This window comes from Budorcas taxicolor, chromosome 1, assembly GCF_023091745.1.
Source record: "Budorcas taxicolor isolate Tak-1 chromosome 1, Takin1.1, whole genome shotgun sequence".
NCBI classification, from domain to species: domain Eukaryota; kingdom Metazoa; phylum Chordata; class Mammalia; order Artiodactyla; family Bovidae; genus Budorcas; species Budorcas taxicolor.
Genome location: NC_068910.1, coordinates 114733927 through 115022284, shown reverse-complemented (window position 1 = coordinate 115022284; position 288358 = coordinate 114733927). Strand labels below are relative to the sequence as shown.

Genomic DNA, 288358 nt, shown 5'->3' with positions numbered 1-288358 from the left:
CTATAAGGGTGGTGTCATCTGCATATCTGAGGTTATTGATATTTCTCCTGGCAATCTTGATTCCAGCTTCTGTTGCATCAACCTGGCACTTATCATGATGTACTCTGCATATAAGTTAAATAAGCAGGGTGACAATATACAGCTTTGACGTACTCCTTTCCCAATTTGGAACCAGTCTGTTGTTCCATGTCCAGTTCTAACTGTTGCTTCTTGACCTGCATACAGATTTATCAGGAGGCAGGTGAGGTGGTCTGGTATTCTCATCTCTTGAAGAATTTTCCACAGTTTGTTGTGATCCACACAGTCAAAGCCTTTGGCATAGTCAATAAAGCAGAAGTAGATGTTTTTCTGGAACTCTCTTGCTTTTTCAGTGATCCAATGGATGTTGGCAATTTGATCTCTGGTTCCTCTGCCTTTTCTAAATCCAGTGTGAACATTTGGAAATTCATGGTTCACATACTTTTGAAGCCTGGCTTGGAGAATTTTGAGCATTACTTTGCTAGCATGTGCAGTGAGTGCAATTGTGCGGTAGTTTGAGCATTCTTTGGCATTGTAACCAATCACTATTTGTCTCTGGTTTCTCTCACTTAGCATAATGCCCTCTGAGTCTATCCACACTATTCCAAGGGGCAAGATTTCCTTATTTAAAAAAAATAATAATTAGGCTTCCCTGGTGGCTCAGAGGTTAAAGCGTCTGCCTGCAATGCGGGAAACCCGGGTTTGATCCCTGGGTTGGGAAGATCCTCTGGAGAAGGAAATGGCAGCCCACTCCAGTATTCTTGCCTGGAGAATCCCATGGACAGAAGAGCCTGGTGGGCCACTGTCCACGGGGTCACAAAGAGTCGGACATCACTGAGCAACTTCACTTTCACTTTCACTGTGTGTGTATGTATATGTATATACATTTATACATAATATCACATGTATATACATATAACATCATGTCTGTGTATAGATATATATACCATTATATAAAACATTTTACATAGTTTTTCTTTACCCATTTGTCCATCAAAGAACACCTAAGTTGTTTGCATACCTTTGTTATTGTTATAACGCTGCAATAAACATCGGAATACAGATATCTCACTGCAATAATGATTTTGTTTCTTTGGATATATATGTAGAGATGGGACTGCTGGATCATTTAGTTCTATCTTTAATTTATAGAGGAAGTTACATGCTGTTTTCATAGTGGCTTCACCAGTTACATACCCACTAACAGTACAGAAGATTGCTCTTTTCTCTACATCTTCATCAACACTTGCTATTTCTTGCCTTTTTGATAAAAGCCATCATAAGAGATGTGAAGTACTGTCCATTTTGGTTTTGATATGCACTTCCCTGATTACTGTTGTGTACCTTTTCATGTTGGTCACTTGTATGTCTTTTTTACAATGTCTATTCAGGTCCTCTGCCTACTTAAATTTTTTTTTTCCTCTATTGAATTCTGTGAGCTCCTTGTTACCTTGGATATTAACTCTTTATTGGATGTGTGGTCTGCAAATATTTTCTCCCATTTGGTAGGTTGCCTTTTCATTTTGTTGATGGTTTACATTACTCTAAGTTTATTTATTTATTTATTTATTTTAGCTTTGTTGTGTTTGCTTTGATGTCTAATTCAAAGTCATGGGCAAGATCAATAGCACGGATCTTACCCCTCTAAGGTTTTCTTTTAAGTGGTTTATAGTTTGGGGTCTTATTCAAGTCTTTATTCAATTTTGAGTTGTGTGTGTTTATGTGGTATAAGATAGGGGTCTAGTGTTCTTCTTTTACATGTGGATATTCAGTTTTCTCAGTACCACTTATTAATCTTTTCTATTGTCTTTCTAGCCTTTATTTCATTTATTTCTACTCTGATATTTGCTAGTTTTTTCCCTTCTACTAACTGTGGGCTGAGTTTTTTCTTTCTCTAGTTGCTTGAGGTTTACAGCTAGGTTATTTGAGATTTCTCTCTTCTTAATGCAGGCATTTATTATTATAAACTTCCCTTTTAGAACCGCTTTTGCTGAATCCCATGTTTGGTATGTTTTGCTTCCATTTTCATTTATCTCAAGTAATTTATTTCTCTCTGGCTTTCTTCAATTGGTTGTTCAGGAGCATGTTGTTTCATACCCATGTTGGTGTATTTTCCAGTTTTCCTCTTGTAACTGATTTGTACTTTCATACCATCATGATGGGGTTTAAATAGGATTTAAATCAGCTTAAATTCGTTAAGACTTGTTTTGTGGCTTAACAAATGACCCTGAGTTCTCTGATCCTCTCATTTGCTAAACTGGTCTGCTATAGAACTGCTTATTGCATTTTTCAGTTCAGTTATTGTATTTTTCAGTTCCATGGTTTCTAGTTGGTACTTTTTAATAATTTTTCCCTGCTGAAATTCTTACTCTGCTCATGCATTGGTCTTCTTACCTCAGTGAGCATCAGTATGACCAGTAATTTGAACTCATACGCTTTCTTATTTATCAGATAAATCACTTATCTCTGTTTCATTACAGCTGCTTTTGGGAGATTTTTCTTATTTTCTGTTTGGAACATATAACCCTGTCTCTTCATTTTCCTTAACTCTATGTTGGTTTCTGTACATTAAACAGGCACTTCTATCTTGACAGACTGCCTCAAGTAGATGAACCCTGTCAGTAAGCCAGACTGAAGCTCCTACTTGCCTCTCAAACCTTTGTGATTGTCCAAGCCACCATCTTTGTAATTAGTGGCTCTAGGAAATTGAGGATATGCGAAGACCTGTCAGTTTCCCAAAGGCATGGGAAATGGCCTTATGCCTGTTCAGGCTCTGGGATGACTACTAACTGCTTGCCCCTTCAGCTCCCCAGTGCACTAACTGAAAGCTCAACTTTCAGGCAGCAGCTGAGAAAGTCAGGATGCTAGATATGCAGTCTAGCCCTGATTAAGGAGAAACTGGGAGCTGGGCATTTTGTCCACTCACACTGTGCAAAGCCAGAGGGAATAGTCTCTGGAGTTATTTATGCACCCAAACAGAACTGCCTCTATTTCGTGTAGTCACTGGGGACTCAAGAATGTCAGTCCCTGTCAGCTTCTAGTGCTAGGTGACTTGGGAGTCACTAACAGTTGGATGACAGCCACAACAATTGGGGTCCTAGATAGGTAGATATGCTCCTCCCAGGGAGAAAATGGACATTTGATTTTATTATTGGAGGAAACTGTAGGGAAACAGCAAAGGATGTGCCCACCAGCTCTCTCAGATTCCTCGGAGGATCTCAGTTAGCCCCTGCAGCAATCCGAAGCCAGAACCTCAAGCAGCAGCTGGGGAAGCATGCAGTCATATCCCTTCCAAAGAAACAGGAAGATGAACCTTTTTGCCTGCTCCCTGTGTGCTTAGGCCTAGGGAAACAGCTGCAGGAAGCATTTGTTTTGCCCATTTGAAAACTGCTTTTTGTGTGTGTTTAATATGGTCTTGTAGTACTTGTAAAGGCCTCACTCAAGTCCCCAAGTTGTCCAAAGGTGTGGACAAGCTCCTTCCAGGGAGGAGACTCGGTTTTACCACTGGAGTGAGACAGAAAGGGTAGATAGGGTAAGTGTAGAATGACTCCTCTGGGTTCCTGGGAGGATCATAGTCAGCAGTGAGATTAAGTCTGATCAGAAGTCCAACCCTCAGGGACCAGCCCTGAAAGTACTTAGGCAAATTGCTTCCAGAAAAAGATTTCAAGAAAATTAGAGATACCAAGGGAACATATCATGCAAAGATGGCAATAAAGGACAGAAACGGTATGGACCTAACAGAAGCAGAAGCTATTAAGAAGAGGTGGCAAGAATACACAGAAGAACTATACAAAAAAGATCTTCATGACCCAGATAACCACGATCGTGTGATCACTCACCTTGAGCCAGATATTCCTGGAGTGAGAAGTCAACTGGGCCTTAGGAAGTATCACTATGAACAAAGCTAGTGGAGGTGATAGAATTCCAGTTGAGCTATTTCAAATCCTAAAAGCTGATGCTGTGAAAGTGCTGCACTCAATATGCCAGCAAATTTGGAAAACTCAGCAGTGGCCACAGGACTGGAAAAGCTCAGTTTTCATTCCAATCCCAAAGGCAATGCCAAAGAATGCTCAAACTACCACACAATTGCACTCATTTTACACACTAGCAAAGTAATGCTCAAAATTCTCCAAGCCAGGCTTCAAAAGTATGTGAGCTGAGAAATTACAGATGTTTCAAGTTGGATTTAGAAAAGGCAGAGGAACCAGAGATCAAATTGCCAACATGTGTTGGATCATGGAAAAAGCAAGAGAGTTCCAGAAAAACACCTATTTCTGCTTCATTGACTATGCCAAAGCCTTTGACTGTGTGGATCACAACAAACTGTGGAAAATTCTACAAGAGATGGGAACACCAGACCACCTGACCTGCCTCCTGAGAATCTGTGTGCAGGTCAGGAAGCAACAGTTAAAACTGGACATGGAACAACAGACTGGTTCCAAATAGGAAAACGAGAATGTCAAGGCTGTATATTGTCACCCTGCTTATTTAACTTATACGCATGCCGGGCTGGATGAAGCATAAGCTGGAATCAGTGACTGCTGGGAGAAATATCAATAACCTCAGATATGCAGATGACACCACGCTTACAGCAGAAAGAACTAAAGAGCCTTTTGATGAAAGTGAAAGAGGAGAGTGAAAAAGTTGGCTTAAAACTCAACATTCAAAAAACTAAGATTGTGGCATCTGGCAAAATAAATTCATGGCAAATAAATGGGGAAACAATGGAAACAGTGACAGACTTTATTTTGGGGGGGCTCAAAATCACTGCAGATGATGACTGCAGCCATGAAATTAAAAGATGCTTCCTCCTTGGAAGAAAAATTATGACCAACCTAGACAGTACATTAGAAAGCAGAGACATTACTTTGCTGACAAAGGTCCATCTAGTCAAAGCATTGGTTTTTCCAGTGGTCATGTATGGATATGAGATTTGGACTATAAAGAAAGCTGAGTACCGAAGAATTGATGCTTTTGAACTGTGGTGTTGGAGAAGACTCTTGAGAGTCCCTTGGACAGTAAGGAGATCCAACCAGTCCATCCTAAAGGAAATCTGTCCTGGATATTCATTGGAAGGACTGATGCTGAAGCTGAAGCTCCAGTACTTTGGCCACCTGATGTCAAGAGCTTACTCACTGGAAAAGACCCTGACGCTGGGAAAGATTGAAGGCAGAAGTAGAAGGGGACAACAAAGGATGAAATGGTTGGATGTCATCACCAACTCAATGAACATGAGTTTGAGCAAGCCCCAGGAGATAGTGAAGGACAGGAAAGCCTGGTGTGCTGCAGTCCATGGGGTTGCGAAGAGTCAGACATGACTGAACAACTGAACTGAACTTCAGGAAAAAGACTGGGAGATGGATGCTTTGCCTGGACCCTCTGCACTGAGCCCTGGGGGTAATAGCCACAGCCAGTGCTCCCGTGCCTGTTAATGACTGCCTCTTCATTTACTATGGCCTGTGGGACTCATGAATGCAAGCTCTGTTGGCTTTCAGACCTAGGTGACTTGGGGGCCCTTCTCTCAGGGGGTAGCCTTAATAGTTGGGGCTCTAGATATATGGCCCCAAACTTTTGCTCAAGGTAAAGTTGGGAGTGGGGTTCTCTCCCCATTTATGGCCCGATGGCAGAGGTGGGGTTTTTGTTGAGAGTGTGTCTCAAAGACTTTCCTGTTTTGATTTTTTTTTTCCCCCAGTTGCCTGATGTACAGAAGTCACTGAGCTAGTTTCCGAATTTCTCTCAGAGGGAACTGTTGTATGCAGCTGTATAGTCAACGTGTCCGTGGGAGGACACGTTCTCCTTCTCAGTGGCATCATCCACATTTTCACTTTTGACACAATTGAGGGCTCATTCTCCAACTAACCATCCTATTAGTCAGATTGGAAGGGTGTAAACTCTATTTTCCAGACTCCCTTGGAACTTAAAGATTTTTTAATCTGATTTAGACTCTGTTATATTAACCAGTTTAATATTTGGATGGCTTAAGAGAGGCAGTGTTAAGAAGCAGTGTTTAAATGTCTATTCTCTTTCTTCCTCCATGTTAAGAGAGGGTTTCCTCTCTTAACAATGTCTCATATCCAAGTTTACGAAGCCTGAATCAGAACCCCAGGGGTGTTCTTAAACTCTGAACTCTAGTATTGGCCTCTAGTGAATTAACACACTTGTGAATCAGTCCTGTATAAATCTGGAAATCAGGCTGCAGATCAAAGCTACAGCTTTCTTCTTAAGCCCTTCAAATGATATTCTAACCACTTAGTTTTCTATATTAAACTTTAACTTCTGAATGTAAATGGTTATAAGTGGTTTCTTTTTTCAACACATAAAATATTTGGAGTAAGAAGTTAACACAAAGATAATCATCTGGGATTATTTTACTTGGTTTGGATTAAAGGCAGTAATGGCATACTATCATTGGAAAACAGAATATGCAAAATAGAGTGCATGAAATGATCAAAAAAAGTTACTTAAATTATCATACAATGTCACCTAGAATAAAGAACAGAGTTTGTTAAAACAATAGGTTTCCAAAATGAGCCTTGACAGAGACAAAAAGGAATACAGAGACTGTACATTGGACTGGTGGCTTGTTAATTCCATCAGATACAGATTAAGAAAAGGGGGGAAGAGAAGGAGGAAAATAGGAAGGAAGGGAGGGAAGGAAAAAGAGGGAGATGGGGAAAGAAGAGGGGGCAGAGAGATAAAACAAAGGATGGTGGGGGAAAAAGGAGGGTGCTTTGAAGAAAATGACAAAATCAAGATTGACAAAGTCAAAACAACAAAGTCAAGATTTTAAATTCTCTGCTTTAAGAGATTACCATGTACCAGAAGCCTGTGCCTGCTCTAAAATGTTCTCTATTAGTGTGATACAGCTAAAAATCAAAGGCAGAGTCTGATCACATAGGCTATCAAATTAAAATATAGATCAAAGTACAGTGTCATCAACTGTCCTATACAATTTAGTGTAATTTTCCAGAGAAGTTTTTCCCAGTTTCAATGAATATATCTAGGCAGATTCAAAGGAATCTGAACTCTCTGCCCTCCAAATCTACTGATCTTCTCGTGTCAGCAGAAGTAGCCTCTCCTTCCTGTCTTATAAGGTTATTTTCCTTTGTTTGGAGATTCCTTAAGTTCTCACACAAAGTAGTTACCTCATAAGCAAACAACCCACTATCCTCATGACATGCTATAAACAGTCTCCTGACTTAGAATAATTGAACTCTGCATACCCAGGGGCCAACAACCAAAAAAACCCAACATGGGATGAGATAGCTTTACAGCAAAATTTTAAGATTTTGCCAATGTATTTGGCTTGACTATGTAAAAAAAAAAAAAAAATGTGCAAGAATAGATTCCTGAGGTGCTAAATAGGAAGAGAGCTTCAATTTTTCAGGTTAGGTCTAATCTATCAATGGGCGTACATTTTCCAGAATTTGTAATTCAGTGTGCTAACGAAAGCATCTGGGAGTGCTTCTGACTACGACTAGCTTACATGGAATGATATAAACATTCTGGAAAATTCTTATTATGATGGAAAAAAGAATACAAAGATTTAGGAAGATAAGAATGATGGAGTAGATTTGTTATCTATAGCTTACTTATCCTAACTAAAATTACATCTGTAGGAGAACCCAAAGAGCATACTCTTCACCAAAGCACTGACAAATGGACAAGTCAGTGCACCAGCTTATTATAAAGCACTACAGAGACTGTCCCTTACAGGTCAGCATTAACGTGGGAATGTCACTATTTAAATGGTCTGACTTATTTCATGAGTTGATGTATCTGCAAAAGAGAAATGTGGTGGTTAACATTATGAGTCAGTTTTGACAGGACAGAGTGCTCAGTTATTCACTTAAACATTATTCCTGAATACCTTGTGAGGGTATTTACTAAGTTAACATCTACAGTCAGGTGACTTTAAGGAGATTAGTCCTGATAATCTGGGTGACCCTTGAAAGCTTTAAGAGCAGAACTGGAGGGGATGACATCACCAATACAGTGACATAGATTGTTCCAGACTTTGTTCTCCCTCACAAGAAGAACCATTCAAGAGCAAGATAACACTGAAAGAATCCTACAACATGGGGTTAAGGCTAAAACATCCCCCTGAACCATAAAACCCAAAACATACTGCATTAGAAGGTTAAGCGAAGTGGAAATATGTTGACTGATCACCTCTCTCCTAGGTCAGCTCAGCACCTTGCAGAGAAGTCGCCCCTAGAGCTTCTGGTTCCTCCAATGGGAAAAGACCTCAGCCCACTCCAGCACTGTGGGAGCCCCTATTCTGATCTCTCACTACTGGGACTGCAGGGGCATCTGTGGGACCCAGGCTATAGGAATTTCACTGGAATGGAGAAGGGGGCTTGCAACATACCAGCACATGGAGCTTGAAAGACAGAGTTCGTACTTCCAGTGCCCAGCAGATACCAGTCAGAGGCTTTGCTTATATCCAATTTAGTGGCATACACTGATCAGAGAATCCAGCAGGGTGCAGATCTGCCTGATGTAGATTCTCAAATAAGGAATTTTGCTGGCCCTAAAGGTTGATTTGCCCACACCCAGGCAAGGAGCTTCCCAGGTGGCACTAGCGGTAAAGAACTCTCTTTCCAATACAGGAGACCTAAGAGACATAGATTCTATCCTTGGGTCAGGAAGATCCCCTGGAGAAGGGCATGGCAACCCACTCCAGTATTCCAGTCTGGAGAATCCCCATGGTCAGAGGAGCCTGGCAGGCTACAGTCTATAGGGTCACAAAGAGTCAGACACAACTGAAGCAACTTAGCCGACAGGGAGCTTAATCACACCTCCACCTGCTGTGGAGAATGTCTTTTGGCCACTTCTGACTAGATGAGCTGCCAGGAACATTTGGAAGCTGTATAGCCCAGCAACTCTCACACCAAGAGGAAGGCAGGCAGAGTTGACTTCTTCCAGAGCAAAGCCAACACCGGGCACAGGTAGAGGAAGTAATTCGCAGCCAAGGCTAAGGGTGGTACTCAGTTCCTCCCAACTGGAGAACCTGTTTGGGAAACAGAGTTTCCTGGAGTGGATTCTCCTCCACCCACCCAGGCAGCCTCCACCCACCCAGGCAAGGGAGCTGAGACACAGCCCCACTGACTGTGGCTCCTGACCCTATCTGACGAGAAGGGCTGGGAAGAACCTCAAAGCTGTGCAGCCAGGGGTACTCAAGCCAATACAAGGGAATGCGGAGCCAATGATTTACAGAGCAAAGCCAGTGGTCCTCTTTGGCCAGGGAGCTTGGGGCATAGATCAAGTTAATGATAAGACAATAAATAGAGTTTTACCAGCCTTAGAGCTGCTTCTCCCACTGCATTCATACAAGGAAACAGGTCCATAGCCCATTCATTCCTGAATAAAGCCTCATCCCACATGACCAGGGAAATGAACCAGAGCCTAAGAGAAGCTGCATAGCCCATTCAATGATGCTGCTTACAGTAGCACTTGAACAGAGAGCACAGCCCACGACTTTCCTCATCTGCAGACCAAAACTGGTGATATCATGCAACCAGGGAGTTCAGTGCACACTGTTGCCTGTTTCAGGTTCCCAAACAGTGAGCTGTACAGGCCCTTGATTTACTTGCTGCCCTGCCATGGCTGGGAAGCTAATTCATAGCCCCATCTACTACTGAATACAGTACCCCATCTCATTCACCTTGTGAGCCTGAGCAGAGAATCCAGGCAACTGTGGAGCCCATCCTATATATAGCCTATATCAGTTAGGTAGGAGACCAAGAAAGCAGTCCTATCCAACTGCTCTCAGCCAGTGGCACAGCCCAACCTTGGAATTTAAATATTTGCCACACTCCCCAAACAGACAATAATAGCAGGTCCCTCTTGTTAAAAGGCATTACCATCACACATGCCCAGAAACCCAAACTGAGTTGACTGGTGAAGATCTGTCTCTGTCAGAACAAACCTGTAAAGTCTGCAAGAGGAACCCAGTTATGCAAATACAGAGATGCCAACATAAGGAAGAGTCACGAAAAGGCAGATAAATAGGACACCAAAGGAAATTAAAGAACTCTAATAAATGACCAAAGGGATGATATCAGTTGGTTGTTAAACAATTCATTTATCATCGCAACAAAAAGAAGACCTAGGAATAAACCTGTCTAAGAAGGCAAAAGACTTGTACACACACAAAAAAAGTATAAGACACTGCTGAAAGAATTTAAAGACAAAACAAATAGATGTAGAGATATACCATGTTCTTGGATAGGAAGAATCAATATTCCAAAAATGACTATACTACCCAAAGAAATCTACAGATTCAATGCAATTCCTATCAATGGCATTTTTTCACAGAATTAGAACAAAAAATGTTACACTTTGAGTGGAAACACAGAAGACCCCAAATAGCCAAAAGAATCTTGAGAAAGAAAAACAGAGCTGGAGGAACAATCCTCCCTGACCTGAGACCATACAAAAAACTAGAGTGATCAAGAGAGTATGGTACTGCCACAAAAACAGAAGCATAAATCAATGGAACAGGTTAGAAAAACTAGATTAAACGCATGCACCTATGGTCACCCAATCTATGACAAAGGAGGCAAGAATATCTAGTGGAGAAAAAACAGTCTCTCCAATAAATGGTGCTGGGAAAACAACAGCTACTTGTAAAAGAATGAAATTAGAACACTCCCTAACAACATACACAAAAACAAGCTCAAAATGTATTAAAGACCTAATGTAAGGACACTATAAAACTCTTGAAGGAAAACACAGGCAGAACATTCTTTGACATAAACCTGAGCAAGATCTTTTTTGACCCACCTCCTCGAGTAATGAAAATAAAAACAAAAATAAACAAATGGGACCTAATCAAGCTTAAAAGCTTTGCACAGCAAAGGAAACCATGAACACAATGAAAAGACAACCCTCAGAAAGGGAGAAGCTGTTTGCAAATGAAGCAGCTTGACAAAGGACTAAGCTCTAAAATACACAAGCATGCCTGAGAAACCTGTATGCAAGTCAACAAGCAATAGTTAGAATCTTGTATGGAACAACTCACTGGTTCAGGAATGAGAAAGGAACACAACAAGCCTGTTTATTGTCACCCAGTTTATTTAACTTACATGCAGAATACATCAGGCAAAATGCCAGGCTGGATATGTTACAAGCTGGAATCAAGATTGCCAGGAGAAGGATCAACAGCCTCAGATATGTGGATGATACCTCTCTAATGGCCGAAAGCAAAGAGGAACTAACAGCCTCTTGATCAGGGTGAAGGAGGAGAGTGAAAAAGATGGCTTAAAACTCAATATTAAAAAATCTAAGATCATGTCATCCAGTCCCATCACTTCATGGCAAATAAATGGGGAAAAGGTGAAAGCAGTGACAGATTTCCTCTTCTTGTGCTCTAAAATCACTGTGGATGGTGACTGCAACCATGAAATTAGAAGACAACAGCTTCTTGGCAGGAAAGCTATGACAAACCTAGATAGTGGATTAAAAAGCAAAGACAAAGGTCCATATAGTCAAGGCTATGGTCTTTCCAGTAGTCATGTATGGATGTGAGAATTGGACCTTAGAGAAGGCAGAGTGCCAAAGAATTGATGTTTTCAAACTGTAGGGCTGGAAAAGACTCTTGAGATTCCCTTGGACAGCAAGGGGATCAAACCAGTCAATCCTAAATGAAATCAGTGCTGAATAATCATTGGAAGGACTGATGCTGAATCTGAAGTTCCAATACTTTGGCCACATAATGTAAGGAGCTGACTCACTAGAAAAGGCCTTGATGCTGAGAAGGATTAAAGGCATGAGAAGAGGGCAACAGAGGATGAGATGGTTGGATGGCATCACCAATTCAATGGACTTGAACTTGGGCAGACTCCAGGAGATCGTGAGGGTCAGGGAAGCCTGGCATGCTGCAGTCCACGGGGTCTCAAAGAGTCGGATACGACTTGGCAACTGAACAACAACAACAACCAATTACTAGTAAGGAGATTGAATCAGTGATTAAAAATCTCCTAACAAAGAAAAGCACAAGCTTCACTGATAAATTTTAACAAACTCTGAAAGAGGAATTAACATCAATCCTTCTCACAGTCTTCCAAAAACATCTAAAAGGAGGAAATGCTCCCACACCCATTTTACAAGGTCAGCACTGGTACCTCATATCAAAACTGAAAGGGACAGCACTGAAAAATAAAACTCCAGGCCAATATTCCTGATATAGATGGAAAATCCTCAACAAAATACTAGCAAACCAAATTTAGCAGCACACTGAAAGAATCATTAATCATGATCAAATGGGATTTATCCCTGAAATGCAAAGATACACAATATGCACTATGCAAAAAAATCAATATGACACATCATATGAGTAAAATAAAATACTCATAATCATCTCAATAGATGCAAAAAAGCATTTCACAGAATTCAGCATTCATTCATGATTTAAAAACTTAACAAATTAGGCATATATTAGGAAAATATCTTAACATAAAAAAGCCCATAAATGACATATCAAGGCCACAGCTAACATCTTACTCAGTGGTGAAAGGTTGAAAGTTTTTCCTTGAAGATGAGAAACAAGACCACAAGGGTGTCCACTCTCATCACTTCTATCGTGGTACTAGAAGTTCTAGCTGGAGCAATTACATCCCCCCCCAAAAAGAAGAAAAGGTATCAAAATTGAAAAGGAAGAGGTTAAAATTATCTCTACTTGTAGATGCCATAATTTTATATATCAAAAAGGCTAAAAACTCAACCAAAAAACTGTTAGATCTGATCAATGAATTCACTAAAATTGCAGATAAAATTAACATACAAATTCAACAGTGTTTGTATATACTAACAACAAATTTTCTGAAATTATTACAAAAATATCAAAAAATAAACTACTTAGGAATAAAATTAACCAAGGATGTGAAAGATCTCTACTTTGAGAATGCAAGGCATTCATGAAAGAAACTGAAGATGACACCTAACAAATGAAAAGTTATCCTTTAGTCATTAACTGGAAGAATTAATGTTAAAGCATCAGTACTATCAAAATCTTCCTATAAATTCATGTCATCTCTATCAAGACTCCAATGGCATTTTTTATAAAAGTAGGAAAACACTTCTTAAGTTTATATGAGACCACAAGTGAAGTGAAACTTGCTCAGCTATGTCCAACTCTTTGCAACCCCATGGACTATACAGTCTATGGAATTCCCCAGGCAAGAATACTTGAGTGGGTAGCCACTCCTTTCTCCAGGGGATCTTCCCAACACATGGATCAAACTCCAGTCTCCCACATTGCTGGTGGATTATTTACCAGCTGAGCCACAAGGGAAGCCCCATAAAAGCACAAAAGACCTTAAATAACCAAAGAAATCCTGAAAGAACCAAGCCAGAGGCATCACACTTCCTGATTTTAAGCTATACTATAAAACTACAGTCATCAAGCCCAGAAATAAGGCAATGTACGTATGGGCACCTTATTTTTGACAAAGGAGGGAAGAATATATAATAGGGCAAAGACAGCCTCTTCAATAAGTATGCTGGGAAAACCGGACAGCAACCTGTAAAAGAATGAAATTAGAATACCTCCTAACACCATACACAAAGATAAACTCAAAATGGATTAAAGACCTAAATTTAAGACTAAAAACTATAAAACTCTTAGAGGAAAACATAGGCAGAACACTAGATGACATAAATCAAAGCAAGATCCTATATGACCCACCTCCTAGAGTAACAAAAATAAAAACAAAAGTAAACAAGTGAGACCTGATTAAACTTAAAAGCTTTTGCACAGCAAAGGAAACTATAAGCAAGGTGAAAAGAGAACCCTCAGAATGGGAGAAAATAATAGAAAATGAAACAAATGACAAAGGATTAATTTCCAAAATATACTAGCAGATTATACAACTCAATATCAGAAAAACAATCCAATCAAAAAGTGGGAAAAAGACCTACACAGACAATCCTCCAAAGAAGACATACAGATGGCTAACAAACACATGAAAAGATACTCAACATTGCTCATTATTAGAGAAATGCAAATCAAAACTACAATGAGATACCACCTCACACCAGTCAGAATGGCCATCATCAAAATGTCTACAAACAGTAAATGCTGGAGAGGATGTGGAGAAAAGGGAACCCTCTTGTACTGTTGGTGAGAATATAAATTTATTAGCCACTATGGAAGATGGTATGGAGATTCCTTAAAAAACTAGGGATAAAACCACCATATGACCCAGCAATCCCACTCCTAGGCATATACCCTGAGGAAACCAAAATTGAAAGAGACACATATACCCCAATGTTCACTGCCGCACTATTTACAACAACTAGAACATGGAAGCAACCTAGATGTCCATTGACAGATGAATGGATAAAGAAGCTGTGGTACATACACACAATGGAATATTACTCAGCCATTGAAAAGGAGCACATTTGAGTCAGTTCTAATGAGGTGGATGAACCTAGAGCCTATTTCACAGAGTGAAGTAAGTCTGAAAGAGAAAGATAAATGTCATATACTAATGGATATATATGGGGCTTCCCTGGTGGCTCAGCGGGTAAAGCACCTGCCCACAACGTGGGAGACCCAGGTTCAATTTCTGGGCTGGGAAGATCCCCTGGAGAAGGAAACGGCAACCCACTCCAGTACACTTGCTGGGAAAATCCCATGGACAGAGAAGTCTGGTAGGCTACAGTCCATGGGGTCGCAAAGAGTTGGACACGACTGAGCGACTTACACTTACACTAATGCATATATATAGAATATAGAAAGATGGTACCAAAGAATTTATTTGCAGGGCAGCAATGGAGAAACAGACATAGAGAACAGACTTATGGACATGGGGAGAGAGGAGGAGAGGGTGAGATGCATGGAGAGAATAACAGGGACACTTACTTTACCATAGGTAAAATAGATAGCCAGTGGGAATTTGCTATATGTCTCAGAGAACTCAAACAGGGCCTCTGTATCAACCTAGAAGGGTGGGATGGGAAGGAAGATGGGAGAGAGGTTCAAGAGGGAGTGGATATATGTATACCTATGGCTGATTCATGTTGAGGTTGGACAGAAAACAATAAAATTCTGTAAAGCAATTATCCTTCAATTAAAAAAAAATTTAGAAAAAAATCAACTAGAAACTGATGACAAATAGCAAAAAATAAAAGAAAAAAAAAAAACAAATTACAGTCATCAAAACAGTAGACCAATGAAACACCTTTGAGAACCAAAATATAAACCAAGTAGAGAGGGTTTACAAGGGAGGGAAGAATACTCAATGGAGAAAATGCAGTCTCTTCAATAAATGGGTCCTGGGAAAAGTAGATATTCACACGCACAAAATTGAAACTAGATCCCTATCTTACACCACCCACAACAACTTAAAATGGATTAAACACTTAAATGTCAATGTAAAACCATGAAGCTCCTGAAAGAAAACACGGGAATAAAGTTCCCTGATTTGGATCTTGGTAATGATTTTTTGCATATGTTACCTAAAGCACAAAGAACAAAATCAAATATAAACAGATTCTGTCAGTTCAGTTTGGTCGCTCAGTCATGTTTGACTCTCTGCGACCCCATGAATTGCAGCACGCCAGGCCTCCCTGTCCATCACCAACTCCCGGAGTTCACTCAGACTCATGTCCATCGAGTCAGTGATGCCATCCAGCCATCTCATCCTCTGTCATCCCCTTCTCCTCCTGCCCCCAATCCCTCCCAGCATCAGAGTCTTTTCCAATGAGTCAACTCTTCTCATGAGGTGACCAAAGCACTGGAGTTTCAGCTTTAGCATCATTCCTTCCAAAGAAATCCCAGGGCTGATCTCCTTCAGAATGGACTGGTTGGATCTCCTTGCAGTCCAAGGGACTCTCAAGAGTCTTCTCCAACACCACAGTTCAAAAGCATCAATTCTTTGGCACTCAGCCTTCTTCACAATCCAACTCTCACATCCATACATGACCACGGAAAAACCATAGCCTTGACTAGATGGATCTTTGTTGACAAAGTAATGTCTCTGCTTTTGATTATGCTATCTAGGTTGGTCATAAGTTTCCTTCCAAGGAGTAAGCGTCTTTTAATTTCACGGCTGCAGTCACCATCTGCAGTGATTTGGGAGCCCCCAAAAACAAAGTCTGACACTGTTTCCATTGTTTCCCCATCTATTTCCCATGAAGTGATGAGACTAGATGCCATGATCTTCGTTTTCTGAATGTTGAGCTTTAAGCCAACTTTTTCATTCTCCTCTTTCACTTTCATCAAGAGGCTCCTTAGTTCCTCTTCACTTTCTGCCATAAGGGTGGTGTCATCTGCATATCTGAGGTTATTGATATTTCTCCCTGCAATCTTGATCCCAGCTTGTGCTTCTTCCAGCCCAGCGTTTCTCATGATGTACTCTGCATATAAGTTAAAGAAGCAGGGTGACAATATACAGCCTTGATGTACTCCTTTTCCTATTTGGAACCAGTCTGTTGTTCCATGTCCAGTTCTAACTGTTGCTTCCTGACCTGCATACAGGTTTCTCAAGAGGCAGGTCATGTGGTCTGGTATTCCCATCTCTCTCAGAATTTTCCACAGTTTATTGTGATCCACACAGTCAAAGGCTTTGGCATAGTCAATAAAGCAGAAATAGATGTTTTTCTGGAACTCTCTTGCTTTTTTGATGATCCAGCGGGATGCTGGCAATTTGATCTCTGGTTTCTCTGCCTTTTCTAAAACCAGCTTGAACATCTGGAAGTTCACGGTTCACGTATTGCTGAAGCCTGGCTTGGAGAATTTTGAGCATTACTTTACTAGCATGTGAGATGAGTGCAATTGTGCAGTAGTTTGAGCATTCTTTGGCATTGCCTTTCTTCACCAATTCCACTCCTGGGTATGTATCCAAAGGAAACAAAAACACTAACTTGAAAATATCTGTACCCCAGTGTTCATAGTAGTATTATATTTACAACAGCCAAGACATGACAACTACCTAATTATCCACCAATGAATGAATGAACAAAGTAGTTGTATAAATACACAATGGAATATTCAAAAGTGAGAAGATTCTACCATTTGGGACAGTGCAGACAGACCTTGAAAGCATTATGCTAAGTATACTAAGTCAGAGAAAGAATACAAATAGTATATGAATTCACCTATATATATAGAATCCTAGAAAGATAAAAAACAAAGGAAACTCAAAGAGGTCAGACTTAGTGTTACCAGAGGCTGAGGGAGAAGAGCTGGAGGAAGGTGGTCAAAAGGCACAAATTTTCAATTAAAAGATAAATAAGCACTAGGAGTTTGATCTACAACATGATGACTATAGTTAACACTTATATGATATATAGAAAATTAAGAGTGTGGCTCAGTGGTAAAGAATCTGCCTGCCAGTGCAGGAAATGTGGGTTCAGTCCCTGGGTTAGAAAAATGCCCTGGAGAAGGAAATGGCAACCCACTGCAGTATTCTTGCCTACCTAGTTAATTCCAGGGCAGAGGTGTCTGGCGGGCTACAGTAAATGGGGTAACAAAAAAAGAGTCGGACATGCCTTAGCAACTAAACAAACAACATGATATACAGAAGGTTAAGAGAGTTATCTTAGCAGGTTCTCATCATAGGAGATATTCTTTATTCTTTTTTTGTATCTATATGAAGTGACAGATGTTAGAAATCAAACCATGATGCTATGAGCCTCACACTTGTACAGTGATGTGTGCCAATCGACTCTTAACTGGGGTGGGGGAGAACAAACTGAGATGTCCCTGAGTCGGAAGAAATTCCGTCTGTGGACTGCAGTTAGCTCCTGCTTGAGAGTGGCCAGCTTGCTGGTCTGCCCTGCAGATCTGACTTCCTAGCCCTCACAATCATGGAAACCAATTCCTTGATCTCTCTTCCCCACTGCTGCAGGCAGGGACAAATGACGGCACTAGAATCAGTAAGCATGGCTGCTGTAGTAGAAATCAAGTCCAGAATATTAATCAAAATGTTTTGATAATTAGGAATCACTGGCAATGGCTTAAAATATTTCGGTGGAATACTGTTGCCAGATTTTTCTTTGAACAACAAACAAAATCCTATCAAGCTACAGGTCTGACCTGTGTGCACCTAACTTGGATCTCTATCATTATAATGAAGTGTCACCGCCTTTGAGTCACTTCCAGATCGGTTTTATCTAAACTGGCTTATATAAGACCTTTGAATCAGGAGATAAAGTATCCCTTTGACACTGTCACAAGTATGTAATGCAAAGCTTCTTTACAGCCTCCACAAAGGTGCTGTATCGCCTTACTAGTTACAGTCAACCAGGAAAGGACCTTGGCTCTGGGAGTCTGGACGCCAGCCTCAGACATGACAGGCTGAGGGCATGGGGTCAGGAGATAAGCCAAACTTCAGCCTAAGTGCATATCAGAATAGGCCAAGTGAGTCTGCAAATACACTCTAAGGTCATTTTCCTTGTAAATGCATTATTGGTACATACATACACTGCAACTAACACAATCCTACCACTGGCTCCCTGACCAATGGCGTGAAGGCTGCTAAAATGAAAAGGGCATATTTGAAACCCCTAAAGTAATCCTTACCCATAAAACACAATATTGAACCTTTGGAAAAATGGCAAAAGTGAGTACCAACATCAAATCTTGAGAAGATATAAGAGTGGTGGTCTGGGTTAAGTTGTGTCCCCCTCCATCCTCATCCTCAGTACCTCAGAATGTAACCTTATTTGGCAATCAGGTTGTTGCTCATATAATTAGTTAAATTAAGATAAAATCAGACTGGTGTGGTTTCTTAATCCAGTATGACTGGTGTCTTTGTATTAGAAGAGAAGAGACACAGAGAAGAGAATGCTATGTTGACACAGATACTCACAGAGGGATGACCCCATGTGATGATGGAGGCAGAAACTGACATGATGAGCTGCAAGCTAAGGAATGCCAAGGACTGATGCACAGGGCTAGAAGCCAAGAAGAGGCAAAAAATGATTTTCCTCTGCAGATTTCTGAGGAAGCATGGCCCTACAACAGCTAGATTTTGAATGTCTAGCCTCCAAGACTGTGAGACAATATATTTTCTGTTGTTTTTAGACACCCAGTTTATGATACTTTGTAACAGCAGCCCTAGGAAAGTACAAGAGACCTGATCCTTTTCCTGTCTTCATTTAACTCCCATTTCATCAGTGAAAAAGTTAGATGGGTCTTGAAGAATCCAATGTCTTAGCAGATCAGGTAGTAACTTCAGTTATAGCTGACTAATCAGATGGGCCTTGCCTGAAGAAAATCAACAAAACCTCTAGTAAATAGTATGAAGTTACTGAGAAGGCAGATGGTTTAATATTAAGCCAAGTCTATCAGAATCCATTTTCTTTCTCTTGGAAGAGCCAATAGTATTTTTTACAATCTTAATTAATCTCTATGTTAACGTTCTAATTCTCCATCATACCTAGGTCCACAGGGATTTTCATCTCACATTTCCATTGAACATTATCTGTCTGCTACATTAAAGACTTTGTGTCTACCGGACTTGATGAGCATAATACACATAATATCTCAGGAAGAAAACTGCATGCAAGACAATGCACAATAAACCCCATGAAAATTCAAGGACATGCCAGTTTAGGGAAATTTCTGGATGTCTATTTCCAGGCATGGTGCAGCTGTGAAGGAATGACAGTTGCTTCACTTTGTCCTACCAACCACAGAGAAAAGGGTAAATATTCAGTGGGCCTCTCTGATTTTGGATGCAACATAGTCATATTTGGATGTGCCACTCTATCTACCAAGTAACCTGCACAACTTAAAGTAGAACCTAGAGTAGGTGCCCCAGCTGTCCCAGATTGCATTACAAGAGCTCTATCACTTGAGACTTCAGATGATCAAACAGTGCTTAAATATCCCATGAGCCAGAGTGAAGTCACTCAGTCGTGTCTGACTCTTTGCGACCCCGTGGACTGTAACCTGCCAGGCTCCCCTGTCCATGGGATTCTCCAGGCAAGAACATGAGTAGGTTGCCATTTCCTTCTCCGTGAGCCAGTGGAATGCTAAAGGGAGGCTGCCACAAACTCCATATGAGTGTTTCAGAGTTTCAAGCAATAAAACACTCTCTTAAACAGCTCTCCTTTCGAGACATAGCTCTGGATTGTTGCAGGTTTTAGTAGAGACTGGAGAAGTCTGTCACCAAAGAGCCAGGAGCCAGGAACCTGAACTACCCATGTTGCTATCTAGGTTACTTAAACCTGATGCACGATTTCTCTCCCTCAACCCAGATTTTTGGTCTCATGAGAAAGCTCCCTATGACAAGTTGACTGAAGAATAAAATGGTAACTGCTTTACCGACATTCTCTTCAAAGATATGGAAGATTTGTCCCTTTAGTGTGAAGTGACAATCATTAATAGAAAACAGAGAAGGATGCAGAAGTCTAGGTAAGTGCCACAGATGTTCTAATACATACGGTCAGCGTGGCAGTTGTACTTGTCTTGAGGGTACAATAAAGGGAGCTTCCAGCAAGTGAAACAGAGCTGACGAGGGGAGGGAGTGGGTGTATGGAAAAAACTTAGCAGGGAGATTTCTCAGAAGAGACAAGGCAAACAAGTATTTGAAATTTGAGTTAGATCGGACGTTACGATGGGTTATCTAGTAAAGAGAATATACACATAAGTATTTAAGCCTTCACAAAAGAATCGAGCTTTTAAATGTTTTAAAAAACTAGAAATTCTTATGTGGAATTCTAACATTTAAAGTACACAAAAGCAAAAACACTCTGATTGAATGGGAGACATGCTGGAAGCTGACTGCTTCCCTGTCTTGGTCTCCTTCCTACTGTTAAGCTGCCACTGGTTTAAAAACCATCAGTGTTTAAGTTTTTACTGAGAACAAAATTATACCTGCATTCTAAAAAACAGCATTGAATTAAAATGGAAGACAGCCCAAACTTTCCCCAAAAATGTATTTGAAAAATGTAAAAATGGTAGTTATAAATTATCCTCCTATATATTTGGCAATTTTTACATTTATAAGTCTCTTGTTTTTTCTGCAGTCTCAAAAAAGTTTCAGTGTGATTCCAGAAGCACAGAGTAATGTAAATGCTTGAAATAAGGATAAAATATTTGTTTACCAATTGTGTCTGGGCCCCATGGGGATTTAATAGTCTTATCTTACACTTACCTTGAAGGGAGAATTAACATTTTAGTAAAACCTATAGCAGATTCTAAGGCTTTGTGAAACTAAATTTGTTTTGGGGGATTCAATACGGATTTTGTAGGAAAAAGGAGGAGAGGGCTGTATTTGCATGCTATACAAAAATACTCAGTATAACTCCCCCCTTAGACTTCTGACTTCCATCTCCAAAGTTCTAATGCATCTACAGTCATGCTATCTCCCTCCCATCCTTTCAGAACTCAGTGTTTCCAGCTCTCTTGACTCTGGATTTCACCAACACTTCTATTCTCAGGTCTTGCTATTAATATAGTCTTTCCCTTATTTCCTCCCCTAGATACAGGCCTTACCATTTGCTCAACAAAGAATGCAGTCTCCCTACACTCCATTTTTCTGAGAAGTCAGTAAATAGCTGATTATTCTGTCATTTTTTTCTATCATATTTTTAACTTACTTCGGTTCATGTAACTGGTGGAACAAATCTCCATTGACACCCAGTTATATATTTTTCCCACCTCCTTCATTAATTATATAGTTCCTACCTACCCCTACCTATGACCTCTTCCTGGCATTATTACAGCAAACTTCATAATACTATACAGGCAGAAAAAGCTAGATTAAGTCATAGTAACAAAAGAATCCAAAATCTTGGTGATAGGAAAAAAAATCTAAGTATATGTCTTGCCCTTTCTGCATGCCTGCTGTGGCTTCCCACCACACTCCAGAACTTAGTCTGATGAAGCAAACACCATCTCAAACATTCCTGGTCACAGTAACAGGAGCAAAGAGAGCTCTGCTGGCGGGGAGGTGGGGGTGCTGGGGTGAGGTGTTTTGAAAGCAATAATTGAATGCACAGGTTCAGATGTGCTATGTATCTTCTTATAGCTTATTACCCATCCACAGAGAGGCCAAAAAGCACATTATTCTATATGTGAGGGGGCGGAGCCAGAAATACTTGCAGTCATCATTAATGATTACCACGCTGTATTAATAACATCTCAACCCACCTCTCATTTTTCTCCACCACAAATGCAGAGGTGTAATTTCTTAGGTTTTGACACTGTTTGTTCCTTGCCACTTATTTTATATCTTGCAGGGATGTACTGCAAAAACAGCTCTTTCTACTCTACTATCTCCTTTTTCTCTTCTGAATCTCGAGTTTCCTTTTTTCAAAGTATTGTCAACAAAATATTTTATACACGCTATAGAAGAGCTGGAGGATGAAATGGGGAATTTTGCCAAATTCACTCTAAAATGTTGTCTGAAAGCTTTCTTGCATGAGAATTGTCAGAAAATAATCTGAAGATTCTCAGTCTCTTCAACTACCCCAAGGAAAGACAAAAGCGAGCCAAAGATTTGTAGTGGATATAAACCAAAATGGATTTTGTCACTTCTATCATTTAGTCTAAAAGTGAGAGGGGTGTGCATGTGCGAGTGCTTGCTCACTCAGTCTCAGTCGTGTCTGAGTCTCTGCAGCCCCATGGACTGTAGCCCACAGGCTCCTATGCTCATGGATTCTCCAGGCAAGAATACTGCAGTGGCTATTAATGCTTTCTTTGGCCCAGATTCATTTGTCAGAACATACAGTTTGAATCTCAAACCCTGAACAAATGAAATGCAATAAGGTGAAAAATACTGCAGTTACAAATATGGAGGAAGAAAGATTAAGAAAAGGGCCGAAGTGAAAGTGGCTCAGTCGTGTCCAACTCTGTGACCCATGGACTATACGCTCCATGGAGTTCCCCAGGCCAGAATACTGAGTGGGTAGCCTTTCCCTTCTCCAGGGGTCTTCCCAACCTCGGGATTGAACCCAGGTCTCCTGCATTGCGGCTCTTTACCAGCTGAGCCACAAGGGAAGTCCGAGGGTCGTGACTAAAGAGGGCATTATCTGTGGTGATGGTATCAGTGATTGAAAGTGGAGGACAGAGTTAGGAAGAAGGGACTGAACCAAATACACCTTCACAGAATTGTGTGTATGTTCTTATCTCCAAGTAGAGTCTTCCTTAAAATCATTAAGAAAATAAAAGTAACCTAGAGTGAAAAAAAAAAAAAAAGAATACTAGAGTGGGTAACCATTTCCTACTACTGGGGACCTTCCCGAACCAGGGATCAAACCTGCATCCCTTGCATCTCCTGCATTGGCAGGTGGGTTTTTTTTTTTTTTTTTTTACTACCACTACCACCACCCAGGAAGCCCATAGTGAGGGGGCAACAGTAATTCACCACTGGCTTATAATCAGTTTGTAAAAATTTCTCCTTTCTATTTAGATTGGAGTTGATTGGTGGCTAACCTCAGATATGCAGATGACACTACCCTTATGGCAGAAAGTGAAGAAGAACTAAAGAGCCTCTTGATGAAAGTGAAAGAAGAGAGTGAAAAAGTTAGTTTAAAGCTCAACATTCAGAAAACTAAGATCACGGCATCCGGTCTCATCACTTCATGGCAAACAGATGGGGAAACAGTGGAAACAGTGGCTGACTTTATTTTTCTGGGCTCCAAAATCACTGCAGATGGTGATGCAGCCATGAAATTAAGACGCTTACTCCTTGGAAGGAAAGTTGTGACCAACCTAGACAGCATATTAAAAATCAGAGACATTACTTTGTCAACAAAGGTCCATCTAGTCAAGGCTATGGTTTATCCAGTAGTCATGTATGGATGTGAGAGTTGGACTATAAAGAAAGCTGAGCACAGAACTGATGCTTTTGAACTGTGGTTTTCGAGAAGACTCTTCAGAGTCTCTTGGACTGCAAGGAGATTCTACCAGTCCATTCTAAAGGAAATCAGTCCTGGGTGTTCATTGGAAGGACTGATGTTGAAGCTGAAACTCCAATACTTTGGCCACCTGATGCAAAAAGCTGACCCATTTGAAAAGACCCTGATGCTGAGAAAGATTGAGGGCAGCAGGAGAAGGGGATGACAGAGGATGAGATGGTTGGATGGCATCACCGACTCAATGGACATGGGTTTGGGTGGACTCCGGGAGATGATGATGGACAGGGAGGCCTGGCTGCTGTGGTTCATGGGGTTGCAAAGAGTCAGACATGACTGAGCGACTGAACTGAACTGACTGGTGGCTGGTATTATAAATGATTTTTTCATCAGAACATCCAATACTGATTTGAACATAGTAGGCAGTTCCAAGCTGTCAGTTACACTGTTCAATAAGACACTAATTGCTTCTAGGAATGTTTGAACGGCCAGTAGAAGGATTTTTTTTTTCTGCAAAGACCCTTTCTTGATTACATTTGATGTTAATACTCTATATAATCTACTTTCACAACTTTATAAGTATGCATTATTTTGCCAAATTTTAAAGTGGAAGAAAATGTTCTTAGAAAGATTAAATTACTTTCTCAGTTGTAAGTGACGATTTGGTCATCAGGAAATCTACAACAAGAATTCATGCTTTCTGAACATAAATCCAGGATTGCTTCCTTTAAAAACCTGTTATAACTCTTGAAGCCAGATGTATCAGTTAGGATTGAGTTTTGCTGCATATACCCAGAATGGAACAAGACAGAAATTCTCTTTTCCTGTTGCCTCTATGGGGAGGTGGGCAAATTTGAGCTGCTGTGACCACCCTATGGAATGATTGAAGACCCCTGCTGCTGTCTTCATTCCTCATCACTGAGGAAGGCTTTCTTATCTCTCCTTGCTATTCTCTGGAACTCTGCATTGAAATGGGTATATCTTTCCTTTTCTCCTTTGCTTTTTGCTTCTCTTCTTTTCACAGCCAATTTGCTTTTATTCATTTCTTTTTCTTGTGGATGGTCTTGATCCCTGTCTCCTGTACAATGTCACAAACCTCCATCCATAGTTTATCAGGAACTCTATCAGATCTAGTCCCTTAAATCTATGTCTCGTTTCCACTGTATAATCATAAGGGATTTGATTTAGGTCATACCTAAATGGTCTAGTGGTTTGCCCTACTTTCTTCAATTTAAGTCTGAATTTGGCAATAAGGAGCTCATGATCTGAGCCACAGTCAGCTCCTGGTCTTGTTTTTGCTGACTGTATAGAGCTTCTCCATCTTTAGCTGCAAAAAATATAATCATACTGATTTTGATGTTGACCATCTGGTGATGTCCATGTGTAGAGTCTTCTCTTGTGTTGTTGGAAGAGGGTGTTTGCTATGACCAGTGCATTCTCTTGGCAAAACTCTTATTAGGCTTGCCCTGCTTCATTCTGTATTCCAAGGCCAAATTTGCCTGTTACTCCAGGTGTTTCTTGACTTCCTACTTTTGCATTCCCATCCCCTGTAATGTAAAGGACATCTTTTTTGGGTGTTAGTTCTAAAAGGTCTTGTAGGTCTTCATAGAACCGTTCAACTTCTGCTTCTTAAGCATTAGTGGTTGGGGCATAGACTTGGATTACCATGATATTGAATGGTTTGCCTTGGAAATGAACAGAGATCACTCTGTTATTTTTGAGATTGCATCTAAGTACTGCATTTTGGACTCTTTTGTTGACTAAGATGGCTATCCATTTCTTCTAAAGGATTCCTGCTGACAGTAGTACATATAATGGTCATCTGAGTTAAATCCACCCATTCCAGTCCATCTTAGTTCTCTGATTCCTAGAATGTCGACGTTCCACTTCCAATTTGCCTTGATTCATGGACCTAACATTCCAGCTTCCTATGCAACATTGCTCTTTATAGCATCAGACCTTGCTTCTATCACCAGTTACATCCACAGTTGGGTGTTGTTTTTGCTTTGGCTCCATCCCTTCATTCTTTCTGGAGTTATTTCTCCACTGATCTCCAGTAGCATATTCGGCACCTATGGACCTGGGGATTTCATCTTTCAGGGTCCTCTTTTTGTCTTTCATACTGTTCATGGGGTTCTCAAGGCAAGAATACTGAAGTGGTTTGCCATTCCCTTCTCAGTGGACCACATTCTGTCAGACCTCTCCACCATGACCCGTCCATCTTGGGTGGCCCCACATGGCATGGCTTGGTTTCATTGAGTTGGTCAAGCTGTGGTCGATGTGATCTCCATCTTCAACCTCCAGTAAATAATGATTAATCCAGAAAATTACTAAGAAATTATAGTACTGCATTTTTATCAGTTGTGAGGTATACTCTTTCACCACCACCTTTTCACATGATGTATCTTACTGTCAATAGAATCAATAACATCAGTGAGGAGAAACTTATCATTACTTGTCACCTGCCCTAACAGCCAGATTCTGTTGCCCAAGTTTACCATAGATGATGCATAGGTGTTGCCTTTTGTTGCTGTGTTAGTTGCTCGGTCATGTCCGATGCTCCATGACCCCATGGACCGTAGCCTGCCAGGATCCTCTGTCTATACTGGAGTGGGTAGCCATTACCTTCTCCAGGGTATCTTCCCGACTCGGGGATCGAACCTAGGTCTCCTGCACTGCAGGCAGATTCTTTATCATCTGAGCCACCAGGGAAGCTCAGACGTTGCCTACATGGAGACTTACATTAATAAGAGCTCCAGAACCTGAGCCTCTTTTGACTGAGGAAGGACATAGCTCCATGCTCTGCCACACCTGGATAAATTTAATAATTATTTATTAATTATTCTTTCATTTGCTCCATAATTCAAAAGTATTTATTGAGTACCTAAAAACAAGTATTGTACTGGGCCCTGAGGACATGCCAGATACCACGTCTTTGCTTTCATGGATTTGGCACTCTTCTGGAGACAATGTGACACGGAAAACAAATTATATGAAATATATATATACCAGAAGTGCCAAGTGCCAAGAAAAGTAAAACAGGGTATGTGATAAGGGGTGTGCTGTGGGGAGCAAGGTCATCTTGGAATTTACAGTCAAAGAAAGTCTGGTAAGGTGATACTGAGTGGATACTTAATTGAAGCAGAGTGCCAATGTGCATGCCCAGAGGAAGGACACTCCAGGCAGCAAGGGATTTTTTAAGCTCTCTCAGACCCAATATTTGATCCAGTGACAAAAAAAGAAAAGAGCTATCAAACCATGCAAATACATGGAAGAAACTTACATGCATATAGCTAAGTGAAAGCAGCCAGTCTGAAAAGGTTCTCCACTGTGTGATTTCAATATATGACAGGCTTGAGAAGGTAAAACTGTAGCAACAATAAAGGATCAATGGAAAGATACTAGAGGTCTGTTAGGAAGGAACTATGAATAAGTGGAAAGCAGGGGATTTTTAGGGCAGTGAGCTTATTCTCTATGATGCTGATAGTGAACGCACCACATTATGCATTTGTCAAGACCCACAGAAGGTACAACAGAGTGAACCCTAATGTAAACTATGGACTTTAGGTAATTATAATATACTGATATTGGATCAACTGGAACACATGTACCACACGAATGCAAGTTGTTAATAACAGGAATGTGTATGCGTGTGAGAGGTGGAGAGAGCAGGATTGGGGAAAGGGAGTATATGGGGAATCCATTCTTTTGGCATAGTTTTTCTGTAAATTCTCTAGAAAGCCTTAAAAAAATAGCTAGGGGAAGAAATACACATAAAAGGATAAGATGAATTTGTGACTGCTTTTGCAATCTACCACAGCATCAAAGACCATCTGCCAAACCTCCGGATTCATCTCTTAATTCATCTCGCCAGCCTTCTGGTCAAATGGCCTAGCAACTCCCAACCCAAGCTCTGAATACAACTGTGTTTCTACACCCTGGTACATTTCCTGATGTTCTTCCCTTAGCTCGAGGGCTCCAAACTCCCCTTCTCTGTGTATTAAAGTTCTTTTCATTTCTTAACCAGATTCTCTTATTTTCTCCAAAATCTTGTTTTTATCCTTTAGTCAAAAATTCTCCTCCTTTTCTTTTCCAACAACATCCTGCAAGTGCCTTATTATTGACCCTGGTTGGCCTTATGTTATGCCGTATTGTATGTTTTTGAATCTGTTCCCCTTGAGGGCCAGTTCTTTATCTTAATTTTCTTTGATTCAGTTATAACACTAAGCACAGTGCAAGGCATGTAAGTGGGACCAAGTGACTGTTAATTGGAAACAGTAATTTAAAACATAGAAGTGATAATTTAGTCACGAAAGTCTTGTTTTCTTGGTTTTCCAAAGTAGTTTCGATTTCCTGGTCCTCTTTCACTGCTAATGACCCAAATTACATTTTATTTGTAAAATACAGAGAATAATATGGAGAGACAGTATATGTTATTAAGTTACACAAACGATAATAATAGCAAATGATTTCATGTAAAGTATGTAGTGGAAAGGGAAATCAGATCTATTGAATATAAAAAAATATCACATTTAACTTATGGGCTGTGGTGAAGGAAAATACATATAAATTATTAGCTATTAGAGCTAGCAGATTCCTATTGTAATTGACAAGGCTAACACTACAAACACAGAGTTTCTTGAGAATGAATTTGGAGTCAATGCTATACCATTTGGGGGTATATTTTTATTACCTTGACAATCAGAAACAGTGGGGATTTGAGTTGCTGATTTTAATTGATAAGCAGATTGCTTTTTGCCAACTATTGAGCTCTAATGGCCAAGGTCTGCTCATTTTTTCAACATCATTTCTGTGCAATTGAAATAAAATGATCAATTATTCTTTTAAGCACAGCATCTGTGTTTTGAGGGCAAGTTAAGAACGGATGTAAAAATTGATTTTGTGGATGAGTCTCAGAGGGGTACTGGCTCTTTCCCTTCAGGAAAGTTCCCATCTTTGAGCAGAAGGCAGCTGCTAGAATTAGGGCACAAGTGGCAGATATGTGCAGGTTTAGTACACAACCTATGGAGCAGTTTTAAACTGCAACTGACATAAAGTGAGAGCTAATCTAGTGCCACATTAGCTGAGAAAAACAAGTGACCTAAAGAGAGCAATAACTACTCAGTGTTACACACCTAGAAGGGAAAGAAGGCCAGGACCCTAACAATATACAGCCTATCCCACTGCCACTATGAGGGACATGTGGAATAGGGACAAGAACCAAAGGGGAAAAATCTCCATTGATTGGAAACTTTATCTTCTTCAAAATTAGGTAACAGCTTCACATAATCCCCTGGGCTTTGTAATATACACTTATTAATGCAAATGTTTGTAGGGATGTGCTTAGTGATAGAAAATGGTGCTTACAAATGTATGTATTCTATTGCATCTGCATGCATATCTGTATTATTTAGAGAATGTATGTCCATCTATATATCAGTTCAGTCACTCAGTCGTGTCCGACTCTTTGCAACCCCATGGACTGCAGCACGCCAGGCTTCCCTGTTCATCACCAACTCCAGGAGCCTGCTCAGACTCATCTCCATTGAGTCGGTGATGCCATCCAGCCATCTCATCCTCTGCCATCCCCTTCTCCTCCTGCCTTCAATCATTCCCAGCATTAGAGTCTTTTCAAATGAGTCAGTTCTTCACATTTGGTGGCCAAAGTATTGGAGTTTCAGCTTCAACATCAGTCCTTCCAATGAATATTCAAGACTGATTTCCTTTAGGATGGACTGATTGGATCTCCCTGCTGTCCAAGGGACTCTCAAGAGTTTTCTCCAACACCCCAGTTCAAAGGCATCAATTCTTTGGAGTTCAGCTTTCTTTATAGTCCAACTCTCATATCCGTACATGACTACTGGATAAACCATGGCTTTTACTAGACGGGCCTTTGTTGGCAAAGTAATGTCTCTGCTTTTAAATATGCTGTCTAGGTTGGTCACAACTTTTCTTTCAAGGAGCAAGCATCTTTTAATTTCTTGGCTGCAGTCACCATCTGCAGTGATTTTGGAGCCCCAAAAAATCAAGTCTGTCATTGTTTCCACTGTTTCCCCATCTATTTGCCATGAAGTGATGGGACCAGATGCCATGATCTCAGTTTTCTGAATGTTGAGTTTTAACCAATTTTTTCACTCTCCTGTTTCACCTTCATCAAGAGGCTCTTTAGTTCTTCACTTTCTGCCATAAGGGTTGTGTCACTGGATATCTGAGGTTATTGCTATTTCTCCTGGCAATCTTGATTCGGGCTTTAGTTTTATCCAGTCCAGCAATTCTCATGATGTACTCTGCATATAAGTTAAATAAGCAGAGTGACAATATACAGCCTTGACATATTCCTTTTCCAATTTGGAACCAGTCTGTTGTTCCATGTCCTGTTCTAACTGTTGCTTCTTGACCTGCATACAGATTTCTTAGGAAGCAGGTCAGGTGGTCTGGTGTTCCCATCTCTTGAAGAATTTTCCACAGTTTGTTGTGATCTACACAGTCAAAGGCTTTGGCATAGTCAGTAAACAGAAGTAGATGTTTTTCTGTATATACATACATACATAAATGCATGCATTTCCATATATACATAAATGCATGTATATTCATATATATACATAAATGCATGTATATTCATATATATACATAAATGCATGTATATCTGTACTTTAGAAAACATATGTATATCTGTATATATTCTATTAGTTAGAAAATAGTATTCACAAATGTATGTATTCTAAAGTGTATACGTAGGATCAAGATAACACCAGAAGAAATAATCTGTAGTAGTAAGAAAGAATCTTCGGTTATTGCATATAGCCCAGAATGTAGGGGGAAAAAATGAACAAGACTGATATGGATCAACCCTACTGACTTAATAGTCTACATGACATCCAAGACATGCCTAGTTCGAAAAGCTCCACCGATTCACCGACATCCCCAATTTTGATTAAAAGGAAACCCTCCTGTTGTTTCATTTTCAGTGATGGAGCCTAGAGTTCATATGATCCATTCCTCTGCTGTGAACACCAGCCCAAGCAGCCATCTGTATCCCTCCCCGACCCAACACACACACACACACACACACACACACACACACACACACACACACACACACACACACATTGCACTCCAGCTTCAAGGGAGGAAAGACAAAATTCTTCATTTACCAAAACCATAACAAAAGTATTTAGTTTTGACTAGTGAAAGTGAAAGTGAAGTCATGAAGTCATGTCCAACTCTTTGCAACCCCGTGGACTGTAGCCCACCAGGCTCCTCTGTCCATGGGATTCTCCAGGCAAGAATATTGGAGTGGGTTGCCATTTGCTTCTTCATGTTTTGACTAGTAACTGAGCCAAATTTTATAAACTGCCTTGTACATGGCAATCTCATAAAAACTGCTGTTACTGTTACTACTGCTGCTGCTACTGTCTGATTCCAAGGCAACACATAATCTAGGCTTAATCGTTATGCGTAATGAGTTTGTTGTGATATACTGTAAAGCACTGAATGTGGAATCACATTCAAGAGAGTTTGGCTTATTTACTCATCTCCCTGAATCTCCACTTCTCCCTCTGTAAAATGGAGCAGTAACATTTACCTCAGGATTGTTGTAAGGAATTGATGTGCAATAATTAACAAGTGGGTGGTGATGGATAAATGTCAGTTTCTTCTGCGATCTCCTTCTAAACCCTTCCTGTGAGTGTCTCCACTCGAGATAAGATGATGCAGCACTTGAATCAGTGGGTTGTACACCTGCCATTCCTTCCTACTCTGAGTGATGGATGAAAACGTGTTATCTCTTTCTAAGCAGCAGCTGCTGTTGACTGCCACACAAGTGTTCCCGGAACATGTTGTGAGCAGATAGTGATGCTTTATTGCCCATAGTCAGCTGACCATTTCTCTGGAGGAGTGAGAAACCCAAATACGGTATGTGAACCAATGCAGTCAACCTATTCAGAATTTGGACCTGGATGGATACGAGAGTGATCACATCCTTAACTACCCCATTTCCAGCAATGCTGCATGCTTACGAAGCACTCAAAAGCCCATTCGTTGTAATTGTGCATTTAAAATGCCCCAGTTTTTATGTTTATCTCTAAAGCCAATTATGTTTCTAAATTTGTTTAGCAAGTTTTCTCCCAGGAAATTTCCAGTCATTCTCCAGATTTAAGTTATTGTATGACTTTTTATCTCCTTTCACCATTCTTTCCTATTCTACTGGCCACCAAGAAGTTTGTTAAAAAATTCGAGATGAATATTAACATGAATCCTGTACTAGCACTTCTGCAGGGAGGCAGAGTAATCTTGGAGGCAAGCGGGATACAGTCCCGATCGTCTCTCTGTAGGGGATCTATATCAGTCAAGCCTCGCTTCTCTCAATTATGAAACAGAGAGAAGAATGCATTCTGGTAAAGAATGGTTGATGCTTAAGTGAACACATGAAAGGAAAATGCCTAGCACATAGCTGATGCTCAACTTTTCTATGGATCTTCCTTTTCTACACACCGATTTGCTCAGCCTATCTTCTTGATCCCCCTTGTTAAAAACTTACTTTGAGCCTCTTGCCTATTTTAATTCAGCCCTGTCACAACTTCAGAGAAGCAATTTGTGAGCAAGTAGCTGCAGAAATACCCCCAGCTATGTAATTTCAGAGCTCCAGTGCTTGGTGGCGGGTTTGGGAAGGATGGAGCCTTCCTGGGAAGCAGCAGTGATACTGTGGCACCACCCCCTATGAGACCACAGGCAGCCTGACAGACAGGAAGATTTTCCAGGTGCCCACTGGGCTCAAAGCACCTGATTAGGCTCAGTGAGGGCAGACAAAGGAAAGAGATGATGGACCTCCTGCCTGGCTGCTCCTTCCACCAACTGCTCAGAAGCCTGAGAGAAGCCAGAAAGTCAAGGTTAGCTGGAAGATGTCATACCACAATGCACTCTACTCAAGGAGAGCTCATTTTGAGCGGGCAAGTATTGTTAGCACAGAAAATATTCATTCCTGGAGTAAGGAAGCTGGAAGTTAACCAGATTCAGGGCACTCAGGGGGCCTTGTAAATCACAGAGCTGTTGAACAACCTGAAAAGTCCACTGAGAACAGTGAGAGTATGTATTCCGGTCACAAAGGAGCACAGCAGCTTTTTGTAAACCCAGTGAAGGTAGATGCTGTGCGATCACTTCACAGAGAGGACAAAATCTAGGACAGCAGCTACAATAAAGCCACAGAGAAGCCACAGTCCTCCTGGTGTCTTTATTTTTACTCAGTCCTTACGTTTTTGGATCTGTCATTTGTGAATATTGCCTGATCAAAAGGAAAACCTCTTGTGTGAACAAAGCAGGGCTGGGGAGGGCAGGGGCTAGTTTATCTCTGCGGTGCATCCATCCCTCTGCCTTGCCTGAGGAGCTTGGAAGAGCAGACTGTTCCAGCTGGAGATAATGGGGAGCATGATCGCCCCGCTGTCTCAATTATTTCTGGAATGCAAAAGTGCAAGGGCAGATTTGTGTTTAGGAAAAACCCAAGCCTTCCCACACAGTTGTGGGCTTTGTTCTCCCAGTTTCCTTCTCAGAGTTCCACTCTTTCTGGGAGAACTAGATTCTCGCAGAAACTGAACCAAAGTGGGAAGATTCATTCAGGTGGATTACATGCCAATTGTTTTTTGACAAATCTTTGAAGGTGGATGTGTAACAGACATTTCTAATTATTTATAATGACACTTCTATTACTAAGGCTCTTTTCTCCTAAGGACTTAGATTTCAGCATGCTCTAGGCTACTGCTATTCATCATGGGTTATTTGTTTAAAAACTGAAGTTGGATATGCAATAGGCAATCTAAAATCACATTTTATGCATCTTTCTATTATTAACATTTTTATATTACCAAGAGTGACTAGTGTCAATTATATTTATTTTTTAAAGACAAATTTCAAAGTTGTAACTTAAAAGATTTAAAAGCAAAGTCAACAACAAACGTAAGTACAGGAGAAAGAATTTCAGATTTGAGACAAAACATCAGGTTTAGTTTAACTGTACCACTTTAGAAAATGTTATTTACCCTTTCCAGCCCCAGTGTCATTAGGTATAAAACAAGGATGAAAATGTCTATGAAAATGAAAATGTTGTGTTTATTAGAGTTGAATTGTAGCTATAAGAGTTGAATGTGATCAACTAAATACACGAAAGCTACCAGGTGAAACAGTTTATGATAATTAGTGTTTTCCAGGGTAGCAGTTCACATTCACAGACAGACGCATAGCTTTAAACAGAGGTCCCATATCTGAGGACCATGGACAAAGTTTCAAAGATGGATTTCTCCAGGAAGTCCACGAATACCCTGAAAACAATGAGCAAAACTTCCAGGCACCTGTGTATGTTAGGACTCTGAGATGCAAGTGACAGAAACTGAACCCATATCAATTTACCCAGACAAGAAAGTACAGGTAGAAGCCTGGGGAGCTTGGAACAGGTAGAATCAGGGCTTGGAATACAGCCAAGTTGCTTGCCCCACTTGGTAGCTGTTTCTTTCTCAAATGGGCATTATTTGTAAGCAGATAGGGTTGGGGGTGGGGGTCCTAGAGAAAGAGAGCCAAGCATGGCTTTCTTTACATAAGAGAAACTATTTTGGCCGTAACCATTTTGTGATCTAAGCCTAGCCAGAATGCTTGCTCTTGAACAGGTCTCAGTAATGGATGTTCTTAAGGGAATGCAGAAACAAAGGAAAAGTAGTCAAGAAACAATCATTCAAAATACAACGGAGTCCTGGTTCCTTCTCAAGGGATATACACAACAATCTGATACAAATCTGAGTTCTACAGGAACTAGGTCCCCCCACCCAGGTGGAGGATGGAATGATAATGTTGATGCCCCAAACTTCAATCAACCAAAGCTTGAACTCTGGAAACCTTTGCCCCAATTCTATGATGAATTCTGCTCTGCTCAAGCCCCTTAAAGTACATACATACCCTTTTGTCAAGGGTTCCTTCATTTTGGTGTTGGGGAGACACTATTTTGTGAAAGATCTCTCGTGTTCTTCATACTTGCTGCAAGTAATAATAAATCCCTCCTCCCGATCTCTGGGTTGGTTGTGTCTTTCAGCAAACCTAGTTTTTGGATAACATATTCACTTTTACACGGCTGACCAGCTTCTCAAAAACATGTTGAGGGGCATGGATTCAGACTGTCACTCACCCATACTCAAGAGGAACTGGTTGTCTCTCTTCCCAAGAGGTCTCAGGAGACGACTCCTTGGAAAGAGACTTCTGTATTTTTAGAACATCACTGTGACCAGGAGGCAGAGTATTGAAGATGCTAATGAGTAACACTTGCATGACGCAGAGTAAGAAAAAGGAAAGCATTTCCCAGGAGAAAAGGAGATTGAGTATGGGGAGAGAAAGTTCACATAAATGGACTATTTTGTGGGAATTCTTTATCAGATTTTCAAATGTTTACATTCACCATAGAAGAACCACACATATCTACAGATTTGAAAATTAAAAGGGTGTTTCCTCTTGTGGAAATGTCTTAAGGCAGGTATTTCTTAAAGAAACCCAATGTTCTGTGATATATAAAGTTTTCACTTTAGTCCTGTGATTAAAAAATTAGGTTACTCACTAATACCTTCACATAAACAAATTAATAATCCAATTGACATGCACAGAAGACAATTAAATTCTCAGTGGGCATCTCAGGTTCCATAAAATGGCTAATATCTGTAAATAGACATCCATTAACTTCAACAAATATTTGAATACTTGTTATGCATAAGATTTTGAGCTTAGATAATGTCAAAATATAGTTGACCACTTTGAGGAAACATCCTTAATATTTGTGATGATTAATTTTACTCATCGACTTAGCTAGGCTATGGTGTTCAATTGCTTGTCAAACACCAATCTTGATGTCACTCTGAAGGTACGTTTTAGACGTGATGAACACTTCAATCAGTAGACCCAGGAAAGTAGATTAGTCTCTATACTGTGCACAAACTCACCTAAACAGCTGAAGGCCTTAAAACAAAAACGGGTTTCTCAAAAAAGCAGTGTGGCCTCAAAACTGCAGCATAAAAACCTCACCTAAGTCTCCAGCCAGCAGATTCCCAGCTTGCAGATTTTGGACTGAATACTGCAACACTATGCCAAAGCCTTTGACTGTGTGGATCACAATAAACTGTGGAAAATTCTGAAACAGATGGGAATACCAGACCACCTGACCTGCCTCTTGAGAAACCTATATGCAGGTCAGGAAGCAACAGTTAGAACTGGACGTGGAACAACAGACTGGTTCCAAATAGGAAAAGGAGTACGTCAAGGCTGTATATTGTCACCCTGCTTATTTAACTTATATGCGGAGTACATCATGAGAAACGCTGGGCTGGAAGAAGCACAAGCTGGAATCAAGATTGCCGGGAGAAATATCAATAACCTCAGTTATGCAGATGACACCACCCTTATGGCAGAAAGTGAAGAGGAACTAAAAAGCCTCTTGATGGAAGTGAAAGAGGAGAATGAAAAAGTTGGCTTAAAGCTCAACATTCAGAAAACGAAGATCATGGCATCCGGTCCCATCACTTTATGGGAAATAGATGGGGAAACAGTGTCAGACTTCATTTTTTTGGGCTCCAAAATCACCGCAGGTGGTGATTGCAGTCATGAAATTAAGAGGCTTACTCCTTGGAAGAGAAGTTATGAGCTACCTAGATAGTATATTCAAAAGGAGAGACATTACTTTGCCGACTAAGGTCCGTCTAGTCAAGGCAATGGTTTTTCCAGTGGTCATGTATGGATGTGAGAGTTGGACTGTGAAGAAGGCTGAGTGCCAGAGAATTGATGCTTTTGAACTATGGTGTTGGAGAAGACTCTTGAGAGTCCCTTGGACTGCAAGGAGATCCCACCAGTCCATTCTGAAGGAGATCAACCCTGGGATTTCCTTGGAAGGAATGATACTAAGCTGAAACTCCAGTACTTTGGCCACCTGATGTGAAGAGTTGACTCATTGGAAAAGACTCTGATGCTGGGAGGGATTGGGGGCAGGAGGAGAAGGGGACAACCGAGGATGAGATGGTTGGATGGCATCACTGACTCGATGGACGTGAGTCTGAGTGAACTCCGGGAGTTGGTGATGGACAGAGAGGCCTGGTGTGCTGCGATTCATGGGGTTGCAAAGAGTAGGACATGACTGAACGACTGAACTGAACCCTGCCTTGAATTTCCAGCCTGCTGTACAGATTTCAAGACTCGCAAGCCCCACCATCATGTGAACCAATTCCTTAAGGCAAATCTCTTTCTTTCTCCTACTGGCTTTGTTTCTCTAGACTCTGGCTAATACAAGATCTCTAAAATATAGAGAGTATCAGAAATTGAGCCGAAAACCCAAAAATTAAATCAGCAGAAGAAACAGACCTTATGCAAGGTCACCTACCTTGGTGTGGACCTCAAATCACCCGCTGGAAAACATCCCACCAGCAGCGCAAACAGCGGGGATAGCGCGGCGGGCAGAAGAGACCTTTGCAGGAAGCCTGCTCTGGGCCAACGCGGCAGCGTGAGGCCGAAACCTAGGTGCCGCCCACGAGAAGCCTGAGGTTGTAAAGATGCACCTGTGGGTCATTATCGTCCTGCCTGAGATGGTGGTTAGCATGGGGAGGAGTCGGTGGGCTACAACGGCAAGAGCTTTCAACCAGGTGCAAATCAAGCCGGATGGGCCCCTACCTGAGCAAGTTCTCGATCACCTATACGCCCGTGAAGCTCTTGGGGGCCGCGGGGGGCGGGCGGGGTGGGGGTGGGGAGTGGACCCCCCACTCCTGTGCTCAAGTAGCCTGCTCTGCTAATAAAAGCACAGAATTCTCAAAAAAAAAAAAAAAAAAAAAAAGGCAGTTCTGTGACTGTTTCACATTAAAAGAAATGCAAAAGATACTTAATGTTCTTCAAGATTAGGGATAGCACGCTAACAGTAAATTAAAATATCTATATTACATATCAGAACGACAAAAAAAGAAATAGTTTCAATTTGTATTAGTAAACAAATGAACTCTCTTATTAGGTAGCCACACAGAGATATTTTTTTAACCTGTGGTCACTTAATTATATTAAGGTAATTAAAGAAAGAGACTTTCAGTGTGAGAAAACAGAAAAGATATGCAAAGTAAAACAAATGTAAAACTGCTAGCTTAAATTTGAATTGGAAACTCATTTTTATCTTAAAAAACAAGCACATTTCTTGACTCTGTCCACAGAAAACACCTAATAGCAATGAGAAGCTGTGTGGTTTGTGAATATAATTTCTACTAAAATATTCCAGGGCTCTTGATGAAATAAGTGTTTATGGCCAGGCCTGGGGCAAATGATGGGAACATGAACTTGAGACATCTTACTGTAACAGGAAATAAGGAGTTTATCTAGACCAATGTCCTCATATCAAAAGAAAACAGAAACCAAAATGTAAAGTGCTCTCTCCCCATTGGCCTAAAATCTGGAGCCCTATACCAAGGTCACAGGTGTGGAGCCTTGGACCACAGTCACAGAACAAAAATCTCTGGAACTTACCAAGCCCCATAGTAACTGTTGCCTTGAGCCTTGTGATCTAAACTGGCCAGGTCCCTGACCCCATGTTTGGTAAAAATACTCACGCCATTACCCACCCTGTAGCATCCTAACCAATCACCTAATGCCACCCTTCTAGAAGGAATTTTTTCTGTCTCCAGGCTATAAAAATTGGCTACTAGCCTGTGAAATGGTTTTGCTCTCTCTTGAGCAGGCCCGCTGTTGTAACAGCATCTCCCACTCTAAGAATTTTGTTTTCCTCTCATTTTGCCTTGTGTTTGGAAATTCTTTTTCAGCCTGCACACAGACCATGATAAATAGGACAATGTGAGCATCAAAATAATAATAATGCCAATGATAGATTGAAATGCATATGATACATAAAAATCCATAAGCTCATTAATATTCCTGAGGAAAAACTATTCCTTGGTTAACATTTGGAGTTCGTAAGACCCAATGCTGTTCTCTAAAAATTGATGCAAGAAGAACCAGGCATCTAATCTTCCTTTCCTATAGAAATTTTAGTGTAGGGTAACTAAGTAATTAACATGTGTAGTTATTTATAGAAGACTCTCCTCTAATATTGGAGAAGGCAATGGCACCCCACTCCAGTACTCTTGCCTGGAAAATCCCATGGATGGAGGAGCCTGGTGGGCTGCAGTCCATGGTGTTGCTAAGAGTCAGACACGACTGAGAGACTTCACTTTCACTTTTCCCTTTCATGAATTGAAGGAAGTGGCAACCCACTCCAGTATTCTTGCCTGGAGAATCTCAGGGATGGGGGAGCCTGGTGGGCTGCTGTTTATGGGGTCGCACAGAGTCGGACACCACTGAAATGACTTAGCAGCAGCAGCAGCTCCTCTAACATATGCTGAAATAATGATATAATTAGAAAATCACCATTTGCAACCTCCAGGTTATCAATAGAGCTGGAAAAAGGTCATCAATGGATGTTCAACCATTTGTTAAAGACTGATAGGGAAATTCATAAGAAATACTTTGAACCCCAAATCTAATCATCATTAAAAGTGTGACTACCACTTAACAAGTGTTAGTGAGAATGTGGAAAAATTGCTACCCTTGTGCACTACTGGTTGACATGTGTACAACTGCTGTGGAAAACAGTACAGCAGGTCCTCAAAAAATTAAAAATAGACTTACCATATGATCCAGCAATCCCACTTCTGAATGTATATCTACCAAAATTGTAATCAGGGCCTTGAAGAGATATTTGGACACCTGTTTTCATAGCAGCATTATTCACAATAGCTAAAATGTGTGAGCAACCTAAGTGTCCACTGAAGGATGAATGGATAAGCAAAATATAGTACAAGCAATGGAATACTATTCATGTTTAACAAGGAAGGAAACTCTGAAAATGCTACAAGATGGATGAACCTTGAGGTTATAATGCTGGGTGAAATAATCCAGTGACAAAAGGCAAGTATCCTGTGATTTCTCTTGTGTGTGGCACTTCTGATGGTCCAAATCATAAAGACAGAAAGCATAATGGTGGATGCTGGAGGCTGGGGAAAGGGAAAGTAGGTTGATGGTTTACAATAGTTTTAGAGTTTTAATTTCATAAGATAAAAAGTTGCAATGGAGACTGTTGACAGTTGCATAACAATATAGATGAATATGATACTCCTGAATTGTACATTTAAAAGTGGTTATGCTGGTATCTAGGTGGTGCAGTTGTAAAGAATCGCCTGCCAATGCAGGAGATGCAAGAGACATGGGCTCAATCCTAGGGTTGGGAAGATACCCTAGAGTATGAAATGGCAACCCATCCCAGTTTTCTTGCCTGGAAAATTCCATGTACAGAGGAGCCTGGTGGGCCACAGTCCATGGGGTCACAAAGAGTCGGACACGGCTGAGCAACTGGGCACAGCACCAAGTACAGCATGCAAGTACATTTTATGCTATATATATTTACCACAATTTTTTAAAAACTGAGAATATCAGGCATGAACCTCCTGATGTGATACAAAAGGAACTACATATCACAACCTACAAAAGAGTTTGCCTAGATAATCGCAACTAAATCTACTCAAGCATCTGCATTTAACCACGTGTTCACAAGGAATGTATGTGTATGTTCTCAGTCACTAAGTTATGTCAAACTCTTTGCGACACCATGGACTGTATCCCACCGGGCTCCTCTGTCCATGGGATTCTCCAGGCAAGAACATTGGAATGGGTGGCCATGCCCTGCTTCAGGGGATTTTCCTGACCCATGGATCAAACCCACATCTCCTGCATTGGCAGTCAGATTCTTTACTGCTGAGCCACTTGAGTTGAATTTGGAATGATAAGCAGATTGAAGTTTGATAGGAGAAGGGAGGGCTTAGAGGAAAGCATTGAAAGCAGGGACCATATCACAAGAATAAAGGAGGAGCAAGGTGTTCCTGTAGGAAATAATAGGCATTGAGCTGCATTCTGGAAGACGTTGAATGTAGATGTGAGAAGACACAAATAAATAAAAATAATGGCAGCCACTCATGAGTGCTTTATAGGGGCAAGGCACTGGATTTCTTGTGCTCCTTTATTTCTCAGCAATCTTGTATGAGAGGCATTGCTTTCACTGTTATGCAGATGAAGAATCTGGGGCTTACAAAAGGATAAGTGATGTCCTCAAGGACATGTGTGCTCACATGCTCAGTCATGTCCAACTCTTTGCGACCCCCTGGACTGTAGCCTGCCAGGCTCCTCTGTCTGTGAGACTTCCCAGGCAAGGCTATTGGAGTGGGTTGCCATTTCCTACTCCAAGGTCCCCAAGGACACTCAACACTTATGATTTCAAAGGTTCAATGTCATTGCTTTCTTGACAGTAGAATAGGAAATTCTTGAAGAAATTACTGCTTATACCTCTCTAGCTAAAATGCAAATCATTCTTTGTGACTTGTCCCTGGATTATTTATTTGTCATATACTATATTTAATTGATTCAAAATACCATCAATTACAAGACTCAATGATTTCATGTACTGAGAAAAATGCTGTCCATTAGAGTAAAATACAATGTTTCATTATTTAGAATTTTTATTTGCTACCCATTGAAGGAATTCCTATGGTATTGTCATGCGAGTGTATGTTCCTCAGTTCTTTGTCTCATCACAACAAAGATTTGGAGCGACGGATATTAAAGCCCTCGGCGCGACACAGCTCTCGGGTCTTGGACAAACCGTGTTATAGCTCTTAGGCAAATCAGTGTTACAGCTCTATTTTATTTAGAAGATAGCAGGAGAATCCATCCTCAAAGCATGAGGGCATGCCAACGCAAAGACTTGAAGGGAAGAGAGTGGAGGAGCACGTGGGGGAGGGGGAGGGAGAGAGAGAGAAAGAGCACACTCCCGTGGGAGAGAAAGAGAGAAAGAAAGCGCTTTGGCTCCTCCTTTTATATGTTTTTTCCTCCATCTAGGCCTGCGCTATGTAAACTGGGCTTAGCCAGGAGTGCTGTTTGTTCTACCTGAAGTCTTCACTCTGGTCCTCGGACCTTCTTTTGTTCTATTTTTGCGGGCTTTTCCCTTCCTTGTCTTTTAGCCACCGCCATTTTGGACTCCTTTTCTCTATTCTACCTGCCTAACAGTATTATTCAGACATTTATTTTGCATCACATATCACTGTCATTATATATAAAATTAATGATATTAGCAAACTATGTTGGCTAAGGATTCCTAAAATTTCTTAGCATTCAATGTGGACTCTCGTATGCGGCTTTTCAACACAGTCTATATTGCTTTTCAACTCTCCTACATTGCTTTTCAACTAAGGTCTATATTCTTCTATACATTTTCCTTTGTGCCATCAAGAGCCAAAATATACTTAAAGTCCACTGGTGTTGGATACTTGTGAGTTTTGCCATAATATATAGTTACAGATAGTCTACTTTTGAGTTCCATTTAGAACTTAATCCATTTTTTTTTTCATGTCCTTCGCACCTCTTCCTGCAAATGCCTTTATCCTATGAGTTAAGAGTGCTTCTTTTTTTCCTCCGATATACTGAAATTTAATTTTGCAAGTTTTGATGCTATAAATTTTCATATTTTCTTGTAAAATGACATCTATGGCACAAATGCTGTGAGGCAAAATAAGGTGTCATTGGGCATAACTTGTATCTTGATTACAGAGGTGTTAAAATGTGAGAAAGAAAAATTCAGGCCTTAGCATTGCTAAATATGGTAGTGAAAAATAACGTATTTGCTTAAACATTATGAGATGTGGAGACAGAACCAGCTGGAAGACTGACTGGGTTGAATCAATCCTCTCTTGAATTACTTACTTCCAGTGTTTCAGCAACAGCCTCCCTTTCTCCCTAATTTCTCCCTGTCTTTCCTTTCTTCCTTCCTGCACATATTTATTGAATGTCTGTCAGGAACTAGACATTAGTATAGGTGCTTGGAAGTCATTAGAAAGAAAAATAAGGATCACACGCTTATATATTTTGATTTTAATCTTAAGGAAGAGAAACATCTGAAAAGTGTAGAGAAAAAGAAAGATACTTTAGATGAGTGAGTTATGCAAACAAGTCAACAATCAAAACAAAAACATTTTTTCCTACAATCAATTTAGACTCTTCAGAAATTACTTTCTGATCTTTATATTATTCATTTGCATATTATGTGAATAAATTATGTATGTGTGTGTATTACTCTTTAAAATTGAAATACACATGGAGCTATTTGTACAGAACATCATATATTCATCAAGGTGAAGAAGAAAGACTTCTGCCTAAAATGATGATCAGTGAAATGCAAAAAAGGCAACAGCATGAAAATGAAACATAAATAAGGTTTATAAAATTATCTTGGATATATTTCTCTGTGGTGTTGTTTTCAGCCCAGATGATCTCCACCCCCCACCTTTAGGACATGAGTTCTTGTTTAAATAAGATGCCTTTGGAGTTACTTTGCTGTAATGTGTGTTATGAATTTTATTTTTTCTCCCTTAAATCCATGGAGAATATGTATCCTCCCGAAATGCATTTAGTCATTTTGAACTTGAAATATTTCCTTGGATTCTTCATATAGGAACAAATCTATTATTTTGTACAGGGAATATTTTTTTTTCCTTTGCTTGATATCACAGGATAAAGAGCAAATTATTTTCAGCAATTTAAATTTAAATGAATCAATGTGGTAACTTTGATTTGCCTCTGTTCCTTCACAGCCATATATAGTAGTTTGCATTAATCAAATTAATAATAAATGGATTAAAATTGGTAACTTCTAAGGGAAGGATGTGTTAGTGGTATTAAATGTTGCACTTGGAATGATTGTTCTTGCATGTTAATTATTAGCTGCCTGAGATACAGAAGAAGTTCAAGGAAATGATACTCTAACTGTGTGTTACCTTAATTTAGGAAAAGTTCCTTTAAAGGATGAAGTGCATTGCATTGGGCTGTCTAACCTGACCATGCACTAGTTTAGATCAATGACCTCCAGTCCTTTAAGTCCACTATCATTGGCAGTCATTGGGAGGCTTCTGTAAAGCTGTTTACAAAGTTACATATCAAGACACAACAAAAGATGCGTTTGTTTACAAAATCGAATTTGTAATTGTGTGCAATAGAAAGGTCATCTCATTAGTTGTAGTGGTGAACAGATAATTTGTGGCATCCTGTTTTTGGTGTGTGGGTAGACTTGAGAAAGAGGAGAAAGTGGAAGGAACAGTAAGAAAGAAATGATCACTAATGTGGTTTTTATCAATTGCTTAATTTCTTTCAGCAGCCTAACTGCTGCCACTTATGGATTCCACAACACAGATGACCATTTTTCCTTTGTTAAGCCTAGGTATACAAATAATAATGGGGCTAAATCAGCAATTGTTTGGTTGCTGTAGTGTCCATTCAATGACTTTCAGTCTAAAGAACCAGACATCCCAGAAAAAAAAAGCCTTTGTTTTGAGTCCCCTAAGATCATGGCATCCGGTCCCATCACTCCATGGGAAATAGATGGGGAAACAGTGGAAACAGTGTCACACTTCATTTTTTGGGGCTCCAAAATCACTGCAGATGGTGACTGCAGCCATGAAATTAAAAGATGCTTACTCCTTGGAAGAAAAGTTATGCGCAACCTAGATAGCATATTCAAAAGCATATTCATTTGCAGACTAAGGTCCGTCTAGTCAAGTCTATGGTTTTTCCAGTGGTCATGTATGGATGTGAGAGTTGGACTGTGAAGAAGGCTGAGCACTGAAGAATTGATGCTTTTGAACTATGGTGTTGGAGAAGACTCTCGAGAGTCCCTTGGACTTAAGGACATCCAACCAGTCCATTCTGCAGGAGATCAACCCTGGGATTTCTTTGGAAGGGAATGATGCTAAAGCTGAAACTCCAGTACTTTGGCCACCTCATGCAAAGAGTTGACTCATTGGAAAAGACTCTGATGCTGGGAGGGATTGGGGGCAGGAGGAGAAGGGGACGACAGAGGATGAGATGGCTGGATGGCATCACTGACTCGATGGACGCGACTCTGAGTGAACTCCGGGAGTTGGTGATGGACAGGGAGGCCTGGTGTGCTGCGATTCATGGGGTCGCGAAGAGTCGGACACAACTGAGCGACTGAACTGAACTGAACTGATCCCTGGATGGAAACTTGGACAGGACTCATGACTTTTTGGCTCACTGAGAGTTAATAGACAGTACTGTAATTACTTGAAATCACAAAACATAGTCTCATTTCAGCAAGGAAGAATGTTCAGTCCAAGATATTAATCAACAATTTGACAACTCAATCTTCATTGTGAAGGAGGGCTTTTATTTCCTATTTTGCTCTAACTAAAGCTTGAGCACAGAAGTGCAGTGTGACTGCTTTTTCCCCCATTCCCACCACACCCTTGCTTTGTATATGGAGCTTTGACTTTGGGGACTTGGAGTATGGGGAAGGAGGAGGGAGAAGGCTAGAGAGGTAGGAAGTTTATTTACTGATGGTTTCAAGGTCTCTGGTCTTGGAGGTTATTTAAAACTGTCTTTTCTAATTGTTTAATTTTTCCCCCTCCAATATAGCACAGTAGGTCACAGTTGCAATAGACTAAGCTACAAAGGAAGCAAGTAACTAACTGATTGAATTAGAAGAGGTGATGTCACCCCAAACTTCACTCCATCAGTCTTAGTTGTACTGGGTCATCTGCATCCATATTGCTACAAACTGCAGTAGACTAGAACAGAGTAAGGCGAACGTACATCCATCCAATGTCTTCTATTCAGCCGGTCCTGTGGTCCTTTTGCTTATGTCAGACCTTGACATGGCCATTGAGCCTGCTGACAGCGGCACAGATCTGACTTTAAGCTAGAATGAGGACCATTCCATGGGTGTTTTCCAAGGTCTTGTTTTTCAAGACCATTTCCAAGGATAACTACAAACAGCTAGGCCAACATTTGCCCAGGAGCTAATCTATTAGACCACATAGCACCAGCACATCAGCAGTCCTCAGAGACTTTGTCTTTCTAATGCAGAAAAAGATACTGTTCATGGTTTTGATATTAAAAAAAAAAACACACCTATTTTTTTTGCTTACTGCCTCCATCTTTGTAATCTACACTCTGTTTCACCAGGTTTCCCTGCTCTGCCATAAGCTCCAATTTGCACTTAATAGTGCACATAGTCATTTTCTCCTTAACATTTGCATTGTATTCTTTAAAAGACAATAGTCTCTGATGTAAGCAGCATTCCTGCCATTTTACAGATGAGATAACTGAAGCTCAGGACTTTGAGTCTTGTGCTCCAGGCCTCACTGCCAATAAGTTACAGATCACTATTCATTTGGGAGTCCATTCAAATCTGCTTGTTTTTAAAGACTGCATTTTTTTCATTAAACCAACAAGTACCTCTGTCTTTCAAGAATAACCTATGCCATTTGGGGAACACAAGAAACAAAGTACCTTTCTCTCTCCCTTCATACCATCCTCACCATTACTTTCTCTAGGAGGTAGTGGAGAGTTGGGTCTGCAGGATCTGCAAAGGTTGCAAGAGAATCTGGTGAGAGTATATGCATGTGTTGTCTGTTTAATAACACCCTCCCAATTATTTGTTATTTAAATAGCCCTGTTCATATTTTCCTCTGCTTACATTGAACCTTCCTGCTGAGAACTTTTATGTCTTTAAAACTTGGTGCCTGAAATGTGAAAACACAGGAAAAGGTTAATGAAAACAGAGAGAAAACTTTCCTGATATCTTTTGGGTTGTTGCCTGTGCTCTTTTAGATTCACGTTCCGACTTAGTGCCTGAATACCTGAGTGCTTGCTGATTTGTATGATTGTCCTAATGACCAATGACATGAATTACTGAAAACCTAATTAGGCCTTTTGAGCTAAGAATATTTTTTAAGAGACTCTGACATTTGGTGAGAAATGTGGTGTCAGCGGAATATCTAGCCTGAATATAATTTCTAATTTGGGGAAAGTATTGGCATGTAATTATATGAGCATATAGAGAGAGCAATTATATGAACCTGTCTTGAATGCTGAACTTTGGAACAATGAGAAGGGATGAATGTGGGCCAGAGCCAGACAGAACACATAATGTGCCCAGTCTGCCCAGAAGCTTGTATATACACTTACAACTTATATACTTAAGATCGCTAAATAGCTACTTGACATTGCTCCAGATAATTCTATGTATTGATGCCAAAGTGCATTTAATGCCACACAGAAGAGTTGGAGGTCCTGGGGGGAGAACATTGGTCCCAGAAAGGTCAGAGAAGAGGGAAGCATTTCAGAAGCACAAAAACCTAATCATTGGGGTTTTAATGAAATGTCTCTGATTTTTTGAGGAAGGAATCTTTTTGATAATAATCTGACCTCAGAAGTCAACCAGGAACTTATTTGCCTCTGCAGAGGTGTGCCAGTTAGCTCCTGTCACATAATAGTCTCAAAACTCAGTAGCTTGAAACAACCCTCTATTATTATAACGCTCATGTCTGTGGGTCATCTGACAGCTGATGTGGCCTAGGCTCAGGTGATCTTGGCTGAGCTTGCTCACATGACTGTGGCTGGTGAGGAGCTCTGCTCTAGCCTAGGCTTGTTTGAGGCACTTGACCTGGTACAGATATGCTCCAAAAGTCCTCAGTCTTCTACTGGCATAAACAGGCTTGCCTTGGCTCATCCTTCTCATGGTGATGACCAGAAGGCAAGAAGAAATGTGGTAGGCCCCTTGAGGCCTAGGTCCAGAATAAGAAAATGGCTACTGGTCACTTCTACAAAATTTTATGGGTCAAAGCAAATCATCTGGCTGAGTCTAGAGTCAAGGGGTTGGAAAATATGCTCCACCTTTTTCTAGGAAGAACTACAAAGTCACATGCAAAGAGTATGAAGACAAGTAAGGGTAAATAATCAGGATAACTAATGTAACAGATAGACCATAGAAGAAAAAGAAATGTTGCTTGCAAAAGCATTTAATTTTAGGAAACATCTTCTGAAATATACATAGAGAGGAATGGAAGGAAAGGACTTATCCTATGGTAGAGCTGTGGTGTATCTTCTTCTAAGAAGAAAATGTAAGCCAAGGACAAAATCAAAGGTTGTAGAAGCTTTGTGACACACTTCATATCACCAAGTCCTCTTTCAGCAAAAGATCAGTTAACTGCAATTCCAAATACATGTGCTTTAAATCTGGAAACGTGAACTGATTTGGAGAATCAAATCATAACTGAACAGTTCCCTGTGCACCTCTAAGTTCCCAGACCTCTGCTGCTCTGTTCTGCTCTTTCATTTCTAAACTGGGATGTAAATTATTTTGGTAAAGCCCATTTGACTTTGCTTCTAACCATATCATTTCTCCATTGGATCAAAAGCCTGGAAAACACATTTTAAAGAAGAAACTGAGAAGTCGATTTCCAGCCTCAGCTGCTGCTACTGTTGCTAAGTCGCTTCAGTCGTGTCCAACTCTGTGCGACCCCGTGGACAGCAGCTCACCAGGCTCCCCCATCCCTGGGATTTTTCAGGCAAGAACACTGGAGTGGGTTGCCATTTCCTTCTCCAATGCATGAAAATGAAAAGTCAAAGTGAAGTTGCTCAGTCATGTCCAACTCTTAGTGACCTCATGGACTGCAGCCTACCAGGCTCCTCCATCCATGGTATTTTCCAAGCAAGAGTACTGGACTGGGGTGTCATTGCCTTCTCAGGCACCCTCAGCTATACACATCCATATACTACTTCCACTGGTAAGAATGGGGAATAATGGAGCTAGCCCAACAAGAACTGTCTTACCGGCAGTTTTTCTTTGGTGCAAGGCCAACAGTCACTGGGTAATGATACTGAGCGGCTTAATGTAAATTTCATTCCATCAATAAAACAGCATAAAAACCACAGCATTACTATTTACAAATCTGAACAACCCTTTGAATGGAACACTAATTCCATATATTGCTACTGTCATCAGGACAACAAAAAATATAATGAGTCCTGTGGCGGTCTGAGGAAGCCTTACAAATAGCTGTGAAAAGAAGAGAAGCAAAAAAGCAAAAAAGAAGAGGAAAGATACACCCATTTGAATTCAGAGTTCCAAAGGATAGCAAAGAGAGATAAAAAAAGATTTCCTCAGTGATCAGTGCAAAGAAATAGAGGAAAACAATAGAATGTGAAAGACTAGAGATCTCTTCAAGAAAATTAGAGATACCAAGGGAATATTTCATACAAAGATGGGCTGAATAAAGGACAGAAATGGTATGGACCTAACAGAAGCAGAAGATATTAAGAAGAGGTGGCAAGAATACACATAACTGTACAAAAAAGATCATGACCCAGAAGATCATGGGTGTGATCATGATGGTGTGATCACTCACCTAGAGCCAGACATCCTGGAATATGAAGTCAAGTGGGCCTTAGGAAGCATCACTATGAACAAAGCTAGTGGAGGTGATGGAATTCCAGTTGAGCTACTTCAAATCCTAGAAGAGGATGCTCTGAAAGCGCTGCACTTAAAATGCCAGCAAATATGGAAAACAGCAGTGGCCACGAGACTGGAAAAGGACAGTTTTCATTCCAGTCCCAAAGAAAGGCAATGCCCAGGAATGCTCAAACTACCACACAATTGTGTTCATCTCACACACTAGCACAGTAATGCTCAAAATTCTCCAAAACAAGCTTCAATAGTACGTGAATGGTGAAATTCCATATGTTCAAGCTGGTTTTAGAAAAGGCAGAGGAACCAGAGATCAAATTGCCAACGTTCGCTGAATCATCGAAAAAGCAAGAGTTTCAGAAAACATCTATCTACTTTATTGACTATGCCAAAGCCTTTGACTGTGTGGATCACCATAAACTGTGGAAAATTCTTCGAGAGATGGGAATACCAGACCACCTGACCTGCCTCTTGAGAAATCTGTATGCAGGTCAGGATGCAACAGTTACAACTGGACATGGAACAAGAGATTGGTTCCAAATTAGAAAAGGACTATGTCAAGGTGTATATTGTCACTCTGGTTATTTAATTATATGCAAAGTACATCATGAGAAATGCTGGGCTGGAAGAAGCACAAGCTGGAATCAAGATTGCTGGGAGAAATATCAATAACCTCAGATATGCAGATGACACCACCCTTATGGCAGAAAGTGAAGAAGAACTAAGGAGCCTCTGGTGAAAGTGAAAAAGGAGAGTGAAAAAGTTGGCTTAAAGCTCAACATTCAGCAAACTAAGATCATGGCATCTGGTCCCATCACTTCATGGCAAATATTTGGGGAAACAGTGGAAACAGTGGCTGACTTTATTTTATTTTTATTTTTTTTTGGCTCACAATCACTGACGATGGTCACTGTAGCCATGAAATTAAAAGACACTTACTCCTTGGAAGGAAAGTTATGACCAACCTAGACAGCATATTAAAAGCAGAGACATTACTTTGTCAACAAAGGTCTGTCTAGTTAAGGCTATGGTTTTTCCAGTAATCATGTATGGATGTGAGAATTGGACTATAAAGAAAGCTGAGAGCAGAAGAATTGATGGTTTTGAACTGTGGTGTTGGAGAGGAGTCTTGAAGAGTTCCTTGGACTGCAAGACCCAACCAGTCCATTCAAAAGGAGATCAGTCCTGTGTGTTCATTGGAAGGACTGATGTTGAAGCTGAAACTCCAATACTTTGGCCACCTGATGCAAAGAGCTAACTCATTTGAAAAAACCCTGGTGCTGAGAGAGATTGAGTGCAGGAGGAGAAGGGGACAATAGCGGATGAGATGGTTGGATAGCATTACTGACTCAATGGAGATGAGTTTGAGTAATCTCCAGGAGTTGGTGATGGTCAGGGAGGCCTGGCATGCTGTGCTCCATGGGGTCACAAAGAGTTGGAGACAACTGAGTGATTTAACTGAATCGAACTGAACAGGCCAGTATCACTGATGAGCATAGAAGCAAAAATCATCAATAAAATTCTAGCAAACAGAATCCAACAACATATTAAAAAGATCATACATCATGACTAAGTAGGCTTTATCCCAGGGATGCAAGGATTCTTCACTATTCATAAATCAATCAATGTGATACACCACATTAACAAACTGAAAGATAAAAACCATATGATTATCTCAATAGATGCAGAGAAAGCCTTTGACAAAATTCAACATATTTATGATAAAAACTCTCCAGAAAGCAGGCACAGAAGGAACATACCTCAACATAATAAAAGTGATATATGATAAACCCACAGAAAACATTATCCTCAATGGTGAAAAATTGAAAGCATTTCCCCTAAAGTCAGGAACAAGACAAGGATGCCCACTCTCACCACTACTATTCAACATAGTTTTGGAAGGCTTAGCCACAACAATCAGGGAAGAAAAAGAAATAAAAGGAATCCAGACTGGAAAAGAAGAAGTAAAACTCTCACTGTTTGCAGATGACATGATCTTCTACATAGAAAACCCTAAGACACTACCAGAAAATTACTAGAGCTAATCAATGAATATTGTAAAGTTGTAGGATATTAAATTAATACACAGAAATCCCTTGCATTCCTCTACACTAACAATGAGAAAACAGAAAGAGAAATTAAGAAAACAATTCCATTCACCATTTTAATGAAAAGAATAAAATACTTGGGAATAAATCTACCTAAAGAAACAAAAGACTTAAATATAGAAAACTATAAAACAGTGATGAAAGAAATAAAAGATTTCTTAGATGGAGAAATATACTATGTTCATGGATTGGAAGAATCAATATAGTGAAAATGAGTATACTACCCAAAGCAGTCTATAGATTCAATGCAATCCCTGTCAAGCTACCAATGGTATTTTTCACAGAACTAGAACAAATAATTTCACAATTTGTATGGAAATACAAAAAACCTCAAATAGCCAAAGCAATCTTGAGAAAGAAGAATGGAATTGGAGGAATTAACCTGCCTGACTTCAGGCTATACTACAAAGCTATAGTCATCAAGAGAGTATGGTACTGGCACAAAGACAGAAATATAGATCAATGGAACAAAATAGAAAGCCCAGAGATATATCCATGCACCTATGGACACCTTATCTTTGACAAAGGAGGCAAGAATATACAATGAAGGAAAAACAATCTCTTTAACAAGTGGTTAAACCACTTGGGAAAACTGGTCAACCACCTGTAAAAGAATGAAACTAGAATACTTTCTAACACCTTACACAAAAATAAACTCAAAATGGACTAAAGATCTAAATGTAAGACCAGAAACTATAAAATTCCTAAAGGAGAACATAGGCAAAACACTCTCTGACATAAATCACAGCAGGATCCTCTATGAGCCACCTCCAAGAGTAATGGAAATAAAAGCAAAAATTAAAAAATGGGACCTAATTAAACTTAAAAAGCTTTTGCACAACGAAGGAAACAATAAGCAAGGTGAAAGACAGCCTTCAGAATGGGAGAAAATAATAGCAAGTGAAGCAACTGAAAAGAATTAATCTCAAAAATATACAAGCAGCTCCTGCAGCTCAATACAAGAAAAATAAAAGACCCAATCAAAAAATGGGCCAAAGAACAAAACAGACATTTCTCCAAAGACATACTGATGGCTAACAAACACATAAAAAGATGCTTAACATCACTCATTATCAGAGAAATGGAAACCAAAACCACAATGAGGTACCATCTCACGCCAGTCAGAATGGCTGCTATCAAAAAGTCTACAAACAATAAATGCTGGAGAGGGTGTGGAGAAAAGGGAACCCTCTTACACTGTTGGTGGGAATGCAAACTAGTACAGCCACTACAGAGAACAGTTTGGAGATTCCTTAAAAAACTGGAAATAGACCTGCCATATGACCCAGCAATCCCACTGCTGGGCATACACACCGAGGAAACCAGGATTGAAAGAGACACGGGTACCCCAATGTTCATCACAGCACTGTTTATAATAGCCAGGACATGGAAGCAATGTAGATGTCCATTGGCATACAAATGGATAAAAAAGCTGAGGTACATATACACAATGGAATATTACTCAGCTATTAAAAAGAAAGCATTTGAATCAGTTCTAATGATGTGGATGAAACTGGAGCCTATTATACAGAGTGAAGTAAATCAGAAAGAGAAACACTAATACTGTATATTAATGCATATATATGGATTTTAGAATGATGGTAACTATAACCCTATATGTGAGACAGAAAAAGAGACACAGATATAAAGAACAGACTTTGACTCTGTGGGAGAGGGAGAGGGTGGAATGATTTGGGAGAATGGCATTGAAACATGTATATTACCATATGTGAAATAGATCACAAGCCCAGTTCAATGAATGAAACAGGGCACTCAAAGCTGGTACATTAGGACAACCCTGAGGGATGGGATGGGGAGGGACGTGGAAGGGGGCTTCAGGACAGGGGACACATGTACACCCATGGCTGATTCATTTTAACGTATGGCAAAAACCACTACAATATTGTAAAATAATTGGCCTCCAATTTAAAAAAAAGTTATGTGGTACATGTATATGTGATACATATATATGTATGTGCGTGTGTAGGAAGTACTTAACAATGTGATGTGATATATTAAATTTAAATACAAAATTGTTTGAACACACATTACACAATTACATATATAATTTCTAGCATATATTAAAATATAGTATTTATTTAATCATTTGAATATTATAGATGGTATAACCAGTTCATGTACCAATTAATATTTCTCAGTTTTACATATCATCAAAAGGAAGATCTCTTTATTAAAGACGTGTGGGAACTATAATAGATTCTGGTGAGCCCAGTCTTTAGAATCAGATCTGGTTTGATACCTGACTTACCTACTTAGACTCTAAAGGTACCCAGGAGTTATAGTTTATCTCTCTAAACCTTAGTTTTATTCTATTAAATGGGGGATATTTAATACTACTTATAACTGTTAAGGATTAAATAAGATAATATATAGATGGACAGAGCTCACAGTATGGGCTCAATACATATTAATTACTTTCTCTGGCATGCTGCAGTCCATGGAGTCACAGAATTGGACATGACTTAGTGACTGAAATGAACTGAACTTTCTCTGACATACATAGCTAGCTTTACCTTGTTTTGAGGGGAAGGCATTTCTAGGTTCATTTCTAGGTAATGTCAAATAGTATGCTGTACGGAGTGTTAGAGAGGAAGTGAAGAAACAGGCAAGGATCCTCTTAATTCAGTTCTGAGGACAGACATGGGACACCCACAGTAAGCATGATCCCATTGTTGAAAATGGAGACACACATTATAGAAATCACCACTTGTGAAATGGAGGACTAGCTGAAGTGGCCCACCTAACATAATAGGAAGGCAGAGACAATTTTATTTTGCTGCGTTACCTCTCCAGGGAGATGGGGACTCACAATGAGTTTTCAACTCTATAATAAAGACAACTACTTTCTATGCATCAACATCCTACTTTAGACAAGAGGCAGACCAGCTGTGAGAGACGTGAAGACATATTTCAGTTTTATTATTTTAGGTATAGATGGGTATGTTAATCCATTTCCAAATACAATTCCTGTAATCACAGATAGGGAGTGAACCTTGAACTGGCAAAACCTGTCTCCTGTTGTCAAAGAGGTAAGTTGGAAAGATGGAACCTCAAAGTTGAGAATTGGTGTATCATCTTTCTTCCAAGCCTTGCTGTGCTGATGGCTGCCGGCACACACACAAGCTTTCCTTTTTATCCAGGCACTGATCCACTGATAACAATGTTGTCTCTTTCTTCCCTTTGGCAAACTTTCTGCTTTCAGTCCATAGCTCAGAGTTTCCCATGTTCTGCTCTCTAGGTTCTGACAGCTGTTTTCAGACTTAACCATAGAAGCCAAGAAATAATTGTAGTATAAAACTCTCTTTCTATTGTCACATTGCTTCTTTCTGCCAATATATCTCAGGAGTTAAACTTTGAACCTTTGATCTCTCACACCAAAAGAAAAAAAATATTTATATGAAAGTAATTTAATTTTAGTGTTCATGGTTTATTATGGAAAGGAGGTGTTTAAAATTTTTAGAATTTTTTTTAACAAAATTCTAAGATAAAAGAAAAAAAGAAATCACAGTATTTACAGAGATAACAGAATGGCATAGCCATGCAGAACAAATAACTTTGGTTTTTCCCCTTTCACTTTGGTTTAAATATTGACCAAGATTCAATTTTTGTCCTGCCAAATAAAACTTCAATAAATCAATGTTTAGAGACAAAAATAACATTTTCTTTTTTCCCATCATATTTTATACAGCATTGAGTCTAATAGGATATTTTATGTATTTAATTCATACCAATACACTATAGGAAGCTTTTATTAAACTGAGTCACTATTGCTCAGACAGCAAACGGTTTACAAATGTACAACAATGTGTATTTCTAAATAATGCAAAAGTGGCAATGTATTTATTCCTAATCTTCTTCTGACTTTAACCTTTATTTTTCATTGCATTCCTAATTAATTATTCCATCAATCTAAAAAACAAACACCAGTTTTCCTTTCCTCCCAAAGAACACAGTTCTATACCTGGAAATCTGATGTTCATTTTTTTTTGATAAAGTTATATAAATACTGGGACAAAAATGGCCATACCATGTTCTCCCAGAAACCAGGCTTCTACTTGAAAGAGCAAAGTTTAAAAGTCTAGTCACAAGTAGCTATTGGCCCATATCCAGTCTACCTCAAAAAGTTTTCATTTAATACTACCACCCTATAGAGTTCCTCCAGCATAAAACATGTTTATAAAGTTACAAATTTGAATGTAACTAAAGATACATAGACATTTTATTATTACACTTTAACATACTGCTTGATAAATTATGTACCAGTTAAAAACACTAAATGATCTCAAGGTGCATTCAATATCTGTAGCGTAGTTAACAAAAACACACGAAAAAAATATATATTCTATATTCTGTGGAAAATAACACAGCTTTGATAATGATCACTGTTAAAAATCTCCAGTTCTGACTGATATCTTTTTTTAAAGGAAATAGGTACAATTTTAAGGCAGTGGATAACCCAAAGGATTTAACTCCAATTTTCAATTCCAGTGATTTACATTGTAACCTATGAAAATGGGAATGTTAGCCATGAGTTTTCCAAACTGTCTCATACATTGACTTTTTTTTTGTTTGACAGAAAATAATTTACTAGCAGGTGTCTCTAAAGGTAAATGCTACCCAAGTTCTGTGTGATTTTTTTTTTTTTTTTTCAGAACAAGAAAAAGCGTCAGTTTGGGAGTACTATTTATTATTATGTGTGTGTCCATATGTGTGTGTGATTGCTTCTGAGAGTCAGCTGGCGGCACATTCACAGAAATAGTTCATCTGGTGCTTATCAACCTAACTCTCTGCCTCCTCCTCCCTAGTGATAAAAATCAGTTTTTGATTAGGGCAATGTGTGTCCCCAATCTTCACAAGCTTCCACCTTTGGGATTTAGGTGCTTGTGAGAAAGATTGGGGCACTACTGATAGCAATCAGAATCAGAAAGGTACCTGCTCAGATCATTCATATAAACAATTGAAATAAAAACATCACATTATACATCAGATTAACAGCAACTCCCAGAACAAAGCTTACAGTGTATAAAAATAGCTACGTAAAAAATTTACATAAAAGGCAAGCCAAAAAGAAATTCTCAGTGCAGACATTTACAGAAAAAAATCAAACCAACACAACATATGACCTATCATCATGGCTGCCAAAATTTGTTATTGTTTGTCATTTCATTTCATTGTTTTACTTGAGATAATTCTCTGAAATCCCGTGACAGCTTGGTAGAATGAACTGCTTAATACTTGAACCATGAATTGCTATCAGTGTCTTTGTATATGTCTTAAATACAATCCACGTTCATGCTTCAATTGTTCTATATAGTTTTTTTCTGAAATTATTAAAAAAAAACACAATTCAGGTAAGTTACCATAGCAATCACTTTTCACAATCAGTATATACTTTATACTAAATGTGATATTTCACAAGAACTTTTTATAAAACTCTATCATCCCTGAACCTAGCTGTAATCCCAGGTATTGTTGCAGCTCTTCAACCAATAATTTTTTTTGAATTGTTGAAAGTCTTTATTTTGGGGAATCTTGCTTAATTCTTATGAAAATTATAAGGTTTTCCAGGAAAATATCTCATTCTGTTTCTCTTCAGGTTAAAAAAAATCTCATTTATCCCTTCAAATCACACCCCATTTTGTAGGCTTTGTATTTAAGCTCAATTTTCCTTTGAGAATTTATCTGATTTTGAAGAAAACAGAAGGCAAACTCTATGTTTATAAAGGATTGAGGAATGAATCCTAGAGAAGCAGAAATAAAAATCAGGTGGGAATGCTGTATGCTTGGCCTCCAGTGGAAGGCAGGATGGGGAAGGAATTCAGTTTTTACTCCTTTCACCTTATTATTTTGAAATTCTGGTTTTCAGATTTTAAAAATGTCTTATTTCAGTCATTTTATTTTTTCTTTCCTGTGTGCATCCTTCTAATTTCAATTCCTTCTCTTGTTCTCATCTCCTTTATAGGATAAACTTAGGTGACCTACTCAAACTGTTTACCTTGTGGTTTACTTACAATCAACCAAATTTCACTGTGGTTGTTGGGGACTTTTACATATATGAATAAAGTACGGTAACACTTATTCTCAAGGACATAAAAAATAATTTGTCCAAATGACTTCTCTGTTGGACTGGCTTGAGAGAACATAAATAAAAATAAAATGTTCAACCTGCAAGTGGCAATACCATGGAAACATACCTCCTGGAGACTGTCTTTAAAATCATATTCATATAGCTATTATATATAGATATATGCAATATATATGTATATATATAATATCAATATGTGCATTATACACAAATATATATGCATATATAGATACATACATATAATATATATACTATTTGGAAAAGTTGTGTGTACACACATACAAATTTGTTAGTCTTTTCATTAGAATGATTTGAGAAATGGCTGTATAAATACACTGATACTTCTAAGTATATTAAACCCTTGGATTAAAATTTTTATATTTTAAAATTGTTCTCATAATTGCTTTTTAAAGTAAAACATGAGAATGGCTCTTACCTAACCAAAACATCAATTTATAAAATTAAGCTTTTGGCACTCAGTAAAATTTTTGGCATTAGACTGAAAATGCTCATTGAATGTTAAAAATCTCTAAATTGAGTTCAACTATCCTGAGGATAATGATTTTCTTGAGGACGGGGAGTCCTTTGAAATTTCGTTCTTCTGAGAATACCTTTCTGAGTAACCAAAGTTTTCTTTGGAAAAAATCTCTTCCTGTTTTTAAAGCTGCAATTATAATGCATGTTAATGTCAAGGCCTTCCCTTTCATCACTAGAATGTTTCATATTTTCCTGGGGATTATTTTTGTAAACCTCACACAGCCTTACCCACCTGGATGACAAGTGGAATAGTTTCTCTCTTAGGCTTCTGTTTTGTGATTGTTTTCTTCTAACTTTTTGTTTTCTTCCATATTACCAAGGTCCTTGTTTACATGTTTTGATGCAGTCCTACAAGAGAATTAAATACACATTATCACATTGACAAACATATTTAACTTTTCTTAAAAACTGGTTTAAAACTCAACATTCAAAATACAAAGATCACAGCATTCAGGCACATCACTTCATAACAAATAGATGGGGAAACAGTGGAAACAGTGACAGACTTTATTTTCTTGGGCTCCAAAATCACTGTGGACAGTGACTGCCGCCATAAAATTAAAAGATGCTAGCTCCTTGAAGGAAAAGCTATGACAAACCTAGACAGCGTATTAAAAAGCAGACACCTTACTTTGCTGACAGAGGTCCATGTAGTCAAAGCTATGGCTTTTTGAGTAGTCATGTATGGACATGAGAGTTGGACCATAAAGAAGGCTGAGCACCAAAGAACTGATGCTTTCAAACTGCGGTGTTGGAGAAGACTCTTGAGAGTCCCTTGGACTCTAAAGAGATCAAATGAGTCAATCCTACAGGAAAACAGTCCTGAATATTCATTGGAAGGACTGAGACTGAAGTTGAAGCTCTAATACTTTGGCCACCTGATGTGAAGAGCCAACAGATTGGAAAAGATCTTGAAGCTGAGAAATATTGAAGGCAGGAGGAGATGGGGACAACAGAGGACAAGATGGTTGGATGGCATCACTAACTCAATGGACATGAGTTTAGGCAAGCTCTGGGAGTTGGTGAAGAATAGGGAAGCCTGTCCCGTGCAGACCATGGGGTTGCAGAGTCAGACACGACTGAGTAACTGAACGACATTTTCAATATTAGAGTTCACATTAATGTATCTTTGAAAAGCAAATGTTTTTACATCAAATACACATATGACCTTAGGATGTACAATTCCACATCTGTGAGCCTTGACTGGTAATAGAACACATTCCACTGAAACTACCTTGGACCTAGGGTTGCATTAAATATATGCTAAAAGAAATAGAAGTCATCAGGGAAACCACAGTGATGGTATTTCAAATTATTGTTGCTATATAATTCCTAGTAATTGTTATTGTTGTCCAGTTGCTAAGTCATGTCTAACTCTTTGCAATTCCATAGACTGCAGAACGTCAGGCTTCCCTGTCCTTCACTTTCTCCTGGAGTTTGCTCAAACTCATGCCTATTGAGTCAGTGATTCCTAATAATACTTACACTTTTAAAAATTATATAACACCCGATGTGTTTCTTGATTGAGGAAGCTGGGGTAGAAAATGCCATTTTTCCCTAAAAGTGAAAAATTTTAGGGAATTTGCTATGCTTTAAATAATTCTGTAACTCATTTGCTAAGAATCACAACTTAATAGTGTTAATAGTGTTTAAGAGTGTATGCTTTATGTCCAAGTGAGAAAAAGACATATGGCTCATTCATATTGGGACATTCATTATATTTAGCTTAAATTTAATTTGTGATTTAAAAAATTTTAATTTAGCTTAAACTACAGTCTTCTAAATTGTTCATAAGCAGAAGATCAGCCTTAAATCCTGCCAACATGACTGAGTCCTATAATATGTGACAAGATAGATATGAATTTACATATATAATATAAAGGTATATATACCATTATATGTATACATATATATATAATGTAGATGGATATATATCCAGTATTCTTGCCTGGAGAATCCTGTGGACAGAGGAGCCTGGTGGTCTGCTGTCCATATGGACACACAGTTGGGTATGACTGAAGCGACTTAGCATGCATGCATGCACTGGAGAAGGAAATGGCAACCCACTCCAGTATTCTTGCCTGGAGAATCCCAGGGACAGAGGAGCCTGGTGGGCTGCTGTCTATGGGGTTGCATAGAGTCGGACACAACTGAAGCGACTTAGCAGCAACAGCAAACATATCACAGATTTTTTGTTTGGAAAAGGTGAGTTTTCATTCTAATCCCAAAGAAAGGCAATGCCAAACAATGCTCAAACTACCGCACAATTGCACTCATCTCACACACTAGTAAAGTAATGCTCAAAATTCTCCAAGCCAGGCTTCAGCAATATGTGAACCATGAACTTCCAGATGTTCAAGCTGGTTTCAGAAAAGGCAGAGGCACCAGAGATCAAATTGCCAACATCTGCTGGATCATCAAAAAAAGCAAGAGAGTTCCAGAAAAACATCTATTTCTGCTTTATTGACTGCCAAAGCCTTTGACTGTGTGGATCACAATAAACTGTGGAAAATTCTGAGAGAAATGGGAATACCAGACCACCTGACCTGCCTCTTGAGAAACCTATATGCAGGTCAGGAAGCAACAGTTAGAACAGGACATGGAACAATAGACAGGTTCCAAATAGGAAAAGGAGTACGTCAAGGCTGTATGTTGTCACCCTGCTTATTTAACTTCTATGCAGAGTACATCATGAGAAACGCTAGGCTGGAAGAAGCACAAGCTGGAATCAAGATTGCTGGGAGAAATATCAATAACCTCAGATATGCAGATGACACCACCCTTATGGCAGAAAGTGAAGAGGAACTAAAAAGCCCCTTGATGAAAATGAAAGAGGAGAGTGAAAAAGTTGGCTTAAAACTCAACATTCAGAAAACAATCATGGCGTCTGGTCCCATCACTTCATGGGAAATAGATGAGGAAACAGTGGAAACAGTGTCAGACTTCATTTTTTTGGGCTCCAAAATCACTGAAGATGGTGATTGCAGCCATGAAATTAAAAGACGCTTACTCCTTGGAAGGAAAGTTATGACAAACCAGGACAGCATATTGAAAAGCAGAGACATTACTTTGCCAACAAAGGTTCGTCTAGTCAAGGCTATGGTTTTTCCAGTGGTCATGTATGAATGCGAGAGTTGGCCTGTGAAGAAAGCTGAGTGCCAAAGAATTGATGCTTTTAAACTGTGGTGTTGGAGAAGACTCTTGAGAGTCCCTTGGATTGCAAGGAGATCCAACCAGTCCATTCTAAAGGAGATCAGTCCTGGGTGTTGTTTGGAAGGACTGATGCTAAAGCTGAAACTCCAGTACTTTGGCCACCTGATGTGAAGAGTTGACTCATTGGAAAAGACTCTGATGCTGGGAGGGATTGGGGGCAGGAGGAAAAGGGGACGACAGAGGATAAGATGGCTGGATCGCATCACCGACTCGATGTACATGAGTCTGGGTGAACTCCGGGAGTTGGTGATGGACAGGGAGGCCTGGTGTGCTGCAATTCATGGAGTCGCAAAGAGTTGGGACACAACTGAATGACTGAACTGAACTCTCTTTTTCTAATTAGTCACTTTGTGTGTGTGTGCTCAGTCACATCTGACTCTTTGCAACCCCACGAACTATATCTCACCAGGGTCCTTTGTCTATAGGGTTTTCCCAGCAGGCATACTGGAGTGGGTTGCCACTTCCTTTTCCATGGGATCTTCCTGACCAAGGCATCGAACCCATATCTCCTGCATTGGCAGGTGGACTCTTTACCATTGAACCACCTGGGAAGCTTAATTAGTTACTTAACTAGTAACAAATAAAATCTTAGTAACCTCAATAGTGGAGTTTTCCAGGTGACTATGTGGTGATGGACAGGGATGCCTGGCATGCTGCAGTCCGTGGGGTCGCAAAGAGTCAGATACAACTGAGAGATTGAACTGAACTGAAGTGGTAAAAAATTCACTTGCCAATGCAGGAGACCCAGGAAATGTGGGTTTGATCCCTGAGTCAGAAGATCCCCTGGAGGAGGAAGTGGCAACCCACTCTAGTATTCTTGCCTGGAAAATCCCATGGACAAAGGAGCCTGGCGAGCTATAGTCCATAGGGTCCCAAAGGGTTGGATGTGACTGAGCAAATGAGCACACACACATGCTACTTCAATAAAATCCATCGAAGATAATGTACCCATCAAAAGTGTACAATGAATGTTCAAAAGTGGATGCACGAATGTAACTGGTAACTGGCAACTAGCTCAAGAAACAGAATGGCTGCAGATGCAGAAGTCCCCCGTTATACTCCCTTCCAGTCACTGCTACCTCCCCAAATGTTATCACAATCCAGATTTCTCACAGAATGGTTTTATCTGTTTTTATAATTTGTTATAAATGGAATCGTACCACATGTATTCATTTCTATCTGCCTTTTATTTAAATTCAACTTTATGTTTGTGATATTCACATATAATGTTGCAAGTGGTTGTAGGTTGTTTATTCTCATTACTGTATAGGTTGTTATTGGGCTGATCTATTTCATTGATGATGGACATTCTTGCTCTTTATTCTTTCTGGGATTTCACTTATGTTGATACATAAGTTAGACCTTTATGTATGTCCCACGTGTCTTTTATTCTCTTAAGCATCCTATCTATTCTTTGCCTCTCTGTGCCTCAACCTCTATGTGTTCTATTGATCTGTATTCTAGTTTGCTTCTCTTGTGTTCTGCTGTGGCCAATCTACTTCTACACTTATCTACCAGAGACATATTTTTAATAACCCAAACCCTAACCCTAACCTATTTTTATATATTTTCAGACCGATTTTAGTATATATTTTAGTATTATATAATGTAATATGGTGGCTTAGACAGTGGCTCAGATGGCAAAGAGTCTGACTACAATACAGGAGAATTATATCATATTTAATATTATATTAAAAATATTTTAAAGTTCATTTGAATTTTTGACTCCATCTCCTTTGGCCATCTTTTCTTTCACTTTCAATATATTATTTATAGTTTTATTAATATCCTTGTCTGTTAACTACAATACCCAAATAATGCACAGATCTGCTTGTCTGCTTTTCCTCTTGATTATTGATAATATTTTCTTGACTCTTTGTACATCTAGTCCTTTTTATTTTGCATGACACCATATACAAAATAACAGAAGAGACTATACACAATGTTATTTTCCATCACATAAGGTACCCCCTTTACTTTGTTAAGCAGAAAGGTGAGCAGATAGGATGACTTCAATTCGGTCAGGGTTTGAGCTAGGTTGAAGCTCAGTTGCAGTTTTAGTAAGATTCAGTCGACATCTGGTTTGTCCCTACCCCTAAGTCATGGCCTTCTCAAGCTTCTGATTGAGATTCTGACATGTCTCGCTTTCTCCAGACCTTAAACATAGAGAGAGCTAGCTCTTCCCATCAGAGACTCTCCACCCCAGTCTGCAGGCATCTGTCCTGTAACATTTCAAATGTGGTCAATCTCTTTAGTCTCCTTGACTTGAATGTAAACTCTTTGATAGTAAGGACCATGTTTTATTTATACCTTCTTGTCTGAATAAGGTAGGCACCCAAAAGATATTTCTTTTACTGAATTGAACTAACTGGCCTTATTACACTTCATATGTATTTCCTTTTACTGTTACTTATGATATTAGTGTTCACCAATATCAAGTCTAAACTAATGAGCCTCTTGACAAGGGTGAAAAAGAGAGTGAAAAAGCTGGCTTAAAACTCACTATTCAAAAAATTAGGATCATGCACCTGGTCCCATCACTGCATGGCATATAGATGGAAAAAAAGTGGAGGCAGTGACAGATTTTCTTTTTTGGGGCTCCAAAATCATTGCAGACAGTGACTGCAGCCATGAAATTAAAAGATGCTTGCTCCTTGAAGGAAAATTATGACAAACCTAGATAGTGCATTAAAAAGCAGAGAAGTCACTTTGCTGACAAAGGTACATTAAAGTCACAGCTGTGGTTTTCCAGGAGTCATGTATGGAAGTGAGAGTTGGACTATAAAGAAGGCTGAGCACCGAAGAACTGATGCTTTCAAACTGTGGTGCCGGAGAAGACTCTTGAGAGTCCCTTGGACTGCAAGGAGATCAACCAGTCAATCCTAAAGGAAATCAACACTGAATATTCACTGCAAGGACTGATGCTGAAGCTGAAGCTCCAATACTTTGGCCACCTGATGCAAAGAGCCAATTTATTGAAAAAAACCATGATGATGAGAAAGATTGAAGGCAGGAGGAGAAGGGGACGAAAGAGGATGAGATGTTTGGATGGCATCATCAACACAATGGACATGAGTTTGAGCAAACTCTGGGAGATAGTGAAGGACAAGAAAGTCTGGCATGCTGTAGTCCACAGGGTCTCAAAGAGTCAAACATAACTTAGTGACTGAACAACAACAATATAAAGTCAACACACACTCAGCAGCTTTTTTACAGATAGGTAAAATAGAGAGAATACTTTTGATAGCAATCAGCATAGTGATTGCCTAAGGGAAAAAGGATGACAGGGCTGGATAGGAAGGAATTCCAAAGGGGTGATGGGGTGCTCTATATCATGATTGGAATAATGGCTACAATGGGGTATACATTTATCAAAACATATTTTACCTTAATATAAAAATATTATATAGAGAAAAACTAAAGCATTATACTCATGGCCAAGAGTTGCAAGAATCAGGCAAAAAGTACAATAAGAAACTGAATACCATTTCCACTTCCAGTTCTACTTACCTTCTAGGTGGATTTAGTATTTGTGTAGGGATGAAGGGTAATTTCTGTGATTTCAAAAAATTCTATCAAATAGAAGGGGGTCTTGAGAGGAAGGGAGTGACTAAAATTCTAAGGAAGTTGTGGTTTTCAGGGCAAAACATAATATTTTTCAGCATATTGGTCAGGTAAAATCAAGCTAAGAATCACTGCTTACAGTTTAGTATTATGAAAAAGAGTTTGTTAAGAGTAATATGAAACATATTTTTAGAATATGTTTGTAGAAGAGTTGAGCAAATTCAAACTGATTATTTTTAAAATTAAAAAAAGGAAAAAAGTTTCCCATGTTTTCTTAATCCCACTCCAAAAAAATAACTGCTAAAACTCTTATTATGCCTCAGTATGTCCCAGGCCCTGTTCTAAATGCTTTACAGATATTAAATTATTTTAGCTTTAGGATACCTCTGTTTTACATTGAAGTACACTAATAAACTTGCTTGTGGTTACACAGCTAGCAAACAGCAAAGCCAGGATTCAAACTCCAGTAGTCTGGCTCCAGTATCTACGGGCCAAGTTACACAGTTATACATATATGCTGAGTGTTAACCACTGTGAAATGTATTAAATAGAAATAAAATAGTGTTGCTGCTGGGGGAGGGAGGTATTCACTGAGTGCACATATGTAAGATTTACTTGAAGTTTTTATGAATTTCTCCATTTTTGTTACTGAGAGTCTGCTCTCTCTAACTGGGAAAAAACTCTAGAACTTACTCTGATTACTTTTGGGCTCAGTTTTGAGATCGATGTGGTAAAAATAAATATAATTTTATGGATGTGTCATTAATTTATGGAAATTATAGAGGTTTGAAAGCATTACAGAGGTTAGAAATCTATCTACTACTGGAAGAGAACAAAACTTTATTTAAACCATTCTTTTGAGCAATATTTTCAGTCAATATTTTTTTCTAAGTTGATTGATTTAAGGAAGGAGGTTAAGGCATTTATAAAGAATGAGCATTTCGGTTAAAATACAAATTAATACAGTTACTTGTCTGAAGAGTTATGTATCAGTCAGCTTTCCTATAATTTTAAAATGAGATACAATTTAAGTAATAGAATAACAAATTAATACTGGAAGAAGCTCTGGAGGTGGCCCTCTAATCAGTAAAGTGGAGAGAAGAGTCTTAACTCTAGGGTTAGTAAACCTGGGTTCTCATCCTCATGGGCCAAATCTGAGCTGTGAGTCCTTAGACAAGTCCCTCCTCTTAAGATGTTTTCTCTTCTGTAAATGGGGGACAGTAGGGTCTGCTCCCAGGGCTGGTGTGAGAATAAATGTAGAGTATATGTGAAAGTCCCCAGGAAGTGACAGGGACTCACAAAACTATGGTGAGTCCTAGGCTGTTGCCCAGCCACGTAGCTTCTGAGTGGCCAGAGAGTTCAATCCTCAGTCTCAACTACTCTTCTGTGTTATTTCTGTAAGTGCAGTGCTGTTAAGCATTCAAGTTGCTTTTAAGTAACATTTTAGAAGATTCTTCAACTTTTTTTGTGAGATTTTCCCCAGTACTATAAATTTGTTTCCAGGTCTCCTTGAAAGGAGGTAGGGAACTAAATCTAGCAGTGTCTTCTAAATATGCCTTTGCTTTAGAGTTACTAAGAGATGGGATAGAGATGTTACTAATGCTACAGTGGAAATCACACTGCAGCATATAAATGTATCAAATCAACACGTGGTACACTTTAAATTTATTCAATGTTATACATCAACTATAGTTCAACTAACATAGATTTAAAAGGGGATAAAGGAGGTAGGAAAAGTGAAGGGGGTAGGAATGGCAGACATAGCCAATATATCATAATCTTGGAATGTGGTGTCATTTGAAAGGATACATAAAGTGCTGAAACAGAGTTGCACATTTGGAAAATAAAACATGTACAATAAAGCCATGTATAATAACTCATACATGAAAGAGTTCATAGGACTTTAGGTTTTCCAAATGTAGGCATATGTATAACAGAATTTGAAAACTGAGAGGCAACATGAGGAATTATTAATACTTCCCAGTTTAAAAGGGCATTTTCTATGATTTCTACTTTATAGCTTGCCTGGAACACAGCACAGAAGGGCACCAGGATCACAGGTATTTACAACTGGGACCCTGGCAGTGTGGAATTGCCACTCTCAGCAAACCTGCCATTGATACCTGTGCAGGTAATCAGGGTCATAATCATGAGAACAGTTTTTTTTCTCTATTCCTTGGTCACAGCTCTCAGCAAAGTAAGCTTCCCCTGGGCTAACCTTAATAACGAGTTAGAGAAGGAGAGGAGGTTTCTAAGCCCCATATCTCAGAAGGACATTTGTCAGCAGTTTTGGGGTTTGAGGAAGGAAAGAAAGAAAAATGAATAGTTGGACTTAAAAGTTTTGATTTGATATCCTTAGCATTTCTGCAAATGACTCTCCAAAGAAACTCTCTACCAAAACAGGAAATCCTAATATCCGCAGTGAAAAATAGAAGATAGCCTTTCATTTGGGCAATAGCAAATATGGGAACCACCATTATGTTAGTGGATCAGTGGATCAAAATAAATGTAACAACAGTGAGTGTGCATGAAAGCAGGATGCCACTGGCATGTATTCAGCATCATGGTTCAAAGCATTTCCTTTAGGTGGGTGATTTAGGCATTTCCTTTAGGTGGATAATTTAGGTGTTTCCTTTAGGTGGGCAATGTGGTAACAGTATGGGCAGAAGCAGAAACGAGGAATAGGACTTCCCTTTACCTTTGAAACAATGATTAAAAAAAACACATGAAATTAAACAAATTAAGTGAAATGCTAAAAGACGCTTACTCCCTGGAAGGAAAGTTATGACCAACCTAGACAGCATATTAAAAAGCAAAGACATTACTTTGCCAACAAGGTCCGTCTAGTCAAGGCTATGGTTTTTCCAGTGGTCATGTATGGATGTGAGAGTTGGACTATAAAGAAAGCTGAGCACCGAAAAATTGATGCTTTTGAACTGTGGTGTTGGAGAAGGTTCTTGAGAGTCCCTTGGACTGCAAGGAGATCCAACCATTCCGTCCTAAAGGAGATCTGTCCTGGGTGTTCATTGGAAGGACTGATGTTGAAGATGAAACTCCAATACTTTGGCCACCTCATGCAAAGAGCTGACTCATTTGAAAAGACCCTAATGCTGGAAAAGATTGAGGGCAGGAGGAGAAGGGGACGACAGAGGATGAGATGGCTGGATGGCATCACCGACTCGATGGATATGGGTTTGGGTGGACTCCGAGAGTTGGTGATGGACAGGGAGGCCTGGCGTGCTGTGGTTCATGGGGTCACAAAGAGTCGGACACGACTGAGTGACTGAATTGAACTGAACTGAAGTGAAATGCATCTATATAGACAGGCTTCCCTGGTGGCTCAGTGGTAAAGAATTCACCTGCCAATGCAGGAGATGCAGTTCTGATCCCTGGGTTAGAAAGATCCCCTGGAGAAGGAAATGGCAACTCATTCCAGTATTCTTGCTTGGGAAAGCCCAGGGACAGAGGAGCTTGGTGGGCTACAGTCCATAGGGTTGCAAAGAGACAGACAGGACTGAGGGACTAAGCACACAAGGAGAGATAAAAATGGAAATTTTGATGCTATCTCTTTCCGCTGGAAATGTTTCAGTTGACGTGTAGTAGGAGACAGCAGGACCATGGACAGTTCTGCCCTTTTGAGGGCCATCATCTTGTGACTGACTGAATGGGGACTCCAGCATTCCCACATTATCTTATTTTCTCTTTAGTCTCTTCTATTATTTATGCTTTGATAGAATAATGGGGCATTGTCTTTTCTTCCTCTTTTGACTGCCTGCCAGGCTATGGGGTAGTGAAGGAAAAAGAAACCAAAGCTTGGATTAGCTTGACGTCTAATATAAGGCAAGAGGCCACATCAGCTCAGCACTTGAAAACACATCCGCCAACCCCTAGCACTACATAGAATGTCAGCAGGCAATTAAAGTCAGAGATGAAGTTTTAATTCCAAAGAAGTCCTTGTGAGGCAGCAAAATATATTTGAAAGTTTATATGGGATATGGAATAAGATACCACATGCATTAACTTGGGCAGGTAATATTCACTGAGCCTTAGAGACTATGAAATATGTTTAATTAAACTTACCTCATTAAATTTTGAGGATTTCAGTTATGTAGTAATACACTAGAAAAGTCACTCAAAATGTGCCATAAATGGTCCTTCAGCCCTGTATTTTCAAGTCATTCAGCGGGGAGTCAATCTTTCCTTATGGGAACATTGATTTTAGAGAGAATATTGATTGAAAATAGAATTCAGTTAAAATTAAATTTCTTGAAAGATCCTCTTCCATACACTAAGAGATACTAATGAGGAGAGTTTTAGAAAGGCATATAACCATATTTCTTAGAGTTTTGAGGTTAAAGACTAGTCTTCTTTAGTCTTTTGCCAATTTATGACTGTCTGGTTTTTTTTCCCTAAGACAGTAGGAGAATAGTGAAGCATTATATAAGGCAGAACTGACAAAGGATATTTGTGAATTTTAGACTTCCATATTGTCCTCATATTGTAAAAAGACTTCATGAAAATAGTCATGAGTTCCACAGTTGCAAAAGATAACTCTTGGTAAATTTCCAAGATCCATATAACATGTATTTTGAGATTATAAATGTTTGGTTGTTGCTTACTTTCAGTTTAGTGATAAGAAGTATGGTGGCTAAGGGTCTCTTAAATGTAACCAATCAGGAAATTATGGTTTTAACATACTTCTGAGTAAGCTTGTGGCTACATCATGCTGCCTTACATTTTTTCATTTATCTCTGACTCTTTCAATTTTTCAGTAGTTCTTGTACTATTAAAAATGTAGGAGAGAATTTAAAACTCAAAAAGTAACATTTAACTTACTCCAGATATTAAAAACAATGTTCACAGAACATGATGGAGTGAAATGGAGTAAATAATTTTAAAAGTCATTGAATTATCTCTAGGTCTAGGTCTTTATGTTTCCATGTTTCCTATTAAACATGGCTCACATGGTAAAGAATCTGCCTGCAGTGTAGGAGACTGGAGTTTGATCCCTGGGTCAGGGAGATCCCTTCGAGAAGGGAATGACTACTCACTCCAGTATTCTTGCCTGGAGAATTCCATGGACAGAGAAGCCTGATGGGCTACAGTTCATGGGGTTGCAAAGAGTTGGACATGACTGAATGACCAATATTTTCACTTTTTTCAACTGTTAAACAACTAGATATAAACTGGGTTTAGTCAGTTAATATCTTTTGCCTGTAAATGACAGTTAATACCCTGCATCCATAGGAAATGATGAGTCATCCAGTCTCACTATCAAAATATCTCAATAAAAAATTTCCAGTGAGAAGTTATATGAATCAAAACATTAGAGGAAGCACGAGTCCTTATTCTGCAATAAACATACCATATCACAACGTCAAGCACAACTGCTAAACATTTCCTGCTGCAGTTTTCCCTATTTAAAATAGATATAAAAATATGTATCTCACATGAATGGAATGGGGAGTTCCTGGTTTTTGCTTAGTCACTAGGTATGTTGTACTCAAATTCTACTTGGGCATAAAAGATTGTTTCTCTCATTTGTCTCTCCACTGATGTTAAATTGCCAATGCAAAGAACTAATTTAATTGTTGTTACAAGTTGTTTGCAATAATGTGTGACTCACTAAGATTGTTGACGGTATCATTTCACAGGAGGGTAAACACAGGGGTATATTTCTTTAGGTATCTGAGAAAAAAGTCTGAACCATATTTTTATTATTAAATTCTCTCATATCCATATAAAATGATGATGAATTAAGCTAAACATAGAACTGAAACTCATATTGATTTGTAAATGTGAAGTTACCTAGAAGAAAAGGAAGAAAGGGAGTATAGTGGACCCAAAAATAGATTTAAGAATTCTTAACCTGAAAGCTCTTATTATGAATCTGCACTTACTCTGGGCATAAATATTAACAATAACTCATACAGCAAAAATGCTTGCTTATCTCAGAGGGCAGTAAAAAGAACAGCTAGTCAGGAATGTGAAGCACTTTCTAGGAGAAGGAAATGGCACCCACTCCAATATTCTTGCCTGGAAAATCCCAAGGATAGCGGAGCCTGGCAGGCTACAGCCCATGGGGTCGCAAAGAGTTGGACACGACTGAGTGAGCACAAATGTGAAGTACCTAGCAAATCTGAAGAGTTCTGCAAAGTCTTAATAAAAACACTTTGATGCTTGGGGTAAAAGTTGCAATTTATTATTTTGATTACCAATAATACTGACTCTAGCAAAGTTGGTGCACTTTTCAATTAATAATAGTTATTTAGACAAATGTTCAAGTCAGATGGTAAAATAAGTACTTAATTAAATGAAGTACTTCAAAAGAAATGCATGTAGTCTTAGTCCTTAAACTAAAGAACTATGAAGCTAAATGTCCAGCATTTATTTACCCATGATTTTAATTCTGGGTTACCATATGGTAATATCCAATGATGTAACTTAAAACACAACAACCTCCCTGTCCTCCATACACAATATTTTTTTCTATGCATAGAAAGACAAAGAGTATATGATGAAATATTGGCAATCAGAGTAGGATGATTAAGGACACTGGAGAGCACCATGAATTTCACATTCATTTGATCATAATGTACAAGACTGTTGTTTATTTTTCAGTGTAATTTCAGGATACAGAGAAATTTTATTTTTATTCTTTAAGAAGTAAAATTAATTTGAAGTGCCCTAAATAAAAATTACTTTCAGAAGCCCTAAATAAATAAAACCAAAATACTTTAGAGGCCAAGTTGTTAGATTTGTGAGCACCTCATTGTAGATTATAAAGGAAGGATAAGATTTTGATAGTCGGGAAACTTAGACACATAGAAGGAGAATTTCTAATAAGATAGATACTGCCTTTGGGAAACTGCATTTCCTTTCTTCTACATGGTACAGACAGTCTTCTAAACTTTCCACAGAAACCATGGGTACAAAGCAACAATGAAGAGCTTGTAGGTAAAATGTTCACTGAGAAAAAACCCCACATTTGTTATCAAGTGATAGTGTGGACTGTTCAAGACTGAGGACTGAAGTGCCACGACTAGCAGTGGCTCTGCCCTAGTGGGAGAGTGGACATGCATATCAACTACAGTATACAATAGGAATGTGTTTCTGCCTCTCCGAAGAGAGAAAAAGTAAGGCATAATGAGAAAAAATAAGACTTAGGAATTAAACACAGAGATTCTAAAACACTACTGCCTTAAATAAAATATAATTCTGTCCCTAACAAGTGTATGATCTTAAGCAAGCCTTATAACCACTCTCTGGCTTAGTTTTTTTCCAAAGTGAAATATGTATAATAAGATTATCTACTTCAAAGATGGACTGTGAGAACAAGGCAGAACTCAATCCATACTCATATTATGTGAGTTTAAAAATGGGGATCAGGATTGGAACTCATGTACACCCGTGGTGGATTCATGTCAATGTATGGCAAAACCAATACAGTATTGTAAAGTAAAATAAAGTAAAGATAAAAATTAAAAAAATAAAAATAAAAATACTAAGGCACTACGTTCCTTTGATGGCAGATCCGTTCAAATATTACTTCACTGAAATTTGTATCTGTAAAGAGTAGAATCATGGATCTGATTCAGTCTGTTTTTTCTTTTGATTTTAAGTTAACTCAACCTGAGTTGTTGATAGGGGTTATATCAAAACATCAAGAAAATACAAAATAAAGTCCAAAGTTGCCGCAAGCTACACACATTCCCTTGTAAAATTCAATTTCCTCATTTATAAGATACAGGGGTTTGAAACTCATGATTGAAACCAAAGGTATGCCACAGAATCACTAATGGAATTTTTATAAAATGCAATGCAAGAACCCCATCTCTGCCCAATTACATCTGAATCTAGGGTCAGAGCTGGGGCAATGAGGAGTACAAGGTACATGTGTATGTTAAGAATCTTCACTGTTAAGGGTGAAAGAAGGAGTAAAAAAGTGTGCTTAAAACTCAACATTCAGAAAACTAAGATCATGGCCTCTGGTCCCATCACCCCATGGCAAATAGAAGGGGGAAAAGTGGAAACAGTGACAGATTTTATTTTCCTGGATTCCAAAATCACTATGAATGGTGACTGCAACCATGAAATTAAAAGATGATGGATCCTTGGAAGCAAAGCTATGACAAAACTACACAGCATATTAAAAAGCAGAGATATCACTTTGCCAACAAAGGTCTGTATAGTCAAAGCCATGGCTTTTCCAATAGTCATGTACAGATGGGAGAGTTGGATCATAAAGAAGGTTGAGTGCTGAAGAACTGATGCTTTTGAACTATGGTGTTGGAGAAGACTCTTGAGAGTCCCTTGGACTGCAAGGAGATTAAACTGGTCAATCCTAAAGGACATCAACCCTGAACATTCACTGAAAGGACTGATGCTGAAGCTAAAGCTCCAACAGGGCCACCTGATGCAAAGAGCCAACTCACTGGAAAAGAACCTGATGCTTGGAAAGATTAAGGGCAGGAGAAGCATGACAGAGGATGAGATGATTGAATGGCATTGCTGACTCAATGGGCCTGAGTTTGAGCAAACTCCAGGAGACAGTGAAGGACAGGGAAGCCTAGCATGCTGTGGTCCATGTGGTCCAAACAGTTGGACACATTGGTGACTGAACAACAACTGTTTATTGGATTTTCAGTATAAAACACTATTAGATGATTTGTGAGGTTGACTCTATATGGATTATTGTATCATTCTAATAATCTTTAATCTAAACACCATTTAGTCATTTTTAAAGTAATTTTATTACTTTAATCATCATTTTTTCAAATTCAACACAACATAATGATGACTTTTTCCCTGAATTAGATCCTCCTATGAAACAAAGTGACCTAACTAGAATCCAAGAGGAATAGTGACAGCAAGGCGGGTTGACCTCACCAACAATTTTGCTGCTGGCCTGTCACTGTAAAGACACCCGATGTTCCCATGGGATATACTAACCACTTTTAATTAATGTCCACAAACCTCCGTCAAACAGTTCAGAATGGCTGACTCCTAGGGACTATGTGCTTTTTAAAAATCTACCTATGCATTGAGAAAAATAAGATAATTCAATTCGGACTATTGACTGAGAAAAGTAAGGGGACACATGTGACATCACTCCAAGTCATGTCCCCAGTGTTGGTAATGTAGCCATGGTGAGCTGAAGACAAAACATCATCAGCCTGACTTTGGGCAATATGTCTTTCCTCTTAGAGAAATTTACATGCTCAGCTGAAATAAACATAATGAACACATTGAATTTTCTCCCCGTGAAAGTCAATGAACAATGAAGATCTTTTTTCTTCAACTTACTTTGATTTCTTCATGTATAGCCAATAGACGACACCAGCAACTAGGGCAGCGAGGAGGAGACCAACAACAATTCCCACAATTAGTTTTGCCTGGTCATTAACCTTTTCTTTGTTTTCATCTACAACAAAGAAGAGAAGCCCATGCAATTACAGACAATGCCAAGCATTTCTGAAAAGAAGTCAATCTAGTTATTATTTCTGATTAAAAATGACCAAGGCTCACTACCAAGAGTAACATGCAAACTTGTGCTTCTAAAGGATTAAAATTTTAGCATTCTTACTATCTTGTCTCATTTGCTGTTTTAATTCAAATCAAAATGTGGCAGCTAGGAAAATTACTTATGCAATGACACTTCATAAATCTTGAGCAGATAGTCAAGGAAGAAGAGCCGGCAGCATAGTACCTACCACTTATCTCGTCTGCCTCATCGTGTTCTGGAATACTTACTGAAATGAAAAATGTTAATATGAAATTAAAAACAAAATTTGTTGATATATGAAAGTCACCTTTACCATTATAGTATGATGTAATAATACTCAAAAATAAAATATCTATTCTACAGCTGAGGGTAGAAAAATTTACATTTAATAAAGCATGAACTTCAGTACAAAGAAATTCATCTTCTTTTAAAGAAAAGACAGTAGTTAAAACTGCAAAGGTATTGATCTACCATAGAAAACTTCACAACTGACGAGCTATAGTATTAATCTGAAATCCATATTAACTTTCCCACTATCTACCACCTTTTAATAGGATTTCTTTTTTTAGGAGAAACAAGTTGCAGTGCATGGAATCTACAGTGTAGTGTTTCTCAACTTCAATTTTCCTGCCTCAGTGGAAGAGAATTTATTTTCATACTCTAGTGTCAGAAATTTGCCTAGAGACATTTTCAAAGTGGTAGGAATGGTGGTTAAAACTGGGGACATCTCAGAGGTGAAGGTGTAATATATGTGATGCTTGTAAAAGCCCTCCAAATGACTAACAGCACTATCATCTTGGCCCATTTAAAGGATTGTCACTGTGGTGGATTATCATTTAATATTAGACTAAATAAATATTTTTCTGTGAACATGGGCTTGCATCAGAATTTTCAGTGATGATTGTTAAATGAAGATTCCTAGACCCTTCCTCATACCTACTATATTGGAATTTTAGGAGGTGCTCATTGACTTTGAAAATGATGGTATTAAATGTTGATCAAACCACTGCAAGGTCTATAAAGCCACTATTCAATGGGTTAGAATTAAAAAGAGAGACTTGTGTTCAGGAAGAAAGGATAACTTCTCTTTTAGGTAGGACAAATCAATACTCACTGAATTGAATTCAGAGAAGTCAATGCACCTGTTTTAGAGTTAAATTCATTTGGTTCTTTTCTCCTGTCAATCCAAAAGGCTTTTATATTCCAGTCATATTTTGTTAAGGGCCATTATCTTTAGAAAATTATTTTCTCCTAGCTTCAGCTAATTCCTAGGCAGTATATCTCTATCTTGCTAAAATCACATAGAGGATTCCAACTGACTGAAGAATGAAAGTTTAGCGAGTCAGTTGGTATCCTGTCCAGATCTGAGTCTCAGTCTAGGTCAGCCCTGATTTAAGACTAACACAGCAAAATAAAGAAATATAGAATTGAAGATGAGAGATAACTTCAACTTAAATAAAGAAACAGCTCTTGGTATGTATCCATTACCTTGATTTCAGCATTGACAGATTTTTTTCACTTTCTCTGAGATTATCTCATTTGTTTGATATTTAACCTATGATTCAAATATGATATTTAAATGCATCAATTTTTGAAACTAGATTTTTGGATTCCTGATATCAGTTTTACTACCAATTTGCTGAATGACTTTAAGCATGTGGCATTCCTTTGCAAAATAAGAAGAGGATAAATACCACAAAGAATTGAAATGCAAAATAATAGATTAAAGGGAATTAAAAATTTACTAAAATTAAAACTGTTAGAGAAATGTTTTCAGGTAATCTTTGAATCATCTGTACTGTGAACACAAAAGATGGATTCAATAAGAGCAACATAGTCCTTATCCTCTGTTGATCTTGGAAATATTCCTGTACAAGATAAAGTCTCTGATCCATAAAACATGAAATGATTTAACCGTCAAGACAAGGATTGTAAAGAATGGACACCAGGAAAAAAAAAAAGAACCTTATGATGATGATACCAAATGCAAAATAAATAAAACTTACCATAATGCAGTACAGGAAGATGGAATTGAAGATTTTAAACTAATGAAGAATAACTTCAAATTTTCTTACTTTTTTTTAATGCCAGAAATGAAATACTCACTAGCAGAGACATTCAAGGAGTTTACTGTTCTCTCCAGCTGGTTTTCTGCTGTGCAAGTTAATGTAACATTCTCTTCAGGGGAAATGATAATTTTACTATAATACCTGCCATTGATATATGGAGATTCCTCTGTCTGGAAAAAGAAAAGGAAAATGGCTTTAGAAATGGAAATGAATTAAAAACATAGGAAAGAGTAACACTGAATGAAACAAAATAGGTGTGGTGCTCTGTGGCATTATCTGGTATGCAAGGGTATATGTAAGTTCATAGATAAGACCATTTCAGGTTTATAACTACATCAGAGAGGAAAAAAAATAGTGAATGCATACTTGGATTTCTCTTTATGTTTCTATTATTAATTTTAATAATTAACTAAGCTCTTCTTTTTCAATAGATGCTCAAGTTAGTTTATATTTTGGCGTGATAGTACCTATCTCAAAATAATCAATTAGAGATTAACTCATCACCAGTTTTCTCCTAATAAACTTATGAATTTAATTCTATTTGTAAACTACATCCTCAGTTAGTACAGCATGGGACTCTTAATCCCAGGGTGATGGGTTTGTGCCCTAAGTTGGGTGGTTGCTGTCCTATGTTTTGGGCTTCCCTGGTGGCTCAGCAGTAAAGAATCTGCCTGGAATGCAGGAGATGTGGGTTCAATCCCTGGATCAGGACGATCCCCTGGAGAAGGAAATGGCAACCCACTCCAGTATTCTTGCCTATATTTTTGCCTGGGCAATCTCAAGGACAGAGGAGCCTGGGGGACTACAGTCTGCAAAAGGGTTGGACATGACTTGTCGACTAAACAACAAAACTCACTCCCCTCCACTATAACAGTGAATTCTTTTATTTTAAACCATGATACATACGTGCATATGTATGTATGGTTTTCTCATGGGAAAACCAGACTCTCTTTCTCAATTTTATTGAGTTAAATACAGAGGATGGGTTCTTTGTCAGTGACTAGTGATGAGGGTAACCACTGCTATTTAATTTCTTCAAACATAAGAGACAATCCACACTACTCTCTTCTGGATTCTCAGTCCAACTCCACTAAAGCAAGCATGTACTTGCATTGTTTTCTGAGACATATTATACACACCATGTCCTCTAGTCCTCTATTGCTCTATATTTGCTTTCTTCTCAACTGCATTGTAAAAGCCTTGAGGACAGGAAAGAGCTTCATGATTAGAGATATCGTGGAGTCCCTGGGATAGGGGTGGGACAGAGGTATTAGTAGCTGTAAAATAATAGATTCACCATGTGATTGAGGAGGGAACAAATAAAAAAATTATGGCTGGATCAGCACAAGCCTAGGACAAGAAAAATAACATATCACCTAGTGGGCCAGAATCAATCCTTCTCCTTGACAATGAAGAATGGAATTATTATTTTTATCCTCATAGTAAGTTCACCTGCTATTTTTCCAATTCCCACCAGTATTTTTCATATGACTTTCTCACTGGACTTTTCTCATGTGACTTTTCTTGTTTTTATTACTTTATCTCTACAAAACGCATTTGCTTATTTCTAGGTTGACCTTTTAAATCTTTGTAACTTTTTCTTCATTAAACACTAATCTGATACTTATTTTTCTATTTTTTATGTTTGCATCACCCAGAAACAAAAGGTTTTTTTGCTGTAATTATTAAATTGAACTAGAGAGCAAAAAAAGAATAGAGTAGAATAGAAACAGTCATTTTTGATGCTAAAAAAGAGATCTAAACATTGTCGGCAATTCAGGTCTTTATTCTGAAATCAAGAGCCTCTTTGTCATCCTCAGGCATGTTCTCTTGCTTGTGTCCCATCATATATAACCAAATCAGGAAGCCTTGGCTTGTGTCCACTCCTTTAGGGACATTCCGTACTTGAGTTATGCAAGTAAACATGCATCACCCATAGTTGAAAGAGCCAAAATTCACCATGTTCTGCAAAACTTGACTACATAAGCTGGACCAGTAGCCCACCTTCCCTAGACAGAGAAAGAGTGGACACTTTAAATTACAATTCTGGTTTATGCATGCCTTCTCAGATTTCAACTGAGTTGAAAGCTGGGAAAGAGGGAACACAGAAGACTCAAATAATCAAGTGGCTCAAGTGGGTATTCCTGAGGAATCTTTAAGTGGCTCCACTGAGAAGAGGGACATGAAGACTGTCGTAGAGAGAATGGAATTAACAGTATGTCAGTAACACAAGTTGACTGGCAATTTAATGGGATTACAGATCTGAACAGTTTGTGGTAAGCTAGATTCTCATATTTTTTTTTCAAAGAGAAAATTATTGGTAGTGTTTATACATTCTTAGCCTTTTACTACTGCAAACTAAAATGGTGTGACAAAGGTACAAATATTACTGTTTGGTTTACATACAAGTTTGTTCAGCAGAAATCATCCTAGATACTATATATTTAGCTAGCCTTACTTTGGCCCCAGTATACACAGATCAGACCATATGTTCACAGTGACTATATTCTTCACTATTCCCCAGGGCTCAGTCTCAAGAAGAAATAACCCATAATGTGCATAAAAGTAAGCAAAGTGTAAGTGAGGCCACTTATACTGAGATGTGGAAATTCAGGATGTTGGTAAATATATACCTTAATGTTTTAATCATCCAAATTTCAGGAATTAGTGACCATGGGATAATACCTAATTTATATATTTTTAAAATTTATTTTTAATTGGAGGATAATTGCTTTACAGTGTTGTGTTGGTTGCTGTGGTACAACAATGTGAATCAGCCTTAAGCGTACATATATCCCCTCACTTGAGACTTCCTCCCACCCCCCACCCTATGACACCCCTCTAGGTCATCACAGAGCATCCTATGCTATATAGCAGCTTCCCATGAGGTATCTATTTTATACATGGTCATATACATACGTCAATACTACTCTCTTAATTTGTCCAGATACTGACCACAACAAAATAAGTCTTTCATGCTCCATGATCCTAGGATTTTAAATTTCTTTTTGAGCTATCGTCTTCCTTTGGGAAAATTAAGAAGTTAGCAAAAGCTTTCTCTGAGGACATACTGTGAATTTCATGTTGATAATAAGTTAGCTTACAGCTTAGGTGCCTAAATAAAACCCTACACTGGACCAAGTACAACACACAACAAGAAGACAAATACTTGCTTGGTTTATGACACTTCCACTGCCAGTAATTGTCCACTGTATAGCTGGCTTCGGAAAACCTTCCACATGGCAGATTATTGTTTTAGACAGTCCACTAGGATCAGTTTTCTTTGTCATTTTGATTTGAGGTTTCCCTAAAAATATTACAATTAAAATAAGATGTTGAACTGAGATCATAAAAGAAACAGATATTAAATCCTCAAAGAAAATTTTGAATTGGTGCTCACGTATTTTATTACCTTCTACAATCAGAGTCAATGACTCTCTTTTCTTTAATCCTTCAACCTCTTGCAGAGCTGTTTCACAGACATAGTTTCCAGCATCCTGATAATGAAGACTAGAAAATGATGGGCTAGATCGAAGCTTGATGTTATCCTGATTAAATAAAAAGTTAATTATGTCACATGGCACAATTATAGCTCTCCATGTATTTATTATATAATAATAAAGACTGAAATTATTCTTCTGGGTCTAATGAAAATTTCTTTTCTTAACTTCAAATGCTTTCACAAATAGGCTTCCTTTTTCCTCTGTACTTTTAGAGTTAGACAAATCAGAGTTTTATTTCAGACTCTTCTATTTACTGAATTTATATTTGGAACAAGTTCATAAACTTCTGAGATTCAGCTTCCTTACTTGTAAATAGGGTAGTAATCTTACCATATTAAAGACAGTTATCAAGATATTGAATCTATTACAGAACAATTAAGATAAAAATGTTTTTTAAAGAAAACTTTCAAATGGCTTACTATACTAAAATTTCTATGAACAAAGAAAATGCAACATTTAACTTTGAAAATAATTTGATATATAGAAAATAATACTATTTACCAGGAATTGAAATGCTCCTAAGGCAACTAAACACAATCTTAAGATTATATGGTCTTTGTACACTATAATTTTTTTTCCATTTCCATCAACTAACCAATAGCCAGGCAATATTAATCAGCACTACTGATATGAGTTATTCAATCAACAACAGTGACTGCAGCTTATGTGGAAACTGGTTTAACCAAGTAAACTTAGCTTCTCTAGTTCTGAGTACAACACACCATGAGTGTTCATATACCAGAAACCTATCAAACCCTTTGACCATTAACTACCACAAACACATCACGTTAAGTATTCAGTCTATGGAGTGACATTTTAACTATCTGAGCAAAGGAAATGTGATGAAGCTGTGTTTAAGAGAAAATGAAATAATAAACCGAGTTTTAAGAGTTAAGATAACAAGTAACAGAGGATCTGGCATGAAAAGAGATCAAAAACCAATAGAAAATAATTTACATTTTCATCTAAAAGAAACTTCCCACAACTTTTTACAAAAATAATTCTTGTCAACCCCTATTTTAAGTGGTTTGATATGTTTTTGTTAACTCATTACTGGTTAAGTGCTTCTGCTACATGTCACATTACAGGAATAAACAGACTGGGTGTATACTAGTTAAGGATTTGAGTGGAGGGAACATAGTAAAACAACCCTTCCCTTTGTTGATAAAGAAAAAAAGTGAATGTGAAGTCACTCAGTCCTGTCCAACTCTTTGGGACCCCATCGACTATAGCCTACCAGGCTCCTCCATTCGTGGGATTTTCCAGGCAAGAGTACTGGAGGGGGTTGCCATTGCCTTCTCAACACAGGGATCGAACCCAGGTCTCCCACATTGTAGGCAGACACTTTACCATCTGAGCCACCAGGGAAGTCCTGGTGATAACCTTATCTACGTTGATAACCTTAGTTAATAACCTTATCTCAAATCACCAATTTCCAATCCTACTCATCTCACTCTAAAAAGATAACAGCAATGCTTGGGTCCTCAGATAATGACCTACATTTCAGATGATAAGAAGAACATAAGCACTCAGGACAACATATTAAAAAGCTGAGACATTACTTTGCTGACAAAGGTCCATCTAGTCAAAGCTATTAGTCATGTATGGATGTGAGAGCTGGACCGTAAAGAAAGCTGAGCACTGAAGAACTGACACTTTTGAACTGTAGTGTTGGAGAAGACTCTTGAGGGTCCCTTGGACTACATGGAGATCTAACCAGTCAATTGTAAAGGAAATCAGTCCTGAATATTCATTGGAAGGACTGATGTTGAAGCTGAAGCTCCAATATTTTGGCCACCTGATGCAAAGAACTGACTCATTTGAAAAGACCCTGATGCTGGGAAAAACTGAAAGGGGGAGAAGGGGACAACAGAGGATGAGATGGTTGGATGGCATCACCGACTCAATGGTCATGAGTTTGGATAAACTCAAGGAGTTGGTGATGGACAAGGAAGCCTGGTGTGCTAAGATTCATGGGGTCACAAAGAGTCGGACATAACTGAGCGACAGAACTAAACTGAACTAAAACACTCAGGAAATACAGACTAAGCTCCTAGTATGTTCCAGGTGTTCTACTATGACGCAGGGGTGAAAAGAGATCCCTACCATCAAGGAGCTACTAATTCATGGAACCCACATTCAGACACTTAAGGTCAGTCTCCAGAAAGGCAGAAGGTTATGTGACTAAAGTGTGGTGTTTATGCTCGGTAAGGCCTGAGCCTGATCCTCTACTCTGTCACCTATGAGCTCTCTGATTTCTCTCACTTCAAGTTCTTTCAAATAATGTAGGGAACTAACCATTTTCTTGCATATTTCACAGGGTTGTTATAAACACACTGTTAACAGCATTATGGGTTAAAACACACTGGAAATTGCTAAAATATATAACTGTATATGTGTGTGTGTCCATAGTGAAGTGAAGTCTCTCAGTTGTGTCCGACTCTTTGCGACCCCATAGACGGTAGCCTACCAGGCTCCTCTGTCCATGGGATTTTCCAGGCAAGAGTACTGGATTGGGTTGCCACATATGCATGTGTATATGTGTATAATTATTTAGTAGATACACATAATTAAATTAATGCCCCTAACTAAGTTTCAGAGCAACAATTACGGATGCCATAGTGATGTTGAGTACCTCTAAATTTTATTGTAGTAATCTTTATTATTACATATACAAAAAGAGAGTATGAGTTTGGGTGTATATACATAGTACACATGAATATACAAGAGAAGCCTAAAAGGAGTCAGTCCAAAAGTGGAACATTACCAAGAATATTACTTACTTTCATCCACACCACAGTTGCATTCCTACTGGCAGATATTGTGCATGACACAGGCAGAGCATCGCCAATCTGCTTAGTCACCTCCCCACTTGGGTTTAAGGACAAATCCAAATCTGTGAAGCAGAAAAATATGCTTGAAATACAACTCCAGAAAGTAAGACAGTCAAAATATTTTTGGAGAAAAATATAGATGAAAGAAAGAAAAACTCCTGCTAACTCTACTTGAAATTCAAAAGTGATTTATGTGACTGAAATAACTCAAGTGTACAATAATCGCTCTAGTTTTTCAAGCCAGCTTTGAGACCAGTTTGGACAAGTGCAAATGGTCAATTTAATTGATTATGCATTTATATGCAGTTAACATGATTGATGTTTTGAATGCATGTAAGTATTCATCTGGGGTCTATCACCTTCAGAAAAAAATTCTTAAATCACTTCTGGAAGAAAATGAAGAAAGATGATGACTAAGTAAATATTATGAAAAGAACTGATAAGATATACCATGGGAAATCAAGTATATTTAGACAGCAGGTGATAAACTAAAATATCATAAAGTGTTTACATGTTCCTTCAGAGAGAAATGACTACAGTAGCTAGATATTTTTAAAAAATGCTATTCCATTTCTCATGTAGTTGAAATTTTAAATTTAATTTTTTTGTTGAAGGATAATTGCTTTATAGAATTTTGTTGTTCTCTGTCAAACTCCAACATGAATCAGCCATAGGTATATACATATATCCCCTTCCTTTAGAACCTCCCTCCCGTCTCCCACCCCATCCCACCCCTTAGGTTGATACAGAGCCGCTATTTGAGTTTCCCGAGCCATACAGCAAATCCCCATTGGCTATCTATTTTACATATGGTAATGTAAGTTTCCATGTTACTCTTACCATACATCTCATCCTCTCCTCCCCTCTCCCTAGGTCCATAAGTATATTCTCTATGTCTGTTTCTCCTTGTTGCCCTGAAAATAAATTCTTCAGTACCATTTTCCCAGATTCCGTATATATGCATTAGAATATGATATTTATCTTTCCTTTTCTGACTTACTTCACTCTGTATAATAGGCTCTAGGTTTATCCACCTCATTACCACTGGCTCAAATGCATTCCTTTCTATGGCTGAGTAATATTCCATTGTGTATATGCACCATAACTTCTTATCCATTCATCTGTCTATGGACGTCTTCCATGTTTTAGGTATTGTAAATAGTGCTGCAGTGAACAATGGGATACATGTGTCTTTTTCATTTTGGTTTCCTCAGGCTATATGCTTAGGAGTGGGATTGCTGGGCCATATGGTGGTTTTATTCCTAGTTTTTTAAGGAATCTCCAAACTGTCTTGCATAGTAGCTGTATCAATTTACATTCCCACCAACAGTGGAAGAGGGTTCCCTTTTCTCCACACACTTTCCAGCATTTACTGTTTGTAGACATTTTGATGATGGCCATTCTGACTGGTGTGAGGTGATATCTCATTGTAGTTTTGATTTGCATTTCTCTAATAATGAGTGATGTTGAGCATCTTTTCATGTGCTTGTTAGCCATCTGTATGTCTTCTTTGGAGAAATGTCTGTTTAGGTCTTTTCCCCACTTTTTGATTGGCTTGTTTGTTTTTATGGTATTGAGTTGTGTGAGGAAATTAATCCTTTGTCAGTTGTTTCATTTGCTATTATTTACTACCATTCTGAGGGTTGTCTTTTCACCTTGCTTATAGTTTCTTTTGCTGTGCAAAAGCTTTTAAGTTTAATCAGGTCCCACTTGTTTACTTTTGTTTTTATTTCTGTTACTCTAGGAGGTGGGCCATAGAGGAACTTGCTTTGATTTATGTCATCAATTGTTCTGCCTATGTTTTCCTCTAAGATTTTTATAGTTTCTGGTCTTATATTTAAGTCTTTAATCCATTTGGAGTTTATATTTGTGTATGGTGTTAGGAACTGTTTTAATTTCATTCTTTTATATGTAGCTGTTCAGTTTTTCCAGCACCATTTATTGAAGAGGCTGTCTTTGTGCCATTGTATATTCTTGCCTCCTTTGTCAAAAATAAGGTACCCATAGGTGCATGGGTTTATTTCTTTGCTTTCTACCTTGTTCCATTGGTTTATATTTCTGTTTTAGTACCAGTACCATACTGTCTTGATGACTGTAGCTTTGTAGTATATCTGCAGTCAGAAAGGGTGATTCCTCCAGCTCCATTCTTCTTTCCTAAGACTGCTTTGGTTATTTGGGGTCTTTTGTGTTTCCATATGAATCATGAACTATTTTGTTCTAGTTCTGTGAAAAATGCCATTGGTAATTTCATAGGGATCACAATGAATCTGTAGATTGCATTTGGTAATATAGTCATTTTCACAATATTGATTCTTCCTACCCAGGAACAAGGAATATCTCTCCATCTGTTTACGTCACCTTTGATTTCTTTCATTAGTGTCTTATAATTTTCTGTGTACAGTTCATCTCCTTCGGTAAGTTTATTCCTAGATATTTAGTTATTTTTGTTGCAATGGTGAATGGGATTGATTCCTTAATTTCTCTTCCTGATTTTTCATTGTTAATATATAGAAATGCAAGTGATTTCTGTGCATTGATTTTGTATCCTGCAACTTTGCTAAATTCACTGATTAGCTCTAGTAATTTTCAGCTACTATCATTAGGGTTTTCTATGTGCAGTATTATGTCATCTGCAAACAGTGAGAGCTTTACTTCTTTTCTGATCTGGATTCCTTTCATTTCTTCTTCTTCTCTGATTGCTGTAGCTAGGACTTCCAGAACTAAGTAGAACAACAGTGATAAAAGTGGACACCTTTGTCTTGTTCCTGATCTTAGGAGGAATGCTTTCAGCTTTTCACTGAGAATAATGTTCGCTATAGGCTTATCGTATATGGCCTTTACTATGTTGAGGTAGGTTCCTTCTATGCCCATTTTTTGAAGAGTTTTAATAAATTGGTGCTCAATTTTGTCAAAGGCTTTTTCTGTATCTATTGAGATGATTGTATGGGTTTTATCTTTCAATTTGTTAATATGGTGTATCACATTGATTGATTTGTGTATACTGAAGAACCTTTGCATCCCTGGAATAAACCCAACTTGATCATGGTGTATGAGCTTTTTGATGTTTTGCTGAATTCTGTTTGATAAAATTTTTTGAGGATTTTTGCATCTTGTTCATCAGTGATATTGGCCTATAGTTTTTTTGTGTGGGTGTGTTGTCTTTGTCTGGTTTTGGTATTAGGGTGATGGTGGCCTCATAGAACGAGTTTGGAAGTGTTTCTTCCTTTGCAATTTTTGGAAAGAGTTTTAGAAGGATAGGCATTAGCTCTTCTCTATTTGATAGAATTCTCCTGTGAAGCCATCTGGTCCTGGGTTTTTGTTTTTTGGGAGATTTTTGATCACAGCTTCCATTTCAGTGCTTGTAATTGGGTTGTTCATAATTTCTATTTCTTCCTGGTTCAGTCTTGGAAGATCAAACTATTTTAACAATCTGTCCATTTCTTCCAGGTTGTCTATTTTATTGCCATATAGATATTCATAACAGCCTTTTATAGTCCTTTGTATTTCTGCATTGTCTGTTGTAACCTTTCCTTTTTCATTTTTAATTGTGTTGTTTGATTCTTCTCTCTTTTTTTCCGGATGAGCCTGGCTAATGGTTTGTCAATTTTGTTTATCATCTCAGTAAACCAGCTTTTAGTTTTATTAATCTTTACTACTGTTTCTTTTGTTTCTTTTTCCATTATTTCTGCTTGGATCTTTATGATTTCTTTCCTTCTACTGATTTTGGGACTTTTCTGTTCTTCTTTTTCCAGTTGTTTTAGGTGTAAAGTTAGGTTGTCTATTCAATGTTTTTCTTATTTCTTGAGGTAGGATTGTATTGCTATAAACTTCCCTCTTAGAACTGCTTTTGCTGTATCCCACAGGTTTTGAGTTGTCATGTTTTCATTGTCATTTGTTTCTAGAAATTTTTTGATTTCCCTTTTGATTTCTCTGGTAACCTGTTGGTTATTTAGGAATGTGTTATTTGATCTCCATGTGTTTGTGTTTCTTACACTTTTTTTCTTGTAATTGATATCTAGTCTCATAGTATTGTGGTCAGAGAAGATGCTTGATGCAATTTCAATTTTCTTAAATTTACTGAGGCTTGATTTGTGACCCAAGATGTGGTCTGTCCTGGGGAATGTTCCATGTGCACTTGAGAAGAAGGTGTATTCTTCTGCATTTGGATGGAATGTCCTGAAGATATCAATGAGATCCATCTCATCTAATGTATCATTTAAGACTTTTGTTTTCTTATTAATTTTCTGTTTTGATGAACTGTCCCTTGGTGTGAGTGGGGTATTAAAGTCTCCTACTATTATTGAGTTATTGTTAATTTCTCCTTTTATGCCTGTTAGTGTTTGTCTTATGTATTGAGGTACTCCTATGTTGGGTAAATATTTTCAATTTTTATGTCTTCCTCTTGGATTAATCCCTTGATCATTATGTAGTGTCCTTCCTTATCTCTTGTAATCTTTTTTTTAAGGTCTATTTTGTTGATATAAGGATTGCTACTCCAGCTTTCTTTTGCTTCCCATTTGCATGGAATATATTTTCCAATCCTCTGATTTTCAGTCTATATGTGTCTTTAGGCCTGAAGTGGGTTTCTTGTAGACAGCATATATATGAGTCATGTTTTGTATCCATTAAGCCTGTCTGTGTCTTTTGGTTGGAGCATTTAATCCATTTACATTTAAAGTAATTACTGATATATATTCCTGTTGCCATTTTCTTAATTGCTTGGGGTTGATTTTGTAGATCTTTTTTCTTCTGTTGTATTTCTTGACTATATAAGTCCCTTTAACATTTGTTGTTAAGCTGGTTTGGTGGTACTGAATTCTCTTAACTTTTGCTTCTCTGAAAAGCTTTTTCTTTCTCCATCAATTTTAAATGAGATTTTTGCTGGGTACAATAATCTTGGTTGTAAGATTTTTCCCTTTCAGTACTTTAAATATATCCTGTCATTCCCTTCTGGCCTGTAGAGTTTCTGCTGAAAGATCAGCTGTTAAGCATATGGGGTTTCCCTTGTATGTTACTTGTTGCTTCTTCTCTGCTGCTTTTAATATTCTTTCTTTTGTATTTAGTCTTTGTTAGTTTGATTAGTATGTCTCTTGGCATGTTTCTCCTTGGGTTTATCCTGTATGGGACTCTTTGTGTCTCTTGGACTTGAATGACTATTTCCTTTTCCATGTTGGGGAAATTTTCAATTATAATTTCTTCAAAAATTTTCTCATATCCTTTCTTTTTCTCTTCCTCTTCTGGGACCCCTATAATTTGAGTGTTGGTACATTTGATATTGTCCCAGAGGTCTCTGAGACTATCCTCAGTTCTTTTTATTCTTTTTACTTTATTTTGCCCTTCAGAAGTTATTTCTACCATTTTATATTCCAGCTCACTGATTCATTCTTCTGCTTCAGATATTCTGCTATTTATTTCTTCTAGAGTAGTTTTGATTTCAGTAATTGCATTGTTTGTCTTTGTATGTTTATTCTTTATCTTCTAGGTCTTTGTTAATTGATTCTTGCATTTTCTCCATTTTGTTTTCAATATTTTTGATCATCTTTACTATCATTATTCTGAATTCTTTTTCAAGTAGTTAGCCTATTTCCTCTTCTTTTATTTGTACTTCTCTGTTTCTAGTTTGTTCCTTCATCTGTGTAGTATTTCTCTGCCTTTTCATTATTATTATTTTTAACTTATTGTGTTTGAGGTCTCTTTTTCCAAGGCTTCATGGAAAGTTGAATTCTTTCCTTCAAGAAGGTTGAATTCTTTCTTCCTTTTGGTTTCTGCCATCCTAAAGTTGATCCAGTGGTTTGTGAAAGCTTCTTATAGGGTGAGATTTGTGCTGAGTTTTTGTTTGTTTGTTTTTCCCTCTGATGGGCTAGGCTGAGTGAGGCAGTAATCCTCTCTGCTGATGATTTGGTTTGTATTATTTTTTTTGTTTGTTGCTTAGATGAGGTGTCCTGCACAGGGTGCTACTGGTGGTTGGGTGATGCTGGGTCTTGTATTTAAGTGGTTTGTTTGTGTGAGTTCTCACTATTTGATACTCCTTAGGGTTAGTTCCCTGGTAGTCTAAGGTTTTGGAGTCAGTGCTTCCATTCCAAAGGCTCAGGGCTTGATCTATGATCAGAAAAGAAGATTCCACAAGTGGCTTTTTATGGCATTAAGTGAGATTAAAACAGATATCAAAAAATGAGAAACCAAAGATGAACTGCGGACAAATGGCAGTTACAAAATCAGGCAAATAATAATTAAAATAATAGAATATACACACATATATATATACACCCATGAGCAAAGTCAAAACTGTCCAACAAAAATAAAGTACAGTCAATTGACCCAGCAAACAAAGGAAATAAAAAATTATATTTACCAGTTAAGAATAAAACTAACTAAAGCACAAACTCAAAAACAAAACAAAACAAAACAAAACTAAAGCAAGGTGCCAAATGAGGAATAAAGCTATGAAAACAAAACTAACAAATATGTTGAGAGGAAAGAAAGAAAAGAAAGAAAGAATAGATACGCAAAGTTAAACAGAGATAGATGAAGATTTATACTTATTAAAGATTAACTGCAAGGGGAAAAGAACAGTAGGAAAGACAAACAAAGGAATAAATGTAGAGAAAATATAATAGGTTTAAAAAATTAAAAGTTAGAATTATTAAAAAGAGAAAAGGAAAAGAAAACAAACAAACAAACCAAAAAAAACAGAAGAAAGAAAAAAAAAAATAGAAAGGAAAACCACTGAACTTCAAAAGCCCAATGTAGAGGCAGAGGTTTATAACAACAATAAAAAGTGTGACTGAATATATACATATACACCTATAAGCAAAATCAAAACAGTCCAACAAAATAAAGTACAGTCGATTGACCCAGCAAAAAAAGGAAATAAAAAATTATATCTCCCAGAAAAAAACTAACTAAAGCACAAACTGGAAAACAAAACTAAAGCAAAGTGCCAATCGGGGAATAAAGCAATGAAAATAAAACTAACAAATATGTTGAGCAGAAAGGCAAGAAAGAAAAAATAGATATGCAAAATTAAATAGAAGTAGATAAAAAAAATTTATATATCTTAAAGATTAACAAGGGGAAAAGAACAGTAGGAAAAGCAAACAAAGGAATAAATGTAGAAAAAATAATAGTAGTTTTAAAAAATTAAAAATAAAAAAAGAGAAAAGAAAAAAAATGGAAAATCCACAGAACGGCAAAAGCCCAACATAGAGGCGGAGGTTTATAACAATAAAAAAATGTGACTGAGAAATCAAAAATCTCAAAAGCTTAATTGGATTTCATAGTGCCAATAAAATAGATGACTACTACAGAGGGGGTTCAAAAAAGGAAAACAAAAAGAAAAAAATCCAAAAGATTCTACAGAACAAGTCAAAACATAAGAATAATAAATGAGTCAAATAATTTTCTTGAGTCACTGCTGTCAGTGTCCTTACCCTTGCTGGGAGTCACAGTCTACCTAACCTCCCTAGAATGCCCTCCAACACGGTGCTGATCTCTAGACCTGCTTTGGGCAAGGCAACTCAGATTCAACTCAGATTCTGGTCCTACTCCTGTGTGTTCTTGCCTCCAATGTCCACAGCTATCAGAAAGTGAAAGTGAAGTCGCTCAGTCGTGTCCGACTCTTAGTGACCCCATGGACTGCAGCCTACCAGGCTCCTCCATCCATGGGATTTTCCAGGCAAGAGTACTGGAGTGGGGTGCCATTGCCTTCTCCTTCTATTAGAACTGTGCATTTTCTTTTGTGGAAGCTCTCAATGACCTTTTATATATTCCATAGACAGAGTCTGCCTAGTTGATTGTGTGGATTTAATCTGTAGCTTGCACAGCTGGTGGGAAGATTTTGGGTCTTCCTTAGCCACACTGCCTGTGTGTTTCAATTGTGGTTTTATTTCCACCTCTACATGTGGGTCATCCACTGAGGTTTGTTCTTGAGGCTGCCCTGGAGGACTTGGATTTGTCCCTGTGAGGGCCAGGTGGAGGTGGTGCAGCTGCTTGGGTCGCAGGGGTTCTGGCAGCACCAGGTACTCAGGGGAGTTGGCAGCTAGGGCAGCAGGGAATATTGTGCTCTAGAAGGGTATGGCAACCAGTATTGGCCAATATGCTCCAGTATTCTTGCCTGGAGGATTCCCCTCCCTGACAGAGAAGCCTGGCAGGTCACAGTCTACAGGGTCACAAAGACTTGGACAGGACCGAAGTGATCCTATGCGCGTAGACAAAAGACTTTTTTTGCCTGTGGCAGTTCTGCCCCAATGAGAGTTGAGTGTGAAGGTGGCGCAGGTGTTTGCCTTGCGGGGACCCTGGCAGTGCCAACTGTGCAGGACACGGACTGCCTCCCTGCAGGAATTATGGCCCGATAAGAGTCTTTTTTCGAGCCTCTTGTAGCTGGCGATCAGAAGGCCTCTTTGGCCAGTCTTTCTCCGTAGCTCCACCCATTCAGGCATTTAGTAGGTTCCCTTGCCTTGGGTCCTTCTGTGTTGTTCGGCACATAGAGGGGGCCCCTGGCTGGGGTCCTACTCTAGTTCTGCACCTGGGAGGGGTCCTACTTTGTAGTTCAGTGCATCAGGTGTTTGATGGGCCAGCGTCTGTATCGTTCAGCTGCTCATGCTGGCAAGTGGGGAGAAAGGCTATGGTGATGGCTCCACCCGCTACGTGTGACTCGGCATTACTGCCTTGCTTCCATGGCTGCCTGGCTTTCCTCCACTGGCATTTCCCACCTAGACCTCTTCCCTCACATCCTCTCGATCTGTCTCTCTGCAGTGAACAGCATCCCTTGCTCTGGGATTGCTCCACAATCTCTAAACCCCAGCTCCCAGCCGCTGCACCTTCCAGGGGACCAGCATCCTGTCTGGGGTGTGTAAGGCTGCAGCAAGGACTGTCTGATTCTCATTCCATTTAAACTGCCACAGATCAGCTGTTTCACTCTCAGCCTTAAATACTTCTCCTTTGACTCAGATAATTGCCTTGATGCAGGGATCGACCATTGCTTCAGTTCCCCTACCCAAGAAGGGAAAGTCCAGTCCTACTAACACTCCTGGTTTTTCCCCTAGTTCCTTCATCCTACTGAACTTGGCGTGGTTTTATATATTCTTTTCCACTGGTCAGGTACTCCTAATCTGCTCTCAGCTGGTGTTCTGCATGCACTTCTGTGTCTGAAGGTGTATTCCTGATGTATCCATGGAGAGAGAAGTGTTCCACATCCCCCTACTCCTCACCATCTTGTTCTTCCCAGTTGAAGTTTTAAATAAGATTTATTATTAGGTACATTGTCAGCAGACACCATTTTTTAAAAACACAGCATAAACACATCTAAGGAAGTATAATCTTTAAGATGGAAAGTAATTTCTATAAAAAACTACTGTCATAGTATGATTTGTATAGGGAAAATCCAGTTCAATAGAACCTTTATTGTACAGCTACTATGTTTCAAGCACTGATAGGAGATACTGAGGTGGATAATGAGCTTACAATTCACAATTTGAGGTAGAGGTAATATGCACTCAACTATGTGATGACACTACATAGCAGCATGAAATCAGTACCTAGTGGTAAATGTGTTATAGATTAGGAGCTCAAGAAACATTTGCTGAAAAACTAGAGTAAAGGCTACAGACAGAGTTACAAGCAGAGACTTACAGGAGAGTGGAGAACAGAACCAAACTGGGTTTCAAGGCAGTAATAAAGATTTTGTATGGGAGGTGATATCTGTTTGAGGCCCCTGATGGTTGAGAAGGGCTTTGATAAGTGGAGATGTTGGTAAAACTTCTGCCACATAAGCAAAGGCAAAGAGGAGAGAGAGGGTGGTGGATTTCACAATGGTGAGTAAAATGGCATCAGTGGTTAAAACACATGGAAGATAAACCTATACAAGTAATTTAAGGCTAGCCTATGAAGGACTATGCTTGCCATACTAAGTGAAGTGAAAGTACTAGTCTTTGCAACCCCATGGACTGTAACCTGCTAGGCTCCTCTGTCTTTGGAATTCTCTAGGCAAGAATTATGGACTGGATAGCCATTCCCTTCTCCACGGGTTCTTCCCAACCCAGGGATTGAACTCGGGTCTCCTGCATTGCAGGTGGATTCTTTACTGTCTGAGCCACCAGGGAAGTCCATTTCAATTTGGTGATTTAGATGTATTCATTCATTAGTTCAATAAATATTCAGAGATGACAAAGCTTATTAGACATTATTAGAGTTATTGTATGCATGTGTGCTAAGTTGCTTCAGTCGTGTTTGACTCTGTGTGACCCTATGTACTGTAGCCAGCCAGGCTCCTTCTGTGTCCATGGGATTCTCCAGGCCAGAATACTGGAGTGGGTTGTCATGTCCTCCTCCAGGGAATCTTCCCTACCCAGGGACTGAACTCACATCTCTTAAGTCTCCTGCACTGGCAGGCATGTTCTTTACCACTAGCACCACCTGGGAAGACTGCCATACGGAGTTGGGACTTTATCCTATGGCAGTGGGGATTTGCCATTGCACCTTGTCCTTTCCGTTGGTTTTTCATGTTATAATCACAATTTGTTGATGTTTGCAACATTATTTTTAAAACTTGTTTCACCTACTAGGCTATAAGCATCATGAGGGTAGGGACCATGACCTGAGTTGTCACTGTGTATCCACAGTGCCTGCCACATTGTAGTCCTTCAAAAACTATTGTTGAATGAAGTGAAGAAGCATGTTTCTCAGTTTCTCATTAATATAAAAATATACATTATCACATAGAAAAGTGGAGTTTCCTCAGACTATTTTGTTGAGTTATATTTAGATGAAAATTCAATTCAGGTCGAGTTAAAGCTTTTATTAGTTGGACAGATAACTTGCAGGTGAGAAGACAGAAGAAGTTATTTTAAAGAATGATGATGGACTTTGAAAGCTCAGATGAAGAATCGGTATGTGAGTGAATCAGCAGAGGACTAGTACTTCAGCAACTATGATTCTGTGGACTGAAAGCCTGATGAGAGGCCTGTTTTGCTATCCTATGCAAGTGCTGGTGGGCACTTCTCTACCCACTCCTTTTAGTAATCTATGAAAAGAAAACAAATCTTGCTGTTTTGGAAACAATTTAGGATAAGTAGGTTAAGATAGGATTTTCATGTTTTCATTTCATGTGAAAGTGAAAGTGTTAATCACTCAGTTGTGTCTGAGTCTTTGCGACCCCATAGACTGTAGCCCTCCAGGCTCCTCTGTCTATGGATTTTCCAGGCAAGAATACTGGAGTGGGTGCCATTTCCTTCTCCAGGGTTCATTTCATGTAATTTAGAGGAAAATCTTGATTTACTTGCAATGTTGGTAGCTCAGCTGGTAAAGAATCTACCTGCAATGCAGGAGACCCAGTTCAATTCCTGGGTCAGGAAGATCCCCTGGAGAATGGATAGGCTATCTACTCTAGTATTCTTGGGCTTCCCTGGTGGCTCAGCTGGTAAAGAATCCACCTGCAATGCAGGAGGCCTGGGTTCAATCCTGGGTTGGGAAGATCCCTGGAGAAGGGAATGGCTACCCACTCCCAGTATTCTAGTCTGGAGAATTCCATGGACTGTACAGTCTATGGGGTACTAAAGAGACGACACGACTGAGCGACTTTCACTTTCTTCACTACTTTAGCTTTTAAAGAGCAATACAGGCTTTAAAGCCCAGTGTTAGAGCCTACCTTGCAAAACCTAAATGTATTTAAATCAAATATAATTAAATTGTGCTGAAATTCAATTAAACTGTTGCATGCTTTTACTTTTTTTTTTTTAACCACAGCTGATCACTGAGTTATTATGCAGCTGCAGCCAAGCCTTTTGCCTAATCCTTCTGCTCTCTCTTCCTTTCTGCCTGATATCCAGGTGGGTTCTGAGTATCTAGTATCTCTTAAACATAACCACACTGAACCATCTCTAAGCACTGGATTATTGGTTACTGGTCCAAAGATCTCATGAGCAATGATTACAGAAAGTTATTCCACAGGCAATTCTATCTACTGGTTATATTCCCTCACTTCACTTCTTTTTCCCTATAGAGCAAACTGGATAAATGATCCCAGGACAGAATAGTTCTCAGAGAAAAGGTAGCACAGTTGTTATCTGAGAAGTTGCTGCTTTCTCTCTAACTCGCCCCTGATGCCAGACACATTCTGATCTGTTCAACATGAAAATGAGCCAACAGAGAAGTAGCTTGGTTGTGAATCTTAATATTTGACTGTCACCACAGTGCCCTCCAGGGTGTGCTCCCAACATGAGACACTCAAAAGCAACCGGCTGGTTACTCTATTCCCCAATGTACTGCCTTACATCTCCTTCAAAGTTTTAACTCCTCTCCTACATGTTTTCTGAGCATTATGGATAAAGTGAAAAATTTAGAAACATTTTCTCAGAACAGTTTCTAACATCTCTTTCCATTTTGAAACAAAGAAACACTCATAATTAATGGGATTGTAATGGATCATGTCTAGAGAAACCTTACTGTAATGGATCATCGTTAGAGGTGTTGTTGGGTACAATGGACTTATTAAAAACTTTGATCTATATCTCTAAGCAAAACTGACATTTGCCCAAAGAACGCTGTGAATTCTGGTGTCACCAGGGAGAAGTTCAAATTAGTTTCCTATTTCTACAATGCATTGGGTACATCAGTAATATAGTCAGTCAGGAATTACAAAAAAAAGAATTGAAATAATGGTCTATTTTCTATATATATTTGTTATTTTCAATCTACTGGAATAAATATAACTTTTGGAGCATCTGGTGTATAAAAGAGGGTTAAAAAGTATGTTCAGGGTGATTTTCAAGTTATGTTTCCAGAAAATTTCTCTCCTTCTGTACAGAGACCATTAAGCAATTCTTGGTGGTATCTACTTCCTCCTCCAAAGTTGACTCTATTCAACTTTGTGTTGCTTGGGTTGAGGGATTAAGAGTACTCTGTAAATTAAAAAAGATACTTAATCTATACTTTTCTAGGCCAAATGAAAACCTTTTAAACTTCAAGAATACTCTAATATTAACTTAAAATATAAAACAATTTGTTATTTTAAGGTGTATGTATTGTTGTTATTGTTTAGTTGATAAGTTGCATCCGACTTTTTGTGAATCCATGGACTACAGCATGCTAGGCTCCCCTGTCCTTCACTATCTCCCAGAGTTTGCTCAGATTCATGTCCATTTAGTTGTGATGCTATCTAAACATCTCATACTCTGCTGCCCTCTTCTTCTTTTGCTTTCAATCTTTCCCAGCATCATGGTCTTTTCCAGTGAGTTGGATCTTCGCATCAGGTAGCCAAAGTATTGCAACTTCAGCTTCAGCATTGGTCCTTCCAATGCATATTCAGGGTTGATTTCCTTTAGGTTTGACTGATTGGATCTCCTTGTAGTCCAAGGGACTCTCAAAAGTCTTCTCAAGCACCCCAATTCAAAAGAATCAATTCTTTGGCACTCAGCCTTTTTTATGGTTCAACTCTCACATCCATACATGACTTCTGGAAAAACCATAGCTTTGACTATATAGACTTTTGTCTGCCAAGTAACGTCTCTGCTTTTTACTACCCTGTCTAGACTTGTCAAAGATTTTCTTCCAAGGAGCCAGCATCTTTTAATTTCATGGCTGCAGTCACCATCTGAGGTGATTTTTAGCCGAAGAAAATAAAGTCTGTCACTGTTTCCATTGTTTCCCCATCTATTTGCCATGAAGTGATAGGACTGCGTGCCATGATTTTCATTTTTTGAATGTTGAGTTTTAAGCCAGCTTTTTAGTCTCCTCTTTCACTTTCATCAAGAGGCTCTTTAGTTCTTCTTTACTTTCTGCCATTAGAGTGGTAACATCTGCATATCTGAGGTTGTTGATATTTCCCCCAGCATTCTTGATTCCAGCTTGTGATTCACCCAGTGCAGCATTTTGCATGATGTACTCTGTGTATAAGTTAAATAAGCAGGATGACAATATACAGCTTTGATGTACTCCTTTCCCAATTTGGAACGAATCCATTGTTTCATGTCCAGGTCTAAGTGTTGCTTCTTGACCTGCATACAGGTTTCTCAGGAGGCAGGTAAAGTAGTCTGGCATTCCCATCTCTTCAAGAATTTTTCACAGTTTGTTGTGATCCATGCAGTCAAAGGCTTTAGCATAGTCAGTGAAGCAGAAGTAGATGCTTTTTCCAGAATTCCCTTGCTTTCTCTATGATCCAACAAATGCTGGCAACTTGATCTCTGGTTCCTCTGCCTTTTCTAACATCAGCTTGTAAATCTGTAAGTTCTCAGTTCAGACACTGCTGATGCCTTTCTTGGATACTGAGCAGAATCATTTGAAATGAGTACAGCTGTGTGGTAGTTTGAACTTACACACAAGAACTATACAAAAAAGTTCTTAATGACCAGGATAACCACAATAGTGTGGTATCACTCACCTAGAGCCAAACATTCTGAAGTGTGAAGTCAAGTGGACCTTATGAAGCATTGCTACAAACAAAGCTAGTGGAGGTGATGGAATTCCAGCTGAGCTACTTCAAATCTTAAAAAGATAATGCTATTAAAGTGCTGCACTCAACATGTCAGCAAATTTGGAAAACTCAGTAGCGGCCACAGGACTGGAAAAGGTTAGTTTTTATTCCAATCCCAAAGAGAGCAATGCCAAAGAATATTAAAAAAAAAAAAGATGCAGATGAATTTTGTTAATACCACCAATTGAAGACATTTAGATAGAAGACAGAGGTTCATCACTGCCAACAGTTACAATTATTAGATCCGTTCAAGATTTTAACACTGCAGGGCAAATTTAATATTATAGGACAAAGGGTAACATCAGATATGCAGATATTACCACTCTAATGGCAGGACCAAATTTGGGTTCACTCTGATGGTCTCTAGTATATCTATTGAAATCACATTATTTAAGAGTACAATTCATTTGAAAAGACAGCAGAGTTAGACTATGAGAAAAGGCCTTTCAAATGAAGTTAGCAAAGAAGAATAAATTGACTTACAGTGAACTGTGATGGCTGCTGAAGCAATCATGCCTTTTTTGTCTACCAGGGAGCATTTATAGTCTCCTGTTGCATTGCGTTTCACATCTGTCAGTGTGTAAGTATTTGAACTTCTAATTCCTTCAGGCTGTCCCTTTTGTTAGAGGTAAAAACATCAGATGATTATACTTGGTAGCTACAATAAGAACAGTTGTATTTGTTGATAAAAATGACATTTTTCTCAGATAAGAAAAAAAAAAAGGAATGTGTTTCTTCAATTGGAAAAATGATATTAGATTTTGTATGATCTGAATCCTGGGAAAATAACTGATAATTTGATTCTAAGGATATTGAGAAGGTAATTTGCACTGTACTGATGGCATATATTTTGACATTATGGCTTGTGTTAAAGTAAAATTTTAAAAATAGCTAATGTTTTATTTTTGCATTTATCTCTTAATTTGACAAAAAGATTTGAGAGAACTTAAAAGAAAACATAACATATATCAAATTAAAGAAAGAAAGCAAGAAGGGAGAAAAGAAAGGAAGGAAGAGAAGTAGAAGGGGAGGGAAGGAGGAAGGAAGGAAGAGAGGAGAAAATAAATTTTTAAAAGAAAAAAGAACTAGTAACTAAGAATTAAAAAATATTTTTTAAGTATTGGGAGTATATATTAACAAAAAACATAGTGACTGCTAAAACTAAGATACAAATTTGGCTCTGTAAACCCTGAAAATCAACGTAGAAACATAATTAGTTTAAAATTTTCATTTGCATATCAGGCAAAAACACTATGTCAATTTATTAGGATACATAGAATCATCTGTCAACATTTAAGTATAAAAGTGAAACTGAAAAGTTTAGTTGCCCCGTCGTGTCCAACTCTTGGTGATCCCATGGACTGTAGGCTACCAGGTTCCTCTGCCCAGGGAATCTTCCAGGCAAGAATATTAGAGTGGGTTGACATTCCCTTCTCCAGGGGATCTTGACCCAGGAATTGAACCTGGGTCTCCTGCATTGCACATAGATTCTTTTCATCTGAGCCACTAGGAAAGCTCCTTAAAGTAAAAAGAAATCACTTATACTTGTCTTCTGAGTAATCAGTGGTTGATAGTCTTAAGCATTACTGAACAATGCAGTGGATGGCATTATGAACAGACCTCTGCAGTAAACATACTAAGAGTTGCATATGGCTTCTCCCAAAGGAAAATTTTGTCAAACACAAACCTGAGAAGGCTGTGGGAGAGCAAGTAAGTGTCCTCAGACGTAGCTCTCATTTAGTCTGGCTCCACAGCACTATGACATCTAGAACACAGCCAAATTATCCTCTAGACATCACTTCTTTCAGTTCCAATACTGATAAAAGTTAAGAAAATGGCCCTTCATGACCATGTATGATGGCAAGATATAGCCCATTGCTTTCCTCTATCAAGCTAAATATAATGGGCAACAGAAATGTCCCTATATTGGAAATTCAGGGACGTGTTCAGGAACACCCTCTGTGTGGATTTAGAATCCACATCAAACCATTTGCTATCATCATTCTACATTTTATATTTGTCTGCTTATGAAGAGCAGATTTTTATAGTTTATTTGGATAATGAGACTTTGAGTTTCTACCATTATGGTTTCCTATGATCAGCTCTTCTCCTCTTTGTCCCTGATTCCACTTAACATTGAATAAAAAAAGGCAAGAACACTGGCATATGCCAAAAAACTTTTAAACGACATTCCATAGGTGTCCGTTGTCTCCAAGAATAACATCCTTTCTCACTTAAGCTGCCCAAGAACATACAATTCTTAACGTCAGCCAACTGCCAAACAATAGGACAGAATGACTGCAGTCTAGCTCAAGTAAAAATCCTGAATCACTTACTGGTAAGTAAAACAAAAACTCCTCAGGAGGAGGGTTACCGTTTCCCAAGCATTTAAGAGTGATATTGTCCCCTTCTTTGATGGCATTTTTTGATGGCAGCACTTGTATTGTCACCTGCTCTGTAGGATCTGCAAGAGTCACAAACACAAGTTAACCATTTCATCAACTACCAAATTACTTTGTACATATAATGTAAGTGACTAAATTATACACAATTTTCTCAAGAAGCTAGTAATGGTAATTACTTAAATGTATCTTTTTATAGAAGGACTGAAGTTAATAGCTACTTGCTATAACAAGTACTAATCTTGGTTAGAGCAAACTACAAAGAAGCTCTGTTACATAAAAATCAATTTCTTCTTAGCAAAATGTCTTTACCTAAAATAGGAATGACCATAATTATTTTATGTGTAAAAGACCAGTAGGAACAATCTCACTGCATAATCTCATTATAAGGACATTTAACTATATTACACATATCTTACAGTTTGGAAAGATTGCTAGAAAAAGAGCTGAAACTATCAGGCACCCCCACACTCATATTACACAATAATATCTTATATTAAATAAAAAGGGACATGAGCCAAATAATACCAGGAAGATTTTTGGTCTGCAGGAGAGCAGATTTGCTTTCAGAAAGATGAATCCCATAAACAGAGCGAGACCCTTAATATAATACAATCAATAGAACTGTGGATGTATTGTAATTCTTTTCTGTTCATTGGAGCCAAGATGCAACTTCAAATTCCATTTTGGTCATTTTTAAGGAGAAAATAGGGCTAAAGGGTATTCTTTGGTCAAGGCTACTGCTCAACAGTAGAATGCTAAAGGAATTAAAAGTTGGATGCACAGTGGACCATATCTACCCAACAGGAAATCAAAGCAGGAGGTGTTGGCAGTTATAAATGACCCACTTTCTAATATATTCACTTGTTATTTAGCTGGTAATACAGTGAACAATGAATTTTGAAATCATATGATGTAAAGGTTTATTTTAGAGAGCCTTTTCCACAAGGCTTAATAACTACTGAGGCATGTGTCTATATTTCCAAACTGGCAGCACTAAAAATAATCCATCTGTGAAGACTTACTTTGCTATTAGCTAATAAAGTGAGATGAATAAGTGGTATAGCTGTTTTTTCTTCTATCTCTTGCAATCATTTACTTGCCTTTCTAAGATTAAAGGCAGAAAAAAAAAAAAAAGCCCAGAAGGGTTGTTATAGATTGCCTCTGACTTTTTTCATGCTTGGGCATTTCTGAATATTTGCCCAGAAGGTTCTGAGGCTAAACAGTAATTGACTTAATATACTTGTTCATTTTTCTGAATGTGCCCGAGGTAATTCCCTGACCAGTTCTCAGTACAGTGGGAAAGTAAATAAAGTTTGTCCCCCACTGGCCTTCCATTTCTAGGCCTCCCTCACTCATTCACATGGCCCTTCTCTGCTTAGTTTTGGTCTGTCTCACGTTATTGCAGCATATCTCTGACCAAAGCTGACACCAGAATAGCTAGGAATCATAATCGATCTGACTTTCTGCTTTATTTTAACCCTGCTTGTCTGTATCCCTTCTTCAATAGGCTCTGCTCGGTACTAGAGAGTTGAAGACCTAGACTGAGATCAGGGGGTTCATGTAACACGTTGGAGTTTTAACAGCAGCTTTCTGGATGCCGGCTAATGTGTGTCCAACAAAATTAATGATCTCATACTCTCCCTTTGACTTTGAATTTTACTCTGTTAGTAAATCATCAGTCTGCCAGTTACTCCGGCTTCCTCCTTTGTCCTCTTTTATCCACTCAATCACCCAATCTTAATGACTAATCCTTATATTTTGCATCTGATTCTTCCCTTCTCTTCTCCCAACACTTCCCTAGTGAAGGCTCTAATTAATCTACATCTGAAACATTGCCACTAAACATCATTTAGTTCCTCACCATAAGCCTTTCTCTTTTCTACATCTTTATACATATTTTCTCTAAATCAGTTTTGGAAATAGTGCTTTGACTATTACAATGATATTTAAAAGTCTTCATGCATTCCCAACAAGCGAAGATTGAAATAAAAATTTCTTAATCTGGTATCCACAACTGCTTTGAACTTACTTTGGGTAAGAATCCTATATCTCACTACTCCATACATACCCCTACATAATAAACAAAAGGGTCTACTCTATTTTTCTTTATCTCATTTCTCCATTTATCTTATGTTTATTCATTTGGTTAATACTTGTTTAGTTCAAGTACTAAGTGCTGGAGTTACAAACTTGAGAACAGCAATTCCCTGTCTTTAGTGAACTCTCAGTTTATTTATGATGACATCAAACTTCTAAAGTAAGACTGTAACAACATTAAAACTGCTTAATGTGCATAAGCATAGCAATCACTGGTAGCTTATAGATTCACCAGAGGAGGAAGTTTCCAGTAGGAGTTGACCCTGGAGCTAGGTTTTGAAAAATAAGATATTTGCTAGATAATAAAGGTGACAGCGTGACAGCATATGAATAAGAATGTACACAGTATTCTACAGGAGGGATCTGGAAAAAAGAACGGATTACAGAAGACAATGAAGTGGCGAAGGCTGAGAAAGGAAAGGACCATGGCTATAGGAGACTCAAGGCATGTTGAAATTGAGAATGTAAACATCACCCTGAGAGATCTGGTAGTTGCCCCAAGAGTTTTCATCACAGGAGTAACATGTTCACATTTGTGCTTTAGAAATATATTTCTGGCAGCAGCTTGCAGGGCAGTTTGGGGTGAATAGATAGGAAAATTATTTTAGAAGCTGTTACAAAAATACCAGCAATGAGGAATGGTGGCATAATCTTCAGTTCAGTTCAGTTCAGTTCAGTTGCTCAGTCGTGTCCGACTCTTTGCGACACCATGAATCGCAGCATGCCAGGCCTCCCTGTCCATCACTAACTCCCAAAGTTCACCCAAACTCATGTCCATCGAGTTGGTGATACCATCCAGCGATCTCATCCTCTGTTGCCCTCTTCTTCTCCTGCCCCCAATCCCTCCCAGCATCAGAGTCTTTTCCAATGAGTCAACTCTTCTCATGAGGTGGCCAAAGTACTGGAGTTTCAGCTTTAGCATCAGTCCTTCCAATGAACACCCAGGCCTGATCTCCTTTAGAATGGACTGGTTGGATCTCCTTGCAGTCCAAGGGACTGTCAAGAGTCTTCTCCAACACCAAAGTCCAAAAGCATCAATTCTTCAGCACTCAGCCTTCTTCACAGTCCAACTCTCACATCCATACATGACCACTGGAAAAACCATAGCCTTGAAAAGACAAACCTTTGTTGGCAAAGTAATGTCTCTGCTTTTCAATATGCTGTCTAGATTGGTCATAACTTTCCTTCCAAGGAGTAAGACTCTTTTAATTTCATGGCTACAATCACCATCTGCAGTGATTTTGGAGCCCCCAAAAATAAAGTCTGAGTTTCCACTTTTTCCTCATCTATTTCCCATGAAGTGATGGGACTAGATGCCATGATCTTAGTTTTTTGAATGCTGAGTTTTAAGCCAACTTTTTCACTCTCTTCTTTCACTTGAATCAAGAGGCTTTTTAGTTCCTCTTCACTTTCTGCCATAAGGGTAGTGTCATCTGCATATCTGGGGTTATTGATATTTCTCCTGGCAATCTTGATTCCAGTTTGTGCTTCTTCCAGCCCAGCGTTTCTCATGATGTACTCTGCATATAAGTTAAATAAGCAGGGTGACAATATACAGCCTTGATGTACTCTTTTTCCTATTTGGAACAGTCTGTTGTTTCATGCCCAGTTCTAACGGTTGCTTCCTAAACTGCATATAGGTTTCTCAAGAGGCAGGTCAGGTGGTCTGGTATTCCCATCTCTCTCAGAATTTTCCACAGTTTACTGTGATACACACAAAGGCTTTGGCATAGTCAATAAAGCAGAAATAGATATTTTTCTGGAATTCTCTTGCTGTTTCAATGATCCAGCAGATGTCAGCAATATGATCTCTGGTTCCTCTGCCTTTTCTAAAACCAGCTTGAACATCAGGAAGTTCATGGTTCACGTACTGCTGAAGCCTGGCTTGGAGAATTTTGAGCATTACTTTACTACTGTGTGAGATGGGTGCAATTGTGTGGTAGTTTGAGCATTCTTTGGCATTGCCTTACTTTGGGATTGGAATGAAAACTGACCTCTTCCAGTCCTGTGGCCACTGCTGAGTTTTCCAGATTTGCTGGCATATTGAGTGCAGCACTTTCACAGCATCATCTTTCAGGATTTGAAATAGCTCAACTGGAATTCCATCACCTCCACTAGCTTTGTTCGTAGTGATGCTTTCTAAGGCCCACTTGACTTCACATTCCAGGATGTCTGGCTCTAGGTGAGTAATCACACCATCATGATTATCTGGGTCATGAAGATCTTTTTTGTACAGTTCTTCCATGTATTCTTGCCACCTCTTCTTAATATCTTCTGCTTCTGTTAGGTCCATACCATTTCTGTCCTTTCTCGAGCCCATCTTTGCATGAAATGTTCCCTTGGTATCTCTAATTTTCTTGAAGAGATCTCTAGTCTTTCCTGTTCTGTTGTTTTCCTCTATTTCTTTGCGTTGATCACTGAGGATGGCTTTCTTATCTCTCCTTGCTATTCTTTGGAACTCTGCATTCAGATGCTTATATCTTTTCTTTTCTCCTTCGCTTTTCGCTTCTCTCTTTTTTTTTTTCACAGCTATTTGTAAGGTCTCACCAGACAGCCATTTTGCTTTTTTGCATTTCTTTTCCATGGGGATGGTCTTGATCCCTGTATCCTGTACAATGTCATGAAACTCAGTCCATAGTTCATCAGGCACTCTATCTATCAGATCTAGTCCCTTAAATCTGTTTCTCACTTCCACTGTATAATCATAAGGAATTTGATTTAGGTCATACCTGAATGGTCTAGTGGTTTTCCCTACTTTCTTCAATTTAAGTCTGAATTTGGCAATAAGGAGTTCATGATCTGAGTCACAGTCAGCTCCTGGTCTTGTTTTTGCTGACTGCATAGAGCTTCTTCATCTTGGCTGCAAAGAATATAATCAAAATGATTTCGGTGTTGACCATCTGGTGATGTCCATGTGTAGAGTCTTCTCTTGTGTTTCATTATAGGGGACTAGAACGCAAAAGTAGGAAGTCAAAAAACACCTGGGGTAACAGGCAAATTTGGCCTTTGAATATGGAATGAAGCAGAGCAAAGGCTAATAGAGTTTTGCCAAGAGAACACACTGGTCATAGCAAACACCCTCTAGATCCAACGACACAAGAGAAGGCATAATCTTAGGCAGTGTCAAAAGGCACAATTATAGACACACAGATGAAAGAGGTATACTGTGAATCAGATATACACAGATGAAAGAGGTAGATTCTATAAAACTTTGAAGATGAATTGATCACTTTCTTTTTCTTGAATGTATACTTCTGTACTTCTCATTTAGTTCCTCCTTCTCTTCTCTGAAGTCATCCTGGAGCAATGAAAATCACTCAGTCATGTCCAACTCTTTGCTACCCCATGGACTATACAGTGTATGGAGTTATCCAGGCCAGAATACTGGAGTGAGTACCCGTTCCTGTCTCCAGGGGATCTTCCCAACCGAAGGATTGAACCTAGGTCTCCCGCATTGCAGTACCAGCTGAGCCACCAGGGAAGCCCATGAATACTGGCATGGGTAGCCTATCCATTCTCCAGTGGATCTTCCTGACTCAGGAATCAAACCGGGGTCTCATACCTACTGGATGAGAAACTCTAGAGCCAGGTCCAGTAGTCTGTATTCTCACAAGTCCTTCAGGGGATTCTGATGCACACTAATGTTTGGGGATCACTGTTCTTGGACACCTGAATTTTCAGGACTATTCACTGAGTCTCTGTGGCACTTACCAGTTGCAACGTTGCACTGATAATTTCCTTCTGATGCATGTATCTTCTCTATTGGTGAAACCCCTTGAATGTCAGGACTATGTCTTAAACACTTTTGGGTCTTAGCTTTGAAGGCCAGCACTGTATACATTGTGCCTTCTCAAAAACGCTGCCAAATGTGCCCTGCACAGCCAGCCATAGTAAAATCATTTCCTTCTTATTCATCCAAGGACTCTTCTGCCTATCTATTTCCCCACGCCTGATATTGACATATATTCTGTTATTTCTAAGCTTTCTTATTCTGTTCTTTTCCAATCCTTTTCACTCATCTTGATGTTCTTTCCTATCTTGTACTTCTGTACTTACACCAAGATAGTTTATTTCCAACTGAATATCTCTGAACAGAGTTCTGTTTCCACATACAGAAATAATAGTTTGATTTTAGATAAGCTGTACATGATGAAATCCTCTCAATCCTTGCTTTTAAATAAAGTTGAAACTTGTTTACAAAGTTTAAGGCAAAACATCTCATGATGGTTAGAGCAAGCAGAATTTCAGTTTCACTCTTTATATAAGATTCTGCACTTCATGGAGCCCAAATAGAAATGTAGCTGAGATAAAACTCTTTGAAGGTTTAATGGGCATTTCTACCCTTTCTCTCAAATAGATGTAGAAGTATTAGGTTATTCTACAACATATGGCAGTATTATGGGAATTTCTAATTCATTAAAAATAGTAAAATATTCTGTATCATTCCCTGAAATATATCTTATCTATATGCTTATTAGGTAAAAATGATAATAGTACTTACTAACAGGCATTTAATGTGCTACATATTGTGCTGTTTTAGATTTTTCATTTCACTTAATCTCCATAACACCACCATGAGTTAAGAATTATATTTTTCCTATTTCAAAATATGAAAACTGAGACAGAGTAGTTAAGCTTCTTTTCTAGAAATACATAGTAACTGACAGCAATGAAACTGGATTGTCAGCATCTTTGCTCTAAATCATATTATCTTGACTTCCATCTTATGGAAGGAACACAGCATTGGAGAAAAGGATTCTAATCCAGTTGCTAAAGCTAATTTAGGGTAAGTCTCTGGGTCTCATTTTGCTGTTAAATAAAATAATGGACTTAGATCAGATGATCAAGAAAGTTCCTTTGTAGTCTAACATTCCAGGTTTTAAAATCTGTGTTGTAAAGTTAAGCAAAATACCTTGGAATTCAACATCCTATCTAACTTATGCAATTGATCGCACTATTAAAATATTTCTCTTTATTAAAATGGAAATTCCATATCGAGAAAACCAATCAGTCATAAGTCTCTATTCATCTGTCATTCATTCAGAAAACCATCAGGAGAAGGCAATGGCAACCCACTCCAGTACTTTTGCCTGGAAAATCCTATGGATGGAAGAGCCTGGTAGGCTGCAGTTCATGGGGTCATGAAGAGTCGGACACAACTTAGCGACTTCACTTTCACTTTTCACTTTCATGCATTAGAGAAGGTAATCGCAACCCACTCCAGTATTCCTGCCTGGAGAATCCCAGGGATGGGGGAGCCTGGTGGGCTGCCATCTATGGGGTCGCACAGAGTCGGACACAACTGAAGTGACTTAGCAGCAGCAGCAGCAGCAGCAAAAAACCATCAGGCGGTATTCCGAACTCCTACAAAATCCATGACTATGTACCAAGGTTGAGAACTAACAGAAGAAATCAGACTAAGTTAGAGAATAGAGAGGAGATGATTATAAATAACAAAGTAGAGACTGAAAACTATCATAAGATGGCTGAGCATTTATTCTATGGGTCTTGTAAAGAGGAAGATATTACTTGGGTACTATGGAACAGGGATGGGAATTTGGAAATAGATTCCAAAGAGCTTATGAATTGGGACTTAAAATAACATTGGAATATTTTTTTCTAATACATTAAATTGTATAATTATATTGAATTACTTACAGTAAATATCAAAAACTGCTTGTTCAGAGTAAACTGTTTTCTGGCCAGATGGTCCATAATATGTCACAGAGCAGGTGAATGGCATTTGTATGTCAGCCTTGGTTGTCTTGTACTCCAGGGATGAAGTCATGGTATAGAGCTGAGTTATTTGGTCCATTTGCTTTCTAAAAATTATGACCACCGCTGAAGAAAATAAAGAACACTAATGGTAGGATCTTTCATTGGAAAATCACAGCCCTTAATTAACTGTCATAGCAACTTTGAGAAGTGGTTTTGTCCTTCTTACTGCATTTAACAGGAGGGAAAATTGACATGTAGTGAGGTAGATGTCTTTTCAAAACCATGAATCAGAGACAGGGACAGAAATAGAACCCTGAGAATTTTATCTCCCACTCACTTTAATTAACTTCTAGAACATGACATATACAGAAATAATTTTCTCTGCTCTTGATTTTTCTGCACAAGGTCTAAAATGATGTTTTAAAATATCCCTTACTGATTTAATGGATACTTAAGTAACAAAGAATATAGAGTCATAAATCAAAAGAGGGCAATGCATTTAGACTCAGGATAGTCTAAAGAATGCTTAGACAAGAGAAAGGCAAAACAAGTCTCCTGAATTTATTGCCCACTTCTTACCTACCTCCTTCAAGAGGTTGCAGAACTTTTCCATTCCTGTACCATGTGATGTTGCCATCTGGATAACTGTCTTTTGAAATGCACTCACCCAACTGCAATATAGAAAGGAAATATTACAACCTTGGTTCCATCAGGGGTTGTCCATTTGAAAGCCCCAGACTTCTCAAGGGATGCCCTAACTAAGGACTGAATGAATGCACTCTTACATAAAAACAATGTCTTGTGTTTAAAATTATAGTCTTGCCCATTTAAAATGTGCAGTGGATGCTGCCACCATTAATAAAATCACATTCATTTAAAAGCATTACCCAATTCATTTTGACAGTATTCATTTTTAACATTAACTAAATAACATAACTGCATTAACATTGGCTATTACCACGGTTGATAGATCTGCATTTGAAAGAATCATTAACAGCGTTAAAATGAGGCTGCCTCTTCAACTTCATGCTACATTTCAGATGACATATACTTACCACGAACTGTAATCCTCACCACTGTATTTCACATGTGTTTTTAATATTTGTGTCTGTGTGTGTGTCTGTGCATGCACATACATGCTCAGCCATGTACAATTCTTTGCAACCCTGTGGACTGTAGCCTGCCAGGCTCCTCGGTCCATGGGATTCTCCAGGCAAGAATACTGGAAATGGAGTAGGTTGTCATTTCCTACTCCAGTTTTTAATATTTAATGTTTATCAAATAATATTACGCAATCAACTTTAATCGGATTCAAAGAATTTTGAACTTGCTTTTTCCTCCAATAAAGGAAATTTGGGCTATTTTAATTAGCGAAAATGAGATTATGAATCAAGTGATGTACTCATATATGGAACTCCAGTTGTGTCCTTGGAGAAGGAAATGGCACACCACTCCAGTGTTCTTGCCTGGAGAATTCCAGTGACGGGGGAGACTTGTGGGCTGCCGTCTATGGGGTCGCACAGAGTTGGACACGACTGAAGCGACTTAGCAGCAGCAGCAGCAGTTTTGTCCTTCCTTCAAATTTCCACTAATATGATTGCACAAGTCCGATCTTATACCTTTACTTCAACTTTTCAATGGTTTGTCAGTAAGATAGAGACCAAACATTATACATGACAGAAGGTTTGTCATAATCCAGCCTCTCCTAACTCTCGAGATTTACCTCTTATTGGACTCTCTTGCCCACTGGCTGAGCACCCAAAATTCCAGCAGTGCAAATAATGTGTTTCCCAACCATGCCATTTCCTTTCACATGGTATTATTTCATACTGCTGGAAAGCCCTTTCTGGCTGTGGTGTGCAGAAAATGTACTCATCTACCATGACTTCATTAAACATTCAGTTCATTCAAACAAGAAAGATATACGCTTTTTTAAAAAAGAAACTCTCATTTCCCTCTCCTCCCTTCAGAAATAACCATACCTTCCTCTGTCTCCTTTCTACCTTGTACAGACTTTCTAACTGGTGCCTGGAACACTGGCAACTCCACAGAGCAAAGTCTATCTTATTTGTCCTGACATCTGAGGACAAGAAAAGGCATTCAACAATAGGCTAAGGAAAGGCAATCAATCAAAAATAAGTTCTTACCTTTTTAAGCTTGTCTGTCTCAAGAAATGGGGCTTTGCTTACAATTTCAGGTTTAGATGGTTGCTCTAAAGTTAAACAGAGAAATATTTTAAGTGCATGTGGAAGAAGAAAATGGACATTTGTGATTTGGTTTACAGAAAAATAATTAATTTACTCAAAGTAGAAAAATAAGCAACACAATAAAGTTTTCCCATATAACCTATAATTAGGAAATCTGGTTAGCTACCCATTCCAGATATTTGCTTTATTACATTAAATATTATTTTAAATGCTTATTACTCCTGCAAATAAAATATTGGTAACATTTTCTGGATGCTTTATAAACAGTGCGTATGGTTTAGATGGTAACAGAGGTTAATGTATTAAAGAGGATATATTATCTGCAATTGATTATCATGTGCACTTTCTACTTATCAGTAATTTCCAACTCTTTAGATGAAAACTGGAGTTCACATGAATTTGGATCACAGGGGCGCTTATTTAAAATACAGATTTCTGAGTTCTACCAGGCCAACTGAATCATATCCAGGGGAAATCCTATAAACCTACTTTTAAAACAAGTTCCACTGGGGATTTTGGGGCACAGTGTAGTTTAAGTATCACTGCTCTAAAATCAAGGGAAATATATAGTGGTTAAGGGATATAGAAACTCAAGTTTCCTATTATCTCAAACTTTGTCTTTTAAGTGAAGTTATATTATGAAACTATAAATGTGAGAATATCTTTCACATTTGGAACCTAAGATAATGGACAGAGGCATTTTCAATATAGGAAGTTTTATAAGCATATACTCTAATAGAGGTTTTGGGAAAAACTGATTACAAATTGGATCAACATGGTATTATTTAAACTTATTTTAGTCTAGCCTTTAGTTGTCTATCATTGATGGATTTTTTTAACTTATTAATTAGCTCTAACAATTAGTCTATAGAAAGTGGATATTTCCTCACATTGTCATTGATTTTTGTGAGTCTCATGGAGAACTATTCTATTCTCAAATAAATAGACAAAGACAACCAGCTATCCTTTCTTCCATAATCTTATTGTCTACCATCACTGTACTTTTACTACCAAACTAAACTCGCTTTTCTATAATTATTATTCAGTTTGGAATTCAGTTATCAGACATGTTACCTAACCAGACCATTATAGGAAACATGGAAGAAGACAAAAGGTCTTTGGAACAGCAAAATGAGTATCACCAAGATTCCAGGCAAAAATAATGTAATATTCTTCAAGTTAATATCCAGAGTTAATTTTCCCTTTGCAATTATTTTATATTAGAAATTAGAACAATGAATATAATAGTGAATTTGCCTATGTGTTGAACTTGCACTTCAATTACAGGAGGCCTGCTGCTGCTGCTAAGTCTCTTCAGTCGTGTCCGACTCTGTGCGACCCCATAGATGGCAGCCCACCAGGCTTCCCCGTCCCTGGGATTCTCCAGGCAGGAATACTGGAGTGGGTTGCCATTTCCTTCTCCAATGCATGACAGTGAAAAGTGAAAGTGAAGCCGCTCAGTCGTGTCCGACTCCTAGCGACCCCATGGATTGCAGCCTACCAGGCTCCTCCATCCGTGGGATTTTCCAGGCAAGAGTACTGGCGTGGGTCACCATTGCCTTCTCTGGACTATTTACTATTAATTCTAGAAATATAATTTTCTTGATATAGTTTCCTGAAGAGCAATTATCTATATTCTAAATGCACAGACTGAAAAGAAAATATAAGAAAGATTAAAAAGTAGAAGAAAGATAGAAAAAGAGAAAAGAATAACAAACAATTACATTAACACAAATAAGAAGTGACCTGGATTGCTAAGAATGACCAAAAATTATGAAAAACTGAAAAAAATACTCAAATAGCAATTTCTGGGAAATATGTAGCCTTCTACACATCAGCAAGTCTTAATTTTGTCACTATTTCAAAATACAATCATAAGTGTTCATAATTACAACTTGAGTTATTGATAAAACCTTAAATTATGTTCAGAATCCAATGTTTTATGGCAAATGTCCAATGCTTTTGTGATAGGGCTGCATCCAAAATATTTAAACAAAATGAAAATCTTGGGGTTTGAGTAAGTGAAAGTTCTCTGGGAACTAAAGTCAGCTACTCGTGACACCTCTCTCAGAGCTCAAAAGAGGTAAGGTATTAAATTAATTTATGTGGTTGATGAAAAGTCAAGATTAACAAGAAAAAAAGAGCAAATACTTTTCTGTTTCCTCTTCAGTTACTATCTATGCCTGGAGTATATATAGATTTGAAAAGATCCTCTAAAAAATTAGATTTATAATAGAAAGTGCAGGTGGGCAGTTTTGTTAGGTTGCACTAATGTCTAGTTCATGAAAATCAAATGACAACTCAGTTAGACACATATTTCCTCTAATGTAGAATATATTCCTCTACTGTAATTCTGTAATTTATAAACTCTGTATAACTGTCAATATGGGTGTGGTAAAATTGTTGGTCTTTTCCACATGTCCATGTGGAAAAGTCCTTTCTAAAATTTATTATTTCAATAAAAGAAAGCTGCAGCAAACCCAGGGAAACCTGATGAAAGGATACTTAAAATTTGGTTCTCTTTGTACAGTTGTTCATTTTTCTATTTAGAAGAGAAAGTCATATTGAATATTGAGAAAGTAAGGTGACTGCAGCCATGAAATTAAAAGACACTTACTCCTTGGAAGGAAAGTTATGACCAACCTAGATAGCATATTCAAAAGCAGAGACATTACTTTGCCAACAAAGATCCATCTAATCAAGGTTATGGTTTTTCCAGTGGCCATGTATGAATGCGAGAGTTGGACTGTGAAGAAAGCTGAGTGCTGAAGAATTGATGCTTTTGAACTGTGGTGTTGGAGAAGACTCTTGGGAGTCCCTTGGACTGCAAGGAGATCCAACCAATCCATTCTAAAGGAGATCAGTCCTGGGTGTTCTTTGGAAGGAATGATGCTAAAGCTGAAACTCCAGTACTTTGGCCACCTCATGCGAAGAGTTGACTAACTGGAAAAGACTCTGATGCTGGGAGGGATTGGGGGCAGGAGGAGAAGGGGACAACAGAGGATAAGATGGCTGGATGGCATCACTGACTCGATGGATGTGAGTTTGAGTGAACTCCAGGAGTTGGTGATAGATAGGGAGGCCTGGCGTGCTATGATTCATGGGGTCACAAACAGTCAGACACGACTGAGTGACTGAACTGAACTGAACTGAACTGAAGGCTAACACCAATTGCATTTCTTTGAGTTATTTTCTCAAACTTTTGTTTCAAACATTTCATTTTAAATATATATTTTGCAGGTAACTTTCATATTAGTTTGTAACAATCTATGAGTATCAGTTAGAGGACTATAAAAGAGGATGTATACTATTTTAGCAAAACTGCATATTGATTCCAAAGTGTTTAAAAAAGCTTTATGTGAATTACATCTTAATATGATTCATGGATTCATAACTAAGTATAGAATTGAAAGGAAAAGTCATGTCACAAATCTATTAGCATTATTAAAATAATTTTGTCAAGGGTTTCACAGCCAGGTGAGGATGAAGTGACGAACACAAAACTACTTTATATCACCTACAATGCACCAGAGTTATTCTCAAAAGCCACCCAGAGGACAGCTCAATTTGGTACGGGTGGAGAGCAAGAAGAGGCAGGTGCACTGGCTACAGTGAGTCACGGATGCTCCTCTCAGTATTTTCCTGACAATCGTCTCTTGATGTACCTTAAGTAATCATCATGAGCATGAAATTATAGTTTATTTTCTTTATGAGATGGGAAGAAATTATTTTTTACATTTAAAGGATCAAAATGAAATATGCAGAGTAGATCTCATTTGTTGAAAAGGGTTATTTTCTGCTTCTTTCATTTAAAAAAAGAAGTGACTTGCAGTTGAAGCTGAATAATTTTCACAGGGAGGGTTGGAGGAGGGATGCTAAGTTCTGATAAATATTGAGCACAGTGTCCAAATGAAAGCTCTAAAATAACACTGTGATGCCAACCATTACTAGGAGAAGAACTGGCTGGTCCAGGTAGACACCAGACTTGAAGTCACAGAAATAGTCTTCCTTTTAACACTACACACACCAGTGCAGAAGATTAGGCTGGATTGTGATTTTCAAAGGCTTTTTCGTGCTCAAGCCCTTCTCTCATTTTTTTCCCCCTGAACAAAATATCATGAAAAAACTTTGAAACATTGAGTGACTAGAATTCTAGTTAATCAAGCAGAAGCAGCTCCTCACTTTCCTCAGACTTACTCATTAGCTCCTAAAGAGAATCCTAGGAACAGAGTGAGAAAATCAGCACCTAATCTGAAGTACTCACTTATAGATGAGGAGAGACTCACAACCCCTTGTCCTGACTGGTGATCACTTGTCCAAGGTCAGAAATTAGTAGCAGATCTAACAAAGCTAGATCTCCTAATGACTAGTTCAGTGATTTTCCTATTATACCACTGACAGCCATTCAGCCATTTGGCTCTCTGGGCACGCATTCAACCTCTAAGACTTTTGCACAATCACAACAATGAATCTTTGGGAGAACTTTTAAAGGTTTGCTCTGGCTAAGGGATAGTTTTATGAACTTCAAATGTATATTAAATGCAAACAGTCTGATTTTAGTGCCATTCAACTACCAAACAAATAAAAATGCCTTATTAGTGGTGACAAAGAACGATTTTGGATCTGATCTGCTTTACTGGCATGATTTCTTTCATGAGAGATATAGCTTAGAACTGAATAAACAAACCTTCATCAGAGTAATAAAGTCATCAGTCATGGCCTCTAGTTTGAACGAAAACAGTTTGTCTTTGCTCATGAGGCGGACATTCTGCACCAAGCTGATTTGGGATTAGCTCACGTTAACCATACTCATTCTGTGGTACACAATGCATGTTGCTAGGTGACTCGACAGAAGGAAACAGAGGACTGATTGATGAGCCTAGTAACTCTTAAGTGACTGCAATATGTACATGCACAGAATGAAAGCCTCCATGTCACAGCTGCTATTTGCTTCACAAATAACGATCCAAAGGAAATTCATTATTTTTTTAAAAAGCAAAGTACCTATATGCTCTTGCAAACTCTTTCTTTATCATGAGCTGTGCTGTTTATTTAATTGGACTTGGAGGGTCCCACAGTTTCTAGTATAAAACCCCATTTTCAAAAATGTATAACTCATCTATTTAAATTCTCCCTGGCCCAGAGCCTGGAATGCAAATTCTGTTTCTGAGAATCACTTTGTTTTCAACAACATTCAAAAGAGAAGAGGGGTAGCGGGAGCTGATGGTATGCAGGGTGTGAGTTTGTTTTTACAATCATAGATATCCCTTGTATACCAAAGCAGCTTACAAATTTTATCGAATTAAGCCAACTGAATTTCTAGGCATTTAAAAAATTATATTCTGAAAATGGAACAACCTGGATTTTCTCAACTTTCTTGTAGATTTTCTTGATATTTGGTAATTTTAACATAATAACAAGAAATGTGACGACGACATCAATACACATAATCTTTAGAGTGATATGACTTAATCTCTGTACCTACTGCAGTACATTCCTCTATACTTATATTTATGACGTCATGGCCTAATTAAAAGTGTTTCTAGCAGTGCAAAATTCATCTTCCTAATAACATAAAAGTGAAATACAAGGAAAGAAAAAAAATACATGGGACTTTGGCAAATACAGGATGGAGATTATCTGGGGTGTTTACTAGAAGGGGGCATAACTGAGAAACACTTGGTACTTGGTTTGATCCATAAAATAATTTAGTTGATGGTTTCTGGAAAGTGCCTTCTAAGCTGAAAGGTAATCAACTGAAACATGTAATATGCTTTTACACGGTTCTTCTGGAGAACAAAGGCTTCTTTGATAGTATAAGCACTCTTTGAATCCTTGTCATGAGCCCAAAGGAGCTTTGAAGTCCATATAAATGCTTAAGGGACCGTCTTACTTAGTTGCATGGGCTATTACAAGAGAAACAGGAAAAATCCAAGGTTACTTGCTGTAATAGCAAGTCCTTCTGGGTTTCTTTCTTCCCTGTTTATTTTAATAATTTCTAGGTGCTGTCAAGTTATCAGAAAACAGTGGAAAAAACTGAAAAGTAAGACCTTCTTGCCTAATTAAAAAAAAGACTGGTATTCTGAAACCTCTGAGACCTATTTTTCTCCCTGTAATTTCCAAGATATGATGTAATAAAGGTGGGATATTTTATTTAAATATTAAAAGATAAAACATTTTAATTAGAACTTCTCAGGTCATTTATTTGCAGAGCTATTTGCACCCTCACATTAACTACATAGTATCATTAGCCAAAGTAACCCACAGTAATTATTCCAAGCTTCTTTACAACTTTCTCTTCTTCCAATCCTACTCTACTTTTTCCCCCAGATGGATTCCACATACACCTTCAGAGTGTGGTGAACTTCTTTATTTTATGGCAATTTTCTAAACCATTTGAACACTCTCAGAATGTAAATCAACAAGCATTAAGCGCTTAAGGTCAGAATGTGTGAGTGTACACACACATATACATATATATATATACATATACAGAAAACTTAGGTCTCCTGCTTGCATTTAGTTATTGTTATACATCAAAATGGCAATTTTATATGGTTTAGCCTAATGCATATTTATGTATGCATTGATATGCATGAGTATGTATATCAAAAATGTTCAAATTTTTCCATAACATTGTGCAGAAAATCCCAATAAACTTTCTGGCCAACCCAGTATTATGTATCTATGTATTAGTATCTATCACACAACATTTATTTGTACATGTCAGTCAAAGTAAAAGTTCACAGGCTAGTTTTTATTTAATAGTACTTCATATCACAGGATATTGTATCCAACAAAACAACAATATTCTTTTATTCCCTCACTGCAAATAAAATAATATTCTGTTTCCTTGCTAGATAAAATTCTTATTTGAATTTCAGGTTTTTGTTTTTCTCATTGACAGTATGCACGAGCAGAACGAAGATCTCTAGAAGTCCTCTTACGTGATACCTGCTACACTGCAGGTATCACTACAGAGAGTGATAATAGTACAGGAGACACTACAGAGAGTTCAGCCTTGTTTCTAAAGAACATTTTCTAGGACCAATCATCAATCCCATTTAGCAGTTACATTCGGACTACTTACTGAACACCTTGACTACTGTAGGAGCCTCAAACACGTTGTCCTCAGTTACTAGCATGCACACAAATCTCTTTTCATCACTGATCCTTGCATTACTGATAGAGAGAGTGTAGTTTTCTGAGAGGTTCAATCTGTCTTTGTATTCTGGTACATCGTCGTATTGCACACTTTTCTTTGTAGAGGACCTGAAGGCAATAAATACTGGGGAACCATCGGGCTTTTCCTAAAAGTTAAAGTAACAATACATTAAAAAACAGGCATATTTAGACATTTCAGAATTACAGTCAGAGCAACAAAATTTTCTTGGTCATGTTATTCATCAAAATTTGTAGTTCTGTCCAAGAAGAATAACTTTGGATATGAGCCTCACATAAATCTTTGGTTGGTTACAGAGGATCACTTTTTATAAGGGAAAAGCTTTAAGTTCTTTTACAGGTATCAGTAAGTATACAAACATGAAAGGATGGAACTTAAGGGATCCTAGCTTTTTTTGCATCTGAAGGACAGAATTGGTATGTTTTGAAATTGACAAGGGTTGGCCTTATGTCTAATATAAAAGAAAAATAGGTGAAAACAAATGTGTTTTGTGTTATGCTACAAAAGGATTTTCAGCTAACTATCACAGCAACATACACTTGAGCTGCAAACAGTCATTTAGAAATCCTAGGCAATTATATTTAGCATGCTCATTACTTTAATCCATATACTTTATGTGCCCGCACTTTCCAGTTTCAGTCAGAACTGACACAGCTGACCTTTACACATAACATAGTTTAATGAATCTTCATGGAGGAACAGTATATTTGCCCTTGCAAAAGGATCATGTCCATTAAAGCAATAGAATCCAATTAATCACTGAAACCCATGGTTTTGCTATCTGAGTCATAAAACTTAGCTCAGAGGGCTTTCATATAAAAACTTATTATCAAAATAAAATATAATCTGGCATATAGACTTATGCCAAGAGCACTGAGACATATAATTCATTTCTTCCTTTGCTCTCACAAACATTCTTTTACCTAATAACAATAATCAAAAATAAGGGCCAATCTCTCTTCTACTTGGGGCTTCCCAGGTGGTGCTAGTGGTAAAGAATCTGCCTGCAATGCAGGAGCCACAGGAGATGTGGGTTCGATCCCTGGGTTGGGAATATCCCTTGGAGAAGGGCATGGCAACCCACTCCAGTATTCTTGCCTGGAGAATCCCATGGACAGAGGAGTCTGGGAGGCTACAGTCCATGGGGTTGCCAAGTATTGGCCACGACTGAGCAGTTGAGCACACGTGTGTGTACTCTCTTCTACTAAACTCACAAGGTCTTGAAAATAAAATAAAATAAGACATTTTAAAGTATATGACAAATTTCAAGGTCTTAAGAGAAGTAACATTTTAAAAATTATTTTATTTACTACTGTTATGAACTCAATGCTTGTGACCCTCCCAAAGTTGTATGTCTAAGCCCTAACCCCCAGTGTGGGCCTTTAAGAGATGATTTGGTTTAGATGAGGTCTTGGGGATGGTACCCTCATGATGGAATTAGTGCTCTTGTAAGAAGAGGAAGAAGTACAAGCGCGCTCTCTCTCTCAATGAGAACACAAAGAAGAGGTCCTGTGCGTGCATAGCAAGTGGCAGGTGTTGGCAAATTGGGAATAGGGCTCTGTTCAAGAACTGAATCGGCTGGCACTTTGATTTTGGACTGCTCAGCCTCCAGAACTCTGAGAAATAAACATCTGTTTATTTAAACTACCAGTCTGTGGTAGTTTGTTATTGCAGCCCAAGGTGACTAAGACAATTACTAAGCTAAAATTGGAGTTCAAAAGGTTCAGTTGGTTGAATATCTGAATATATCAGTAACATTCTCTTTAAATCTTTTAATATTGCTATAGGTTTACAGCACAAATCTTTGTACTAAATCATTCCTTCATTAAGAAAAATATGTTATACCAGTATCTTAAATTTCTATAGTTGTTCACTCATGCAAGAAATGACAGTTATTACATTTTGAGCACTTAACTATAAGCCAGGGTACTTTCTTTGGGCTTCCCGTGCATTTATGGATTTAATACTCATAACAACCCTGTAAATTACACATAATACTGGCCTCATTTATAGACAATGGAGACACAGGTTGGTTAAATAACTGGTCCAGGGCCCCAGCCAGTGTATCTCAGCAGGGCCAAGACTGGAGCTTCACAGCCTGGCTCCATTATGACTACATTATATCACTCTTGACAGCCTCAGAAGCTTCTTCTGTACCAGGCACAGAGTGGATGCTGGTGAAGAAGCAGTGGGAGTGGGGTAGGATGGAGTGCACAGGGAGGTATTATCTCCATTCACAGGGAGATTACCATGCAGCAAGAGAGAAATGAATCCATCTTTCCTCTGGGTTTGCTCCCTTTCACTCTTTCCAAATCTGCTCTTTGTCTTTCAGGTTACATTAAATTAGAGGTTGTATACTGCATCTGGGAATCAAGACTGCTTTCAGAGCATATGGCACTTCAAATATAGCTCATCAGTTTATTGCTGAAGCTTTATATTTCATTAACAGTTTGAAACCTGCCATTATTGTTTGTTTTCACTGCTATTGTGCCAGTTCAGTTTAGGTGAAAGGTATTCCCTGGGCATCAGAAATGTCGATAATCACAGAAGTTTTTCACCACTGGACTTCATTTATGGTAGCTCTAAGATTGACTCTAGGGGGTAGCCTCTCAGACCCTTGGGATTTTAGGATTGTGAATAGACTTTGTCCTTATAGGCCTTAAGTTTGTATTTCCATTTTTATACGGAACCAGAAATAGTTAAAAATTACCCGGAGTGAGCTGGATATTAGCAGGAGGGAACAGGGAAGTGCTATGCCGCCTTACCTTCTTCTGCCTTCACCTGCCCCATCACAGACTGTGTTTAGAACTCAGTGGTACCACACTCACAACAGTTTACACTTTTCATGCAATTACCATGTGCCAAGTACTAGGTAAGTATTCTTATATGAATTACTTCATGTAACCTTCACAACAGTGTAAGGAAGATTATCATTATCATCTCATTTTTTCCATGAGAAAGTGGGGATTAATTCACTTATCTGGAATTCTATAGCCAGTACATGATAGATTATGTCAGTCTGACTTCAGAACCTGTACTTTAAGAGATTGTGTTTCACTACCCCTTGGATGCAACTATGCACATTTCTATTCTGTGGAACATTTGTTCTTGCAGATATCTGAGAGCAAAAGTTGTGTGGTTCAATAAACCTAAGAAATGAATGAACTCAGACAATTCATCACATAGCCGTATATAGGAAAGGCTCTGAGAAGTATTGTAATAAAACAGTTTTCAAAAATTATTAGACTATCAAATCCTTTTCCTATTCAAATATCTTTTATCATTTCAAGGACCTAGGGAAAATTTGCCTATTGTTTTCAATGAAACATATGTCTATGTTCAAACTTGCAAACTATTGTGTTTTATGTGATCTAGCACTGGGAAATGGTGACACACTGACACTTTTTGTTGGTTTTGGTAAATAGATTGAGGTATTTTATCGGTCCAAGTTTTCCAGCCTTTCCATTTCACCTACTAGGATAGCTATCCTGCATTTCCAACCTTGATACCTGAGAAAATATGATTTTGCTATCTGTAAGAAATGAATGGATGAGATGGTTGGATGGCATCATAAGTTGAATGGACATGAGTTTGAGCAAGCTCTGGGAGTTGGTGATGGACAGGGGAGCCTGATGTGGTGTCCATGGGGTCGCAAAGAGTCAGACACGACTGAATGACTAGACTGAACTGAAAAAATGAATAAAACCAGCAATGTTAAATTTTAAAAGAAGCTACCACATCAACTGAGTTGTAAGACCAAGTACCAGAAATAGGCTTCTAAAACTGATGACTAGTTTTCAGAGAACATTTGAATGCTCTGGTTCCTGGTACATCTTGTCTTAGAAGTAACCACACCAAACAAAACATGAGTATATAGAGAATGGCAACCATTTTCCTCTAAGCTTTGTCCTATACTCTCTGAGTTTATTCTGGAATTCTGCCATTTCTTTTGCTTTGAACACTTCAGGGTGTCTCTTTCAGACTAATTTGAGCTAAGAATGATCTGTTTATTGGCTTTATTTTAAAATTACATTTGTTATGTAAGGAATTATTCTTTTGATATACTCAACACATTAATTTCATCTTCTTACATCTATACCCACGGTTGAATATTACCATTATGTTATTTGAAATTCACATTTATTCATAGAAGGAATTTTCTTTAAAAGACTAGAGGCAACTAACCAAGTCCTAGATAGGTCACACTTACATATTTCCATTTGCCAAACATGAGATTCTGAGGTACATCAACTCGGCAAGGCATGATAATGGTATCTCCATATGCTGAGTTTACAGTATACCATCCAAGACCTTTAAAGGAAAGGAACAAAAGAGAGACAGAAGAGTTCAAATATTCTCTTGAAGCAGCAAAGCAAATAACTTCAGTACAAGATGCAAGTCTTAGTGAAGGTTTTGTATTATAATTTTATCCTAAATGAAATTTGTATTTCATTAAATTATGCAGTTAGAACATATTTTCTATTTAAATATCAACAGCTCTTATTTAGCTACTAAGCCCTTTGAATGTCATATGATTCAAATCCATAAATCTCAATTTTACCAGGGAATAGATAAGTGCATGGGTGCATGGTAAGTCACTTCAGTTGTGTCTGATTCTTTGCGGCCCTGTGGTATGTGGCCTGCCAGGCTCCTCTGTCCATGGAATTCTCGAGGAAAGAATACTGGATTGGGTTGCCACGCCCTCCTCCCGGGAATCTTCATGACGTAGGGATAGAGCCTGCATCTCCTGCGGCTCCTGTATTGTAGGTAGATTCTTTACCACTGAGCCCCGTATAAATAAGTAGTATTCACACACTGGTGAAGCTCTGTATAAATAAGTAGTATATGCCAAAGGAACCGTATAGCATCTGGGATTTATTTTCATCTTCAACTGTATTATATAAGGAGAAAATTCACTGTATTTCATAGAAACATAGGACTACACAAAGAGATTAATATGCTTAAATTTTTCAAAATGGGGTTCAGATATGTTTGTGTTTTTTATTTGAAAATACTCTTAAATTTAACTTCTGGAAAATTGCAAAAGCTATCAAAAACTAAGAACAAGTACAAATAACCCCACAACTGAATCTTAATTATAAGTGACAAAATGAGCATGAAAGTGTCCTGCTTTACTGTAGTAATGGTTAAAGTACTAGTTTTCATTTTAACTATACACAAAATATTAACATGATAAGAATCTGTAGGGAATTCCCTGGCGGTCCAGTGGTTAGAACTTTGCACTTTCACTACTAGAGTGAGGGTTCAATCCCAGGTAGGGGAGACAAGATCCTGCAAGCAAGGAGAGGGCAAAAAAGGAAAAGATTTGTAGTATGAAATGCCTTCATGAAATGATTACACTGCTTTTTTGGTAGACAATCTAACTTGTTACTAAAGTACAGAAAACTTCCTTGTTCAATACTTTATTGAAAAGAGTGCAAATTATAACTAATTTAATTATCAATAATTTCCACATTTTTCATAGATGTGTAACATACTATTCAAATTTATGACATTTAAAGAAACATAGGCATTTAACTTGGCAATACTATAGTATTTAGGAAATCTAGCAGATTTTTTTATCTTATTTTATTTACAACGGTCTTTAAGATTAGATATATTTACAATTGTTTGATTGTATTAAATGATTTAATATCTATTAAGATACCTCACTAGGCTTCCCTAGTGGCTCAGATGGTAAAGCGTCTGTCTGCAATGCAGGAGACCTCTGTTCGATCCCTGGGTTGGGAAGATCCCCTGAAGAAGGAAATAGCCCACCCCAGTACTCTTGCCTGGAAAATCCCATGGACCGCGGAGCCTGGTAGGCTACCGTCCATGGGGTCGCAAAGAGTCGGACGCGACTGGGCGACTTCACTTAAGATAACCTCATAATGGGATGCAGAGTGTGAAGGGGCTAACTAAATTGAAGAGAAAAACAAACGATATTTTGTCCACCAGGTGGTGCTAAAGTGCAAAGCTAAGGCAATGTACAATACATAAAAAAGACCATCTTATGACTTTCTGAACAAACAAGACAGGGTGGATACTATCTTTCACTGTTACCCATCAGTCACAACATGTACAAAAATTTCATATTAACCTTAGTAAAGAAAGAAAAGGAATTCTGTCAACTGAGAAAGGTACTTTCCTGTAAAGCAATTTTGCTCCAGTGAACAAAAACATTACAGAGAACACAAATTTTCACAAAAATAAACCACACAACTACTTTTCAGGATTTTTAATATCGTTAAAATGAAGAATACAAAGTATAGTATAAGCCATAGAATGTATTTTTAACTTGCTATTAGAGACAAAATTTGACTAAAACTTTCATTACTTATTATTTTATAATGAAAAATTAAATTTTTTCACCAATAAATTTCAATTGTTTAATGTCAATCATATTGTGATTTAAATTTCTTTTTACAATAAATCATTGAAGGGCATAAGACTGTAAATGAAGGAATGGTCTCTTCAGCTTTATTAAAATAAAAATTGTAAGGATTTAGACATGTGGTTGCAGACAAGCAAACTTCTGGCAGTTAAGAAACTGCTTTATTTCACAAAGTAGAACTTGGTTTTGTACAATACTTTGGCTCCTAAATGTGGAACTTGTATCATGTATTTTAGGATCTGTTAAAGGACTGTACACAGGGTCTTCCAAGCCATGGAAATAATTTTGTGATTTAGTATTTTTTTTTTCATGAGTATATAGCAAGACACTTGAATATGTAATGACTCTAGAAAGTTAGAAAGTTGTGAATCTCTTCCTTAAATTATGGTAAGACATGCATGTCAAATTATTTTCTATATTATAAAAACATCTTCTTATGACAACTAATGGAGTTCCCATGGCTGGTCCAGGAGTGAAAACAGATTACAGGGCTTAGGTACCAATGAGGTGATCCTTTACTAGGCAAAGGGAAATAAAAAATGCCTTTTCCAAAAAATGTAATGCTCTACTCTATCTTACAGACCATTTTTCTTTCCTCTTCTCTATAAAGCTTCAATATACAGCAAACTTTATAATTTTATAATTGATTTGAAATTTTAAAATGTTATAATTTTATAATTGAAATTAAACCTATGTGATTTCAAGTACATAATGTATTAGCATGATGAAAGCACAATTACAGCAGGGAAGGGAACACATTTTTTTTAACCACAGTATCGCAGGAATAATTTCTGGCACTTAATGGGCATCTAATAAGATAATTTTTCATTTGATCTTGTGGAGTCCTTTCCACCTTAGTTATCAAATTAGCATCTTTAAAATCAGGGAGGCATTGACAACACTGGAACTTTCAAAATTCTTATTCCTGTCACCTACTGTAAAGGCTGTCATGTCCTGCCACCAATGGAACATGGATTTGAGCTTGAATGGCATGCTCTTACTTGAAGAGAAACAAACACAAATTTGATGTTTTTATGAGCTTATGGATGAAACTACAGGAGAGAACATTTCTTCCTTCCCTTTCAAGAGAAATGAAGGACTGTTTGTACTCCATGATTTGCAAAAGTCCCTAAGAAATACCTTTTCCTTACCTGTGATGACCATAAAACAGAGTTGTTTTTTAAAGTATTTGCAAAGTTATGGATTGGGTCTTTTACTGACAGCTTGATATCCAAAATTAGCCATGACAGGACTTCCCAGAAACATAGAGCAATAAGACATTTGACAAGAATGAGCACAGTAGGTAAAAGAGCAAGAGAGAAGACAGCAAAGCCCTGGTCCACAGACTGAAGGCAGAATGAGTGATAATCATTTGGAAGGCATTAGGAGCCACAATCACAATGATTTTAGAAATAATTTTCAAGTTTGCCATATTCGTCAACTTTCCTCTTCAGGTAGGAGTATAATGGCTTCCAGGTTCATCTGAAAGAAAGACTTGTACATGTGGGAGAGCTAATATTGTTAACCCTCTAGGGATAAAGTAGCTATAAAGACTACTATGATTTCATGATACATTGGCTTCCTGACACCTCTAGGGCATCTCAGTCTTTGAGATGAAGTGCCAGGTAGACCCAAAGCACCTGTCAACACAAATAATTCTGTTTATACTTTTCATGGAAGCAAGAGATTTTATCTTTGAATTGCCAAGTCTGAATTAAATTTAGCTTACTAGAATCCCCCTGCAATTACTTCCTTGTAATATTAGTTTGTTAAATTATTCATGGTTTCATAGTCTAGAGATTATTGGATATTATTGTAAATATAGAATACCTATGATGTCCTTTCTCAAAGAGACTAAATAGAAAATATAGAAGGAAATGTGTGTGTGCACAAGGGTTTGCATTTATGTTCTATACATGTTATGTCTATATGTACATTTCAGAAGATACTTTAAACTGGGCTAAAGCACCTTCTGTATTAAATGTGTTCTAAAAATTTAGTGTAATGTTATTCATTATTATTACTGTTGCTATCAAAATGTCATGACATAGAATAAAACATAAATATGTGCTATGCTTGAATAGCACTGTGTAGTTATTTAGTCATTCTTATGAAGAGTTATTAGCTACAGATAAAGAACTATAGAACTAGAAAGGTGACATAGGAGAATTCAGTGAGAAAAAAATAAGGCAAACACAGACCAAGGAAAATCTCTTGACCAAATAATTTCACATATAGAATTCTCAGGCAAGTGATCATAAAATACAAGATAATTATAGTTATGCATTTTATACAGCTAATAATTTAAAGAGGCACTAAAACAGACTCTGGCAACCTTTTGAAGTCAGGTGAATGCTTTATATTTCTAATTAAAATAATAACACTGTAATAATTTGGGCCATATTGGAGAATTTCTTTTTCTGTGTAGAGTAATTCTTAAGGATGGTCAACGTCTGAGTAATCATTCTCTTTGCATTGTTGACAAACAGACATCTGCATTGAGGTCACTTAAAAGTCAGAATCTGCTACCATATTTCAAGCAGAAGTGCAGCAAATAATATAGAATAGTATAAGACCAAAATTCATCAGAGTCTGTTTTACATGCTGTAATTTAGTGTGGTTAATTATTTTTTATTGCACTGATACTTTGAAAGCATCATCATCCTTAAAAGCATTTTTTTTTCAGCTCTGTAGCTCTGGTCGGTGCCATAGAAGGATAAATCATTTTACAATTGGCTCAGAGCTTATGACATAAAAACTAAATTCCAGTTCTACAGAAATGTTAGAGAAATTTATTTGTGCAAATGAACTGTTGGGGGAGGAAGTAGGAAAAATGAGAGTTATCCTTAGAAATTACTTTCATATGTATTTGATTTTGACAAACATGCCAGTGTCCCTATTTGCTTTATTAACGAATAAGATATGTACAACTCTAATTAAAACAGGTAGTGTTTCTTAATTTCATCACTGTTGACATTTGGGGCTGAATAAATCTTTACTGTGGGGGGCTGTCCTACATAATTCTAGCAGCACCCCTGTCTCTGTCCCTCAGATATCAAAAGCATCTTCTTCTCAGTAAGACAACAGGAAAATCTTCAATCATGGCAAATGTCCCTGGGAGGCAAAACTGCCCCCAGAAATCCCAACTAGTTAAGAACTACTGGTTTAGACCTTCATTCATTTAATAAAACTGTGGTTTCCAATAAAGGGATCATTGTTGTAAAATAGAATCTTAGTGCAGGACTAAATAATCACTGAATGTGAATGAAGGGATGGAGGAAGCAATTGCACATAACATCTATCAAATTGGTTTTCTTCACAGAAACATATTATATTAAACTATGATAGGAGGATTGATTTCTGACTTTGAAACATTGGGATCCAATCCAATCTAAAAAATTACAAAAAATCTATTTCATAGAAATCTACTTCATATATTCATTATAATGAAACACATATTGTATCTATTATATATGCTTTCTAAAGTGTAAATATCACATGTATCTTATTTGATATGATAAAATATAATAGCTCTAGTAACAGAAGATTAAGCTGATGTCTTTAAAGAGTCTTCCAAACCTGATTTTATGATTCAATGACACAATTATATCTCATAATTCCTCTCATAAACTATTACATTAAACAAGAGTTTAAAATCTTTGCCAAGGTCATGTAATATACAACAAGACTTCTGTGTGTGTGCACGCATGTGCATGTGTGATATGAGTTCTTGTAATTCCCAAATAACTTGGTTGCATGGCAGATGGGAGAAGACATCTGAGGGAATCCAATGTCACTTTGTGAAACTGAGAAAACAGTTATGCAGCCCCCTTTTTCTTGTTCAATTTCCCTTCATAAATGTGGCCACATGGGGGGTCAAGTTGGGTCTTCGCTGAATCAGAACTAGGAATACAGTTTTCCAAAGTTTACTTTCTACATTGCCTTTTATAAGTATTATGTATCATAACGTAGGTATAGTTGTGCAATGCCTACATATCAGAAAAATAGTAATTTTTCCTTTCTTTTTCTCTCACCAGTTGCTACAGTTTTAGATATGCATTGTGTGCATACGGGCTTCAGTCACGTCTGACTCCTTGCGACCCTTTATACTGTAGCCTGCCAGCTCCTTTGTCCATGGAATTTTCCAGGCAATAATACCGGGGTGGGTAACCAGGGGATCTTTCCAACGCAGGGAGTGAACTCGCATATCTTGCATCTCTGCCATTGCAGATGGATTCTTTACCATTGAGCCATTGAGGAAGCCCCATAATGCATTATATTATGTCTTTTAGATAATTGGTTAGGCCACTGTGGAATCACATTCAGATGAAAAAAATCTTTTTACTAAATTACAAAATACTGCTAGTATTCAGGAATACACTATAATATATGTGTTTTTAACATTACTTCCAAGTTTGGCATGTTATAATGCTCAAAATATTTATCTTTTTAGTGGAGTATAGGTCAATTTAATAATCCATATTATATCACAGAAGGGACATCTAGAAAAACAATACAATTAAAAAAATATAGTAACCAGTTTGCATTACTATGCTGAAAATTACCTTCTCAATTTACCATGTGAAAATAAAAGTGAAAGTTACTCAGTTGTGTCTGACTCTTTGTGATCCCTTGGACTGTACAGTCCATGGAATTCTCCAGGCTAGAATACTGGAGTGGTTAGCCTTTCCCTTCTTCAGGGGATCTTCCCAACCCACAGATCGAACCCTGGTCTCCCACATTGCAGGCGGATTCTTTACCTGCTGAGCTGCAAGGGAAGCCCAAGAATATTGGAGTGGGTAGCCTATACCATGCCTCATTATATAAATATCCTAAGCATATAATGATCTATAAGCTTGATGAGTCACACTTATTTCCACTTAGTTTAGGTTTTACTTCATCTCTGCTTCATTTTTTATCATTGCTCCTTGGGACCATCTGCTTTGACTGAATTCCTACATATTCTTCAAGGCCCATCTCAAAAAATCACCTATTTATACATTAAACAAGCATCAAGTGTTTACTGAACACCTACTACAATCAACACCTACTACTACTACAAGCATTTAATGAACACCTACTACAGTCAACACCTACTACTACTAACAGGGCTTCCCTGATAGCTCAGTTACTAAAGAATTTGCCTGCAATGCAGGAGACCCTGGTTCAATTCCTGGGTTGGGAAGATCCCCTGGAGAAGGGATAGGCTACTCACTCCAGTATTCTTGGGCTTCCCTTGTGGCTCAGTTGGTAAAGAATCTGCTTGCAATGTAGGAGACTGAGGTTCAACCCCTGGTTTGGGAAGATCCCCATTTTTTATTATAGTAATTTTGACAAATTATATCTTTGATCCTCATAAGGAACATGTCCTAAAAGTGGCAGTTTACTCAAATTCATAAATGCACATAAAATTTTCTTAATAAAGTGCAATAAACTGTTAATTTTTTTTTACTTTTTCTTTCCTTTCACCATCAACACCAGCATTTGGATTCCATTTGGGGTCACTTTTCAATTATAAAGCAAAAATTTTACTTAGAAATTATTTAAAAGCAACAGAAATGATTTAATTTATAGACTTTTTTCTTACTTTTTGTGAAATGCCTCAGGAATTTTAGACCAGCAAAACACAAACTCTACTGTACTTGTTAGAATTTCTTAACTTGGGATCCATAAATGGACTTTATGGTATCTATGAATCCTCTAAAGTTATTTTTTAAAAAACCCAAATTGTAGTATACTGAAGCATCTCTTTTTAAAGAAAGAGAATTCAGAACTTTTATTAGATTGTCAAAGATTACCTTGAATTAAAAAATAAAATATTTAAAAGGTTCATTCTAAATTGAATAGAACTTATGGAAGCATAATTTGATGGTATCTATCAAATTTTAAAATGCAAATACCCTTTGATCCAGTAATTATGCTACTGAGGATCTAGCCTACAAAAAGTTTTTGCACAAGTGCATGATTGTATATAAAGATAACATAGAATTATTTTGAGTACTAAACAACTGAGGAAACTAATGTCCATTAAAACAGAAATATAAGCTAGAGGGTGTATCTACACAATGCTCTCCATGAGCCCACTGAAACAAATAGGCAAATACACTGTTTTCCTTTTTGACTGTATATATTTCAGTATTTATTCTTTATTATTCATTTATTAGCTATTGAGTGCTCACTTTGTGCCAAGGGCTGTCTAGGGTAGGCAATTCACACTGACAAAAGGAAAACACCCTGTACTCAGAATTTAAATTCTCTCTATATATGTATATATATATAATATATATATGAAGTTTAATTTCTTTTCAAAAGAGGGAGAAATTATCAGTTTAATTTATTCACTATGCTGCAACCTATTTGAAGGAAAAACCTACATTGCCCTCACTTTGAAATTTATCACAGCACCGTGAAGGTTGCAGCTGCTCAATAATAATGGGTAAAATAAAGCCCCATTGCAGTGCACTGAAAGGAACTCTATCAGATCATATTCTTACAGCCCTTAATTTTTAGTCTTCATTTAACAGTTCAGAAAACCATATACTATTCTTTGGGATTCTAGGGAATCCGGGAAGGTGGAGATAAAGCAGATACTGAAGTAATTAGAATTCAGTATCTTAGCATTGTCCCCCACTAAAAAGCTACTCTGTTTTAAAAATATTTTTAATGGAATAAAACATACACTCAAAACAGTGCACCAACCTAGATTTACATTTGAAATGTCACCAAGAGCATCAGGATTTAGGGTTTCTTTAACAGTTCTCTTCATATTCTTTGTTCTGAAGATGAGACTAGGGTTTCCAAAAATTTGTTTCACAGGGGAGCTGTGTGTCACCAAGTCCTCATTCCACAGTGATGAGTTTTTGACTGGACTATACAGTCTCTGTAAACACTGGTCCCTTTGTGGGGACAAACTCAAATAAAAATACTTAAAAAACAGTTCATGCTCTATGGCGAGGCAGGGGGAAGGCAAGAAGACTACACTGAACCAGAAATTTAAAATTTGTATGTGAAAATAACAATCTTCTATATTTTATTTTAAAATGGATTTTCATAGTAAAGGAGACTAAAGAAAAGAATGTTTAATCATGTTTCCCTTTATATTCTACAGTTCACACATTATAATAATTACAAATATTTATGTAACTAATAATTTATGTAAGTTGAAATTCATAAAGTTGACTATTTTCTACTATCATGCTTCTATCTTAATTATCTAGGACTTGATGCTATGTCATTAAGGAATTAATTAATCAATACAATGAAAAGAATCAGTAAAATATTATTTTCCTTTTGTTTCTCTCCCCAAATTCAATTTCCTGCATTAATTCTTGCATTGCCTCTATTCAGATCCTGAGGACTTCATTTGGGAACTAGCTTAACTAAAGAGGTAGGTAGAAGAAACCCCTATTTGAATACTGCCCCATATTAGATGCAAAGGAAAGATGAAAACATTTGTGCTCCAAGTTTAACTAAGTGTATCAGTTCTTTTTGAATACTGAAAAGTTACATTTTCCTGTGCATTTTCCCATGTAAGCTGTATTGAAATTGTGAATATGGCTTAATTGTTTTAGCAAAGACAATAACTGTACTGTATTCACGAAAACACTATCAACAGGAAAGCAGGCACAACGCTTCACAAAAGACCTTAAGTGCATCATCTGAAGTAATGGAAACTTTTGGAATTTAGTGTAGAGTCTGTCTCCAGAAAGAGTTCATAGTTATTGTGACATTATTAAATTTGTTGTCTGCAAATAATTTAATGCCCTGACAACAAAAAGACCTCTTGATTTGAGATAATCAAAGCTGTCCTTGATAACACTCTCCAACTCCCAAACAACAAACTCCTAATAGCTTTTACATTTCTCAAAAGTCTCAGAAAAAACATATCATAAATATTTTTAGCCAATAAGATCATCATTGTTTTCAGAGAGCTTCTGTTAATAATAGCTTGTGCTAATTTTATTGCTTTAGCATTTAAAGTAATATTCAATAGCATTAGAGAATTTTACCCAATAATTGAGGTAATGAATTACAGGGAGGATAGCAAATAAATTGTCAGGGCTCCTGAACAAGCAGAGTAGTAAACTTTTGCTTCCTAATTGGCTGAGTGATCTTGTCCAGGATGCCTGCTTCTGGAATATTCCTGGTTAAGTATTTAACTAGGCTCCGAAAAATGTTTATATAGGTTGAAATAGCTTTTTGCTCTTTTCTTCACATGAATCCCAATTAGCACTGCCTATGTCTCCTGAGGATATAGATTTGTACAATCAAACATGGTAAGTAATAAAGGTTAAAAAGCTATTTAATAGATTTCCCCACATATTTCGTGACGATTGCTGGCTGATTTCCAGGACTTAGATTCGTGTAAATTCCACGCTTTTAAATTGGCAACTTCCCACAGGGGTTGTAATATAAGTTAAGGTCATAGGAAGAAAATGATGGCTTTGTATGGCATTTGCTCTTTTTTAAGAACTAAACTCAGCTTACTATGAAATCTAGTTTTCTAGTTCTGATGAGGAAGAGGAAATAGAAACATTTGTCCAATATATTTTTTGAAAGCAATTAAGACCAAAGGAAAAATAAAATTTTCTTTAAAAAATTTAAAAGTAAAACAAATGGTTGCATAATAGGAAATCAACATAATCTACTACATAAAAATGAAATCATCCTCCAGTCTTAAGAGGTTTGGTGTTGCTTCAAGGACAGTTAAGTATAGAGAATGGCACCCACTGTAGCTTGTCTACAGCACAAGCTCAGTGGTATTGCTCTGAAATGCATGAACTTAGACAATATTAACAATAACTTTGATATATTCCACTTTCCCTGACAGTCATTACTCTTAATTGATGAGTGGGAGGAAAAGTGGGAAAGAGGACAAGATAATTTAGGAAGGCAATGAGTAGAAATGAGAAATATAGGAAGTTGTATTGAAAGGTAGTTTTAATCTTTTCTAAGGATATCAGAATGGGGAAATGCTTTTAAAGACCTTGTAAAATCTGGACCTTAATTTGGCTAAGCTTTGAAACTCTCCCTTACTCTCAAAGATTTTTAACTTGCTGAACACTTTGTAATCCCAGAGGCTCATTGTAACTTTAAAATATGTCATATTTATACTGTGATTTAGGAAAAGGTTTAATGATCCGCAGAGTTTCTGGAAGACTAACCATCATGGACAAAATGGCAAAAACAATAACAACAACAAACACCTAGAAAGGTAAGCAAGTTCTTACAGCAAGAAATGACTCTTCTGCATTCAGCTGAATTATCTAGGCCAAAATACCAGAGTGGGTAGCTTTTCCCTTCTCCAGGGATCTTCCCAACCTGGGGATCAAACCCAGGTCTTTTGCATTGCAGGCAGATTCTTTACCAGCTGAGCCACAAGGGAACTGGCCTTCTAGTAGGTTATTGGATCCTAGAAAATTCAGATTGCAATAGGGATGTAGTGGAAAAAAAAACCCTACAGTTTGATTTTGTAAGGAGTTAGCCAAATTAAAAGCAAAAAATACATTAGAGCAATGATAGCAATAATGATGGACATTTTATGGTGCTTTATAGTTTATAGTACTCTTTTATGTGTATTGTACATTTTTGCATTTGAGTCTCACAATAGCCCTATACAATGAACAAATAAATGTTTATGGTAAACACATACTATGATGCTTCCTTTGCTGATGGGATCCTGTTCACCCTTCAAAGCCAAGAGACTACTACACAAGAGACTACACCAACGACGTCAAGCCAGTATGTAGTGAAGCTAGAGCGCCAAATTAATTCTCACCTGAAGTCCAATACTCATCACTATTAGATACACAGAAAATGATGACATGTTCGTATTTCGTTTTAAATTGTGGTTAAGTTAGGAATATTGTTTGAAAAGTATAAAATGCTTTCCATGTGTATTAGTAAATAAAACTTTCATATTTAACATTATAAAACCTATAGATCAGAAGGACAGAAGGATTAGCAAGAAAATAAACTATCAAGTTTACTACCTCTTTCTCAATTGGATGTTATATACCAACTGAGCATTTATTGCCAGGAAATATGTGAAGTCTTGTCTCACAGCTCATCTGACTCTCAGAACACAATAGAAAACTGCTAATATCTAAGATAGATTTATTTCATATAAGGAATCAGAGGTATAATAAGGCTTTTAAGTGTAGCAAGGCACCTTAACAGGTAGAGTAGCACTTAATTTAAGCATTTCAAACAGCCAGCACTGTAGAGATAATAGAGCAGACTACCAAGAAAAATTTATTGGATAAATAAAATGAAGGTTAGGATTCAAATCAAGACTAACTTCAAAACTCATGCTTTTCCTCTCCATCAAAAATAGTTTTCACAGTTACAAGTTTTTGAAGCTTTTTACTTTTTATTGGGGGTATAGTTGACTTACAATGTTGTTTTAGTTTCTAGTGTTGTAGTTTAGTCCCTAAATCGTGTCCAACTATTGTGAACCCATGGATTGTAGCCCGCCAGGCTCCTCAGTCCATGGGATTTCCCAGACAAGAATACTAGAGTAGGTTGCCATTTCTTCTCCAGGGGAACTGCCTGACCCAGGAATCGAACCCGGGTCTCCTGCATTAAAGGACGATTCTTTACTGACTGAGCTATGAGGGAACTCCATCAAAGTAAATAACTTTATCAAAGTAAAGCAGTTATACATATACATACATCCACTCTTTTTTAGATCCTTTTCCCATATAGAGAAGGATCCTTTTCCCATTACAGAGTATTGAGTAGAGTTCCTTGTACTGAGTTGAAAAAGTTTAAGTTCACAAAAAACTTTAACATAATGTTTATTCATAATTTCCAAAATCTGGAAGCAACCAAGGTGTCCTTCAGTAGTGAATGGATAAACTAGGTGGTACATACAATGGAATATCAGCAATAAAAAGAAATTAGCTACCAAGCTCATGAAAAGACAAAGGAAATTTAAATGTACATTGCCAACTGAAAGAAGTCAATCTGATGGATCTTCTGTATCAAGCTGTATGACTTTGACATTATCCAGAAAGGTGAAACTATGGAGATAGTAAGGAGAGGAGTTCCCAGGGGTTTGATGAGAGGAAGGATGGGATGGATAGAGAGAGCACAGAGAATGTTTTGAGTAGTGAAATTATTCTGATACTATGATGGTGGATACAAATCATTATATATCTGTCAAAACCAATACAACATACAACACAAAGAGGAAAACATAAATTATAGATTTTACTTAATAATAATAATGTGGCAATACTGACCCCTCAGGTGTAACAAATGTACCACACTTATGCAAGATGTTAATAATAGGGAAATGGGGGATGGGGAATGTTTAAGAGTATAGGGAAACTCTCTTCTTTCTATTGAATTTTTCTATAAACCTAAAACAGATAAAAATACTCCATTAATTAAGAAGAACAATGCACATAGTTTCTTCAGCCTATGGAATGTATACATTCTATATTCAGACAATCTCATTTAAATTCCTTTGGTTAAGATGGAAGGAAGGAAATAAAATCTTCAAGGACAAAGCTTTGCATCCACCAGCAAAGGTGATCTCTGTCTAAACAGCGGCATCCCCAGGCAGCTCTCTGCAGGTGCTGCCAACACCAAGACCTCTGCTGAACAGTGTCCTGGGTGGTTGTGCTGCAGCAAGAAATGGCGTTTTATGATTATGTTTTCTACATATTCTCAGTCCCACGAAGGTGCTAATATATTTGGTTCCTCTTTGGATTAAAAGAGATAATGTCTTTGATAATTTGTTCATGGTTACTGCTCGGGAAGATAATGATGCTCAAAATCTCCCTAAACTTCATATTATAATATTACCTCCTTGGCTCTGCTATTCTTAACAGGTTTTAAAGACAGTAGTATCATTAAGGTTAAAAAAAAAAATTAACTGTTCCTACACATTAAAAGAATACCAGGTTACAGAGATGAGCTGCCGGAGTGTTAACAAGGCTTTGAGTTCTATAACTGAAAATACTCCTAAAGCTTCCTCTCAAGGAAGAAATTAATTAAAAACAAACAAACCAAATAGAAATGACTGGGAGGCTTAGACTGTGTCACTGTCTGAAAATCCAATGACAATTTTCAAGTTAGTTCCCCCTTAAGAGCTTTACCAAAACATGCTGTAAGTGTGCATTCTTCAGCTACAATTTTACCTGTGTATGTAGAACAGATGATAAATAACATCTCTGAAATCAGCTTTACAATGTTTTCTTCATTATCATTTTTTCAATTGTCAGTAGCCTCAACATACAAGTATGAATATTGATGTATATTCAATCTCTCTCTGGAATGGAATATATATATTCCATACCTTTATAGGTAATCAGTATGATTTTAGAACTTGTTATTCAGAAATTCATTGTTTCTTAGCTCTAATTTTAAAAACGAGAGATATTTTACAAAATAAATTTCCAACCCAACATCATACCTAATAGTCACCCAAGGCAAACCTATACAGTCAATGAAAATAACTCATACACAAGTACTTCAGAAAGATATCACAAGGGAAGTGTGGTATTCATTCTAAAACCTTTATAGCTAAAAGATCATTTACAATGATGTATATTGGAAAGCCAGTGCAATCTACTGAAAATGGAAAATTGCATGTGCCTGAAGAATAGTCTATAGTAATTACAAGTTAAACATTTATCCAATATTGATGTAACTGAGAAACTATAAAAGATATATGCTAAACACCAAGATCCACAGTTTACATGTCAATATAAACATTTTATTATTGCCTTGTGCCATATTTTCCTTAATTTTTTCTAAAAGCCTGTGAAAATAAAATTTCTTTAACCCAAAAGATTCTATTTCATGTAATTTATAAATGCATTGTACCATAAAGCAATTGGTTGGCTACAATATGTCAGATACTGAATTCCTGTTCAGCACACAAACTTAAATAAATTATCTATTTGAAGGAGATTAAAATCTAGAAAAAGAGGCAACAGACAACTCTACACAGGTATGATTCCAGCCCTGATACTAAGAAGGTAAGTGACCTACAGAGTTAGTTGAACTGGATGTTCTCATGTTTTCCAACCATTAAATGGAAGATAATAGTATCAAGCTCAAAGGGTTATTGTGAATATTAAATAAATTAATGTGTAAGCTGCTTAAAGGCTTTCTATGGTGGCTCCAACAGTAAACAATCTGCTTGCAATGCAGGAGACCCGGGTCCAGTCCCTGGGTTGGGAAGATCCCCTGGAGAAGGAAATGGAAACCCACTCCAGTATTCTTGCCTAGAGAATTCCATGGATGGAGGAGCCTGGTGGGCTACAGTCCATGAGGTCACAGAGAGTCAGACATGACTGAGTGACTTAATACACAAACTGCTTGAAAGAATACTTTTCATACAAATGCTCAGTAAATGTTAACTATTAAAGATGCTCAACATCATTAATCATTCAGTTCAGTTCAGTTCAGTTCAGTCGCTCAGTCGTGTCCGACTCTTTGCAACCCCATGAATCGCAGCATGCCAGGCCTCCCTGTCCATCACCATCTCCCAGAGTTCACTCAGACTCACGTCCATTGAGTCCGTGATGCCATCCAGCCATCTCATCTTCGGTCGTCCCCTTCTCCTCCTGTCCCCAACCCCTCCCAGCATCAGTCTTTTCCAATGAGTCAGTTCTTCGCATGAGGTGGCCAAAGTACTGGAGTTTCAGCTTTAGCACCAGTGCTTCCAAAGAAATCCCAGGGTTGATCTCCTTCAGAATGGAGTGGTTGGATCTCCTTGCAGTCCAAGGGGCTCTCAAGAGTCTTCTCCAACACCACAGTTCAAAACCATCAATTCTTCAGCACTCAGCCTTCTTCACAGTCCAACTCTCACATCCATACATGACCACAGGAAAAACCATAGCCTTGACATAGCTTTGACTAGACGGACCATAGTCGGCAAAGTAATGTCTCTGCTTTTGAATATACTATCTAGATTGGTCATAACTTTTCTTCCAAGGAGTAAGCGTCTTTTAATTTCATGGCTGCAATCACCATCTGCAGTGATTTTGGAGCCCAAAAAAATTAAGTCTGACACTGTTTCCACTGTTTCCCCATCTATTTGCCATGAAGTGATAGGAGCAGATGCCATGATCTTCGTTTTCTGAATGTTGAGCTTTAAGCCAACTTTTTCACTCTCCTCTTTCACTTTCATCAAGAGGCTTTTTAGCTCCTCTTCACTTTCTCCCATAAGGGTGGTGTCATCTGCATATCTGACTTATTGATATTTCTCCTGGCAATCTTGATTCCAGCTTGTGTTTCTTCCAGTCCAGCGTTTCTCATGATGTACTCTGCATATCAGTTAAATAAGTAGGGTGACAATATACAGCCTTGACGTACTCCTTTTCCTATTTGGAACCAGTCTGTTGTTCCATGTCCAGTTCTAACTGTTGCTTCCTGACCTGCATATAGGTTTCTCAAGAGGCAGGCCAGGTGGTCTGGTATTCCTATCTTTTTCAAGAGGGAAATCAAAACCAGAAGATACCACCTCATACCTCTTAGGATGGCTCTTACTAAAATGGTCAAAAGGTACGTGTTAGTGAGAATGTGGAGAAAAAGGAATCTTTGTACATTGTTGCTGCTGCTGCTGCTGCTAAGTCGCTTCAGTTGTGTCCGACTCTGTGCAACCCCATAGACGGCAGCCCACCAGGCTTCACTGTCCCTGGGATTCTCCAGGCAAGAACACTGGAGTGGGTTTCCATTTCCTTCTCCAATGCATGAAAGTGAAAAGTGAAAGTGATGTCACTGAGTCGTTTCCAACTCTCAGCAACCCCATGGACTGCAGCCTACCAGGCTCCTCCATCCATGGGAGTTTCCAGGCAAGAGTACTGGAGTGGGGTGCCATTGCCTTCTCTGTGTACACTGTTGGGGGGAATGTAAATGGGTACAGCCATCATGGTAAAGTACAGATATAAACAGAAATACCATATGATCAGCAACCCACTTCTTGGTATATATCCAAGAAAACAAAATGACTATGTCTAAGTGATATTACATTCTCACAGTCACTGTGGCATTATTCATAGTAGCCAAGATATGTAAACAATTTAAATGTCCATCAATAAAGAAAATGTGATACACACATATACATACAAATGTTCAGTTCAGCCTTAAAGAATAATAAGGAAATTTTGCCATTTGTGACAACATGGATGAATCTAGACATTTCACTGAATGAAATAAGCCAGTCACAGAAAGACAAGCACTGCATAATCTCACTGATATGTCGAACATTAAAAGCCCAACACATAGAAAGAGAGAGTAAAATGGTGGTTGCTAGGGCTTGGGTGAAGGGGAAATGGGGAGATACTGGTCAAAGGCTACAAGCTTTCAGTTATGAGTAAGTTCTGGATACCTAATGTGCATGCATGTGTGCTTAGTCGCTCAGTCATGTCTGACTCTTGTGACCCCATGGACTGTAGCCCACCAGGTTCCTCTGGCCATGGGATTCTCTAGGCAAGAATACTGGAGTGGGTTGCCATACCCTTCTCCAGGGGATCTTCCCGAATAAGGGATCAAACCTGGGTCTCCTTCATTGCAGGAGGATTCTTGACTGGCTGAGCCACAAGTGATTATAATTAATAGTAATGTACACATGAAATTTGCTCAGATTAGATATGAAGGTTCTCATTATATCCCCCCAACAACACACAAAGGGAAACTATGTGAGGTGATGGATACACTGATTAGCTTAAATGTGGTAATCACAACGCAATATGTGTATCAAAGCATCATGTTACGCACTTGGTACACATACAATTACTTTCTGTCAATAATATCTCAGTAAAACTCAAAATGTTAGGTATTATACCTCTATTTTTTATTATTTAGTGGAATTAAAGAGATTATGTGCCAAATGTTGTACAAGCAGAGGAGAGATTGATGAATAGAGTGAAGAAGGCTTTATTCCAAAAGGACATTCATATTGACCTTCACAGACATGGATTTCTTCAAGTGAGAAGGAGAATGAAGGAAAGCACATGCAGATGAAACACTGGGAACAAGAGGTATGATCTCATTCAGCCAGTGTGGCTAAAACTTAGGGCATGTGGGAGGTAACGGAAGGAAATACAGCTGGGAAGGCTGCTTCTGGAGTGATATTAGGAAAGCCCTTAAACAACAGCTTAAATAATCTGTATTTTACCCTATAAAGAATGTGGAAGCAATAAAAGGGTTTTGGTGTATTTTAAGGATGGCAGTGAAGTGGTCAGATTTTTGCTGTTGAAAATTCTCCTTAGTAGAGTATTGTGGAAGATAATCAACTGCAGAAAAGACTAGGGGATGGTAACCTTGTTAGAAACTTAAAATGTTTAGAAGGTCAAGTAATCGCAGTGAAATATGGCAAGAGAATGAAGAAGAGAAAGCACAGTGAGGAGGAGACATTTCCAAAGTGGAATCTAGGTGAGCTTCATGTGATCACTAAGTTCACATTCCCAACCTAGCTGGGTACACTGCTCATGTGAAGAAGAGATAACACTTTGTCTTGTAGAAGCACATCACACACCATGTGTGAAATCACACACGAACTAGGCAAATAGGAGAGCTGCCTTTTTATGCTAGCTTTTTGGAAAAAGCTTGAGACTAAACAATCAGAACCGTCCAAAGCAAATATTAAGTCTGGTGGTGTTAAGTGCTTGGATTTCTAAATGCAAATTGTTAATGTAACTTACATTTTGGTTTTAACACATGCAAGCCCTTTTTGGTAAACGCCTCAAAATACAGAAAGAGAAAAGCCATGGTGCTGGAATGTATATAGTCCTAAAGAAATTTTCCTGCTTATTATTTCCCTAAGGCTTTTTGTTTACCAGTTAGAACTTTTAATGAAAAAAGCAAAAATGAAATGTAAAAGAAAAAGACCTACAATATTGAGCTTTTATGTCACTACTAATTTTTCTTTTTTAGAGCAGTTTCTGAATTCAATTGGGATTCCAGAAGTGTTTCTTCAAGCACTGATGAGTGGGTCAAGGACCTCATAAAGCTCTGATATAAAGTACAAAGCCTGATACTATGTATAAAATAGATAACTAATGAGAATATAATGTATAGCACAGGGAACTCTGCTTAATGAACTGTAGTGACCTGAAAGGGAAGGAAGTCCAAAAGGAAGAGAGTATATGTATATGTGAGCTTCCTTGGTGGCTCAGGTGTTAAAGAGTCCACATTCAATGTAGGAGACCCAGATTTGATCCCTGGGTCAGGAGGATCCCCTGGAGGAGGAAATGGCAACGCACTCCAGTATTCTTGCCTGGAGAATTCCATGGACAGAGGAGCCTAGTGGGCTAACGTCCATGGGGTCACAAAGAGGTGGACATGAACGGGTGACATGGGTGACTTTCACTTTCTTCATGTGTATATGTTTAACTGATTCATTTTGTGGTACAGTAGAAACTAACACAACATTGTAAAGCAATTATACTCCAATAAAAATTAATTAAAAACACAAAGCCATTGTACTATTATAGTTTAAACATTCCAATTCAAGTGACAGTGTGACCAAAGATGGTTGCCAAAGACTATAACGGGAGAGGGTGGGAAATATTACTTCTATATCTTTCAAATATCCCTTCCAGAAGTTGCTGGTAGCTGGGAGTTAGCAGCCTCTGGTGTTGTTCTCTTTCTTTCCTTGCTGTACAAAAGCATAATCAAACAATCTGTGCCCTTGTCTGCCAGGAAGTCAATCAATTCGACTAACCTGCACCTGCCTGTCTAATGTCCTTTCTCCTGTTCACCATTCAGCTGCTTCTGTGTGCTCTCCTTAAATGCCTGGACTTTAGGAAATGATTTCCAAATTATGGCCTCAAGTCCCCAGGATCATGGACTGTCATCTCCATCCACTTTTTCATTCTTAAAATGTCTGCCATTGATGCGATAGAGTAGAATATAAACTGTCTTTATTAAAAATTCAGTATAAAACATTGAATCTGCAACTCACAGTTGAATGAACTCTGGTGTGGTAGTCTAGGAACCTGAGTTCTTGTCTCATATTTACCTTGAAATCATTGAGAATCTGCTTTCCTAGCCCTCCATTTATTCGTGTATAATATGATATAAAACAGGGCTTAAATATTCTAGGCTTAACATTCCCAAATATGAGAAAAGGATTCCCATATTGGATTCTCACTAAGAATTCTCGTTAATTTTCAGCTGGCATTTGAAGCCATATTACTTTTATGTCTGGACTGGCAAAATCTTTAAAAAAAAGAGAGAACATGTCAGATTTCTTATTTTTGCTTCATAACTTAATTTGCTGTTGGCATTTCCAGTGAATATTTTAGAAACTTGACACTGACAAACTTTGGTTTTGGTTTCTAACTTCGCATCAATTGATGAGTGTTTTTAGATTTAATTTTAGTTTGCTTTATATTGGTTACCAGTATCACTCAAGAATTATTAAAAATTTTATTACATTGCCTCAGCACGTAGTATGTTTTCAGTATTGGCATGTATCATATTTTGCATTACTCCAGCAGTATGCAATACTATCATACCAGGCTCATGAGTCTAGAAACAGTGTTATAGAAAATTCTAAACTGAGCACATAATAATTTTTGTTTAATTGTGGAGCAAAATGAATTAATATTATTTTATCTTAATTACTTCTACAGATAATAAAAAAATACTGCCTTTCAAAATTAGAGTAGCACTTCATATATTTAGGATTACTCAGATATACTTTTTAGGCAATTGAAATCTAGCCCATTATGTACCATATTACATTTTTTAATTCTTTCAGATGGAAAAATTTGTATCACATTGCGTACTGTCCTGAACTTCAAATCAAATTATATGATAATACCTAACATTTATATATTACTTAAAAATGCACTTTCCAAGAAATCATCTCTTAAACCAAATATTATTCAGAATATAAATGAACTTTCTTGTGGTAATTCAGTTATTTCTATAAGCACATACTGTGCTATAATTCAGAGAGGATCTTGGAAACTATTGAAATGATTAAACCTATTTGCCCTAGTATATGAAACAGCACAGCCCAATATAATTTTGACATCACTATGTTTGTCTGAAATGATTTATCTTTTCTCTCACTGTTCCTGTCAGGTGTCATTCTTACTAATGATAACAGCTCAGATTTGCACAGTACTTGAGAGCCTACAAAGCACTTTCCCCTACATTGTTCCATCTTGTGATTGCCGCGTAGTCCCTTTCCAAATTGCCAGGCCTTTGAAAACAAGATAATCAAACTTAAAAAGAGATTCTATTTAAAGAGTAAACAATCTCTGAGTGAGGGCCCCAAGGGCTTTCCCAAAGAATAAGGTTAGGAATGCTCATGGACACCAGCATTTATTTTGGCGGCTGAGAACCTATGTGTTTCCCATAGATTCTTGGCTGGGCTCTAAAGGGTTGAGTTTGGCAGATAAGAAGCCTCTGACTCTACAAAATACTGTTATTGCACTTTATACAATGAACTGTCTAGTGATTTAAAGGCATTGTACATTGGAATGAGAAATAACCTTAGAGATTATTCACTGCAGGTTACTCATCATACAACTGAGGAGGCTGACGACTAGAGCATTTTTAGTGCTAAAGGTAGAACTGACTTTAGGAAACAACTCTTCTGCTCCCAATCAATGTTCTCTCTATTAACACCACAATGTGCACTTGTTCTAAATCTCCCTGGTATTTTTAAGATTCTGAGCTTTTGGAATCTAGCCAAATGATATGATGAAGATAACATATTTTCAAGTGTATGTAGTACCGACATACAGTGAAGCATGTAACAGAATGACTGCCTTTCCCACTATTAAACGGTAAATACTTTATAGGTATTTTCTCCATAGTTTCAAAATTTGGAGAGAAAACATTGTAAAAGACATACTGAATTAGAAAAAATGTTATATGACTACTCCCACATACAAAGCCTATATTTTGAAAATACAAAATCCTAAAATAAAAGGAAAAGAAAGAAGAAAAGGAATGAGAAAAGGAAGAAGGGGAAAAAGTAGGAAAGGAGAGAAGAAAGGAGGGAAGAAAGGAGGGAGGAAGGTTGAAAGAAGGGGAAGAGTTGGGGAAAGTAAATCATTCTTTGCATTTTAATATTAAGGAAGTATAGCAATTTTTGTGTTTCAATAATTTTCTCCCATTCTATTAATAATATGAACTATAATTAGTTTATGATTAAATCAGCATAGGTATTTCAATTATAGCTTTCTGGCAGCAGGGAAAGAGTGGCTAAATTGGTCACTTGTATTCTAAGTGATGGTGTGTGAAAAAACTGATTACTATTTCCCCTAAAGTCTTCAGTTTTAACTAACCAACACAATTAATACCAAACATTTTGGTGTTCAAGTGAGTGACAGTTTTGACTTGATATTTAATTCTTCTCAGGTGTTCAGGGCAGAGAAGGCGATGGCACCCCGCTCCAGCACTCTTGCCTGGAAAATCCCACGGATGGAGGAGCCTGGTAGGCTGCGGTCCATGGAGTCGTGAAGAGTCAGACATGACTGAGTGACTTCCCTTTCACTTTTCACTTTCATGCATTGGAGAAGGAAATGGCAACCCACTCCAGTGTTCTTGCCTGGAGAATCCCAGGGACAGGGGAGCCTCGTGGGCTGCCGTCTATGAGGTCACACAGAGTCGGACATGACTGAAGTGACTTAGCAGCAGCAGGTGTTCAGGGTAGGAAGAAATAATTGCCTATTACAATCTATTAGTAGTTCATTCTGACAAACAATCCTGTTTGTCAAGTGACCGTAGTGGAATAGAAGAAAAATGGATCAAGTACTTTTAATATTTCATTTTAATAAAAAATGCATAATGAAATAAAAGCAGACTAAATATTTCACTGTAGAAAAGTCAGTTTTTTTGTTTTTATTCCCTAAATAACTTTTCACCATGTTCACACTTAACAACAACAACAAAAATGAAAGTATACTTTTTCCTTGGTTAGGAGAAATTGACTTGAATATTTGCAGATTTATTCTCATGACAAATTAATGATGATTCACATATTAGCTTTGGAAGTAGAATTCTGGAAAAGAAATTCTACTATCAATTAATGTAGAAACTGTGCTGGTAAATCAAGTATTAACATCTGAGAAATAAACTGGAGGACTTTAATTGGTCAATATGTGTCCTTAACAAAACCTATAATGAGGACCCTGAGTAGACTGTGTGAGTTAAGCAAATCCACAGCAGGTTTATCATCTCCAAAGAGGCTCTGAAAGCAAAGTGGTTGTTAGCTAAAATACATTGAAATAAAAGACAGACAATATCATATTAATTTAAAGAACCAGCATTTACCAGTACAGCAATTCTAAAATTCCCACTTTAAAAAGGAGCTCTCCTGGGGATTCCAAGAGTTAAGTGGAGATGGAGCAGTGAAGAATGTATCCATATCTGAACTGAGGTAATTAGGGTAAGATGTTCTTTCTTGAAATCACATCAACTTTCCACCCAAAGATCCTGAGAATATATGTTTGGTTCTGTCTGCCACCATTTACTTATTTGATCATGTGTTTAAATACAATAGGCCAATTACACCAACCAACCACATTTCCACCTCCAGAAGACTATAACCAATGAATACAAATTAGTTGGTAGGTAGAAAGATAGACATGAACTAATTTATAGAACATATCTTTAAGGTAAACATATTTCTTGTCACTAGAAGTTCAGTTCACCCACTCCAGTGTTCTTGCCTGGAGAATCCCAGGGACAGGGGAGCCTGGTGGGCTGCCGTCTACGGGGTCACACAGGGTCGGACATGACTGAAGCGACTTAGCAGTAGCAGCAGCAGAAGTTCAGTTCAGTCATTCAGTCATGTCTGACTCTGTGACCCTGTGGACTATACCACGCCAGGCTTCCCTGTCTATTACCAACTCTTGGAGTTTATTCAAACTCATGTCCATGGAGTCAGTGATGCCATCCAACCATCTCATCCTCTGTTGTTCCCTTCTTCTCACGCCTTCAATCTTTCCCAGCATTTAGGTTTTTTTCCAGTGAGTCAGCCCCTTGCATCAGGTGGCCAAAGTATTGGAGTTTCAGCTTCAGCATCAGTCCTTCCAATGAACATTCAGGACTGATTTCCTTTAGGATTGACTGGTTGGATCTCTTTAGAGTCCGATGGACTCTCAAGAGTCTTCTCTAACACCACAGCTCAAAAGCATCAATTCTTCGGCTCTCAGATTTCTTTATAGTTCAACTCTCACATCCGTACATGACTACTGGAAAAACCACAACTTTGACTAGACAGACTTTGTTGGCCAAGTAATGTTTCTGCTTTTTAATATGCTGTCTAGGTTGGTCATAGCTTTTCTTCCAAGGAGTAAGCGTCTTTTAATTTCATGGCTGTAGTTACCATGTGCAGTGATTATGGGGCCCCCCAAAATAAAGTCTGTCACTGTTTCCATTGTTTCCCCATCTATTTGCCATGAAGTGATAGGAGCAGATGCCATGATCTTAGTTTTCTGAATGTTGAGTTTTAAGCCAATTTTTTCACTCTCCTCTTTCACTTTCATCAAGAGGCTCTTTAGTTCTTCTTCGCTTTCTGCCATAAGGGTGGTGTCATCTGCATATCTGAGGTTATTGATATTTCTCTCGACAATCTTGACTCCAACTTGTGCTTCATCTAGCCCAATATTTCGCATGATGTACTCTGCATATCAGTTAAATAAGCAGGGTGACAATATATAGCCTAGACATACTCCTTTCCTAATTTGAAACCAGTCTGTTGTTCCATGAACAGTTCTAACTGTTGCTTCTTGACCTGCATACAGATTTCTCAGGAGGCAGATCAGGTGATCTGGTATTCTCATCTCTTGAAGAATTTTCCACAGTTTGTCGTGGAAAGTCATAGGCTTTGGCGTAGTCAATAAAGCAGAAGTAGATGTTTTTTCTGGAACTCTCTTGCTTTTTCAATGACCCAATGGATGTTGGCAATTTGATCTCTGGTTCCTCTGCCTTTTCTAAAACCAGCTTGAGTATCTGGAATTTCACATGCTATTGAAGCCTGGTTGGAGAATTTTGAGCATTACTTTGCTAGCATGTAAGATGAGTACAATTTTGTGGCAGTTTGAACATACTTTGGCATTGCCTTTCTTTGGGATTGGAATGAAAACATTAGAAAGATAGAATTAAAGGACTTTTCTATTCATAACTCAAAGCCATGTTAATATTATGTGAGTGTTTTTGGCCTGGGGATTTGGGGAAGAATTAATAAAATATACCTTATCACTAAACTGACAATATTATAGTATGAAGATAAAACTGCATGACTTCTATATTCTGTTTTAGCTATAATTTAACATTCTAGTCTGATCGTTTGTCTTAACTGATAATCCACTTATCAATTTTTGGTTTTTGCTTACCTTAGTTCATTTACTTTTAGGGGATATGAATACAGGCATATTTTAGTTTATTTTCTAGGTCTTATATATTGAAGATATGAGATCTCCATGTACTTTGCTTGGATTTTTACAGTGATTTAAATATCATTTCTAGTCAGTTGGTATATTTTAAGCACTTTCATGAACTCAGAAATAATTTGTGACATTGTACCATCGAAATTTATTGCCATTCATTTGCTTTTAAAAAGGTGAGATAGATTGAGTCCTTCTCATTCCTAAACATATACATCATTTTTACCATATACAATATAACTCAAAAAACTGTGAAAAACATTAGTATTTATATAACCTAATGAAGAAACTGTTTCACTCTATTTTAGAGCAGCTTGTGATAAATTATATCTTCATTAATGGAACAAAGCCACTATCTAATATCACATTGACCATACCATGGCAAGACAGAAAAATGCATATTATACTAATAGACAGATAAGGTAGCTGCCCACCCCACCCCCCTGCCCCACCCCCCAACCCCACCCCCCACCACATACAAACACACAAGCAAACTGACAAACATAACATGCTGGTAAAAAGGTTGTCAAACTTAAGACAAACTGCATTATGATTCTTCTTCTCTATTTAGTATGGAGACCTAAGTCCAGAGCACACTAGTCACACACTCAACATTTAGAAAACTTCTCAGTAATGCTGATGATTCACATTTAGTTTGTCTGACAAGAAAGTATGGAATAGCAAGCAGAATATTATACAGCAGGGGTCCTTGACCTCTGGGGTCTAATGCTTGATGGAGCTGAAGAAATATAATAGAAATAAAGTACACAATAAGTGTAATGTGTTTGAATCATCCTGAAACCACCCCTCCCTACCTCACCCCCACCCCTGGTATATGGAGAAATGTTGGGGACTGCTGCTATAGAGCATGAGGGAAAAGCCCAAAGGTTTGCTATTCAAATGTTCTGGTTTGAACCCTAGCATCATGACTTCCTAGATGTAGAAGTCTTGAATATATTATTTAATCCTCTGTGCTTCTCTACTTCACAAACTGTGAAATGGGAATAACTGTACCTCTCTTGCAGCATTAAGTATATAACGAATGTAAGACATCAGTCACTCTGGACATGGTAGGTGCTTCACAGAGGATAGCCCAATTTTCACTTCCAAACAATAAGAGCAGAGGAAATTCTGCTTGGCAACATACGAATTCAGTGGCCACATCTTCCAAATGAAAAATTGAGACATAGTCTGCCAAGTATGAATGCATTTTTGGTGACAACAGGACAGAGTGTTTGAAACTGGAAATGTCACTGCAAAACCATGATGGGTGTTTATCATGCTATGAGGAATGTAGCCATCAGGAGAACATCCAAGAACATTCATTTTTAAAGGAATTTTATTTAACAACCTTTGGTATTTTCACTTCAAAAAGAAAGGAGACTAACTAGAGTGCAATACACACCCCAAAAGTCATTTTCTCTGAAAAAGATATTCTTATGATATATTTCATGTTGTTATAAATTATAGAGATGAGCAATTCTGATGAATTGCATATAGAGTCAAATATAAAGAGCACTTTAAAGGAAGCTCCTTATCATTTAGGATGACTTGGGAATGCTTTCATTCCTTTTCTACCTCCTTTTTCTATTTAGTGTCGAGAGAGAAACCATTGCTTATCTTCAATGCATTCCGTGACCTTTTAGAAGTCCCCCTTTCCTAGTGAGAATGATTTGATGTTTAAAGAAAAAAAAAAAAAGAGAGAACATCTTCATGGTTTTCTATGCTTCAGTGGGAAGCACAGTTTATCTGAATTTCTTCCTTAAAGGATACCATAAAACTTTCTTTTCTTCATTGATTTAATTCAAAAATAGCGTAGAAAACTTTTTTCTTTCATTACTAAGAATACTTAGAGGGATGTAATAGAGTGAAAGAGGAGATGTAAAAATCCTATACATTTCATATTTGAGGGATAATCTTTACTGAACTTCTTCATTGCTCCTTCTCGTCTCTTCCTTATACTTCTGCCATAAACACATACATATTTTTTCAAAAAACTGGACAACCAGAATATCTAACATCACTGAGTACAGTAAAAAGTAATTTCTTTAGAAACTATCTCTTCTAGTAATAATAAATTATTCCACAACTTTACCCAAGATTGTCTTATCTATCTCAATTACTGTATTCTGTTATTGTACTTAACACCAAGAATGTCAAAAGACCTTGTAGAGAATGGAGAATGAGAGAGTGCATGCAGAATGATGTCTGCAAAGTCAAACAAAACTGAAGACAAGGAGGGAGCTAGGAAATATGTATTTCTTCTTCAGTGATTGAGGAGGGGAAACTTTTTTTTAAAACTCTGTTTAGTTGACAGTATTTAAAAACATAATTTTTCTTCTTTCCCTCCATCCTTAGTCCATATTTACCCCTTTCTTTGTATACACAAAATAAGAAGCAAAGTTCTTTGTAAATTCTTGGAACAGAATTGATTCTTTCTTAAAGGCTATCAAATCCTTTTTGAATGACATAGACAATAATATGAAATGTTCTTAAGCAATGAAAATATACCAGCAATGTCACGCCTCTATGTAAACTAAAATCATTGGCTAAGAAATCATTCAACTGATTTGCAAAATCTAGATATATTCCTCTACATTACAAATATTTAATGTTAAAAACTGCAATGTTGCAAAGTGCAATTGATGCACTTTGTTGTCATGATGTGCAATGTTTCATATGTAGAAGAAATTCTCTGATCATATTTTTCTTTTCATAGCTCCTATAAGTTTTTCTGGTAGAAAAAATAATTAGGTAATTTCAAAATTCATTTATTTTAAAGAAAGATCTCGACATTTCTAATAAGCACTTTAAACTTACCACAAATAGAAGTATTTATGCTTTGAGAACAGCCAATTGTTGAAAGTTAAAAAAAAGCAAGAGATGGAAAGCAGAAATAGTTCAGTTCTCTTTTATTAAAAAGTTTATATGCATGGCTCATAAAATACACTCCATAATTCTAAGATTTTCCATGCCCTTAACATTTTCTTTATCTTTAGATAGAATCATCAACCCATTCTTAGCTAATCATTTATTTGCTGTCAAAGGTAGTCAATGGTACTTGATCTTGTTTGCTAATTTTAGACATAAACTGACTCTAATCTCCTGCTGCTCTGTGTAAAATGTATCTCACTCTGCTTGCATATTTGAGTACAACCTCAAACTCTTCTACAAAAACAAATTCTTATTCATGTTGCTTTTTTTGTTTTTACAATTTTGGCATCTGATTCTTGCATTGCCGGAGTTTGAGTCTATCACTTTTTTGGAACCAAGACTCTATCTCTCATAGATTCCCTTTCTGTCTACACCCATCATCATGTTTTTCTTCTCCTGTAGAACAAACAAGCTTCATTCTCCCCCTCTTCATACCAAAATGTCCTTCTGGTATTGCAGTTCATATCAAAGAGGATTCTTCTTAAAGAGAGATGAAAATACAGCCAGCCCCTAAGTGGCCTCAAGGGCTTGCAGCACCAAAGAGGAAGAAACAAAAGGGCTATATTACTGTTGGAGGATCAGAAATCCTCTAGATTTCTGATGTGGAATGCAGGGTCAGGTGAAGCACCAAAGAGACCTCAGAGCTCTCAAGAGGATAGGCTCATCACCTCAGATGTCATCAGACACGGAATAAGTGGTGTTATTTTGGTGAAGAGGATATAAAATGTTCAAAGCTCCCAGGTAAAAAAAAAAGAAAAAGAAAAAAATTTCTCCCAACTTAAATGAGTAAGGAGGAAGTTAGGAAAGCTTTTGAAAGAAGGGAGAAAGAAGCATTAATGCATCAAAGAGAAGAGAGGCATCTGGGAGTAGCAATATAAATAAGAGAGAAGACAAATAGATGAGGAGCACCATAAAAGTAAGGAAAAAGCATTGCTACCTGGCAAACTGGCATTGAAAATTTTTTTTTAAAAAGAGACAACTTTTTTTCCTTCTTCTCAAGATACGTAAGTTTAGCTGCTTAGGCTGAGAAAAGAAAAAGAGAAGGAATGAGAAAAGGAAGGAAGAAAGGAAACTCCATCATCAAATAAAAGATTCTTTGCTACATTCTAGAATATGTTATACTAGTGATGTTACGCTTAATTATTCCTTTATAAAATATTATCAAAATCATTCATATTATAAGAAAAGTAAAGTTGATGATTTTAGAAAGATAAATAAAACTAATTTGGCACAATAAGCACAGTAATTTTTTTCTAAGGGACCCAAAATCCTCACAGATATTCTCATTGGCCCTTCTTTCCAGCAGGTAACTGGCAAAGAAAAATTGATTTCATTCTATAGTAGGAAAAATGAAACTCTTGCTTGGTTTTGATATATAAAAGGATTTTAAACATATCATATTTAGAAGAAAACAGTCCAGGGATCAAATGCTGGCTTCATCATTTACAAGCTAAGTTTGAGAAGTTATTCAAACACCCTAAACCTCAATTTCCTCATGTATAAACTGAGGATAATGATAGTCTTTATTTCCTAAGGCTGTTGTGAGGTCAAAATGAGTTCATTTAAATTATTGTAGCAGAGAGCCTAATACACCAGAATTTTTTATTGCTGCTGTAACAAATTACCACAAACATGAAGCAAAGTGTTAGTTGCTCAGTCGTGTTTGACTCTTGCAACCCCATGGACTGTAGCCCATCAGGCATCTCTGTCCATGAAGTTCTCCAGGCAAGATACTGGAGTGGGTAGCCATTCCCTTCTGTAGGAGATCTTCCTGACCCAGGGATCAAACCCAGGTCTCCTGCATTGCAGGCAGATTCTTTACTGTCTGAGCCATTAGGGAAACCACAAACATAGTGACTAAAAACATAAGAATTGATTATGTTATAGTTCCTGGAGGTCAGAAGTCTGACCTGGGTCTCATTGGGCTAAAATCAAGGTGTCAGCAAGGTTATGTTCCTTTCCGAAGGCTCTGTGGGAGAATCTACTTCCCTGCCTGCTGTTGCCATCTAGAAGCTGTATGCAGTGCATTCCTCTTCTTGTCACCCTACTCCTGCATTGTCAAAGCCAGCAAGATCGCCTGTTTTTCTCACTGCAGCATCAAAGCTTCTCTGCTTCCAAGAACTCATGCAATTATGTTGGGGTACCTGGACAATCCAGGATAATTTCATCTTAATCTCAATGCCCTTAATATGAATCACATTAGCAATGTCCCTTCTGCCATGTAAAGAAATATATTTCTGGGTTCCAGGGAACAGAAGGTGGGCATCTTGGTTGGGGTCAGGTCATTACCCTACTTCTCACAGCTTAGCACCTCAGAATTCACTACATAAATGTAATTACTTTATTATTTTTATCATTACCATTACTAATTTTATTGGCATTAGCATGGTCATAGGCCTACAGACTCTCATAACTTAGGTATTATTAGTGACCCTGATTTCCCATACATATCCACACCTCTCATTTCGCAGTTGAAGAATTTGAAACCAAGAGATGGGAAATGACTTACTCAAGGCCATCCAGCCAATTGATGCTGATTTTTCTCAATTCATTTCATTCCTGGCTCCACATAGTGCTTCCCCCATATTGCACAGCTGAGAAGAGTAATCTAAAAAGTACACCTAATATTTATACTGAAGTTTATTTGCATAGAGCCTCAAAAATGTCAAACCAATTACTTAATTTGCATAACCAACAGCATGAATTAAAACAATAATTATTCTACTTCTCATAGACTTAAAAGACATATTAGGGAGGATGCTTACAATTGCTAAACTTCGCTGAAGCCAGATTAGAATTTTGATTTGGAAAAAGTGAGTTTTTAGAGCACAGATATTTTATCTATAAGCCTCTCCTTTCTTTGCTTGTTTTTTCTTGTATATGTCTTTCTTCATTTTGTACCCATAGTTCTGAACGAATATGTTGTTTGTTCAGCAGGAAAAAATTAACACCACAAGAAGGTAAAAACTTATTTCATTTCTAATTTATGATAGCATTATATCTCTCACCTATTATTCTATTTTTATTCAAAGAGTTTCTATGTTGATTCAAATGAGTTACCCATTGGGATTGTTTGAAATATTTTGGGTTACAGTTTGAAAATATCCACCTGTATACCTTCCTACAGGAAAACAAGCAAAGACTAATGATATATTACAAATCTAAAAGCCAATGGTCTGTTTTGGTTCGATAGACACTTTGTATGGACAAATTTTAGACATAACTATGTTTCTGTTCTCTAATACATATCAATCACATTATGATAAGGTATTTGATGGCTACCCTTTCTTAGTCCCCTAATAAATTCATGCACCTCACTTTTTAGTTGTTCTTCATGGTATTCCCAGGGGCGCAGTGGTAAAGAATCTGCCTTCCAATGGGGGGGACACGGGTTCAATCCCTGGGTCAGGAAGAGCACCTGGAGAAGGAAATGGCAACCCACTCCAGTATTCTTGTCTGGAAAATTCCATGGACAGAGGAGCCTGGTGGGCTACAGTCCAGGGGGTTGCAAAGAGTTGAACACAACTGGGAATGCATGCCTAATAGGCTAACTTTTCAAATTTCTAGACATCTGATGCATGGCAGTATTGAATTTACTTGAATAATGAGAAACATTACTAAAACTACCACACAATTGCACTCATCTTACATGCTAGCATGGAGAAGGAAATGGCAACCCACTCTAGTATTCTTGCCTGAAAGAATGGACAGAGGAGCCTGGTGGGCTACAGTCCATGGGTCCTCAGAGAGTCAGACACGACTGAAAAACTAAGCATTCACATGGTAGCAAAGAAATGCTTAAAATTCTCCAAGCCAGGCTTCAACAGTGGGTGAACTGTGAACTTCCAGATGTTCAAGCTGGTTTTAGAAAAGGCAGAGGAGGCAGACATCAAATTGCCAACATCCGCTGGATCATCGACAAAGCAAGAGTTCCAGAAAAACATCTACTTCTGCTTTACTGACTACACCAAAACCTTTGACTGTGTGTATCACAACAAACTGTGGAAAATTCTTCAAGAGATGGGAATACCAGACCACCTGACCTGCCTCCAGAGAAATCTGTATGCAGGTCAAGAAGCAACAGTTAGAACTGGACACGGAACAACAGACTGGTTCTAAATGGAAAAGGAGTACATCAAGGCTATATATTGTCACTGTGCTTATTTAACTGATATGCAGAGTACATCATGAGAAACGCTGGGCTGGAAGAAGCACAAGCTGGAATCATGATTGCTGGGAGAAATATCAATAATCTCAGATATGCAGATGCCACCACCCTTATGGCAGAAAGTGAAGAAGAACTAAAGAGCCTCTTGATGCAAGTGAAAGAGGAGAGTGAAAAAGTTGGCTTAAAACTCAACATTCAGAAAACTAAGATCACGGTATCCAGTCCCATCACTTCATGGCAAATAGATGGGGAAACAATGGAAACAGTGACATACTTTATTTTTGGAGGCTCCAAATCACTGCAGATGGTAACTACAGCCATGAAATTAAAAGATGCTTGCTCCCTGGAAGAAAAGCTATGACCATCCTAGACAGCATATTAAAAAACAGAGACATTAAGTTGCCAACAAAGGTCTGTCTAGTCAAAGCTATGATTTTTCCAGTAGTCATGTATGGATGTGAGAGTTGTACTATAAAGAAAGCTGAGCACTGAAGAATTGATGCTTTTGAACTGTGGTGTTGGAAGAGACTCTGGAGATTCCTTAGGACTGCAATGAGATCAAACCAGTCAATCCTAAAGGAAATCAGTCCTGAATATTTATTGGAAGGACTGATGCTGATGCTGAAACTCCAATACTTTGGCCACCTGATGCAAATAATAGACTCACTGGAAAAAAATCCTGATGCTGGGAAAGATTGAAGGCAGGAGGAGAAGGGAATGACAGATGATCAGATGGTTGGATGGCATCACTGACTCAATGGACTTGAGTTTGAGCAAGCTCCGGGAGTTGGTGACGGACAGGAAAGCCTGGTGTGTTGCAGTCCCTGAACTGAACCGAATGAGAAACGTTAACAGAAAAGTTCTATCAATATCTAAATAAATCATTCTTAATCATTACTCTTTTGTGAAAATTCTTCACCTTTTTTTTTTTTTCTTTAGGATAACACTGTGGGAAGAGGTTAATTTTTATTAACAGAATAACTGGTATTATCTGGCCAGAAGCCTATCCACAATAAATTTAGCTATTTGAAACTTCTAGGTGATTGAATTCCTAGTTTACATGTTAACTGATAAATGGCAAGTATATTTTCCCACAATGTTCCTGCCTTGTTAAATATATCTTCTTATGGAAGTGCTCAGTCACTCAGTCATGTCCAACTCTTTGCCACCCAATGGACTGTAGTCCGCCAGGCTCCTTTGCCCATGGGATTTTTCCCAGCAAGAATACTAAAGTCAGTTGTCATATCTTCCTCCAGGGGATCTTCCCAACCCAGTGATCAAATACACATAGCCTGCATTGGCAGGTGGATTCTTTACCACTGAGCCACCTGAGAAGTATTATATTCCTTAATATCTAAGTGTCCTAAGTATAAACAAGTATAGCAAACATGATACTCAAAGTATGTTATTCTGTGACAGACTGGATTTTTTGGATAATTCTTCCCTGTTAATTTGTATTCAAACTATACATTCATTAACAAGAAACTGCACACACTGGAAATTCATTTTTCATTTACAGGAGCCTATACAGGGTGAAAGATAATGGCTATTCAGAAATGTTAGTGCCAAAAACACCCAAGAATTATTGAGTCCAATTCAATAAATGATGAAGAGGGGAACAGTCCAATAGGAGCATATTTTAAATTTAATTTTACATAAACATTTAGAGACCACAGTCCTAAATCCTAATGTATATCCTGCTTTTTTCTCACCCATTTCTTCCAACCAACACACACACACACACACACACACACACACACACACAGAGTTACATTTCAAATAACAGAAAATATACAGGAAACAAAGAATCACAGGGCACAAGTGTGTACTTACAAAAGTAATATTTCATTTCTGTTTTCAAAGATACTACCGGCTAAGAGAATTCAGTGTTACAAAGTAAACCTAAACAGTTATCTTTATTTACCCAATTTCTTTCACTAAGTGTTAAAATAATTCTATTGAGTATGGTCATTTGACATCACTCTTCTAGCATAATGCATCAACCAAATGTTTCTGAAAGGCTAGGAACATAAGAGGCTCAAATATTTGGTATTTAGAAAATGAGAGATTATAAAAACTTGACTACAATGCCTAAATAAGGAACCTAGAAATTCTCAATAAAGAAGACTTTCAGGAGGGAGGACACTGGCTGCCTAAGATATCATATATTTTTAGCCTCACTTCTCCAAATTTCCTACTTAGTTTGCTAGGGAAATGGAAGTTTTTAAAATGTACACTGGAGTCAGACCTGAGAGGCGGGAACTGATAGCAGCACTAACTCTACTTAGAAAGTGTTATTGGCACGACTGGAATGTGAAAAATAAAACAGGTGAAAATCATTAAATGGTGACCTAGCTAAGTGAGTTTAAGTGATGGATGGGGAAAAGTACCCAGATAAAACTTTTTTATGGTAATAAGTCTTTTCTCTATGTCAAGGCAGTCTTCAGAAAATGCAGTTTATATTCAGCCCCATAAAACAGATTGAATTATACCAAAGGGAGCATAAATGTACATATTTACACTGACACTTCTTTTATATATCTTTCCCTGGAGAATAAAATGTTCTGGATGAGAAAATTTTCAAGATAACTAAAGCATACTCATTTAATTATAAAATTATATCAACAAAACATATTTTGACATTTTGGGTGGCAATTTCTCTAAAATGCACCGAACATTCCACTGATTTATCCATCAAACTTGGTCACATGCTAAGCAGAAACCATCTTATTTTAGATGATATAAGGGTCAAAATTATTGCCCTGTTATTTAAGCAAATGAATTCTCTGGGAGGTACCATGCAATCTGAGTGATGGACTATCCATTAAATGCCTTCTGGATTGCTGTGTTTCTCTAGATTCTGATACTTCAATCTCCACTTAATTCATTTTTCCACGGAGTTTTCCTGATCTCCATTTCTGCCTGTATTGACCTTTGCATTCAGGTTGGTGGCACTCTATGCAAGCTCCTTAAATTTTTCTGGCTCAGCCTAGGAACTCTTCTTAAAGTAGCAACTGAATCTTTCTCTACTACATCATCAGCTCTCAGGAGCTAATCTTACTCTCTACCTTCATAAGTCTTTAGTCACATCTTGTAGGGTTAGGATAAAAAACTCAAATCCACCTTCCTCTCAGACCTCATAACTCTTAACAATAAGTACTAGTGTTAGTCATGGCAAAGGCATGATTGTAGAAGATTATGAGCTCTGGTGAAAGAAACAAATATTAAGAGCTTTTTTTTTGTTTGTTTCTGGCCTCTCTTTCTTGAGATCTCTTAAAGCTCTTGGATTACTTGTTCTATTTGCATTTTTTCTCTTATTCTTTCTGTGTAGCTAATAGGTGAGCAAAGGACAGGAATACATCATTTTCTTCTCACAAGCCTACGCCATAAACCAGGAAAACAGGGAATAGGAGTTGGCCCCAAAATTAGATCTTAGTCTCAGCCTTTTTAGCCTTATCTGTGCTCAGCCCAGGAGCACAGATTCCATATGGCTATAAGTTTAAATCTAATTAGTAATAAAAGGTATACTTTACCTAGAATCTCCCTCACACAGGACTTTCCATGAGGATTTGGGAGATGAATGTGAGGGGAAGAAAAGAAGGAGGGGCTTCTTATTAAAAATGTCAATAGGCCCCAAACAGTTTTTATAGTTAGATTTTTAAAAAATAGTTATTCCACCTCTAAAATGTATGCTCTTATATCTTATCTGGTTTTCCCAAATCCAAATGAAAGCTTTCTTTTTTTGTGTGGCTTATAGATAAAACTCTGGCAAAACTAGGCAAAAATCCTCTTCCTTCATTGGTAACCTATTTTGAATCTGAGCCTAGCACAGCAACTAAATAAATAAATATGTTTGTAGTCTGCTCAGAGAGATAGCATAAGAATAATTCACTGTTAAAAATAACCTAATTTTTAAAGCAGGTGTTTAATTTCAAAATAAAATCCATCCATTTTAAAGTTAGACTTCATGTTAACCAACTTGAAAATTAATGTTGAAAGATAAATGTAACCTAATTCCTGAAGTATTTTTCATCTATATTTTTAGGAATGCCTTTGGATTGGTTAACTATCAGAAGCTAGCCTTTCTAAATGCCCCATAGCTAGCAAATTAACTTAGCTGTCAGTATATGCATCTTGTTCTGTGGTAAACTATTAGTCAACAACCAGTGCAATTATAACAGATGAATACTTACTAAGATGAATAAGACGAGAATTCAAAATGATGCAGAACACATTCTCTCCTTATTAAAAACAAACACTAACCCCCCCCTAGTATGGACTTTGTTTTGCCTTTTGCTCTCTCTGGCCTCTCCCTTAAAGAAGAACCACTGAGTTATAGCAAAGTATAGTATAAAGACACAATTGAAGTTTGTTGCCTGCCCACTTGGAAAGTAGAAAATATATCAGGCTTTATAAGCTGATATAATAGTCTTATTCGGAGAATTGCAATTCATGCAAAAATTCAGTAAGTGCTACATCTCAAATAACTGAGTACAGTAAGCATCCACTAAGCATGAAAGAATCTTTAAAGAATCAAGCTGAGCTTTAGAAGTATCTATCACAATATTAAGATCTTCATTCAATAAATTGGATTGGTGTCTCTCTCAGTAGCATTATCATTGTAATGACACTGCCCAGCAGGATACTATTTTATAAAGCATAGGAAGATCAGTGCTTTCATCTAAAAATATTAAATTTAGAAAGGTTCAAAGTTGCTACAAATAGGTTAACTCTTTCAATGCTTTAGCTAAATGTTATTGAAAGAACTGTTTAATCCAAATAGTTCTGTAAGCAATAACTTTCTAAAAAGATATGTGATCTTGCTATGTTGGTAGCTGGTAAAATATCAAGAGGAGCAAGCCCTCGTTTGACAGATTGTAAGAATTATTGTTTTGGTAAACTGATATAATCTGTGTAACAGAGTCAAAGTTTAAATTTGCATGTCACTATTTGGGTTCATACATTAATAAATTTGCACTTTTCTTAAACTGTCTTTATAAGCTGTTGATTAACACTTACCATTGGAGTATGCAGGGATGAATCAAATACCGGATTCAAAAATATGAAATAGCCCCTTTTTCTGAGCTAAAAAATGGCCATAAGTGGATAATTTCATATTGTTTAACTTAAAGCCAAGGTTAGTAGATATATAATTTCATTAACATCATGATTACTATTCAATAACCCAGACATTTGGTCTGTAGCAGAGTGAGCATAGTGAAGTAGCTCAGTCATGTCTGACTCTTTGAGACCCTATGGACTGTAGCCCAACAGGCTCCTCCATCCATGGGATTTTCCAGGCAAAAGTACTGGAGTGGGTTGCCATTTCCTTCTCCAGAGGATCTTCCCAACCCAGGGATCGAACCCAGGTTTCCTGCATTGTAGGCAGACCCTTTACCATGTACTACGTATTTATTGGGCTTCCCTGGTGGCTCAGTGGTTAAAGCGTCTGCCTATAATATGGGAGACCCGGGTTCGATCCCTGGGTTGTGAAGATCCCGTGGAGAAGGAAATGGCAACCCACTCCAGTATTCTTGCCTGGAGAATCCCATGGATGGAGAAGCCTGGTGGGCTACAGCCCATGGGGTCGCAAAGAGTCGGACATGACTGAGCAACTTAACTTAACATATTTATTGAATGAATAAATAGTGGAGAGTTAACACAACTCTTTCATCTATCAGTCTTCTTACAGACTTAATGCCTAAATCCAACTTTCTGGGTCAAACTATATTGATTTAGTGTACCTTCTGTATTCCAGAAAGCACAGAAGCAGATGAGTTTCTTCTATATACTTTTTTTGTTATATGCAATGCTCTTATCTCTACTTCTCTCTTTTCTTCTTTCTTCTTCCCTCTCCTCCTTTCCCTTTCTCCTTCCCTCTCCCAAACACACACACACACACTATAGTCCTGTCTGACATCTCAAAAATAATCCTAGCCTATTGACTGTAATTACAAGATTTCTTTCAAATATAAATCAGTGAAGTACTCAAGGCAAAACACAAAGGCATTTTTTGACCAGAAGCAGTCTGTGTGTGAGTGTTAATGCTAGCAACTGAATGCACCATCCACAGGCTTCTTTTCATACTTTTCATTCATAGAGATGCAATATTTGGTTTTGCAAGAATATCTTTTATTTTTGTCTTCTAAGTGGAATTTATTTTTTAATTTGATATTTGATCATTAAACACTGGACAATGAATAAAAGATTGCTATTCATTTTAATTCTTGAGCAAATGTTTAAGGGATGTTTGGTAAATACTGAGAATGTTTTCAAGATTTCTACTATTTTCCAAAGAAATCCATCCTGATTTTATGTTTGTTTATAGGCTTAATGAAAATTATTTGCTTTCCTAAAGTATGAGCATGTACGGGGTCACTAGCTTCTGAATAGTTTCTCTAGTTGAGCTGTTTTCATTTTGGTGGCACATTTCCACAACAGCTGTTTATTCCACATGTTTATGTTGAAAACATATTAATCTGAGCACCTGGATATAATTATCATGATGTACAAATGTCTTTGGATGTTAATGATCCCTCTTCTGCCCTTTCTCTATTGTCTGAAACCTGATGTTATTAGGAACTAATATTTTTGTGTCATTGTGGTACTGCTAACATCCTGAAAGTCATCCACATTGATTTTGGTTAAGAAAGCTTGAGTTCAGGTAAATATTCTTCAGTTAACTGTGAATAACTCAATAAATAGATATTTCTTTTTTTTTTTTTCCATGGGAGTATGTATTGACTTGGTAATAATAACATAACTCACTGATCTTTGTTCATCTGGAAACATTTAGACTGAACAATTTTTTCCTTGAGATCTGGGTGTGACAAACATGTAAGATGCCATTTGGATTAAGCTGGTAAAAGAAAATATCGCCATTGCTCAGATTATTGATATTCTTAATATGGTTTCCCAGTTGATATAATGAATGTAATTCATCTAGTAGAGCAAACACAGCAAAAGTTGCTCTCAAACTTTACTCTTTATATTATTTCAACATTTTCTTCCATGGTTGATATTCTGATATATGACATGAACTTGACATATAATGGCTCTATTTGTCTACTTCCATCCCCTAGGAAATTGTTTCTGGTTAAGAATGCTTACCTGTTTACTTTCAATACTGTACATAAAATATTGGCTCCTGAAGAACCACTTTATTGAGTCTCTAAAGTTTACAAATAAAAGAAAAAGATAAAGACTAATTGATACTTGTTTAAGAACACTCAGCTTGTTAAAAAGCACTTGTAACTTAATTGGGTTTTGTAAAAGGCTAGACAGGCTAAGCTCTGACATTCAGAATAAAGCAAATTGTAAATCTGATAAAAATTATTCATTACCACATGTACTGCATTTCGCCCTTTCACTTGTGGTCACATGCATTTTAAAATACATATTTCTTTTTTTGGCTTCATGGTATCTTGCTGTCCTGATACTCTTCTATCCTCTCTGGGTTATCCTTTACTTTCTGTATCTGCCTGGCTGTTTATGTCGTATCAACTGCATCTAGTTGCCAGGATCTGTCGGTCAGTATATTCAGCCCTGACCATGCTTCTGTGAAAATCTTCACCTGAATGTTTCACACACATCTTAAACTTAATATGGCCCAAACTGCACAACTATTTTCTTGCTCTGCTCACTCTATCATCCATAGGCAAATAATTTTTCTCCTAAATTTTCTACTTGGTTACTAATTCAACAATCTATACAAGCAACCAAATTGGGCAGGTGAATGTCACTCTAGATCTCTCTACCATGCTCAGTTCCCCACACCTAATCAAACACAAAGTCCTCCTAACATCTTATATGCATGTCTGTCATGTGTCTTGTCCTCATTCTCTCCGTTCTACCACAGTTCACTGTAATGCCTGTGTAAACACATAATATGTGCTTTATAAATTTTTATGGATGAATGACTAGAACAAGAATGAACAAATGAATGATGACTAAGACATCATTCCTACCCTCATTTAGCTCACTGTCTAGCAAACGGAGAAAGATTTAGAGATATTTTTGTGATGCATGATGTTCCAAGAAAAGTCATATATAAAAGTCACCTAAGCTGGGGTATGAGGAAGTCTTTCTAAAGAACAAAAATCTAAGTAATGAATAAATGTACTTACTCATTTATAATCTATTTAGTTTTCTACTAATCTCTTCAGATTTAGTAGGGGAGAAATTTGGATGGGCTTTCCTCATGGCTCAGATGGTAAAGAATCTGTCTGCAATGGAGGAGACTTGGGTTCAGTCCCCAGGTTGGGAAGATCCCCTGGAGATGGGAATGGCTATCCACTCCAGTATTCTTGCCTGGAAAATTCCATGGACGGAAGAGCCTGGTGAGCTACGTGCAGTCTATGGGGCTGCAAAGCCGAACATGACTGAGCGAGTTTCCTTTTCACTTTGGGTGGTAACAAAAGGAAATTCGGTGGTTTCCATAAAGACCAGTTTGGCTTTTCTGCTCCCCAGGTCCCCATGACTGCTTAGATGTTCTTGGGCACATTTTTTTCCTAAAAGACCTATTCTGTTTTACAAAATTAATGACTCACAGAAAAAGACTCATCAAAAATCATGAAATATGAGGCTTTCATTAATTAGCAGATTATGTTGTTCTATAAACTTAAATGAATTCAGATGAATCCTTATGTTTTAATATAAAGCATAGGCTGCACAAATACACTGATAAAGCTATAGGATAAGATTCAGCTTCCACCTTCCTGTGAGATGAGCTCCATGGGCTGGTCTCAGCTGTATGATGACACTCAAAATGAACAGGTATTTCTAGTGGTCTTTACTACTTTTATTTGGTCTGAGATTGACAAATAATGCATTAACAATAATAATAGTAATAATTCAAATTTTCCTAATATACTTCCTAGAAAAAAATCTCCTTGAAAATTTAGAAAATCTTCCCATATAATATTCAATATGAATTAATATTAATAGTAAATTATCAAGTTTCAAGCAGTATTTCCTGGCTCTACTTCAAAGTTTGTTTTCCATTAAATTTTCTTTTTGGAGTTAATTAGTTTACAGTGTATGAAACCTATCAAATAATAACCTTGTTTACTCTCTAATTACCAGACATGATTCAGTAAATAGTGAAGAGATCAATAGATTTAATTCTCATTTTTAATTTAAACATACAAATTATCTTTAATGAATCAGTCTAGCACCTCAAATAACACCTTTATAGTTTCATAAAGAAAACACTAAGAAACACCTAAACAACAAAGGGAAAACATAGCTTTCTTTCATAGTTTCCATCAAGAAAAAACTCTCATCACTAAATTTGTGCAACTCTCTATCTTAATTCAGTGTATGAAATATGTGGAAAAACTTATTAAACAAAATATTCCCCTATTTGGTTCCTTTTGGTAAAGGCACTATTTAAAATCTGTATTTAATGACAAATAACCAAAAGAATCTTGATAAAGAGCAACACTGGAGGTATCATGCTCCCTGATTTAAAACTATAAAATACAAAATTATAGTAATGAAAACAGTATAGCATTAGCATAAAAACAGACTATTGGATATTATTGGAACATATACATTAATGTTATATAATGAGATACATCTTAATGGAATAAAATAAAGAGCCCCTAAATAAACTCACACATATATGTTCAATTAATTTACAACAAAGAAGGCAAGAATATATGATGGGAAAAGGACAGATTCTTCAATAAATGACATTGGGAAAACTAGATGCAAAAGAATAAAACTGGACCAGTCTCTTATATCATATAGAAAAATTAACTCAAAATGGATTAAAGACTTAAATGAAAATCCCAAACCATAAAACTCCTAGAGAAAACAAAGGTGGTAAGCTCTTTGACATCAGTCTTAGCAATGTTTTTTTTGGGATCTAACTTCAAAAGGCAAGGGAAACAAAAGCAAAAATAAATAAATGGGAGTATATCAAACCAAAAAACTTCTGCACAGTGAAGGAAACCAACAAAAAATAAAAAGGCAGCCTACTGAATGGAAGATGTTTGTAAATCATAATCTGATAAGGGGTTATTGTCTAAAATATATAAAGAACTCCTACAACTCAATAACAAAAAACAAACAACCCAATTAAAAAATGGGCAGATGATCTGAATAGACATTTTTCCAAAGAAGACATACAATGAGTAGGTGTATGAAAAGATGCTCAACATGACTCATCGTGAGGGAAATGCAAATCAAAACCACAGTAAGATATCACCTTACAACTGTGAAAAAACTATTATCAAAAAGACAATATAACAAGGGTTGGTGACAATGTAGAGAAAAGAGAATCCTTGTACACTATTGGTGGTATTGTAAATTGGTGCAGTAACTATGGAAAACAGTATGGTGGTTCCTCAATTAAAAATAGATCTACCATATATGATCTGGCAACTCTACTCAGTAATTTTCCAAAGGAAAACACACACACACACACCAATTCAAAAAAGATCTATGCATCCTCCAGTGTTCACTGCAGCATTATTTACAATCGCCAAGATATGGAAGCAATCCAAGTATCCATGGATAGATGAATAAAAGAGATATAGTGCATATATACTGTACAGTGGAATACCAGCCAAAAAGAAGAATGAAATCTTGTCATTGTGAAAACATGGATGGACCTTGAGGTTATCATGCTAAGTGAAATAAGTCAGAGAAAGACAAATACCACATGATTTCACTAATATGTAGAATCCAAAAAATAAAGAAATAAAAAAACTAGAAACAGATTCATAGATACAGAAAATAGCCTGGTGGTTGCCCAAGGGGAAAAGGATGGAATAGGTGAAAGAAGCACAAACTTTCAGTTATAAAATAAATATATCATGAGGATATAACGTACAGCATGAGAAATATAGTGAATAATATTGTGTTAATTTTATAGGGTGGCATATGGTTACTAGACGTATTGGGATGACTATTTCACAATGCATACAAATGCTGAATAACTATGTTGAACATCTGAAACTAATTAATATTATATGTCAACTACACCTCAAGAAAAGACCAAATCATTTTATAGTAAGTTAACGGAAAAGGCAAAGTAATAAAATAAAATCTGTATTCAGTCTGGACTACTTGTAGAATTAGTTTTTGAAAAAGATGATAAAAATACTACTAATTCAGAATTACACACCACATTCTATCATTTCACTTACTTTTACTTTCTTTCCATGGTAAAATTACATTTTTAACTTAGTATCCTCTAACCTGTGCTATGAATGATCTAGCTTTTAGAAAGGAAAGGGAAGGCATCACTTACATCAGTAAAAAATGAAATTCCAGTTATTTCCCAGTATGGGAAGATGAATAGCATTAAGCCATGTATATGTCTGCCCTGGTTCCCCTCGCAATTGTTGAGTAACATTGAAAAGGTGTTTATGGACTACAGTTATGTGCTCAGTTTTTGGTTTAAGGAAACAAAATGTATTTATGTCTTACATAAGTGCAGAGTCTGATAGCATTTGCTTTATTGGCCCCATTAAGTAACCCAAACTCACCAATTTTCTCAGTTTTCTGGCTAAAAAATACATTCTACTTTCCACTATCATGACTGCTAATGGCTCTATTCTTATAAATAGTGTTAGAAAAAACCCAGAACTTCTTATATCCCAAGGTTGTGCTACTTTCAGCCTCTGTGAGGGTCAACAGATAGGGCAATGAGAGAAGTTATGCACTGTCACAGCCTGAACAAAATCTCATCAATCAGAGAACAAGATTTCACTCTCTGGTGCTTTCTTTTCACTGGAGTGGAAACAAAGGAAAGAATCCCCAAACAAGTAATTCTGATGAATTACTGTGTAAGACTATGAGAACAAATGGCAGTGCTTATATCTCAGGTATGCAGTTTCCAACATGAATAAATCATTCTTAGAAAATACATTTTATCTGAATTTTATTTCATAAACACAGGAGGTCCAAAGTAACAGCACATAAAAGCTAAAAAAAATCTGAAGCCAAGCTTTATTCTATGTATGGAGAAGAGAAATGTTCTCATCCTGACAAGAACTTTTTTTTTCACTGCACGTTAGCCTAGCACACCCCTTTACACAGCCTCAGATGTCTGGCCACGGTGAAGCCATGCTTTGGAGGGATTTTGATCAGAGCTCTATGAGTCTGTTAAGTCAATGGATCAGAATTCAGCTCCCTTCTCAAATCACCTCTTAGGAACTGCTTCAAAAACTTTACAATACGTATTTACATACACATACACACACACACACATACACACACACACACATACACACACACTCCAACAAGCCGAGGATTAAAAAGCACTAAATAGACCAGAAATTTGAGGCCAATGAATGAATAAACTTTTAATTTATTCTTACTTCCACGGTTTTTCCCATATGTCTTTGTTAACACATTATGTCAAAATGTGTACATCCATACTGTTAGGATGGGTAGTAAGGAATATAGAGATTCTACATTCAAGGTTGTGCCTGGTATAGGGTAGGAATAGATTAGATATAACTGAGTGGAATCTCCACGGTACACGATCTGTTCAAAACTTTGCAGACATAAACATTAGGCATAATTAGATTTTAGGAGACTGATTCTCAGTATCTAAACTCATAAAGAATGGCTATTTAATCCAACTAAAAAGAAATAGTTTCAAAATAGATGTACATAAAACAAGATTAACCATGTTAATAACAAGCATAAGAAACATGCAATGGATATTTTATATCAAATAAAATAGACCCAAACCAAGAGTATGACTAATATAAAAGAAACATTTCAGGGTAATAAGAGAATTAAGAAGATATAATCCCATGGATGGAGGAGCCTGGAAGGCTGCAGTCCATGGGGTCGCTGAGGGTCGGACACGACTGAGAGACTTCGCTTTCACTTTTCACTTTTTTTTTTTTTCATGCATTGGAGAAGGAAATAGCAACCCATTCCAGTGTTCTTGGCTGGAGAATCCCAGGGACGAGGGAACCTGGTGGGCTGCCGTCTACGGGGTCGCACAGAGTTGGACATGACTGACGTGACTTAGCAGCAGGAGTAGCAAGCAATTGTAAATGTATACAAACTTAATAACAGAGCTTCAAAGTACATGAAAGCAAAAATATATAGAATTAAAGGGAACAACAAATAATTCTACAATCATAGTTGGAGATTTTTAATATTCTCTCGGCAACTGATAGAACAAGTAGTCACAAAAACACAGTACAGAGATGTATAATCTTAAACAACACAGTCAACTACCTTTGCCTATTGATATTTGTATAATATAAATATAAGACCTTAAAAGAAAGGAATATGAATGTAAAAAATAATTATAAAATTCGGTATCTATTTTTGCTACACTTTCAAAAACATTATTATTTTGTAAAACTCATTAACCAGTCTTTGGTATTCAGTCTGTTAACAATCTTTTCACTGATTGTACTTACTTGTAAATCTATTTGTTATTATATAACTAACCTTAGAAAGAAATCTTTGTTAAATATGTGTAATACATTGTACAATAAAAGGACAGTGTTTGCAAAATACTGATTCTACAATTTAAAATACAGTAACTGAACACTTTGTAACCTGATCAAACATCAACAAAATATTTAATTCAATTCTTTAAGTGTGAATGACAGAAAGCTTTAAAAAGTCTCAATAAAGCTTTAAACATTTATTTTTATTTAACATACATAATCAAACATTTATTTTGTATTTTGTTTTAGTTTTTGAAGCACTTACCTTTTAAAATCTAATTAGAGAAGAAAATTTTCAATTATGTATTTAGTAGCTTGATAATTATTTTTAAAATATCCTCTATGTATATGTGAGGCATTATTCTAGAAGCTAGGGATATATTCATAATCTCTGCTCTAATAAAGTTTATATTCTAGTGGGGAAGTAAGAAGGCAAATAAGAATACAGAAATAGCTAGCTATTTAATTATAACGGTGCTATAAAGGTGAAGTAAACAGTGATGCCTGGAGAAGGAAATGGCAACCCACTCGTGTATTCTTGCCTGGAGAAACCCATGGACAGAGGAGCCTGGCAGGCTACAGTCCATGGGGTTGCAAGAGTCGGACACAACTTAGCAACTAAACCACCACCACCACCAAACAGTGATATCACAAAGTATGTGGTAGATAGCCTCAAGAGACAGAAAACGGAACTGAACTTTAAAGAATGAACAAAAGTTAATTAATCAATGAAGAGAGTCTAAGAAAGAGAGAAATACATGAAGCTTGAATCAGAAAGGGGAAAATGTGTTTGAAAGACCCTAGAAAAAGCCTGTTGATGGATCACAGAAGGAAGAATGGTTATCAGGTAAGGCAGGCAAGGTTAGCTAAGCCTGGTAGACCAAGTAAATGATTAATAGCTTTTTCTCTAGTTGCGATGGATAATCAGTCAAAGCACTTTAGACAGGTGATTTAAAATTGAAAAGCAGATACTCTGAATTTGGAGAGTCAAAGAGAACAGCAAACTACAGTTCCTAGATTTCTAGCCTAAGCAACTAAGTGGATGGTGATGCCACTTGCTGAGATGGGAAAAATAGAAAAGGTAGAAATCTGTGGAAGAATTAGAGAGTACTTTTTGGGACATACTGAATTTTAGTGGAGGTGCTGTAAGACATTCAAAGGAAAAAGTTATGGGTACAACTCAACACAGAATTGTATATCAGAAATGTTTTAATTTAGAGGTGTAAATTTTAGGGATCATTATCACACAGATGACAATGAATGCTATGACTGTGAACGAGAACATTTAGAGAAAGAAGAGAATTGCTATCAAAATATGACACTTGAAGCTAATGCAACTTTACCACTTGGAGAAGGTTAGGTAGATGAGATAAGCCAGCAAAGGAAAGAACAAGTGTGTGCAGTGTGGTGAAGGGCAAGAAAAGTAGTGCCTAGAGGAAGGAATCATCATTAGCTTGTGGTGTACCAGAGAAGCCATGCAAAATGAAGAACCCAAAATCCTGCTGCTTTAACATTATGGTCTACTATTGATCTTACAGTGAATCACTTTTTTGCTGGAGGGATGAAGCTTGGAGGAAAATTAGACCTGATGAAAAAGGCATGTGTTATTAAAAAGGAAGCTGGGTTGTTAAAAAGGAAGAAAAAGAAGAAGGTGGCCATTGGAAGAGTGAAGAAAGGAGGGTTATATTGATAGAAATACATTTATTTTTTAAGTTGGCAGCATTTTGAGAATGGTGAAGAAGGCAAGGGTTAAGTTCAGAGGGACAGAGTACAGACAAAAGAGAGTGCAAAGCACCTGACAAATTGAGAGAAGCTATGACAAAGTATGAGTTAAGTTTTCATTTAGTCCAATAATCAGAGACAACATTTAGAAGAGCTTTCTCTTAGATTTATTCAAATAATCTGATATTTTATTAAGCATGAAATTTATCAGTTCTATTTGATGCTAAAAAACTTTACTGCCAAATTATGTATGTGATTAAGTCTTCTTTATTTAAAATGTATGCCCCAGTTAATGAAAAGTTATAGATATGTCTTATCTACTTAGCAAGGACTACTTTAAAGGGAAATGTTAACTTAACCAGCAAATTAGTTTTAAGCAAGTATACAACTGAAACAGATGAACAGGACACATACTGCAATTTACTGTTTTATTTCTGGAGATTTACCTGAGTGATTTCTCCTCAGAGAAACCTGAGTGTTTTTAAAAATCTCATTTAAAATTTTTCTAGCATACAAGCCAACCTCATATGAAGGATGTTATATAATTATTTGTACCATTTAAAATATATTCATCGAGGAAACTACAAACCTAAAGCCTTCTGCATTAATAGACTTTGCTAGATGGTTTTAATTCAGAATACAGGCTTTAAAAGAAATGCCCTCTACCTACCTACAATGTAAACAAATACCATCAAGAGTATAATAGGTTAGAAAGTGCACTGCCAGATTTTTACCCACAGCAGGGGGATAAGTAGGTGACTCTGGATGTAGCTACAAGAGCATGACAGTTGTAGATATTTAGTTATTGTTTGCTCTAATTGAGCTGCTCGGGGGATGATATTCAATGAGCCAGTTCAATGAATGGACTGTCTGTAATGTATTTTACATGTGACACAAATAAAAAGAACCAGGAATCCAAAGGAGGCAAATACAATAATTCTCGTAAATATAATAATAATTGAAATATTACAACTGTATAATTTAAAATTATGGTATGTCTACTGCAGGGGTTTCCCTGGTGGCTCAGTGGTAAAGAATCTGCCTGCAAATGCAGGAGACATGGCTTCAATCCCTGGTTCAGGAAGAACTCCTAGAGAAAGAAATGGCAACCAACTCCAGTATTCTTGTCTGAGAAATCCCATGGACAGAGCAGCCTGGCAGGCTACAGTCTATGGGGTCACAAACAGACACGATTGAAAGACTGAACAACAATAACAATAAAAATGAATAAAGGTACATATGGTTGCTATAAATCTCTTAGGTAATAATCTTATGTCCTGGGGACAGTTTAACAAACTGAACAACCTCTCAGAGAACAAGGGAACATACATTGTCATAAAATTTTTCACATAATGCTTCAATCTAAGTCTACAAACTGGAGAAGGCAATGGCAACCCACTCCAGTACTCTTGCCTGGAAACTCCCATGGACGGAGGAGCCTGGTTGGCTACAGTCCATGGGGTTGCTAAGAGTCGGACACGACTGAGTGTCTTCACTTTCACTTTTCACTTTCATGCACTGGAGAAGGAAATGGCAACCCACTCCAGTGTTTTTGCCTGGAGAATCCCAGGGACGGGGGAGCCTGGTGGGCTGCCATCTATGGGGTTGCACAGAATCAGACACGACTGAAGCGACTTAGCAGCAGTAGCAGCAGTCTACAAACTGCAGTGTGGAACAAGTTGGAGCACATACACAAAGACACGAAGCTGCTTCATGAACACCACAGAGAAAAGTTGACATGCAGATTGCATTCCAATAGTTCTATTTAGTGTCTAATTACACTTTTAATTCAAAATTATGGGAGGGCAAGTGATAGAACAGCATCAAAATTCTTGTAACAAGGTCTACATAATCTATTTGATGTTGTTGGAAAAACAGCATATGTTTTGGGTAATTGCTGAAATCTCAAAGGATATTTTCCCAACTTCTGAGAGTGAAACCAAATGCTACAAACCCCAACCACTACCTGTGATACTGATGGAACCACAGGTACATAATCACAGTGATGGGGTTAATAATTAAGTAGTCATTAACTCTTAAAAGCATGGTTTTAACCTTGAATGTAACTCTTTGAATAACTGGGTATAACAGGCATTTGAACACAGCCACTTTCACTCTTTAAAGAAAAACTGTCCTGTTTCCATTGTTAGCAGCAGCCCACATTGGCTAGGGGCTTGACTGACCTAAATACCTCTCCAAGATTTAAGAGGAAGAGAGTGGAGCAGGAGATGGAATGTGCCATGAAACTATGGGTAGGAGCATTATACATATATTCTTTAGTCATAATGCTTTTTGGTGAGAAATGTAAGCATATAAGAAAGTATTTGCTGACCTTTTAACAGCACAATAGTCAAGCTTTTACAGCCAAGATGTTCTTAGAAAATGACATTGTTACTTCCCATAAGTTTCTTTTTCAGGTAACTTTTCCCCTTTTCTCAACAGTTTGGCCAGAGTAAATATAAATTCTGGCTTCCAAAAGAGAATGATTTAACCATTAAACAATAAAGAATCTTATTCCCCATGCTATCACATTTGACCTATTCCACATCAATAAAATTTTCCAAGCAATATTCTAATTAAATGAAAATAAACCAATAAATTAACCTACATGTATAAGAATAGATGGTCCTCTTATTTCTCCTATTTTCTTCCTTCTCCTTTCCCCAGTCTCATTCTTCTGGGGGAGCTGATATTGAGAAGAAGGACAGAAAATTAGTATAAAGTAAATGTAGCATTTCACTGAGCAGCTTTGAGAGTTGAAAAATTCAGTACAAAGCTCAGAAAATGGAACATTCTAATTTAATTTTCTAGTGAACTTAAACTAGGGAGGAAAAACAGTCTTTAAATGTTTCAATTCTTGTTTTGAAGATGATTTCACCCCTTTCTTGGCTTATTAATTATAGTCTATGGAGAAAAAAACATATTTGATGAGTTAGACTGTATGAATCAGAATCACTGTTATGAATAATAATTCTCATTGTACATTTCTGGGATGATATCAAAGTTTGGACTGATCATATATAATCTTCAAAAAATGCCATAGAAAGTTATCTTCTGAGTAAATCCTATTTATCACTTGCTCTTTTCCTCTCTTTTCTTTTTCATTTAAATCTGAGCACTATAAAATTCTGATAAAGTGAAAACTATAGTTAATTCTATTTCTAGTAACTTTAATTTTTATATGTATAAACAATTTTCAATTATCAAAATATGAGTTATTTTAATTATATTTTAACCTCTAAGCGCTTGCTTCCTAACTTCTACTAACATGGTTGATTAACTCATTATTAACACAAATATATTCATTATTTATTGTGTCAAAGGAACACATGGAATGACAGTTCTATTTATTTATAAATTAATTATGTAAGTTCATTCTCATCCTGGTAAATATATGAAGAACTTTTAGGATGGGAGAGATTACATACTGTCTTAATCTGTAGTGCATGGAAGATGGAATGCTAATTCAAAGGAGAGGAGAGGAAAGCTGCATAGTAATGGTGTTTTTTTTTTTTTAAGAATGATTCTCAGTTTATCTATTTGTTAAATAATAATATGAACCTACTATGTACAAAGCAGTCTTGAATTCTGGTACCCAGTTTCTACCTTTTAAGACTTTAGAGAATAATTGAAATAAAGGATGACTTTCAATTTAGGTAAAAATTGTAGACAGAAATTAAACCTATCATTTGCTGAGTACTTACCAAGTATCAGCCACATTAAAACACTATATTTATATACACACACACACACACATATATGTGTGTTTATATATGTATAATGTTATATATAATATACATATATATCACACAAAACCCCACACATACAAAATATCATAGTGTCTCTAGGGAATAAGAGTTATTATTTCTGTGTTTATAGATATGAAAACTGAAGCTCAGTGAGGTTAAGTAAACCAGAGAGTTTATGAGTTCATGTTTCAATATGAGAAGGAGATCACACTGTCAGTTAGAATAGTAATGGTATATATTTTCTGCACACACCTTATTTATTTGGTCCACAGACAAAATCCTATGAAACCAAGAAACATATGAATTTGCCCAGTGCCATTATCTATTTATAAGTTCAACTCTCAACTCTTCTACTTTCTGCTTACTTTTGGTCTCTTTAGTGCCTTCAAATTACATAAATAACAACAAGATCCATAGTCTTACTGACTTAACAAAGCAGAGTTTGGAGCTAACAGCATCTGAGGCAGGGTTGGGTGGAGGAATCTTGGAAAGGAAAAAGCTGCAGAGAGGCAGAGGACAAATACTGTAGATCAAACTTGCCTAATGGTTTTTCCAGTGGTCATGTATGGATGTGAGAGTTGGATTGTGAAGAAAGCTGGGCACCGAAGAATTGATGATTTTGAACTGTGGTGTTGGAGAAGAGTCTTGACAGTCCCTTGGACTGCAAGGAGATCCAACCACTCCATTCTAAAGGAGATCAGTCCTGGGTCTTCTTTGGAAGGAATGATGCTAAAGCTGAAACTCCAGTACTTTGGCCACCTCATGAGAAGAGTTGACTCATTGGAAAAGACTCTGATGCTGGGAGGGATTGGGGACAGGAGGAGAAGGGGACAACAGAGGATGAGATGGTTGGATGGCATCACTGACTCGATGGACATATGTATGGGTGAACTCCAGGAGTTGGTGATGAACAGGGAGGCCTGGCATGCTGCGATTTATGGGGTTGCAAAGAGTCAGACACGACTGAGCGACTGAACTGAACTGAATACCTAGCAGAGCCCTGAACTATATACACACAAGCACTGAAAATTCTAAGAAACCCAATTAAGGCTAAAAGATATGAAAAAATTGTTAGCTACTTTACCAAGCTGTGGAGACAAAGCTTGAAATTAATTGCCTCATAAAGCAAACAAACAAAAAACACTATTTGGGAGACTATAACAGAATTTAGAGTCTTTACAATGCATTCATTATTTACAAGTCTTGGACTTGTGGATAATAATAATGAATAATCTGATATTATCACACATATAAAAAAATAGAATAATGTGATTCACGTGTAAGGAAATGACAGTCCAAGAAAACTGGCCTTTGTGTGACCCAAATGTTCAAATTAGCAGGACAAGGACTTTAAAGCAGCCTATTATAATTATACTCAAAGATATTTACTTAAAAAATCAGTAAACAAATAAGAAATGACACCAAGGAATAAAAAGAAACCAAATAGAATTTTAGAACTGAAAAAGTCAATATCTGAAATAGGAGGTTGAAGTGGGCCTACAACATTCCTTTAGATAAATACCAATGTTTTCAGACATGCCAGCATCACATTTTAAGTATGAACTCACAGTAAAACTAAACTGAATATTATTTTATGTGTTCTCGGTCATTGTTTATTTCTCTGTTCAGCCCTGTTAGTAAGAAATTCTTTTTCAGAAAAGGAATAGAGATGACAAAGTAAATTATATCAGCAACTTGTCACATGCACTGCCCATGAGACATGAAACCACAACCTTTTCACCGTGGACATGCAGTATCATGGGTTGATTTTCCTGCAATGCTGACAAGATGCAAAAAGCATTCATATGATCTATTGCTCTATAAAAATAACACAAAGAAATGGTTTTTGATCAAGTTTACAGATACAGTCTATTAAAAAGTTCACTATATGATATTGCTTAGGAGGGGTATCAAATAGTCAAAGCTATGTCATTAGATCTCTTAGCATTAATCTGTAACCAACCAATGGTTAATCAACTAAGCTTCTTACTAACTAATCTTTATTAAGCGTCAGTTAGCAAGGTAGTTTTATTATGTATTTTATAGTTATCCTAGTCTGTAGCAGAGAGAGTAGTAAAGCCAAGAGTTTGTTAAAAGGCTGTTTTATTATTTCTTGAACAAACATGTTGTTTGTTCAATTTGAACCATTTTCCTTCCCCTAAAAACCACAGTTTGTTCTGCTATTACACCATATACATGGCTCAATGATGAAATTAGCCCATTCTGTTGTAATTGTCCTTTTCTTGCCTACATCCTTCATCACATTCAAACTTCTTTAGAGAGGTATAAATTACTGCTTTCTCATTGGCCAACAGGCAACCACATGGAAAGAAGCACAAAAATTGACCCCTACTTCCTCAACAAAACTGAAAATTTAAAATGAGAAATGAAAAAGTGAAAAAAAAATTCAAGATGTCTGAGGCAGTGGTGGACAGATGTAATAAAATTGTAAGTACCACAGTGCTATAATGCAAAATGAGATTCCCCCATTTGTATTGCTCCTAAGTGTATTTTTTACCTGGTATACTGCAGGCACCAAATAATTTTTCTCACTTCAGAATCAGGGTCTGAAAATCACCTGAAATTTAAGCTAGGAACAATCAATATAAATCTGAAGAAATGATGCTGAAAAATGATTTATTTATTTCAGAAATAAATCTGAAAAAATTTAAGGTATCTCCAAACCTCACTGAAGATCTTGAAATTTTTCCTAATTAAAAATATGTCACAAAAGATCAGGAGTCAAATTACCTAAGAAAGTCATCTTATAGGAAAGATTATACTATGAGAAGCATGCAATTAATAAGGAATATTGAAGAATAAGAGTTAAATAGTAAAATGTTTTTGTACGTCTCTTACACACTCTATGGGAGAGGTTTTTTTTCGTAAGACTAAAGTCCAATATTAGTTATCTACCCAGAAATATTTCTAGGTTGAAGAAGATTCATTTCATTAAGCCTGCACTAGATGAAAATGTCACTCTTTAAATAACTCTGTGTTTATGAAATATCTATTTAATCTGTAGACTGACTTTCTGAAAGGAATCTACCTACTAGTGCACCAAGCTCTCATTAGGTAAACATTTCTGTGCTTAACGGGAATGAAGAAAAATAAATCAATATTTACTTAGCCAATAATACATTCCAGAGAAGTTCCTATGCAATTTTCACATATGGTCTATGTAATTCTCAGCAGAGTCCTGAATAAGTATTATATTCATTTTACAAATAGGAAAATTAAATTCAGAGGGATTAAATTATATATCCAAAGTTACACCATTGTTAAATGGTGAGGTTCAGAATTAAACCTCATTCTACATGGTTCCAAAGTCCATACTCTTTCTTTTCCACTGTAAATTGATAAAATGCAATTTTGCTTCATAAATCAATTTCTGATGAGCCTGCTTAGAGCAAATCACTTCTACAGAGTCTACTCAACTATCCTATGTGGAATTGATAAAATCAAAAGTCTAACTCATTCAAGCAGTTGAGATTAGACCTTGAGTCTCCTGGTGGAAAAATCCAACAACCAGGCTTCTGGCATTTGAGGCCAGAAGTCAAATATCTGTTTGCTCATTTGACCTGGATCTAGACAGAATCAATTCAGTTCATTTGTCACTAATTAATATGTGCTGAAACAATGTTCTAAACATTTAGGGTTTAAAACCTTTTCATTCTGCATGTCTCAGAGATGCCAGAGTACAGTCACCTCTTGATTAAGCTGGATGGACAAGTTAACCTTTGAGCTACACCCTGGAACATGAGAAAGAATGGCTTTGTTAACAAATGGAGCTGGGAAGAGAAGGATGTTTTTTAATATAAAAAGAACAGATGGATATGAGAAGAGCACTTAAACACTTATACAGAAGCAGACTCTTCAGAACATATGCAGCCTTAATAAATAACCATTAAATAAAAATGTGAAGATGGCACAATGCTAGAGAATGCTTTTGCCTGATCTCTGGCCCTTGATGGCTGAAATGTCTTGTGATTTGCACTTAAGAGCATAGTCACCCTGGCCTATTCATCCATGATTTTTTAGAGAACATTCAAAATGACCAGAAAGGCACTTATTAGGTGTAGAGAGCACTGGAAATTAGGGGAATCTGGACCTACAAGGACAAGAGCTCCCCCAAATTGAAGAGTTAAGAAACCACTCATAAAACAGGGATAACAGAATAGCTGTCATCACATTATTTGAGTTAGAAATCAAGGACCAAGAAATAAATGGTGGCAGAAATTTAAAAAAATTAGATACTAGGGACTATTTGAGTGTTTGAATAAAAGATGAATGCAAAATTAATGTTGTATGAAGATGATGGCCATTTAGAGACTGGAATTGCTTTGATTTTTATGAAATCATCATAGATCTGAGGTTTGAAGGACGATGACAGCCTCTCTTCTTGCAGTATTTTTCTTGGTGTTTAAAATCAAAACCTATTCACCTCTTTGGTAATACACAGTGGTCTAACTCTCCTGTTGTTGTTTAGTCACCAAATCCTGTCTAAGTCTTTTGTAACCCCACAGACTGTAGCCTGCCAGGCTTCTCTGTCCATAGGATTATCCCAGTGAGAATACTGGAGTGGGTTGTCATCTCCTCCTCCAGAGGATCTTCCAATTCAGGGACTGAATCTATGTCTCCTGTCTTTGCATGCAGATTCTTCACCACTGAGTCACCTAGGAAGCCCAGTCTAGCTTTCTATTCAGGTTTAATTGCAACAAAATTTTTTATGAAAGATTAAAAGCTACAACAATTCCATGTTTAGAAGAAGGATTTCATTAACAAATATGTTTTAATGCTTATCTATAATAACAATAGTAGAAAACAAAATGAAAAATCTCCTAAATTTGCTGAAAGATTATCAACCATGTTGTGTTCAAATAAGCAAGTTGCATCTTTAAAGCTGAAAAGAGAAATCAGGTATAAACTGGACATGTTTATAAAGTATAAACTTCAGATATGCTAAAAGTGGTCACAAGCTCTTCAAACCACAGATACCAGAGGATGTAAATGCCTTACTCATAGAAACTGCCATTTCCTTGATCCATACCAATTTTTTTCTCTATTATTTTTTAATATGCTCTAATTATCATTACACTTTTGATCATTTCCTGAACTCATCTTGCCCATAATCAACCTTGGCTAAATTATGTCTTCTGATTTCTCTGAACCTACTCCAGCTCAGAACATTCTGGAAAAAGTCATATAACAGTGTTGACTGACAGGATTATGAATTTATGTTTATACATCTTTTTATCTCCAGTTCAGAACAGATAAGTGTTTACTCTTTCAAAATCACAAAATTACTTACGCCCTCTCTCTTGACTCTTCTAGCTCTTTCTCTACACAAGTTCTTTCCCTGAGCCCATGAACAAAATAAACAAATATCCTGAAAAACTTCTTGTCCCTTCTAACTACCAGGTATTACTATTTTTTCTCATTATCAAAATTTTTAAGTATATATCATAGTATTTCATTTATACCCAAATCAAGAACAGACAAAACTAACATAATAATCGAGAACTTGAAACAGTGATTGTCTCTGGGCAGGGGTACATTAGATTAACTGGAAAGGACATGAAGGGAATTAGCTGGGGTAATGGAGATGTCTTGTATATTGGTTAGGTTGGCTGAATGCATTGTCAAAACTCATTGATCTGTACAATTAAGATCTAAATTCAAATTACATCTCAAATATATATTCAGAAAGTACAGCATTTCTGATATTTCCTTCACTAAACTACTCACATATTTTCATCTCTTGTTAGCTATTTCTACCACAATATTATTTTGTAGCTACTTTTCCAAAGACAACCACAGTCCTCATACTAAAATCCCACTAATCAGCAAATGTAGTCACCTATTCAGGGAAGGATTATTTCTTGGTAAGCCTTTTTTATTTCCTTCTTTCTTTGATGATAAAACAGTTTCCTATAACGTGGAAAATTAACTACATTATTCCATGGGCATCCAATGCAATAAAATTTATTTGCCCAGTGTGCTTACAGTTATGAAGGAGAATATATGAAGAAAAAACTAGGTCCCTCACTTAAAGACACTTGAAAATCTCTTTGTAGATTGAGATTTGACTGGTTTGAATAACAAAAGTGACCAATATTTTTTAAAATTTCCTTTCTAAAATGCTCAATTTTTTTTTTTTTTATTAAAAGCTCTGTACACAGAAATTTTGTTTAGGAACCAGGATTATGCATAATATAAACCATGCTAAGTTCCTAATTATTTTCAATTATTGTTCTATTATGCTGCATTTCATAGAGTCAAATATTCCTCTACATAGAAGCTTTCAATGAAAATTTTGGTGGGAAAAATATGAATTTACCAACACTCTAAATATGCTTAGACAAGAAAATAAATGTATTTAACTATCTAAAACAGGACTGTCTCTGTTCTATGCATTACCTTGCACTTATATGGAAGTTGACAGATTGGCTCTTATAAAGCAGCAGATATTTTACAGACACTAAATACTGAGAAACAAACTGCACATCTTGTTAGCTTATTTTAATCTTGCTTGTGGTGAACAAAATATCTGCGCATTATAAAAACCTTCCTTAGGAAGGATAAAAATTTTATAAATTGCCAATCCTCCAGATAAAGTAATCTGCTGTCCCTGGGAAATTGCTATTCCTTCTATTGATTGAGTGACTTCAAGGAAAACACTTCAGTAACAGAACAAAATCTCCCGTATTCCTAAATAGCTTCATTGCATCTCTGAATCCATGGCCCCAATATTCCACAGTTATATATTATAACACATTCACTATGAAAAATGTAATAGACATCTATGTTATCTCCAAAAGTCAACAAAGGAATTTTTTAGAGTAATTGCAAATTTTAAACTTTTCAAGAGATTTAGTTTAGCCTTGTGATGCAGGTAGTACTCACTGAATAATCCTCCTTTTCTAAAAACCCTCCAAACTCTCAATTCATATAAATTGCAAATCAAAAAACTTAACAAGAAAATGTTATATTTTTATCAAAATGCTTTAAGAAAGTGTGTCAAGTTGTTCATTGTTGGAAAATTCTGTTCTTAGTTATGTCACTTAAAGGTTTCTACACCTATACCTTCTTAGCATATAGACTTACTGGGCACAGAAATAGACAAATTAGAAATTTATGGGGAAGATAAAAATTCCATCACAGCAGGCAGGAAAATGTATGCAAGAGAACCACCATTAAATAAACAACCACTCTAATAGCTGCTGCCGGAGATAATGTTGTGCTGACACAGTAGAAACAGGGCTGAGGGAGGTGAAATATTACTGAAATTCAAATGCTGGGAAGTTCCTTTTGGGTATATAGTTTTTAATAAAAATTATTAAGTGATACTGACTTTTATTTCTTTTCATGATTGAAATATGGTTTTCTGAAAGATATGCAACAAAATAAGGTTAAACTGCATTATATTTGTTATGTGGTATGTCAGCTATGAAGGAGTAGCTTTAAAAAAATAATATCCAAGATACAGATTTAAGATGGTCACGCTGACACTTTATTTTTCTTGTACATATGGATCTGATCTCTCTCAATTTTCAACTTAAACTTGGAGAGTGCACAGCTAATATTCTGTGTGTCTTGGAAAAGTGCCTGGAAAAGAAGACTGTGAGAAATGGATAGAGAGGTTAGGCTAGCAATATAGCATTTTTGAGTAAAATGTCACTATGCAATACAAGCTTTATAAGTACATATTTTATATTAAACTATCTAGACATCAATACTTGTGGAATGGTTTTCAACTGTTTTATCATATTTTAAGAGTAATACTAAGTTTGAAACACCAACATAGACTTTTGTTAGCTTTATGTGCAGCAATTTACTTTTCTATGAGTAGTGAACAATTGAATAAAACTTTTCCCACCAGTACTTACTCATATTCATTGATTAGCAATCTAATCATTCTTTAAACACATTACATTTTACTCTATTAAATATGGGTCTTTTGAATATGTCAATCAGTAAAATTAGTATATATCTAAATCTATAGTTTAGAAAGTATAAAGGCACCTGCTGAAGCTAGAATGTCAAATATTTTTAATACTTATACATGTATATTACATAAAATGAAATATTATATGTAATCAGAAATATTTGAGTGGATATACCAGTGCTGCTCCCATTCTCCTAAATAGTTGTTCTTTCTCTTTTATGTTTCCTACCTATCTCTCTGCAAATCTATGTGGCACTTTCTCAAAGGGCATGAAATATAAGAAAGAAAAGTATATAAATATTATTTATACTGATTTTAATATTTGTCCTAATGATAAGTATTCATTTGATAGCTGTTGAATGGGATTTATTCATTAACTGACCAAAAGTTTGGCTATCCACTTCTAACTTTTTACAAACTTTTGATGAACATGAGATGGTTTTATGTTCATTTGCTTCAAGAAATATTTTGACACAATTATATTTGACATGCTACAGAATCTTATATACAAAATATTATTTTTGATTATATTTTCACAGAATTATGGAAATTCTCAAATAATTCCACTTTGTTCTAGAATAACTGAAGTATATCTAGTATGACTGTCCATGTAATCAATGTGTAATAAGGTTGGTTTGACCTGTGTCCATATGCATGGGAGACCATGTATTAATAAGAATTGTCATCTAGAGTCTGAAGTAGTACATGGAACATAAAAGGTATTCAATAAATATTTAATTACTTAATGAATATCTCTATTTTATCCCAAGTCAAGATAGGAGGTGACAGAGCATGGAAAAGAAAACAATGGACTAGGGGTTAAAAGAAATGGTTTCCGTCCTTTCTTTTTTCTCACTTAGTATAAGCTATTCACTTAGCTTATTTGTCTTCCAAATTTATTCCCAATAATTTGTCTTCCCAAATTATCATATCTAGGCTTCAAACTTCTTTTGCTTAGAATGCTGGTCCCCCTGCTTACTGTGACCAATAGCCACTCATTCTTATTAAACTCATTAAGTTTCAGATATCATCACACTCCTTCACATAATTCTGGTTTAACCTCAGCCAGCATTGATCTCTTTCCTTTTACACTTATAAGTTCCTTAACATGTTTAAGTCTTACTTCCCCAGTACAATCTCATGTTCATCAAAAGTTTACAAAAAAATTAGAAGCTGATAGCCAAACTTCAATAACAGTTTGGTCAGTTAATGAATAAATTTCATGCTGCTGCTGCCGCTGCTAAGTCACGTCAGTTGTGTCCAACTCTATGTGACCCTGTAGACGGCAAAGCTCACCAGGCTCCTGTCCCTGAGATTCTCCAGGCAAGAACACTGGAGTGGGTTGCCAGTTCCTTCTCCAATGCATGAAAGTGAAAAGTGAAAGTGAAGTCACTCAGTCGTGTCTGACTCTTTGCGACCCCATGGACTGCAGCCTACCAGGCTCCTCCATCCATGGGATTTTCCAGGCAAGAGCACTGCAGTGGGTCGCTAGTGCCTTTTCCATGCAGCAGCCATCAAATGAATATGTACCATCAGGGACACCCAGAGGTCTCAAACTTACAACTGAATCATCTCAAATATGTGTTTTATTTAACCATCACACAATTTCAATGTTTAACCAGTAGCAGATATTCATGTGAGAAAGCATGACAAAAAATAGTTTTTAATTTCTCTTAGAAAAATACAAAATCTGGTCCCACTGGACCTGATTCTTGTTTGGCAGTGATCAACCAGAGCTGAATAATTACTGCCCATTTAGTCCAGGCACATATTTACATTAATCCCCACCCAGCATGAACCTGTGGGATACGTGAGATTTTAACCCCTGAAGATACTTCATCCTAATATACCCACCCTCAGCACCACTCTCAAACATCCACCCCATACACACAGACTCCAAACTTACTTGAAGTCTCTAAAAAGACTCAAGGTCTCTATCTATATATCTGTTAGGCATTTCATATTTTAAATGTTTAAATTTTAAAAAGCTATCTAAATTGTCAGGTTATCTTCCTGTGTCCTATATGTCTGTAAAGTGAGATTCAACTTAAAAATGGTGTTGAATCTACTTCTTATTTCCCATCTTCACTAATGATACATTGAGCAATTAGAAATCAAAAAGCCATTTTGACATCTTCATTTACATATCAGTATCCAGTGATTTCCCAAGTTCTGTCAGATTTACTGGCAGAAAGAGCAGTTAGGGTGGTCATGGTGGTGGGAGGGGGACTCATTTTCTCCTCTCCATTCCTATTGCTTCTTGCCCTCAGAGTCTGCACTTGGTGAAACGGTGCCCCTCACTCTGTGAGGGTACCTGTCCTTAAAATTAACAGAGCTGCACTAAGCAACTCCATTTAGCTTTGATTTCAGATTCCAGAAACCATAGTCAATTTACAGTCAACAGTAAAAGAGTTGTTTTAGAGCCCAAATTCACTTTCATGGAGCTTGCAAAATGGCACTTCGAAACATTTACAATGATCTAAGAGATGATTGGTGAAATGTTTTGGCACCATCAAGTCTGCTGTGCAGCTCTCAAGGCAAGTGGCATTTCAACCTATATCCTACTTGACTTTATTAGAAGCACTGTGTGTGAGAGAAACAGGAAATCTGCACAGCACTTTTAAAGTAATGCGGTGAATTATAAATTAATGAGGGTTTAGCATGGGAAGGGAATAACATCTGCAGAAGAGCGGATTTCATAAAGACAAAAGGGAAAAAGGTTTCCCTTAATAAAACATAACCTTTCTGCACGCACAATCAATTCTCAATTAGTCATACCAGAGAGAGTATCCACCACAGACTGTCAAACTGCCTCACTGTAACTGCTTCCTTTTCCCCACACTGTTTTCTGATTCTGCCTCCTCTCACCCAAGATGCTCCTTGAATTAATATTTCCAACAACTTTCTTCAATCTGTTTCTGCCATCAAAAAATCCAATTTTCTTTTTATTTCAATGGAGTCTCTATTGCATGATACAGCTTTCCCTCCCACAGTTTCCTGGCCTTTCTGTGCTCAAGCCTAATGTTTAGTCAATCAAAGTGGGTAAGAAGCCAGAAGAGAACAGGAACTCAGAGGAGAAATGATTTCCCTAGGAAATTCTCCAATTCCTTCTTTATACCTCTTTAATGAGCATACAGCAATGAAGTCATCACTTTGGAAGTTCAAACAGACAACAGAGAAATTTTTGGAGTGCTTTCAAAGTTCAATTCAACAATTACGGATTGAGTACTTACTTATTACTATGTGCAAAGCCTTTAAGTGCGTACATAGGAAAAAGAACTCTACCCTACAGGGCTTACGCTCTAACTGGAAGGGGAAGTAGAAGATAATTTTATGAATAACCAGGACCTACATCATGACTTGTATCACAGTAATACCATCAATGTTTCATTCAGTAATGTCAGTAGACAGTAACCAAACATTCACTACTTGTTAGATGCCCTATAAAGCCCTGGGGATACCAGGATAAACAAGATAATACTCTATCTTCACAGTCTATTAGGAAAATAATGCAAGGAAACAGTTACAGACATCAAGATTAAAATGTTCACTTAAGTGCTATGTAGAAAAATATGGCTATATGTGTGCCAGAAAGAAAGTTTCTATCTCTGCCGAGGAATGGGCAGGAGTGCCAAGAAAGTTTTCACGGAGAAGGAGGGGCATCTTGAAAGGCAAAGAGAGAAAGGCATTTAATACTGAAGCACTAGGATGTGCAGAAGCTTGGAAGTATGAGAGAACATTCTGCATTCCAGAAGAGTTCATAGTTCTGTAAGGTTAGTGTACTCACAGGACCTGACCAGGGGTTGCTGGGAGATGAAGCAAGGAAGAAATATGATCCTGGAAAGCTTTTATGAGTTAAGCACCCAGCACAGCACCTGGTACAAAAATGGCTGTCAAAAATTTGTGTGAATGAATGAATGAATAAGGAGTTTGGCTTTTATCCTAAGGGTGTTGCATATGTATAGAAGGATTTGCATTTGGGAAAAGGTTCCAGAAGGTGAATGTGATGGTTGGATTAGAGGGGCTAAGATGAAAGGTACAGAGACCAGACAGGACATTCCTGCAGTTGGTCCCTGTAAGATGACGTGCATGTGTGCATGCCAAGTTGCTTCAGTCATGTCTGACTTTGCAACCCTGTGGACTGTAGCCCACCAGGCTCCTCTTTCCATGGGATTCTCCAGGCAAGAATACTGAAGTGGGTTGCAATGACCTCCTCCAGAGGATCTTCCTGACCCAGGGATCAAACCGAGTCTCTTATGTCTCCTGCACTGGCAGCTGGGTTCTTTACCACTAGCACCACCTGTGAAGCCTCATGTACAATGATATGAGCCCTCAGTACAGGGAGAGCTGAAAAACCAGAGTAGAACTGTTTCAGAAGTTAAATGGCATACCTTGTTGAATAACTGGATATGAGGAGGTAAGAGAGAGCTCAAACATGAAGATGTTTTTCAGGTTTGTAGTTTGGATAATTGAGTAGATTTTGGTGCCCTTCATGCAGATAGAGAATTTGAGAAGAAAAGCAGGTTTAATTCTACATAAGCTACCACATGCTCAGCAGAAATTCCTCAGGTACTTATTTGAGGTTCATTTGATCTTTACTTGTGGGCTTCCCTGGTGGCTCAGACGGTAAAGCGTCTGCCTGCAATGTGGGAGACCCAGGTTCAACCCATGAGTTGGGAAGATCCCATGGAGAAGGTAATGGCAACCCACTCCAGTACTCTTGCTTGGAAAATTCTATGGACTGAGGAGCCTGGTAGGCTAGTCAATGGGGTCGCAAAGAGTCAAACATGACTGAGTGACTTCACTTTCTTTCTTTCGTTTTTATCTTTACTTAGATAATTTAAAAATAAGCTTAAATACCTAGTTTACCAATTCAGCATAAGTTAGAAACTGAAATTTTTGAGTAGGTAGGTTTCACAGAGCATTAAGAAATGAGAACCAATAGCTTAAGAGAAAGAGGCAAAAAAAACCTTAAAAGCAAAGAAAACCACACCAACTGGTGCAGTTTTTATTTCTGGCATTGCTTAATGACATTTACCATTTCTCTATGTGCTGAAGTAGAATGCTACCTTGGCCCACATATGCCTGGTTTTCCATACAAAACTTAACGGTACACCCAGCTTCACTAATGGGTTAAGCACATGGCTCCTCATTTAAAGGAGCAGCATAGAACTACTACATTCAAGGTACTTTCCAGGGAAAGTAACCTTGAACTTAATACTGCAGTAGCGCCACCTTTTCTGCAGTTTTGATTTCCATGGTTTCAGTTACTTTTAGTTGAAAACAGTCTGAAAATATTAAATGGAAAATTCCAGGAATAAACCATTCATACATTTTTAAAATTTCTGGCTTTCTGAGTAGTATGATGAAATCTCACACCGTCTGCTCCATTCCACCATTCCTGGAACGTGAATTGTCTTTGTCTAGAGCATCCAGCCTGTAAGTCACTGAGTAGTTGGTCCCTTAGTAGCCATCTGAGTTATCAGATCAACTGCTGGGCTATCACAATGCTTGTGTTCAAGTATCCCTTATTTCACCTAATAGCCCCAAAGCATAATAGTGGGAATGCTGGCAATTTGGATATGTCAAAGAGAAGACATGAAGTGCTTCCTTTAAAGTGAAAAGGTGAAAGTTCTTGAACTAATAAGGAAAGAAAAAAAACTAGGCTGTGGTTGCTAAGATATATGATAAGAAGGAATCTTCAATCCATGAAATCATGAAGAATGGAAGAGAAATGTGTGCTAGTTTTGCTGTAGCATGTCAAACTGTAAAAGTTATGGCCATAGTGCAGGATAAGAGCCTAGCTAAGATGGAAAAAGCATTCAATCTGTACAGTAAGATATTTTCAGAGAGAGACCATGTTCATATAACTTGTATTACAGTAAATGGCTATAATTATTCTATTTTATTATTGTTATTAATCTCTTACTATGCCTAATTTATACATTAAACTTCATCATATGTATGTATGTATAGAAAAAACATTGTATATATTTGGGTGCAGTATGTTGGCAGTTACAGGCATCCATGAGAGATTGCTGTATATCAAAAATCTGGGTTAAAGAACTTCTAAAGTTCTATAATGATTTCTAATCCAACCATTCCTCTAAAATTTATTTTCTGAGTTAAATGATTACACTAGATGTAGATGTTCAGTTGTAGTGTGCTGGTTCAGCTATAAAGTTGTTTTTCTGAACTGCATGTACAGTAAGGATGATTATAAGAAATAGTTCTAGGAAACTAGCTTTTCTTAATTTTTCTAATGAGTGTATTGTTTAAGAGGTTCTTTAGTACAATATCAGTACCCTTTTGTTCATTCAAGATATAATCATTGATTATCTGTAATTTTTCAGACACTGTGCTAGGTTTTGGAGATAAAATATGATGAATAACACAGCACCACTGCTATTAAGAAACTTTCAAAACCATGGTGGAGAAAGATGATTAACAAGTAATTATAATACAATGTTGTAAGTGCAATGATACTGATATGTCTCAAATGACAGTACTACAGAGGAGGCGCACGTAACAATGCCATTGTAGGAATGCATGCGGAATTTCTAAGCATTCTGAGTAAGTCAGTGAGAAGTGGTACGACATGCCAGGTAGAATTAGAGAGCATACGGGAAGGCATGGAAACACCGTAAAGTTTTTCTCAGTATCAGAATAGCTCTGATTCTTCTGCACATCTGAACACGAGAACGTGCAGCATATATGACATCTCCCTATTTTGGTAGGATGCTAGTCACTTGTGCCCTCCTCTAACAAATGAACAGCACTTCCTAACACACACTTTGTGGTATTATCATCCCCAGCCTCATCTTACTGGTTTTACTTAATTCATCTGTGTCCTGATTTCCTTGCTTTTTAACATTATTTTAAAGTCATTAAAATGCATTGTGTAAGGAATATTAAACCCTTTAGCACAAAGTGGAGTATAGATAAATAAAAAACTCCAATGGGGGGTCATGATAATAGTAACATCTTTTAGAACAAAGGCAAATAACCCTAAACATTTGATCATCAGTGTGTAACTGATATTCATGATATTCACCCCTAAATCATCAAGACAAGTTTAAACCTTTTATGTTCTATATAATAAAGTTCATTTGTTTTAAATACCCTGATCATTTAAAAATGGTTAATTTAACATATTAGCGTGAATAAACTTATAAACCTTTAGATCAAAAACATGCCTAACTGGAATTGCTTTTCCCTGAGGTCCGTAATAAGTAGAAGCTTTCATGTGCTTGATTTAGAAATACTTTTAATATAATGTAAAAACCTATCAACGGACTCTAATTAAGTGTGGTAGAGTCCATAGGTAGATTTTTAGCTACATTATATTAAAAATATTTCTAAATCAAACATATGAAAGCTTCTGCTAGGGGGCTTCCCTAGTGGCTCAGTTGGTAAAGAATCTGCCTGCAATGCAGGAAACTGGGTTTTGATCCCTGGTCGGGAAGATCCCCTGGGAAAGGAAATGGCAACCTACTCCAGTACTCTTGCCTGAAGAGTTCCAAGGACAGAGGAGCCTGGCGGGCTATGGTATATGGGATCACAAAGAGTCGGACATGACTGTGCAACTAACTTTCACACTTAATTAGAAGAAACATACCACCTTTCTGTACTTGAATGGGTTTGGGCTGACCATAAACCCACATATAAAATATAAATAGGAGACCAGGGAAAACCAATGTTATTGCTTTATAAGTCTCATTCAAGCTTGGATAAACACTTATCAAACAAACTATGAATATGCTTTTGCTGAAGAAAATCAATAAGAAATGATCCTTTGCACCTAATATAACACTTGAATTACTTCTACAGGCTCGATTTAGTGAGTAACTTGTCAGTATCTATTTGCATTTTCTCACTGGCAATTTATAACTTTTTAAGTCATTCAATTTACACTATCATGTTTATTATTTTACATTGCCTTTCTTGTATTTTGAACTTATCATCTCTAATAAATTATTTTACAGAAATCAGAACTTGGGTAAAATATCACTGTTCATCCAACCAAGCTTATGAATAATATTTAAAAAACAAAGGTTTGCCTAAACCTTTTACAGTAACTGAACTACCATTTGTTGTTACAGGATGTCATTCATTCAACAAATTTTAATGAGCATCTACTGTGTTGGCACCATTCCAGGTGCTATTGAGTAATAAACAATGAGGAAGAGCATATTCAGAGCTTCCCCTTCTGATGGAATGTTACTGGAAATTAGAAGTTAGTAAATGAAGAAGCCAGCACCAAAATACAAGCTTACTGACACATGGTTTACCTCCTAAGCCCTTGAGATACTCAACTTCCCATGTTGAAAATGAAGTTGATACAGAGGAAAGCATGTTGACAGATAGCAAGAGACAATATTCTGATGACATACTTTTAGTACTTGGATCCAGCCAAGCCTAAGGCCATATATACCCTGTACTTTCTAGCACTCCAAGCTAATAAATTCTCTTTATAGCTCAAAATAGTTTGTTTACTGTTAGTTGCCACTAACTGAAACCTAGCTAATGGTTAATCTGTTGGATAACTTTGTGATTAGTCTCTATGAGTATGAATAAATTAAGGAAAGTATTATTTGATCATAGTATTAGTTGATAAAAGCAAAGCTCCTGTCATAATCCTGCTAGAGTTTTCAGAATTACATTAAAAATATTATAAATATAATGCTATCTCCCTTTCAATTAGATGACTTGAGCAAGTCATTTAATCTCCCAGTGCTTCAGTTTTCTCATATGTATAATGAGTAAAGTACTAGCATAGAGGGCTGATTTGAAGATAAGATTAAATGAAATAATACATATTTTATATAAAACATAAAATTGTACCTGACAAATTAAAAGTACTCAAATAAAATACAAATATTTTTATTAGTATTAATTTTCTCAAAGGGGTTTCTGACACCCACACAATTAAAGAAACACTGCCCTATATTTTCATGACTTTTATTTTAGAAATTATGTGAGGTAACCAAGATGGATTCAAAGTATTTAAAATTCTTTTTAAAATGCTAAATGGGCCTATGTGAGGTGGTGTGGGAGATGACAGTTGGCCCAAGATATTGAGAAGATGAAGAATAATCTGAGATCTGCAAATCTGCATACCAATTTTTGTAGAACTTCTACCAAAATGCATCTGCTTCCACAGAGCAAAAAGGAATGACATGGAGAGATAATATAGAATCTCAGTCAAGATCAGGAGGAAAATAATAAAAGAGATTCCAACCACAGAAAACAAAAAAGGAGAAGAAAATACCATGACCCTGTGATTTAACTGGCGGAGTATCTCAAACATTACTTAGATTGGCTACTCTATGTAACATATGAAGCACCTTCAAACTGATAAATTTGTGGTAAATATTCATGGTGCCATTATTTGAACTATTATTAGTAGCATTTGGGACGTAATACGTAGTACACAGAAGGCAGTAACCATGTGGAACACTTTTTTGCTTCAAAGATGAAAGGACCTATCCATTCTTTATTTTTTTATGAGAGATGTGGTAGTTTGGCATAATAGACTAGTTTGGATTCAATCAGCAACATTTTTTAAAATTCATCATTTAGGAAAAAAGAAAATGAGAAAACAATCCATTTGATGAAAATAGTATACTTTCATTGAAGTACACAGCAATACCACCATTCTCTTGGTGATTTTCCTCCTCTATTTCTCATTAGCTTCATCCCATTAAAATTTTTGATAAATATAAATCCTATAAAGCTGATTGGTTTGATTAACCTAATAAAGAAAAAAAGTCAGCCACTTATCAACCTTCACCTGACATTGACATAAAGTCTTTACATGGCACAGTTCCTGGGCTTTGTCATTTGAAATGGGGAAAGGGATAGCTTAGTAGAATGAATAGGGTTGCAGTGCAACAGATTAATTAAGCAGCTCACAGGAACGATATTGAGAGGTAACAGATTAATTGAACATTGAAGCCATCTAATCAAATAGCAGACACAATAAATATGTTTCTTCAGAGATAAATTATGCCCTGATTAGCATATTCATTTATAGAGTTGAATTAACTCTTTATCTGCTTTTAAAACTTTGCTTAGCTATAAATAATTACCTCTTTCATGTTGTTCTAAAAATGCCTGGTGAACATGCCTGTATCCTTCAAGATTTGAGCAGTTTATTCATTAATTATGCAAGCTTTCTGTTCACAAAAGAGGTAAAAAGTCCACTGAGCCATTATTATTATTCCACACAACCACAGGCAGACAAAGCATACAATATAAATGAAGATGAATCAGTAAGAAACCAGAACCTAGGGTTTAATAAGAAAGGGAGAATAAATAGTTGTGAAAATATTAAAATCAAAGATCTACCAAGTCATTTATAAATGAAAATATGTCTTTTGAAGTGTGAAAGCATGGTAATTATTTTTTTCATATGAGCCTATGGAAAAGATGGTCACTTTGCATTTATGAAGTTTCAGTAAAATAAAGGGTTGAACTTAAATCAGGGCAACTAGGGGAAGATGAATTCACAGAGCGTAAAGCAGTTCATTTGTACTTAAACTGTCTTCCCTTTTGCTAATACTGGAGCCCTGCCCCCTATTTTTGACACCCGGGCAGAATCCAGTTATCACAGCTGTGTAGCTCAATGAATAGCAAGAGTCTGCTCCCTGTGTTTGTGGATGCTCATCATCAAAGAGGGTCTGTCACTCCCTAGTCCAGAAGCAAGTTCCCTGCCAGCCTGAAGGAACTGAGCTTCATGGGGGAAGGGCAGAAAGTCCCAGAGATAAGAAATGTGGCCTTGTCAGCATCTGAGCCCTGGCAGCATCTAGTCCTAATGCAGAGTCCTGATTGAATTCCTGTGTCAATGATTTTCTTACAGAAATTCAAGCTCCACCCAAGGAAGAGCTCTCCAGGAAAGAGGTCCTATGAATGCCTCTGCTGCCACAGATGTCATGTGGAAAATTGGATGGAGCCATGGTTACTCATCTCTCTGAGTTGGAATTGGCTAAAAGGGCAGTATCATGTGTAGAGGCAAGATGTTACACAGCTGTTGACTGAAAAGGGATTCAGATTACTTGAATTATTTATTCTAATGGAAACTAAAGAACTATAAGTGAGATTGTTTCTTTCAGCTTAGAAGAATTTCAACATATTAGGGGTGATAATGCCTAATATTTTATGCATGTATTTGCATTTTGTATATACATGTACAGATGAAGATCGCTTAAAATTGATCAGAAAGAGGAGGTCTCTCTCTGTGTATCTCACTTCATCTCTGTTTTTTATTATTTATTTACCATATTTCTACAGTTTAAAAATCCTAAAGTTGAAAGATTTGTAAGCAGAAAGAAATAATATGTAAGATGTATTTCATATATATGATAATTATTTTAAATTGATCAGAACAAGGAAGTCTCTAAACTGGAACTGAAATGATTTCAGGATATTACTGAAATACGTATTGTTCAACTTCAGATGACTTTTAAATAACTAACCTCTAAAAGAAAATAGTGTATCTTTTACCATTAGAACTTCACAATCACAACTGCTTTTATTTGGTCACGGTGGTATCTACATATAGAGGGTTCATGTCAAACACATCCAATTGCAATAATATATAAATCTCTATGAAAAATATAATCAGGACCCAATCAAACATCTTTCTCCTCATATTTTTGATCTACTCCTTAGAGCATTATAAAGATAAAGTGAAGTACATCTTTTCAACCTATTCGTGTGTTTATTGGTAACAATGTTAAGAAGGAAGACAGAAACCCATTCCACTGCCAAACACCAACATTATGTGATAACAAGAGCAGTTCAGTTCAGTTCAGTGACTCAGTCGTGTCCGACTCTGCGATCCCATGAATCGCAGTACGCCGGGCCTCCCTGTCCATCACCATCTCCCAGAGTTCACTCAAACTCACGTCCATCGAGTAGGTGATGCCATCCACCATCTCATCCTCTGTCGTCCCCTTTTCCTCCTGCCTCCAATCCCTCCCAGCATCAGAGTCTTTTCCAATGAGTCAACTCTTCGCATGAGGTGGCCAAAGTACTGGAGTTTCAGCTTTAGCATCATTCCTTCCAAAGAAATCCCAGGGCTGATCTTCAGAATGGACTGGATGGATCTCCTTGCAGTCCAAGGGACTCTCAAGAGTCTTCTCCAACACCACAGTTCAAAAGCATCAATTCTTCAGTGCTCAGCTTTCTTCACAGTCCAACTCTCACATCCATACATGACCACTGGAAAAACCATAGCCTTGACTAGATGGACCTTTGTTGGCAAAGTAATGTCTCTGCTTTTGAATATGCTATCTAGGTTGGTCATAACTTTCCTTCCAAGGAGTAAGTGTCTTTTAATGTCATGGCTGCAGTCACCATCTGCAGTGATTTTGGAGCCCAAAAAAATGAAGTCTGACAATGTTTCCACTGTTTCCCCATCTATTTCCCATGAAGTGATGGGACCAGATGCCATGATCTTCGTTTTCTGAATGTTGAGCTTTAAGCCAACTTTTTCACTCTCCTTTTTTACTTTCATCAAGAGGAGCTTTAGTTAACCTCTTTACTTTCTGCGATAAGGGTGGTGTCATCTGCATATCTGAGGTTATTGATATTTCTTCTGGCAATCTTGATTCCAGCTTGTGTTTCTTCCAGTCCAGCGTTCCTCATGATGTACTCTGCATATAAGCTAAATAAGCAGGGTGACAATATACAGCCTTGACGTACTCCTTTTCCTATTTGGAACCAGTGTGTTGTTCCATGTCCAGTTCTAACTGTTGCTTCCTGACCTGCATATAGGTTTCTCAAGAGGCAGGCCAGGTGGTCTGGTATTCCCATCTCTTGAAGAATTTTCCAGTTTATTGTGATCTACACAGTCAAAGGCTTTGGCATAGTCAATAAAGCAGAAACAGATGTTTTTCTGGAACTCTTTTGCTTTTTCCATGATCCAGTGGATGTTGGCAATTTGATCTCTGGTTCCTCTGCCTTTTCTAAAACCAGCTTAAACATCTGGAAGTTCATGGTTCACCTATTGCTGAAGCCTGGCTTGGAGAATATTGAGCATTACTTTACTAGCGTGTGAGAAGAGCAGACCACTTGTCAAAAACAAGCTAGAGCTTTGAGGATTATATTTTTCAAAATTATAAACATAAACTTGTCTTCCTTTTAATAGGACAGGTGGTGTTTTACCCTTAAAAATATATTTAATCTCATTAAATTCTGAAAATTACTGCTGCACTGAAATTACAACCCTTTTACATCTTTCCCTCTTAGCTAATCCTTCCAATTTTTAAAGATGAAAATTACCTGTTCATGTATTACTTAACCAACATTTATTGTATTTGAATATGTGGCAGCTGTGTAATGCAGTGAATTAATTTACATATGTCTTCAGTGTTAATTTCTCAAATTATTTTTGTTGTTGTTGCTCTTTAAGTTCATTATAAATACAATTATTGTGTGACAGACTAAGATGAATGAAGGCCACAAAAATAATTTGTTTCATAAATCATTCATCAAAAAAACTGCTAGTTGTTTCATGGGTGTACTTGAAATGTATGAGTTATATACATTTGTGTATATGTATCAGTTGAATTCAGTCCCTCAGTTGTGTCTGACTCTTTGCAACGCCATGGACTGCAGCATGCTAGGCCTCCCTGTCCTTCACCAACTCCCAGAACTTGCTCAAACTCATGTCCATCGAGTCGGTCATGCCATCCAACCATCTCATCCTCTGTTGGCCCCTTCTCTTCCTGCCTTCAATCTTTTCCAACATTAGTGTCTTTTCAAACTAGTCAGTTTTTCGTATCAGGTAGCCAAAGTATTTGAGTTTCAGCTTCAGCATCAGTTCTTCCAGTGAATATTCAGGACTGATTTCCTTTAGGATGGACTGGTTGGATCTCCTTGCAGTCCAAGAGGCTCTCAAGTGCCTTTTCCAACAAGACAGTTCAAGAGCTTCAGTTCTTCGGTGTTCAGCTGTCTTTATATTCCAACTCTCACACTTCTTACATGACTAATGGAAAAACCATAGCTTTGACTAGAAGGACCTTTGTTGGCAAAATAACAACAAAGGTTGTCTCTGCTTTTTATTATGCTGTCTAGGTTGGTCACAGCTTTTCTTCCAAGGAGCAAGCGTCTTTTAATTTCATGGCTGCAGTCACCATCTGCAGTGATTCTGGAGCCCAAGAAAGTAAAGTCTGTCACTGTTTCAGTTTTTTCCCCATCTATTTGCCATGAAGTGATGGGACTGGATGTATGATCTTTGTTTACTGAATGTTGAGTTTCAAGCCAACTTTTTCACTGTCCTCTTTCACTTTCATCAAGAGGCTCTTTATCTTCTTCGCTTTTTGCCATAAGGGTGGTGGTATCTGCATATCTGAGGTTATTGATATTTCTCCCAGCAATCTAAATTCCAGCTTGTATTACATCCAACCCAGCATTATGCATGATGTACTCTGCATATAAGTTAAATAAGCAGGGTGAAAATATACAGCCTTGATATACTCCTTTCCCAATTCGCAACCAGTCTGTTGTTCCATGTCCAGTTCTAACTGTTGCTTCTTGACCTGCATACAGATTTCTCAGGAGGCAGATAAGGTGGTCTGGTAGTCCCATCTCTTGATGAATTTTCCACAGTTTGTTGTGATCCACACAGTCAAAGGCTTTGGCATAGTCAATAAAGCAGAAGTAGATGTTTTTTGGGAACTATCTTGCTTTTTTGATGATCCAACGAATGTTGGCAATTTGATGTCTGGTTCCACCGCCTTTTCTAAATCCAGCTTGAACATCTGGGAGTTCATGGTTCATATACATAAAGCTTCTTTCTAGGGTTGTTGTTGCTGTTCAATCACTAGGTTGTGTCTGACTCTTTGTGACCCCATGAACTGCAGCATGCCAAGCTTCCCTGTCTTTCATTATCTTCCTGCTGCTGCTGCTGCTGCTAAGTCGCTTCAGTCATGTCCGACTCTGTGCGACCCCATAGATGGCAGCCCACCAGGCTCCCCCGTCCCTGGGATTCTCCAGGCAAGAACACTGGAATGGGTTGACATTTCCTTCTCCAATGCATGAAAGTGAAAAGTGAAAGTGAAATCGCTCAGTCGTGTCCGACTCTTAGTGACCCCATGGACTGCAGTCCACCAGGCTTCTCCGACCATGGGATTTTCCAGGCAAAAGTACTGGAGTGGGGTGCCATTGCTATCTCCCTGAGTTTGCTCAAACTCATGTCCGTTGAGTCAGTGATGCCATCCATCTTTCTAGTGTAGCTTTCAATATTTTCAAAATGAAAGGTCATTGTTCATATTTGTTAAGATCTGCATAGGTGATTACTTACCTGATACTTATCCTTTAAAAAGAGCAGAAAGATAAAAAGCATGAATATTTTTTAAAAGTATATACAATAAAAATAATATTACTAAGTATTTTGGTTCTAATTATAAAGATGAATACCTTGCACATTGGAGGGACCAGATTTAAATAATCATGACATTTTGAATTATTTTTTCATCTTTAGAACAAGTTTTAAATGTGTTTTGTGGCTTTTTGAATTTATTTTATTCAGTCAATATTTTTGTTTACTTAAAGAAAAATCCCAAATAATCTAACTGATTAAGGGAAGAAATAAAAAATCTAAACACACCAATCACTAGAAATGAAATTGACTCAATAATCAAAAAACCCACCAAATGAAAGTTCAGAACAACATGACTTTACACTAAACTTTTATAGAAGAGATAACACCTATCCTCCTCAAACTATCCCCAAAAAATTTAAAAGGAAGGAATGCTTCCAAACTCATTCTATGAGAGTGAGTTACCATTACCCTGATACCATAACCAGATAAAGACACTACAAAAAACAAATATTAGAGTCCAATATGCCTCGTGAACATACATGCAAAAATCCTCAACAAAATATTAGCCAAAAAAATTCAACAATGCATTAAATAGATTATATACCATTATCAAATGGGATTTATTCCAGAGATGGTTCAGTATGTGCAAATCAATCATGTGATATACCACATTAACAAAGTGAAGGAGTAAGAATCCTGTGGTCATCTCAATAAGTGGAAACAAAGCGTTCCAGAGAATTCAACACCCATTTATGGTATCACTGTCAACAAAGTGGGTGGAGAAGAGACATACATCAGCATAATACAAACTATGTATGATGAACCCTCTGAAATCAGGAACAAGACAAGAATGCCTAGTATCACCAGTCTTAATCAAGATAGTATTGGAAGTCCTAGATAAAAAAATAAGAGGAAAAAAGGGAGAGATAAAAGGTATCCAAACTGAAAAGAAAATAGAACATTCACTATTTGAAGATGACATTATGTTACATACAGAAAATTCAGGTATTTTATTCTTTATGATGCAATTGTTTTCTTAACTTCTCTGTCTGATAATTCTTTATCAATGTAGAGAAAGGTAACAGATATCTGTATATTGATTATTTTATTCTGCAACCTTACTGAATTCATTTATCAGTTCTAATAAATTTTTGGTGAAATCTTTAGGGTTTTCTATACATTGTATAATGAAGAAAATCCAAAAAACAGGGGGCATATATATATATATGTATATATATATATATATGATTCACTTTGCTATACAGTAGAAAGAAACACAACCTTGTAAAGCAACTATACTTTAATAAAAATTAATTTAAACAAGAATAAAATACCTAGGAATAAATTTAACTAAGGAAATGAAAGACCTGTACTCTAAAAAATATAAGATATTGAGGAAAAAATGTGAAGAGTATACAAACAAATGGAAAAATATACCATGCTGATAGATCAGAATTAATGTCATTAAAATGTTCATAACTACCTAAAGTAATCTGCAGATTCGATGCAGTCCCTATCAAAACATATATGACATTTTTTCACAGTAACAAAACAAGTAATCATAAAATTGTATGAAATTCCAAGAACCCTAATAGCCAAAGCAATCTTAAGAAAGAAAAATTGTAGCTGGATGCATTATGCTCTCTGATTTCAAAATATACTACAAAGCTACAGCAACCAAAATTGTATAGTACTGGAACAAAAACAGGGACATAGATCAAGGTAACAGAATGGTGATCCCAGAAATAAACTCACACTTATTTTGTCAATTAATTTGTGACAAAACAGCAAAGACTATACAACCAGGAAAATAGTCTCATAAATAAATGATATTGGGACAACTGGACAGCAACATGCAAAAGAATGAAATTGGACCACTTTCTCACACCATATGTAAAAATAAACTCAAAATGGATTAAGGACTTAAAGGTAAGACCTGAAACCATAAAACTCCTCCAAAAAGACATAGACCGTGTACTTTTTGACACTGTCATTGCCAGCATTTTTTTTTGGATTTCCCTCTTCAGGCAAGGGCAACAAAAGGAAAAATAAACAAATGGGACCACATCAAGTTAAAAAGCTTTTGTGCAGCAAAGAGAACCATCAACAAAATGAAAAGGCAACCTACTGAATGGGAGAAAATATTTCAAATCATATATCTGATAAAGAGTTAACACCCAAAACATATAAGAACTCACACAATTCAATATCAGAAAACAAACAATCCAAATAATAAATGGACAGAGGACCTGAATAAACATTTTTCTCAGGAAGACATACCAATGGCCAACAGATACATGAAAAGATTCTTAACATCATTAATCATCAGGGAAATGCAAATCAATACCATAATGAGATATCACCTCACACCTGTCAGAATGGCTATTACCAAAAAAACAAAAATCAAGTTTTGGCTAGGATTTGGGTCGTTAGTAGGATTGAATACTGTTGTAGCTACTATGGAAAACAGCATAGAGGTTTAAATTAAAGATTAAACTTCCCTGTGATCCAGCAATTCCACTTCTGGATATTTTCCTAAAGGAAACAAAAACACTAATTCAAAAAGGCTTGAATCTTCCCCTCTTGTTGCACTGCTATATACAATAGCCAAGAGATGAAGACAAAACTGAATATTACTCAGCCATAACAAAGAACGAAATCTTACCATTTGCAATAACATGGGTGGACCTAGAAAATAATATGCTGAGTATTGATATATGTCAGACAGAAAAAAACAAATACTGTATAAGTTCACTTAAAAGTGGAATCTAACAAAACAAAACAAAACAAAACATAAACAAATTCAGATACAGAGGACAAACTAGTGAATGCTAGAGAGGAAGGAGGTGAGAAGTTGGGTGAAATAGGTGATAGGGATTGAGGAACAAACTTCAAGTTATAAAATGAGTAATTCACAAGGATGTAAATGTATAGCTGCTGCTGCTGCTAAGTCACTTCAGTCGTGTCCGATTCTGTGCGACCCCATAGACGGCAGCCCAAAAGGCTCCCCCCTCCCTGGGATTCTCCAGGCAAGAACACTGGAGTGGGATGCCATTTCCTTCTCCAATGCATGAAAGTGAAAGGTGAAAGTGAAGTCGCTCAGTCGTGTCTGACCCTCAGGGACCCCATGGACTACAGCCTTCCAGGCTCCTCAGCCAGGGGGGCCCAACTCCTGGGCCATGGACTGCTACCATGCATGGCCGGTTAGGAACTGGGCCACATAGCAGGAGGTGAGAGGCAGGAGAGTGAGAGAAACTTCATCTGTATTTGCGGTCACTCCCTATCTATCGCTTGTATTACCATCGAGCTCTGCTTCCTGTCAGATCAGTGGCAGCATTAGATTCTCATAGGAGTGTGAACTGTATTGTAAACTGCATATGCAAGGGATCTAGGTTGCGTGCTCCTTATAAGAATTATCTGAAACCATTCCCACTCCTGGTCTATGGAAAAATGTCTTCCATGAAACCAGTCCTTGGGGTCAAAAGTAAGGGGACCACTGATGTACAGTATTGGGAATATAGTCAATAGTACTGCAGTGTCTTTGTATGGTAACAGATGGTTACTAGACTTGTGGTGATCAATGAATAACATATATAAATGTTGAATCACTATGTCCTAAACCTGAAATAGCATAATGTTATATGTCAACTATATTTCAATTAAAAATATATATTTTGTCTATTGATAGAAAATAAATTGCAATACCACTGTAAAAGCAAATACAACTACCTTTATTTTGAATGATTATAAAAGGCCGTATTTCTTGCCCTGTTATGAACAAATCATGCTATTCTTAAAGTCATTTTTTAAAAAATTAAATTTATTTTTAATTGAAGGATAATTGCTTTACAATATTGCATTGGTTTCTGCTACACATCAACATGAATCAGCCATGGGTATACATATGTCTCCTTCCTCTTGAACCTACCTCTCGTCTCCCATCCCTTCACACCTCTCTAGGTTGTTACAGAACCCTGGTATGAGTTCCCTGACTCACAGCAAATTCCCATTGTCTATCTATCTTACGATGGTAGTGTATATGTTTCCATGCTACTCTCTCCACTCATTTTTTTAAAGGCCCTTTAAGAAACTAGCAGTGGTTTCACTTTATTCAAAAGGAGTAAAATCAGTACAGCAATAGACTATACTATACAATTATCCCAAATTCTTTTTATCATATCAGGAACTTTATTAAAAATTTAGTCTATGTTTTTGACATCAGGACAACAGTCCTCTGAAACTGGGTATAGATTGAATGAAAGTAGGCATTAAAGAAACATTTGATTTATCTTCTAATACTGTGAAAGTAAGAGTTCTGAATTTGATTCAAGGTATGAAAGCTATAACTGGCCTGATTTAAAATTACTCATGTCAGCAAGATTATATGCAACTTCTCTAAGCCTATTTTAATAACAAAACTTCTCTCAGCCTATTTTTATAACAAAGATATTTCATTTTACATTTGTCCAGTGTTGAAGACACAAGCATACATATATATTTTTTTATTATAATTTCAAGAGAAATCGTATTTTCTAGTTTAAAAAGCCTATTATTTTACACAAACCTCTGCTATGGTTTTAATTACTGAATAATTGAATTTGATTATATACTTTTTACTATTATTCAATGTCTTTTGTATAGCTGTGATTTCATTTATTGGTTCTAAACATTTTTCCTGCTTTTAGGAAGCTCATTTGCACAATATCCTTTACTCAGAAACATTGCACATGGGCAGTATGAATTTCAATGCAACAGAAATGAGGGAAACAGGGAGGATCCTGGGCTGCTAAGTCGCTTCAGTCGTGTCCGACTCTGTGCGACCCCATAGACGGCAGCCCACCAGGCTCGGCCATCCCTCGGATTCTCCAGGCAAGAACACTGGAGTGGGTTGCCATTTCAGAAAAGTGAAAAGTGAGGTCGCTCAGTTGTGTCCGACTCTTCCCGACCCCATGGACTACAGCCTACCAGGCTCCTCCATCCATGGGATTTTCCAGGCAAGAGTACTGGAGTGGAGTGCCATTGCCTTCTCCGCAACAGGGAGGAGGCATTTCAAACTTAGAGACAGTTGGAGAGGGAGGATGCAATTTGTAAAATGTACCTTTAAGGACCATGATTTAAACCTTATGAAAATATGCTTGTCCTCATTAAAAATTAACAACTAAATGAATAATCTTTCAATTTAGTTTTCCAAATAATACATATTATTTTAATCATATATCTTAGGGTGCACTGAAAAGCGAAATAAGAAAAAACCCTTAGGTTAAAACAACTCTGTTTATGAAAAATATTCTATTGATATTTCTTGTCATCATGTTTTGATATATTGTAGGCTTCTTCCAAATCTGAGAACTTTGAATTTACTTATTTAAAAAAAGTAATTCTTTCTTTAAAAGTCTTTTTTTCCCTTAAAATATTTGACTTTTTCTTATTTATCCTAAGGCACAAAGTGAAAAGATATCTTCATTATTACCTTGAGGGGAAATGTTTTAGTTTAAAATAAATTTGTAAAATTACTTGGCTCACATCCTTCCACGTTTTAATACACTTTGAAAACAATAAATGTCATTAAGTTCATGATGTCTCTGAGAGTTAGGATGGCCCTAAGTGTACCCTGGTACCTCAAACCTGGGAGACAAAAAGAGGTGCAAAGGCCAAAGATAGATTGGCTCTGGTCACATTCTAATTCTAATTAATAATATAAAATCTCAGTCAGCCTCAAAACCAGCATCGACCCACTTATAAGCTTTCAATTTCCTACTCTTCCCAGTACTTTCACTATATGTGTGTGTGTATGTATGTGTGTGTGTGTGTGTGTGTATAAATCCCCTTGGTTATTTTAAAAAGCAGAGAACAAAAAGTCTTCACCTGTAGTAAATGATAAAAACTGAGGCTTGACTATAAAGTATTGAAGTTTGAAAACAGGTTCTAAATGCCATTCCAAAAGAACAACAGCAATAACCTACATGCAATGGCAGTGGCCTTGGAATAAACGTATTGCCACTCAGGGTGACTCCTTACAAGTATGTAGCATTCATTTAGATATTTAAGTAGAGTTGGATTTCTTTAAATATCAATCTTGTTAACATTATCTTACAGTCATACTTCAAAACTTAGAAGAAATGCTAAACCCTTCTTTTATGAAACATTAATATAATGAGGATTTGGAGCCTGTTACAGGGGGAAAATGTTTTGCAGAAGTTTTAGATAATATGTAGAAAAACAGACATTTGAAGGTGAGTTGTGAATGGGCTGGAATACTATTTCATTTATTGATCACAGGACTTATAAGCGGCAACATGGGAAGGAGCATAGTCAAGGTCAGCTGCATCTTTACATATAAGTTCATATATTAACTGATGAGCTATGGCTCTATATATTTCCTACTGGAAATCTGTGAAGGCTTTTTCTTTCAATTGATTAAAAGCAAAGGAAAGTTGACAGGGGAACTAATGAGCTATGCATAATGAATAAGATGGCAATGTTCTCTTCTAGTCAATATTACCTTTTATAAAAATGGGAGAAGAAACCTGATTCAATGCATTGTCATAGAGGCTGATCTGTGAACTTTGACCACTGCAGCAACTACACTGTTAAGAATCTTTAGTTACCACAATTAAAAAGTATATGTAAACATGAAAACAATGTCAATTATCTGATTCTGGACTAAAATAATGGTGAGCCTGCAAGAAAAGTCATATCTAATATTTAGAACTTGTGTTTCCTTTTATTCTTGTTTGGTCACAAAGTACACTGTTCCTTTGGCAAATGGCCAAATGATATTTGGGCTTCTATTCAAAATCCAGTGATCATGGTTGATGTACAGAACCAATTGTAAATTCAGGTCTTATTATTTATTCAGGTCCTATTAGCTCAGGCTTTAGCTGGACAAGGAAATGGTAAATCAACCCAGTATTCAGTCAGTTCAGTCACTCAGTCATGTCCTACTCTTTGAGACCCCATGGACTGCAGCACATCAGGCCTCCCTGTCCATCATCAACTCCCAGAGCTTGCATGAGCAAGCTCCAGGAGTAGGTCATGACATCCAACTATCTCATCCTCTGTCGTCCCACTTCCTCCTGCCTTCAATCTTTCCCAGCATCAGGGTCTTTTCTAATGAGTCAGTTCTTTGTGTCAGGTGGCCAAAGTATTGGAGCTTCAGCTTAAGCATCAGTCCTTCTAATAATATTCAGGACTGATTTCCTTTAGGATTGACTAGTTGGATCTCCTTGCAGTCCAAGGGACTCTCAAGATTCTTCTCTGACACCACAGTTCAAAAGCATCAATTTTTCAGTGCTCAGCTTTCTCTATGGTCCTCTCACATCCATACATGACTACTGGAAAACCACCAGTATTATTGCCTGGAAAATTCCATGGACAGAGGAGCGTGGTGGGCTATAGTCCATGGGGACGCAGAGTTGGGTATGATTTAAAAGACAGCATGCACAAGGCCTCAGCAGCTTAGAACAAATGCTCTTGAAAGGGTTTTCTAACTCATACAAATACCATAGGTGAAATTTTTTTTAAAAGAGGAAGTTTCTTTTCTCTGTTTCCACACCCTCATTCTGTTACCCCAAGAAGATTCACCAAGACCCAAATGGCCGGGACTTCCAAAGAAACTCACACCTTTCCTCCACTGCCTGAAAAGAAATGTTCTGGGGCAGCAGATCTGAGATAGCATTAACAGAAAAGCAATTTGTTTGGTTATCTGATGGAGGTAATTTATGTAGAAGTGTGCAACGACTTACATTTCCTGCCTGACTTGCTTTTAAAAAAAGAGATTATTAACATAAATGAATCTTGATTACTGACAGGAGGTGGTAGGCTCAGTGCTCTTTGCTAAAGTCTTCCCTAGGGCATGTTGGAGGTAAGAGGTCAGTAACTTGGCAACCCTTTAAAGACTGCAGCGACTTTTTAGTTCAAAGTCTCTTATTTGATGGCCTCTGAGCGAAGTGCCAAAGACAGGCTCATAAAAGAGACACTCCAGTCCCCAACCTTGAGAAGTTGTAACTTGAAGAGGTTGTCTCCTCACCATCTCCCCTCCTCTAGCAAACACAAAAAAATTAAACAAAACAGAGCAAAATAAAACGGGTCTGAAAAGACTCTGCTACTCTAGGATGGGCAGCAGGATAATCAGTAAATATTTTGCTTTTTAGCTTTAGAGTTGTTCAACAAGATTTTTTTTCTTATCAAAAGTGGTACCTCTTAGGAGTTTCTCTTTACTGTTTCATTTTGCTTTGACTTTCCTGCCCCAAGGTTCCCTTCAGTTCACTCGCTCAGTTGTGTTTGACTCTTTGCGCCCCATGGATTCAGTATGCCAGGCTTCTCTGTCCATTACTAACTCCTGGAGCTTGCTCAAACTCATGTCCCTTGAGTCGGTGATGCTTACTCAATGTTCCCTGACTTGATTTAGGTGTTATTTCTTGTGCTGGCCACAGCTAAATTACTCCCAGGTGTTTTCTCTCATTCTGAATTTGTTTTCTCCTTATCCTGTTAAGAGTTTTATCCTTATCACTTTAATCTGCATTGATAAGTACTGTTCTTTGCAAATATAAAATGATCTTTACATATGGTTGAATGAATGATATACAACTGGTATTTTTCCCATAGGAAAGAAGTAATACTGTATATCTAAATCATCTTTAGAAAGAAAAGTTTACCCAAAGTAAGACCATAGCTTCATATGCTTTTAGATGTAAGATAGTAAGTCAAACGCTGCAATCTATGAAAAAATTTTCTTAATTTGTATTAAGATGGAAGAAGAAAAGAATTTAAAATAACCATTAATGAAAAAAATTATTCAAGTTTTACTGAACCTTTGACTCAACAAATTGATGAAAATTGATTTTGAAGCATTAACAGTTAACTGTCTTTACAAAAGCACCATAATGGAAAAGTACATCTTCTAAATTTTGTCATTCTTATGTTTTTTTAAAAGAAATATTTAAAAATGAAACTAAAGGACAGCACTTCAATTAACCATGACAGTATTCATCTTAAAAATCTCTCCTATTATGGTTAAATGTTACTAGATGATTTTAACTTGTTTACTGTGCCAATAAACAATATAAATGACTTATAAATATTTTATTTTTAGTCATAGATCATAAGGTAAAAGAAAATCACAGCTTGTCTCACTTGGTATTTTGAACTTAAAGCTAAATGGAAAATAACTACCATCTTTATGATTAATGGTGCTATAGGTTGAGGGCTTTTATTCAAAATATTGATTTAATTGATTTATGCCCTGAACTAAATAAGTAAGGAAATGAGAGAAGAGAAATAGCATGGACATTCAGAAATTACTGAATATAATGTAAAATTCTGAAAAATAAATTGCAAAGATACAGCAATAAAATAATTTTCTTTTTTAGAATACAGGATAGTCACATAAAATCTTATTTTTAAATTTTACAAAAAGTCTTGAATGTTAATGTTAAAACATAAAATGTAATTCATTTTTATTCATTTATTTATTTCCATCATTTAAAAAAAGAAATAGAAAAAATGATATTACCTATATAACTTAATCTAGTTTTTCCGTTATTTGTATTTCATTCATTAGCATTTCATGCTGGAAATCTTACATTTCTTATTTACTTTTTGTGAAAGTCACTCAGTCGTGTCTGACTCTTTGTGACCCCATAGACTGTAGCCTGCCAGGTTCCTCTGTCCATGGAATTCTCCAGGCCAGAATACTGTAGTGTGTGCTGCTGCTGCTAAGTCGCTTCAGTCATGTCCAACTCTGTGTGATCCCATAGATGGCAGCCCACCAGGCTCCCCCATCCCTGGGATTCTCCAGGCAAGAGTACTGGAGTGGGTTACTGGAGTATGTAGCCATTCCCTTTTCCAGGGGATCTCCCAACCCAGGGATCAAACCCAGGTCTCCTGCATTGCAGGCAGATTCTTTACTAGCTAAGCTACCAGGAATCTTTGATTTACATTTTAGGCAGTAATTATTGATATGCATTTTTCTTATGATATTTCAGAGCAAGGAAAAGTAAAGAATACTTATGAAAAGAGAGTGGATGCATTCTATAAATTCTGCTAGGAACTTTCACTTGCCTAACTTTATTTAAAGACAAATTCAAAATCAAAAAGAAAAATTACTGGTATACACAAAAATGGTACCTATAGTTTAATGTAAAATAAATGTTATAATAGTAGAATGTTTATTAACACTTTAAGCTTTATTTCTGATGATACATACCAGAACTGAACTGTAAAAGTATTCCCTTAACCACACTTTTCCTTTCATGTAATAGCCAATAAAAACAATGACAACAACAACAAAATAGCAAGTTTTGTAGCCACAGGGAATTCTGCTCTCTATGAAGCAACTATACTTATTGTCCTGACCTGCAGCCTGGAAGATTCCTTCAGGAAATATAAAATAGAATTACCCACTCAGGATTGGGATTGGATTCATTCTGTGCTCTGCATACTTGTATCCTGATCTTGCTGCACCTGACCTTTTAGATTCTAGATCAATACTTGCTCCAACTTTCCATTTTAAGATACAAGAAGGTCAGAATTCCCCAATGAATCCAGATTCTTTCCATCCCCAATTCTCATTCATGTGTTTTATTTATCTTATGGCTTTCTTCCCAACAGAATCACAAGCTCAATTTAGAAAGAGACTGTTTCTTTATCCAGATCATAGTAAGTATAATTTGTTGAGTACTTACCACATGGAAAATGAATTTCATGATTTTCTACACATACCACACACAAAAAAATCCCAAACATATAAAGTGTTTTTGTTTAGTTTCATTTTACAGTTTAAACATGGGTTTAAACTGCTTGGATTCACTTATATACAGATATTTTTCAATAATAAATATTACATGATCTGTTGTTGGCTGAATCCAAGGATGCTGAGGAATATTGGATATGGAGGGCCAAGAATAAATTACAGGCAGATTAACCACTGCATTGTCCAAGGGTAAACTGTTTTACTTTGTTATTTTTACCGATAATGAAACTGAGTGAGTGCTAAGTCGCATTAGTCATATCTGACTCTGCGCAACCCTATGGATGGTAAACTGCCAAGCTCCTCTGATGGGATTCTCCAGGCAAGAATACTGGAGTGGGTTGCCATTTCCTCCAGGGGATATTCCCAACCCAGGAATCAAAATCACAGCTCTTAAGTCTCCTGCATTGGCAGGTGGGTTCTTTACCACTAGCGCCACCTGTGAAGTCAATGCTTCTTTTTTTTTCTGAAAGAGGAGTGTGAAAAAAGCCTGAAACATGACTTTGTGCATATGAGTTGTTGTGCAGAATCATGTATTTACAAATAGGGTTTGAGTTTAGGCTATAGCTTTTCTTTTAAAATTTAAATGGGGCCTAAACTTAAAATTGATAAAAATGTAAATTTTCCTTCTATGAGAGCTGAGGAACCTTTTCATATGCATGGATGTAAAAATAGGCTGCTTCTAATTTGTATACAATGGTTTAAGTATGATATTTCGTATTCATTTGTAACAACAATGAATACAAAATGAAAAGGAATTCATAACACTGTAATAAATTTTGGAGTAGATTTTAAAAGAGAAACTTTTTATGTTAACTTACATCCTTTTTCTCTCTTGGAGGAAAAAAAAAAAGTGTTAAATCAGATTCAGGAGGAGCCTATTACCCAGAAGATGATATGCTATTAGGACAGTAGTTCCTTTAATATTATAGCTAACTAGATTTTCCTATCAGCTACATACCAAAAGTTCGTGTAATATAGTTGAATTAATTTAAATATCCCTATGCATCAAATTTCCTTTCTTATTAGCTGTTGTTGATGAAGTGTTCTAATGTTTTAACATGTAAGAACCAGCCACAGCTTCTTTCACAAAACACCTAGGATTTTTAAAAATCATTTTTATTCCTTTAGAAAAGAAAACAACAACAACAACAACAACAACAGAAATCCTTCCAGGTAATATCAAGAATGTTAAGGAATGGTCTTTAAAATTTTTCCTTGTCTCAAGATATCTGGGGACTCTAAGGGGTAGAAATGATAGAAAAATAAAAACTAATTTTATCTTTGCCATGAAGTTATATACTATCACGGCAACAGTACTCCAGAAATTAAAAAGGCTGTTCTAAAGAATACCGAATGAGCCCCCTAGAAGGTATATGAAAAATAATTAATCTTTTTACTAATAAAATTAAACAAAGGTTACTATAATGTATGACATATTACAGGTTTAAGAATTCTGTTAGTAAGTTTTTAGAGGACTGTAATTATTATAGTCAATAATCAACTATAAAGATAATAAAAGAAAATTCTTAGTATTTCTCCTCAAAATTATAGTATGTGGAAGTGAGAAATGAATTAATGCAAATCCCCTTTGAATCAAACTTGAATCCAGTTCCCATATCATGAAGTATATTATGCCAGGTATCATGAGCTGAATGTTTATGTCCCCTTAAATTTACATGTTGAAGTTCCAACTTCAATATGATGGTATTAGGAGGTAGGGCTTTGGGAAGTGATTATGTCCTAAGGGTGGAGCACTCTTGAAGGAGATTAGTGTCCTTAGAGACCCCAGAGAGTTCCCTTGCTCCTTCCATCACATGAGGACCCGAAAAGAAAAAGATCATTTATAAATCAGGAAGTGGGCTCTCATATGACACTAAACTTGCTGGTGTCTTAATATAGTACTTCCCAGTCTCCAGAACTATGAGTAGTATTACATGTCTATTGTCTTTAAGCCAACCAGCCTATTGTATTCTGTTACAGGAGCATATAGGTGAAAGTGAAAGTCACTCAGTCATGTCCAGCTCTTTGCAATCCCATGGAATTTTTGAGGCAAGAATAACGGAGTGGGTTGCCATTTCCTTCTCCAGGGGATCTTCCTGACCCAGCAATCAAACCCAGGTCTCCTGCATTGCAGGCAGATTCTTTATCATCTGAGCTGTGAGGGAAGCATGAACAGATCATAACATTATTTTGCCAGAGGTCAACACATATTTGGTCTTTCCCACCTGGGCTCCAAAATCACTGCAGATGGTGACTGCAGCCATGAAATTAAAAGACGCTTACTCCTTGGAAGGAAAGTTATGACCAACTTAGACAGTATATTGAAAAGCAGAGACATTACTTTGTCAACAAAGTTCTATCTAGTCAAGGCTACGGTTTTTCCAGTGGTCATTTATGGATGTGAGAGTTGGACTATAAAGAAAGCTGAGAGCAGAAAAATTGATGCTTTTGAACTGCGGTGTTAGAGAAGAATCTTGAGAGTCCCTTGGACTGCAAGGACATCCAACCAGTCCATCCTAAAGGAGATTAGTCCTGGGTGTTCATTGGAAGGACTTATGTTGAAGCTGAAACTCCAATACTTTGGCCACCTCATGCGAAGAGCTGAGTCATTGGAAAAGACCCTGATGCTGGGAAATATTGAGGGCAGGAGGAGAAGGGGCCGACAGAGGATGAGATGGTTGGATGGCATCACCGACTCAACGGACATGGGTTTGGGTGGACGCCGGGAGTTGGTGATGGACAGGGAGGCCTGGTGTGCTGCAGTTCATAGGGTCGCAAAGAGTCGGACACGACTGAGCGACTGAACTGAACTGAACTGAACCAGAATAAATAATATAAGAATAAGAGCTTCTGTTTGTTTTATTCACTTCTGTATTCTAAGTATATTGAACACATGGCAACACTCAAAATATAGTTGTTGAAAGATTGCTACTTTACTTTCTACCTTTCTTTCTTTTGATTTCTTATTGGAGTGGGTATCCATTGCTTGAGCCAGTTTAGCCATCATTCACTATTTTGGGAACAGCATCCTGATTGTCATTACATCATCACGTCACCCCAAATCTTAGCCTGTGTGATTCACAAAGGTTGACATTGTTCCCACTCCCACCCTTGACAGGTTCCAGGTAGGAACACACTTAATTTGATAACTAGGTAGAGTCCATCACACTAAGCCAAATATATGCTTCAGATGGCATGTGACCCCTAGGTGACTCAGGTCAAGATAACTCCGGTGAAGAACTTTTACTGTGACTATTAAGGAAGACAAGCTTTTTACATTGAAGTTCTGAATGGAAGAACTGTAATACTGGTAATCCTAACCATATACACCATGGCAAGAAATTGTTTAAATGAAGTAAAAACAAAAGAAAACCAAGTCAAGAGATGGTAAGATATGTACTTTTGCATCAACTAAACTCTGGATTCTAGGCCTAAAGCCAGTTCTATCCTGTTATTTGGATGTTATGTGACCCAATAAATTTCACTTTTATAAATCTAGGAAGAGTCATAACAAATCCATACTCCAATTTTATGGATTAATTGTATGGACAATTAATACTATTGTATTAATTACTTAAGACTTTATACATGGAAGAAAAAAGAGCACCATGCTGATGTTAAGATTATATAACAGCCATGGGCAAGACCACCTGACTTGCCTCTTGAGAAACCTGTATGAAGGTCAGGAAGCAACAGTTAGAACTGGACATGGAACAACACACTGGTTCCAAATAGGAAAAGGAGTATGTCAAGCCTGCATATTGTCACCCTGCTTATTTAACTTATATGCAGAGTACATCATGAGAAACGCTGGACTGGAAGAAACACAAGCTGGAATCAAGATTGCCGGGAGAAATATCAATAACCTCAGATACGCAGATGACACCACCCCTATGGCAGAAAGTGAAGAAGAACTAAAAAGCCTCTTGATGAAAGTGAAAGAGGAGAGTGAAAAAGTTGGCTTAAAGCTCAACATTCAGAAAACGAAGATCATGGCATCTGGTCCCATCACTTCATGACAAATAGATGGGGAAATAGTGGAAACAGTGTCAGACTTTATTTTTTGGGGCTCCAAAATCACTACAGATGGTGATTGCTGCTATTAAATTAAAAGATGATTACTCCTTGGAAGGAAAGTTATCACCAACCTAGACAGTATATTGAAAAGCAGAGACATTACTTTGCCAACAAAGGTCCATCTAGTCAAGGCTATGGTTTTTCCAGTAGTCATGTATGGATGTGAGAGTTGGACTATAAAGAAAGCTGAGCACTGAAGAATTGATGCTTTTGAACTGCAGTGTTGGAGAAGACTCTTGAGAGTCCCTTGGACTGCACAGAGATCTAACCAGTCCATCCTAAAGGAGATGGCTGTTCACTGGAAGAACTGATGTTGAAGCTGAACCTCCAATACTTCGGCCACGGGATGCGAAGAGCTGACTCATTTGAAAAGACACTGATGCTGGGAAAGATTAAGGGCAGGAGGAGAAGGGGATGACCAAGGATGAGATGGTTAGATGGCATCACCAACTCAATGGACATGGGTTTGGGTAGATTCCAGCAGGTGGTGATAGATAGAGAGGGCTGGTGTGCTGTGATTCATGGGGTCACAAAGAGTCAGACACAACTGAGCAACTGAACAGAACTGAACTGATGGGCAGGAAATGGGGATAATCACAAGGTATACTCTAAGAAATGTCTAGCAGTGTTGTGTTCCCTTTTTAATTTACTCATATTAAATTTAAGAAGGAGAAAAAATAGCATATATTTTTCTGTCAACAGCTCTAGATGGTATGTTTTACTTTGTGTGACTTGCCACTGGTGGCTTCAGCTGTGCTGAGTACAAAATTGAAGTAAGATAGTTAATCATTACTTTTTTCTGTCAATAGTATACAATGATAAGCATGGTTTAAAAAAAGAGAAAGAACAATCCAGTCTCCACAGAAGGAGTTGCAATTTATTAAATCATACAGAAGCCTAAAATTTCTTGAGGAATCAACACATACGCCCTCATTTCACAGTTGAAGAAAGCTAAGGGTTTTGCCTAATGTCATATCACTGCCTTGTAGCAGAAGCAAAGACTAAAAGACAAAAAACCACACTAGGATTGTACTTATCTTCATACTATAATTCCTTTTAAATCACAAATGTAAGAGTTTACAATATTTAGTTAGGCTTAGAATTCTATTCACATGTAGAAAACTGGTTCACAATTTCTACATATATGTATTATCATTTAGGCAGAATTTCATACTGTGCACTACTAAATAATAGTTCAATAAACAATGATTTTATTAGCATCTTCAAAATTCCAACATAAGCTTATACAAGAGTTAAGAAATAAACAGCTTCGTTTCTGGAGAATTAGTTATCTTTTAGATCAGTGGTCCATAATTTACCTAACACTACCTTAGTGTGCTGATAAATTTAATTTATGTTTTCTCACCAGTATGAACAGGTCTATGAATTACTTTAGTAATTGCCCAAGAGGATAGAAAGGCCAATGTAAAATATATTTACATATATTAAAATATATAAAACTTTTAGTAAACTCAAAATCTGAGACAAAATATTCTCTATATTACACTTTCAAAAAAAGGACAAATCATTTAAATTAAAATCTAATTTAAAATAAACAAATACTGTATGTTCAACCTAAGTTAGAAAAGAATTTGAAAAAAATAGATACACGTATATAAATAACTGAAACACTTTGCTGTACACTTGAAACTGCCACAACAATGTTCATCAACTATACTCCAATATAAAATAAAAAGCTAAAATTAAAAAAATAAATAAGTAGATCTTAGCAAATGAACTTTTCACATTTCAGTCTCATTTACCATGAACTCCAGTATTCTTAACTGGAGAATCCCATTGACAGAAGAGCCTAGTGCGCTACAGTCCATGGAGCTGCAAAGAGTTGGACAACACAGAGATCAAATTTTTACTTTTTTTTTCCCACCATGAACAGAAAACTAAGATGGTTGGTTAAGATAAAATCTTAGGTATTTGAAAGCTTTCCCAAAATTGCACTCTGTTTTTCTTAATGGTTTCTCACTTCTATGTCAATCACAAAATTTATAGTCATACTAAATTAACTATAGTATTAGACAAAAAGTGCTTTGAAGTTCCTGGATGAAAAGTTCTGTTTTAATGCAACACATTATTAATTTCATAAATGCCAAAGAATTTAAAAGAGAAAGTCATTTTATGAAGAGAACAGATTTTGAAATTGATAAGAATAAGAAATTCTTACTATCAAGGGCACCTTAGTCTTATTTTTTAAGATCAGTTAGTCTCATAATTAAGACCCTTCCATATATCCCCAGTGGTGGGACAATGAGGTAAGTCATTTTGAGGGGAAGAAAATATGAAGAAACTCTTCTATTGCTCTTAATTAGTCACTCAGTCTTCTTTGTGGCGGCAGATCCAGAAGCACTTCTCTGCAGTGAGATAAAGCCTAATTGGAGGATTCATTCTGACCAGCTCATCATATGTCAATCATGAAATTCAAAGACACTGACTATAATCCACTTACAGGGTGTCAGCTTGTCTGAAAGTGTGCATATATTTTCATACTGTGAAGGAAGTAATGTCAAGCTCTGTTTAGAAACTTCCTCAGCACATTCCAACGACGGTAAAGGAGGAATTTGGTAGCTTAGACATAACTTTTTCATGGATTCTATGAAACAACATTCAGGGTCTTGTAGTGAAAAACTACTTGTCTGGAGTATCTGAATGTTTCATTGAACCAGAGGAAGCTCTGATTTGAAACTGCACTGCTGCTGCTGCTGCTAAGTCACTTCAGTCGTGTCCAACTGTGCGACCCCATAGACAGCAGCCCACCAGGCTCCTCCGTCCATGGGATTTTCCAGGCAAGAGTACTGGAGTGGGGTGCCATTGCCTTCTCCTGAAACTGCACACTGAACATTTATTTATCGATAGAGCCTATTTGTCCTTAACGGATCTTGGCATTGAGGACCTGGCATCAACTAGGATATTCTGTGATAAGCATCCAGCAATAACAGAAAAATTAAACTAAGAGTGGTTCTTAGAAATGTATCTAACATAGCACCTGATTATTATAGCAAAAAGCAAGAATTTTCATTGTCTCTAGAAGGAGGAAAAAGTGATATCTATACTGAAGTGTAATATTTGCACATTCTCTCTGCTTTACCACATGGCCATTTCTCAAAGTTCAAAGTGTTATGAACAGAGTTCTCCAGTTTAATTTATGTGTGTGTGCGTATTAGCTGGGCAATTAGTTGCATTACATTTAACTGGTTAATGTCCATGCTCCTGTTGTTTCAGAGACTATGATTAGAACAAAAGTGTATATATAAATCCTTGTAACATACTGGTTACCAAATGTGGTCCACTGGAGAAGGGAATGGAAAACCACTTTAGTATTCTTGCCTTAAGAACCCCATGAACAGTATGAAAAGGCAAAAAGAAAGGAAAATGAAAGATGAACTCCCTAGGTCGGTAGGTGCCCAATATGCTACTGGAGATCAGTGGGGAACTAACTCCAGAAAAAATGAAAGGATGGAGCCAAAGCAAAAACAACATCCAGTTGTGGATGTGACTGGTGATAGAAGCAAGGTCCTATTCCGTAAAGAGCAACATTGCATAGGAACCTGGAATGTTAGGTCCATGAATCAAGGCAAATTGGAAGTGGTCAAACAGGAGATGGCAAGAGTGAACATCGACATTCTAGGAATCAGTGAAGTAAAATGGACTAAAATGGGTGAGTTTAACTCAGATGGCCATTATATCTTCTCCTGTGGGCAGGAATCCCTTAGAAGAAAAGGAGTAGCCATCTTAGTCAACAAAAGAGACCAAAATGCAGTGTTTGCATGCAATCTCATAAACAACAGAATGATCTCTGTTCGTTCTCAAGGCAAACCATTCAATATCAGGTAATTCAAGTCTACACCCTAGCCAGTAAAGCTGAAAAACCTGAAATTGAATGGTTATATGAAGACCTACAAGAACTTCTAGAACTAACACCCAAAAAAGATATCCTTTTCATTATAGGGGACTAGAATGCAAAAAAGTAGGAAGTCAAGAAACACCTGGAGTAACAGGTAAATTTGGCATGGAACACAGAATGAAGCAGTTCAAAGGCTAACAGAGTTTTGCCAAAAGAATGCACTGGTCATAGCAAACACCCTCTTCCAACAACATAAGAGAAGACTCTACACGTGGACATTACCAGATGGTCAATACCAATATCAGATTGATTATATTCTTTGCAGCCAAAATGGAGAAGCTCTACACAGCAAAAACAAGACCGGGAGCTGGTTGTGGCTTAGATAATGAACTCCTTATTGCCAAATTCAGACTTAAATGGAAGAAAGTAGGGAAAACCACTGGACCATTCAGGTATAACCTAAATCAAATCCCTTACAATTATAATTAGAAGTGAGAAATAAGATTCAAGGGATTAGATCTGATAGAGTGCCTGAAGAACTATGGACAGAGGTTCATGACACTGTACAGGAGGCAGTGATTGAGACCATCCCCCAAAAAAAGAAATTCAAGAAAGCAAAAGGGCTGTCTGAGGAGGCCTTACTAACAGCCGTGAAAAGAAGAGAAAAGCAAAGGTGAAAAGGAAAGATACACCCATTTGAATGCAGAGTTCCAAAGAATACCAAGGAGAGATAAGAAAGTCTTGCTCAGGGATCAGTACAAAGAAATAGAGGAAAACAATAGAATGGGAAAGACTAGAGATATCCTCAAGAAAATTAGAGATACCAAGGGAACATTTCATGCAAAGATGGGCACAATAAAGGACAGAAATGGTATGGACCTAACAGAAGTAGAAGATATTAAGAAGAGGTGGTGAGAATATATAGAAGAATGATACAAAAAAGATCTTTACAACCAGATAATCATGATGGTAGGCTCACTCACCTAGAGTCAGATGAGTGGTAGGATCACTCATCCTAGAATGCGAAGTCAAGTGGGCCTTATGAAGCATCACTATGAACAAAGCTAAGTGGAGGTGATGAAATTCCAGCTGAGCTACTTCAAATCCTAAAAGATGATGCTGTGAAAGTGATGAACTGAATACGCCAGCAAATTCAGAAAACTCAGCAGAGGCCACAGGACTGGAAAATGTCAGTTTTCATTCCAATCCCAAAGAAAGGCAATGCCCATGAATGCTCAAACTACTGTACAATTGCACTCATCTCACACACTAGCATAGTAATGCTTAAAATTCTCCAAGCCAGGCTTCAACAGTACATGAACAGTGAACTTTCAGATGTTTAAGCTAGTTTTAGGAAACGCAGAGGAACCAGAGATCAAATTGCCAACATCTTCTGGATCATCCAAAAAGCAAGAGAGTTCCAGAAAAACATCTATTTCTGCTTTATTGACTATGCCAAAGCTCTGACTGTGTGGATCACAACAAACTGTGGAAAATTCTGATAGGGATGGGAATACCAGACCACCTGACCTGCCTCTTGAGAAATCTGTATGCAGATCAGGAAGCAACAGTTAGAACTGGACATGGAACAACACACTGGTTCCAAATAGGAAAAGGAGTACATCAAAGCTATATATTGTCACCCAGCTTATTTAACTTATATGCAGAATACATCATGAGAAACGCTGGGCTGGAATAAGCACAAGCTGGAATCAAGATTGTTGGGAAAAATATCAATAACTTCATATATGTAGATGACACGACCCTTAGGAAAGAAAGCGAAAAAGAACTAAAGAGCTCCTTGATGAAAGTGAAAGAGGAGAGTGAAAAAGTTGGCTTAAAACTCAACATTCAGAAAACTAAAATCATGGCATCTGGTCCCATCACTTCATGGCAAATAGATGGGGAAACAGTGAAAACAGTGACAGACTTTATTTTGGGGGGCTCTAAAATCAGTGCAGATGTTGACTGCAGCCATGAAATTAAAAAACAATTACTCCTTGGAAGAAAAGTTATGACCAACCTAGACAGCACGTTAAAAAGAAGAGACATTACTTGCCAACAAAGGTCCATCTAGTCAAAGCTATGGTTTTTCCAGTAGTCATATATGGATGTGAGAGCTGGACTATAAAGAAAGCTGAGCACCGAAGAATTGATGCTTTTGAACTGTGGTATTGGTGAAGAGTCTTGAGAGTCCTTTAGACTGCAATGAGATCCAACCAGTCCATCCTAAAGGAAATCAGTCCTGAATATTCATTGGAAGGACTGATGCTGAAGCTGAAAATCCAATACTTTGGCCACCTCATGCGAAGAACTGACTCATTTAAAAAGACTTTGATGCTGGGAAAGATTGAAGGCAGGAGGAGAAAGGGATGACAGAGGATGACATGGTTTGATGGCATCACTGACTCAATGGATATGAGTTTGAGTAAACTCCAGGAGTTGGTGAAGGACAGGGAGGCCTGGCATGCTGCAGTCCATGTGTCACAGAGTCAGACATGACTGAGTGACTGAACTGACTGAACATACTCGTTTATACCACTTATTTGTTTCATTCAGACTCTGTAGGATGATTTTCTTTCTAATATGCAGTTTCCAATGCCTACATTTGAACCAAAGTTTTGGTATATGGCAGATAATCTCAACCTGAGAATAATAGATATACGGACTCTGGAAAGTGACTGAAAGACTTTTTTAAAGCTAGTGTTGGAAAGTAAGGCATTAAATAAATATAAGATTATATATATCCGTGGTATCAAATTATTACTAATGATCATCTTATGTATTAAGCACAGTACTAAGTTTGACAGCCTATCATTTAATTCTCATTAAAAACCATATATGATAGACTCCACACTTCCTTTTTACAGATAAGGTAACTGAGGCTTACAGAGGATAAAAACCCTAGCTAAATGAATTTTTCAAAAGACAGAATCAAGATTTCAACCCAGATCTTCTTGGATTTTAAACTCATCTTTTTCACTACAAAGTGCTACCTCAAACATAAGCAGCTTTCTAAGGCAAGTGTAACAGAAACTGCTTCTTTCAGGACTGTATTTAGAATATGAGATGTTAACATATAAGTTTATATTTAATTACATCTCATACATTATTTTCAAATGTTTTAAGAAAAAAAGCTATTTATTTGTTTGTTTCAATTTTCCTACAGAAAAAAAAATAGGATTGATATGCATGAATTCTGAAAGGCTTATTTTATTTCAAACAAACCCTAAAACAACAAATATGCAAGTTGCATATTTTTCAGTTGTCAGTAACACTATTTTAAAGAACATTTCCATGGAGACCTCTTTAGAAGTGAGTTTATCCTTTCCTGAATATTCACTAAGAATAGATTATTCATATGTTTAATTCTGGCATAAATGTATATGGGGGAGATTTATAGGCCTAGCTGATTCTTTCATTTTACAGACCTGTTCATTATTACACTTCAAATTTTGCTGCATGAAATTCTTATTCATATTGAAAACACACTCCTATTAAAAAGCTTTTGTTCAATAAGATTTTATTATAGCCGAGATGTGTGCAGAATTGAAAAGTAAATTACTATCTTATACTTTTAAATGATTTGGTCCTCAGTTTGGATAGAACAGCTTTTGAAATATGACAGTTAATAAGAGCACTGCACTTCCATGTACTTTCATAATTCATAACAAAACAGGGTGGAAACACCTTGAAAACAATAAACACACACCCAGGAGAGCTTAGACACTTTTCCTTGCATAGTTAAGCTCCATAGATTGATTGCTTTAATGGCCCTACTTTGTACCCCTTCCTGTACAGGCTATGTTTGCCACGTGATCTTTTAGTTCTGCTCGCTAAGGAGGCACAGATCTCTTTCCGTCTTCTTAAATTTGGGCTCACGTTGAATTTTGCTTTGACCACTCTACTGATACCAAATGTGATGCAAGCAAGAGTCTTCAGAAAAGTGCTTACACATTCCTGCTCACTCTTGCCCAGAACATGCCCAGACTGGTCTCCTTCATGAAAAGAGATCTTGGATTGGAGCTAATTTGCCCCAGTTATGATCCCTGAGCCAGCTGATTCCTCTGACCTCTCTCCCTCTCCTCTGACATCTGCACCTAAGCAAACCCAGCCAAAATAAGCCAGGTTTGGACCCGACTGGCTGAACTCCATGGACTCACAAGCTATATAAATGTTTATTTGCTATTTGCTGCTAAATTTTAGTGGCTGTTTATAATGTCACATTACTGCAGTTCAGTTCAGTTCACTCTCTCAGTCATGTCCAATTCTTTGCGACCTCATGAATCGCAGCACGTCAGGCCTCCCTGTCCATCACCAACTCCCAGAGTTTACCCAGACTCATGTCCATTGAGTCGGTGATGCCATCCAGCCAACTCATTCTCTGTCATCCCCTTCTCGTCCTGCCCTCAATCCCTCCCAGCATCAGAGTCTTTTTCAATGAGTCAACTCTTCGCATGAGGTGGCCAAAGTACAGGAGTTTCAGCTTTAGCATCAGTCCTTCCAATGAACACCCAGGACTGATCTCCTTCAGAATGGACTGCTTGGATCTCCTTGCAGTCCAGAGGACTCTCAAGAGTCTTCTCCAACACCACAGTTGAAAAGTATGATTTCTTTGGTGCTCAACTTTCTTCACAGTCCAACTCTCACATCCATATATGACCACTGGAAAAACCATAGTCTTGACTAGACAGACTTTTGTTGGCAAAGTAATGTCTCTGCTTTTGAATATGCTATCTAGGTTGGTCATAACTTTCCTTCCAAGGAGTAAGCGTCTTTTAATTTCATGGGGGAGTCACCATCTGCAGTGATTTTGGAGCCCAAAAAAATAAAGTCTGAGACTGTTTCTACTGTTTCCCCATCTATTTGCCATGAAGTGATGGGACCAGATGCCATGATCTTCGTTTTCTGAATGTTGAGCTTTAAGCCAACTTTTTCACTCTCTTCTTTCACTTGCATCAAGAGGCTTTTTAGTTCCTCTTCACTTTCTGCAATAACGGTGGTGTCATCTGCATATCCTGAGGTTATTGATATTTCTCCCAGCAATCTTGATTCCAGCTTGTTTCTTCCAGCCCAGCATTTCTCATGATGTACTCTGCATATAAGTTAAATAAGCAGGGTGACAATATGCAGGCTTGACATACTCCTTTTCCTATTTGGAACCAGTGTGTTGTTCCATGTCCAGTTCTAACTGTTGCTTCCTGACCTGCATACAGATTTCTTAAAAGGCAGGTCAGAGGTATTCCCATCTCTTTCAGAATTTTCCACAGTTTATTGTGATCCACATAGTCCAAGGCTTTGGCATAGTCAATAAAGCAGAAATAGATGTTTTTCTGGAATTCTCTTGCTTTTCCATGATCCAGCAGATGTTGGCAATTTGATCTTTGGTTTCTCTGGCTTTTCTAAAACCAGCTTGAACATCTGGAAGTTCATGGTTCACATATTGCTGAAGCCTGGCTTGGAGAATTTTGAGCATTACTTTATTAGCATGTGAGATGAGTGCAATTGTGTGGCAGTTTGAGCATTTTTTGGCATTGCCTTTCTTTGGGATTGGGATTACTGCAGATATATCTAAATTATATACTCTGTCTCTTCTCCTTTTTCCATCTTTCTAAGAGTATAAGTGGGGATCTGCAATTAAGAAATAAAGTGAAAGTGAAGTCATTCAGTCGTGCCCAACTCTTTCTGACCTCTTGGACTGTAGCTTACCATGTTCCTCTGTCCATGGGATTTTCCAGGCAAGAACAGTGGAGTGGGTTGCCATTTCCTACTCCAGGGTATCTTGCCGACCCAGGGATCAAACCTGGGTCTCCCACACTGTAGGCATACACTTTACCATCTGAGCCACCAGGGAAGTCAATTAAGAAATAAGTTCATCTTAATAAAGTACATTATATACTTCTTAATTAGGAAACAGCCCATGAGCACATTTCTACATTCAGGTTTCTATTAAATTATCATTTACTGAACATTTACTATGTTTCTGGCACTGTGCTAAGAACTCCAAATATAAATAAATAGTTCAAAAGATATGTCTGGAACTGTTAGAGCAACAAAATAATCAAAGTAGTAAAGAAATATGATTGAAAGCATAAAATAAATATACATGAGCATATATGGATATAAATGATTACATAAATAATAAGGGAGAACAGATAAACGTCCCATGCAGAATGTGTGTGTGTATGTGTGTGTGTGTGTGTGTGTGTGTGCATGTACGCATGCTCAGTTGTGTCTTACTCTTTGCAACCCTATGGACTGCAGCCCACCAGGCCCCTTGTCCGTGGAATTTTCCAGGCAAGAATTCAGGAGGGGGCTGCCATTTCCTGGTCCTGGGGATCTTCCCAACCCAGGGATGGAACCAGTGTTTCCTGAGTCTCCTTACTGGCAGGCAGATTCTTTACCATTGAGCCACCTGAGAAGCCCATGTAGGATAATTCTGAGTAATTTAGCTAGATACTTCACACTTAAGGAGGCAGGGAATAAATAACCTGTCCTTAAGTAAGGGCTGCACATAGTGACTTCTTTCCAAAATGCATGGTATAGAAAGAGGGAAAGAGAGTAACTTCACTGGGCAAAAACCTAACAAACACCAACTCAGCCAGGTGTTCGAGGTTAACAACAGCAGCTGTTAATCACGTTGATAGTATGAACCTCTGATATGATGGGATGAAAATTGCATTTTGCCTCTGTGGTTTTCCTTCTCAAAACCTAATATTTCAATCCCAAAATTATCACAAGAAAAACAACAGATGAATCCCAATAAGGAATATTCTACTAAATAACTGACCAGTACTCCTCAAAACTGTCAAGATGAATAAAAAGGGGGGTAGGGTGGGATTTGAGCAACTGTCATAGTAAAGACCCTAAAGAGGCATGATAACTGAATGAAGAGGGGTGTTCTAATGATATTAGGCAAAAACTTAGAAATTCTGAATCAAGTATGGCTTATAATTAATAATTACTTATTATTATTCATTCATTAATTGTGACAAATGTACCATACTGTTGTGAGATGTTGAGAATAGGGAAAACAACTGGGTATGGAGTATATGGAAATTCTGTGTTATTTTCACAACTTTTCTATAAATCCAAAACAGTCTGAAATTAAACTTTTATTAAAAATATAGTGTCCCTGAAAATATGCAACAATTAGTATGTGTTTTTTTTTAAATGTATCATTCACTGCTCTACTACACAGATGGAAGATTTTGATTGATTATATACAACATTTTGTTTATGTATTATTGAGTTGTTTGCTTTCTCTTTCATTACCTGGTAAGATTCTCTTGAAATTTCAGACATAGTTTTTCTAAAAAATCTGAAAAATTATAATTTCCCAAACAGTGTTATAAAGAAGTAAATTTTAACAGATTGCTAATTTAATATAAATCACTAGTAAACAAACAGTATCTCATTCTGAATTTTGTAGGTTAAAGTAATTTTTATTTTAAAATGAATTTAAATGAATATATCTCGCACTATTTTAACATAATTTTGAAAGTAAAATGTAAATTGAATAATCACTTAGTTTTCACTATCATTTTTTAAAATTATAGTCAAATATCACTTCTTGTCACAGTTTTTCTGGAGAAGATTAATGGTAAGATCACAGAGATACCAGCTGTTTAAATATTTTTTTTATTTACAAAGCTAGCTTAATAAATAACCAGTCTGCTTAGCAACTATAACCTTTTTTTTCAGCTGCAAAAGTTTCATGAAGGTCCCCTACATATACGGAACATTATTACTTTTTAACACTAGTTTATTATCCTTAATAACTTAGTGGTATGAGACAAATGGTCATTGAAGTGACAGAAATAACCACTAGCTCATACATTTGGTGGCTTTAAAGAAATGAAAGCTATCCATTGAGCTTTGGTAAACAGGTCTAAAAGATAAAGGAAGCAGGTGTAGAAGACATTTAATAAAACATGCCTCTCATTTTTATTCCTTTTCTGTTTGGTTTCTTGGGAATCTCTGTTTGACAGTGAACTGCAGTATATTTGCTTCAGGCAGATACTTTTGTTCTTTCTGTCTACTGACGTGGCAACCAAGAGAAGGATAATGGAAGAATAGTTGACACCTAATATTGTCTTAAAGAGCAAAATAGACTTTTTGCAGATAGGATTACAGTGTGAAACAATTTAAGATGTTGGGTTTTGTTTTTGTGTGTATGTATGTGTGTGTGTTTTTTCCAGCCGTGCTGTATGGGGGATCTTAGTTCTCTGACCAGGAATCAAATCCATGCCCCCTTCAGTGGAAGCATGAAGTCTTGACCACTGGACTACCAGGGAAGTCCAGGACATTGGTTTAGTATTTACTATCTGAAGTTGGCCATAAAATGGAAGCATAGATTCCAAAGGTTAGAAGGCAGTCATGTTATGCTTGATTTTTTTTTTTTTAATCTGGAAGGAAGAATATTAACATAAATTCACTAAAAGTGTTTTGCTCTGTCCAATGTGAAGATTATATTGAGCATAAATGGACAAATTTAAATCACTAGGTCATAAAGATGAAAGATTTGTTCTTCCTTTCTTAAGGACCTGGTTACATCAATCCCTTCTGGAGACCAACTCCAGCACACTGTGGGACCAGTTTGTTTTTTTGCATGCCCTCACAAACACACGTTTCAGTTTTAATAAATGTTTTTGGTTAATGGTTTCAGACACTAATAGTATTAATCCACCTTTGCTTTGTATAATGGTCCATACAACTACCATGTCTCCACAGGAGATACAAATAGTGGAATTATTGAAAGATATATAAATGCAGTGTTAAATGAATTACCTTTTAAAAGTAGAAATTCTGAATATTTGCTAGAAGACTGTAATATCTACTATTGCACTTTGCTCAATATCTCATCCTTCTTTAATGAGATTAGCAGAAATGTTATATATAATAAATTTATATATATGCATAAAAATGTTTGTATATACATTACTAGTATTTATAGTACTGCATTATATATAGTATCCTAAAAATATGTATGGAGTACTCAACTAATCTCTCAACTAAACTCAACTCAGAAATTTTATATATAATAAATTTATATATATATATAAATGTTATACATAATTTATATATATACATAAAAATGTTTGTACATATATTACTAGTATTTATAGTACATGCATTATATGTAGTATTCTAAAAATATGTATAGAGTACTCAACTAATCTCTTCCAGTACCAGAAAACATGACTATCACAGAAGATAGTCATAGTTGCAGAGAAGAACCATTAGAATTTTTTTCAAATTAAAAAAAAGTGGCTTATAAGGGTGAAAAATTAAGAGGTAAAAAATACTCTGATGTCCCTGGATTTCTTTTTTTTAGATTTGATTATTTCCAGGTTCATTAAACCTTAAGAGGAATATTGTGTCAAAAGGGCCTTTTAGCCCTGGAAAATGTTTAGATCGAGAAACTTAAGCATCTAATTCTAAGGTCATCTGATAATATTTATGCAGTCATGGGAGTTTGCCAAGGATATGAGTAGTGTGATTCTAAGAGCACACAGCAACTCATGGTCTTTCTAGGCATTCTAATATTCAGTCCAGGTGCTTCAAGGTTATAAATCAAGGATTTTAAAATGTTTTTCTTTCTTTTTCAAAATTGTTTTGTGTAGGGGCTAGAGGGATAAAATATATCTTACCTCAATCTAACCTTTGATTTGCCTATCATTTTAATAAATATTATAAATTGTGTCTAATTCTAAAATTAGACATGTCTGGATGAGCACGTCTGGATGCTCATCCGTGCTCAAGATGGATGAGCATTTCTGCTCATGTCTGGAAACGTCCTTTGCATACAATTTGTAAACAATTTCCAATGGAAAGAACTGTGCACATAGTAGTTAAATTTCTAGGAGAGCTGAGAGAAGCAAAATAACAGGTGATGAAGAGTTGGCAAGGAGAAATCAAGGAAAGAGTTAAAAAGTACACATGGGTTAGGTTACACTGAACCAAAATGAAGTCCAGTTTAATCTAAGAATCTAGTCAATTCTATGTACTCTCTCCATACAAACCCTCCAAAATACTCCAAACTTTGCTAAAGAACATTGTGAAGCTCATTTAAGGACTCCCTTCCAGAAGCTCAGGTGTTAAAGAGTCCTTGCTTTAAGTAAAGTGTCAGACAAGGCAGGGAAATAGATGAATGGGAGATACTGAGGGAGACTACAGTTTTACTGTCTCCAGGTTCATTCTTTCCTTCACCACTCAAAGGCAATCTTCAGCCTATGATGATGAAACAGTGTGAACAGAGGGCAAGAAGTAGCAGCAATGGAAGTTTTAAGGCAATCTAAATTAGAGTTTGCCCTTCTACCCACATCCCACCTTTTTTTTCTCTCTGCCTCTCAGTTCTTCCTCTCCCTTCTCCTCTATCTGTTTATTACAGATGAAAGAAAGACACAATTGTGTCAGGGGCAGCCGCAGTTTACCGGAAAAGGAGGAGCATAGCCATTAGGCGTCTTCTGCTAAGAATGAGAACGATAACCTTGGCCAGCCATTACGTTTCCCCAGTTATCCTGGCTGCCCTCTCCCCACTTCCCTCCTGTGTCTGCTTTCCCTCCATTTCCCTACTGTGCAAGGAACTACTAAGAACTAGAGATAGTTCTTTGGAAAGGATGGGCAGTGGTGAAGGAAAGAAAATGATTTCCTTTATTTCCCCTTCCTTTCCCACTCCTAAAGATTTCTTCAAAGCCAGACAATTCCCACTGGCACTGAGGAAGGCAGCAGAATCTCTGTGTCTCTCCAGGACTGACTATTCAACAGTAAGAGAACTATCTTAATCATTGAACCATTGTATATAAATACAAAACTACCCATATTGTTAAATTATGCTTATTTTTGATCAATAATGGAAACATTAAAAAAATACATTTACAAAAGTCTAGGTATTCATTTTTGCTGTTAATTCTAGTCATATTTATAATATCCAGGGAGTAATATGTTGTATGCTAATTTACATTTTGCATTTGAAGCAAATAGTAATCCTGCATTGTCCAGACCTTTAGGCTTCCCAGATGGCTCAATGGTAAAGTCTGCCTGCCAATACAGGAGATGCAGGAGATCTCTAGAGTAGGAAATGGCAACCCACTCTAGTATTCTTACCTGGGAAATCCCATTGACAGAGGAGCATGGTGGGCTACAGTCCCTGGGAGTCACAGAGAGTTGGGCACAACTGAATGACTAAACAGCAGCAACAGACCTCCTTTAACATATCCAAGGTCAGTTATATCCCCAAGGAAATTCCTTCACAAAAGTAGATAATGCTATACATTCGAATTTTTTGGCCAGCTGTTATATTCTTTCCTCCATTTTCTGTTAATCTTAAAAGTAACCAAAAAGATAAAAACAATCATCACTCTCCCAGTAGAGATGTCAGGGGATTGATTCTAAGTCTTCCTAAATTCTAGGTAGGCTTATGAACTTTATGATATTTTGCCAAATGAGATCCAAAGTCTAACTCAGAAGAATCCTCATTGCTTAAGCAGTTAACAAACTGTATAACTGGAAAGCAATTGAAACTTTTTCTTCATGTCAGAATATTGAGGGGTTGCTTTTTAAAACCCTTTTAAGTATATTTCATTCCTAACATAATATTGAAATAACTTAGGGGCCAAGAACCTTCAAAAATAGAATAAATATAAAAGGATTATTTTTATTTGACACCAACTATAATTTAATTCAACCTGCTAGTTTATCAGCTTGAAAATGAAAGCTTATGTAACTTAAATGATTTACCCAAAGTCACTCACCAAGTTAAAAGTCACTATATATAGATCAAAAAATACCCAAACTTTCACTCAAATTAAGTTTCTAATTTATAAACCTAAAATGAGGAATAAGTATATAACCTAAAATGAGCAAGACAGCGCCTACAAAAATAGCAAAGTAGAGTTTAGTTTTGCTATGATCTGAAGGCCAGCACTCCCTTCTACTCAAAGCATAGGTCCCCGATTAAAGTAAATCATTGAAATCTTCCAAGGATCTCATTTTTGAAAGAGAGACTTCTACTTTTCTAAGAAATAAACAAATCAGCAACCTCAGAGCAACTAGGTAAAATCTGCTGCTCATGTTCTGACAGAGTATTTTGCCATTCCAATAATCATGTGATGGATACTCCAATTCTCCAGACTCTGCCCCCACTTTACTGTAAAAAGTATCAAACTACGCCAGCAAAAACTGCCTATTAGTTGTAGTATTAATCTTTTTACTATGTACATACCAGTGGCTATTTAATCTATGCCTAGTTATTATAAGGTACTGAATGGTACATTTAAAACATAAGCTTACAGCTAATCAGAAGCTAATTAAAAACTTTACACTATAATTTTCTCTGCTTGCTTTCATCTGTAGTTTTACAGGCATAATTATGTGATTTTTATAGTGTAATCTATTTGATTTTTACAGTGTAATACATTTAATCTTTATGATAAATTATTCTTTAAATCATTTCTGGAGAACAAAAATCAGTTTCCTAAACTAAAAAAGTGCTCAGCTGAGCTCTAAAAGAACAATATTCCTCTAATAGAAGCTCCTCCTCTGACAATTTGAGAGGGTCTCCTTTGGATGAAGAGAAAATTCCTCAAGCCTAACTAGATATTATACAGATACACGGAAAAAAAAGTAAAGCAAATGGAACCGTTGTGTCACCAAGCATATAGCACAAGGTGAACTCAAGTAAGAAAGTAATCTTTTCAGAAAGACTAGCCCTTAGACTGAAAGAATTACAGAAGTACTTAATAATTATGAAGCACAGAACATGATTACAAACATTCAGAATTTTAGCACTTATTTTTCTATTTATGGTTATAATAACTTGCATCTTTGAGCTCCATCCTCCCTATCTCTAGCATGAAACTCAAAATAGCTGAACATGCTGCCACCCACAAGCTGGAGGCCAGAGTTCAAGTTCTAGTTCTTCCACTTACGTCAGGGTACTTAGTGCAATGGCAGGTACATAGCAGGTGCTCAGTTTTTTGGATATGTCTAAAGGTGATGAAAAACAGCAGGTTTCTTTGGGAAAGGACAAGATTAGCAAGAGAAGTAAGGATGACCTCATCGGAATATTGATGTGGAGCCCTAGCCACTCTAAAATGACATCAAAACAATGATATCATGTTAGAACACTATAGCTATTTCAAAGAAACAAATCTTTGTTGATAGATTATGATAGGTGAAGAAGAGGAAAAGGAACTTACTCTCTAACCTGTGAATCTGGCTTTATTCACTTAGCAGGTGTTTTCAGTCATATCCAACTCTTTGCAACTCCATGGATTATCTGTAGCCTGCCAGGCTCCCCTGTGCATGAAATTTTCCAGGCAAGCATACTGGAGTGGGTCGCCATTTCCTTCTCCAGGGATCTTCCCAACCCAGGGATCAAACCCACATCTCCTATATTGCAGGTGGATTCTTTACCACTGAACCACCAGGGAAGCCTAGAATACTGCAGTGGGTTGCCATGCCCTCCTCCAAAAGATCTTCCTAACCCAGGAGTCAAATTTGTGACTCCTGCATCCGCTGCATTGGCAGGTGGATTCTTAACTACTGAGCCACCTGGTAAGCCCAAACTGGCCTTACAATTATTTAATATTATCTACCCTAAATTCTAAGATAAGCAAAGTTAATTCTTCAGTATAATACCATAAAAGTTCTCATTTTTATACCAACATATTTTTGCTCTGAAATGCCCTCTCATTCTCATAGTAAAAATAACATGATTTTTGGATTCAAAAAATTCTAAGTTTTAATATGAATTCTGACATTTAACTAGATGTATAATTTAGGATAGCATGGCTCCTTATAAATTTGGACTAAGTACTTAACAAGCTTTTTTGTGAGGATTGAATGAGATAATAATAATGAATAATGGACATAATTTATTGAGAGCATACTGTGGCTAATACCCAATTCAATACCATGATACATGTATTTAAACACCAAGTTTATTACCAGTATTTAAACATGCATATATTTACATGTATGTAAAATGTATTTACATGTTTTAGATATATTTAAATACTACCCTTATGGTGGAAAGTGCAGAAGAACTAAAAAGCTTCTTGATGAAAGTGAAAGAGGAGAGTGAAAGAGTTGGCTTAAAACTCAACATTCAGAAAACTAAGATCATGGGATCCGGTCCCATCACTTCATGGAAAATAAGTGGGGAAACAATGGAAACAGTGAGTCTTTGTTTTTTTTTAAAGTGAGAGACTTTATTTAGGGGGGCTCCAAAATCACTGCAGATGGTGACTGCAGCCATGAAATTAAAAGACGCTTGCTCTTTGGAAGAAAAGCTATGACCAACCTAGACAGCATATTAAAAAGCAGAAACATTACTTGGCCAACAGAAGTCTATCTAGTCAAGGCTATGGTTTTTCCAGTGGTCATTTATGGATGTGAGAGTTGGACTATAAAGAAAGCTGAGTGCAGAAGAATTGATGCTTTTGAACTGTGGTGTTGGAGAAGACTCTTGAGAGTCCCTTGGACTGCATGGAGATCCAACCAGTCCATCCTAAAGGAGATCAGTCCTGGGTGTTCATTGGAAGGACTGATGCTGAAACTCCAATACTTTGGCTACCTGATGTGAAGAACTGACTCATTTGAAAAGACCCTGATGCTGGGAAAGATTGAAGCCGGGAGGAGAAGAGGATGGCAGAGGATGAGATGATTTGATGGTATCACTGACTCAATGGACATGAGTTTGAATAAGCTCAGGGAGTTGGTGATGGACAGGAAGGCCTGGAGTGCTGCAGTTCATGGGGTCACAAAGAGTTGGACACAACTCAGTGACTGAACTGACTGACACGTATTTATATACTTGATACTTGCAATAACCCTATGAAGTAAAATAAGATATCATTTCTCATACATGAGGAAGTTGGGGCATGGAAAACTAAAGCAATTTTCTAGTAAAGATGTGTGGTTTCTGAGCTGGCACTGTTAACTTCTAAAAATCATATGTATCTGGAGTAGTAGTGTTCCTGGTATATGCACTGAAAATGTTACTAAATGAACAATCTGAAATTTTAATAAGAAATCATTTATACATGTAAGAATTAAAGATTTTAAAATTTAAAAAAAATTAAAAAAAAAAATACCAGGTGTATTTTCCCCAAACTATTCAAATACAGGTAGCTTATTTGACAAAAGATAAAACAGTTGCCATGAATCAAAGTTACTGTATATATAATTAGACTCTTATAAGCTCTATTTTCCCTCTATAAAAAGTGTATGAACTCTTAACTATGGGATCAAGATTTATTAATGTGTGGATTTCTTTAGACTTAAATACTAAGGGACCTTTTCTTTATATTAAATTAAAACAGCATTAATTTGTAGAATAAAATGACATGAGTGTATATAATTTTCTAGTAAAATCTGTGAAAATAGTGTTACCAACTAAAGTAATTTGGTTACTGCAATAATACAAATTTTAGTCATTAGAGAAACAAACATGGTCCTGACAAAGAATTAGAATTAGCACAGAACTAGACGCTTGCTCCTTGGAAGAAAATCTATGACAAACCTAGACAGTGTACTAAAAAGCAGAGATGTTACTTTGCTGAGAAATGTCCACATAGTTAGTTAAAGCTATGGTTTCTCCAGTAGTCATGTACAGATGTGAGAGCTGGACAGTAAAAAAGGCTGAGCGCTGAAGAACTGATGCCTTCAAACTGTAGTACTGGAGAAGATTCTTAAGAGTCCCTTGGACAGCCAGGAGATCCAACCAGTCAATCTGAAAGGAAATCAACCCTGAATATTCATTGGAAGGACTGAAGCTGAAGCTGAAGCTTCATTACTTTGGCTACCTGTTGCAAAGAGCTGACTCATTGGAAAAGATCCTGATGCTGGGAAAGAATGAAGGTAGGAGGAGAAGGGGATGACAGAGGATGAGATGGTTGGATGGCATCACCAACTCAATGGAAATGAGTTTGAAAAAACTCTGGGAAATAATGCAATTTGATTAGCTTCTTATGGTAAAAGTTTATTAAAAATAGAATATGTGGTCATTGAGATTTTATATTTTCAATGTTACACTCAACATAGAATTTTCATGGACCACAAAAGAAACATAGCACAGATATTATTCTATTTTTTCTATCAATTCCACAGTGTTTTCCTCCTATCATAGGTTCTTGTCTTATATTTAATTCAGTCAGCTAGAACGTTAGTGGTGATTAGTAACTGTGACCAGTGCCATTTCCTTACTCTCTCTGAAGCTATTTCTTCCTCTTTGAAATAAAGCTAACAACTCTTATCTCAGAAGGTTATTGCTACTTACTCCTTGGAAGAAAAGTTATAACCAACCTAGATAGTATATTCAAAAGCAGAGACATTACTTTGCCGACTAAGGTCCGTCTAGTCAAGGCTATGGTTTTTCCAGTGGTCATTTATGGATGTGAGAGTTGGACTGTGAAGAAGGCTGAGTGCCGAAGAATTGATGCTTTTGAACTGTGGTGTTGGAGAAGCCTCTTGAGAGTCCCTTGGACTGCAAGGAGATCCAACCAGTCCATTCTGAAGGAGATTAGCCCTGGGATTTCTTTGGAAGGAATGATGTTGAAGCTGAAACTCTAGTACTTTGGCCACCTCATGTGAAGAGTTGACTCATTGGAAAAGACTCTGATGCTGGGAGGGATTGCGGGCAGGAGGAGAAGGGGACGACAGAGGATGAGATGGCTGGATGGCATCACTGACTCGATAGATGTGAGTCTGAGTGAACTCCGGGAGTTGGTGATGGACGGGGGGCCTGGTGTTCTGCGATTCATGGGGTCGCAAAGAGTCAGACACGACTGAGAGACTGAAATGAACTGAACTGAACTGAACTGAAGGGAGATAGTGTAAGTAAAACACATCATATCTAAAATATGTTTTAAATAGACTCTGAGGATTATAAACAAATGTTTACTAAATTATTTGCCCACAGGTTGTCAATCCTGAAAAAAATTGCTCTAAAGTTACTACTAATTTATCATTCATTTCATGCCTTAAAATGCAACCAAATTGTGTTGCATTTAACCCTGAATCTTTTAACCCACACTCCCACAGAGATGACAAATCTCTGTCCTTTTGCCTTCCTTTCTTCTCCACAGACATCTTCCACACCTCCACCAAAATATATTGCTCCCTCATTTACGTTCCCATAGCAATACCTCCATTATTGTCCCCATCCTAGTGCATTATAGCTAGCTGTGAATATGTGTGTCATTTTGACTGCACTGAGTACATCCAGAGAGAGAACCTGACACCTTCTGGAATGCCATCACTGAACTGAATGACTCAGGAAAGGCATTAAGAAATAAATGCTGATGGTAATGATAATCTTGTATGCGAGACAGCAAGAGACACAGATGTATAGAACAGTCTTTTGGACTCTGTGGGAGAGGGAGAGGGTGGGATGATTTGGGAGAACGGCATTGAAACATGTATAATATCATATATGAAACAAATCGCCAGTCCAGGTTCCATGCATGATACTGGATGCTTGGGGCTGGTGCACTGGGACGACCCAGAGGGATGGTACGGGGAGGGAAGTGGGAGGGGGGGTTCAGGATGGGGAACACGTGTACACCATGGCAGATTCATGTTGATATATGGCAAAACCAATACAATATTGTAAAGTAATTAGCCTCCAATTAAAATAAATAAATTTAAATTTAAAAAAGAAATAAATGCTCTATAAGCTGAGGAAGATAATACTAAAAATTATTATTTGATGGGAAACAATTTTCAAAATTCAAATATATAATTCCAAATGTTCTTGTCTACTAAATCAGTTCAGCTCCCTGAGAGTTCAGTCTATGGTTAGTTGATTCTGGCTGAAGTTTAGATGCAATATTTCCTCAAAGCTAACATTCTTGGAACCAGAGTTTGATTCTCTTATAGTAGATAGCAACATGTGGAACCTGTCCTTGAATTTTGCTAAGTTAAACAGTCTTTTCAATGTTCTTTGATATAGAACTCTGAGAATATAATAAAGGGCATTACATATCTAGGCATTAAACACTTTGGGAGCAACTTTTTTAAAAGAAAGGCAAGTTTTGTCTGTTTCTGCATGTGTTCTATACATGGCAAGTTGGAAAGAAGAAAGCAGCTCTTTCTGGAGCAATAAAAGAGCAGGTTTCTCATTTTCAACATCTGGGATACTCAGGTATTTTCATTCCTTGTAACTGTTTACTAGTCTGTGTGCTACTTGTGGAATGAAGGAACTTCAGGAACTCTTTAGTGAGCACAATCCTGAATCAGTTCCTATCCAGTTCTTCCTAAAGGACAATTCAGATGTCTGGTATTTGAGAGGGGCTTCCACAGAGATGTGTGAACATTCACTTTCTATTGGCTTTTTAAACTTTCTATTATACTGGTTTTTGTCTTTTCAGAGGGAAAGGCCTTTATGAGAAACCAAGAAAAAGCAATGAAAATTCTCTTCAGAAGAATGCAAGTGAGCAGATACTACAATCTGTCTGTGAAATCCACATTAAGAACCCCTGTATTCATGTTGAGTCATATCACCAAAACAGCATGTATGCATCATATCAGTTTGGGTATCCACAAACATGACTTAAATTGAGTTATATGTCAATGAATTGTTCTAAATTTTTATTGTTGAGAACCAATATAAATGCAATCACTTGAAGATCATGTATATATGAAGAAGAAGAAAGGAAAAGAGGAAGGAGAACATCCAACAGTGACTCTATGAAGTGAGGTAACTCAGTTGTCTACAGGAAAATTAAACTTTTTAAAGTATTTAGTATTTGCTAATTCTCACTTTAAAATATGAAAAATATTTATGATTCTTTAAAAATTCCAAAAACAGGTTTATATTTGATATATATTTATATATATATATACATATACAAGTCCCATCCATCTTCCACATACATATCCAGATGGCTAAAACAGAAACCTATAGATGTGCCAGGCACACAGTAGGCACACAGCAAATGGTCATTTTGGGAAATGAAGCTCAATTCTTTTTAAAAATTTTTAATTTGAGTATAGTTGTTTTACAAAGATGTGTTAGTTTCAACTGTACAATGAAGTGAATCAGCTATATGTTTACAAATATCCCCTCCCTCTTGGACCTCTTTCCCTCCCTCCATCCCACCCATCTAGGTCACTACAGAGCACAACGCTGAGCTCCCTGTGCTATACATCAGGTTTCTCACCAGCTGTTTTACACATGGCAGTGCACATAGTTCAGTCCCAAACTCCTAATTCATCCCTCTATTGTCTGTGTCTTTATTCCTGATGCAGATCAAAACTACTATGAGGTATCACCTCATACCAGTCAGAATGGCCATCATCAAAACAACAACAACAACAATAAATGCTGGAGAGGGTGTGGAGAAAAGAGAATCTTCTTGCACCGTTGATGGGAATATAAATTGGTAGAGCCACTGAAGAGAACAGTATGGAGGTTCCTTAAAAAACTAAAAATAGGAAGGTTGATTCCTCCAGCTCCATTCCTTTCTCAAGACTGCTTTGGCGATTCGGGGTCTTTGTGTTTCCACATGAACTGTGAATTTTTTTGTCCTAGTTCTGTGAAAAATGCCATTGGTAATTTGATAGGGATCACATTGACTCTGTAGATTGCATTTGATCATATAGTCATTTTCACAATATTGATTCTTCCCACCCAGGAACAAGGAATACCTCTCCATTTGTTTATGTCATCTTTGATTTCTTTCATTAGTGTCTTGTAATTTTCTGTGTACAGTTCATCTCCTTAGGTAAGTTTATTCCTAGATAATTAACTCTTCTTGTTGTAATGGTGAATGGGATTGATTCCTTAATTTTTCTTTCTGATTTTTCATTGTTGGTATATAGAAATGCAAGTGATTTATGTGCACAGATTTTGTATCCTGCAACTTTGCTAAATTCACTGATTAGCTCTAGTAATTTTCTGATACTATCATTAGGGTTTTCTATGTACAGTATCATGTCATCTGCAAACAGTGAGAGCTTTACTTCTTTTCCAATCTGGATTCCTTTTATTTTTTTTCTTCTCTGATTGCTGTAGCTAGGACTTCCAGAACTATGTTGAATAACAGTGGTAAGAGTGGACACCCTTGTCTTATTCTTGATCTTAGGGGGAATGCTTTCAGTTTTTTACCATTGAGAATGATGTTTGCTGTAGGCTTATCATATATGTCCCATAACTATGTTGAGGTAGGTTTCTTCTATGCCCACTTTTTGAAGATTTTTAATCATAAATGGCTGCTGAATTTTGTTAAAGACTTTTTCTGCATCTATTGAGATGATCATATAGTTTTTATCTTTCAATTTGTTAATATGGTGTATCACATTGATTGATTTGCATATATTGAAGAATCTTTGCTTCCCTGGAATAAACCCAAATTGATCATGGTGTATGAGATTTTTGATGTGTTGCTGAATTCTGATTGCTAAAATTTTGTTGAAGATTTTTGCATCTATGTTCATCAGTGATATTGGCCTGTAGTTTTCTTTTTTTATGTTGTCTTTGTCTGGTTTTGGTATCAGGGTGATGGTGGCTTCGTAGAATGAGTTTGGAAGAGGTCCTTCCTCTGCAATTTTTTAAAAGAGTTTTAGAAGGATAGGCATTAGCTCTTCTCTAAATGTTTGATAGAATTCTCCTGTGAATCCATCTGGTCCTGGACTTTTGTTTTTTGGGAGATTTTTGATCACAGCTTCTATTTCAGTGTTTGTGATTGGTTTGTTCATAATTTCTATTTCTTCCTGGTTCAGTCTTGGAAGATTGAACTTTTTAAAGAATCTGTCCATTTCTTCCAGGTTATCCATTTTATTGCCATATAGTTGTTCATAATAGTGTCTTATAATTCTTTGTATTTTTGCATTGTCTGTTGTAACCTCTCCTTTTTTATTTCTAATTTTATTGATTTGATTCTTCTCTCTTTTTTTCTTGATGAGTCTGGCTAGAGGTTTGTCAACTTTGTTTATCTTCTCAAAGAACCAGCTTTTAGTGTTATTAATCTTTACTACTGTTTCTTTCATTTCTTTTTCATTTATTTCTGCTCAGATCTTTATGATTTCTTTTCTTCTACTAATTTTAGGGTTTTTGTTGTTGTTGTTGTTGTTCTTCTTCTTCTTCTTCTTCTTTTTCCAGTTATTTTAGGTGTAAAGTTAGGTTGTCTAGACATTTGATGTTTTTCTTGTTTCTTGAGGTAGGATTGTACTGCTATAAACTTTCATCTTATACCTGATTTTGTTGTATCCCATAGATTTTGAGTTGTCATGTCTTCATTGTCATTTGTTTCTAGAAAATGTTTTCTAGAAATCTAGAATCAACCTACATGACTTCAGATTATACTACAAAGCTATAGTCTTCAAGACTGTATGGTACTGGCACAAAAACAGAAATGTAGACCAATGGAAAAAGATAGAGAGCAAAGAAATAGACCCGTGCACCTATGGATACCTTATTTTTGACAAAGGAGGCAAGAATATACAATGGTGCAAAGACAGTCTCTTCAATAAATGGTGCTGGGAAAACTGAACAGCAACATGTAAAAAGAATGAAATTAGAACACTTCCTAACACCAAACACAAAGATAAACTCAAAATGATTTAAAGACCTAAATGTAAGACCAGAAACTATAAAATTCTTAGAGGAAAACAGAGGCAGAACACTCGATGACATAAATCAAAGCAAGATTCTCTATGACCCACCTCCCAGAATAATGGAAATAAAAACAAAAGTAAACAAGTGAGACCTGATTAAACTTAAAAGCTTTTTCACAGCAAAGAAAACTATAAGCAAGATGAAAAGACAACCCTCAGAATGGGAGAAAATAATAGCAAATGAAACAACTGACAAAGGATTAATTTCCAAAATATACAAGCAGCTCATACAACTCAATACCAGAAAAACAAACAACCCAATCAAAAAGTGGGGAAAAGACCTAAACAGACATTTCTCCAAACAAGATATACATGGCTAACAAACACATGAAAAGATTCTCAACATCACTTATTATTAGAGAACTGCAAATCAAAACTACAATGAGGAATCACTACCATATGAAGTTTAATTCTACTTTCGCTATGTGACCCTCAACACAATGTGAACTATGTGGTACTACGCTTCCTTGCATGTCATTATTATTTACTCATTCCCCAAGGAAATTAAATTTTTCATAACCATCTGTTTATTTTGACCACCACATACTGTTAAATCACAGATTAGTACCAGATACTCCAAGTGGAAAAATAAGATTCCTTTGAGACGACTCATAATTTCTAGTATGTTACATTTTTAAAAATTCTCTATAGGAAATTTTATTACCATCTACTTTAAGGCCTAACAAAATTTGGCACTTTATGTTCATTTTCCTTCATTATCTCTGGACTCTCCCTGTCAAAATGACCTTTAAAACATTGCAGAGTTATTGCATTCCCTGTGATGTGGTTAGGAGCATCACTTTTATCACTTCTCAAAGTGAATGTATCTCTCTTGACTTATTACCTCATTTTTCCATTAGTGCTCTAGAAACATTATTGTTTCCCTGACTCCTGTTTTTTGTTTTCATTTTTATTAGTTATGTCTGTTATAGTCCAAACATAACTGTTTGACTTTCTCAAATGCAGCAATGAAAAGAAGTGGCACCAATCTGAATGTGATTCAGAAATCAAGTTACCTCTGAACTTAAACACTCCAGATTTCTTCCCTAACTTAAGTTTCTTTGGCCTCACTGTATCCTTTAGGGAAGTAAATGACAATTCAAACTGTAATTTTGTAATGTAGTGAATTCTTTTACATTTTTGAGAAGGAGGATAAATTTACTATTTTGTACATATAAAAACTATATTGTAAATTTTTATCTTATAGCATCCTCTTTTAGAAGATTATAAAAATCAGAGGTCTTATAGATGTGCTGGAATTGTGGGGAAAGATAAATATCTTAAAATACAGCAAAGTATATCAACTGTTCAAGGAAACAGAAATGAAACTGATAAGGAATTTTATTTGTAAGAAGGCAAGAAAATGGTAGAAATGAAAGAGCAGTTAGATGATAATACATAAGGAAGGAATTGGAAATGTTTTATGACTTGGTATAAAAAATAGAACTCTGAAAAAACTCCATTTACAACAATCTGCACTTCTGGGGTGAAAAATATTTAGGAGACTCAAGAAACCAAAGATATAACTAAATACCTAAAATAGGAAACAGTAGCTTTTGTCCTAACTGTACTTTTTATAACTCCATACTTCTCATTTGTATTTTGGTTATTATAGCTTTTCTATGCAAAAACCCTCCAAATTCTGAGCCAGATGAACCTTAATGTATCAAATTAACTTAGTAGCAAAACCAGACTAAATCAACCAAATACACAAAGAAACAAAACCACACACACATCAGAAGAAAAAAAATCCAATTCTCAATCATCACAATCCATGGTTTTAGAAAAATTTACTCTATGACGAGAATTTGAACTGTCATTAATTTTTGTAAAATCTCATTGTAGAGCAGACTGATTGAATGAAGCACATCTGCTTAACTGCGGAATCAAGGAGAACTGATGTCATACTCAGCCTATCAGCTGTTTCTTAGTGGAGAATTAACTTCAAAGTTTTTTGAGCATTTAAATTCTTAGTCTAAAGCTAACCAACACTCACAGTGCCCTATGTGAGAAAAGGAAATATGATTTTTAAATGGACAGCTAGTGAAGATTACATTTTAATATTCTTAAAACCAAAACAGTCACCTCCTCAACCCCCTTATTGTCTGTTTTACCTTTAAAAACAAAGTAAGAAGCATTTTCAAAACACACAAGATTTACATTAAAGCTTAAACTTGATGAATGCAGACACCTCTGTAGAGAGAATGAGCACAGCCATGTATCATAGGAGGAAATGAAGACGAAATACATATCTTCACTTAGGGTAAGTCAGTACCAATGCATCAGTCCTCTCAAATTAACCAGCAAAAGGACATTCCCTTTTTTTGTGGTATTTCTGACAGAGGATGAAATGGCTGGATGGCATCACCGACTCAATGGACGTGAGTTTGAGTGAATTCCGGGGGTTGGTGATAGACAAGGAGGCCTAGTGTGCTGCAACTGATGGGATCGCAAAGAGTCGGACACAACTGAGCAACTTAAATGAACTGAACTGAACCATAACATCATGTCCTCAGGTTACAATGAAGAAAATAATACTCATCTTTGAAGAAAATAAAGGGGGTTAATAATTTCTCCATTCTCAGAGGCTCATCATCAATCATTTAAAGAATATTGACCAAAAAGAAGGAGCAGATTTTGCTTTGTATGTCCTGGGAGAGTATACAATAAAAGGGCATGAATACTTCACAAAATCAAAATTACTGCTACTACAAGAACTATGAACAAAGCTACTGGAGGTGATGGAATTCCAGTTGAGCTATTTCAAATCCTAAAAGAGGATACTGTGAAAGTGCTGCATTCGGTATGTCAGTAAATATGGAAAACTTAGCAGTGGGCACAGGACTGGAAAAGCTCAGTTTTCATTCCAATCCCAAAGAAAGGCAATGCCAAAGAATGCTCAAACTACCTCACAACTGCACTCATCTCACATGCTAGTAAAGTAATGCTCAAAATTCTCCAAGCTAGCCTTCAGCAATACATGAACCATGAACTTCCAGATGTTCAAGCTGGTTTCAGAAAAGGCAGAGGAACCAGAGATCATATTGCCAACATCTACTGGATCGTTCAAAAAGCAAGAGAGTTTCACAAAAACATCTATTTCTGCTTTATTGATTATGCCAAAGCCTTTGACTGTGTGGATCATAATAAATTGTGGAAAATTCTGAAGGAGATGGGAATACCAGACCACTTGACCTGCCTCTTGAGAAATCTATATGCAGATCAGGAAGCAAAAGTTAAAATTGGACATGGGACAACAGACTGGTTCCAAATAGGAAAAAGAGTACATCAAGGCTGTATATTGTCACCCTGCTTATTTAACTTCTATGCAGAGTACATCATGAGAAATGGTGGGCTGGATGAAGCAAAAGCTGGAATTGAGATTGCTAGGAGAAATATCAATAGCCTCAGATATGCAGATGACACCACCCTTATAGCAGAAAGTGAAGAGGAACTCAAAAGCCTCTTGATGAAAGTGAAAGAGGAGAGTGAAAAAGTTGCCTTAAAGCTCAACATTCAGAAAACTAAGATCATGGCATCCGTCCCATCACCTCATGGCAAATAGATGGGGAAACCATGGAAACAATGTCAGACTTCATTTTTTTGGGCTCCAAAATCACTGCAGATGGTGACTGCAGCCATGAAATTAAGAGATGCTTACTCCTTGGAAGGAAGTTATGACCAACCTAGATAGCATATTCAAAAGCAGAGACATTACTTTGTCAACAAAGGTCCGTCTAGTCAAGGCTATGGTTTTTCCAGTAGTCATGTATGGATGTGAGAGTTGGACTATAAAGAAAGCTGAGTGCTGAAGAATTGATGCTTTTGAACTGTGGTGTTAGAGAAGACTCTTGAGAGTCCCTTGGACTGCAAGGACATCCAACCAGTCCATCCTAAAGGATATCAGTCCTGGGTGTTCATTGGAAGGACTGATGTTGAAGCTGAGACTCCAATACTTTGGCAACCTGATGCAAAGAGCTGACTCATTGGAAAATACCCTGATGCTGGGAAAGATAGAGGGCAGGAGCAGAAGGGGACGACAGGGGATGAGATGGTTGGATGGCATCACCGACTCAATGGACATGGGTTTGGGTGGACTCCAGGAGTTGGTGATGGACAGGGAGGCCTGGTGTGCTGTGGTTCATGGGGTTGCAAAGAGTCGGACACAACTGAGAGACTGAACTGAACTGAATATATAAATGGAAAAAATGAAGTAATATTCATAGCATATATACTATGTTAACTGCTTTACATGTTATCTTATTTAATTTTACTAGTCATCATGATGGGAGTATAATTATCTCCCAATTTCTTGATTTAAAACAAACAAGGAAAGAAACCCCACAAAACCTGAGACTAAACTATTTGTTCAAGGTAATAGAATCAGCAAGCAGTCAAGCTGTGATGTGAGTCTAAGTTTCAATGGTTACCAAAAGATTATCTTCTCAGTAGAGTTAATTCATTTAATTCAGCAAGTATTCACTAAATCTCTATTACCTATATATGTTATGTATTTGGCCACAATGGTGAAAAAAATGGAATTGCTATTGTCCTCAAGAAGCTTATGAATCAGTTGGAGAACACCTTGCTCAAATTACTAAACATAACACAATAATGTAGTGTAAAATCCTGAGGATTTAGGCCAGGAGGGCATGGAATGGAGAGAGAGGGACCCATCAGGAAAGGTTTGGGGAAAAGTTCCTAGAAGGGTGTTAACCAGGAGAAACAGGAATTTTAGATGCAGAGGAAATGGTATGTGTAAAGGTCTTGGGTGGGAGAGTAAAGCAGGGAGATTTAGAGGGAACAGAAGTTCAGTAAAGCTGAAGCTTGCATATACAGGAGATGAGCATCACTAGGGAATGTCACTAGCCCACAGCGTTGTGCTTTTCCATACTTCCTAACAGGGATTTTTATAAGACGTTATAAGATGCTATTGAAATATTTTAAGCAATGGATGACACAGATTTTTTTTCTAAAAAAAAAAATTTCCAGCTATGAGAATAGACTGTAGAGTTTACAAAGGAAATGTGGGAAAATTAGAAAGCTGTTGCAGTAGTTCAAGGAAGAAATGAACTAAGAATAGACCATTTCTTTCTCATAGAAATGGAGAAAGTTTATTGAGACAGATAACTAGAAATAAAATCAACATAATTTGCTGATTAACTGTGGAATATGATGGATAGAGTGATGTCAAGAATAATTCAGAATATCGGTCTAAAAATTGGTTGACTAGTCATGCCACTTATCAACACTGGGAACACTAAAAAAGGGGCTGTTGCTTCTGCTGCTAAGTGGCTTCAGTCGTGTCTGACTGTGCGACCCCAGAGACGGCAGCCCACCAGGCTCCCCTGTCCCTGGGATTCTCCAGGCAAGAACACTGGAGTGGGTTGCCATTTCCTTCTCCAATGCATGAAATTGAAAAGTGAAAGTGAAGTCACTCAGTCTTGTCCAACTCTTTGTGACCCCATGGACTGCAGCCTACCAGGCTCCTCCATCCATGGGATTTTCCAGGCAAGAGTGCTGGAGTGGGTTCCCATTGCCTTCTCTGAAAACAAAACAAAACAAAAAAAAGGGGCAATAAGGGGCAATTCCATTAAGATAACACTTACTATTATCAATAATAATAATGATGATAACCAATTGTTGAATGCTATGTAACAGAAATTTTATATGCATTTTCTCATATTCTCACAACTGCCCTCTGAAGTTGCTATTCTCATTATGTCAGTTTTATAAGTGAAAAAAATTAAGATAAGGAAAGTACTTTAGTAACTTACCCACTGGTATGAGCCAATGCCAACTAGGAGGATGTAAGAAAAAAATCGTTAAAGAGAGATTAGATGCTATATTTTGAAAAAGATCAAGGCATTGTTGAAGTCTCCTCTTAGTACTCTGTGTCCTAAGGGGACATCCTAATGAATTTACTCTCCATGGGAAATCATTAGTCAGAACACTCTATACTGCATCCTTGAAAGAGAGTAAGGTCAAGTTTAGAATGACAGATGGAGCAAAGAATTAGGAGCCAGACAGAAGCTAAAGGAAAGGGCCAAATCTGGAAACAAGCAAGATTGTTGGAAGAGTACCCCAAATAGCATTACCCAGCACACCTGCCTTGTCTGTTGGCAGGAATATAGTGCAGGAGAGTGCCCAGTTGTCTTATAGAGATACACTAAAGAATTTCAATAGGAAAATGTACTAAAAAGAAAATAAACCATATACTTACTTTACCTCAAAATATGAGTAATTCTCACTACATTTTAACTGTACAACCTACAGAATAAAACTATGAATGCTCTCCGTAAACTCCTTATGGTGGCATCAAGGAAAGTTCAGTAGAGTCACTCATGACTGACTCTTTGCAACCCCATGGAAGGTAGCATGCCAGAATTCCCTGTACATCACCAACTCCTGGAGCCTACTCAAACTCATATCCATTGCATTAGTGAAGCCATCCAACCATTTCATTCTCTGTCACCCCCATCACCTCCCACCTTCACCCTTTCCCAGCATCAGGGTCTTTTTCAATGAGTCAGTTCTTCACATCAGGTGGCCAAAGTATTGGAATATCAGCTTCAGCATCAGTGCTTCCAATGAATATTCAGTACTAATTTCCTTTAGGATGGACTGGTTGGATCTCCTTGCAGTCCAAGGGACTCTCAAGAGTCTTCTCCAAACCAGAGTTCAAAAGCATCAATTCTTCAGCGCTCAGCTTTGTTTAAAGTATAACTCACATCCATACAAACTACTGGAAAAACCATAGGTTTGACTAGACAGACCTTTGCTGGCAAAGTAATGTCTCTGCTTTTTAATATTCTGTCTAGGTTGGTCACAGCTTTTCTCCAAGGAGCAAGCATCTTTGAATTTCATCGCTGCAGTCACCATCTGCAGTGATGTTGGAGCCCGCCAAAATAAAAATTAAAAACAATAAAGTCTCTCACTGCTTCCATTGTTTCCCCATCTATTTGCCATGAAGTGATGGGACTGATGCCATGATCTTAGTTTTCTGAATGTCGAGTTTTAAGCCAACTTTTTTCACTCTCCTCTTTCACTTTCATCAAGAGGCTCTTTAGTTCTTCTTTGCTTTATACCGTGAGGGTAGTGTCATCGGCATATCTGAGGTTATTGATATTTCTCCCAGTGATACTGAATCCAGCCTGTGGTTCATCCAGCCCAACATTCTGCATGATGTACTCTGCATTTAAGTTAAATAAGCAGGGTGAGAATATATAAACTTGATGTACTTTCCTGATTTGGAACCAGTCTGTTGTTCCATGTCCAGTTCTAACTGTTGCTTCTTGACCTGCATACAGATTTCTCAGGAGGCAGGTAGGTGGTCTGGTTCAGTTCAGTTCAGTTCAGTTGCTCAGAGTCCGAGTCTTTGCGACCCCATGAATTCCAGCATGCCAGGCCTCCCCCTCCATCACCAACTCCTGGAGTTCACTCAGACTCACGTCCATCAAATCAGTGATGCCATCCAGTCATCTCATCCTCTGTCGTCCCCTTCTCCTCCTGCCCCCAATCCCTCCCAGTATCAGAGTCTTTTCCAATGAGTCAACTCTTCGCATGAGGTGGCCAAAGTACTGGAGTTTCAGCCTAGGCATCATTCCTTCCAAAGAAATTCCAGGGCTGATCTCCTTCCTAATGGACTGGTTGGATCTCCTTGCAGTCCAAGGGACTCTCAAGAGTCTTTTCCAACACCACAGTTCAAAAGCGTCAATTCTTGGGTGCTCAGCTTTCTTCACAATCCAACTCTCATATCCATACATGACCACTGGAAAAACCATAGCCTTGACTAGACAGACCTTTGTTGGCATTTCTATCTATTTCAGGATTTTCCACAGTTTGTTGTGATCTGCACAGACTTTGGCATAGTCAATAAAGCAGAGTAGATGTTTTTCTGGAACTCTCTTGCTTTTTGGATGATTCAGCAATTTGGATGTTGGCAATTTGATCTCTGGTTCTACCTTTTCTAAATCCAGCTTGAACATCTGTAGATTCACGGTCCACATACTGTTGAAGCCTGGCTTAGAGAACTTTGCGTATTACTTTCCTGGCGTGTGAGATGAGTGCAATTGTGTGGTAGTTTAAACATTCTTTGGCATTGCCTTTCTTAGGGATTGGAATGAAAACTGACCTTTTCCAGTCCTGTGGCCACTGCTGAGTTTTTCAAATTTGCTGGCATATTGGGTGCAGCACTTTCACAGCATCATCTTTTAGGATATGAAATAACTGGAATTCCATCACCTCCACTAGCTTTGTTCGTAGTGATGCTTCCTAAGGCCCACTTGACTTCAGACTCCAGGATGTCTGGCTCTAGGTGAGTGATCACACCATCGTGGTTATGTGGGTCATGCAGATCTTGTTTGTATAGTTCTCTGTATTCCTGCCACATCTTCTTTATATCTTCTGCTTCTGTTAGGTCCATACCATTCTGCCCTTTATTGTGTGCATCTTTTCATGAAATGTTCCCTTGGTATGTCTAATTTTCTTGAAGAGATCTCTAGTCTTTCCCATTCTATTGTTTTCCTCTATTTCTTTGCATTGATCACTGAGGAAGACTTTCTTATCTCTCCTTTCTATTCTTTAGAACTCTGCATTCAAATGGAAATGTATCTTTCCTTTTCTCCTTTGCCTTTAGCTTCTCTTCTCTTCTCAGCTATTTGTAAGGTCTCCTTGGACAACCATTTTTCTTTTTGCATTTCTTTTCCTTGGGGATGGTCTTGATCCCTGTCTCCCATACAGTGTCACATACCTCCATCCATAATTCTTCAGGCACTCTGTCTATAACATCTAATCCCTTGAATCTATTTGTGACTTCCACTATATAATTGTAAGGGATTTGATTTAGGTTTTCCCTACTTTCTTCAATTTAAGTCTGAATTTGGCAATAAGAAGTTCATGATCTGAGCCACAGTCAGCTCCCGGTCTTGTTTTTGCTGACTGTATAGAGCTTATCCATCTTTGGATGCAAAGAATATAGTCAATGTGATTTCGATATTGACCATCTGGTGATGTCCATGTGTAGAGTCTTCTCTTTTGTTGTTAGAAGAGAGTGTTTGCTATGACCAGTGCATTGTCTTGGCAAAACTCTGTTAGCCTTTGACCTGCTTCGTTTTGTACTCCAAGGCCAAATTTGCCTGTTATTCCAGGTATCTCTTGACTTCCTATATTTGCATTCCAGTCCCCTATAATGAAAAAGACATCTTTTACGGGTGTTGGTTCTAGAACTTCTTGCAGGTCTTCATAGAACTGTTCAAATTCAGTTTCTTCAGCATTACGGTTGGAGCATAGGCTTGGATTACTATGATATTGAATGGTTTGCCTTCAAAACGAACAGAGATCATTCTGTCGTTTTTGAGACTGCATCCAAGTACTGCATTTTGGACTCTTTTGTTGACTATGATGGCTACTCCATTTCTTCCAAGGGATTCTTGCCCACAGTAGTAGATATAATGGTCATCTGAGTTAAATTCATCCATTCCAGTCCATTTTATTTCACTGATTGCTAAAATGTCAAAGTTCACTCTTGCCATCTCCTGTTTGACCACTTCCACACCATTGGTAAAAGTGTAATGAAGCTGTATTCTTTGACATAAAATTGTAGGGTTGATTTAAGAAGAAAGAGCACAAAGACAAAAATCTTGATGGAAAAATATATATTTTTTTATTATCTGTAACACCTTCCGGGGTTAACATTCTCAAGTAAAACTAATTTATATATGGCTACTTTGATTCAACATACTTGCTGGTTCATGTTGTTTCCAGAAGAAAACCAATAAATGTTTCCACCATTTTCATTAATTTGGCCATGGGGCTGAGCAGCAGGTTGTTTTCTGAAGGGAATATCTATAAACTGTTGTCAGTGGACAGAAAATTTCATTTCCTTGCAAAAGCTGGTCCTTAGGAGATCACTTATCTGGAGATCTCTACTTATCTTTCACTTCACACAATTTCTGCCTTTTAAACATTTATTTCCAAAGCATAGACTTGAGACACCTATAAGAGTTATTTGTTTCAGGAAAACTATATGTCCCATAGTTTTTCTTTCTAAAGAACTTTATCTCAACTAATTAATCCATAAAACCTCTCTGAGACCAAAGTGGTGAAAGCAAGTATTTCATGTTTATTGAGAAAGAGCAAATTTAGGTATCTTGGCTGGAGTCTCTCAATAAATAAGCAAGGAAAAATGTGGCATCCATAAGATATTCCAATATGCTCTCTAAAGAAGACTCTGCAACAGTTTCAGGCTGCTAGCCCGACAGTGCATGCAAACAGTACTCTAGAGACAAGCCAAAATTTTCTGAGCTGGCACAGATCTTGCTGGTGCTTTATCTATATATCTCTTGAATCAGCTCTACCAGTTTTGCTCTCAATGCTGTCGATCAGATTGAGTTTGTCTATTACCTTCATTATAGCTTCTTAAATGCTCTTCTTCTTTCTAAACTTTCTCTCCAAACATATCTTAAATACTATCATCAGACTTGCCTTTCTCAAATACAAGTAGTCTCTCCATTCCCTCAGTCAAAAAAGCTTTTGATATGTTTACAAAATAAGCTCCACACCCCTTATCTTAGAATTCAAATGCTCCTCAAGTTTAACTACAACTTTCTTTTTGAACTTTATCACTACACTGACTCTTAGTCCATCTTTTACCAAGAAACACAACCACACACACATATATGTGCATACACCCTATATTCTCTGAATATGCTTTAAGCTTTCTCAAATTTGAGTTTATTTGGTCAAGCTGTTTTGTAAAGTATTCTTAAACTTCATAGCAGCCTTCCCACACTTCATAGGTCAACTGCATAAAGAAGCTACCCAATTCATCCTAGTTTGAAAAAAATCTATATTTCTCTTCTAAACTCACAGTACTTTGAATGTGCATCTCTTCAAACACTTTCACTGCTTATCTTAAACTTTGTGTTTCTCTGCCATCACTGGATTTTAAATCACTAAATAGAAGAACTTTATCTAAGCTATTAATACTTATATTTATTCCCCTCCATCAGAGTTGGGCATGATGTTTTACATATAGTAAGCACTGCATTTGCTAAACTTAATAATGTTTGATCAATGACATCATAGCACATGTCCATTTTAGGTCTAAGTAAAGGTAATTATGTCCTATTCCATTTTCTTCCATTCATTGATTGCAAAAATTCAATAAAAATATTCCACATTCTATTTTATTACTTTTCATTTTTGTTTCTTTGATAACAAGAGATTGTAACTAAAAGGAAGCCTACAATGATCAAACACATGTTGCAATAAAAAGGATCTGTGGATATATTACCTATCCAGTATTAAGCCTGCTCTATATCAAATAGAGATTCTTGGCATTGTTACATTGATAATTCCAAACAACTTGTTAAATATCAGTGCTTTCATTTTACAGATGAGAAGGACAGAAATGGAATATGTGACTTATCCTGTGCCCAGTTATTAGGTTCCAGAGCAGGATCTATAAGTCAAGTTTATTTTACCATAGAGTCTAGACATGTTCTAGACTACAGCACAAATTCCCAGGTCTACAAAATTGAAATGCAGTGCAAATATGTATAGAAGAGATGGAGAAACTATTTTTCATCCTTATTTGTATAGCAAATTTATAGAGAGATTTAAAACAAGAAGGAACTACTAAACAAATATATCTTTCTATAAATGCCCCAGCCTATAATATTTAACCTAAAATATATGGTGTTACTATCAGATACATATTTTAAATCATATGATAATTTAAAAATATAATCTTTACAGACATAATAAATACCAATTACTGTGCCAAGCATTTAATTCACTAATTAATCATCACAAGAACACTAAGGTAAATACTACCATTATATACATTTTACAGATGAAGAAATGGAAACTCAGAGATGGTATTAATTTATCCAAGATCACAATGCTAGCTAGTGGTGGGACATTGATTTAGAACCAGGACTGCTGGAATGGCATGATATATTTCCTAACTATATGTGCAAGTTTATATAATCCAGGCAGAACTTAAGCAACTGAAATGTTAAATTTGGATAAATCTTTTATTATTGTTTATCATATGATAAGGAGTTTACATGCGTGAGATTTATAATAATTTTGTTCAAAATGTTTCCTTGGAGAAATTCTAATTAATATCCTCATTAATATAAAATATTAAACATAGTGGATGAACATTAACTTATAGTTCATATTTTTATTTACATGCTGTTCTAGTATTTTCCAAAATTAGGAGCCAAGGGAAATTTTTCTTAAACTAAACAAAATCACCATTTGTTTTCTGTTTTTGTTGACTTGTGGCACTATATCTAAGTCATTTTTCTTCCAAAGAACATAGCACTTAAGACTGTAAGTCATCTCATGTGTAAAAGAAACAATATGGCACTTAAAAATATGATTCTGAATTAAAATTTGAGCATTTCCCAAACACAAAAATACAATATAAGATTAATAACTCACAAGACAAGAAGTGCAAATGGATCACTAATTTTACTGCTTTTAATAAAAAATTATTTTTACTTCTAACAGTGTTACTATGAGAGGAATATATTTGTTTAACTTTTGAATACCACATTTCAGACTAATTATAATTATGCAATTTAAACATCATCTACCATTTCAGTTAACAATGAGAATAAGACACATTTGTTTCTAATAATTTTGGCCTTAAAGTTTTTCTTTAACTACATGCTTCAAGATTGTTAAAGTCGAAATGCTGAATGTCCTAATTATTTGGTCAAACGAATCTCTTTTTCCCCTTAAGAGTATAATTCTGTGATACTAAAAATTTAAGAATTACTTTATACTATACACCCAGAGGTCTGTAAATGACTCTAGAGGTTTATCCTCTCAGTCTCCAGGTTTTACTCATATCATTCTATATGTATGCTATTAGTCCTGATATTAACTATCTCAAAGGGAAAAGATTTCATTTCTTCCTTCAGCAATTTGTTGCAGTTCATAAAATGCCCTAATCACTATGATGGCTTTTCCATTCTTGCTATTTACAATATAAATGTTACATGTGATTAAATCATTTCGTACACTTTTCATCCGAAAGACACATTTTACTCCATCATCCCTGGTGGCTCAGATGATGAGTTTGCCTGCAATGCAGGAGGACACGGGGTTTGATCCCTGGGTTGGGAAGATCCCCTGGAGTAGGAAATGGCTACCCACTCCAGTCTTCTTGCCTGGAGAATTCAATGAACAGAGGAGCCTGGTAGGTTGTAGTCCATGGGGTCAGAAAGAGTTAGACACAACTGAGTAACTAACATACATACTTCCTCCTTCGTTTTAAGTTATATTTCTCTCCTAGGTTATGAAACCCCAAACACAGAGGACTGTAGAACCTTCTATATATTCTGCTCCTCAGCATTAGAAGCTGTTCATGTCAGTAGTTACTCATGGAGTCAAGTGAGGACTTCTGTTGCCATAAAGGCAGCATTGCTAAGAAACCTGTTCAGCTCTGTAGAGATGATAATCAGCATCTCTAAACTCTGGACACTATATACCAATTTGCCCTTAGTCCCTTTACTGATTTTGATGAATAATTTTCTCATAGATAATCTCTGTACAATGGGAAGAGAGCATGATTTAGGGGCTAATTTGAGAATTAAATGAGTTAAAACATGTAAAGAGCTTATAACAGTGCCTGCACATAGTAAATAATCAATAAATGTCACTTGTTGCTCCTAATACCATGATACTATTTCAATTACTCCTATTATTTACTACTATTGCTCTTGCTACTACTACTGCTGCTGCTACTGCCACTATTATTACTACTACTCCTTTACTACTACTACTATTGCTACTACTATTACTTCTTTGATTCTCTTCTACTGCCATCAGACCCTGGCAGATGCACTTTCTTCTACCATGTGGGGCATCCAGAGTGAGCTTTAGGGAACTGAACATCACTTCCTCCCAACTCCTAACTCCTCTTAACTGTACAGTTGAGCCAGGCTCTCCTTGATCACATGGCCTCTAACATAATTATTATCCACAGTTGATAAAGACACTGCAGCAAATTTATACAGATCAGGGCCTCTAGCTTTTCTGGCCCTTCATCCTTCTCGAGAACTTTCTGACAGTCTATCATTTTGTAAGATCTGCATTAATGTTCTTCCATTAACATGAATAATTGAAAGTTGCCTAACAGAAATATCTTTCAATATTATATGATGTTTATCAACTTCATAAATGGGCTGTGATGTTTTGTATACAAGTATGTATAAAATTATAAGGATAGGCCAAAAATTAAATTTCTTAAAAACTGCTATATTGGGAAAATATTATACCTTTTTTCTCATAAGGTGATGTCAAAGGAAATTTTGAAAATAATTAAAAATACTTTTTAAAAAAGCAATTTGAATTTTCAAAATGTCATACAATCATTCTTAATGTTTACTCCTTAAGCAAATCCCCATGGGAGAGTATGTCATCATCAAACATTTTTTTCACAGATGAAAGGTCTAACTTATAGATATGAAGCCACTTAAAAATGAGTCAAACTGTGATTAGATTTCACAAGCTCTAAGTCACTACCATGCTGTTAAGAGTATTGAAGCACTGCCTGCCATGGAAAGGTAACAGAATAAATGAGTTAAGCCTTTAGGTTTCCAAATAAACCAACAGTAGATCATCAATCAAGTAAGTAAAACCTATTTCCATGGAGCTACAAATAATATCAGAGTACACAAACACATACACACCATAGACAAACACATAGACATACAAGTACAAAGGAAAAATGGGCATACTCCTCTGCCCTGATTTGCTTTTAACCCACTCTAATTCTCTGATGGATTTTATGGAAGACCTCACAGCAGATACTATGTCCTTCCCACCAATGTTAGACAACTTGCCTTTGTGACTTCTAACACAGCCTGTCCAACCTGCCTTTCCCATTGTGCTAATTCTGGGTGACCCAGATTGGTGATCTTAGAGACTGAAACTGCAAATGGACGGCTGTTCAGATGGCCTTGTTACAACATCAAAGGTGACTGTGAGGATAAAATAAAGCCAGTAAAGTTACAAGAAGCAAATTCAAATTCATATAGGTATTATTACTAAAATACAGACCAATCTGTCCTATATTTATTGCAATCATATAGCTCCTGTTTGCAAGGTATGGGACAGTAAACTATTTTCAGGACAAGAAACTCCTAGTACTATGATAAAGTGTCTAGAATTGGCACATTTCTTGACAGAAATTTCCATTGAGTACAAATGAAATCACTGGATTATGTAACAGTAAGTTGTTTCACTTGTTTTCTATATAAGCCATATACTTGAAGTATTTCAGTATTATTTTTATCATTCTCTTTGTTTGGTGTTTGTCATTATTCATTATCTCAGAATTACTTAATGTTTCTCTTCTCTGCTTTTCACTCTCAAGCAGTGGTTCTCAATCATAGCTACACCTCAGAATCAACTCCAAAGTTTTTTTTTTTCTTTTTTTTACTTAATTGCCTGCAGTGAAAGTCAGTTATTAGTATTTTTTAAGACTCCCAAGATGATCCTATGGTGCAGTCAGTGTTGAAAGCCACTGATCTACAGGCATTTACTTTGTTTCCGAGAATCAAATCATTACTTAATAATGATTAAAGGCAGTAGTCACTAAAAGGATTACAGTATGGGAGTGGAAACTTTACATAATTTATTCTACATGGTACGAAGAATATCCTACAAAAGAGTTGAAATTTATTAATTTTTTTAGACAGGCTTTAAATTCTGTGAAAGTAGGGACTATGTCTATCTTGGCTACTACTACATTTCCAGATGTTCAGTTCAGTTCAGTTCAGTTCAGTCACTCAGTTATGTCCGACTCTTTGTGACCCCATGGACTGCAGCACACCAGGCCTCCCTGTCCATAACCAACTCCCGGAGCTTACTCAAACTCATGTCTATCGGTGATGGCATCCAACCATCTCATCCTCTGTCATCCCCTTCTCCTCCTGCCTTCAATCTTTCCGAGCATCAGGGTCTTTTCAAACGAGTTCTTATTAATAACATAATAAACACTTTCTGGATAAATGAATAAACAAACAACCATACTGAATTTATTGGAAAGGAAAACAAATTTCTTATGAGAATATTATCTGAATATGATCTTCTCCTGAAGGTTCTGTCTAGCTCCTCCAATGTACTGCTCCTGTGTCACAGTCCTTTAAGCAGTAAGGGACTTCTCAAGCAGAAGTCAGCAAGGTTTAAATGTCTCAGTGTCACTCCATTAAACACATGATACAAATTCCAGAGAGACAGCTATTACACTTTTAAGTTCAACTTCAAAACAGGAGTAGAATACACATAAACACACACGCATATAAAATTTGTATATAAGAATAAAGGTATCAATATACCTGTGACAGAAAGTAGGTGATGGTAGTGAGGGATGGAATAAGGGAATTTAGAATAATATTTGCTACTTTTTGAGAGCAGTTTTTATACAAAGAGATGAAGGCTGTCTGCTAAACAAGTTAATTTAAGCCAGTGGTTAAGAATACTCTGTATTTTCAGGCCAATGGCAACTCTTCTGAAAGAAAGCCAAAGTTTTCCAAACAGAGTGACCCTTGTTGTCTTTGTGTGAACTGACCAGCTCTTTTGGATTTTCCAGGGAGGGCAGGTTTTCACAGTTGGGTGGTCAGAAAACTCCAATCTGTAAGACTGGACGAGAAACACAAAACCATAGTGATAGATAGAGCTGTGAACAATTATGAGACAGAGAAATTAATATTAACAACAATAGCTAGATATAATCTTTAGCTTATTTCATTCACTGTTTATATTGAAATTTGATAAGGAAATTTAAAGAGCTGCAGACAATAAATCTACATAGGTCTAATATGTGTATATATGTGCAATATAGTGTTAATTGAGACTAGGTATTTTTTGTTAGCTATTTTGAATTTTTAAACTAGTTTTTTGGCAAATGAATAATAACTAAGTTAACATTTTAATATTTTTACACAGTGTTATATTTCATCTTTTCAAATTTATAAAATTTAAAATGGAAGATGAGTCTTGTAAATGTAGCAAGCTATTTTAAGCTTCAGAGAAACAACAGACATGTAATTTCCTCTGAAGCTAAAATGTATAAAACAAAAATAATCAGGTCAGCAAATATTAACTAAATGTATTTTGCACTATAATAGATACAGAAATAAGGTGACAAGTATGCAAATTTTATCTGAATAATTCCTATAGAATCTAAGATGCATTCATTTTGATATGGAAAAGACCACCAAATTCAAGTAGCATTTTTCAAAATTGATAAAAGTTTATTGCTATCGGTATCTTATGGTAGTTTCAACTATACCTTATAAGAAATTCACATTTAATGCTGTGTTTCAATGTACTTTGGGTAAACTGTCCCAAATCACTTAAGATTCCCAAGGGAAAGGGCTGAGACTGAGAACAAAAAGGAAGTGTAAAGGTAGTTAAAAAAAAAAAAAGGCTTATGAAGGCTAGAGGCCCTTTTCTTTTGCTGCTCTTGGCAGAAGGAACAAAGTGAAAGGCAATCTTCAGTGTTAAGAAAAATGCAGACATGAATAATGGTGATTAAAAATTGGTAAATACTACCAGCTCCTTTATAAATACCTCTCCTAAATGTACTATGTTTAATCGTTTAGTGTACAAAAGATATGACCAAAGCAAAAGCCATAAAAGAGGTTTTCATGCTAGGAAAATAATTTATACAACAAACACAAGTGTAGTCATTCTAGCTGGCATGCTGCTATCCATCTTAATTATTGCAATAAATGAACTGCTGGCCATCACTTTTAAAAGACTATGCAAATCTGGAGGCTTACCAAAAGATCAGAAAGAGAAGCTTTATGTTAAAATAAAGTGATGATTAAATTGGAAATCAAGCCGTAATGCTGATGATACATTTTTCTGGGATAAACAAGGTGGCTTTGTCTTTGAAAACTGTATCTATCTGACCTTGTAAATTTCTTGATTATTTTATAAGCAACTACACAATATGTGGGCTATCCAAACACCAAACTGCATATATAGAAAGCATACTTACTGCTGAAAATAACTGCAAAGGGAGTCCTGCAAAGGGAGTCCTGCAAAGGGCAGGGGTCATCAGAAGGTAGGCTCATTAGAGACTGGGTAGATAGACAACATTGCCTTCCTCTGGCATAGCAGTTACCAAAGTGTGGTTCCAGGAACTGCAGCACCAGCAATATAAGGGAACTTGTTAGAAATGCAAATTCTGGACCCCATATCAGAAGTGCTGAATTGGACATTCTAGGCACTGGACCCAACAATCTATGTTTTAGCAAGCTAACTAGGTCCTTCTGATGCATGTCTGAGTTTGAGAACCATAGTTTCACTGAAATGAAAGCTCATGGGATCATATTGTGTTTGCTGCTGATCCCCACCACTCAACCTAGCACAATGGCTAGCCCATGGTAGGCACTCAAATATTTGTTAATTGAATTCACCAAAAAAGAAAACTTTTTCTGAAATAAAGTAGACTTTAAAAGATATCCCAAATCATTTTAGGTATTTCTAGTGCTATAAATAAATAATTTCATTTATAGAAGTTAAATTTTTTAAAAAGTTTCATTTAAATGGAAGCATTCTGATTCAAATTTAGTCAACTGCTGTTGAAAAATAAAATGTTCTTTAACAAGTTATCATGACAATCATTACATAGTTCTGAATTTATGAATGGTTAGTTTGTTCATTTTCTGTTGGTACTGTTGGAGGGAGGATTATTTGAGGAGGAATTGGTCTTCTTGAAAAATAAAATCTATTACTTATTATTCTCCATAATTAGCATAAATTATTTATTAAATGTAGTCATCCATTTCAACTTTTTAGCTATCATTTCTTGTTATTCAACATAATTTAATATATTCATTAAATTCTGTGTCACAAAATAGCACTTTGGATAGCTTCAATTCATATATATTGATACATGTGCAAAATCTGCAAAAGATATCCTTTATTTTTCAAATTCAGTGCTCATAGAGAATGAACAAAAATAAAGACTTGAAAATAAGAGTAAGTTTTGTATCTACAAACTCTAAACTTATATTGCCAGTTAAATAAGGAAACAAATGCCAAGAGGACAATTTATGAACCTCAAGGGGCAGAATAACGGCTGTCATCATTTTACAAAGTACAATTTTAGGAAACATGTTTTTATTGCATTTTTGTTTGAATTATAAACTTGAGTAGAAAATGGGAAATTGGGCACAGTCATATATTTTAACTTTAGCAAACCATGTGATATACACTCACAAAAATATGTTACTTCAAAAAGTTAATTCCATTCATCTGCAATAGGAAACCTGTCACCAGGATCTGAAAATTGGCTGAAAGCCAACAAATAGAAAGTCAATAAACAATATTTAATGCTTAAAGATATGCACTCCCTTTTTATAAAAATTACTATTTTACATGCTGATGTATAACAAAAGAACTATAGAACTGCTATGAAATGAATCCAGAGGCCATGAACTTTGGAAAGGAATGAAAACCCGTAATGGAACAATCTATTCTCCTGAATGTCATCAGTGGTGTTAGCTACGCCAATAATTGCTGACACCAGGAACATCCAGGGCAGGAGAAAAGAACAAAAGAAACAGAGGGCCAGGTAGTGAAGAAAGCTATGGTTCCATCAAATTTTAATTCCTAGGGAGTACATATCACTGCAGAATGTCAAAAACTGTATTAAGCCCACTACAAATCTACTTTTAAAACCCAGCTGATATTAATGCTTTGATCCACCTCTTGTTTTCTCCTCTGAGGAAGAAGCCCAAGTTCCTAAGCACTCTTTTTCCATTTCTTGCCTCCTCCTCCTCTAACTTTCATGGTTTGCTTAATCAATCCCCATTTGCTCCCAAGTCTAGTTCTGCCACTTCAGCTTGCTCCATCTTCTCTGTTGACCCACATACATATTAAGATCTCTTCTTTTCCAAACATACTCCAGTGAATCAAACCCCTTAGCTCCTTGACCTCCTATTTCTCTCCTTATCATTATCAATCTCCGTTTTCTGTCTGCATTGTACTCCAATGAATGGTGCCATAGCTGTGTTCCTCTTACACCTTTTGATGTAGTAACTATCTTATTTGTCTTTATCCAGCACAATAGCTATATGCAATGGCATGCTCCTCATGGATGTCCAATAAATATTAAGTTAATTAAAGTACAAGTATCATTGTGCAAATATTACATAGTATTAAAACTTACTTGCAAGTATTACACAGTAAAGAAAAATATTATTGTGCCTGTCCAGTCCCTTCCGTTACCACATTCCCAATTTTCATGAAACTGCGCAGAAAGCTGTCAACTTTCCCTCCTCCAATCATAGCTGCTTGGTCTGACGTCAGTATCTGATCCAAGCTAAGCCAAAAAGAATCCTTTCCATGCTAATTTGGACCTGGAACTAGGCAAACAATGCTGGTTAGTTTACTGAGTGAAGGTGAACCAAATCCAGGCAATATAGCCTAACCTTCAGCATAAGAATCAAAATATGATAGTTTGCAGAAAGAGAGAAGGCACATAAAGACAAAGAAGAACTAAGAAACGGAGAAACAGAACTGACAGCTATCATGCCCTTGATTCTACTCAGTTCCCAGTCCTAAAGCCTAGGTGTATCATTTCCCATTGTTATACAGATATTTTGTATCTTCATTATAAACCCCCCTTTTGGCTTAAACTACATCAAGTAGACCACTACCACTGCAATAAAAGATCCTAACCAAGACAGGTACCAGAATCATGGGTCATATTTAATTACTTTTGACTTAATAAGAGAAAAGCATATTTTCAGGGTAAATAAAATAGAAAGCTAATGTGGAAAAGTCACTTGAAATCAGACAAAACAAACATATGACATGAGTATATACAGAGTAAGAAAGTAATAAAAGCCATCTACATGTGGGAAGTAGGAATCTATTTGTCATTTTGGATTTTTACACATTTGTATATTCTCAGAAGACAAAAAGCTCTAGATATCCATCTTACTGTATAGGATGAGGGTGACAATATGTGGAATATTGCCATGAAAAAATTCCATTGAATATGGTTCAACATAAAATGCAAAGGTGTACTCTCTTGTGGTCACTGTTGTTCAGTTGCTAAGTTGTGTCCAACTCTTTGTGATCCCATGGACTGTAGCACGTCAAGCTTCCCTGTCCTTCACCATCTCTTGGAGTTTGTTCATATTCATATTCATTGAGTCGGTGATGCCATCCAATCATCTCATCCTCTGTTGTCCACTTCTCCTCCTGCCCTCAATCTTTCCCAGCATCAGGATTTTTTCCAGTGAGTCAGCTCTTTGCAACAGATGGCCAAAGTAGTGCAGCTTCAGTTTCAGCATCAGTCCTTCCAATGAATATTCAGGGTTGATTTCCTTTGATTGACTGCTTTGATCTCCTTGTTGTCCAAGAGACTTTCAAGAGTCTTCTCCAGCAACACAATTTGAATGCATCAGTTCTTCTTTATGGTCCAACTCTCACTCCATATATGACTACTGAAAAACCATAGCTTTGCTTCCCTGGTGGCTCACAGGGTAAAGCATCTGCCTGTGATGTGGAAGACCCAGGTTCGATCCCTGGGTCGGGAAGATCCCCTGGAGAAGGAAATGGCAACCCACTCCAGTATTCTTGCCTGGAGAATCCCATGGACAGAGAAGCCTGGTGGGCTACAGTCCATGGGGTCGCAAAGAGTCAGACATGACTGAGCGACTACACTTACTTACTTACTTACTTACTTACTTACTTTGACTATATAGACCTTCTTGTGGTCACTAAGTATACATATTTTTAGTGGACAGCTATAAAAAAGTCCAGAGTAACCATTAAAAATTTCAATAGTACAAAATCTTTGTTAATAAGTTAGCAGGAAAGTCATTTCATTAAATCACAGATCTTGCTTGTTAACTTATGATAAGCTTTAGGTACAATTCTGTGGTATGTGATGCATACTTTATTTACAATGCTTTCAACTTCTAACCTTACGAAAAACTATATATGAACCTGGTCATTATTAACCTACCCTGAATTTGTTTCACCAATTATAAAACTACTGTTTTCCATATTAATAGAAAGGATAATAACATAAAGCAAAACCTTATGAGAACACCATGATGGATTCTGAAAAAGCAAAGGCAATCTTCGTAAGCTACTGAATTATTATTAAATAATTTTCCAAAATATAGTCATTGGTTTGCCACACTTTCTATGTGGCTGCAGTTAATCTTAAAATGAAAAAAGAATCATTTTCCAAACTAAATAAGTTTGCTCATGACAATAAATGCATGACACTCAAAGACCATAAAGGTGCATGAAATAACTCTGAAATAAGAAAAATAATTTTGTGGAGTACTTTGTGGAATATGTTTCATATCTTAATTTTCTTAAAAACAGTGATAACTTATTAAAAGTTCCCTGGGACAAAGGTCTGTTTTACAAAGTCAGCCTAGGTTGAAGTAGTTAAAGAAAATCTTTGAAGCCCTAGTAAACGTAAATGGTAGCAAAGAAATGTCAATTGAGAAGCAAGCGATGATTCTTTTGAAGATGGAAAAGCCCAAGCATCTGGGAGTGAGGGTGGAGGCTGCTGACCAGGGTTATGTGCATCTGCAGCAGCCAACTGGAAACATATCAAGATGCCTATGCTTCCCTCCTTGCTCGAATATCCAGTTTGTGTGTGCCTGCTCACTCAATCGTGTCTGACTCTTTGCGACCCCATGGACTGTAGCCCGCCAGGCTACATGGAATTCTCCAGGCAAGAATATTCAAGTGGGTTGCCATTTCCTTTTAGTTTAGGTATCATCATCTCATACAGATGCACACAGGCAGTGAGTCAGGTGTTATGGGCTACATGGAAAGGAAAAGAGGAACTAAATACACTCACCTTACTGCCTCAAACTATTCTGTATCTTCCTAGTGGGTTCAATGATCTAAGAATTAATTTTAATTCTTTCAGCTTTAGGTGTTTTACATACTGTTCCATACTTGGTGAAAGTGCCATAGTATTCTGCCTATTGATGTGTTATTCTTGAAGAAATGGACTATAATCACATTTTAAAAACACATAAAGTCTTTTTGTTTGCTCCTGTAGGTATGGGATTACTACGGCAATTCAAGGGGATTCATAATGCCTTTCATATACTATTCATCCCAGCTCATAAACTGAAAGCACTTTTACTTAAATCAGCCTGGCTTCTATACATGACAAGTGAGATCAGTTATAATACTCTGGAATTGTTGATTACCTACAGGCAGGTGTTCATTATATTTTTCAATAAAAAAACCAAAAACCTTTTACTCCCTGTCTTAATTTTAGTGTCTTATTCTTTCAGTTGTTTCTTTTAATACACGTTTATGTGTGTTTTAAAGTCTAATCTTTCGAATTAGCTCTTGAATAGCTGTGAACTAAATGTCAGATACAAAGGAAGACCTAGAAATCAGAACAATTTGTATTTCTAAATGCCAGAATACAATCTAAAAGTAAGACACCATTAGACTGCCAGTACTGAAAAGAATCATTTTATGAGTGATGTTTCTGAAAAATGCCAGAGATAAAGACTACAGGGAGATTGTGGCTCAAGTGGTGTTAATGAATCAGGTGAGTTATAAACACGTTTTGTATGAATCTACACTTGAAAAAAATCATCCTTTGTTGTTAGAAGGATTGAGAGGAGGGTTAACTCTGCCTCACAGAATTTAGCTCTGCTAAATTCTTCCTATGAAGACTTAAGATTTAATATTCTTCCATTCCTCTAAGCACTCCTTAAATTAAAATAACAAAGTTTTATTTGCAGATATTTATGCTTTGAAATTTTCTGATTGATAAAAACAATTTGGTAATACAATTTTTCTATACTCTGTGTAGTAATATTGTATATTTGATAATCCCTGAGTCCTCCAGCTTCTTATGAGGTGCTAAGTATTCAACATACCAGGCAAAAAATAATGAAAATAATACAATTATTGTTGGCTACTTCTCCAAATTTAAAATTAGTCTTAATTTAAGTAAGCTTAAAATTAAAACCTGGATGATATAAATTCTAAATTATGAAGAACTCATATGTTCATATGAGAACTTCATAGAAATAAATTGTGTAGACTTCTTTAGCAGGCTATTTTGCTCTTCTGTTGTATTTTTATTTTTAATGTAGAAATATAGTTCTAGATGATCCCAGAAAGCAAATAATCTTAAATTTGGAAAATATGTTTCATTTGTGTAACATATTTTATTTGTAAATGTGAATAGAATAATGTTTCCTAAGCACTGATTCTCCAAGTGTCTTAAATCAGACACCAGATTAAACAAGGCTAAACAAATTTCTTTACATCAGACATTAGTAAAGCTTATCTGTATACTGAATTTTAACAGTGAGTATAAATGTGTACCATTTCACAGAAGAATTTCATGATGGCCTAATTATTGGGATCATAAGAGTATAAGAAACATTTCTCCAGGACTACAATTCCACAAGCCTCTAAAGTTATTAATGTCATAAAACAAGGTTCAACAACCTTTGGTCTCAGAAAATTATCACTGATAAAAAATTAAAATTTCTCTTCTTATATGGGCCTAAAGAAAAGAAACAGAAGAAAGAAACAGGCAAAAATGAGTATAACTGTTACTCTAAAATTTTATAATAATGAATGGCACTATATGCAGAGAAATGTTCTAATTTCTCAAGTCAAAATAAATATATTACTAACGAGAAAATAGTACTATTGTTTAATAATCTTTGTACTAGTAGCTTATTTAAAAATAATATACAAATTATAAATACTCAAATCACATAAAAGAATATGCAGTTAAAACAGAAAAAGCTTCCTTCTGTCTCGTATCCCCTGCCCTCCCTTTCAGAGATAGCCATTACTAAATGTTCTTGTATGTTTTTCAGAAAAAAATAGCTTTGTATACACAAGCATATTAAATGACTGTCTTATTAAGGACATATTCCATTTTCTTGCAAATGAGCATATCATATACATGGTTCTGTCACTACTTTTTTCTGAATTAAAAAAGGATAAAGAAAACTATAGTGGGATAATTTTCCACTTTACATGACAGTTTTTTTCCTCTTATGTATTATATTTGCATACATATAATATTTAAACTTTTCCATGGAAAGTTTAGCATATTAAAACATTATTTAAGATGTTGACAACAATGGCAGTACTAACAATAATAGCTAACATTTCAGCCTGTACTTCTTGCCATTAAATTTGCTAATCACTTTACAAAGATTATCTCATTTAGTTCTTTCAGCAACTCTGATATTATTACTACTTTCACATTACAGATGGGCTTCCCTTGTGGCTCAGCTGGTAACAAATCCACCTGCAAAGCAGGAGACCTGGGTTCAATCCCTGCATTGGGAAGATCCCCTGGAGAAGGCAAAGGCTACCCTCTCCAGTATTCTGGCCTGGAGAATTCCATGGGCTGTACGGTTCATGGGGTCCCAAAGAATCGGACACTACTGAGCGACTTTCACTCATTCACTTACATTTCAGACAAGGAAACTGACCTAGAGACATTACATAACCTACCCACTTAATTATGTTTCAGTTATTTATTCGTCTCTTTTCTTTCATAAAATCCTTAATATAACCACTCAATTTGTAGTGTCTATGAGTGCATGCATGCTCAGTCACTTCAGTCATGTCTGACTATTTGTGACCCTCTGGACTGCAGCCCACCAGGCTCCTCTGTCCATGCGATTCTCCAGGCAAAAATATGAGAGTGGGTTGCCATGCCCTCCTCTAGGGGATCTTCCCATCTGGGGGATCAAACTCGCATCTGTCTTCGTCCTCTCTATTGCAGACAGATTTTTTTGCCCACTGAACTTTCTGGGAAGCCTCTATGGTCTTTATATCTTGAATATAAAGTCTCAGGTCTCTGAAACCTAAAGACCTAAAAGATCCACAGGGTCTGGTTACACTCATTTGAAATCTAATTATTAAGTTCAAAATCTACCCAGGTGGGGCTTCCCTGGTGGCTCAGTGGTAAAGAATCCTCCTGCCAGTGTGGGGGACATGGGTTTGATCCCTGGTCTGGGAAGATTCCACATGCCACAGAGCAACTAAGCCCATGCCCCACAGCTACCAAGCCTGTGCTCTAGAACCCAGGAGCCACAACTACTGAGCCTATGTGCCACAACTACTGAAGCCCACAGATCCTAGAGCCACTGCTCCACAACAAGAGAAGCCACCAAAGCCCATGCACCACAACTAGAAAGTAACTCCCACCTGCCTCAACTAAATAAAATCCTGCACAGCAACGAAGACCCAGCACAGCCAAAAATAAATAAACAAAATTTTAAAATCTACCCATTTTATCTTTTAAAAGGAAAAGAAAGAGAAGTCTGATCTTTTAAACTAAGTTTCCTAAAAGGATATTTCAACAATTGAATATTAAGCTAAGGTTCAGATCCAACATTCCAACACTCAAAAATCATAGACAATTTGAACCAGAGGGATCTTAAGTTACAGTTTCTATCATGTAACAGATAAGAAAAATGAAGTGTTTATCATCAAGTTTATTATCCTTTCATACTGATCTCTGCATTGAAAGAGATATCAGAAAAATCTCTGCCTTGATTATAAAATACATATAAAACATCCCAGACAGACAACTGGCTATAACATTTTGTAACACTATCAGAGACAGCAGTCTCTGAGTCATTCTCAAAAGCAGCAAACTCATAATCAAGGAACTATCTTTCTTCAGTAGCTGAATCCTGTGTTTTGATTATTGATGTAGGACAGCTGTCTGTGAAGACAGTCATGGATCAGTGTTTTCATCACAGCTATTAATTCACCGTTTACCCCTTCCTTCTCCATACTTTAACTCTTCCTCACAAGACCTGTATTCTATAAGGCTTAGTCAAGTTTACTGTTTTTCTCTGCACCAAATCTAACTTCTCTATATCTTTCTTTCAAATATTGAGACCAAAATGAAAACATGATAGTATATTCTCATCAAGTATGTTCAGTGTTGACTAGGGGAGAAGTTATATCTCTCCTGTCCGCCATAATTTCACACACTGATAATGCTTGTCTATACTCCATTCTTTATGTCTACAGTTTATTATTTTATTTATGGGACAATGTGATTGGTAATCTCAAACTGCAAAATGTTACATGGCTAGCTCTTAATTGAGCACATTGGTGAGAGCAAAAGAACAACAATTAATACCAAGAGAGGCAACACAAAGATCCTTTTTATTTGGCAATACAATTAAATCATACAACACTTATAATCACATGGAAGGAAATACCTATAATCACATGGAAGGAAACTCACCCACTTATAATCAGTCACATGTTCTGGCCTAATATCATCACTGAGCAACCAAAGAAACAGAAAACAACAAAATCCCAGGGCAGAACTGAAACTTGAGGCTCATATTTCCTCTCCAGTCTCCTACATCACTCTGCCACTGATCACTGGCAGTCAAACCTCACCAAGTAGGAAAGCTCCTGGTCACTGTTATCAACGCCACAACGATCCTGGTTACTGTTACTGATTCAACAATGATAAACAAACACTCACTATTAAATATTTTCTAGTTTAATCATTAAACAATAAAGTTAGGGGAGTATATGAACTGTTTGCATGGCAGCTGTTTTCTTAGCTTCTTTTTCATTTTATTTTACTATTTGTGAAGCAACTATAGTTAATAATGTAGTTATGTGGTTAACAAGTACACACAGGTTCTGTTGTGAGAATCAATGTCATTTTTAAAAAACTCAGTAGTACATCCCATATTCTGCAAACATCTAAAGAGAAAAAACTAACAGATTGTGCAATATTTCCAGAAGGCAAAGTAAATAACCACAAAAAAGTAAAGGATGATCTTATGTTTGAACGGTTTCGGGGCTTTGTTTGATGGTATTTTGTGGGGAGTGGAGAGGTTTTTTAAAATATTTTACTTTTATTTCCGCCTGCCATGCCTGTACCAAACTCATTTGGAAGTTCAGCCTGTTTGACTACTAAACACTGCTGTGGAAAATGTAATTACCACTCAGTTATTTTAATTTTTAAGGAGAAATCTCTAAATATCTATCTAGAAAATTATCTGAGGTGAGAAAAGAAGATAAAACTCAAAACTTAGCAATTTGAAGTATCATTAACACTTAATATGATATGAACCAGAGTAAGATTAAAACTATTGGGAAAATAATGTTTATTAGGTAACTTGATCATACTACCTTTGACCTTGTTTTCATGTTACAGGATTAAATTCAGAAGGATACCATTCTAAATACTAGAGATTGTGCTTGAGAAAGGAATACAATGATAACAAGTTATTTGGTAGTTCTTGAATTGGGCTTTGTGTTCAAACAGGCATGTGTCTCATAAATGTGTGTAACTCTATAGGAAATAATAAACATCTCTCACAGTATTTTAATTTTTAAAACATCCACAACTCACTTAAAAATCAACTAAATGCATATATTTATTCTAATATAATGAGAGGCCAAGTTGAGGTTGTCAGGAACCAGGGTCTAACATCTCAGGATAAAGGCAATGGGGAAAAAGGGTAGGAAGGTAGCATGTGGGAGAAAGTGTCACAAAATCTAAGCATTGGGAGTAATGTCCCAAGCCAATAAGAATTGATTCGGCTGAACTCTTGCCTTATGAATAAACCAGGGGAGGGAAACTAAGTAGAACCAAATTTGCAGTTGTTATGGTCTTGAATTCAGTTGGCTTAAGTATGAGCCATTGTGCAATTGATGCCAAACAGATGTAGAGGCACCTGTTCTGACCAAAGATAATTCACTGGTTCATTTTTGTATACCTAACTCTGGTTTTCTAATATCCATTTCTTCCTCCTTCAGGATGTCCACCCATCAGACTTTCTGTTCCAGAACTTGAGTAGTCACCCATTTATCTTTCTGTTATACTCATTCCTCTAACTTTAACTTCCTCTGCAAACTTGGGAGTTAAACTCTTCATTTCAGCCCAGACCCACTCTTTGAAACAGAAGCTCAATGCTCAAGTCTTATCTGAGGCCCATTTATCCCTAGGTTTAGAGCAGATAATTTAATACTATGTTAACAGCATATGCTCCATCCATCTCTGGGGGGAGTAGTTTCAAAAACGCTGTCCTAGCAGATTCTCACTGGTTCATGTAGGTAACTGGATTTGTATAAACAAGACTTCAGCACTCATCACAGATCAGAATATACATAAATATGCTTAGTTGGAAAATGACGGTTATATTGTATAATTTCACTATTAAATGATATGCCCTAGAATTATTTAACTTCAGTTGATCTCTGGAATTCAGCAAACTAATGCCATTCAGAATTCCCCAACCTTGATTATTTCACATTCTGCTAGTATTGGATAGACACTGCTAAATTTGGTCAATAATTATCTGGGTTTCAATAGAGATTTGCATCAAAATTTCTCCATTAGAGGTTTCTTTCCAGCCATTGTTCTCCCTACTCCAAGATAAAAAAAAAAATTAAGCGATTTTTAGTTATTGAGAAGAGATTCAAACTTGGAATTACTAGAGTGTATTATCATCCAGGTGTTGAGCTGAAAAGAAAAATTATTTTATGATATGCTGCTACTGGTCCACATAAGCAATCTGTGATAAACTCTTTTTAAATAGCCATTTCTCTTTCATGCTAGCATTCAAGTTTTGTCTCTCTTCTCTCTGTAGAGAGGTCCACTCAATCACTCTTATATATTCCTCAGTAGTATAGGCTGCCCCCTTAAGCATCGCTTGTCTGTTACAGCATATACAAAATACTCATTTTTTCCTGTAATCACATTTTTTATAAGAAAATTTAACTTCTGAAACCTATTCACATAGAATAAAATAAGGCTCATTGATAAGGAAAATTATTTCATTGTATTAACCTTAGATTCTGTACCCATGGAAAATTGAAAGCTCTATGATTTATATATTGTCTGAAACGACTGTGGGATGATTGCTTTGTTGGATCACAATATTGTTAATGTGGAGCCTATATTAGAACCCTAGAATCCATGCAACATTTGTCATAGAAATGAGTAACATTTTTTCAAGCAGTAGAAAAAAATTAAAAAAAATTCTCATGTGGACTATTTGATTAATCCAGACTCTTGAAATGTCATTGACATGGCCCAACCAGTTTTATATATATAAATAAAAAATCTCATTTACTTGGCTTTATTTGAGAATATGTTTACACTGATTAATTTTTGATACATATGCTATATGCATTCAACGCTAAACACATTCAAAGTCCTATATTTTAAAGGCTGAAAGTGACAGTAGACTTTGTAACTCAAAAAATAAATAAATTTAAAAAATAATAATAAAATAAAAAACTAAATGGTCTATGCACACAATTATATGTAAAATACATAATCAACAAGGACCTACTGTATAGCATAGGCAACTGTACTCAGTACTCTGTAATAACCTATATGAGAAAATAATCGGAAAAGAATAGATATATGAATAACTAAATCACTTTGCTGTACCCCTGAAACTAACACAATATTTTGAATCAACTATATGCCAATAAAAAAAACAAATGCCTGGGGGGAAAAATAAAATAAAAGGTATAGTCTTTAAGCTTAAAATTGATTATACAAATATATTGGTCATTCTTTTCTAAGGTACTAACTACTGTGCATGGAGCATACCAGGTATATAATCTGTGGGAACATTAATGACAGTGTGTTGCATTTGTGTTGGTTTATCAGTCCTGGGTGTTCTTTGGAAGGAATGATGCTAAAGCTGAAACTCCAGTACTTTGGCCACCTCATGCAAAGAGTTGACTCATTGAAAAAGACTCTGATGCTGGGAGGGATTGGGGGCAGGAGGAAAAGGGGAAAACAGAGGATGAAATGGCTGGATGGCATCACGGACTCGATGGACGTGAGTTTGAGTGAACTCCAGGAGTTGGTGATGGACAGGGAGGCCTGGCGTGCTGCAATTCATGGGGTCGCAGAGTCGGACACGACTGAGCGACTGAACTGAACTGAACTGAATCTGGACAAGTACTTTTATAATATATTAGAAAATATTAGAATTTCTCTGTGGGATTTAGGACTTGAGTATCAGACCACAGAAGTAAAAATTTACTAACAAGGTATTCTATAGGGAATACCAGAATAAAGCCATGATAGGAAAGTTAACATTCCAAACAACTGGGAAGGAGTCAAAGTAAAGTAAAAATAAATAAATAAAGGCTTATGTTTTAAAAAAGACTTTAACTAGAAATCTTATAAGGATTAAGATTACTTTACCCAGAGAAAAAAATCTAAGTTTCAAATGCACAAGGTTTATTTTTCAGTAAAAACAAAATACATTTTTTTCATGAACTCTTCTCTATCTGTGCCTACATTTTAAAAATTCTTCAATGAAAAAATACTTCTTCAGAAGTAAGACTAGATTTTTTCCAAATTATCTCTGATATTTTACTGTTAACAGCCTTCAAGGCATGGCCCACAATACATACATATCTTTTGTGGTACAAATATATTCAATATTGCCTGTGCGACTAATAAACTTCTAATAAAATCTTTTCTATCCTGTTTTTGCAATAATCAGGAAATTGCCCTAATCCAAAGTTTTAATTTAAGAATTCAAAACAGGAGAAATAAAAATATTACCAGTCATTTACTGCCTATTGAGGGTGAGTTCCTACAATTTTCCTAGAAAAACTTAGTCTTAAAAACAAAAATAAATCAGTTTAAATGCACTTCTGTATTTCTCTGGATGATCTTACATTTAATGTTCAATGTCTATGAAAACTAAAGGAACACAGTTATTAAGGTTTTTATGTTAACCTGGATTGACACCTGGAAGTAAAATTAGACCAACTTTACTCCACTTCTTTGTATAGTTCATTGCATAGCTTGTGTGAAAAAGTGAGAGAGTCAGCCGCTCAGTCGTGTCCGACACTTTGACTCCATGAATTATAGCCCACCAGGCTCCTCTGTCCATGGGATTCTCCAGGCAGAAGTACTGGATTTGGCAGCTATTCCCTTCTCCAGGGGGTCTTCCTGACCTAGGGATGGAATCCAGTTGTCCTGCATTGCAGACAGATTCTTTACCATCTTAGCCACCAGGTAAGCCTGCAGCTTGGGTAAAATATGGCAAATATTTCTTTTCAAGAACCGTAATTCAGGAGATTATCCATTCTCTAATTGAATTTCTAAAAACCATTGAAAAATTGTCCCCATACAGATATTTATATGTAAAATATATATATAGGCTTTATTAAGGGCTTCCCTAGTGGCTCAGAGGTTAAAGCATCTGCCTCCAATGCAGGAGACCCAGGTTTGATCCCTGGGTTGGGAAGATCCCCTGGCGAAGGAAATGGCAACCTACTCCAGTACTCTTGCCTGGAGAATCCCATGGACGGAGGAGCCTGGTAGGCTACAGTCCAAGGGGTCACAAAGAGTCGGACACGACTGAGTGACTTCACTTTCACTTTCTTTCACTTCATTAAGATTTCTATTTTTACTTAATATATTTATTCAATCTTCATATATGTATGGAGGATATGGTGTGTATCAGTAGACACTGAGTAGGAAAAGAGATGAAGACATAGCCCCTGCCTCCAGAACATAAAAATCCTCTACTAATACTACTACTACTACTACTAAGTCACTTGAGTTGTGTCCGACTCTGTGCGACCCCATAGATGGCAGCCTACCAGGCTCCCCTGTCCCTGGGATTCTCCAGGCAAGAACACTGGAGTGGGTTGCCATTTCCTTCTCCAATGCATGAAAGTTAAAAGTGAAAGTGAAATCGCTCAGTCGGGTCCGATACTCAGCAACCCCATGGACTGCAGCCTACCAGGCTCCTCCATCCGTGGGATTTTCCAGGCAAGAGTACTGGAGTGAGGTGCCATTGCCTTCTCCAAAATATCCTCTAAGGTAGAGAGAAATGAGTAAACAGGCATTGGGCAATAGAGGAAATAACTTTAGAACTATAGAGAGCATACACTTTAGGGTAATCAGGGAAGAATTTCTGAAGAAGATGGCATTTAAATTGTGTCTGAAGGATGGAGATGCCAGTTCTTTTTCAGGCAAAGAGATGGTGATGGAGGAGGGTAGAGAGAGAAATCTGGAATAAGACAGTGACATGAATAACAACACAGGGTCAAGAAGGTCATGGCACACTTAGAAGTATGGCTGCAGCACAGATTTCCAAGAAAGACTGTGTCAAGAAATGCATGAAGGACCTAAAATGTTACGCTTAGAAGTTTGTATTTTATCTTTACAGTAACAGAGAGCCACTGAAGTATTTTAAGCAGAACAGTAACAAGATTCTTTCACATCTTAATTTCATTTTAATGGCAGATAGAAGAGATTGGAGGGGTGCTAGACTGAAGTTTGGGAAAACAGACTATTTTTTTTTACTTCCTTGAAATTGCTTATGATCACTACTCTATTGCACTCTGAATCTAGAGTCTACATAAATCTGTCTTAAGCACATATACATTTTCTTACTCTTAAATTACCTCTGGCCAAATTACAAGAATGACCTAAAACAACAATATGTTTTCAGACACTGTGAACTACAGTCTGCAATTTTAGCTTTAATTTTACCTCTAAATTTAGATCACAATGCAATTATGTTTCATTATCAGATAAGAATTGTGTCATAATGAATATAATACTAATAATTAATGGATAAAGTCTAGGCATTTGTGAATGACTTGTTTCATATAATGAATAAATTCAAAGTTAATGACTAATAAATAACATGATATCACTGTCATTCATAGTCTACTTCTTGAATAGAGAAAAACGGTGGACTGGGGAGGAGCTACAGCTGTCAATTTTATAATTTTGAACAACCTGAGACCTCTCTTTTTTATGTGTTATGTTAGCGGGAGTAAATTGGGTTTATAACCATGTTTGGGGGAAGTTGGAGATTAACTGAGTTTAAATATTTCAGTAATATTAACAATGGACTGAGAGCAGATTATTTGACAATTACACTACTGAATGAGCTTGTCCCTACTGCATGCATTATTACAGAAGAGGGATTAAACAATTTTCCCAATGTCACCCAGCTAAGAAGGTGAAGAGTAGAGACGAGGTCTCAAAACCACTCAATTTGCCTCCAGAAGCCAGACTCTCAAAACTCTAAACAGAAAGAAAGCTAAATTAAACAAGCACTTACTTCAAAGAATGCTTAAAACCATAATGAATAAGTTATCGGCCTCAATCCCAGGTTGCCCTACTAGCACTGCCATGAGAGCACATATCTAACTTTAATTTAAGAAATGTTTAAAAGATGTCTCTGTGTTGGCAATTCTTACACTTACTGGGCCATTTCTTTAATTGATGGCATTTTTAAAATAAATTATCTGTGGCGGATTCATGTTGATGTATGGCAAAGCCAATACAATATTGTAAAGTAATTAGCTTCCAATTAAAATAAATAAATGTATATTTTAAAAAATAAAATAAAATAAATAAATAAAATAAATTAGGAGGTCTATGTACAGACAATTTTCTGTAGAACTCATAATTTCTGTTTTGAATAAAAAATAAATAAGAGTCATCATTTAAAAACCTTTTTTCTTAATTGGGCCTCCAGTAAAAGTTATTGATTACTACTGATTCAAACCTATATAAATTATTCTAAATCAATGTATAATTTTGAATCTTAGAATTTTTAAGACCTTAGAAATCATATGAGACAATACTTCCATAACAAAAGTGAACCCCAGAAAAGGTAAATGAATTGTCAGGGTCACACACAAGTGACAGATTTCAACTTAGATTGAAAATAATATAGTTGGAGCTATCTAAATCAAGGGGATATTTGGAAAAATAAAAAAGAGCGAAAGACATGAGTATAGGCCATTTGCACATAGAAATCTATAATCACTTGGTTAAAAATCTAGGCTGGGTGTGAAAAATACCAGCTATTTTTCCTCTTCTATTACAATATATAACTGTCTTATTTAACAGATATCACAGAAGTAATATCAAAATATTCATTATTTTATCACTGGAAATAAACTTGTCCTTTGATGTTTTGCTGTATTAATTTGAAGTATGTTTCTCAAGAGTACATCTACTTTAATCTCCTCTCAGTTCAGTTCAGTCGTTCAGTCATGTCCGACTCTTTGCGACCCCATGCATCACAGCACGCCAGGCCTCCCCATCCATCACCAACTCCGGGAGTTCACTCAGATTCATGTCCATAGAGTCAGTGATGCCATCAAGCCATCTCATCCTCTGTCGTCCCCTTCTCCTGCCCCCAATCCCTCCCAGCATCAGAGTCTTTTCCAATCTCCTCTTGTGATTTATTATTCAAAGGATATAGAGAATTAAGAACTAGGGTTTTAAAACATATATTATTTGCAGAAGCACTTTTTGAATTCCATTAATAAGAGGAAGATATTGTTCAATTTCAAAAATATCATTAATATGAAAATTATAGATTTTTAATAATTTCATTATTAAATTAGAGGTCACCAGAAAATCATAATAAATAGAAGCATCCTACAGTACTCACAAAAGTAAAGTAGTGGAGCTCCCTCTATTGAATTATTGTTGAGAAAATGCATCTTGTATTTAAAATCATAATTTTATCTTCAAAACAACTCTATTATAATATTGTAAAACTTTTCCCTTTTTAAATTCTAATACTTTTCAAATTATAGATGCACATATGCAATATCAATTTCTAAGAATAATATTATAAATTGCTTATTTCTTTATAATTTTACAAAGTGTTATTTTTCTTTAACGATTTTTGTTTGCAGGAAATTACATTTTAAGGCTGCAATTTTCAATTTGTGTTTTTCTTTTGTTTTCCTTGAGTTCATAAAACTGAAAAGTTACTTGACAGATATTGGGACTATGATACATCCTAATAAGAATATGAATTCCAATTTTGTTATGGAAACTCAAAAATGTACTTTAATGGAACTAAATATATCTTCCAACCAGTAAAGTGAGGTATTTCACAAATTTTTCTGTTACAAATAAACTGACATTATAATATTATGAATACTGAAAAATGTGATTCATAATGATTATTATTGGTTGAGAGTTCACTTCGTGCCAGGCACTGAGTCATGCACTATGCCCTCATTACCTTCTTGAATATTCACATCAAATGGGCTTGATAGTATCATAATCCTCTTTTTACAAATGAGAAGATAAAGGCAAGAGACAGTAATCACACTATTGTTCTGATCCACAGCCCAAGTTCTTGAGCTCTTGTGCAATGGAATATATGCTATGTATTGATATTCTGTAAAGTTTGTAAGCAGTGACAGTCTACAAAAATTAAGCAATTATTTTTTAATACCACTGAGGTATAGCCACAGTGTATACACACACACACACACACACACACACACAAAATCACTACTCAGGTAATTCAAATCCTTTTTAGCTCAATATTGAAGATCATTTCTAGAAAATGATAACCTCCAAACCATACCTGGAAACTCTACTCTTTTTACTTTGTAATCATTTATTTTAAAAAGAAGACATACTTCTTATCAGCAAAGAGAAAAACAGCTGAGTTGATGCAAGTTTGTTTTAATAAATATATATATTTGCTATTCCAGTATGATAAGAAAAGCCGTTTTATCATACACTAATCAGTCATTTCTAAAGGAAATTTTCTATTTGAGAATTAGATTATGATACACTGGGGTTGGGCTTCATAGAGGATTAATCCAACAGGGTAAATCCAAATATATATTACATTTTTTCTCTTAGATCTGATATCAAAAGCATTATTCATTATTCATATTTTGCTCATCTATGCAAAAATATAAAACCTATGCCTTATGACCAACATAAACATTTTTCTTAGAAACTGTCATACCTATCACCAGGTAGAGATAAATGCCTATAAAATGAAGGCCACAAGTTTGAATATTTAAAAGTAAATGCTAGGCAGAAATTGCTTTATTCATAAAATTATAGTATGTACATACAGTAAGTCCATTATGAGCATTTGTTGCCTTTTAAAAATATATCTTCAGCATATACTTGTTGGAAACTTCATGTATATATTTTATGGTTTCTCCACATAAAAGTAATTATAAAATTATACTTTACTCATTTCCATAGTTCGGCCAAAAATTATAGGGTGAAATATATGTAATTGCACTGATATTTTTAATAAACTTATGGAAGATGGTATTTTTATCAGCTCAAAACCAATTTTGACAATCCTGTTAAAACACCTTAGAAGAACTTTTCAAAATATGGTTTACTTAAAATGAGGGCTGTTTAGTAAAACTTATTAAACAGGGTTTAGAAAATGGCGTTAGTGAGACCACCCACAAATGTATATTGCATCCACAATGAACTAACATGATTACTTGGAAGCCACTTGTGTGATGAAAAGCATTATCAACTACTCTTAAGGTTCACATCTTGCTCCCTCTTAATCCACTGTTTCAGTTAATCTCATCCCACAGAGTATGAATCTTCTAAAATGGAAAAAAATATGGCTTATGATTATATGGTTTATGTTCTAAAAGTTACCTATCTTATGTGGAAATAGCAATGATAATCATTCATAAAAAATGCACTTCTTTCCTGCATTTGTGGCTCCATGGTCATGACTGAGCATGCACACACCCTCCGGTATAATGGGGCTTCCCAGGTGGCTCAGTGGTAAAGAATCAACCTGCCAATGCAGGAGACATGGGTTCAGTCACTGGGTGGGGAAGATCTTCTGGAGGAGGAAATGGCAACCCACTCCAGGATTCTTGCCTGGGAAATCCCATGGACAGAGGAGCCTGGCAAGCTCCATTTCATGGGGTCGTTAAAAGAGTTGGACAGAACTTAACAACTAAACAACAACTCCTGTGTATTCAAGTTAGACATCAAACTGTCTATAGTTTTCCCTTACATAGAGATGTGTGCCAATTATTCCTATAATTCTCACTTTTCCCACAAGCTCTAAATAAATAAGAATCAACATATTATCCTGGTTTTCTAAAAGTTATAGAAACAGTAGAGAAGTATGGGTACGGTACATCCGCATAGACCTTTGTTGTGATTAAAGATATGTCCCTGTGTGCTAAGTCATGTCCAACTCTTCACAACACTATGGACTACAGCCCTCTAGGCTCCTGTGTCCATGGGATTCTCCAGACAAGAATATTGGAGTGAGTTGCCATGTCCTACTCCAGGGGATCTTCCAATCCCAGGCATGAAATCCAAGTCTTCTGAGGCTCCTGAACTGGCAGGCGGATTCTTTACTGCTGAGCTGCTGAGGAAACTTCTCGAAGATACATATTTCATTTTTAAACAGAGACATAATTGACATATATTTGTTTTAGGTGTACAACATAATGATTTTATAGATGCATATATTGCAAAAACCATCCAGCACAATAAGTTTAGTTAACCATCATCTCCAAACATATCATTTTCTGTGATGAAAACTTTTAAGATCTACTTCCTTGGCAACTTTTAAGTATACAATTCAATATATATTATTTGAACTGTAATTATTAATAGAATCTCTTTCTAAATGTAAAATACATATACTCTTTGACTTAGCAATTTCACTTCTACGATATGTTGCTGCCAACATAATTGATCTTATGAACGAGAACCAGTATTAAAATGTCTACTACCACACTGTTTGTAATAAAGATTAGGAAAAAATCTACATTTCCAAGAACTGGGGAAATGGTTAATTGTGGTATGCACAATAAACTCCAATATACCACGTGAAAAAATGAGGTAGAGATGTGCTGATAGTAGATATTCTTTTATTCTCCAAAATGTGCTTCTAAATGAAAAAGGAAAAGTACAAAACGGTATGTAGAGTATGTGCCCCCTAGGTATTTTTAAAGTGGAGAAAGTACGCATGCAAGTATGTATTAGTATACAAGAATTTGAATAAAGTCAAAGAGATCCTCTGCTGAACCCCACAACTGGTAAGTAAATTAGGGAAATTACAAAAAAGAATTTGAACAACATCAAGGAATTCCTGCTTACCTCCAGGAGTGAGAACCATATTCCTTCTCCTTAGTGTATTCACTTATCTCATTCCTTCAGTTCATATCATCTGCTTAATTATCTCTCAACTTTAGATATCACTTCCTGAAAGAACCTTTCTGATTTGTTTTCCTAACCTCCAGACCAAATTTGGCCACACTGATGTAAAATGTTCTTTATGCATCCTTGTACTACTTAGCGAAAGTTCTATCCAATAATTATATAATTAGTTGACTTATGTCTGTTTCCCAGAGAGAACATAATTTCTTGACATGAAAGACTTGGCTATTTAGTAGCTAGTTTATTACTGTATCCCGAGCACCAAGCTCAATGCTTTGCACATACTGAACACAATTTGAATGCTGGCATCCCACTCCAGTACTCTTGCCTGGAAAATCCCATAGACGGAGGAGCCTGGAGGGCTGCAGTCCATGGGGTCGCTGAGGGTCGGACACGACTGAGCAACTTCACTTTCACTTTTCACTTTCATGCATTGGAGAAGGAAATGGCAACCCACTCCAGTACTCTTGCCTGGAGAATCCCAGGGACAGGGGAGCCTGGTGGGCTGCAGTCTATGGGATCGCACAGAGTCAGAATGACTGAAATGATTTAGCAATATATATGTTGAATGGTTAATTGACAAGAGTTTTAATTAATTTTGGCTTGGTTATATGATCTTAGGCAAGTAGCTAAGTACTTTTAAGGTTCTTCATAGCTCTAAAACCTTGAACCTATGGGTCTAAACATACATCAAACTAAAACCATTTTTGTCCCAAAAATGGTGTTTAAGTTTCTTTTGAATTTTACTTCTCTTTACCTGTATCTTCCTCTATCTTAGCTGTCAAATAGAAGAACTAAACAAGACAGAAGTCTAAGACACCTCAGTTTCCCAGTACCCTCTCTTCTATCACATTTTAGCTTCTGATCATGAATTGTATGCCTTTAATCCTTCAGTCTCTCTCTCCACATACACATACACAGATTAAACTTGGCATAATTTTATTCCAGGGGAAAATTAAGTTTGAACAGTGGGCAACAGTATTCTTATTGGACACTGCTCTACAATATATGAGCCCCTATAATATTTTGTGCCTAATCTGGAAAAGAAGGGTGTAAACTGTGGATATGGAGTTAAGGATCTGTAGGAAGGATCCCTGCTACTGACACACCCCTCACTACTATTGTGAGAGGCAGACTGATTGCAAAAATAATACTAACCCTTTCTCCTGGTCTTTATCAACCTCTTTATCAAAGTGATTTTTAGCTCCTTCCATTCAATAAACGGAGATGATTTCCCCATCCCTGAATTTGAGCTGGGCTTGAAATTTGTCTTTACAAATAGAATGTAGCAGAATGGTTTTCCAGAAGACTTGCAACTTCTGCCTTCCCTCAGAACCTGGCTTCCATCAAGAGAACTAGCCTATGGAAGCTAATCAGAAAATGAAAGACTATGGAAAATAATTAATTTTTCTTGAACAACAACCAGTTAAATCCCAAACACAAAGCTACATAGGGTGACCCACAGCAGACTACAGTAAAATGATATGGAACTAAAACCAGAAAAGCACTCAAATGTTTAGTCTAAATCGCCAAACTGAAAAATAATGAACTACATAAGACAGTTGCTGTTTTAAACCATTATATTTTGGAGTACTTTATTATGTGACATAGTTAACTGACACACTGTGGTTCAAAATTTTAATAAGAGTAGCAAGACTTCTTTTCGTTTTTGGCTTGATTTGGAGCTAGGTAAATTTTATACCCAGAAACCTCTCAACTGTTAAGGAAAGTACTTATGAATATGCTGATAAGAGTTTTAGCCACAGTGTCCAAGGCCCTCTCCCTTCAATCTATCCTATTAATAAGGACAAATCTATGGCACCCTTTAACTGTGTGCTTAGATAATACTCTCTCATGTTTCCTACCTCCATTTGCTTTTGGAGTTTTCTGAATATCTGAGACCCTCAGAGACAGATGAACGAAACAATCTGTGAGTGACCAATTAGGAATAGTCAGTCTTGACACTGACTGTCCTGGCCATGTTGTTGGCTGTTGCAAGTCAGGTCACCATATCTAACTGATACAACTGTAGCTCACATATACAAAAAGACTTGAAACCCTCCTTCAATTGTATAGATATCCTTGGTAATTCATTTTTAGATCTAAATTGACAGTGGAGCTACTAAGAAACTTTACAGAAGAAAAGAATGAGAATTGTGCAGCTGGCTAAGAAAGGATTTCAGAATCAAATTGAAATAGGCCTTCCCTAGATAACTCCATGGCTAAGTATAGCTTTCAGGTGAATTTCAAACACCACTACTCTCTTAGCATCTCAGGTCGATTTGATTTCCACTCCAATCCATGGAATCCTTAATGTTTCACACATACTACAATATTCTGGGGTTCTAGCCATAACCTTGTGTCTCTGTCGAACTTGACATTAAAGAAACATATAACCCCTTATTGATACTTCACTGTAGCTGATACTTAAATTAAAAAGGTTAGAAATAAGCAGTGTGTCAGGATGAGGAATGCCTTAACTGTACTATTCTAACTTAAGTATTCTAAGACAGACCCATAGACAGTCAAGTCATTAATAATTATTGTGACCATATAATTTGCCATCCAAACTGCACTCATGAGAGTGAAAGGGTATCATTAATAATTGAATAAACCAGGCATAATCCAGGAGTGTCTTGGATCTACCATGATGTATGGGTCATGGAGTGACAGAGAACAGAGTTTTAGGGAGTAAAAATGCAGGGAAGCAAGCCAGAGAAACTGGACAGCTGTCTAATTTCTGATTAGACTTTTCTCCCACAATTTCATTTCATTATATTGCAATACTATGAATTCTTAGAAGGTCAGACATAGTCATGTTCATTGAAGTACCTCAATTCAAAGTTGAATTACGTAATCCTTTGATTAGAAATTTTTGGATTTTGCACAACTCTGATTGCCCCCTTGAATAGAATGGATAATTGGGAACTGACTGGATAAATAAAAGAGGAAGCACTAAAAGCTAATTTCATTCTTGGAACATACACTACAATAATGGGATCTGATAATAGGTTACCATTAAACAATTACTGAATACTACAGCACATTTGGAACTAGTCCTAGCTGAAATATATATGGTATTCTGTCTAATACGTTTGGGGGAGAGAACATAAATTTTCTTATCTAAACAGAGAAATCAGCTGGATGAAAATATCAGTAACTACAAATATATGATCATATTTTGTACACTATAGGGATACTTGTAATAACTGTAGGATTTAACCTTATCAAAAGTCAATAATATCCTTTTTTTAGATATATTTTAGTCTTGGCTTTGTTCTCCACAGGAAAAAGAAACTTCTGCCCTAATAAAAATGTAATGAGAAATATAAATGGACATTTTTCTGGTCTTTTTCAATCTGTATTGAAAATAAAAAGGAGCTGATATCCAAAAGTAATAATCAAATAAACATTAATTTATCACTTACCACTCCCAAGAAAATTTTCTTTAGTATTCCAATAAGTTAGCTGAATTCTTAATATGCTATATAAAATCATGTGTGAGAAATAAAATGGGCCTTTGTGAAAATCTAACAAGAATAAAATTAACAATTTGAAGGAAATTAAAGTTTCTGTATATACACACAGGCACAGAGTTACTCTTTTATCATAGCTGCACCTATGTTGCTTTCTTATATATTTGAGATACACATTGCATGTGTCTACTTGAGTGAATTGTTCCAGAGAGCTAGAACTCTTTGATGACGCTTTATGTGAAATAGATGACTAGAACAAAAAGAGGTGTGTTTAGGAATATAAAACAAGGTGATTATAAATCATTTAAAATACTATATGACAAAAAGCTGCTATCTTACACTAAGTAATGCTGACAACTTAGTGCTTGGTTTTACAAAGGCCTGTATTTAGTGTCATGAAAACTTGCGGGTAAAAAGGGGAAAAAAAGAAAACATTTTTGCCTGCTTTTAATAAAAAGGTCAAAGTGATAATTAAGTGGAATAAATTTAAAAGTGTTACTCTATTAAGTATATAATAAAAGTCTTAATATAGCATGTTTTACTTGAAAAATTCAAAATGCTGAGTAAGGGTTACTAATCTCACCAAAATCAGAATGATGCACTACACAGGGAGATAATTTTACAGATGGGAAATAAAAAGGAGTAGAAAAATAACTTCCTCAAGGTTACAAAATTCTTATGCAGCATAGCTACAAACTGGACACATGAGTACTAATACCAATATAAAGAATTTTTTGTTAGCTTTTAGGAGTCTAAAAGTAGGGTTTTGTTGATTTTTTCTTTTTAATAAGTCAACAATAGAGAAGCATTTCTTCTAAATTTCTATTTTTAAAGACAAGCTAGTTTAGATTTTCTAAATAGTCAGAAAAAGTTTAGAATCTAGTCAAAAATATTTTGGATTTCTACAGATTTCAAAATGACACAAAAGCATTATTTTATATTCTATTTCCTTCTGTATTGTACATACAACTATGAAGCAAATCAAGTTTGTTTAGGATCATTTTTAATGTGTATATATAAGACTTTGAACATATTAGCATAAACCATGACTTACATTTTATTCTAGGAACTATATATGAAGATTAAATACAGCCAGTCTTCCAGAAGGGATGGGCTGCAAAAGGGTTTTTCTGTTTCTCTGTTTTTTTGTTTGTTTGTTTGTTTTTTAATGACCTAAAGCTTTTTCTGACTGTTGGGATCCCTTTTACCAGGAGAATGGGAGACTAATTCGATTATACCTTTTTTAATGGTCTGATTCAGGCCCAGAGGAATAAGCACAAGATATGAGTTTATAAAGAAGGAAAAAAGATGGAAAACTAGCAACTGGGAGCCACTCATATTTTTCTAGTAATAGAATTTATAGGAATTGTGTCTGTCCAGACTGTCTGAAAGCATTAGAAAAATACAATTGGTAAACGACTCTGCCTTACCTAAATGGGCTTTTTACCTTAGGTCATTAGAAACAGAATTTTGAGCTGGCAGAGCTCTCAGCAGAGTCTCAGTCCACCCTTTTCCTTATATACGCAGATACTGAAGCCCAAGATGGTGAAATGACTTGCTCAAGTGCCTGAAGGTAAATGGTCCTGAAACAAACCTAAGAAAGCAGTTTACTTTAAATAGTGCCCCATTAAATTATCAATTGCTATTGTATTAAATCATCAAGGAAACAGCAATATTACTGGCTTCTAAGCAGTTTGCAGTTTTGAAATTATAGATTTTAATAGTCCCACATCAGGTAGTCTGAAAGGACATTATTTGGTGTTTTTCCCAAGGCCTGTTGAGATAAACAGATGCATTCCGAACATAATATTTCACTGGGGGGCGGGGGAGGGGGAGCTTCAAGGGTGCTTATGTTTTGGAATGAACCTTATGTCAGTGAGCAATTCAGAAACGTTGCAGAGAGGAGTGCACAAAGATGACCCAAGAGAAGAAATAGTTAATTACAGGACCCCACCTTCCTGTAAATAACCAAGGAAAGCCTTTTTAAAAGCAATACAAAATGTCACCACAGGCTGACGCTCTTTCTACAAGAATAATGAGATTCTTGCTCCCTCAGATGCTGAGCACATACTTCATCGCCTTTATCGCCGAATTCATTTTCCGAGGTTCATAGATAATTCTCCTCCTCCCTTCAAAATAGACTACATACCATGCCTACAACATATTGATTTCAATGCTATATAGTGACTATAGACGGAAAGACCTGCAGGGGCAGTTTCACAAACTCTAGGTCTGAACACACTGTCAAATCGGCTCCGGAAATGAAAGGCTGCACGCGGGGCAGTCAGTTAGTCCCTTTGAATAAGCCAGCTATTGGCACTGCATTCCCACCGGGCTCGGCTGTGCTGAGGGATCCGAAGGAGGTGCACTTGCAGTCCAAGACTTGAGTCCAGAGTCTGGACATGGCGGTTTTAGTGTCATAATCCTTTCTTTCAAAACACACATGCCATACGGAGAATCTGGAGCATACGTCAGCCGGGTAAATTCAAGGAAAGCGCAGATCTGAGGGTCCGAGCCTTCCGACCCGCAGATCAGTCGCGGGTAGGCAGCGGTAAGGGAGCCCTCCCGGGCTGGCTGGAAGCACGCAGTTGGTTGTCGGAGAGAAACGCGAGCTTGCTGCGCCAAACGAGTCGCCCCAAGATCCGAAAGAGGAACCTCTCCCTTTTTAGCAGTTACAAGTGCGGAAAAACCTGTCCTCCGAGATGGCCCAACTGAAAATAAATTCCAGCACTGAAAAGGAAACTGGGCTCGTGCGTGTGGTCCGGGGGTGGGGGGTGTAGGTGAGTCTTACACTCTTAAGGTGGCGAGGGGGTTAAAGCCAACTGTAGGCTTGTGGATCTTTGCATTTTACAAACTACAGCACCCTCGCGCTCCCTCCTCTCCCCTCGGCTTCTGAATGAGTGCCCTTCCTTCCCACACCGGACACTGGGATCTGGAAAAAGTGAGATCTGTACAGTGCCTGACCCAAGGGGTTCTCCCCTTCCTCCTTCTCAGGTGTTTTCGCCCCACCCCACCAGCTTTCAATCCGGTTCAACTCTCGCTTCACACTCCCAGCCCCAGAGCCGGCGATCTGTCACAGACCCCTCTTTCTCTCGCCTCAGAACAGCAGGTGAGCTCATTACCTCAACTAGAAATGTAACTTTAAAAGAGACCAGATCTGGGGAGGGCACCCACCTCCCGCGTACCACCTCCACTTAACACACACAGCGGTGGTAGTTCACCAACACCAGGGATCGTCAGGCTCTAACCCCCAGCCTCACTCTCCCCTCCTTTCCTGGGAGAGATCCAGAGGCTTTCAAACCTCTGCTTTGACCTGAGCTTGCCAACAACTAAAGGTATGTGCAGAAATAAAAGATGAGAAAAGCAAGTGAGTTTTCCTTTGATAAAAACTAAAGCAAGGAGCAAGAGGACAAACAGAAGCCGGAATAACAGGAAGTAGGAGTTTTATCTTCAACTGTCTAGGAGGGGCTACAGATCAAAACTTCAAAGGGAGAAAAGAATGTCCCCCCAAATCCTCAAGTCAAAGGAAAAAATTAACTGGCTGCCCTGTCAAGCGACTGCGAGCACGCGGAACGCCCTGTGAGGATCAACTCCTGTCAGCCACCCAGCGGGTCTCGGGGATGACAGCACCAGGGGACGTCCCTAAGGGCGAGGAAAGGGATTCCCAGGCGAGATATATTAGTTGTTGGGTTTTTTTTTTTTCCTTGTGAGTCTTAATACAGAACTGAAAACTGAGGTCGGATCACGGGTGCTGACCAATCCTCAGCCGCCTCACTAAGGGCGCACAGTCCTGGCTGCGGATTCCAGTCCAGGCTGCGTCCTTTGCCCGCCGTCACCCCCACCCTCACAACCCACCCAGACAATGGAGGAAGGGGCTTCCAAGCCGCAGCCGGAGCTTTTCAGCGGTTCCCAAGAGGAAACCCCTCCCTTCCTTTCTTCACCTCTCACCCAGGGGAAGTTACCAGGGGATTTATCACGAAAAAGTGCGAGTTATTGCCTCTGAGAGCTAAGCGAAAGGAAAACTGCCCAGAGCGCAGTGACGTGGACTTTGATACCCGAGGGGTTGTCAGAGGGCGAGAGCCCGCCACCCAGGCGGGAGCCGCATGGGGGAAGGGGAGAGGACCAGACGAATCTCGCCTGCGGGCCCCCTGAAGCCCCGACCCCGGCCGCACCCAAACTTCCTGGAGATGTATCCAGTGCCCCCAGTCGCTGCCCCAACTTGAGCCAACCGACCGAACTCAAACATGCGGCACAGGTGAGGGAACCTAGGGCCAGCTCTGTGCGCGCACCACCGGTCCCTTACCTCCCCCATCCGCCTGGGCGCGCCGCCCACGGGGGTGGAGGGCGCGAGGCCGGGGCCCGGGACCTAGGAAGCTGCCCCCCCGGTCCAGGCCGCCCTGGGGCTGCTCCGAGGCCCCTGTTCTTACCTGGCCTAAGAACAGCAGCGGAGATCAAGAGGCAGAAGACCAGACGGCAGGAGGGGGCCGCCTTCGGAGCCATATTCCTCCTCCTCGGGGACCACCGACAGAGTCCGCGCCGCAGGAGGGGGCGTCGTCCCCGGCCCCGCGCGGTCGCGCTCCGGACGCTGGGGGCAGAGGCTTCTCTCTGACACACTGCCCTCTGGGCTTGTGGCGCTGCACCTTCCCGTCTCCGCCGCCCGCAACTTTCCACCACGCAGTGGCCCAACTCCTCCCGCCTCCCCTACGACACCCGCCCTCGGCCCCTTTGGCTGCTCCTCCCGGCGCCGGCGACCCTCTCTTCCCGGGAGACACTTGAGTAATTCGGAAAGGTATACGTGTTCTTTTTAGCGGGTCCGTTGTTTTCCTTCTCTTGGAATAATAATGGTAGTGGCAGTGTGCATAAAAAGCCCGGTGTTAGGAAAGAACTGCCGGGGGTGGCAACCGAGGGCCGACAGGTCCAGGCGGTCTCCTCAGGTGGCAGCGGCGGTGGCAGCGATAGCAGCGGCAGCGATAGCAGCGGCGCCAGCGGCGCTCTCTGGGCTGCTCTGAGTGGAGGGACTGGAAGGCGTGTGTAAGCTGCCGCTCTCCTCCTCCCTTCGCCTCCTCCCTCTCTCCTCTCAGCTCCCCGCTTCGCAGGAGGTAGAGCCAAGCGCAGGTGGTAGGAGCGGGATCTGCAGCCTAGAGGCGCTGCAGGACCAAGTCCCAGACTGAGGCCGAATCTGGAACTCCTCTGGGAAGCCGCGCGCGCGGCGTCTCGGAGCCCCAAGTGGGCGGGGTATTTTAGTGGCTCCGCCCCGGGGCCACGCCCGCCAATAGGAAGCGGATCCAGAAGCAGCCGGCTCTCGGTAGGGCCTCCAAGACCGCCACTTGAAGTGTCGTTACCAGAGCTCTGTTCAGACCTACTCTCACTTCACACTGCCCACGCAGCTTCGCAGAGGTTCAGATTGCCCTTTTTGCCCCCAGACGCCTGTTCACTGGCTCACTCCTCAGGAACTTTTCGGCCGTGATATATCAGCCGGCTTCTTCTGCAAAGGGAGTAGTAGGGCAGGGAGGTGGGGGTACGGACTTCGCCAGGGACTCTCGACTTTGGATCCAAGTTGGGGGGAGGGGGGGCAAAAGAGGGAGGAAGGGGCTGGAGGAGGTAGCTAAGGTGGGAACTCGCCTCCGAGAAGTTAAAATGAACAGCTACTGATTGGCGGGGTTGGGGGAGCAACTCATTAGGCTGAGTCCTCCTTCTAACCGCCCCCCACCCCCCGCCACGTGCCCTTCTCGCACACACCTTTTGCAGGCAGATCACTTGAGTCGACTGCCCAGTTGCAAATAGAAAATATTTACTCTTTCCCTGGGGAAATTAAATCAAGGATTTCTAGATCCATACTTCGTCACACAGATTTTCCCAATATCTGCAAAAGCCAGAGCGTGTGTCTTTTTTATTTTGAACTAAGCGGCGACTTTAAGTTGCAAACAGAAATCTTCAAGTTACTCTAACAGCCAAGCTTCTTTTCCGTTTCAGAAAGCCCGGCATCCGGATAGATGGACAGGCTTCTCCGGGAATTTCTTAAGATTGAACCACCTCCCAGGCGGAACATTAGGAAGCTGTGTTGCTTTCAGATCAGGCAGAGAGCATGAAGGAATATTTCCCTCTAGAACACCTGGGTGGAGCTGTCGAAGCCCTTAGTGGCTCTAAATCCGGGATCACAACTCACATCCACGAAGCATAATAAAATCTTGGTCCCAGAACCACTTCGCCAAGGCATTGAACAGCCTTCCGTGCATCACAGGGTCACCCTAGTCTCCAGAAGGGAATGTCAACTAGCAATCTTCACATACTGCGCTCTTTCATCAGAAGGCTTGAGTCACCAGCTAGATGGGGTTGAAGGGAGTTGGTGGCAGGAGAAATAATAAAACAAGCGGGAGCTCGGTCGCGTGTGCACACACAAGTCTTTGAATTCTTCTTCTTTTCATGCTGAAATCTCTAAGCTCCCTCTTCCGCTGTGATTTTTATGATAAAGTCTGCCAGTCTTGTCTTCCTGGTTTTCCTTACATTACATTCACAGTATTCTAGAGTTCTTGTATTTTTTTCTCTCTAAATAAGCAGTTTCTCCCTCTTGGTTTTAACATGAACATCTCATTTTCACCTATGGACCTACAAGAAGGCAAATGCTATAAGGCAAACACCTTTTAATTCAGTATTCCATGAGTTAAGTTTGACTGCATTGCTAGCATTCCGATGGGATCCTGTAGAAATCGTTTAGGGAATTGTTTCCCTTTTAACAGCAGTTCTAAGTAGCTTTACGGGGACAAATCATCCTAACTATATAGTTAACCTGGACCCCTCTCCCTCTCCACTCTCTCTGTCTGATCCCCTTTATTTTGGAATGAGAGTTAATATAGCATAATTGTTAAAAAGTGGATCTGCAAAAGGCACAGTGTTTGATTTCGGTTTTGACATTTATCAGCTGCATGATCTTGATGAACTCAACCTCTCTAAGCCTCAGTTTCCTTACTTGTAAAAAGTGATAGCAATAGTGCCAGCCTTGTGAGATTGCTCCCATGTTTAAATGAAATCACACAAATAGTTGGCTAGGCACAGTAGAAGGAGCTTGGGCTGTAGGGAGCAATCAGAGTCTAGTTAAAACTCCTGTTCTGCACAAGTGAGTGACCTTGAGCAAAAGTCAGTCTCATAATCAAAGTGTGATGACACATCAGAGTGCCACCTTCAAAGGCGTGCAGCTAAGTTGGATGAAAATTGAGCATGCTATACATACTTACATTTAGGACAAGTACGATTGTAGGTAGTGCTCTGTTGCTCCAGTATTCCTTTTAGAGAGGAATTTGTCCTATCCTAGGAAAATACCTTAACATGCCACTTGGAGCAGTAACTCCAAAAGTTATTAGTCATCTATAGCTAAGGTCACAAAAGTGATGGTGAAACTACTCTATATTAAATCACATAATTTGAAAAAATGAGAAATTACAAAATAATAAAAATAAGAATTTGGCAGGGGAGTGAATACAGCGATGCTGAGAAAAGAAGGGACAAAAAAAAGAAGGGACAATGACTAAGCCACACAATTCTAAACTGAAATGGTGGAAGACCTTTACATATATTATATATAACATTAATAACAGTTATTGAACACTTTTTGTTCAGTTCAGTTCAGTCTCTCAGTCATGTCCAACTCTTTGTGTTAGGCTATTCTAAACAATTTATATGAATTAGTGGAATAATCCCCCCTCAAAAACCCTCTGAGGGAGGTGCTAATATTGTCTTCATTTTACTCATGAAGAAACTGAAGCCCAGAGACATGAAGTAACTTTCCCAAGGTCACATAATCATCCATGATTCATAGCAATGGTATTGCTACAATTCTACTCAAGGCATTTTGATGTTAGAGCTTCATTTCTATTTACTTGCTTATCACTATCCACTTCATTTATCAGAAATGTGTAGCAATAAATTTGACTTTTTTTGCTTGGGGGGGGTGTTGATTAAATATAAACTCCTTTATAGTCCCAAAGCTTTAATAAAGGCTCCTGCTCTCCAATACATTTCCCTTGAGGAAATCAGTGAAGCAGTGCACCCTATCTGCATGAGCAAGTCAGTACATATGAGATGACAATACTATTTCTAGTAATTTAGCATAAGTAAAAGCTCAGAATTGGAAATAAGCTTGAAATGTAAGTTCCACAAAACAATGTAGTAGAGTATTAGTCCTTCACAATCTAAAGAATGGAGAGTTGGAACCACTTTACCTAGTTCTTAACAGGAAGACCTTTTCTGGTGCATCTGGATTACAACTGCTTTTGTTACAACCTAGAAAACAGTATTCCAATGATATTTACCAGTTTAGTCATGCATCAGAGCATCATAATGGGTACTTCTTATTGCAGGAAATAGAATGAATAATGTTCAGCCAGAGAAAAACATATTTCTTGTTACCTGAAACATGAGAAGCATTTTGCATCTCCGGTATAAAAGAATTCATCATCAGTTAGGACAGTATGCTGAAAGCAGTAACAGCACAGTAAACAATTTTTCAGTTTAGAATCTGTTGAGAGCAGTTCTCAGGATCCCAGAGGCTCAGGTCAGGAACTTTTGCCCCATCTGTACTAACCCATCAGTATGTGACAATACAGTTAGGTGGGGCATGTGAGCATTTAAAAAATTGAGGTGATTTTTTCTTTGATCAGTGTAAACAGTTTCCCACTGGAGATGAAATTTCCCAAAGATAGTTTTGGAGGCTGGGGATGCTTGTTACTTACCACCTTTGTCACAGGGTTTTGTGTGCCTTCCTAGTTTTTTAACAAAAGATGTATGCAATTCAAGAGCATACAACAAATCTGACTCACATTGTCCCCACCCCTACCTCCCCAACAATGAGTACACATTTCTGGCCAATACTTTGCAAATACATAGAGTACTCTGTATGTAAGTATGAAGGATATGTAATGAGAAAGAGTTCTTTATAGAACAGAGACCCTGAAACAAACTTAACAGGAAGAGTGAAAAATAGAGATGAAAAGTGTTTCCACTGTGTCTTCAATGATTGGACTAATATGTTCTGGTACCAATTCCAAAGTGTGGGTTTTTATTTTATATACCACCAAGGAATTCTTGGACACTAGCTAAATGTTCTACAATTCAACTCAATTCTGACAGTATCAGCCTGGTTATAGTCTTAACCAGATAGAAGAAATGCCTAGGGCAACTTGTGTGGGAAGGAGAGTAGAGCTTCCTTGCTCTCTGAGCAGGCCTCTCTCCCCAAATATCCACCTGTTTACCAACCCAGAAGCTCTTGGAACCCAGTCCTTTCAAGTTTTTATGGAAGCTTCATTATATAAGCACCGTTGATTACATTCTTGGCCATTAGTGGTTGAATTCGCTCTCAAGTCCCACTCCCCACCCAGGAGGTCCAGAGGTGGGACTAAAGGTCTCACACTTTAATCACAGAGTCAGATCTCCTGGCAACCAAGAACCATCCTTAGGTGACCTAGGGCTTTCCAAAGTCACCTCATTAACATAGCAAAAGATCCCCTTTTCCCTCTCCTTATTTAGGAAATCCCAAGAGTTTTAGGAGCTGTGTGCCAGGAGTCAAGACCAAATATTATATATCTTAGTATCACATACAATATTACATCTAGGCAGATTAAGATTTAGGAAAGGCAAAAAGAATGAGTCAAGTCCTAGTCACCATAGTGAAAACCTTGAAATATAAGCTGAGAAACTTAATCTACAGGAAGAAGAGAGTGGAAAAAATTATTTGTCATCAGTGAGAAGAAAACAGAAAGAGCCATGCTGAGAACAGAAGCCTCACTAGTAAAGTTCTCCAGTGACCAGGCAGG

The 288358-nt window shown here is 37.3% G+C and overlaps 1 protein-coding gene and 1 non-coding gene across 2 annotated transcripts; one reads left to right on the top strand and one right to left on the bottom strand.

The window, feature by feature from the left end:
* Positions 1 to 58197: 58197 nt before the first annotated feature.
* On the bottom strand, positions 58198 to 283052 carry ALCAM (activated leukocyte cell adhesion molecule). Its single transcript, XM_052642302.1, has 15 exons — positions 282980 to 283052; positions 120913 to 121013; positions 116610 to 116829; positions 109460 to 109524; positions 107896 to 107983; positions 107253 to 107435; positions 99429 to 99556; positions 97576 to 97708; positions 82575 to 82687; positions 79701 to 79836; positions 79462 to 79595; positions 76326 to 76458; positions 74428 to 74466; positions 74021 to 74138; positions 58198 to 58285 (listed from the first exon to the last, which is right to left on the bottom strand). Exons 1-15 carry the CDS (start codon positions 283050 to 283052, stop codon positions 58198 to 58200), a joined length of 1752 nt encoding a protein of 583 aa, XP_052498262.1.
* Positions 268295 to 268366, top strand: TRNAW-CCA (transfer RNA tryptophan (anticodon CCA)). Its single transcript has one exon. It is a non-coding gene; the product is annotated as a tRNA-Trp (tRNA).
* Positions 283053 to 288358: the final 5306 nt, after the last annotated feature.

Coding starts and splice junctions, on each gene's coding strand:
- ALCAM (XM_052642302.1), bottom strand. CDS start 283,052: ATGGCTCCGAAGGCGGCCCCCTCCTGCCGTCTGGTCTTCTGCCTCTTG. Junction 79,837..82,574: donor CAACTGTGGTGTGGATGAAA/GTAAGTAATATT, acceptor TTATTTAATCAG/GATAACATCAAGCTTCGATC. Junction 74,139..74,427: donor TGAGGCAGACGAGATAAGTG/GTAGGTACTATG, acceptor TCTTTGTTGTAG/ATGAAAACAAAGAAAAGGTT.